General features: G+C 44.7%; 3 protein-coding genes across 3 annotated transcripts; 2 read left to right on the forward strand and 1 right to left on the reverse strand.

Annotated features, from left to right (window-relative positions):
• Nucleotides 1–4,094: 4,094 nt before the first annotated feature.
• Nucleotides 4,095–136,567, forward strand: LOC148508161 (phosphatidylinositol 3,4,5-trisphosphate 5-phosphatase 2A-like). The gene is made up of 23 exons (XM_088444976.1): nucleotides 4,095–4,228; nucleotides 23,229–23,292; nucleotides 28,811–28,949; nucleotides 36,847–37,042; nucleotides 38,615–38,702; nucleotides 48,935–49,006; nucleotides 49,398–49,544; nucleotides 49,630–49,696; nucleotides 51,534–51,730; nucleotides 66,911–67,028; nucleotides 67,133–67,229; nucleotides 67,359–67,497; nucleotides 87,075–87,174; nucleotides 89,515–89,600; nucleotides 90,326–90,407; nucleotides 90,703–90,786; nucleotides 90,888–90,986; nucleotides 91,727–91,815; nucleotides 91,899–91,986; nucleotides 92,105–92,281; nucleotides 93,446–93,524; nucleotides 117,721–117,930; nucleotides 136,081–136,567. The coding sequence occupies exons 1-23, from the start codon at nucleotides 4,095–4,097 to the stop codon at nucleotides 136,100–136,102; spliced, it is 2,574 nt and encodes an 857-aa protein (XP_088301102.1). The 3' UTR covers nucleotides 136,103–136,567.
• Nucleotides 136,568–171,746: 35,179 nt separating this feature from the next.
• Nucleotides 171,747–173,585, forward strand: LOC148508162 (P2Y purinoceptor 4-like). Its single transcript, XM_088444977.1, has one exon. The coding sequence runs from the start codon at nucleotides 171,771–171,773 to the stop codon at nucleotides 173,370–173,372; it is 1,602 nt and encodes a 533-aa protein (XP_088301103.1). The 5' UTR covers nucleotides 171,747–171,770; the 3' UTR covers nucleotides 173,373–173,585.
• A 64,937-nt stretch (nucleotides 173,586–238,522) lies between these two features.
• LOC148508163 (diacylglycerol O-acyltransferase 2-like) lies at nucleotides 238,523–278,945 on the reverse strand. The gene is made up of 8 exons (XM_088444978.1): nucleotides 278,906–278,945; nucleotides 276,822–276,950; nucleotides 274,513–274,620; nucleotides 256,733–256,803; nucleotides 250,064–250,268; nucleotides 247,759–247,933; nucleotides 242,653–242,855; nucleotides 238,523–238,927 (listed from the first exon to the last, which is right to left on the reverse strand). The coding sequence occupies exons 1-8, from the start codon at nucleotides 278,943–278,945 to the stop codon at nucleotides 238,773–238,775; spliced, it is 1,086 nt and encodes a 361-aa protein (XP_088301104.1). The 3' UTR covers nucleotides 238,523–238,772.
• Nucleotides 278,946–288,358: the final 9,413 nt, after the last annotated feature.

Genomic DNA, 288,358 nt, shown 5'->3' on the forward strand with positions numbered 1-288,358 from the left:
GCAAACTGCTTGTGCTCTATAAATGAAGAGCATATTAAATCTTGTTCTTATATTATTGTTTAACATTATTATTTTGTTAATATTTATAATGTAGTTGACGTCAATTTCTAGCTAAATAATGCACTAAAATCCTGAGTAGCTACTGTAGGACTTGCCCAACACCCAACTTTAAATTTGTCCTCATATTTTATATTTGCCAAGGTTTTACCAAGGTGACAAATGGCACCTTCCAACAAATGTACCCCTAAGATGAGGCCGTACATATATTTCAGTATTTAAAAGTTTGCCTTATTTGTGAAATATTTATAGTAACTAAAAGGAAGTACAACTTCAATTAAAATCTCACTCGGGGATATGAAGCTGATTCAGAAATAAACTAGATGTTACAAGAAAAATGTTAACGGTCTATTGCAATTCCAAAATTATAATACTGTCTATAAAGAAACTACCAATTATGTCTAAAGTCATGGTCATTTTGTGCAAATGATGAGCTTGCACCAACTTCCCTGTGTTACTTGGAATTTATTATGTTTTTGTAATGGGATTTGGTAGATGGCAGCTTGTAACATACATGAAACACCCCCTCATCGAGAAGAACATGGACAGTACTGTACTATTCTAGAAGCACACATACAAACAAAGAACACTGTAGGTATTATATTTTATTAGGAACCCTTGCTATTGCTGTCTCCAACCTAAGTGATGAGACATATGACCTGCAATTTATGTCACTTAGGTCTTTATTTATAGGAAACAACATGACCTATTTTCAGATGACAGAAATGTAGTCACTGCACACTGTTCTTGCCTTAGTTACTTATAACCTTTATAGACACATTTCTCCATGCCCCATCCTTTCATTCTACTTGAATGCACTGTTTCTATCACATAATTGGTCATTTTAATAAAATTACAGTTAAGGCCCCCATACATCAGCAATTGATTGCAGCAATCGTGCAATCTGCAATCGATTGTGTATAAAAATCTTTCCCTTTTTCAATCGATTGCAGAATTGCCACAATTGATTGAAAAAGGGAAAGATTTTTATACACAATTGATTGCAAATTGCTGCTGTATGGGGGCCTTAAGGCAGAAATACAGAATGCGATTCAGGTTCAGCTGTATCTAACTGAACAAGATATTTGGTCCAGGACCTTCCATAAATGTTGTCTTTAGGGAGAGCTATAATTATATATGCTCTGTGGATTGCTTACAGTGTGCCGCCTTCAGTTATATGCCAGACTGCTAGGCTTTTCTTGAGCTGCTTGTGCCTCATGTTATGCCTCCCTCTTCATAGAGGTAGTGAGGTGCTGAGGCTTCATGTTTGTACTGAAGCCGCAGTTCTGTGGGTTTTGAGACAGCTCACGGTTTCCTTCCTACTTCATCCTCCTTAATACTCTACAACAGTGGGGGTGAGTACATTTCCCCCAAGCTATAGAGCAGCACAGCAGCAGGTGAGCACATTTCCAGACTCTCCAGTCTTATTTCAGTTGCTGCTATTTACACACTGCTCTCACTCCTTCATAGGCACATTAACACACATGTACATGTCATATGCACATCCAGTTATTCACAACACCTGCACACACTCAGACTCAGTACTGGGGTGACACACATATAGCTGTGTACTCTCTAACATGTGACTTTGGTATAACTACAAGCTTAGCTATTCCACATGTTGCTGCATATTATTTCATAAGGACACTGCAAGATTCTTGCTTATATATTTTTCTAGTCATATTTTACTAGTCATCGCCATGTATGTCCAGTTTCTTCTGGGAATAACATTTGTTAGACATATTATCCCTTTTTTTTATCAGCAGGACATATCTTATGGGCTTAAGTAACTTCACTGTTTAGGTGCCCCAATTATTCTTTGTTTCGAGACAGTATAGTGTAAAACCCTCTCTGTTGTTCTTGTTAGACCTTTGTAGAAACTTTCTCTAAAACAAGAGCATCAATTGACATTTGTTGTGAAATATGAAGGTGGGTTTATACTCTCAGGGCTATTATCACACGCGGATTTGTCCGTCCGGCAAAAAGGTATGTAGTCAGGAAGCCGGCGGTTGAAATGCCGACCGCCGGGTTCCCGACAGTGAAATCCCGGCCTGGGACTAATGAAAGGCATCTAAATACCGATGCCTATCATTAGACCCACGCCGAAATCCCGACGCCCGATCATAGGTAAGCCGGATGTCGGGAGCGGATGGCCCTGGGGGGGGGGGGGGGTTAGGTTTAGGGTCTCTCGTGGGGACTTAGGGTTAGGCCTCCCCCTGGGAGGGTTAGCTAGGGGAAGGGGGGTTTAGGGTCAGGCACCCCCTGGGAGAGATTAGGGTTAGGCAACCCCCCCGGGAGGGTTAGGTTTAGGGTGCGGGGAGTGGGGTTAGGTTTAGGCACCCCTTGGGGGAGGTTAGGATTAGGCACTTGGGGGAAGGTTAGGGTTAGGCACCCCTAAGGGAGGGTTAGGGTGGGGAGAGTGTTAGGGATAGCCTACTTACCATCCCTGTAGGGATCTTCATCTGCCGGCCTTCCGGCGTTGGTATTTCATCCGCTGGGCTGACGTCCGGTGGTAATACATACCGATTCCGGCAAAAAAACAAACTTTTCTTTTCATTGTTTAATTTCAGTGGAAGTGACAAATACTATGCACGAACACGGCATGGTCGCCGTGTTACAACCGTGATTACCACTGACTAGGACGGCTGCCGTCCACGGTTTGCAGTTTTACAGATTGAATAGAGATTCAAACACACGACAATAAAATTACACACGGTACAAAAACAGACTTTTTTTTGCTGGACGGACAAAACCGTTGAGTGTGAAATAGTCCTCAAGGCTCAGACACACATATATGCAGGAAAAATAACCATATATGCAGGAAAAATAACTAAAATGCAGCAATGAAAGGGATAATCAATTCCTTTGGAAACTGCTCTTTCTTCTTCACATTTAAATATGGTTTATATGTCACTACATTGGGAACATGGCATAATGTAATATACAGTATATAAACTACATATTGGAATAGATGCATTTTTTAATATATCAGTTTCACCACATATAATTTAAATTATATTTGTCTCGTGCCAAAATATCCATCAAATTACAATTTGCAGTTACATATTATCAATTATTGTACTTACAGAAATGAACTGGAACCAGTTGTTTCAATCAGGGCAAAGTTTTCTAACAGTGGCAAAAAAACAGTTTGGCTCAGAAGGATCAAATATAATGAAACACTAGTTAAAAATAAAATAAGACTATTGTATAAATAAATACAAAGATAATAAAAAAAATGTCATTGCCTTTTAATACAACAAACAATGATCTGTATTACATTCCTGTTCATGGGGGATTAAAGCAGGGGGCCCAAGACAAATGTTCTAAAACTGTCCTCCTGGCGCTCTGCTTGGCCGCGATACTGTGAGGTGAGGCCATGCCCCTTTTGCGTGCGTTCGTGCGTGCGCAATGGGACTGCCACGGCAGCTCAGCAGCCCCAGTCCGCTCCTGGTTGCAGCTATGAACAAAAGTTTTTGTACCACCCATTAATGAAATATAAGGTTAATGCAGCTGGAAAAATGCAAATAGATAATTTCATGGTATTCAGGAACAATATAGAAATGTTTGATTTGAGTCCCTCTTGAATGCACACGCATGCACTATGGACCTAGCAGGTGCTGAAACTCTGCAGCACAGACAGCCCACCTCATCAGAAAGTATAGGAGCTGCCACTGGTGGTGTTCCTCTTAGAAATAAGTAGCTGTTTTATGGTATTATTCCTCATTACTGCACTTATGTACATTAGGGGGAGAGGTGTCAAACCTTCTAAAAAGACAAGTGAAGAAATTGTGCATCACAATTCACAACCAATCATCTTCTACCTATTTATAGAATGTACTACTAGAAAAATGATAGCTAGAAGCTGATTGGTTGATATGGTCAACCTGTCCACTCGTCCTCTTTAGAAGATTTAATACATCTCCCCCTGTTACTGGTTAATACTACATGTAATAATTGTAATGACAGCAAAACAACAATTACGATTTACAAATATACAGGGTGTTTTTTTTTTCTTTAAGAACTTCAAGAAGAAAATGTGCGAATGTTGGTACCATGCTGAACTAAACCAAGCATGCGCAGAACAGCTACTGATCCATGATGGGAGGAATGGCGCCTTCCTTGTACGTCAGAGCGAGTCTCTGCATGGAGCGTTTGTTATCTGCCTCATGTGAGTGACTCCCTGCTTGCTATAGGATCTCTATAACAGTTCTCTTCCGCATATTGCAGGAATGTGGGTGTCAGACATCACCTAGGCTAGAAGTTTATATGTATTATACAACCTAGATCATCTTAAAGTGCACTTAACACCCGTAAAGTAACCATGGAAAGCGGTGTTTTTCTTTTAAATGACTGTTTTATCATGTAAGTCAGATTATAGAAATACCACTCTGAGGAGGGGCTGATGGTGAGTAGCACTCAAGTTCGTTCGGCAGACACCGCTTACGATTTTTAGCACTACATACAGTATACTCTATAGCCAAGCACACGCATCTGCTGTATGGGCACGTCTGAGTTGTGTGCATCTAGGTAACAACCCCACTTGTGGCTGAATGGACGTAACTGGGTGGCAACAGGACATTTGCACATAGGCTAAATTTAGAGAGAGCACACCGGGGGAGGGGGGGGATCTGTAGTGGGAATTGTTGGCCGATCAGAGATTTGCAGGCGCCAAGTTCCCGTCCCGTTTCAGGCTTGCCGTGGAGAAAGTATATGTCACTAACCTGGGTCTTAACATTGCTGATAGGTGCAGACTTTCATTCATGGCTGTCTCCAAACATCACAGGGTCATCTCCCTGCAGGGGCGGATTGGGCCGCCGGGAAAGCGGGAAAGTTCCCGCTGGGCCGGTCCCCTGAACCCCCCTGCTGGGGGGGCCGACACTGCCTGCCAGCTGCCGCGCTTCCAGGAACGCAAACCGGAGGCTCCCTGGTTACATCACCGTGCTGTGCAGTGTCCTCCTCTCCCTCAAGATAAATCCCCTTTTTGCTCAGTCCTAGATGCCCGCCGTCAACCCCCTCAGCTGTCCTGTCAGCCCCCTCAGCCCTAGCCGCCCACCGTCAGCCACTCAGCCTCAGACGCCCGCCATCAGCCGCTCGCCGTCAGCCCCCTCAGCCCTAGCCGCCCGCAGTCAGCCCCCTCAGTCGTCCTCTCGCCGCCCGCCACTCAACCGTCAGCCACTCAGCTTCAGCCGTCAGCCCTCGCCGCCCACCACTCAGCCTCAGCCGCCCGCCGTCAGCCCCCTCAGCCGCCCGCCCCCTCAACAAACCGCCATCAGCTCCATTGTCTTAATGAAATGACAAGGTCTGGTCATCCTCCAGGGCTGCATGAAATTAGGTGAACCATGCAGGGCTGAAAGGGCAAGGGATGAGTGCACGCTGCAGATGACTGTATAGTAGGAGCCGGAGGAGCAGGACGTCACACGGATGGCAGGAGCTATCCACTCATGTGCACACTGTCTGGTATCAGCGTGAGAGGAAGGACCCATGCGGATAGAAGGTGACCCTGGCCCGAGTGAAGGTAATTAGTGTTCAGTTTTCTTCTTCACAGCCCAATCTGTGCACTTATTCCAGGGGCGGATTGGGATGAAAAACCAGCCCGGGAAATTTATGGAAGCAGCCCTAATGGGGGCAGGGTCTTTTGAGGGGGTGGCGTCTGTCGAGGGGCGTAGGACCCTCCTCATATGACCTGATTTGTTGCGTTGGATGCAGTTGCAGGCTTTCTTGCGTCTTTTGCAGTTGGGTCTGCGACTTTATGCTAATTACGCTACAATGCCCTTCCCTGGTGTACATACGTGCTTTTGAATATGCAAGGACTAAGACGCCCATTGTCAGTGTCTACAGATGCTGCTATTATGTTTTATGCCATTGGTCGCTCCATTTAAAATTTCACCAGCCCTACGCTATATGCAGATCATCCGTCTGTGTATGGCCTCCAATGTGAGCAATTCAGCGTCTCTATAGCCAACCCCCTGTAACCGCCCACGAACCCCCAAAATATTTCTAATATACTTCTTGGTGCATGCGTATGAATCCATACAGCAACTCTGTACGATCATCATCATGACGCATGCGCGGTGTAACTCAGACACATGCGCTGAGGAAAAGCAATACACAAGAAAAAAAAAAAAAACATTGGCCCCGCAGGAAAAAAATTAAAACAAATTGGCCTCCACAAGAAAAAAAAAATAGCAGTGTACGTCCCTGTGGCCAGGAGGTATGGTGGGTGGTGTATGTCCCTGGCCTGGGGGGATATTGTATGTCTAAGGGGCCAGGGAGTAGGGTAAGATCCGGAGGCCTGGGGGTAGCGTGGGTTACTGGTAAGTTCCAGAGGCATGGATGGTAGTTAGGGTGGGTACTGTAGCGGGTTGTAAGGGCAGGATGGGAGTAGTAATAGTGGGAAGCAGGGGGTTGGATGGGAGTAGTAGTAGTGCAGATCAGGGGCAGGACGGGAATAGTAGTGGGAAGTGGGGGCAGCATGGGAGTATTAGTAATGTGGGGCAGGCTTGGAATAGTAGTAGTGCAGAGCAGGGGGCAGGCTGAGAATAATAGTAGGGACAGGATGTAATAGTGGAAAGCAGGGGCAGGATGAGAGTAGTAGTGTGGAGCAGGAGGTAGTAGTTGTGTGGAGCAGGGGCCAGGGTTGGAGTGGTAGTGTGGAGCAGGGGGCAGGGTGGGAGTAGTGTGGAGCAGGGGGCAGGGTGGGAGTAGTGTGGAGCAGGGGGCAGGGTGGGAGTAGTAGTAGTTTGGGGCAGGATGGAAGTAAAAGAGTGGTCAGCAGGGGCAAGATGGGGGTAGTAGTGAGGAGCAGGGTGGGAGCAGTGATGGGAATAAGTGCACAGATTGGGCTGTGAAGAAGAAAACTGAACACTAATTACCTTCACTCGGGCTAGGGTCACCTTCTATCCGCATGGGTCCTTCCTCTCACGCTGATACCAGACAGTGTGCACATGAGTGGATAGCTCCTGCCACCCGCGTGACGTCCTGCTCCTCCGGCTCCTACTATACACAATTACACAGTCATCTGCAGCGTGCACTCATCCCTTGCCCTTTCAGCCCTGCATGGTTCACCTCATTTCATGCAGCCCTGGAGGATGACCAGACCTTAGGGTTAGGTTTTGGGGGGGAGGTTAGGGTTAGGCACCCCTAGGGGGGGTAGGGTTAGGCACCACTGGGGGGAGTTAGGGCTATGCACTAAGGAGGATGGTTAGGTTTAGGCACGAAGGGGGGAGACTTAGGTTTAGGCACTAACTGGGAGGATTAAAGTGCGGGGTGGGGAGGTTTAGGGGTATACAGGAACGGAGGGTTAGGGGAGTAGGGGGTGGGTAAGTATACTTACCCTACCCCTGTCGGGATACCGACCAATGGGATGCTGCTGACGGTATTTTAATGGGGAGGGTTAGGGGTGGGGAGAGTTACGGTTAGGCTACAAGAAGGTAGGGTTAGGGTAAGGGGGAGAAGGGGGGAGGGTTAGTATGCATACTGTCGGTATTTTGACAGGAGGCATCCCGACTCCCGGTATTACATACCCATTCCCTCTGAACACCTTAGTGCACAGATTGTATACCTCACACTAAACCAGGCTCATACTGGCCTGTCACGGAGCCGGGGTATTCGCCGGTGGGCCCTACTGACTCTAAGCCACTCCCTCTGCTGTGTGGGGGTGGGGCCTACGGTGCTTCCGCTGTCTACAGGAGGAACCCTTAACATAACAGGGATGGGTGGCCATCCACAGTGGGTAATTAGCACATGCTTTTTTTTTTTTTCTTTCTAACCCTCAATCAATCCAAGTCCCAGCACTCTGATGGAGGGGGCAGGGCCTCTGGAGAGGGGCGGGCAGAGCCTTTAGTGTCAAAGGACTGGGCCAATGTTAACTGCTTGCCTCTGTGGCTGTTCCTGCCCAGACAGGATGTCCCAGGGAAGTCAGATGAGTGACGTCAGAGCAGGAGATTAGTTGAAGTTGAACCCAGCCTCTGCTTGCATCACAGCTAGGAGGAAAGGATTGGACACCGGGAGCTGCTCCCCTTCACAGTGTGGGTGAGCTCCTACTAACGTTATTGCATACTAGTAGTTTCTGCTGGCTGCCTGATTTTTTTATGTTTATTTTTTCTCTCTCTTTCCCATCCATCTCTTTCTCTCACACTCAATTCCCATATCTCTCTCACACTCCCTCCTCATATATCCCTCTCTCTCTCCCTCACTCTCACTCATATCTTTCTCACACTTCCCCCTCATATACTCTCTCTCTCTCATATTTCTCACACTCCCTCTCTATATACTGTACCTCTCTCTCTCCCTTCCCATATACCCACCTCTCTCTCCCATATATCTCACACTCCCACCTCATATACCTCTCTCTCTCCCATATCTCTCTCCCTTCCCATATACCCCCTCTCTCTCTCCCATATCTCTCTCCCTTCCCATACACACCCCTCTCTCTCCCATATCTCTTACACTTTCTCCCCATATACCTCTATCACTCTCCCATATCTCACACTCTCACCTCATATACCTCTCTCTCCCATATCTCTCCTTTCCCATATACTCCTCTCTCTCTCTCTCCCATATCTCTCCCTTCCCATATAGTCCCTCTCTCTCTCCCATATATCTCTCTCACTTCCCATATACCCCTCTCTCTCTCCCATATCTCTTACACTTGCTCCCCATATACCTCTCTCTCTCCCATCTCTCACACTCCCACCTCATATACCTCTCTCCCATATCTCTCCCTTCCCATATACCCCCTCTCTCTCTCCCATATCTCTCACACTCCCACCTCATATACCTCTCTCTCCCATATCTCCCCCTTCCCATATACCCCCTTTCTTACACTTCCTCCCCATATATCTCTCTCTCTCCCATATCTCTCACACTCCCACCTCATGTACTGTACTGTACCTCTCTTTCTCCCATCTCATATACCTCTCTCTCTCCCATATCTCTCCCTTCCAATATACCTCTCTCTCTCTCTCTCTCTCTCTCTCTCTCTCTCCCATATCTCTCACACTCCCACCTCATATTCCCCTCTCTCTCTCTCCCATATACCCCCTCTCTCTCTCCAATATCTCTTGCACTCCCTCCCCATATACCTCTCTCTCTCCAATATCTCACACTCCCTCCGTATATACCTCTCTCTCTTCTATATCTTTCTCTCCCTTCCCATATTTCTCTCTCCCCAATTTCTCTCCTCTCTCTCCCATATCTCTCTCTCCCTTCCCATACACCCCCCCCTCTCCCATTATCTCTCCCCATATACCTCTCTCTCTCTCCAATATATCTGACACTCCGTCCCCATATACCTCTCTTTCCATTATCTCTCTCCCTTCCCATAAAGCCCCCCTCTCTTTCCCATATCTCTCTCTTCCCATATACCCCCCTCTCTCTCCCATATCTCTCGCACTCCCTCCTCATATACCTCTCTCCCATATCTCTCTCTCCATTTCCATATACCCCACTCTCTGTCCCATATCTCTCTCTCCCTTCCCATATACCCCCACTCTGTCCCATATCTCTCTCTCCCTTCCCATATACCCATCTCTCTGTCCCATATATCTCTCTCCCTTCCCATATACCCTCCTCTGTCCTGTATCTCTTTGCCTTTCCATATACCCCCCTCTCTGTCCCATATCTCTCTCACACTCCCTCCTCATATACCTCTCTCTCCCTTCCCCTATACCCCCCTCTCTCTCCCATATCTCTCACACTCCCTCTCCATATACCTCACTCTCTCCCTTCCCATATACCCCCCTCTTTCTCTCCCTTCTCTCTCGCACTCCCCATATACCTCTCTCTCTCCCATAACCTCTTGCACTCCTTCCCCATATAAATCTATCTCACTCCCATAACTCTCACACTCCCTCCCCATATACCTATTTCTTCACAATCTATATCTGTCTCTCCCCCATATATATCTCTTTCCCATCTCTCTCTTTTCCCTATCTATTTTTCTCTCTATTTCCCCATCTCTCTCTCCCTAATCTCTCCCTCCCCCATCTCTCTCACTTTCTCTTCCCCATATATTTCTTTCTCTCTCTCTCGCTCCATATATATATCTCCTTCTTCCCTATCTCTATCTTCCCCATATCTCTCTCCCTTCCTATAACCTCCCCTTTCTCTACTATATCTCTATCTTCCTTCACATATACCCCCCTCTCTCTCTCCCATATCTCTCACACTCCCGCCTCATATACCTCTTTCTCCCTTCCTATACACCCCCTTGTCTCTCTGCCATGTCTTTCTCGCACTCCCTCCCCGTATACCTCTATCTCTCTCCCATATCTCTCTCACACTCTATTCCTCATACATTTTTCTCCCCAAATACATCTCTTTCTTCCCCATCTCGCTCCCTATATACCTCTCTTGCTCCCCATCTCTTTCTTTCTCCCCATATACTCTCTTTACCCCATCTATTTTTCTTTATCTTCCCCATCTCTATCTCTTGCTCAACTCTCTCTCTCATCTCTCTTCCTTCCCTATCTCTCTGTCCCCAACTTTCTTTCTCTTCATAATTTCTCTCTCTCTTCCCCACCTTTCTCTCTCTTCCCCACTTCTTTCTCTCTCTCTCTCTCTCTCTCTCTCTTTCTCTCTCCATTTCTCTCTCGTGTCCTTATCTCTTTCAACCACATCTCTCTCTTTCCCATCTCTCTCCTATATCTTTCTCCCAATATGCCTCTCTTTCCTATCTCTCTCTCCCCCATATACATCTCTCTACCCCATCTCTCTGTCACTTTATTCCCCATATATTTCTCTCTCTTCCTCTTCTCTTTTTCTCTTCCCCATCTTTCTCTCTCACTTCCCCTTCTCTCTCTCTTCCCCATCTCTCTCTCAACCACCTTTCTCTCATCTCCTCTCTATCAACCACATCTCTCTTTCTCTCTTTTTAATAGTTACGTCCTACTAGTACACACAGAGAGCAGCATCACACTGAAAATTATAACCAGGCCCTTTTTAATGTGCCAGAAGGAAAGAAGAATCACAGATGAGGTGTCCTCATTTGGACAGTTATTTTTCTTTCCTTTTGCCCCCTTGGTGGCTATCCAGACCTATTCAACTCTGTACTTCAGGGGGCCCCTACCATTGCATTTTCCATATGGGCCCTTCATGCCCCAGTCTGACACTGCACTGAACCACAGCCTGGAACCAGCACCCTTCCCTAAACCAGCCCAATACAACAGCACTCGGTGCAGGGAAACCAATACCATTAGAAGGTTAGTATACTATATACCTGGTTAACTACTGAGCACAAAGTAGGACAAAACAACAAGCAATGTCCCAGCAGTATGATGGTGTTGACCGAGGATGTATACAGTTCACAGGAAAATAGCAGAGTATACTTGCAGGTTGGAGTGCGATGATATGACTTGTATGCAGTATGGGAGCAGCAGGCCTGACAGGTAATGGTGCACTGCGGTGGATGTTTCCAAGATGGTGAGTAGCGTGGACGCTGTAACGCTGGTGGAACTACAGACACAGCGGCAAGTGAGAAATGGATCAGTCCACAGCGTGGAAGCTGCAGCACTGACAGGATAGGAATACAGCAGTAGATGGAACTCGGCAGATCAGTATGAATGCTGTGATGCTGGTCTGTAGCAGCGTGAGCACTGTGAAGCTGACAGGTTGGTAACTTGCTGGAATCAATGAGGTAATGAGGAAGTCACGGAGGACACAATACAGGATACAGAGAACTCCTGTAGCCTTGAACTATCCGGGTATGAACTCATTGTTCAGGCAATAGGTTGCACCCAGGAACTGGCTTCAGTAGGGAGTGGTCTCTAGCCATTAGACTATCAGACCAGGTGAGTGAACAGGTGCAGCAACTAGTCACAGGGAGACAGGGGTGGATTGGGATGAAAAACCAGCCCGGGAAATTTATGGAAGCAGCCCTAATGGGGGCAGGGTCTTTTGAGGGGGTGGCGTCTGTCGAGGGGCGCAGGACCCCTCCTCATATGGCCTGATTTGTTGCGTTGGACGCAGTTGCAGGCTTTCTTGCGTCTTTTGCAGTTGGGTCTGCGACTTTATGCTAATTACGCTACAATGCCCTTCCCTGGTGTACATACGTGCTTTTGAATATGCAAGGACTAAGACGCCCATTGTCAGTGTCTACAGATGCTGCTATTAAGTTTTATGCCATTGGTCGCTCCATTTAAAATTTCACCAGCCCTACGCTATTTGCAGATCATCCGTCTGTGTATGGCCTCCAATGTGAGCAATTCAGCGTCTCTATAGCCAACCCCCTGTAACCGCCCACGAACCCCCAAAACATTTCTAATATACTTCTTGGTGCATGCGTATGAATCCGTACAACAACTCTGTACGATCATCATCATGACGCATGCACGGTGTAACTCAGACACATGCGCTGAGGAAAAGCAATGCACAAAAAAAAAAAAAAAACATTGGCCCCGCAGGAAAAAAATTAAAACAAATTGGCCTCCACAAGAAAAAAAAAATAGCAGTGTACGTCCCTGTGGCCAGGAGGTATGGTGGGTGGTGTATGTCCCTGGCCTGGGGGGATATTGTATGTCTAAGGGGCCAGGGAGTAGGGTAAGATCCGGAGGCCTGGGGGTAGCGTGGGTTACTGGTAAGTTCCAGAGGCATGGATGGTAGTTAGGGTGGGTACTGTAGCGGGTTGTAAGGGCAGGATGGGAGTAGTAATAGTGGGAAGCAGGGGGTTGGATGGGAGTAGTAGTAGTGCAGATCAGGGGCAGGACGGGAATAGTAGTGGGAAGTGGGGGCAGCATGGGAGTATTAGTAATGTGGGGCAGGCTTGGAATAGTAGTAGTGCAGAGCAGGGGGCAGGCTGAGAATAATAGTAGGGACAGGATGTAATAGTGGAAAGCAGGGGCAGGATGAGAGTAGTAGTGTGGAGCAGGAGGTAGTAGTTGTGTGGAGCAGGGGCCAGGGTTGGAGTGGTAGTGTGGAGCAGGGGGCAGGGTGGGAGTAGTGTGGAGCAGGGGGCAGGGTGGGAGTAGTGTGGAGCAGGGGGCAGGGTAGGAGTAGTAGTAGTTTGGGGCAGGATGGAAGTAAAAGAGTGGTCAGCAGGGGCAAGATGGGAGTAGTAGTGAGGAGCAGGGTGGGAGCAGTGATGGGAATAAGTGCACAGATTGGGCTGTGAAGAAGAAAACTGAACACTAATTACCTTCACTCGGGCCAGGGTCACCTTCTATCCGCATGGGTCCTTCCTCTCACGCTGATACCAGACAGTGTGCACATGAGTGGATAGCTCCTGCCACCCGCGTGACGTCCTGCTCCTCCGGCTCCTACTATACACAATTACACAGTCATCTGCAGCGTGCACTCATCCCTTGCCCTTTCAGCCCTGCATGGTTCACCTCATTTCATGCAGCCCTGGAGGATGACCAGACCTTGTCATTTCATTAAGACAAGGGAGCTGATGGCGGTTTGTTGAGGGGGCGGGCGGCTGAGGGGGCTGACGGCGGGCCGCTGAGGCTGAATGGCGGGCGGCGAGGGCTGACGGCTGAAGCTGAGTGGCTGACGGTTGAGTGGCGGGCAGCGAGAGGACGACTGAGGGGGCTGACGGCAGGCGGCTAGGGCTGAGGGGGCTGACGGCGAGCGGCTGATGGCGGGCGTCTGAGGCTGAGTGGCTGACGGTGGGCAGCTAGGGCTGAGGGGGCTGACAGGACAGCTGAGGGGGTTGACGGCAGGCATCTAGGGCTGAGCAAAAAGGGGATTTATCTTGAGGGAGAGGAGGACACTGCACAGCACGGTGATGTAACCAGGGAGCCTCCGGTTTGCATTCCTGGAAGCGCGGCAGCCGGCAGGCAGTGTCGGCCGGCCCAGCAGAGGGGTTCAAGGGACCGGCCCAGCGGGAACTTTCCCGCTTTCCCGGCGTCCCAATCCGCCCCTGACTTATTCCCATCACTGCTCCCACCCTGCTCCTCACTACTACCCCCATCTTGCCCCTGCTGACCACTCTTTTACTTCCATCCTGCCCCAAACTACTACTACTCCCACCCTGCCCCCTGCTCCACACTACTCCCACCCTGCCCCCTGCTCCACACTACTCCCACCCTGCCCCCTGCTCCACACTACCACTCCAACCCTGGCCCCTGCTCCACACAACTACTACCTCCTGCTCCACACTACTACTCTCATCCTGCCCCTGCTTTCCACTATTACATCCTGTCCCTACTATTATTCTCAGCCTGCCCCCTGCTCTGCATTACTACTATTCCAAGCCTGCCCCACATTACTAATACTCCCATGCTGCCCCCACTTCCCACTACTATTCCCGTCCTGCCCCTGATCTGCACTACTACTACTCCCATCCAACCCCCTGCTTCCCACTATTACTACTCCCATCCTGCCCTTACAACCCGCTACAGTACCCACCCTAACTACCATCCATGCCTCTGGAACTTACCAGTAACCCACGCTACCCCCAGGCCTCCGGATCTTACCCTACTCCCTGGCCCCTTAGACATACAATATCCCCCCAGGCCAGGGACATACACCACCCACCATACCTCCTGGCCACAGGGACGTACACTGCTATTTTTTTTTTCTTGTGGAGGCCAATTTGTTTTAATTTTTTTCCTGCAGGGCCAATGTTTTGTTTTTTTTTTGTGCATTGCTTTTCCTCAGCGCATGTGTCTGAGTTACACCGCGCATGCGTCATGATGATGATCGTACAGAGTTGCTGTACGGATTCATACGCATGCAACAAGAAGTATATTAGAAATGTTTTGGGGGTTCGTGGGTGGTTACAGGGGGTTGGCTATAGAGACGCTGAATTGCTCACATTGGAGGCCATACACAGACGGATGATCTGCAAATAGCGTAGGGCTGGTGAAATTTTAAATGGAGCGACCAATGGCATAAATCATAATTGCAGCATCTGTAGACACTGACAATGGGCGTCTTAGTCCTTGCATATTCAAAAGCACGTATGTACACCAGGGAAGGGCATTGTAGCGTAATTAGCATAAAGTCGCAGACCCAACTGCAAAAGACGCAAGAAAGCCTGCAACTGCGTCCAACGCAACAAATCAGGCCATATGAGGAGGGGTCCTGCGCCCCTCGATAGACGCCACCCCCTCAAAAGACCCTGCCCCCATTAGGGCTGCTTCCATAAATTTCCTGGGCTGGTTTTTCATCCCAATCCACCCCTGTCTCCCTGTGACTAGTTGCTGCACCTGTTCACTCACCTGGTCTGATAGTCTAATGGCTAGAGACCACTCCCTACTGAAGCCAGTTCCTGTGTGCAACCTATTGCCTGAACAATGAGTTCATACCCGGATAGTTCAAGGCTACAGGAGTTCTCTGTATCCTGTATTGTGTCCTCCGTGACTTCCTCATTACCTCATTGATTCCAGCAAGTTACCAACCTGTCAGCTTCACAGTGCTCACGCTGCTACAGACCAGCATCACAGCATTCATACTGATCTGCCGAGTTCCATCTACTGCTGTATTCCTATCCTGTCAGTGCTGCAGCTTCCACGCTGTGGACTGATCCATTTCTCACTTGCCGCTGTGTCTGTAGTTCCACCAGCGTTACAGCGTCCAGGCTACTCACCATCTTGGAAACATCCACCGCAGTGCACTATTACCTGTCAGGCCTGCTGCTCCCATACTGCATACAAGTCATATCATCGCACTCCAACCTGCAAGTATACTCTGCTATTTTCCTGTGAACTGTATACATCCTCGGTCAACACCATCATACTGCTGGCTGGGACATTGCTTGTTGTTTTGTCCTACTTTGTGCTCAGTAGTTAACCAGGTATATAGTATACTAACCTTCTAATGGTATTGGTTTCCCTGCACCGAGTGCTGTTGTATTGGGCTGGTTTAGGGAAGGGTGCTGGTTCCAGGCTGTGGTTCAGTGCAGTGTCAGACTGGGTCCATGAAGGGCCCATATGGGAAACGCAATGGTAGGGGCCCCCTGAAGTACAGAGTTGAATAGGTCTGGATAGCCACCAAGGGGGCAAAAGGAAAGAAAAATAACTGTCCAAATGAGGACACCTCATCTGTGATTCTTCTTTCCTTCTGGCACATTAAAAAGGGCCTGGTTATAATTTTCAGTGTGATGCTGCTCTCTGTGTGTACTAGTAGGACGTAACTATTAAAAAGAGAGAAAGAGAGATGTGGTTGATAGAGAGGAGATGAGAGAAAGGTGGTTGAGAGAGAGATGGGGAAGAGAGAGAGAAGGGGAAGTGAGAGAGAAAGATGGTGAAAAGAAAAAGAGATGAGGAAGAGAGAGAAATATATGGGGAATAAAGTGACAGAGAGATGGGGTAGAGAGATGTATATGGGGGAGAGAGAGATAGGAAAGAGAGGCATATTGGGAGAAAGATATAGGAGAGAGATGGGAAAGAGAGAGATGTGGTTGAAAGAGATAAGGACACGAGAGAGAAATGGAGAGAGAAAGAGAGAGAGAGAGAGAGAGAGAGAGAAAGAAGTGGGGAAGAGAGAGAGAAATTATGAAGAGAAAGAAAGTTGGGGACAGAGAGATAGGGAAGGAAGAGAGATGAGAGAGAGAGTTGGGCAAGAGATAGAGATGGGGAAGATAAAGAAAAATAGATGGGGTAAAGAGAGTATATGGGGAGAAAGAAAGAGATGGGGAGCAAGAGAGGTATATAGGGAGCGAGATGGGGAAGAAAGAGATGTATTTGGGGAGAAAAATGTATGAGGAAGAGAGTGTGAGAGAGATATGGGAGAGAGATAGAGGTATACGGGGAGGGAGTGCGAGAAAGACATGGCAGAGAGAGAAGGGGGTGTATAGGAAGGGAGAAAGAGGTATATGAGGCGGGAGTGTGAGAGATATGGGAGAGAGAGAGGGGGGTATATGTGAAGGAAGATAGAGATATAGTAGAGAAAGGGGAGGTTATAGGAAGGGAGAGAGAGATGGGGAAGATAGAGATAGGGAAGAAGGAGATATATATGTGGAGCGAGAGAGAGAGAAAGAAATATATGGGGAAGAGAAAGTGAGAGAGATGGGGGAGGGAGAGATTAGGGAGAGAGAGATGGGGAAATAGAGAGAAAAATAGATAGGGAAAAGAGAGAGATGGGAAAGAGATATATATGGGGGAGAGACAGATATAGATTGTGAAGAAATAGGTATATGGGGAGGGAGTGTGAGAGTTATGGGAGTGAGATAGATTTATATGGGGAAGGAGTGCAAGAGGTTATGGGAGAGAGAGAGGTATATGGGGAGTGCGAGAGAGATGGGAGAGAAAGAGGGGGGTATATGGGAAGGGAGAGAGTGAGGTATATGGAGAGGGAGTGTGAGAGATATGGGAGAGAGAGGGGGGTATAGGGGAAGGGAGAGAGAGGTATATGAGGAGGGAGTGTGAGAGAGATATGGGACAGAGAGGGGGGTATATGGAAAGGGAAAGAGATACAGGACAGAGGAGGGTATATGGGAAGGGAGAGAGATATATGGGACAGAGAGATGGGTATATGGGAAGGGAGAGAGAGATATGGGACAGAGTGGGGGTATATGGGAAGGGAGAGAGAGATATGGGACAGAGAGTGGGGTATATGGAAAGGGAGAGAGAGATATGGGAGAGAGGTATATGAGGAGGGAGTGCGAGAGATATGGGAGAGAGAGAGGGGGGTATATGGGAAGAGAGAGATATGGGAAAGAGAGGGGGGCTTTATGGGAAGGGAGAGAGATAATGGAAAGAGAGGTATATGGGGACGGAGTGTCAGATATATTGGAGAGAGAGAGAGGTATATGGGGAGAGATAATGGGAGAGGGGGGGGTGTATGGGAAGGGAGAGAGAGATATGGGAGAGAGAGGAGAGAAATTGGGGAGAGAGAAATATGGGAAGGGAGAGAAAGATATAGGAGAGAGAGAGGTATATACGGAGGGAGTGTGAGATATTGGAGAGAGAGAGGTATATGGGGAGGGAGTGCAAGAGATATTGGAGAGAGAGGGGGTATATGGGAGAGAGAGAGAGGGGAATATGAGGTGGGAGTGTGAGAGATATGGGAGAGAGAGAGAGAGAGAGAGAGAGGTATATTGGAAGGGAGAGATATGGGAGAGAGAGAGGTATATGAGATGGGAGAAAGAGAGGTACAGTACAGTACATGAGGTGGGAGTGTGAGAGATATGGGAGAAAGAGAGATATATGGGGAGGAAGTGTAAGAAAGGGGGTATATGGGAAGGGGGAGATATGGGAGAGAGAGGTATATGAGGTGGGAGTGTGAGAGATATGGGAGAGAGAGAGGGGGTATATGGGAAGGGAGAGATATGGGAGAGAGGTATATGAGGTGGGAGTGTGAGAGATGGGAGAGAGAGAGGTATATGGGGAGCAAGTGTAAGAGATATGGGAGAGAGAGAGGGGTATATGGGAAGTGAGAGAGATATATGGGAGAGAGAGAGGGACTATATGGGAAGGGAGAGATATGGGAGAGAGAGAGAGAAGAGTATATGGGAAAGGAGAGATATGGGAGAGAGAGGTATATGAGGTGAGAGTGTGAGATATGGGAGAGTGATAGAGGTATATGGGGAGAAAGTGTAAGAGATATGGGAGAGAGAGGGGTGTGTATGGGAAGGGAGAGAGATATGGGAGAGAGAGAGGGGGTATATGGGAAGGGAGAGAGATATGGGAGAGAGAGAGGGGGTATATTGGAAGGGAGAGAGATATGGGAGAGAGAGAGGTATATGAGGTGGGAGTGTGAGATATATGGGAGAGAGAGGTGGGTATATGGGAAGGGAGAGAGAGAGGTACAGTATATAGAGAGGGAGTGTGAGAAATATGAGAGAGAGAGTATATGAGGGGGACGTGTGAGAAAGATATGAGAGAGAGTGAGGGAGAGAGAGAGGGATATATGAGGAGGGAGTGTGAGAGAGATATGGGAATTGAGTGTGAGAGAAAGAGATGGATGGGAAAGAGAGAGAAAAAATAAACATAAAAAAATCAGGCAGCCAGCAGAAACTACTAGTATGCAATAACGTTAGTAGGAGCTCACCCACACTGTGAAGGGGAGCAGCTCCCGGTGTCCAATCCTTTCCTCCTAGCTGTGATGCAAGCAGAGGCTGGGTTCAACTTCAACTAATCTCCTGCTCTGACGTCACTCATCTGACTTCCCTGGGACATCCTGTCTGGGCAGGAACAGCCACAGAGGCAAGCAGTTAACATTGGCCCAGTCCTTTGACACTAAAGGCTCTGCCCGCCCCTCTCCAGAGGCCCTGCCCCCTCCATCAGAGTGCTGGGACTTGGATTGATTGAGGGTTAGAAAGAAAAAAAAAAAAGCATGTGCTAATTACCCACTGTGGATGGCCACCCATCCCTGTTATGTTAAGGGTTCCTCCTGTAGACAGCGGAAGCACCGTAGGCCCCACCCCCACACAGCAGAGGGAGTGGCTTAGAGTCAGTAGGGCCCACCGGGGAATACCCCGGCTCCGTGACAGGCCAGTATGAGCCTGGTTTAGTGTGAGGTATACAATCTGTGCACTAAGGTGTTCAGAGGGAATGGGTATGTAATACCGGGAGTCGGGATGCCTCCTGTCAAAATACCGACAGTATGCATACTAACCCTCCCCCCTTCTCCCCCTTACCCTAACCCTACCTTCTTGTAGCCTAACCGTAACTCTCCCCACCCCTAACCCTCCCCATTAAAATACCGTCAGCAGCATCCCATTGGTCGGTATCCCGACAGGGGTAGGGTAAGTATACTTACCCACCCCATACTCCCCTAACCCTCCGTTCCTGTATACCCCTAAATCTCCCCACCCCACACTTTAATCCTCCCAGTTAGTGCCTAAACCTAAGTCTCCCCCCTTCGTGCCTAAACCTAACCATCCTCCTTAGTGCATAGCCCTAACTCCCCCCAGTGGTGCCTAACCCTACCCCCCCTAGGGGTGCCTAACCCTAACCTCCCCCCCAATACCTAACCCTAACCCCGCTATGCTGCCTAAACCTATCACTCCCCCCCGCGGCTAACAGCTAAGACACACCGGCTTACCTCGATCGGGATTGTGTCTGTCTAGATTCCGGTGTCGGGGTTAAGTATATCGACACCTATCTTAAGTCCCTTGTTGGGCTTGCACCGTCAGGACCAAGCCCAACCAGACCATCCGCCAGTCTGCTAACTACAACCTGTTCAGAGACTGTATTACTTTTCCTAACATTCAGTTTCTGAGTTCTGCCCTGGTTCCAGTTCCAGGTCTTGCGTCAGAGCTGTACCAGGGTTACAGCTGTCTCAAGTTGTATCCTGGATACATAAGACTCCGATTCCTGGTCTGAGTTCTGAGTTCCTATCTACCAGTACAATTCTATTCTAAGTTCCGGGGTCACTCTTGTGGTTGTAACATGTTCCTAGTCTAGTAGGCCTCCATGGTCACTAGACGAGGGAATGCCCAGTTACCTGGGTAATCACCCCGGTTCCAGTTTAATATCCTTGCACATCACAAGTCTGTGGTTCCTACACTTGCAATAGTGTCTATCCTCCTGTTTGGTCATGAGCCAGAGCTGGATCAAACCATCTTGTTTCACAAGCACGTCAGCCAGACCCAGGGGTTCTGAACCAGAACTACAAAATAAGCAGACCATGACAGTATAATCGACCTCAGTACTTTTTTTGATAGTCACACTTGGTTTCCTTAATGCAATATATTTCTGAATCATGTGTAGGCGTATAACAAACTGTTCATAACTGCAAAGACCTTTTAATTCACTTTGTGACACAACTGGATGAAAGGTTATGCTTAGGTATAAGTTTTCATCAGATGCTTTTCATGTAGTACAATGATATCTATAATTCTTCCTTATACAGGTCACTTATTCTGTAATCTTCTTTATTCAATGAACCCAACTACGCCACATAGAAGCTGACTGAGCGGTGGATACAGACCCGTCCGCATCTTTTGCCTCAGCCATATCTGCATCTTTATGCTAATACCGTGGCCAAATCTGTTCATACTGAGATGCCCACTTGCAGTGGCGCTAATCTGTCATGGTGATATTTAAACGCACCATCAGTGCACCAACAGACACAACATCAGTGCACTATTAGTTGCACCATCAGTGCATGTTATGGTTCTCGCACTGTTGTGCAAGACCGCAGGACTGCTGACCGAATACAAGACAGAGTTGAAAGGTGGCAGTCCTTCCACTACTGGAACTAGCTAGAGTGAGGCTACAGGTGTATGGTAACTAGAACAGATATAAGGACACGGTACACTAGCAGCAGCAGATGATGATAATCTCGGGTACCTCTTGTGACTATGGCGCAGCTGGGTAGCCAGGCAGGGAGAGGCTAGACAACGAACCCAAGTTGCAGAGCAGGAGTGACCTGGACTATGAAACAGCAGGCTTTACAGACAAGGACTAGACAACCAAGATACAGACAATGACAAGACAGGCAATGCACAATAATGTGGCAGGACCACTGGCTGAGGTAACAGACTAAGTTCAAGGTGCGGCCTTGTGGGCTGTGGTGCGGCAGGAACAACACGGAGCGGCCTTGAGGACCGAGGTGTGACAGGAACAAAACAGAGTGGCCTTGAGGGCAGAGGTGTGACAGGAATAAGATGGAGTGACCTTGAGGGCCGAAGTGCGACTGGAACAACATGATGCTGCCTTGAGGGTCAAGGTACAGTCTTGAGGGCCAAGGTGCGACAAGAACAGGATGGAGCGGCCTTGAGGGCCAAGGTGTGACAGGAACAACACAGAGCAGCTTTGAGGGCTGAAGTGTGACAGGAACAACACGATTCAGCCTTGAGGGCTGAGGTGCAGTCTTGAGGGCCAAGGTGCAACAGGAACAACATGACAGACAGGTGAACTCAGATGCGGCAGGAACACAGGCTGGAGGCAGCGAGGTGGAGAACACTGCAGGCTTGAATCGGCTGGAAACAGACTGATGCGGCTTGACTGGGCTGTGGTATGGAAATGCAGCGGGCAGCGTAGAGGTAACCCGCGGCTGCAGGTCACTGCTCCGGGAAATCCAAACAGCAAGGATGTGAGCCTAAATGAAACCACACCAGATGACTCACAGGCAACTTCTGATCAAGCAGACAGGCACAAGAAACAGCAGAAACAATATCAGCACACAGGAACTGCAGCACGTGGTAAGAATAACTAGAACTCAGGCTTCTGAGCACAGGACAAACATACTCTGGAAGTCAGACAGCATCACTGGCATGAAGTGTGGAACTGGCTGTAACTTATCAGCAGTAGGAACCAATCAGGGCAATCCCTGCAGGGAGCCTTCTCTAACGACAAGCTAGTATGCAGCCTAGCTCTGCACACAGACAGACAGGTAGGAATGCAACAATGAACTGCACACAGACAAGACAGAATTCCAGCTGCATGCAACAGTTGGAACTGGAATCAAGACATGATGCAGTGTCCCACTAACCTACTATGGCTGGGACCTGCCACCAAGTTGATCCATTGCCGAGGATCCTAACAGTGCACCATCAGATGCTCCATCAGTGCACTATTAGTTGCACCATCAATGCATCATCAGACACACCATCAGTGGACCATTATATGCACCATCAGATGCACTATAGGACACCCCATTAGTGCACCATCAGTACACTATTATACACACCATCAGTGCACTGTTAGACGCACCATCAGACACCCCATCAGTGCACCATCAGATACACCATGAAAACTATACTCATACCTGCCGACTTAGGCATTCCCCTACCCAAGAGAAGCCCAGGGAGGAGCAGCAGGTGGGTGGATTTGGGGGGACAGCTTAAAACGCGTCATTAAGCCTCACGCATATTTTAAATAGGCTAAATTATGCGAATCTCATAGAATCGCATAATTAGGCACCGCCCCCAATGCACGGACCCACCGATCCCTGCTAATATTCTCCCCATTCTGCCGACTTTACTAGGAAGTGGGCAGAATGTGGGAGAAGTGCCTACCCTTCCAGGGGGGCGGAGGGTTACCTAAAAATCGGGAGCCTCCCGTGAATTCCGGGAGGGTAGGCATGTATGTCTAAACAATACATTCTCATTAAGTGTACCCACCTGTCGGAAACCACACAGCCATGGTTTCTGGGTTATGATGTCTATGAAATATATATCATTTGTCTTTACAATGTGGGAAAACATTCCTACCTGGATATTTTGCATTGAACCAATAAATGTAAAATATAACTTATTTTTTATGTAATACTGTAGCTTCTAATACCACACATAAATACAGAAATGAAAGCTTCAAGATTTGAATGTCTTTCCACAGGTACCAACAACAGCTGCACTCATACCGTGTTTTACCAGATGAGAATGGATTACTTTCAGTTCAGGTGTGCAAAGAAGACTAATTAACCTGTATATTAATATATTATGTGGAAAGGAACATATTCTGTTCTGTGCATTTGCTTTTTACATTTACACTGGACTGATAAATATAATATTCTAAAAGAAATGCTATTTTTGCAGGGCACTTAGGTCTCAGGACCTGATGCAGACCCGCTCGCTAGCAAGCAGCCGCTCGTTGCAGATGATGTTCGCTAATGTGTGCATGAGTGTAGTTCGCAGTGCGCGTGTGCAAACTAGTTCGAGCGATCGGATTTTGCTCGCTCGCCCTGCAAAGACAGCCCAGTGGAATGAGTGACAGGAGAGGTCGTTTGTGGGTGGTAACGGGCAGGGGAGTAGTAACGGGGGAGTGGAGTTACGGACGCAAGCGTGCCAGAGTGTTTTCACGCCGTTTCTGGGGTGTACATAATTAACAGGCAGTGTCATAATTAGGGATGTGCAGGCTCGGATAGGTTCGAGTTTGCACGTGGAGTTCGGATTTTTCCCTCCAAAAAAACGGAACTCAGAAAGAGGCAAAACGTCATCTTACATGGACGAACATCATCATTCCTGGACTTTTGTCCAGGAATGATGATGTTCGTCCATGTAAGATGACGTTTTGCCTCTTTCTGAGTTCCGTTTTTTTGGAGGGAAAAATCCGAACTCCACGTGCAAACTCGAACCTATCCGAGCCTGCACATCCCTAGTCATAATACACATCACCTGGTTGAATAATACACTGAGGTGCTCGCAGTGCTTGCGGTAGGGTACAGTCAACCACAAGCGCTGCGGTCAGATCCGATGGAACCCGATGTACCGACGGTTGTATATACTTTCTGGAGATGACGTATGCAAGTGGGCGGCTAAAGACAGGCTGGTGGGCATCTGTAAACACAAAGTGATCGCTCGCCAATACATAGTGGGCATGCCTTGCCGAGTGGCTGCCTTGATGTCACTTTGCAAAATTTACATACGCAGGGAGCGAGCGGCCGCATCTAGCGAGCGGGTCTGAATCAGGTCCTCAGTCTCAATAACTGTATAGTACTTGAAGTAAGTCCGACTCAGACTCTTTACTTTGCATGGTGGCTCGCCTTACGGTGGTAGCACGGCGGGTGCTCTCCTTACACAGTGGGCCGACGGCGTGCAAACTGCGCATAGGGCATGTGTTATATGCGGCGCGGCGGCGGTGCATGACCGGCATTGGTAGCAGCCTCGCGCTGACCACATTAAGAGACACCGGGCACTTGTTTGGAGGGAGTGTGGGACCTGGCCATCTACTGTCTCTCCTGCACAGTCCATCAAGCAGCCTTTTGCTCCCCGCTGACAGCTCTCCACATTTTATTTTTGAAAACTAAAATCTGGATAATAACCAAATTTTCATATAAAAGCAACAATGCAATTATTAATACAGTGATATTTATCACTATATTAATAAATGCATTGTTGTTTTTCTATGAAAAATTGGGTTATTAGCCAGATTTTAATTTTCAAAAACAAAATGTGGCTCTTCAAGACGTCTCATTTTTCTCAAGTAGCTCCCATCCCAATCAAGGTTGGAGACCACTGGCCTAGATGATACTGAGTTTAAAGGTCAGTTACAGTTATTATTAGCATTGATTTTAGCTAATAAAAAACTATTAGTATAATTGCTGCCATTAGTGAATGGTTACCTTTCAAATACATTTTACACCTTTTATGTATTGTAAGGCTCCATAAATATTCAAAATGCCAGATAAACCAGTGATTAGACTAATCCTAATAAATATTCAAAAACAAATGTATTTGTGGTATAGAAATATAACTGTTAGCTATTTGGAATCAATTACATTGATGTCAGCATAAGTTGATTCCAGGAATTATTCACAAATACAAACACCAGCTCAGCGTTCTCTGTCTCTGTTCTGTGTCTCGCCCCCCTCTCTTTCTTTACTCCGTTTGGTTATTTTTTCAACATACATTGCATAATTTGGTTTCCTTTCACAGCCATACACAAAGGTGTTATATATTATGTCTCAGATCACAAATTATGACACAACCACATGTACCAACCAATTCCCACATGTCATAGTGAATTATATTAATTTTATTTATTATTTGCCTGTCGAAGAAGGGAAGTCCCACCTTCAAAAGTAATTATTATAATAGAATATCGCGGCGCTCATTTTAGATGTCCCCCCTTTTTTTTCTCTTTAAAAAAATAAAATAAATTTGTATGAAAAAATATTGCTATAGATTACTGAAATGGATGACATACGATGCAAAACAATGTCCATAAAATCATACAGTCTTACTTTTCCTTTTATGTTCCTCCCACTCTCAGTTGGGAAAGTTCAGTAGGATTAATCACAACTCCATGTTTTCCCTATGGGCGCAGTCACTAATCTAATCTTCCTCAATATTATGCAGTAGTCTATAAACAAAGTCCTCTAGTGTTCACAGCAGTCCACAAGCATAATAGCATCAGTCTAGGGGATGGTCCCCATCCAAATTCCTGTTAGGTGGTCAACTGGATTTAAACACTTTCTTACGTCCATCCGATGTCTCCTGTGCTGGTCTCTTCCTCTGTCTCTCAGCTGTGGTGTGAGTGGGAGTAAGTGGCCCAGTGTATGTATTTTGAAAATCACACTATAGATGTACTATGTGTAATTTATTTCAACAAACATTAGTACAATAAGCAGCATGACGTGCAACTTCCAAAAGTACTGAAATTGAAGGTAATAGCGTCCCCAACGCATTTCATCCCATAGAGGGACTTTTTTCCCTCTATCATGCCTCCCAACATGACCCTCTCCAGGAGGGACACAATGGTCTGGTCCTGGACTTCCCTGGTAATTTATGATTGGTGGCGGCTCCAGAGGTGGGGCTGCAGCACAGTCCAAAATCCAAATAGGGGAGTCACACCAACTGCCAGTGAGTCCCAGCCAGTGATGTTTGTCAGTGTGTGAAATGACAGTTGGTGTGACTCCCCTATTTGATTTTTGAACTGCGCTGCAGCCCCGCCTCTTACCAGGGGAGTCCAGGACCAGAGCATTGAGTCCCTCCTGGAGAGGGCCATGTTGGGAGGTATGCTCTATGGGAGGAAACGCATTGATCGTAGCCCTTATTAATCCTCCAGCAGTTTATTCTCTGTTGTGTTATCACATGACTGCGTTTATCCATGTGGTCGTACAACTGAATCTGCATTCCATATACAACATGGTGTAGTCATCATTGTGTGCAAACATAGGGCCTGATTCAGAGGTGCACGCAAAACCTGTAGCGGAAGTTGTACTGAGACGCCCACTACTACAGTCTCAAATCCGCCACTTGCGTACATAAACGTACCATCGGTCCCACCATCGTTCTTCATAGCATCACTATGGGCGCTCAGAATATGCGTAGCAAGTAAGTCGTCTGAGCCTTTACTACTGCATACAGATGTGCATTTACAGGCCGAGACACCCCCCAAATAGTCTCAGCACGCCTGCGTTTGCCTCGTCACCCTCGTAACTTCCAACAAATGTTCCCTGCCTGTCAATCACACTGCGTTTAAGTCCTCACTGCAACCCACCTTGGTCATCTAACTTGGCGTTTGTGTAGTATAAAATACATTTCTCTGATCCACAAACATCGGCTTTGCGTGCGTCTCTGAATCAGGCCCAAAAGCACCAGTTTGAAAAAAAAAAAGTCATTAGATATATAGACCACAATGGAAGTAGTCTGAATTTAAAGATATCAGGGCAGAAATTATTATTTTTTATTTTTAAAACAATGATGTTTATTCAGAGGGGTAAGAACAGGTTTTTAAAAATGTCAGTACTAGAATACTAGATACAACACGATCAGTAACACCATCAAACCAAACTAGACAGGAAACCACGATTCTTAGTAAATCTGTGATCTGGGGCAACAAAAATTCATACGAGACACTGCGATGCCCAGTGTGCTTAAACACAGCCAGACACAGGGGCGTTTCTAGAGAGGAGGGGGCCCATGTGCAGTCTTCGACATGGGCCCCCTCCTCTCTGTCCGGCGGCCGGCAGCGCACTGAGCTGTGCGCGGCCAGTGCCAGAGTTATAGACCCTTGGCACTAGAGTGCGCCCAGAGTCTATAGAGTATGCGCAGGTCACTGGGAAAATGGTGGCCATTTTTCCTGTACTGTGCATGTGCAAACAACGGAAAAATGGCTGTGGCCGCCATTTTCCAGTCGTTTTTACAGCGCCGGACCCCCGCACCGACGTGGGACTTCGGAGAGGTAAGTAATACTATGGGTGCACACATTATAGATACGCCCCTGGACAGACATGATTCTTAGTAAATATACCCCTAAGAAAGAAGACAGCTTTCCCAAATGGTCAGTACTTGAGCCATGCCCACCACATATGTGGAATGTCATCCTCCTGGCCACAAACATGAAATTAAAATCGAGAGAAATGTAAAATCTTCTGCATTTTTTGGCTGTGAGATACCTGTCAATACGTCCTTTGTATTCGATTTCCATGAAGCTGATGCAGATCACATTGGTTCCCAAACTGTGAGAGGTACAGTTTCCCTGAGCCAAGATTCCCACTGAAACATATAAGGAGATTTATGACGTGTCCTTTTTACAAGGCATGGCCAGAGTGTAGAAAGTAATAATAATGGGAAAGGGAATCGTTATGAAATACCGAAGGAGGAAATGCCGGCTGTCAGTACAGTGACTGCGGCATCCTGATGGCTGTAATCCCAACAGGGGAACGGTGAGTACTGTACCCCTGTCCTATTTACACTCCTAACCCTGCTTTTTTGTACCCTTATACTAACCCTCCCTACCACGCACCCTAACCCTCTCGGTAAGTGCCTAAACCTAACCCTCCCCCCTTAGTGCCTAACTCTAACCCTCCCCCTTTAGTGCCTAACCCTAACCTCCCCCCGGTGGTGCCTGAACTTAACCCCCCCTGTCTGGAGCCTAACCCTAACCTCTCCCCTCCTGTAGCCTAACTCTAAGTCCCCCTGGGCTGCCTAAACCTAACCCGCCCCCCTTGCGACTGATGTTTACCTTTCCCCGGTCTCCTTACGATCAGGATGCCAGCTGCCGCGATTCCGACATCGGCATCCCCAATCATATCAGGATTCCGGCACGGGTGTTCTCTCGGTGATCGAGATTCCTGCCGCTGGGATTTTGGCAGTCGGCATCCCGATCGTAGGGATATTAACCATATCCCATGGGAAAGTTAGCAGGTGGCTTAAAATACGTGTTCAGAAACCATGATAGTTGTTAACTTTATAATAAGGACATATTTATAAAGCAGCAGCATCCTACTTTGTTCTATACTCTCTACAACTAGAAATAAACAAAGTAATAGAATAAGGCTGTGTAATAACAAACAGACATAAACAGCCCTGCTTGCAAGCTTACAATCTATATATAAACATTAGTCTGGTCCATTATTATCCATACTTGTATGCTCACACATCATTATTATCAGGGTTCTGTATAATGCAGTATCTCGTGGTTTAAAATTTTCTTTTTGTTGTTTGCAGTACTCTGACATCTCTGTTGTTCAGTCTGTTCAAGGTGTTGAGTTGAAAAAATTCCCGGGTCTCAGTGAGCTGATCTTTGCCTACGCACGGAAGGGAAATGGTCTTGTGACTGCGTTACAGCATCCTATAGGCCAGAAAGGAGCGCAAAAAGATGTACAAGCTGGTAAATCTCTTATTTCTGAGCTCATTTTGAGAAGCACAAACAACAAGCTTTAATGTATTGACTGTCTGCTTATAGATAACAACAAATTGTGTGAAGAAAACAAAGGCACGTCACACGGAAATGTAGATATGAGCCAAGCACATGATTTTCTGAAACACAGAAATACAGATATGTGATGGCATAACATGACCTACAGGGCTATATACATTAGTATGCCCTATTTATAGTGTGCATTTGTTTGTGTGTTTGTAGGTATACATGTTTTTTTTGGGGGGGGCGTTGTTTTCCTTCTTTTTTCTAATACATAATATTTTTTTAGCTAAGTCTTAACAATAGCCATATCTTTATTCCACGTGTTTGTGAATTATTTTACTGTATATGTCGCCTACTCCCCACCATGACTTTTGGGAGACTGTTCAATGGATCTATCACTTCTTTAAAAAGTTCTTCCTTATGTCTCCTGTTAGTCTATACTCACATAGTTTGTCTCCTGGTTTTAGAAATCCTGTTATCTTTAAAAATACTGTTTCTATTAATACTTTTGAAATATGTAACTGTTACTATCATCACTATTCTCTCCTTTATGCTTTTCCTGCTACTTATACCTCTCCCTATACAATTTAGTATTTTACTGGATTTTCCTACTGCTTGATTATACTGCTTAATTAGAAAATCATTAAAGTAACTCTGGTGCAGATGGAACGCACAGCCTGTGAGCTCCTGCATTTCCCCCTGGCATCCTCACTAGGGGGCTCCCCAGCTAGGTTCTGCCCTGCTTCTGCTGTCTGTCCCATTACCCAGCCCATCTGCACAGTAGTCTGCACAATTTGTAGGCATCGACTATCTAGTTTTCCCAGATTATCCTCTTGGCAGTGTGAAATACTATTAAGCCATAGAGACAACCATAGACAGGACTCTTGGATAACTACTGTACATCCATAACAGATGCTACTAGGAGTAGAGACTGAACATCCACACTCACTTGGGACACTACAGTGAATCCTGGAAAGGGACAATGGGGGGATATGTACTGTATCAAACCTTGAAGAGAGATAAAGTACCAACCAATCAGCTCTTAACTGTCATTTTTCAAACATAGCCTGTAAAATGGTAGTTAGAAGCTGATTGGTTGGTACTTTATCTCTCTCCTCTTTTTCACTCTCCAAGTTTTGATACATGTCCCCCAAGGTGTCTAATATAACCACTGCAGATACATCTATCTGTAGCTGTGAGCTTCTGCTAATGTTCAGTGTTGGTATACAGCAGTGAAAATAGCAATCTCTGATAAAGTGACCACAACTAGCTTAACACACCCCCAATAAGCTTTGCTTTACCATGGCATCCATGCCTGTCACATATAATACTAATTGTCACATAAGTTGGTGCATTATTACTAAGAAGAATGGCAGGGAAATCTCCATACTCAAGAAGTCACTGCAGTCCTTGCTGAAACCATTGTTCTCCAAAATGGGACAGCTGTTGGCTCGGTAATAACAAACTTTGCTTGCCCAGATGGCAACTTTAACATGTTTTGCTCTGAGTATCAGGTGTCTTCTCTTGTCCCTTTACCTTTTCTTTCAAGCATTGTTACTTGTTATTTATTTTAAAAAACAAAAAAGTATAGTTATGATTTTGATCTGTGTAGGAGTGAGTAACCACCACAAAGCCAAAAACATCAACTTTCAAAAAAGATAGGGTAGGTTAGTAGAGCAGTGTCGTCCACAGTGATAGCTATCAACACAATGGATTTAATTACTTCATTGTTATATTTAGAGCATTAAACAAACTTCAGGACTAAAACATAAGTGCTGCTCTGCTAGTAGCTCCTCATGGGCTGATTTGTGAAAGGTTGGCTGTAGGGAAACAATGCTTTTTAAAAATCCTATATATTTTAGAGCTGTCACTGCTGTGGAAAATAATAGCATTGTTGTTGCTATCAGGCACATAGTCCTGATTATGAGTCACACTCTGTATATGACCCAAAATAGGGCTCTATGCATCATCACTTAATTTCTACAAAATTAAGATTTTCACCTATTTTTGTAGAAATTGAGTGTCAGGGTTATTCATCATACTTGTAATGCAAGAGATATCACTGACATCTCCTGGTTATGGAGCGTACACACGGTCAGATTTGTCAGACTTGTCAGATTTGTCAGATGAACGACTGAACGACTAAACGATTTGAACGATTTGAACGATTTGACCAAAGTTTTGAACGATTTGAACGATTTGAACGATTTTTGACTGCATTAAAATGAATGGAATCGTCCAAGTCTGACTGCAAACCCATCAGATGTCAGATATCGTTATCTGACAAACGGGAACGCGCATCGTTGATCGTCCATCGTTCAGGCATGTCAGATATGAACGATTTTCCTTCAGATATGAACGACTGAACGATTTTTAAATCGTTATCGTCCATATCTGAAGAAAAAATCTGATCGTGTGTATGCACCATTACAATTGTCCCCATGATAATTTCCACAGTCCCTATACTATGTTATGGGGATGTGGAAATTATGAAATTCATCAATTTCCAAAAAAGCATTTTTTTCGGAACTTGACAGTGATACTGTACGCCACCCTGAGATGGCATATAGTATCCGATACAACAGAAAGAACTGAAAAGATCCCTCCCTGTTGTGTCCTCTTACCTTCCTGACGCTGCCTCCCGGATTCCCGAGCTTTCCTCCAGTAAACCAGATTTGGAGAGGACACAGCAGTGGCGACGAGGGACTGGCGCTGCGAGGCTGCACTGTCTCAGCAGGAGTCATAGACTCCCACAACAGCTGCAGCTCTGCGGCGGCAGGGGGTGGAGGGACATCATCAGCGGGGTTGGCCGCGGTTGAGCAGAGAGGTGCGCCGAAGCAAGCGGGGGAGGGGGCGTGCAGGGGAGGGGGACTGGACTCTGGCCCTGATTCAGAGCCGTCCCTCCTTCATTTTGGAGCGGCCTCCTGGCCGCTCGCATAGCTGTGGGTGACCACCCACAGCTATAGCGAGCAGCCAAAATGATGGTCGCAATGGTCAAGACCATCGTGACCATCGGGCTTGCGATGAGACCCACTGCCGCAAGCCCAGAAGTGCTTTTGGCTCTATCAGAGCCAAAAGCACTCCCACTTACATCACTAGTGATGTCAATGGGGCCGGCCCCAGACGGTAGGCGTTCCCGTCTGGGCAGCCACACCCCCGGCACGCCCACCCAGGGGTGTGTGCTGTCACTCAACATCGACAGCACGCCCCCTTTGGTGCGAGACCCATAACGACGGCTTGGCGCACTTGGGCAACATCGACCCATTGCGAGCGCTCAGCGCTCGCGAGCGCGTCTGAATCAGGCCCTCTGTCTTCTCTCCTGCTGCTTCACTGTCTCTTCACAGCTGCTTCAAGACAGGCTGCGAAGAGACAGTGAAGCAGGGAAAATGTCCCCTTTTTCCAAAAAGCTGTCCGCAAAAGGAGCAGCTTTTCAGAAGTGATAATTAAGTATAGGAGTTGGCATTATGAATGCCTCCTATTCAAAGATTGAACTCGCATCGAGTTCAATAGTTAATTATCACAGGGGATACTTTTCCCTTCGTGAATAGACCATAGTGAGTTTTAGCAGATGCGCATAAGCAGTAATGAATTTATGCATTTGTGAATATCTCCTGGGCAATCTCTCTGTGACATGGGCGTTTCAAAACTTGTATCATGGGCGTGTAGCTAGGGATCCGTGCTATTCCTAGGTGCACGCACAGCAAAGTGAAGCCTGGTTCTGAGGGATTTCCTGCGCCCAGCATGGGACAGGTCCAAGTGCCAATACTATTTATGTCAGTGGGCGGTGCGGCTTTACTCTTGAAGCTGTATGGATACTCACATTAGTATTACGTAGTAAATTTTCCTGCCGCTGCTGTCCACACTCACATCCGCTTTGTGCCTGAATCAGAATAGAGCCTATCATTTGTAATGTAGATGTACTGTAACCAGGGTTGAACACAGGTATAGGGGAAACCCCCGGTGGGCCCCACTCCCTGAGGGCCCACCCCCCCCTCTGGGGAAGAGGTTCCAGATTGTGTACTTAAATTGAATGATACATATTTTGGTGAGACGGGTTGTCTCTCACCTGAATTGCCGATATTCTAGTGGAATCAGCTCCCTCCAAGGAGGGCTGGAGTGAAACCTGTGCGTTCTGCATTAGCAGTGGAGGTGTGGAATTCCAGGTTTTCACATTTACACAGACCCAGCTGGAATAATCACTGGAGCACAGGAAGGGTTTAAAGCTTCCACACACCTGATGCTCCTTGTTCTGATGCTGGACAAACTGGACAGGCGATAGGCTGGGGGTGGTGGTTAGGATTAGGGTGCCAGGGCCTGGAGGGTCCATAGACATTAGCACAAGGAGTGTTGAGACATTTACTTTTATATTGTTTGCTTATTTTCTGTTATGTGCCTGTGTGTGTCCAGGCCTAAACTCACGTATGCTAAGGTGCAATGTTTGCTGCTATTAAAAAGCCACTGCTTTACCAAAAATACCTGCCTAGAATCCTCATTGAAAAGTACCCGTTTTACAATATGTTACATTATCAAGGCCGGATTAAGGGCAGGACGAAAGCAGCGGTCGTCCTGGGGCCCCCACACACTGTCCCCGACCCCTGGCCACACGCCCGGCAAAAAGGTTGATCGCGATCTACTGGAAGCTCACGGAGCTCCCGCCTGTAGATCGCGATCAAGTTACGGTAAGTGGGAACGTTGGCCTCTGAATACTGACCGCTTCAGAGGCCAGCGTTCCCAGTGATGCAGTGCACGTGTGATGTCATGACGTCACCCACGCGCTGCAGATGAGAGGAGCCTGCGCGCCTCTACAGGATCCAGTTGGATCCAGCAGGCAGCGGCAGCAGCAGTAGCAGTGACGGCGGGACTCGGGAGCCGTCACGGCGTGGAGCAAAGACAGGTACGTTTTTTAACAGGGGTGTGGGCGGGGAGGGAGAGCTACTGGGGCACTACTTTACGGGGCACATCTACAGGGGGCATTTAAGAAGAGGCACAACTACTGGGGCATTGCAGGGGGCACAACTACTGGGGGCATTGGAGAAGGGGCACAACTACAGGGGGCATTGAAGAAGGGGCACAAATACTGGGGGCATTGGAGGAAAGGCACAAATACTTGGGGCATTGCAGAAGGGGCACAATTACTGGGGGCAATGAATAAGGGGCAAAACTACAGGGGGCATTGAAGAAGGGGCAAAACTACAGGGGGCATTGCAGAAGGGGCATTGCAGAAGGTGCACAACTACAGGGTCATTCCAGAAGAGGCACAACTACAGGGGGCATTGGACATCAGGCAGATAGACCAGTGTGTGTATGTATATATATATTTATATATTTATATATATAACTTATTGTTAATGGCCCCCACATGTTTGTTGCCCAGGGGCCCCCACAGACCTTAATCCGGCCCTGTACATTATACTGCACAGGACTATGATGTATTTTGTACAATGCATTGCTGTTATTAATCTGGTACATTATCTTTCATGCACTAGCAGTAGTTACTATATATATTTTTAAAGGGGCCCAGACCATGCTCTCTCTAATGGTTAGCCAAGCCTCTGTGGAGGCTGTCCACACCCCAAGGTATGGGTCCCTATCAGTGACGTGCAGTGAGGAGGTACACATGTATAAAAGCACAGTTTTTATATCAAAACTCTTTAGCATGACAGGGAGTATGATAGGGGAGGGAATATGGCAGGGGAGGCAGAGATGACTGCACGTCCCTGGTCCCTATCACTGCATTCCCCCAGTGGGCCCTTAATGCACTAGTCTGACACTGACTGTAACTATTATATGTTGTGTAGTACACTGACATCACTTGTATCTGCATTTTATGACACACAAAACAAAGTAGACACTAAGGGCCTGATTCAGAGCCGGACGCTATTTGCGCTCGCTCGTTCAGAAAAAGGGGCCGGCTATTTTAATTGAGCGCTCGCTCTTTGCGGTCTGTTAATGCCTCTATGTCTCAGCGAGCAAACGAAACATGCACTCGCTATTTTGTAAAGACGCCCCCTGGCCGCTCGCATCCTACGTCATCTACGCTATTTATTTGATTAATCGAGTACATCGAAAGGCGTCTGAACTGCTCGCAGTGCTTGTGGTTGGATTTTCCTACCGCAATCATGCGAACAATTCAGGCTAAGAGACAACCAAGTGCCGTGGTCGATGACGCTGCTTTGTTAATTATGCACACCCTTAAAACGACCGTTTTGACCGTTTGGCATGCCTGCGTTCGGATCACCACTCCCCGTTTTCAAGCACCTTCCCCTGTTACCACCCACAAACGCCTCATCCTGTCACTCAAAATAGCAGGCACTCGCTATTTTGCGAGCGCTCGATTTACGACCGCAATGACTGGTTGGCGCATGCGCATTATGACCCATATGCATGCGCAGTTGTGCGAACATCGCTCGGAACGAACGAGCGGCCGCTTACGAGCGGCTCTGAATCAGGCCCTAATTTCCTAATGTAAATATAGCTGCAGAGCCCAATTTTTTGGACCAGAAAAGCCATATAACTAATATTAAGTTACATACATTGCAGCTCACACAGTGACCGAGTGGAGACCGATATGGGGAATAAAGTGGATATGCGCCACTCTTTCCTTCATATTTGCCTTATACATACAGTAGACCCCCAAATTCTCCAAAACAATGTGGTCTTAGCAGGTTGGATATAGATAGATTTATTCAAATCACCTCATTCAGGTCTGGTTAAGTGGAATTACATTTATTAGAGCTCCATGGACAGACTCCATCACATCCATTAGAACTTTTTGAATAAACAAAGAAATGTATTATGTCAGTAATATAAACAATTATTAATTTTTCTTTTCTTTTCTATTCATGGAAATATGAATACATACAATAATAGAAACCAAGATAAAAGACAGTGTATACCATAATTATTACATTTATGCTGGCAGACACAGATTACATATTACACAATAAAAGCAAGTGATGGGAAATCAATGGGCACCTTACAGCCACCGGGAGTCCTCGACCATTGTGACCTTCCTTACAGTAAATAAGGCTGCTGAAATCTATAAAAAATATATATAAGTAGCAAAGAATAAATATTCTTGCATCACATGGGTTGGTTGCCTATAGTACAGCCCTGCCCACATATGATGACATGCCACTTGGCATACCTCATTTAGGGGCTCATTTATCAATGAGTTTTACCATATGCAACGAGTTTAAAACTTGTTGCAAATGATAAATACTAGGGATGTGCAGGTTTGGATAGTTTTGAATTTTCCCGCCAACTTGGATTTTTCCCGCCAAAACTCGGGTCTCAGAAAGAGGCAAAACGTCATCTTTTATGAACAAACATCATCATTCCTGGACAAAAGTCCATGGAAGATTATGCTTGTCCATGAAAGATGACGTTTTGCCTCTTTCTGAGACCCGAACTTGGCGGGAAAATTCAAACATATCCGGACCTGCACATCCCTAATAAATACTAGTGCTCCAGCCAATCAGCTCCCAACTGTCATTTTTCAAACAATGATCACCATTATCAAACATAACAAGTTTGTAAACTCATTGCGTATGGTAAAACTCGTTGATAAATGGGCCCCTAAATGTAATTCTAGAAGTGCAGCTCATATATAACATATAGAGTACATGCGTTTAATGTTATGCGCAGGTCAAATATTAGAATAATATTAAGAAGATATGGCTGGTCAGAAAAAAGAATAGAGTGAAGGAAATGATAAAGAGGATGGAATGGATAGATTAGATTGAGGAAGAGTGGGAATACATGAATAACATGGTAGGCAATCATGAGAAAAAGGGGATTGACCTTCAGAAAAGCTATTTTTTATGGTGTTATTATATTTATAGTTATTTGTTACCTTTTTCAGATGTTCATGGATGGAAATGCTCATGTCACAAAGGCTTCATCTATGCAAGTTCAAGGGATGATTCATCTCTATGGAGTGTTGCAAACAGCACCCATAACCCAATCCTACCAGATGGACAGCAGAGTAGTAGGATGCAGGATCAGCACCAGTGTGCGCTGAGTACAGAATTGGAGAAGCAGTGCCAGCACCTGGACAGGTTAGCTGTTATTACAAGAGAAAACCGTATGTTAGTTGGGCAAGAGAAAGTCTGTACACATTTTTTTCTACTTGTCATTAGTAGTGGTAGTGTTATTGGCCAGTTCAGTTACGGAGGAAGACCCAGACAAGTCATTTGTGTCCTGATACTCAGATTCAAATTGTGGTATCCCCTTCATCTAATGTTTGCCATGTTAGAGCTTGTAATAAAGCCCTACCCAAGCTATGGAGCCCTGAATTAAGTGATAAGTAGTATATTCCTTTTTATTTGAATCAATAGGATCTGGTCATAATTACAGAATCCAAACCCCCTGCTCTGCCGGGATGCTGGCGCTTGGTATCCTGACGGTCAGAATCCCGATGCTGGCATCCCGACAGGGTTAGGATACCAAGACTTGTGGGTCAGTATCCTAACCCTCTCCCTATCCCTAACCTTATCTCTAACCCTCCCTCCTCTGTGCCAAAACCTAACCTACGCCATAGTGCCGAAACCTAACCTCCCTCTCCCCGCACCCTAAACCTTTACCTCCCCCCTTAGTGCCTATCCCTAACCCTGCCCCTAACCTGAGTACTTATAGTATTTACAGTTGGGATGCCAGCGCCGAGATTCTGAAATGTGCCAGGATACCGACACTCTAAGCGCTGGCCTTCCGAACATCTGTATTTTGACTGGATGCCGCTCTGACGAGCACTGGACCAAGTCTTGGGGAGCGGCAGAAGAACCTAGCACCAGCCCTTCACATAAATGTCCTCATTAGTCTCCTTATATACTGGATAGTGTATGTAATACAGTATTAATAATTAACACTATAGATGTTCTATGCTGGGCATGTGCAGCAGCTCCATTCTGTCCCTTATACTGCATGTAGTGGCTGCAGCTTTAACAACATTGTGTAATATAATACTTTTATTGTGATAATGATATAAGCCACTGGACAGGCAGAGGGTGGAGGGGTAATTCCGGGCAACTGGAACCCCCCCCCCACACACACCTTCCCCTGTATTTGCCTCTGAGGATGTATATCATGTAATCAATTGTCTAAGTGATTATAATTGGCCTCCCCACACTGCAAAGTTCTGCAAGCATCTATGATTAGAAAATTAACCATTTGTAATCTTAAGGAAAGGAGAGTGCGAATTGCAAATATGGAGCCTAAACTATTTTCAGAGTGGTGAATGCTTGTAATGGTGGAAAATCTTTTCTTAACACATTATTACATGCTGTTGGTTTCTGAAAGGTAGTAAAGTAATCACCCCTTTCAGAGCAGTAAGGTCCACAAAGTTAATGACGAAACTCCCCCACTCGCAGGAAACTTCATGTTAAGGTCATTTTTTTAATTCAAATAATCATCATAGAAGAGATGCTCAACTCTTCCCGATGATATCAGTACAAAATATAGAAATGTAATATGTAAGATAATTAAGCAGAGAGAACAATTTTGTCTGTTGTGCATCTGCAATGTTCCTCTTTAGTGGTAAAGATGGAAGCAAAGACCTTCTTCAGGATTTTAGTAGCTTTACATAAGAACACCCAAACTCTCTCATTTACCAACTATTTAATGTAATTTCTTAGAAAAATGAAAAGTACATGGTACAGTCTGAAGATCCTTGCAGAAGTATTTGGCAACGTGTGCACAGTATTGCTTCCTGATGGTGACCAGGTCTGTATCTTTCATCACTGCTTAGTAAATATTTGAGTCCCTATGTAGCCATAAATCTGGCAGTATCTAATAATAGCTATTTAGTAATGTTTTTCTGCATTATGCCAAACAACTTTTCTGACTTGTTTAGAGCAGTTTCCACTGTGCACCAGTCACCCCATGTAAACTTATATATAAGTTCACCTTCCCTTGTACTGTATGTATAATTTTGATGCTCTTCTTTAACAATGTTTGATTGACACGTGTTGTGAAGTTTCCTCTTCTGTTTACAGAATCTGTAAAATGTCCATTAATATTTTACTATACATACATTCAATATAAAAAAATCACCTTATAACATTCACAAATATATATGTATTTTTTTCCATACCATGGCAGGAGTCTAGACATGTATCCTTTTATATAGAGGAGCCTATAGGCAATCCAGAGCTTGGCAAATCTCACCTATGGGGCTGCTTGTGTGATTGAAAATGGGGTGCCGATATCTGTTGCAGTCCTCCCCTAGATACGTCCAGGGGGTTGGGTACAGAATGTCGGTGCTAGGGATCCCGGCGGTCAGAATCCCGATGCCAGTAACAGGGGCAAATGCAGGATTTTTCCAGGTGGTTTCCACACACACATATAGACATACACATACATGAAGATATACACACACATGTATACACACACATACATACATATATATATATATATATATATATATATATATATATATATATATACAGTCAGGTCCATAAATATTGGGACATTGACAGAATTTTCAGATTTTGGCCTCTATTCACCACCACAATGGTTTTGAAATGAAACAAACAAGATATGCTTTAACTGCAGACTTTCAGATTTAATTTGAGGGTAATTACATCCAAATCGGGTGAACGGTGTAGGAATTACAACGGTTTCTATATGTGCCTCCCACTTTTTAAGGGGCCAAAAGTAATGGGACTATCAACTCAAAAGCTATTTCATGGACAGGTGTGGGCTATTCCCTCGTTATTTCATTATCAATTAAGCAGGTAAAAGGTCTGGAGTTGATTCTAGGTGTGACATTTGCATTTGGAATCAGTTGCTGTCAACTCTCAATATGAGATCCAAAGAGCTGTCACTATCAGTGAAGCAAGCCATCATTAGGCTGAAAAATAAAAACAAACCCATCAGAGAGATAGCAAAAACATTAGGTGTGGCCAAATCAACTGTTTGGAACATTCAGCTCAGCAACACCAAAAGACCCGGAAGACCACGGAAAACAGCTGTGGTGGATGACAAAAGAATTATTTCCCTGCTGAAGAAAAACCCCTTCACAACAGTTGGCCAAATCAAGAACACTCTCCAGGAGGTAGATGTATATGTGTCAAAGTCAACAATCAAGAGAAGACTTCACAAGAGTGAATATAGAGGGTTCACCACAAGATGCAAACCATTGGTAAGCCACAAAAACAGGAAGACCAGATTAGAGTTTGCCAAACAACATCTAAAAAAAGCCATTACAGTTCTGGAACAACATCCTATTGACAGATGAGACAAAGATCAACTTGCACCAGAGTGATGGGAAGAGAAGAGAAGGGAAGGAACTGCTCATAATCCAAAACATACCACCTCATCAGTGAAGCATGGTGGTGGTAGTGTCATGGCGTGGGCATGTATGGCTGCCAATGGAACTTGTTCCCTTGTATTTATTGATGATGTGACTGCTGACAAAAGCAGAAGAATGAATTCTGAAGTGTTTCGGGCAATATTATATGCTCATATTCAGTCAAATGCTTCAGAACTCATTGGACAGCACTTCACAGTGCAGATGGACAATGACCCGAAGCATACTGCAAAAGCAACCAAAGAGTTTTTTAAGGCTAAAAAGTGGAATGTTATGCAATGGCCAAGTCAATCCCCTGACCTGAATCCGATTGAGCATGCATTTGACTTGATGAAGACAAAACTGAAGGGAAAATGCCCCAAGAACAAGCAGAAACTGAAGACATTTGCAGTAGAGGCCTGGCAGAGCATTTGCAGTAGAGGCCTGGCAGAGCATCACCAGGGATGAAACCCAGCGTCTGGTGATGTCTATGCGTTCCAGACTTCAGGCTGTAATTGCCTGCAAAGGATTTGCAACAAAGTATTAAAAAGTGAAAGTTAGATTTAGGATTGGTTAGTTTGTCCCATTACTTTTGGCCCCTTAAAAAGCGGGAGGCACATATAGAAACCGCTGTAATTCCTACACCGTTCACCTGATTTGAATGTAATTACCCTCAAATTAAATCTGAGTCTGCAGTTAAATCACATCTTGTTTGTTTCATTTCAAAGCCATTGTGGTGGTGAATAGAGGACAAAATATGAAAATTCTGTCAATGTCCCAATATTTATGGACCTGACTGTATATATATAAACACACATCATACTTGTCTACTTTTGAAAGAGCATTTCAGGGAAATTGTGAAAACAACACCTATGAGCGTGCGGTAAAGTGGGCGTGTACTGTTACATATGAGAGGCGTGTGAAAAAATGGACTTACATCCACATTGTAAACAAGCCCAAAGCAGTCAGTAAGATTTATTTGTTGATGACAACACACTGATACTTTCCAGAAAACACATGTAGCAATAGGAATCATTGTGCTTTATAACCAATGCAGGGAATTGATACTAATGATCACATTTGAATCTATATATCTCTGTGTTTTTTTAATATAACAGGTTCATAATGGGGATAAGGGGCTATCGGGGAGATTGCTAGACTCTTCAGGGAGACAGGGAGATTGCTACTATTTCAGGGAGTCTCCCTGACAATGAGGGAGAGTTGGCAAGTACGATACACATATACAGTACATATATGTACACACATACATATATCACACATACCTAACACACAAATACATATAAAGTAACACAATGATGCAAGAGCGCAAAAAAGTACTCCTGTGTAGTGGCACACCTCTCAAAAGTAATTTAAAAATAAATCTTTAATTAGTTCTATTAAAACAGGAATCAAAACAAGACAATATGGATGAGGAAAACATCTGGAAAGAAAAATTCCAGTTTAAACAATGACATGGGAAATACAACAAAAAAAGAAACACATATAATCATTGCTGTGAAATTGGTGATAAATATAGATAAATGCCTCAAAGGCAAAAATCGGCGAAAATATAGGTAAGAATCAAATAAAAATAAAAGTGAAAGAAATACACATATTAAAATGCACCAAGACCACAATATTTGTCCATCTCAATATAAATGTATTATTAATCTGAGACCATCCTGTAATGGATAACATGAGATAGAGTGCCAGGTCTCCCAAAACAGTTAGTGTATACCCTAATCTGAGTGAAAAAGTAGAGCCTGTGTACTTACATACACCAGAATCCGCTGTTGGAGCACAAATGTGACGCATGAAATAAAGGCATTCCTGATGTTCCCTTACTGTCATGCCTTATAAAGGAATGAATTTTGAAAGAGCAGTATTTTATGAGAAAAATAAAGTAAATTGTATATAATGAAAAGGGTGGCTCTAAAGTGAGGACTTTACAGTGATGTCTAACATCATTGTCTTGCTCATCAAACCATTTTGCAACCAGAAGTGCTTTATGGATAGCATGTTTAAGATCTCATGAGGCCCATACGAGACACTGGTCTGGGGCCCCCTATATCTATACCTCCCAACTGTCCCACTTTCCTGGGGACTGTTCTGATAAGTGGGGACTTTGTTGAGATTAGGACCTTCATCCCTCTTTTTGTGAGCAAGGGAAGAGAGAGGCGGTCCAACAAGAAAGAGAGCAAGTGATTTGAAAACCAAACCTCCTATACCATATTCATACACTTGTGTGTATCAGTAATAGTGTCATTTGTGTGCACCTTGTCATTCAGTTAACCTCCTCCCCATTTTTTTTTTTATAAAACACACATTTCTCAGCATTCCATACCTGGGACGTGAACTCTCAACCTCATATACCACAGTCAGACACTTAACACATGAAATATATATTAGCTTGCGCTCATCTTTTGAAAATATTGTGGCTGGGTGATATGTGTACGATTGTTAAAATGATAATGCTGATAGGTTTAAAATGTAATTGATTTTTATTAAGCCCATGTAAATATAAATATGAATGAGTACAAACAGACTAACATAAACATTAGGAAGGGGTGGTGGGGGGAGGGAGGAGGAGGGGAGATATAAGAAAAAAGTAAAAATTTAAATATAAAATAATTACAAAGAAAAATTAATTTAAATTACATGGGAAATGCACAAGAACACTGTCCAATAATGCTAAACTTAAAAAGACAACAAGTGATCAAAGATCCAATGGTAAAAAAGAAAAAAATCAATCAAGAACACTGTGTCCAGACGTTTATATTAGTATAAAAAGTTTATTTTGTTAAGAGTGTGTACTAAAAGGTGCAGCTGGTAGTGTTGATGTTATGGATAACAATATAAATGTACCAATGCTCAATTCCTTATGAGAACCAGAACCTCATGTTGTTAATAAAAGTAGGCTGTCAGCCCTGCAGTGGCTGGCAGTCTCTCCCAGATGCGGTGGTGTGGTGAAGGTAAGTAACCAGGGCTAGCCGCAACCTAAGGGACTGCTACATACACTGCCTGCCACCACAGTTTTGTTTAAGCGTTAGTTACTTACCTTCAGTTAACACATGGAGCTATTTGCTCCTGCATAGGTATCCTGGTATATGAAGCTATTCATAATAGTCAGTTTATAACCAGTGCAGCTAAGCAGATCTATGTTGTGTAAAGCCATACATCAAATCACCTGCAGCCACACATTACATAGATCTACTTAGTTGCAGTGGTGTTAAATTGATAGTTACAATTAGCTTCATAAAGTTACAATTACCACACTTCCTACATAGAAGCAAATAGTTCCATGTGTTAGGTGTTTGACTGCAGTGTGTGAGATTGAGAGTTCAAATCCCTTTACATGCTTAAAAGTGTTTTAAATAAAAGGGGGTTTAACTTAATGACAAGGTGCACACCAAATCACACCGTTACTGATCGCTAATAAGTTAAGTGTATGAAAATGGTATGGGAGGTTTGGTGTTCCAATCCCTCAAATCAGAAAGCTCTGAAAATAGTGTAAGTGTACTATAAATGTGTATGTATCAACCTTCCTGGACACACAGCAGCGTGTGCTGGGCTGGGGAGAGATGTTGCTGCAGCTGACAGGTAAGAATAGGAGAATATAGTTAAAGTATCCTCACAGGAAAGCCATAGAGAGAGACCTGCAGAATACCAAAAAGGAAGAACCTTTTGTGGGGGCACTGCTTGAAAAAAAATTGAAAACATTTTTTTTTGTGATAAATCGAAAGAAATTAAAACGTCATTTTTGATATATATAAGTAAGAAGATGTCACGCTTGTATTGCCCAAATGTTATTCTTCACAGTAAATTCATACCCTAGACTCAAACATTAAAGAAAGTAAAAATCAAATAAAGTCATATATAAATATCAACATTGTTTATAAATATTAATTGATATGCTAAATCCAAGGAAAATAAAATGTATATACAGTAGATAATATTAATTTAAAAGGTATAATAAAGGACTAACTAGAACAATAATCTGAGCTTGGTGAAAATAATTTTAGTATCACAAGACATATTCATGTGAGATCATGGCAGGAGAGAAAATATATACCCCATGTATGGATTAAGGCATTAACACTTATTCAATGGTTGGACAAAAACATCTATTATCCATTCAAAACGTTGATTCACACTAAAAAAATCACTGTGCGCAGCAAACTGTATATCCGATAATAATTTTTGCGAGCAAAATGTCTATAGATCCCAAGTGCAGGTATGGGTCAGTAACATCAGAATACTAGTTTCCTGCAGGTCTGCAGTAAATCATCTCTTATTCAATACCAGATGCATACATGTATCTTATACACAATGTTACAGCAGATGTGCATGTGATCATAGTGTAGCAAAATGTTGTTATTCTGCACTCTGGCATATAGTGTTACAAAGATCAACTATTGGTCTCAATTTAGCAGTCAGAAATTAACAAGATATATCATAGGGGATATGTGCCACAAACATCACATAGTGCATAACACATAATAGTCATGAGGTACAGTGCTGCCGGGATATTGTACATCAGTGTGCAATGGCGTGTATACACGTTAGATGATCTATGTCCATAAATATATAAACAATTCAGACGTCTCTGATAAGCTCATAATTCAAATGTATTCAGATAGAAAAAATAAAGAAGTTGTACGGTCATGGTCAGTACCCCAAAGCTGGATGTGTGCTAAAAAGCAGTGACCAAGTAGTATGAGGGGTCAGAGATACGGCGGTAACAAATAGAAGAAAGATAGGTCATCTCTGCTGTCCGTATAGAAGTTAACCGGCTGGGTCCCTGGTACACAGTATTGCGGGCAGCACTGTCAGAATGGATGAGAGGGTGACTAATGAGGAGAAGAAGAATGCCTATATGTTACTGAATCAGCAGGATCAACGGGGTTCTATAATTGCCACCGAATAAATAGACCAGCAAGATAATTTTTTAGCATAACAAGTTATGTGGTGTTGTCATGAGATAAATAAACAAATAAATAACATAATCATGAATATATATACACAGTTCAGACGTATCTGATTAGCTCAAAATTCAAATGTATGCAGATAGTAGAGATAAATAAGTTGTACAGTCGTAGTCAAGACCCCAGAACTGGATGTGTGCTAAGAGCAGTGAACAAACAGTATAGGGGCGCAGAGACATGGCGTAACAAATGGAAGAAAGATAGGTCACCTCTGCTGTCAGTATAGGAGTTAACCGGCTGAGAGGTAAGAGGGGGTAACGGTAACTAGCACCCACTTCCCCTCCTCCCCCCTTGGCTGCAACTGGAGGTGCCCATATATGCCGTATGGCTGCCTGGAGGAGCCAATCAACAGAGCCACCCAGCCCTATGCCTAGAACATTATTAATAATAATAATAATAATAATAATAATAATTTTATTTATATAGTGCTTTTCTCCCATAGGACTCAAAGTCTCTTTACAGACATCAGAAAACATGGTACATTGTACAAGGATTTGGTGTTGCATAAAAAAAAACCTGTAGAAATCCACACCGAGATAATTAAAATCAACTGAAATCTAGAGAGCACAATAAGCATATTGCAGGGTTGGTGCACACGTTTTGGGAATTAAATTCTATGGGTTAAATATTCCATCCACAAAGGTACCAAATGAGGCAGCCGTTTTGGGCGCACTACGTAGGATTACCCTGGGTGGAATAAGTTACGCCCAGAAAATACAAAATGGGTGTGGTTGCAGCGTCCTGATGCTAGGAGTACGGTCCCACCATAATAGTCAGGGCCATGTATTTTTCATCCCATCCACGAGTGTACCAGGTGAGGCAGCCATGGTGGGCGCACTACGAAGGTTGCTCTGTGGGAGATAAGCCATACAAGAATCCAAGGCATATATGGGAAAACTGACATGTGTGGCAGTATGTTATACCCTGTGTGAATAGATCCACATGAAGTACATCCTGCCCATGGAGGATGCACTTCAGTGGATGTATAGCACACCAGTATATCATACAGTGGAAGTACATTTTACAGAACAGGGATTTGAAATTGAAAATGAAATATGAAATGCACTGAATGAATAGATCCACATGTTCGTTCATCCTGCCCAAGAATGAACCATCCGAGGCAGCCATCTGGGGCGCACTACGTAGGTTACATCTGGCATTGTGTGCAAGTAGCAGAAGTATAACATCCAGGTGGAGAAAAATTAAAAAAGAATAAATGGTGACCATATTTTAAATTAAAACCATGTTAAACTTAAACAGAAATTAAAAAATGATACAGTGTTCTGCAAAAAGCCACAGCTTCTACTTCACAAGAGTGTGTAGTCTTGTCACATTCGGCAGTTTGTGGAATTCGATTTGGCTGCAGCATGAGGCAGCAGCCGAACCCAGTCTCAGGGGAGTGTAAATGAACATGGAGTGGCAGCATGCCTGTGCTGAGGTGTTTGTGAGATGGTTTAAATTTTGGTTAGAAAGTAGTCAAAAGTCCAAATCCAGTTCAAACTCCGGTTCTAACTCCATGCTTCAGATGACATGCTTCAGATGACATGCTTCAGATGACATGCTTAATATGCAGGCAACAGTGGCAGGCAAGCCTGTGTGTGCAGGCTTTCAAATGAGTTAGTAGAACATTAGTAGAACATTTGTGATCCTAGAGACTTACGGGTAAATTGACTAAGCATTGGTTTTGGGACTATATCAATGACGACGGACAATGACGGATTGCAGCCTAAAGTGCATCAGTTCTGCCTATCCTTTGAGATTCAACATTGACACCCATTTGATTTCAAACCCCTATACTGCAGCATATCCGATAGAAAACCCACCGTCAATCTGCTGCATAGGTTAAGCCCTGCATAGATCACTGTGATCTGTGCAAGCTTTGGTAGATTAAAATGTGTTTTAATGGTTAATAACTGGAAAAAACTCCATGAAGCGTCCCCCCCCCCTCCCAAATCCATAGCCAGCCCCAGATCTCTTAGCCAGGTTAGTATCGGAAAATAGGTGTAAAAAACAGTATGGGTTCCCCCTATTTTCCAATAACCAGCACCAGGCTGAAAAAGCTTGGGACTGGTAGCAGGTAGAAACACAATCCTTATGGAAGTGGAGGACACCCAAAGAAGGGTGCCCCTCACCAAGGACAACCAGCCCTGATTTGAAAGCACAGGGCTCTTTTCTGTACCCATGGTGGCAGTGGCAGTCGAGGTAATAGTAATTAAATGGTTAATATTGTTTTGTACAGGTGATCTACAAGTCCCAGCAAGCCTGACCCAGCAAGATGGCACAAGTGCCAACATGCCCAGATATTAAGGGACCGCTGGCACCTGTAGTCCAACTGGAAAAAAAAAATTAAACAAAACACATGACATACACAACGAGTATTGTAATCCTTTATTAAATAAACACACCCCCACACCACCTTTGTTCACCAATTTATTACTTACAATCGGAAGAGGTCTCATCCTCTTTAGTCCATCCTGACACTTTGCAAAACAAAAAAAATGTTGGTACTGCTTTTTTTAGAGCTCCGATGTGAGTGACAGGTCATTCCTGGTCACTTTCCATAGAAATGAATGGGGACGTGCTAATTGGTCAGAGCGCTGCATTTCCCAGGGTTGGTTGTCCTTGTGGAGGTGAAACCCCATTTTTGGGCAGGTCCTCACTTCCCTAGAGATCCCAGGCCTGGGCTGATCAGTTTGGAGACAGTTGTCATTATGGCAGGGGTCCCCCCGCTGTGTGTCCCCCAGCTATAACTGCAGCACCTCAGCATTTATTTTGCTGGTTTGTAACTATTTAAACACATTTTAACCTAATAAAACCTACATAGATCATAGTAATCTGTGCAGTGCTTCACCCAAACACACCTGCCACAGGTAGGTCTATTATTTGGGCAGTTTGCAGTAGTTTCATGGTTGGTTTTAAAAACAATGTTTAGTAAATCTCCAGATTTTATACTAGTCTATGTAAAATAATCAATACTTGCTCCGATGTTCTAAAGTGTTCTAAAGACTGTATTTTGGTCATCTTGCCACTGGTTTTGCCTTTAGTAAGTGGTTAGTAAAACCAACAGAAAAACAACCAAAATACAAAAATCAACCGTTATAAATATACCCCTAAGTCGGAAACTTCTCAGTATCATGATTTCCCCTTCCTTAATCGCGGCCAGACCCCCCCATGATTAAGGAGGAAAAAAGGCGGATGTGTTACCTTGTCCAAAATCAATGGAATCCTGGAAGACACAAACCCTGTCAGGAAACAAGTGCTGTGACATGAGGTGAATATGATCAGTACCATTAAGGGTAGAGATTAAGCAATGCCTTCTAAGTGCTTGATATGCTAGGAAAGTGTGTACCACATCATTTCGGGATCACCAGTACCCTTCATTGTTGGAAACAACACTGTAGAGTTCTTTCAGTTAGTGACATACATTCACCCATTTGTTTGCCAGGAACATGATGAAACATGTTTTATCTTACCATACCACTTCTCTCTACTGCTTTATAGTCATTGCCTGTACATTTCATGTTTCCTTTTAGCTCGGATGAAGCTCAGATTACCAATAATAGATCACTTCAATATCAATTTATAATGGCAGGTGACATCCAAATCTCATTACATTTGTCTGAGTTCTTGGTCTATTCAGCATTCAATATTACTGAATAATATGTAAATTTCCATCTCAGATCTCTTCACTGAACAGTCTCATACATACAATAGCTGGTGTTCTGCAGTTACTATCTTCCTTGGAGAACAAGGTTAGTTGTATGGCCTACATGCTGTTATAGAAATCTATTCCTCAATTCCTTAATTGCGTGTCCTTTTTGTTTCATAAGTGTTTCTTTTCTATACAATGCAAAGATTTCTCCCTTACTCTCTTTCAATAATCAACATCTCCATCACATATGCTGTTTTCCATTTCTATTTAAAGCTATCAGATTTACTAACTAGTAACTGTATGCTCTTCAGTGTTGAGGCTCTTGGGTGAATTAGTTGAAATATACTAAAATGTTTCAGTTTATGTAGCACCTAAAATGAAGCAAGGGCCATTATTTATATGTTGGGAAAGGGTCATAGAAATATGGTTGTTACATTTTTATTTACCTATCTGTTTTCTGCAATTATTGAGTTCTGTACCTCCATCCGCAGATTATAGAGATGTTTCAGAAGTGCGTCGCTTGTTCTCCTTCCTCTGCTGCTTCTCAAATCTCTGGCTCTCCCAAGATGACAATAGCAGGTCCTGGTAATAAGGCAAGAAGAGAAAGAGAGTCACAGTGTGTGAGTGAGAAATTAAAGGGCCATTCCTGGGGGAGTGGACAGCTCATCTCAAGGAAAAATAAAGCCTGATTCAAGTTTTTTTCCCCATTAGATGAATCAAAGTGACCAGAATCAGTCCAGGAGAACAGCACCCCAAACTCTGTCTCTATTTGTTGGAACCTGGAATTTGGGTAAAAATGTTAGCTATTTACACATAGAAGTAGACAATATACTTTAAAATTACTCATCACAGCAATTTTAAAACAAGGAACAGAAGAAACGACATTTGCAAACAGGGTCACGCTTGAGGCTACCCCAACACATACTGCCCAGGAGTGTGTTTTTTTGTAAGGCCAATTTCCCCAGGTAGGGCTTGGGCTGAGTCCCACTATAACAGGGCTACCCCTTACTGTAGAATTCCTCATTACAGTGGTTGCGATTTCTCAGGGTGGCTTTATTCCGATTGTCCACCTACATTAGCTATAACTAGACCAGGATATGAGGCTGACGCTTGTTTTACTTTGAAGGGAGGGCATCACCACATTTTTATTTGATCTGTCTATAATTCTACAAAGGTCCATGCCAGTGTTCATCATCATCATCACTTATCCTTGGCGCATGGGTTGAACACCTGCAAAATATACACCTGTTAACAGGATTACGTGGAGATGCTGCCTAGTGACACGCCACATGTCCATGGTTAGACCAAACTTGTATATGCATGCTTTTACACTACTTTCGTTCCACTTGCACATCTCAAATCTGCCTCACCATGTGGTGGGTCCCACAAACAAATGTCAACATATTTTGTTATCTTACTGTACATTCTCAGTATATTTTTTGTATAATGGTAAAGATCCTTTCCAGCCAGCACCACTAGGTGTGATTTCAGTGACAGGACTCCAAGTGGCCACAGTAGTACCTTTCCTTTCTGTAATACAGGACTCTCCAGTTCTTGTCTGGTTCACAAGCACTCTCGGTGACAGACCACTTGTCTGTTTCCAACTTGTCCCTGGTATGGCCTTGCAAATTCTCTCCGTATTACAGGACAGCTCCAGAATGGTAGGCTTCTGCCTCTTTAGGATAATTCTTTTGTCTGACCATAGCTGGTCCTGTCTCTCTCAGCCTTCCTGTCTCTGCAGGACACACAGTGACCTGCTGCCTAACACTGAGCACTCTATTTAGCCCTCTATTGATCCGCAGACACTTTTTGATTTCCATTTCAGGTGGATGCTAAATTCCAGGACATGAACAAGTGGCAAACTAGCACCATCTAGCTTTAAACCATAGGAAGACACACTGCATTTCCCCAATTATTCGCTCCTACCATCACTTCTGTTTGGAAAAATTTTAATAAATTAGGCTACACATGATGTTAACCACATTTACCTAACCCAGGGGTTCCCAACCACGGTCCTCAAGGCACACCAACAGTCCAGGTTTTAAGGATAGCCATACTTGAGAACAAGTGTCTTAATTAGTACTGCAGTTATTTTGATTTGACCATCTGTGTTCAAGCATGGATATCACTAAAACCTGGACTGTTAGTGTGCCTTGAGGACCGAGGTTGGGAAACACTGACCTAACCAGATCATCCCAAATCATGTACAGATCCACCCAAGCATACCTATTTTGGATGAGACCACTCTACTTCATAAGGAGGTTACACTCTGTAGTGCCAAGCATCGTGACAGTTGCGCCAAAATTCAGGCTGTCTGCTTTTGGCAAGTATGACATGAAGATTTATGATGGAACTGCTATGACATGTTCAGACAGTTTATGATAATTAACATGTCTGAATATTAGACAGCATACTAAAATTGCATCCACAAAGTCATTTTAGATGACCAGGTACACAAGATGTTGAACCCCGGGTGTAAATCTAAATACAACACTTAATAATTAATTAATTGATTAATTAATAAACCTGTCCATATAAACAAATTGCTAAAATTTGTTATTTTGTAACATCTGGTTTACTGTGTATAAATCAACCTTTAATGTGTAATAAATATTTTGCTTTCTCAGGTGACTCAACCCCCCCTCGTTCTTTTTCTTCCTGGTTATCTGCAAAAAGACTTGAAGGGAACTTGGATAATGCTACTGTATGTGTCTCATATGACCTCTACATGATTGGGACACAGGAAAACCCACAAGGGGACCGGGAGTGGGCAGAATTGCTAAGGACTGCATTGATATCTCACACAATGAAACAATATAAAATGGTAATTCTCTCATATAATTATTATAACTAATATTTTCTAAGTTTTTATATATATATTTAAAAATAAAACAGAATAGGAATAGGGCTTACCAGGGCCATAACTAGGGGTGTATGAGTGGGGCCACCGCACAGAGCGTAGAGCTCTCTGGGTGGCACTGCCGCTCGCCCACAGCCCCTACAACTGGCTAGCAGGGTTCCTGGAAAGGCACCCTGCAGCCAGAATCTCTGCAGCAGTGCCGCCTGAAGTGTCCTTAGGACGCTTCAGATGTGCACACCGCTGCCATTACAGCCCCCAGGAGCATCTTGAGGATGCTCCGGGCATTGCTGTAAGTCCCAGAGTTTGTGTCCTCACTCCCTCCATGTGACATCACACAAAGGGGGCGTGTCCTGCACCGGGCACTGGGTCAACTAGTTACGGCACTAGGGCTTACATCAAGGTACTAGGGCGGATATGTATCAAAAAATGTGGTAAAGTCCCCATACTTTCCCTCCTTGTAAATTTTGACTAATTTTCATATAATTTATCATCATATGTGTCAAGTATATTATGTCAGAAATAAGAACGCGAGAAACACCCTGAGATACGATATCTTCACATTTTTATTTTACGGTTCCAATAAAGAAAAAAATACTATGTAGTTATGAATTTGATAAAGAAAAATGAACTGTGCATGCTCTGTTTCTGCTTTGGACATGCGCAGTGCATGGTTGTTAGTGTCCTTCACATTGTTGAATTCGTCAATAAACCTTTTAATATATTCCTTCCTATAAACCTCTAAGATTCACCTGCCTAGAACCTCTAAACAGAACGCTAATTGTGTACGCAGTTTAACCGCAAATAAAGACAGGAGTGGAATCTGTGTTTCCAACGCACAAGTATTATTCAGGTAAAAGTACAGTCAGTTACACGCAATCTATACATACACAAGTTAGGCGTAAAATGAAATAATACAGACCCAAGTACGGTTATACATACGCTGCGCCTCTGGACCCAGAGATAGACTTCTGACTAGATATCCTCAGTTCACCCAAAATTCAGCATGAACTGGCAAACCAGTGTTCGGAAACATGTATTTATTCCCCCCAGACTGAAACAGGACAAAGGGGGAACTTCCTGCTGATCTCATTGGTTCCCAGAGGAGAAGCATATGTAACGACACATTTAATAGGTTGTTTCAAATAGACTTTCCCTGCCTCTAACAGCCGGAGTCTTTCTGGTAACGCCTCCTGTAACATTCCATCAACTAAACATTTTGTTGCTTGTAAGTTCTGCGATCCGTAACTTGAATTTGCATGATGCGATCTCTCCACCGATAACACCGGGATTCTGTAAAAAGCGTACGCATCAGAACGAAACCAAACACACCTTGCTTATCATGTATAATACCTTAGATATCAAAAACCTCTATTTCTTAGCATTTAAACTAACTTAACCAACTTGAATCATACAATTTGATGCTAATGGAACCTTGTGTGCGAATATGTAGTGTGTGAGTATTCGGGGTTTGATATAAGGACGCTAGTTATTAATGGGTGAGATTTAAGTGCATAATCTCTCATACACGAAGTGAACATCCAGCAGTGTGGATGGCTGAGGGTTGTAGTTCTACATGCCCTCTGTCAGCAGGCCCCCACCTGTTGTGTGTTCAAAGGAAAACAAAACCTCTTTTGTTCTCACAGACTCTTGTGTGAAATGCAAATGTATTACCACCTCAAGCTGTGGAATTTGGGGCCATCCTGTCTAGGATTCAGGCAAATCCAATTGTGTAGATATTATATTACAATTGCCACAACTATACTTTATCTGCATCCAGGGATTCCCAATTTGTATGTAAAAATACCCATTGTCTCTTCTTAGAAAGCTTGTTTTTCCAGTTGCCCTTGGTAGGTTAACAAAAACATTGCCATCTGTTCTTAGCTCCTGAGTTATAACTTGAATTGACGCTGACCACAAAAATGGTGTCTTGCGATCTCATTTCCAAAATGGAGTCTTGCGGCCATTTGCTGCGATTAAATTTTAAACTGAACTTGTCTCAGCCAATTATTTAGCTTTGACAGTCCACCCTTTGATAGCAAACAACATGCTATCACAATCTGCTATAAAAATTTATTTTGGGCTTACATTCACATATTATTTAGTGTTATCATGGGATGGCACAAGGTGGTTCTTAATCCATCAACAATGTGTCTCTAGGCGGGGGCATAAAACTACTATTATACGCACACCGTGGATCTTGGGAGATCATGTGACAGATGTGGGAATGCACCAGTCTTATAACAGTAGTTTTGAAGGGGAATTTGAGACTTTACATTGTCTGGGTGTTCTATAAATAACATTTCAATAATATCTTCTATGCATGTCTAAATATTATACATTTAAATGATGGTACTTCCTAACTCAGGGTTGTAGTGCAGTTCTGTATCTACCTTGGTATACATATTATCATTTCTGAACAACTCTTCCCAGATAACACAAACCTTCGGAACTCGGGGAGAGCCATTTATACGCTTTTCTTCCACATATAAAATATACATTATCAGGGAGAATATAAGGAATGGTATGCATCATTATCATTAAACACATTTCTCTTGCAAACAATCCTATCTCAGGCTCTTCCATCTGGTATATGCAAGTTTCTGGTTGTATTATTTTAGCACAATAACCATCTGGTACTTTACCAATCATTTCTTTGGTGGAACTCAATGTATACCGGTACCTAAACTATTTCCCACTTGATTTAATTGAGCGTAGCAGATCATAGTTTATGGACTCATTATCAGCTCTTTGTGATAAGGTCATCGTCTGATTATTCCCCGTCACTTCCCAACCTCCGGGTTTATTGGGGTTGGTTATGTTTAAACACAAAAGTGATTTATCTACTTGAAATTGATAGAGTTTGAAATGAGGCGGTTTGGATGAGAGGAATTTTCCATCCAATGTTTTCCCTTTCTGTAATTCTAAAATTTCCGTGATATTCAGCAGAAATGGCACCAACCCTACATTATGCTGTCCCTGTGGCACATGTGAACACACCCAGCAATCGGTTTGATTTAACACTTTGCCTACCATGCTGTGATAATCCTCTAAAGGATACCCTCCCCAGTACGGGTTATATTTAGGCTGGCACCGTTGAATACAGTTCTCATCAACTAGGGACCCACAAAACTCACAAATACAGGAATCTTCAGACGATAACCCTTCACACCTTCCCCGAGTATCCGGAATGACAGCTCTCTTAACAATAACAGTACTAAGATTGGTCAGACACTCCCCTGATTGGCATTGCACTCCTCCTTTCTCCACTCCATCAGCACTGCCATCAGATCCTGTTTCCTCAATAGGTCCCCCATCACAGACACTGGGTATTCCCGAACTGACCAGGATGGTGAACACTCTAAAAGAGAATATGAAAATGAACACAGCAGGCCCGTCCATTGTCACAACAAGACCTGCAAATTTCTCTCAGTTCAGGTATCTCACTACAACCTTTTCAATCCTCCCGGAACAAGCTCGCGAGTGACAGATCCACACTATCAGCTTTGTCTCCGACCTGTTTCTCCACCGGTTGATTGACCTTTTTACAGTGAGTGGAATGGACCCAGGTATCTCTCTCGGACACCTTCAAAGATGTAGTACTTGTCAGCTGCACCTGGTACGGACCTTCCCACCGATCAGTCAAACAACCTGAATGTAAGAAATTTCGGATCATTACATATTCTCCTGGTTCAACATCATGGCAGTTCATTTCAGGCATATCATGGGACAACAATTTCAGTTTCTGCTGCTGTTGCTTTAACTGCTTACTCATTGATATAAGATACTTCACAGTTACCTCGTTGTTACCCTTTAGATCTTCCTGTGGACTTATAATCAAATGAGTTGTCTACCAAACAATATTTCAAATGGGGACAGATTCAGAGGAAATCTAGGAGTGGTCCTTATACTATGTAGGACCAAAGGTAAAGCTTCTGGCCATCCTAGTCCAGTCTCCGCCATGATTTTACTTAGCTTAATTTTAATAGTCCCGTTCATCCTCTCTACCTTGGCACTGGCTTGCGGTCGGTAGGGGGTGTGAAGTCGGCTATTAATACCCATCAGCTTACACATATTTTGGAAAACATCACCTGTGAAATGGGTACCCCTATCACTTTCGATGATTCTAGGGATACCGTACCTGCATACAAATTCCTGAACTATTTTCTTGGCAGTAAACGCAGCAGTATTAGTGGCTGCTGGGTAGGCCTCGACCCAGTTAGAGAATACGTCTGTGCACACTAATACATACTTAAGGTTCCTGCAGGGTGGTAGTTGGATGAAATCAATTTGTATCACCTGGAAAGGTCCATCAGTCGGTGGAATGTGGGACGGTTCGGTAGGGATCGCTTTCCCTATGTTCTTTCTCAAGCAGGTCAGACAGGACATTGCTATCTTCTCTGCTTGTGAAGAAAACCCTGGTGCGCACCAGTATGCCCTCACCAACTTGCACATGCCCTGTTTACCCAGATGAGTCAGACCGTGTGCTGCTTCAGCCAGGCTGGGGTAATATGCCTTGGGGGCTACTGGCTTACCATGTCCATCCCTCCAGAGCCCGGAGGACTCTTGCCCACACCCCTTGGACTTCCATATGGATTTTTCCTGAATTGAACACAAATTTTGCATCTCAATTAATTTCAGCATATCAATGGTTTGGAATGACATAATTGTTTCAATTGGAGAAGGCATTTTTAACCCTGCTACCCATTTTGCAGCTTCGTCAGCTCTGTTGTTGCCCAGTGACACTGGGTCATCCTCACATGTGTGGGCTTTGCATTTAATTACTGCCACTGCTTTGGGCAGTTGGATTGCTTCTAAGAGATGTTTTATGTGTCGGGAGTGTGCAACTGGCATGCCTGCTGCTGTCATAAAATTTCTCAGACGCCACAGAGCCCCAAAATTTTGCACCACCCCGAACGCATACCTCGAGTCAGTGTAAATGTTAGCAGATTTACCTGCTGCCAGTTCACATGCTCTAGTCAGTGCTACTAACTCTGCCACCTGGGCTGAGTGAGGAGGACCGAGAGGTTTAGCTTCCATGATGTCTGTGTCATTTACAACAGCATAACCTGTACATAATTCACCTGTGTCTGTTTGTCTATGACAACTCCCATCCGTATAAAAAGTTACATCCACATTCTCTAAAGGTGTGTCATGTATGTCAGGTCTAGCAGTAAAGGTCTGATTCAGATATGTCATACAATCGTGGGTATCATTATGTCTGCCGAACTCACCTCCCACCAGCAACTCCTCTCCTTCCACCCTTCGTACATCATGTTGTACATATGGTAGGTATGTTGCTGGATTCAGCGTACTGCAACGTTTAACAGTAATATTTGCAGGAGCGATTAGAGCTAGTTCCCATTTGGTGAACCTAGCCGAGGAGACGTGTCTGGTTTGAGCTGAGTTCAACAGAGCAGATACAGCATGGGGAGTGTAGACAGTTATATCATGGCCCAATACTATCATTGGGCACTGTAGTATGCTACGGGCCTACTGGCATCACCATGTTTTTGTGTAAGGACACCTGCAGCACAACCATCGGCTTCCGTACAATATAATACAATATAATATAAATCAAAAGGTTTTTCATAATCGGATATTCCCAATGCAGGAGCTTTTGTCAGGCTATCCTTAAGATTAAGAAAAGCCTGTTCTGATTCCTCAGTGTGTGACGCGATCGGGCTTTGAGGAAGAGACTAGTTCCTGTAAAGGCAAGGCCAAAATAGAAAAACCTGGGATCCACATTCGGCAATATCCACACATTCCCAAGAAGGTACGAATTTGCTGTTGATTCTGCGGCAGTGTCATGTTTTGTATGGCCTGGATTCTATCATTTGTGAGATGTCGTAACCCCTGGGTTAGGCAATGTCCCAAATATTTTACTCTGGGCTGGCACGGCTGTAACTTGTCCTTAGCCACTTTGTGTCCTGTTTGCGAGAGATGAAGTAACAAAAGTTTAGTATCATTCACACATGACATAAATGAGTCAGAACATAGCAATAAATCATCCACATATTGAATTAGAACTGATCCATTGGCAGGTTGAAAAGCTTGTAAACAGTCATGCAATGCCTGGGATAAAAAATACTGGGGCTGTCTATGAAAGCTTGGGGCAATCGTGTCCATGTATATTGCACACCTCTGTATGTAAATGCGAATAGGTACTGGCAGTCAGGGTGGAGAGGCACAGAGAAGAAAGCAGAACAGAGGTCAATGACAGTGAAATGGGTTGCATTTGGTGGGATCTGCATCAGGATGACAGCTGGATTCGGCACTACAGGGAATTGGCTCTCTACTACCTTATTAACACCTCTAAGGTCTTGCACCAGCCTATAACCCCTCCCACCACTCTTCTTCACTGGAAAGATGGGACTGTTGGCTACACTAGCTGTACAAACTAAAATTCCCTGTTGCAATAATCGCTCAATTATTGGAAACACCCCTAGTTCTACTTCCTATTTTAGTGGGTACTGGGGAATTTTTGGAGCTTGCCTACCGCTTTTTAAGTGTATCATTACCGGGCTTACGTCTGCCATTAATCCAGTGTCCTGTCCATCTTTTGTCCAAAGGGAATCTGGAATTTGGGACAACATTTCATCTACTTGTGATGGATTTTCTTTTAAAACTGTAGAGTGGTACATTATCCTTTGTGGGGTGTCTAACATATCCCGCACCTCGTATACCATTCTCTCTGGGATATCTAAATATACACCATCAGGGGTGCAATATATGACACATCCCATTTTACATAACAAGTCTCTGCCCAGCAGGTTAGTAGGAGCCGCGGCAGCCAGAAGAAAAGAATGTCTGGTATGCAACGGCCCAATACTAACTTCTGCGGGTCTGGTTAAAGGATAACGTTCCACTTTACCTGTCACACCCATTGTTGGTATTGTCTCGTTGGTCACCTGTAAATTAACGGGAGATTTCATCACTGACTTGGTCGCCCCTGTGTCTACAAGAAAAGGATATTCAGTACCAGCTACATCAACCATCAAGACCGGTTCTTCCCCAGGACTTCCCGTTAACCTGACTATCTGTAGACTACAGGTATGACCTGACCCCTAGCGTTGGCTACCATTCTCCAATAAAGCATTTACGGCTACAATTGGAGCTGGTGCTTGCTGAATATTTGCTGATCTCTGTGCATATCCCTTATGGGGATATCCAGGTTTCCCTTGGTGTGGGGTCCATACTCTTTTTACTGTGCAGTTTCTACTTAAGTGTCCTGTTTGTTTGCAATTAAAACATGTCCGTGATTCAGGTGAAAGCATGTGTTGTTGTGAAGTTTGAGCAGAGGGCAAAGGTGGTGGATATGGGTAAGGATAGGGAGGGTAAGGGTATTGTGGGGGAAAAGAAGTGGGTGGATATCCTGGGACCTGTGGTTGCATTGGGTTAGTGGGATAGAGTTGTGTTTGTTGTTGAGTGGGGTTAGTGAGAGCAACTTGTTCTGGCATGAGTGTGTGTGCAAGTGCAAGCGTGTCTGTTGGCTGTGATGTTAACGTCATTCTCTCCAGAGCTTGTATACTGACAGCCATTAATTTTTCGCTCTGGGTCTCCCTCTTTTTGAGATGTTTTTGTCATGTTCTATGGCAGACTCTATGAGGTTATCTATTGTAAGTCCCCGCCAGCCAGGCTGTGAGGTCTAAACCCGAGTTTTTAAATTCTCTTTTAACCCATCCATTAATATCGTGACTATCATTCCCCTGTGGTGAATGATATCTTTAATCTCTTCTATCCCAGTGTACTGGGTGATAGCCTGCAGAGCCCGGTCGCAATATTCTTCTGCAGTTTCACTCTCTTTTTGTTTGATTGTGAAGATTTTGTTCCAGTTAACTACTACTGGAAAATATACACCCAATTGAGTCACAATGCGGGAAATGTTACCTTGGTTTACTTGGTCTGTTAAGGGAACGTCGCCATCCAATACACAGTCCGTGATAAATTTTGTCACGTCGGTATTGTGTGGCAGGCAGGCCCTTAACACCACACGCCAATCTTTATTAGTGGGCTCATGAGAACTACCCAAATTTCTCAAAAATCTTTGACATTTGGCTAGTTCCTTTTTGGGATTGGGGAAATAATTTATGATGGAATTCAGTTCTGCTCTTGTCCATGGACAATGCATTACTACTTCCCTTGTGGGCACTACACCGTTTGCATCTGCATTTCCATTCGGAACAGTTATTGTCCGAATGGGATGCAGACCGGCAGCGTTGCTACCTCTGACCTGGTTACCTGGCTGGGGTTTTAATCTGCTGCTGCTACGTATGGTATTAACAACTTCCTCAATGGGTGCCGAGTGTATTAACACTTCCCTTGCTGTTACCGATAGAGATGGCAGCACCACCAGTGATTGTGGTGATGCAGCATCTATCATTTGTACAGCATGGGAAATAGCAGACATTACAATAGGCTCATCTTCTACATCATAAACATTTTCTTTATGGTTACTTAAGAGGGGGTACAAATTACTTGTTACATTTTTATTGGTATTTTTGGTAACCGTACTTGCACCTCCATCCACATAAGGTGGGGGAGGTGAGCGTGAACTGCTGGCAATACTCTCCACGACGCTACTTTGCCGCCCATGCGCGCCAATTTGCGGCTCGCCCGTATTGCAACTCAGCATCGCGGATGTATTTTCTGGCAATGCGTTCGCAACGCTAGTTTGCGTCGTTTGCACATTTTTAAGCCAAGCATCCCCTTCATGCTGCCATATTTTTAAACATTCAAAATACTTAATCTTTTTCTCTCAGGATCGCACCATACTGATGTGATCCTGGACATTATCTAACACATTTTTGTCAAAACTGCCAATTCTGGGAAACGGTCTAACACTCTTTCTCGTCATATTAAACCATATATCACAATACCTTATTGCATAAGTACCGTACTTAGTATGCATAATACGATGGGCTGATCCAATCGGAGCCTCCATTAGCAGCACATCATTGCTTAACATTTCTACCGTTTGCGTGGCTCCCATTTTGAGACAACTACGCTTTTCAATAAGAATTGAAACTGGTGAAAGACAATCAAGATACTTTCACTTACCTGTGAACGATTTAAGTCGGCGGCGCCCACACACCTAGATAAGTTTTGAAACAGGCAACTTCCAGACCCGGATAAGCTTTAGTAAGGTAACTTCCAAACCTATGAGAGTTTGTATGTCGGCCACTCTCACGCACCTCTATACAACAAAGACAACATGTACACCTGCTACTGTGTTTAGAACGGTAAAGCTGCTTACCGAGCGACTAGGCTAACCCTTGCACCTAGCCCTTAAGGATCATACGGTACCCTTAACTTTAGGGAATAAATTACCCCTACCAACAATACACACACTGTTACACACTTTTTCTCTGCGCAGAAAATAAACGTTTAACCCAGATATTGGTAGATAGAAAAAAATGTAAACCTCAATGGCTTTGTTCAAACACGTGGCAGCAGAACCGGAAGTACGTATACGCTATTGTGTGATCGTCCGCATACACAATTATGCGACTACGCAAAAATGCGTTTTAGCTGTGTATGCAAATATTGCAGCACCCCTCTAAACACAAGGTTCTATCAACAGAGGAAAAACAAACTTTTTTTTCCTCTGTTGTCCCTGGATTCTAATCAGCGCTTCCTCTACACAATAACTGGCAGTACGCTCTCAGCAACACTGTGGTAATGAAAGACTAATGCGTCTCCCAAAAGGCGCCTCCACCCTTTTGCTGAGAGAGGACTGACCGAGTGTTATCGTGTATCAGATAGTGTGATAAACTGATGAGCCCCCACTGTTGAATTCGTCAATAGACCTTTTAATATATTCCTTCCTATAAACCTCTAAGATTCACCTGCCTAGAACCTCTAAGACAAAACCCTGCCTAAAACCTCTAAACAGAACGCTAATTGCGTACGCAGTTTAACCGCAAATAAAGACAGGAGTGGAATCTGTGTTTCCAACGCACAAGTATTATTCAGGTAAAAGTACAGTCAGTTACACGCAATCTATACATACACAAGAAATAATACAGACCCAAGTACGGTTATACATACGCTGCGCCTCTGGACCCAGAGATAGACTTCTGACTAGATATCCTCAGTTCACCCAAAATTCAGCATGAATTGGCAAACCAGTGTTCGGAAACATGTATTTATTCCCCCCCAGACTGAAACAGGACAAAGGGGGAACTTCCTGCTGATCTCATTGGTTCCCAGAGGAGAAGCATATGTAACGACACATTTAATAGGTTGTTTCAAATAGACTTTCCCTGCCTCTAACAGCCGGAGTCTTTCTGGTAACGCCTCCTGTAACATTCCATCAACTAAACATTTTGTTGCTTGTAAGTTCTGCGATCCGTAACTTGAGTTTGCATGATGCGATCTCTCCACCGATAACACCGGGATTCTGTAAAAAGCGTACGCATCAGAATGAAACCAAACACACCTTGCTTATCATGTATAATACCTTAGATATCAAAAACCTCTATTTCTTAGCATTTAAACTAACTTAACCAACTTGAATCATACAATTTGATGCTAATGGAACCTTGTGTGCGAATATGTAGTGTGTGAGTATTCGGGGTTTGATATAAGGACGCTAGTTATTAATGGGTGAGATTTAAGTGCATAATCTCTCATACACGAAGTGAACATCCAGCAGTGTGGATGGCTGAGGGTTGTAGTTCTACATGCCCTCTGTCAGCAGGCCCCCACCTGTTGTGTGTTCAAAGGAAAACACAACCTCTTTTGTTCTCACAGACTCTTGTGTGAAATGCAAATGTATTACCACCTCAAGCTGTGGAATTTGGGGCCATCCTGTCTAGGATTCAGGCAAATCCAATTGTGTAGATATTATATTACAATTGCCACAACTATACTTTATCTGCATCCAGGGATTCCCAATTTGTATGTAAAAATACCCATTGTCTCTTCTTAGAAAGCTTGTTTTTCCAGTTGCCCTTGGTAGGTTAACAAAAACATTGCCATCTGTTCTTAGCTCCTGAGTTATAACTTGAATTGACGCTGACCATAAAAATGGTGTCTTGCGATCTCATTTCCAAAATGGAGTCTTGCGGCCATTCGCAAGATGGCTTCGCCGCGATTAAATTTTAAACTGAAATTAAACTAAATTTTAAACTGTCTCAGCCAATTATTTAGCTTCGACAACATGTTACAGACTGGACGGATAGTTTCCTCTCCTGACAGGTAATAAAAAGAAATTAGTAATAATCAAATGACCATTAGCTATTAATATCTGATAAAAGACTTAACAAAATAAGGATATTTCTACATGAACTGCTGCACATACCTTGTCACCAGAAAGAAATTGGGAATTGGAGGGAAAGCCAAGATAATGACACTGACAGTGGAGGGAACTAATGATCACAAATTATATTGATCATGAGTTACAGTACTTGCCTTGTTACCAGTTAGAAAATGGGAATAGTTTCCATCCCTTTTCAGTGTCTTCATCCTGATTTTCCTTCCAGTTCCCCATTTTTTCCTGCAGATCTGTAAAACATACACTGTTAGGGGTTCTCCAGGACTGGTGTTGGGAAATACTGATCTAGATAAGCAAACATTTATTTGTCACTTAGCATAACATTAATAAAAGTATCTGAAGTATTTCAATGGGCATACACACATACTCAGAATGTCCATAACTTGCAGTTCTCAACTCTCCAGGAGGAATTTCAATAAGATTATGGGCTCCACTTGATTCGCAAAGACTCACAAGTTATTCTGGCAAAATGGCAGCAATTTTTAACTGTAATGTTAGTTAGTTCCTTATGTAACTGACCCGGTTCCAAGATATTCCAATCTCTAACCGCTGTCCGTAACTTTGTCAAGATCAGCACTCACTTGAGCCTGTGTGACATGGGTCTGACATAGAGTTAATCAGCCACCTGGTCTGTCTACAGAAATTATTACACTCCCCAGTATCTCTCCCACTCACTACTAAGTTGTTTGTTACTACTTAAGGTTTTTTTAGGAGCTTCTCACTCCATATACAAATCCTTAAATTCTCCCTGCAACTACAGTTAAGCCCCAGTTATCACTACCCAAATAATAACCTGTAGTACAGATATGTAGTGTAGATTAGTCGAATCCACAGGTGAAATTGGTCCGATAAGATTCACAGAGACCATTCTTATTAAATGAAGTTTAATTTGATAAAAATACAATGCTTAAAGTATATGCAAAACAATTAATTAGAATGACATACAAAGATAGTCTTAGGAAAATAATTTCCTTATAAACAAAAAAGGAAAAAATAGACAGAACAGTCTCACTTACATGAATCTGTTTGCGGGAAGATGCAAGAAGGTGGAGTAATTCCCAATGCCAGATTGGCTCCCATGAAGTGTTCAAAGTTTCAGAGTTCTACATAGTATTTTATGCCTGCCTGGACTATCATGCCGTCCCTGTTCTGCAGGCTCACAGGTGTGTGTAGATGCTAATTAGGTTTATTGCCCTTTGTCCAGAGCATGCTGTGACTCAGATGTCACGACCAGGCTTTTGCGGCGTGAAGGTTTGCAGTCCTTACCGGTGAGGGCGCTGTGGTGCGGTCCTTCTGGCGGGGGAGCTGGCATGTGGAGACTGGCATTGGGTATACGCAGTGGTGTGCCAGCGTTGGGCCATCCTGGCGAGGGTAAGTCTATTGGCGCCTCCACGTCACGGCTGTCTGGGCGCCACCATCTTGTCTTTGGCCATGTGACATAGCAGGCCAATCGTCTGTGGGTCATCTGCTCTCTCTGGCCTATCACGTTCCAATACTTGGTACTTAAGGGTGTTTGGAGCGCCCTGTAGTTGCCAGTGCAACGTGTTCACAGCGTCAGCTGTGAGAGAGTTCTCTGTGCTCCTGAACCTTAGTCTTGTGCTCCGGTGCTTACCCTAGCTCTTTGTCGGCCTCCGGCTCCCTGCATAGCCTGCACAGCCCTGCCTTTCTCTCTGCTGGAGATCAGTCCTACACCTTCCACCAGACCCACTGCTGCCTGAACCTGGCTCCTCAGTTAACCTATTCCTGTGCAACCATCATCACAGCATTTCCGGATATCCCTCTCAGCCATTATCCAGCATACCAGGATATCCACTTCACTGTCTATCTGGATTCACCTCATTCATCTCTGTCACAGATCTGGATATTCGTTTATTCCCACTCACAACAGTTCCCTCCTGCCACATATATTAGTTTGTTTATTACTGGACTTTAGTTTATGTTATTGTTTATCTACCAACATTCACATTAAACAACCCACCTTTCAGTTTAAACCTTTTATGGTGCCTACTACTGTTACCACCCCGGGTCCACAACAAACACAGGGCCTGATTCAGACCCGCTCGCGAGCGCTGAGCGCTCGCAAGCGGGTTGATGGTGCCCTAGTGCGCATGCGCATGACGGAGGGAGCTCGTCGTGCGCATGCGTGAGACACGCATAGCGACGGCCAGCCGTCGCTATGGGTCTCGCACCAAAGGGGGCGTGCTTTCAATGGTGAGTGACAGCACGCCCCCTTTGGTGGGCGTGCCGGGGGCGTTGCTGCCCAGACTGAGGCGTTCCCATGGGAACGCCTACCGTCTGGGTCCGGCCCCACTGACATCACTAGTGATGTCAGTGGGAGTGCTTTTGACTCTGATAGAGCCAAAAGCACTCCTGGGCTTGCGGCAGCGCGACCCTACCACAGGGTCTCGTCGCAAGCCCGATGGTCGCGATGGTCAAGACCATCGCGAACCATCTTTTTGGCCGCTCACATAAGCTGTGGGTGGTCACCCACAGCTATGCGAGCGGCCAGGGGGCCACTCCAATTTTAGGTAGGAGGGCCCTGATTCAGAGCGAGCGCTCTGGTCAGAGCGTCTGGCTCTGAATCAGGCCCACAGTCTCTAACATCAGGTATGGAGGGGTGACACTTCCCAGGCCAACATCATGTTGGTGGGAAGGGCAAACCCGGGAATCTATAAGACCCCATCATTTTACTATTATCTGTCTGTAAGAGCCTTTGCTGGCAGTCTTAATGGGCTATACATATATCAGCCATCCTCTCACGTCATCTACTCAGACAAATCACCCCTCACTCATCTACAAATAATTAACCCTGTAGCTGGACAGTACACATCAAGGGTCATTTGCAGCTCATCATGCTGGTAATTAAAACAATAAGCACAAAGGGTTACATGTTATTAATATTTTGTGATCCATAGCATAATCACAACAGCTTATAATCAATTAAAGTGGAGTCCTCAGTGCAGGAGATCCAACTGAAGTCAAACTGATCTCTGCAGATGTTGATTTTTGAATAGTCTGTAATTCTGCCAACATGGCCACAGCAAACTTATCCTATGTGTCCTGTGTGTGAATGCTCATTGTCACCAAGCTACACCCACTCAGTCACAAGAGGAGATACAATTGAGATCCGTATGACCCTGAATTGCCCTGATGCATGCACAATTTGCTGAAAATCATGAGATGCAGTCAGAATTGTGTGAAACTCAGTACCAGGCCCTTAATGTGGTATACAGATAAGCAAATATTGGGGAAAACATTGACTAAATAATTTAAGCATAGAACTAAATTAAAGCCTACATGTATTGCATGCTAAAGGAATTGTATGACTTATAAAGGTGTCTAGAGGGGGTTGCCTGAGAGATCTAGTACAAGGAATGTAGCAGTACGTATGTTGCAGGTGAGACCTCACACAGAGGGGTTTATTTACGAAGCATCACGTTGTAAAATGTGGTGATTCTGATAGTGTTAATGCCCGATGTTTAAAAGGGCAATGGTTTGACTTGCAAGACACGACTAGTAAAAACATTGCCCTTTTAAATATCCGGCATAAACACATTCTGAAGTGTCAGGTTTTCATCCCCACGCTTTGTAAATAAAACCCAGAAACACAGAATGGAGCTGTGCAGGAAGATTTTTTTACCTGGACCACTGTATTTCTCTGCTCAACTCCTGACACCAATGTATTGCAACCGTAACATGGTTGGCTAGTTAGTGGCTTGACTGGAACATATAGGAAATGGAAGTGATTGAGCAATATGATCAGTTATATGGATCAAATGAAATAAGACATATTGCATACTGTTACAAAGAGATTTCTTGGTAAATAGAAGACATTCTAGTGGATTGACTGAGTTTGTTTCTCTACTAAGGTCTGTGTACACTCTCTCGGGGGAATTAAACTTGTATTGTTGGTAAAAGAAGAATATGAATATCTCATCTTGAATGTGCAGTCATCGACTGTGAGAACAGGAATTAGCAACACTTTGGGTATGAGTCTCAACACTTAACAATCTGAGTAAACTGAACACATGTCACGGTATGAAAGGACATTTTATTTATTGTTTGTGAGTGATTATATTATTTTGGACCAGGTATCCGGGGAGCTGTTGGTGTCTCGCTTGAGTTCAATGGGATATCCTTGGGCTTTGTCACTTGTCACCTAGTGTCTGGAAATGATAAAGTTCAAAAGTGAGTAGAGATAGAATCCATAACAATAAACATACTGTAACTAACATAGTTACCATCATCTGTCCGTACAGGGCTTAATCCTGTCCGTAATCCTGTGTTTTCTAAGTAATTGTTTTTACCTCTATGCAGAAGGAATCAGAGTTTTGGGGAGATCCTACGCGGCTTAACACTTGGAGATGAAGCTCTACGGAGCTTCCAGTTGCCTTTGAGACTCACACATCTCTTTTGGGCTGGAGACTTAAACTATAAGTTAGACATGCCTGTGCAGGTATAATCAAACTCTTTTCTTCCATATAAAGCCAATAGATAACTTCTATAGTCTTTACTTTGCAAGAAATCCATTATTTCAACATGTTTTCCTTACTATGTTTGAGTTCTGTATTCTCTATATTAGTGTTTCTCAAACCCAGTCCACACAGAACCCGAACAGTGCATGTTTTCCAGATCATCTAGCTGGAGCACAAGTCTGTTAATTGACTAACACAAATAGATCTACAGGTGGTACTAATTATTCCATAGTAAACCTTGAAAACACGCACTGTTAGGGTTCCATGAGCGCCATAGGCATGCAAAGAAGCCAGCACAGGTGGTGCCGCTTTGGCACTTCCTGCCCTCTGCCAGGTCATGGAATATTACACTCCCCTCCCACCGGGACATACACTACTCACCTAGGTGGCCAGGTGAGTCCAGATGAGTAGTGTATGTCCCAGAGGGGATACAGGGTAGTCCATGACCTGGGGGAGGGGAAGGAGCCGAAGCGGCGCCCCCCGTGTCGGCTTCTGCGCACACCTATAATTAGGGCACAGTTTGAAAAATACTGTTCTACATGGTTAAATAACATGTACACCTGTGACAAGCCCATTGAGAGATCTAAATGGGGGATTTTATGTTTCACAGGGAAGAAATATGTCTATTTTGTTACTGTGCATATTTTCTGCATAAATGTGCATAATATTCATAGCCAGATAAAAAAAGGTACTGTGAGCCCTTTCTGGTAGTAACATTTATATATTCCATGCAATTTAGTGAAAATCGCCAATCTTTGATTTTTAAAGAAGCGATTTTTATTACAGGTAAAACCCTAAAATCCACCTTCCCTTGCATTTGATAAATTTGTCCCTTTAAAGCACATTAGATCTCCTGCGTATAATTTTGCCTTGTGTCTCTCTAGAATCAAGTCTATATAACTCTATTCAGCTCGATCCCCCAAATTAATCTCACCCCCACGCTATAGCAACCCTGATAATCTCATTCAAATCTCTCCAACAAACTCTGTCCCTCTATCCTGTGCCCTCTGGAATGCCAGGTCAGTCTGTAATAAACTGGTCCCAACCCATGACATTTTCATCTCCAACTCCCTGAATCTCCTAGCTATTACTGAAACCTGGATTTCACCCTCTGACACCGCTTCTCCTGCAGCTCTCTCCTCTGGGGGCCTCACCTTTTCCCACACCCCACGACCTGGGGGTCGCCATGGTGGTGGTGTTGGGGTCCTTCTATCCCCTGGTTACTCATACCAACCCATTCCCTCTGAACCATCCCTCACATTCTCTTCATTTGAAGTCCATGCTATACGCCTCTTCCACCCAGTACACCTCCAAGTAGCTGTCATTTACCGTCCCCCTGGCCCTCCCTCCAAGTTCCTTGACAACTTTGCTTCCTGGCTCCCTCACTTTCTCTCCTCAGACCTTCCCTCCATTATCCTAGGTGACTTCAATATTCCAATTGATATCCCCACAGAATCCTCTGCCTCCAAACTCCTCTCCCTCACATCGTCACTTGGTCTCACCCAATGGACCTCCTCACCCTCCCATGTGAGTGGCCATGTGCTTGACCTGGTCTTCACACACCGTTGTAATATTTCTGACCACCTCAATTCCCCATTCCCTCTTTCTGACCATCACCTTCTCTCTTTTAACCTGTCCCTCTCTCCTTCCCCTCCTCTACCTCCAAAAGCCTCCATTACTAAGCGTAACATTGACACTATCGACACAGGTTCCTTTTCTTCCCTGCTTGACTCACTTCTCTCCCCTATCCTCTCTCTCTCCTGCCCTGAACAAGCCACCTCCCTATACAATGCCTCCCTTACTTCTGCTCTGGACTCTGTTGCCCCAGCGATCACTATTCACACTCGCAGATCTACTCCTCAACCCTGGCATTCCAAATACACCAGATACCTGCAAAAGTGTTCTCGAACTGCCGAGCGACAGTGGAGAAGATCACGCTCTAAGGCAGATTTTCTCCATTTCAAATTTATGCTCTCATCCTATAGTGTTGCGCTCTCCCTCTCTAAACAGTCATACTTTAAGAAACTCATCTCCTCTCAGTCCTCTAATCCCCAGCGTCTCTTCACTACTTTCAACTCCCTCCTTCACCCACCCCCTCCTCATCTCCCCTCCTTGCTCACTGCCCTTGACTTTGCTACCTACTTTACATCTAAAATTGATTCCATACGTCAGGACATCATATCCAACCAGTCCCCCAGCTCTCCACCTCCTCCTTTCCCTAGTCACCCCTCCCCATCAACTTTACCAACTCTAACATCCTTCTCCCCTGTATCTGGAGAGGAAGTCATGGCCCTCATCCGGTCCTCCCCCCCTTCCACCTCCCCCCTTGATCCCATCCCCTCCCGCCTCCTCCACTTCCTCTCTCTCTCAGCCTGCTCCCATCTTGCCCACCTCATTAACCTCTCCCACTCATCAGGCACTGTTCCTTCTGCATTCAAACATGCCCTTGTCTCCCCCATTCTTAAAAAACCTACCCTTGATCCTAACCTTCTTTCTAACTACCGTCCCATCTCTCTCCTCCCCTTTGCCTCCAAACTCCTTGAGCGGATTGTCTACAACCGCCTTACCACTTTTCTTTCCTCCCACTCCCTCCTTGACCCTTTTCAGTCTGGCTTCCGTTCTCTCCACTCCACTGAAACTGCCCTCACAAAAGTCAGCAATGACCTCCTTGCTGCCAAATCCCCCTCTCTTCTGACTCGTATCTCCAACTGTCTCTCTGCTGTCTCTTCCTGGATGTCCCAGCGATTTCTTAAACTTAATATGTCTAAGACAGAGCTAATCATCTTCCCACCCTCCCACATCACCTCACTTCCCACTATTTCTTTATCAATTGATGGAATAACTATCTCATCTAGTCCCAAGGTGCGCTGTCTTGGAGTTATCCTGGACTCATTCTTCTCCTTCAAACCACATATCCAGAACCTTTCACAGTCCTGTCGTTTCCATCTCAAAAATATTTCTAAGATCAGACCCTATCTCACCCAGGATGCTACTAAAACCCTCATACTCACTGGTCATCTCCAGATTGGACTATTGTAACCTCCTCCTATCTGGCCTCCCGAAATCCCATCTCTCTCCTCTCCAGTCTATCCTTAATGCTGCTGCTCGGCTCATCTTCCTCTCCAAACATTCTGCATCTGCCTCCCCTCTCCTACAAGCCCTACACTGGCTCCCCTTCCCTTTCAGAGTCCAATTTAAGGTTCTCACGCTCGCTCACAAAGCCCTCACCCAATCTTCTCCCATATACATCTCTGATCTCATCTCCCTTCACGCCCCTCTCCGCCCTCTTCGCTCAACTAATGCACGCCGCCTTTCATGCCAGCTGATTACTTCCTCCCACTCCCGCCTCCAAGATTTTGCCCGCACTGCTCCCCACCTCTGGAACTCTCTCCCACTCCGCATCAGACTCTCCACCTGTTTGCAATCCTTCAAACGGGCTCTCAAGACCCACTACTTCATCAAAGCCTTCCAGCTATCATTCTAACTCCTTGCTACATGCTCCTTCGTCCCCATCTGTGTCAACCCAGTTTGTCTTCCCCCACCTTTTTAGAATGTAAGCTCTCACGAGCAGGGCCATCTACCCTCTTGTGCTTCTCCTTACTATAGTGTCATTTACTTCTTACTCACCACTAGGGCACCTAACACTTGGTTGCTTATGCTCTGTTGCTTATCTGGGTGATATGGTCACTAATGTAGCAATATATATTATCCATGTCCTGTATTGTATTGTTCTGTAAGTCACTTGTATACAATTTGTTTTTGTACTTTGTAAGGCGCTGCGGAACACTTGTGGCGCCATATAAATAAATGATAATAATAATAATAATAATAATATAACGAGTCAGTACGACACCCTGTATTCAGCAAACTTTCCCACAATGCTTAAAACTATTAAATTGGAACTCCTTCTTTGGTGGGACCTCATTATTTCCTGGTTGGGCAGGATAGTAGCAGTTAAGATGAACCTCTTGCCCAAATTACTCTACCTCTTCCAGACCCTCCCTGTTGCTGTCCCAAAATCAACTCTATTACAACTGCACAGATGGTTTGTCCAATTTGTTTCGAGATCCGTAACTCCAAGTATTAGTTTTCTCAGTCTTTGACGCCCTACTACCAATAGTGGCAATGGGTTTCCTGAAGTTCCTCTCTATTACCATGCTTCCCATTTAAGTCAGGAAATAGCTTGGTTTACATTTTCCCAGATACCTAAGTGGGTTGCAGTGGAAGCTAACGCATGTGGTATCCCCTTTGCATCTTCCATTGTGGGAATGGCTGCCTAGGATAGACCTGAACCTGCACGATAACACAGGCTATTGCCCTTATGTGCTTTATTTGGGATCACTGTAAATATAATTTTTAAACTACCTCCTATCCATTCCCATTACTCCTGTATGGTACAATCCAGGTTTCAACCTTACTCGCTTTTCTCCATGGATAGAGAGAGGTGTGGATGCGCCTCTCTGGGTTCCTTGCAGAGCAAATTTGGCATACCTACTAATAACTGTTTCTCTGCATCCAAGTCTGACATTTTGTTAATATCATACAGAAAATAATAAGCTCACTAATATGACATACGAATCAGCAAATGAAATAAAAATCACACTCCCGGTGGTAGAGATGTCTATAATGGTTCTCCTGGTGAGATTTTGTAGAAAAGCTCTCTGCCACATTTCAAAGAACATCTGTCTGCATCCCCACGACTGCCCTTCATCATTTCCTACTGCTTATTAGTAGAGATGAGTTCTCTGAGAACCGGGCCCACCTTAACTTCCTGATCCGAGGCGAGAACCAAGCTCGACTCGGGTTTTCCCTCCTGACTCGGATCTCAAAACAAGGCAAAACATCATCCTCCCGCTGTTGGATTCTCTCGGGTTTTGGATTCTATAAAGATCTCGGTGATCGGTGCCATTTTCACTCCGGGTGTGGATGGTGAACTGAACAGACGTGTTGCTATCACTGTCTGTGTCACTGTGTTGTCCAACTTGTCCTGTCGGGGTCTGGGGCTGAAGGCTGCTGCTGTATTGTCCATAAAGGGGCTGGGGCTGCAGTATATAAAGGGGGGCTTCGGTGGGTGCTGCGGCTGCTGTGTCACTTGTCCTGTCAATCAAGGGGCTGCTGCTGTGCTATACATAGGGGCTGCTGCTGGGTTGTTGTCCTATCCATCAAGGGGCTAGGGCTGCAGTCCATAAAGGGGTGCTGTGTTGTCTAGAGGGGGTGCTCTGTCAATCAGGGGTGCTCTTCCCCAGTGTAAAAAAAAATAAAAGTGCTTTTTTTTTTGTGCGTTAGAAACTTAGCTGTGCTATTTTTGTTTGGTGACACTGCCGGCCAGACTGCAGTTTATTGTCCACGTATTTGTGACTCTGCAGGTGGTCTGTCCGCACTCGGCAGGGGTGCTCTGTTGTCCATAAAGAAGGGGTGCTGTCTGTGTTGTTCATCAAGGGGCTGCTGCCTCGTTCAGGTGTGCACTTCCCCAGTGTAAAAAAATAAGTGAAATAAAATTAATATTATCAATCCACAAATAATTAAAAAATATATTTTTTTTTTTATGTGTGTGCGTTAGCAACTTAGCTGCGCTATTATTGTTTGACACTGCCATCCAGACCGCGGTTTATCGTCCACGTATTTGTGACTCTGCTCTGCAGGTGGTCTGTCCGCACTCGGCAGGGGTACTTTCTTGTCCATAAAGGGTGCTGCCTGTGTTGTTCATCAAGGGGCTGCTGCCTCATTCAGGGGAGCTCTTCCCCAGTGTAAAAAAAATAAAAGTGAAATTAAATTAATATCAATCCACAACAAAAAAAATATTTTTTTTTGTGTGTGTGTGCGTTAGCAACTTAGCTATTTTTGTTTGGTGACACTGCAGGCCAGACCGCAGTTTATTGTCCAGGTATTGTGACACTATAAGTCGTAGTGCAGTGTGCTAACATGCCATCTCGGGTTTGAATGACTACAGACTAATCTCTTTGACGTCTGTGGTCATGAAAACTTTTGAGCGCTTAGTACTGAGCCATCTGAAAGCATCAGCAGGCCCTCGCTTGGACTCTTTGCAATTTTCTTATCAGGTGAATAGGTCAGTAGAGGATTTGGTCAATATGGGGCTGCACTATGTTCTTGTTCGTCGAATTCAGTTCAGCATTCAATTCGATTGTTCCAAAGATATCGTACTCCAAACCATTGTATTTGGGGGTTCCGATATCTACTTGTGAATGGATTGTAGATTTTCTGACAGATAGGGAACAGTGTGGGAGGTTATTTCAAGCATACGCAGGGTCAGCACAGGGGCTCCCTAAGGGTGTGTCCTTTCCCCCATGTTTTTCTCTTTGTACACTAATGACTGCCATGCTGGTGAGAAATCCGTGAAGTTTTTGAAATATGCGGACGACACCACTGTCATTGGCTTGATTAAGGACGGGGTCGAGAATGCATACAGGAAAGAGGTGGAACAGTTGGTCCAGTGGTTCCGCAGGCATAACCTAGAGTTAAATCCGCTTAAAACCGTAGAAATGGTTGTGGATTTTAGGAGAAATTCTGTTCCTGTGTCCCCACTTATGATAGAGGGCAATGTTGTATCTATTGTGGACTCTTTTAAGTTTCTGGGGTCTACAATTTCATGCGACCTTAAGTGGGGACCTAATATTAATGTTATTGTGAAAAAATATCAGCAAAGATTATTTTTACTACGGGAGCTTAAAAAGTTCAATCTCCCCCGAGAGCTGTTGACTCTTTTTTACTCTGCTATAATCGAGTTGGTGCTATGTTTCTCTGTTATAGTTTGGTTTGGTTCAGCAACTGAAAAAGATAGGCTAAGGCTTCAAAGGTTTGTAAGTCTGCCGAAAGGATTATTGGGGTAGATCTCCCTTCAGTGCAGGAATTGTATTTGTCTAGGGTAAGGAAGCGGGCAATAAATATTGTGAGGGACCAGTCGCATCCTGGGTTTTGCTTGTTTAAACTGCTTTTGTCAGCCAGCGTGAAAAAGGGCATTGCCTGTAAAAACTTCTAGACACCAAAATAGCTTTTTTCCAGTAGTGTATTAGCTTGTTGAATAATTAAAGGCAGGGTTTGCACAATTTTTTTGTGGTAGTATTTTAAATAGGGCATTCTTCTTTTGGTATTTGTTACTTATGTATTGTCTTATGTTTTATGACTGGATTGTAAATTGTCATTCCATGTGAGCTCGTGGCGTGCAGCAAACTGGAGCTAAATTCCAGGTATACAGCTCTATACTTGATCAATAAAGATGATTCTGATTATTCTTATTCATAAAAAATATTCTGACACTGTAAGTGGTAGCTCAATGTTTTACTCATAAAAAATCTTGGTAGCGCAGTCTAATATTCAACTTTGCACTTCTTTCCTCAATCATGAATAAATGATTAGTCTACATGCCGACTACAAGACCACAACAAAGTGCTAAATAACATGCAATAATATATTAAACATAAGTGGCAGCGCAGTGTGTTATTCTTTTCTTATTCATAAAAAAATATTGTGACACTAAGTGGCAGCGCAGTGTGTTATTCTTTTCTTATTCATAAATAATCTTGTGACACTGTAAGTGGTACTGCAGTATATTATTCTTATTCATAAATAATATTGTGACACTGTAAGTGGCAGTGCAGTGTGTTATTTTTTTCTTATTCATAAATAATCTTGTGACACTGTAAGTGGTATCACAGTGTGTTTTTCTTATTCAGAAATAATCTTGTGACACTAAGTGGCAGTGCAGCGTGTTATTCTTTTCTTATTCATAAAAAATCTTGTGACACTGTAGATCATTGATACCGTAGTGTAATATTTAAAATTGGTACAAATTGACATGTGTGCTGTAATCCACTTCATTCAGGTTTGTTGATATGGAGAATGATCAGTTGAGAGGAGAGCAGGTATCACATACTAGTGTTGGAGCTGCTGCCAGTGCCACCAGTCATAATGATACTAGTCCATCTACATAATCTACTAAAGCCGATTCCCAAGGGCATACAGGGCTTAAGTCAGGGCATCTAAAATCAAGAACCAATCTTTTGCAGTGGTAAAGAAAAAAACCTCAAAGGGAAAGTTAGCTACAGAAAGACATAAAATTGTCAATATGGCTTTCACCACATGAAGTGGCAAGGAAAGGTTAAGGCCTTGGTCTTTATTTATGACTGGTGGTTCGGCCTCTTATGATGATGTAAGAATAAGTGAACATGCTGACATATAAATCGAGGATGCTTTTGTGGAAGTGCACCTGGATGAGCAGGATATTTGTGTAACTTACGCTAATAGGGATGTTGTTGTTGAGGATGTTGTTTGAGTAAATCAGGCACTAGTGGAAGAAACAGTTATTGCCCATGGTAAAGAAAAGACCATTGTCATGCCTGGGCACAAGACAAAAAAATCCACTTCTTATGTGTGGAATTATTTCTACCCAAAGCCGGCAACAATTGTCAAGTCATCTATACCGTTTGTAAAGCCATAGTAAGTAGAGGTAGGAACCTTAACCATCTAGGAATCTCCTCCCTGTTATGTCATCTGCAGTGCATCCATTCAAAAAATTTTTGTGTTTTGTGTTGACTATCTGCATCACCAGTGGGTCTTTTGGGAAAGTTTAATTTTTTCTCGGCAGATGCACTTGCTGGAGAAACTGAAGGAGAATCCATCACTGCATCACGTGCCACTTAAGCTGACAATTTGCTTACCAACAGCTCTTTGCAACTCTTCAAATCTGTGTCCTTTGGGGAGAAAGACACAACGTATGACTTAAACCTTGTATCTTAAATCTTGCGTTTACTCTGTTCAGCTTGTCCACATATCTGTGGTTAAGTGGACAGTAGGTACAATGGCATTTTGGAAGCCACTAATTTAGTTTTTTTAATGTCTCTGTACAGGTTGGGAATTGATTTTCTAGTGAAGTGGAATCTTGATGGGATTTGGTAGCAGGGTCACAGGACCTCAATTAACTTTCTAAAACCCACTGCATTATTGGCGGGTATTGGGTGCACATCTAATACCAGCATAGATGTTATGGCATCAGTGATCCACTATGCAACTGGGTGACTGCTGTCATACTTGCTCCCCCTTGCAAAGGATTTTTTAACAGTCAGTTGTTTTTTAAAGTACTACTAGTAGTCTTCCTGGTCCCCTTCTGGGGTGAAAATCCATTCCCAGCAGCAGCAGCAAGCAAAGCGCTCAAGGATTCTTCTGGGGCTCCTCCCTCATAAATTTGCTTCGGAATCAAAAAAATTTATTAAATTTACTACTAATCAAATCTTCCTTTACCTGCCTTCAACTATATACATACTCCAACTCCCTCAGGCCTCTTGAATAATAAAAACATTTGTTTCCTTATGTGCCATGTTGGAAGTTGAACTGCCACGTGTTTGTGCCGCCCACTGCTGCCGCTTAGCTTAGTCAGCCAGCTAGCTTGGTGCAAATTTTGGGCCTAAACCGGATGAAAACAATATTGTGAGCTGTGAGGTGGTCTAAATTGACTGGAAATTAGTAAAAAAATAATGTTATTGAGGTTAACAATACTGTAGGAACAAAAATATCCCAAATTATGTGATATTAGCAGTTTCTATCATTTAAAAAAAAATCCAAAACCAAAACACACAAGGGGCATTTTAGCAAAACCATAAGGAGATACAGATCCAAAACCAAAATACGGGGGTCGGAGCACATCCCTACTTATTAGTAATATTGGTCTTCTCTTGAACTCACAAGTTATATAAATAAAACACACCAAAATATTGATTTCAACATCAATGGATCCATTCATCCATTAAAGAGGTAATATAGAAGAGCAGCAAGTGGGTTTTTAACATACTGTTACAATTTGCAAGTGCTCATGTTACAAGGAGAGCTCTGATATTACATCAGATGAAAAATAGTATCATTAAGTTAATTGAAGGATCTATTAAGCTCAAGATGAGAGGATTCTGCAGAAGAATATCTGCTGATCTATCCGTAAGTAAAAGCTGATCAAGAAAATGGTTGGAAATATTTAAACAAGTTACACCAGAATGGTTGCAGAACAAGATATGACATATTACAAAGTCAAGAATTAAACCTTATTGATATAATGTGGCAGGAAATAAAACAGTCAGTTCTTACTCAGAAACTAACAAATGTAGCTAGGTTCAGGTTTTTCAGCAAAGAAGAGTTGTCTTGTACCCCTTTCACACATAGCCTAAATGCCCGATTTTTGCCAATGCATGCGCACCGACCCAAGTCTAGTCTATAAGGCCTCATTTATCAACAAATTTTGTCACTCACAATAGGTGATAAAACACGTTGCAGATGGTAAATGGTGCTCAAGCCAGTCAGCTCCCAACTGTCATTTTTCAAACAGATGACAGTTGGGAGCTGATTGGATAGAGCACCATTATCATACACAGCAAGTTTTATCACTCGTTGTGAGTGATAAAACTCATTGATAAATGAGGCCCATTCGACTGTGCTCTGTACCAGGGTCAAGGACTGAGACCCGGGAAATTCACAGATTGATAGACTAGTGTGTTTCTTGGGTCATCAGTATAAAAGAGGTATAGAATTTCTCTGCACTAGAAGAATACAATTAAAGCACATGTTTGGTTATAATATTGCTGCTAAGTAATGTAACCAGCTGATGACTGTTGAGCTGAAGAAAAACTCATAGGGCATCGGGTATTGTGTTACTTACATTCAAGAATAAATTAAATAAGTGTCAAAGGTAAATGTAATTATTTTACTTGAGGTTCTTTCTAGATCAAAATCTGCAATAATGCAGAAAATCAGACAGAGCACTGAATATGCCTTTTTTCAGCAAAGAAGTAAATGTGGTTTTTATAAATTATAGTAAATGTGGTTTTTCCATGAATATGTTACAGCAGCAAAACTACTGTATGTTTATATATTCATAGCCATTGTTATGCTAGTCAGTTTACATGTATGTGTATTACATAAGAAAAAGGAAAAAAGAAACTCTTGTTTGGGGGCACTCAAAAATTCATTAATTCTAAAACTTAACTTTTACTACATTCTTTAATAAACAGATCACCATTACAATATCCTGTATATTCTCGGCTATATAAAATAAGTTTGCCACATCAACTGATTATGGCCCTCATTCAGACCCACTCGCAAGCGGGCGCACGTACGTTAGGCGTACGTACAAAATTATTTAAATTCAATGGCTCGCTCGTATTTTCTTTCGCATCTAAAATTCCTCCCTAAACTCAGGCGACCCCTCCTCTAACTAACGAGCGTGCGAAATAGCGAGCGTACATCCCCGAAATGGCTTGAAGGGAACGCACGCACAAGTGAAACCGGAAGTGGCCTTGTCAGATGTCGATTACCTGCTCCTTTATTCTGCCTACCTCCCTCAATCGTATCATGCCAATCAATGTATCAATTAGCTTAATTGTTTTTTTTTTTCAACACAATGCAAGAAACTTTACTCTTGTCCGTGTTTGTGTTTACCCGCAGAATACGTACGGATGGAACATTCGCTTTTATTGTTCAAAAAACATGTGAACCACAATTAAACAATTGTTCTATTGCTGTGGATCCTCGCATATTTTCCGGGATCATTTCTTTATTTAAATTTGCAAACGCATGTCACTGCATCAAGCCTATCATAACTCTCCAGAGATTTCTGGCCCTGTTGAACACATGACTCATACACTAACCAATAAAATTGCTCCTGTTAATTTCCAAAATACATTAGCCAATCATAAATTTTTTGCACACTTTATCAAAAATGTTTTGTATGAAAAACTCCATTGCCATCATGAGAGCCTCCGCATTCACCAGGCGCGAGCTGCTGGTGCTTACGGAGGTGATGGATCGCCGTATCACCAGCCAGCCTCCACCCATCACCAACCGGCAGAAGCGCTCCGCGTATGCGGAGGCACGGTCCCACCTGCGGTCCTTAGGTTCACGCCGCAACATCGGGCAGCTGGAGCGCAGGTGGTCAGACCTGCAACGGCGAACGCCCCGCTTGCTGGCATGCTTTCGCATGCAGATACTGGAAAGTAAGTGTTATGTATTGTGGTTTTCATGTTTGTGTTTGTGGGGCAAACTGCGTGTGCATGTTTTCCTGTCTGTCCTATTTATTATTTGTCCTCATATCTGCGTGTGCATGTTTTCCTGTCTGTCCTATTTATTATTTGTCCTCATATCTGCGTGTGCATGTTTTCCTGTCTGTCCTATTTATTATTTGTCCTCATATCTGCGTGTGCATGTTTTCCCTCTATTTCTGTTTTTTTCATTCTACTCCTATTTGCATGTTTTTTGTTGGTGGTTTTTTTTTTTTTATTTGGGCCCCGGATTTGGCCAGAAACTAACCTCAATTTGTTTGACATATTTTAGGTGGACAGCCATCCGGCCAGACGGCGTTCCCGGCCACTATCCCCAACCCCCAGCCAACACTCCACCCCAAATATTTCCCCTATACCCCACTCCTCCCCAGCCTTCCAAGACCCTCTCCCGGAACTGTCGGGCCTCCTTCCCCTCCGTCCCACTTCCCCCTCTCCTCCACCCACCCCTCTTCCAATTACCCCCTCCCCGGAGTCCGTCATTACCCCTCCCCGTTCTTTGGGGAATGAAGGCTCCTCCGAGGAAGAACATGGAGGGACTTCCGGAGCTCCCGTTTTGGCTCCCGGTATGTTTTTCTTTCTCATTTTTTTTAACCACAAACTGTTTGTATGTAATCATGTGTCGTGCCTTTATTCGTGCTTGTTTGGTTTACTTTTGGTGATTTAGCAGTTTGCCTTTACCTCTTCCTGCTGATTTCAACATACACATATCACACCTGTGGGAATTTGTACATAGGCCTTGTATTTTTGGCAGCACCCCCTTTTTGTTTTGGTTTCTTTTTTTTAGGTTTAGGAGTGATTTCGTTGTGTTTTTGTTTTTTTAATGTGGATTCCCTATTGTTTTATTAATCCACACACTTTTCTCACCCACAGAGGAACAGAGGCGTCGACAAGAGGTGGACGAATGTGTTGCCCAGATGCGCCAACATGTCATTGGCATTCTTGTGGGCCTTGACCGGCTGTCTGGCATCCTTCGCCAGTAGTTTTTTTTGTTTATTTTCGTTTTCTAAATAAATTTTTAAGTTCTAATATACGTTCTGGCTCATTCTTTTTTTCCAAAACAAAAATAGTTTTCCCTGACATAAGTAGACTGTTCCTGCAAGGATTTCCCTTTTTTAAAAGTTAGATTGTGTTTTGTATTTGTATGTTAAACAGCCACAAGAAACACATAACAGTAACAATGTAATTTCCCTTTTTGGGTGTAGTGTCAATGAGATATTTCGACATTTTACAGGTTCCTAGTTGGTGTGCAAGCTGCTTAGGCCAATCTTCCAAATCCAAAGGTTTGGACAGGCTTCCTTTTGGTGTGGGTTGGGAACCTGAAAACATATTTCAGTTTACATCAACTGGTGTCAGTACTGGATTACCCCTTAGTCAAATGTAAGGTGTGTTAACCTGGTTACACTTGCTGTTAACGTCCAAAAAAAGGAAGACCATTTCACTCTCCAAACATTTATTCACAACATAAATGAGAAATCAAAGTGGTCACTCCCAAAAAAAAAAAACAGTGATAATCTCAAATACAACACATACAAATAAAATATTTAAATAAAAAAAACAATCAAGAACTGGTTGACGAAGGACCATGCCAACATGATTCCACAAACATGGCGTTGCGATATGGGTTCCAGAATATATGCCCAAAATCACCAGATCCAGGTTTGGTAAGGGTAGCAGGAAGTAGTGAGCGTTGGAGTGGCAAAGATTATGTGAACAAACAGAAGATGGTGAAAAAAATAAAAATAAATTAGATGTTCGCAAACAAACACAAACACATTAGGTATAAACACTGTAGTTTTGGTCAAACTTACCTAAAAAATCTGGCCACCACATCATCGCGTATGGCCCCCCCACATACTGACCTCTGACCAACCTCGGGGGGGCCATCCTCAGGTAAGGCATCCTCTGGCTGCATTGGGACACCACTCCTTATGGCGATGTTGTGAAATATCCCACACAGGACCACAATTTTCGACACCATATCCGGCAAATACATGAGCTCGCCACCAGAGCGGTGGAGGCATCTGAATCGGCCTTTTAAAAGGCCGATACAGCGCTCCACCACTTGCCTGGTGGCTGTAAGTGCGGAATTATACTCACTTTGTGGGCCTGGTGTGGGAGCCAAATAAGGAGTGAGCAGCCAGGACATGCAAGGGTATCCACTGTCTCCTGTGAAAAATAAGAGACAACATCAGGAACACTGTGTATCAAGCTTAACATTGTTATGTACTAAAGGTCTACACTTACCCAGAAGCCACGCATCACCAGCTTGTAGGTTGGTTAATTTCTGCCATATCCCTGATTGCCGGATGACGAAGGAGTCATGTGCACTTCCTGGTAATTTAGCATTCAGGGACAGGATCTGGAGGGAGGCATCACATACCACCATTACATTCAGGGAGTGATAGTGTTTCCTGTTTCTAAATATTGCCTCCAGCCGTGCTGGAGGCTGAAGTGGTATGTGAGTACCATCCACAACCCCTATGATGTGTGGGAAGCCAGCTATTTGGTAAAAATTGGCCTTGGCCACACTAAGGGCACCCATATCCAAAGGCATTTGAATAAAATGATGGAGGTGCTTGAAAAGTGCCTCCATCACTGCCCTCAGGATCCGGGAAAAGGAGGATTGGGAGATGCCCGCCACTATTCCCACCATTGTTTGAAATGATCCTGAGGCACAGAAATGTAACACCGCCATAAATTGCGTCAGTGGTGGTATTGCTGTTGGACTGTCAATTTGCCGCTCAAGATCACTTTCTATTAATGAGAGAGTGTCTATGATGATTTTGGGAGGTAGACGGTAGCGTCTTAAAACCTCATCATCGGGCATTCCAAAAAGGGTGACACGTGTTCGAAATATCTGGGGCCTTGCATGCCTACGATGCCTACGCCTGGGATGAGATTGAGGTTGGTCGGCTTCCGGGAGCATGGCCAGAACAATCCGCCCCAGATCAACCTGAAATTCAAAGATTGCAAAGTAAGGCTTTTGACCCACCCCAAAACTATATTAAAACAACTTAGCTTGATGATACCATCCATTGCTGCTTACATGCCGGGGTATTGTCATGATACGTCCAAACTGAAAATAAACACCAAAATTACTTGACACATTTCACTCTGTGCATTTTTGTTTATACATTTTGTGCTAGACCAAAGTTAAAATATGCCAAACACCCATTTAGCAAAACCGCAAAGCGACATTTAACACAGTACATCAAAACAGGTCGAAATGTTGGCTCAAAAAGCGAAAGATAAACCACCAAAAAGTTAGAATGATTATTAAGATGTTTAAAATGCGCTAATTAGTTCGCTAATACAAGTCACAAGAGTAACTACTAAAAATGCGCTAATTAGTTCGCTAATACAAGTCACAAGAGTAACTACTAAAAATGCGCTAATTAGTTCGCTAATACAAGATAAAAAATGGACTTACCAAGAGCAAATATCTAAGATGCAAAATCAAAAGGTCTTTGGGGTCGAAAATAAACAAAATCTAAAATAGAAGAAATTAGGGATCCAAAAATTACAAAATATACGAAACACAATGAAACAACAATTGAACAAAAGTTAGACTTCACAAAACTTACCAAATCAAGAAACGAGGTCCCAAAAATATAAACCAACAAAGATAACGGAAAAAAAAACGCAAATCTAACCAACAAACGAATCTCCAACCGCCAACTCCTTTCTACGCAATCAATAAACTCCAGCCAAGATAACCTCCAACAATCCAAAAACGCCACCTCGACTTGAGACACACCAAGCCATAAATAGTGTTTCGTTTCCCGCACAAATTAAGGAGGGATCATAGGGCCGCACAATCAATGATGCGGCCGCAAAATAAGGACGCATGTATAAATACGTCTCGAAAACACATTCAAATTCTGGTGTATTTCTTGTTTGGACCTCAGACATGGCGACAGACCAGGGAAAAAATGCCCAAGAGTCAGGCGGTAAGTCTTTCATGCATTTTCTATCAACGATTAATTTGAAACATAAGATTAGGCAAGTTGTGATTTTGTGAATTCTGTACATTTACACAAATAGGTGAGGAGGATGACATGGAAGAGGCTGCTGGGCCCAGTATTCCGGCCAAAGCGGGCAAAAAAAAAAGGCAGCCACATTTCACAAGAAAGGAGATGGAGGTTTTGATCCAGAAGTGTGTGGACATCCTGCCACAGGCAGACAGGAATATGAGTCTAAGCCAGAAGTGGAGAATGTGGGAAGAGGTAGCCGTTGCTGTCAATAGAGTGGGTGATTATGTCCGTCTAGCCCGGGATGTCAAACGGCGGTAAGTAAACCCTTGCCCCCCCTAAAAACAAACCCCATTTTAAACCAAAAGATAATGGATTCCATTTTTCCCCACAGATGGGGCGACTTCAAATATCGCCTAAAGCAAAAACTCGCGGACAGGGCTAGGCATGCAAGGGGGACAGGTGGGGGTCCCACCCCTGTGTCATTGGAGTTGACGGATTTAGAAGAGCTGGCACAGGGGTGTGTGCAGCCTGTGGAGGTGTTTGGCGTGTCCAACATGGATAGGGACATGCCAGACTTTGCGGCTCCTCATGTTGGCCCAGGTAAGTATTGTGATGTCACCAACTCTGAAATGCTATTGTGCCAATATGTAGATTCTAATGTGACTCTTTTCTCATTTTTCCAACAGAGACACAGGCGGATGAGTCTGCTCCAGAGGGAAGCCTTGGCCGCAGAATTTCTGCTGGCTCTGCAGGGGAGGAACCAGTACATCTGGCTGAGGACCCTGCAGAAGCCAGTCCAGGGCGTGCCCCCTCGCAGGCAGTGGGCCTCCTCACAGAACTCAATTTCAAATCGGATTTCCATACGGAGATTCTGCAGAGGATGGACGCCAGTCTGATACGGGTGGCTGAGGCCCTGGAGCAAAATGCTGCGGCCAACGTGACCATTGGTCAGGCCCTGGCGGAAAATACCAGGGCCAACATCCGCATCGCCGATGCCCTGGAGCAGCTCGTTCGCCAGCACATGGTGGAGCCGACCTCTCTTCCTGCCGGAACATCAGGATCCTCCACCTCTGGCACAACATCAGCCAATCCTCCAAATGTGCCTAGCCCTGTGCCTAGTCCAGAGGCCACAACATCTGCCTCTGGACAGGCCAGCCCGATGGCATCCCGGACCCGGTCTGGCGCCCACCCTCCCCCATCCAAACGGGCGAAAAAATGGTGACAGCAATGGCGACTTTTCCCACACTCCTTCTGTGCTTGGCTCATATTCCTTTCTGGTCAAAACTTCCCTCTCCTTTCTTGTGAAATGTTTTTAATTTATTTTTGTACGTTTATGTTAGCAGTTATTGATTATTTATTTTTGATAAAAAGTATCTTTGCCAGAAAAAAAAATAAATAAATATTATGCCAATTGGTTTGTGTTTAAACAATAAATTTATGATAAAAATCTGACATTGTATTGTGACATTATTGTACAAATGGGTTACATTTAATCCTGGCCCTAAAGGCAAAAAAGGACACCAAAAACCATTTCATTTTTTAAAAAAAACGGCCTCTTGAAGGAACGTTTAAAAAAACACATAACGATGCAAATTCCACATTAAAAAAAAAAAGGGGAGCTAATTAAAACATGATGACATTATTGTCACAATAGGCCATAAACAACAAATTGAGGCCAAAAAACCCCCCAAAAAATGTACGCCAATTGATTGTGTAATCCTGACATTAGCAGGTATGATTTCGACCTGCATACGGTTTTGTGCTATCCCAATAAACTGCTTTCCAAACACATACCAAGCCGGTTTTCAATACAACACTAATTGCTTTTGTGACCACCCGCGATTAATCGCTGCAACATCATGGAGTCCCGGGACGGAGGAGAAGGCCATCGCCAATGTGGTCGAGTAATCCAGACCCTAAACTGTGCGAGCATTTTGAAGGGAAAGAGGATGTTCCAGTGACGTATGTGACGGTCCGAACACATTTGACGTTCGCATCTGCTAATGTATGTACGCCCCAAAAACGCCTCGCCACGCCTGCGTTTTTCCATCTCCACCCCCGTCAACACCCAAAAACGCCCTGTTCTGTCAATCACATTTGACATGTCACTTCCTGTACGCTATTTTAGGAACGAGAGAAAAAAAGCTCGCAATCTGCCGTACGCACATGCGCAGTGTAACACCGACGCATGCGCGGTTAGTCAACATCGGAACGCAACGAGCGTACTGTTGGTAACGTGCGGCTCTGAATGAGGGCCTATGTGTATACACCTGTGCACTGACTACTCCCTCTACTGACAATGGGCCTGATTCAGAGCCGTTCGTTATTTGTGGTCGTTCGTTCAAAAACAAGGGGTGGCTATTCAAATGATCCGTTCGCAAATTGCAGTCTGTTCCCACCTCTAAGTCTGAACGAGCGAGCAAAACATACGCTCGTTTATTTGATAAAAACGCCCCCTGGCCGCACGCACCATACGTCATGTCCGCTATTTATTAGATTAATCGAGTACATCGTACAGCGTATGAACTGCTCGCTATTCTTGTGGTTGGTGTTTTCAACCGCTATTTTGCAAGCAGTTCTGAATTAAAAAAAACCCAGTGACGTGGTCAATGATGCTGCTGTATTAATTATGCACTCCCTTAAAACGCCCGTTTTGACCTTTAAGCACGCCTGCGTTCGGATCTCCACTCCCCGTTTTCAAGCACCTTCCCCTGTTTCCACCCACATACGCCTCATTCTGTCACTCAAAATAGCAGGCCTTCGCTATATTGCGTACCAACGATTTTCGGCCGCACTGACTGGTTCGCGCATGCGTACTAAAAACCGTACGCATGCGCAGATGTGCGAACATCGCTCGGAACGAGCGTACTGCCGCTGGCGAGTGGCTCTGAATGAGGGCCAATGTATTTGTATTAGTTAGAGGTGCAATTTTGACAAAATAAAATGAAACAGCAGCTATAAACAGCAATAGAATAGTGCCAAACAGTGGGCATCTTATCACAGGTTATGTTAATAATATATGTACTGCTGCGCTACTGAAACAAAATATATAAAATGTAATAGCTCACTTTAAAATAGAAACAATGTAACAGTTGGAAAGAAAGGACAGCTTAGTTTTAAATCATCACAAGCGCTCCTTTCTTTCCGACTGTTATCACAGGTTATGGTGTAAAGCTCACCCAATAATACAGTTAAAACCTAAACATATTTTTGAGCAACGCAAATAAGGAATCTTTGTATTTGAACTCCCATTACAATTTTGCATTAAGATATTTTGTTTATTTAATCTCACCCTGGTGCAGGTAAACTTAGACACCTGCATTGCTTTGTTACTTAGGAGACAGGCATTCTATGTGCCAATGACCTGGACAACCTGCAGCTTTCCAGATGTTGTGAAGTTACAAGGTCCAGCATAGCCTATCAGCTGTCTGACCGAACATGCTGGGGCTTGTAGTTAGAGATATATAATAAATTCTGTACTTCTTTCTCCTATAAATGCACCTGACAGGTTTTTTTCCTTGCATGCAGGATGTGCTACAGTGTATATACAGCGGCCAACACCAACTCCTGCTTCCCGTGGATCAGCTGAACCAGGAGCGTGAGAGGAAGAAAATCTTCCTAGGATTTAGTGAGAAGCTTTGCAATCTTCCACTAATACTACATTGCACACACATTACATACAGTACATGGCTAATGCCCCCTGTGTATAATAATGGCATGCACATCTATTCCTCCTGCAGATACATGATGCACAGTTTACACATATGGTAAATCCATTCCTCCTAACTGCATACAGAAAGATTTTTTGTTTAGCCTATTGAAAATACTGTACATACATCTCTCCCAAAAGATAATACACTGTAAGTGACAACGTATGTTTACATAGCTTCCTGTACATGCACTCATGGGATGTAACATGTATAGACAGCTGCTCCCTACTTCCAGCACATGCACTCGTGGGATGTAACATTCATGGATAGCTGCTCCCTACTTCCAGCACATGCACTCATGGGATGTAACATGCATAGATAGCTGCTCCCTACTTCCAGCACATGCACTCATGGGATGTAACATGCATAGATAGCTGATCCCTACTTCCAGCACATGCACTCATGGGATGTAACATGCATAGATAGCTGCTCCCTACTTCCAGCACATGCACTCATGGGATGTAACATGCATAGATGGCTGGTCCCTACTTCCAGCACATGTAGTTATGGGATGTAACATGCATAGATATCTGGTCCCTACTTCCAGCACATGCACTCATGAGATGTAACATGCATAGATAGCTGCTCCCTACTTCCAGCACATGCACTCATGGGTTGTAACATGCATAGATAGCTGCTCCCTACTTCCTGCACATGCACTCATGGGATGCAACATGCATAGATAGCTGATCCCTACTTCCTGCACATGCACTCATGGGATGTAACATGCATAGATGGCTGGTCCCTACTTCCAGCACATGTACTTATGGGATGTAACATGCATAGATGGCTGGTCCCTACTTCCAGCACATGCACTCATGGGATGTAACATGCATAGATGGCTGGTCCCTACTTCCAGCACATGCACTCATGGGATGTAACATGCATAGATGGCTGGTCCCTATTCCAGCACATGTACTTATGGGATGTAACATGCATAGATAGCTGCTCCCTACTGTTATCAGTGTAATTTATACATTGAGTGGGTTCGCTACCTTTTATTTAACAGCTTTCAGTCTCATCTCTTTACAAAGATTTGGCTTGGGTATGTAACCTGACTCACATAGGTGGTAGCATTGTCAAAATGAACATTGAGAAAGGTGAAGTCACATTGCATAGACAAATGTTAAAAAATGTGATTTCCTTACCCTCCTACTTAGTGAGGTACTGGACCTCTTTGATCTTGCTTTCCTTAGTCTGTCTTATAGGCACTTATATGAGGGGCAGGAGTAATAAAAAAAAAGGGCAGTTTGTAGCTAAGTGTCACCAAAGCATTCAGAGCTGGTCACCTAGAGCTCACTTCTGTGCCTGATTATTTCCCAGACAGTCATGTGCCATGCTGTAAGGATTTTCATACATGTGCTGGTGTAATCGTGCACACAATGAATAACATGTAAATGAGAGATACAGGCATGAACTCACTTAGGACTCTGAAAACCACCTGAAGGAGAAACTGCAAAATGTTGCATTACCATAGTGGATGTTTTAATTAATGAAAATGTAATATAGAATTATATATTTTATATACATGCACTTTTTAAAACTTTAATTATATTTCTCATTAATACACAAACATTTTGCACAAACACATTGATACAAAACTCAGTTTGTGCTTTGACTTAAGCCAGGGACGTGCAGTCAGGGTAGGCAGAGCCTCCCCTGTCATACTTCTGAGATATGATATAAAAATGATTAGAATTAAACAATGAAGATATTTATATAACTTATAAACGTCTTCTTTGTTTATTGTAATCATTTTATAGTTAACACTCACCAGCTTTGTGGAGCTCCCTGGGACTGCAGGGAAATGAGAGATGAGGCAGCAACAGCTCAGCCTCGCTTCTGTGTAGTCAGACACTGCTTGCAGAACTGGGGGCAGGGCCACTCTATGGGCAGTAAGCTGCACACAAAGAGAGCTAATAGAGGCATGGCTCTGATTATGGGTGGCGTGCCGAGCACTGATGGACACCTTGGATGTGCCATGTGACCAGGAAGTGCACTCCAGTGTTTAGAAATCGTAGCTCAGCCAGCAGCAGCAAGAGAAGACGCAGTGATGCAGGTAGGAGAATCAATAGACACTGAAGCTTAGTGTAGTGAGGGAAGAGTTACAGTGAGCAGGGGGTGAGACAGGCCTCAGCACTCAGAACCATCTCCATGTGTGCCTCCCCAGCCGTTGACCTCACTGCACGTCACTGACTTATGCATCTTTATTTATACTTCTTGTTAATATTTTAGCATTTCTTACCTATTACTCACAGAGGAGGAAGCAATCACCTTTCCACCCACTTGTCACTACGAGAAAGGTTCGCGAGTGTATGATTTGCAGAAAACCAAGACGACAGGAGTAAGTCATTTTCTGACTCTTTCTTCCTCATTCGTGCTGCTTATTTGTGTCTCAACAGTATTACAGCATTTTTATCTGACAATTTTTGAAATTGCTGATTCTGTTAAACCAAAATAATAGAAATGTTCATATATGAAACATGAATGTGAAATGCACATCCTTTTATCCTGATATGATACTGCACATTTAACAAAGGTACAGTAATTAGCATTTCTTTTTACCTATCAAAAACAGCTAAAACTGCATCTCGTAAACCTTAGCAGGCAAACGAATGGCATCTGATAGATGACAATACATTTATGTTATTTCTGCAATTATAACACTGATCATGCTCCTATCTACTAATTTACTTACACTTCTGGGAGCCTTTGTTAGCTATGAAGCTATAAGCCAAAATCTCTGCACTCCACCAAAGTGATGCAAGATCGAGAAGTATATCCCTTCTCAAATAGCTTACATATTGTTCTCCTTCCAGCTCTAGTAGGTAGATGGTGTGTGCTGCGACCACCATGGGGATTATTTGATAACTAATCACACATTTTATACAAACATAGCATGTTAATGCTAATAAGTTGATTATTTACACTTTCCATCAAAGTATGTTACATACAAATGCTTTAGTGTGCTTTCTTCTACATGTCGTTCTTTTTTTTTTCCACCAATCCTACCTTATTCTCTATAATGGTCTTCTCACAGCTGTTTGATCGCTGTATGTTTTTGCCCAGACTCGGACATTTGCCCCAGCCTGGAGTGACCGCATCCTGTGGACATCGTACCCAGACACAGAGACTAAATGCACCTCATATGGTGAGATCCAGAGACAAGAAGCTGAGCAGGAACATTTGTCTAAGTTTATGTGTATACTATCGCTATTTATACATGTGACTTATGGGCAGTGATTTTTTGCTTGTATGTAAGAAAGCACATGCCTGCTTTGCTGTAGCTATATGAATGTTTTACTGTCTAGTTTATGTATTTATTGTACATATTTATATTTGTACAGCATAAATGTGCCACCCATCCATCGTCCATGTGTGCTACCAGCACCTTTAGTGTCTGTTTAGCTGAAATATTGAGAAGTAACTTGTGTCTTTTTTCAAAGGTTGTACAGATGACATTGTGACCAGCGACCATTCTCCAGTGTTTGCCACATTTCAGGTTGGGTTGTATGGTTTATCTCGGAGAGGTATGATATACAGTGACTGATTATTCATTCATGTTGATGTGTTCTCTTGCAAAGTGGATATTTGGAATATTGTTACATGTTGTGTGTTATATTTTCACCAGATTTCATCTACACACTCAGATTTCAGAGTATTGAAGCTATTATAAAAACTCAAAGCCGATGCAGAGGATATATTAAGTTCAGATCTTTGTGCCTGAGAGGTGAGACAGTGGCTCATAGTAAGCATCACTCTTTCTCTATCAATTCTCTTCTTATAGGAGTCAGACTGAGGGCTTGATTCAGACCCGGACACTATTTGCGGCCGCGCGCTGGCTAAAAGGGGCTATTTAAATCATGTGCTAGCACTGCGTCGCGTAAAGCCCACTAAGTAATAGCGAGCGGCCGCACTATGCGCTCGCACCTGTATAAAGACACCCCTTTGCCACTCGCAAAACACGTCATCTCGGGCAGTTGTAGGATTAATCAGGAACATCGAGAGCCATCGGAGCTGCTCGCAGTGCTTGTTGTAGCCTTTTCCTACCACAACATTGTGAGCAGTTCTGGCTAAAATACAACCCAGTCACGTGTGTAATGACGCTACTTTGCTAATTATGCACACCCATTAAACGCCGTTCTGACGGTCGGGCATGCCTGCGTTCGCACAACCACACCCCCGTTTTCAAGCACTTTCCCCTGTTACCACCCACAAACGGCACTATATGTCACTCAAAATAGCGGCCGGACTGCGGGCTACGGGCGAGCACTTTCCCATTGCAAAGACTGGTTCGCGCACGCGCATTGTGACTCATACGCATGCGCAGATTGTGAAAAATCGCTCGATGCGAGTGAGCGCAGCATAGCGTCCGGGTATGAATCAGGCCCAGTGTCTTCATATATTACCTGTCAGTTCTTATTAAGGCTCATGCTCTGCCTTACCTCCTATTTTTGTGCCACTACTCAGGGTCCCCTCAAAGTAGTGTGAACAGTTCCCACAGTACCGAGGGGGCAGCATTTGTAAAGCTTGGTTGGTCAGAACAAGACTTGCCAGAGGTGAGAAGCTGAAAGATAGGAATACATACACTTAAGTATATATGCATTAATAAATCTATATCTTTGTATGTGTATCCCCACAGGTCACTGTGGCTGGAGAGGCCACAAATTCTGCATTCACTGGACACTTACTGCTTAGTATCCAACCAGCAGATGGTGGAGAGTCCTTTGGTAAACAACTTTAACTAACAGCCAGCTTTATATACATGTACATAGTGTATATTTCTTCAAATGTCATTGTGCATTTTATGTGTATTAGTCCTAGGAACAGTGTTTTTGAATCTTACAGGTGAGTGTTGTGTGTCGGTCTGTGCAGAGTGTAGAAGTGCTGATCGGCATTTTCAGGCATTTCTGTCACAGCGGGGAGAGGAAACAGGATCCCTCCGGGGCCGGGTGAGAGTGAGCCACTTCCTGGAAGCCACTGCAGAGAGGAGTGCCAACACGCAGTGGAAAGAAGATGAAAAGGGTAAGAAAAAAATGTTGACCTCCTCAAGCCCAGGCACCTTTCCATCAGACTCATATGCATTGTTAATGGCCTCTAGAAACCTCCTACACTTCCCTGCTTTCTTATTTGAGGTTACGAATGCTCCTCACTCATTTGTGTGCTTCGGATAGTTTGCACACTGCAGAATGAATGCGTGTCTTTTCTGTGATGCCCACTACTTCAATACTCTAATTGAATTGCACAAACTGTTCCAATTTTTTGTGTACAATTATCCGGCGATGTGCACAGAAAATGAAAGTAGGACTTCACAATATAGATCTGCCTATATATAAAATGTTGTTTGTTCATTGAGTATATGAGTAAAGAAAATGCATCAAAATCATGTTACAATACTTGCGAAATAGATATTTATAATCTCTAGTGTAATAATATGGTTTAGTGTGGATGTGCCCGTACAAATAGGATGCACTCAGAAGCATGTTCTTATTGAAAACAAAAGGAATATAGTATTTATTTAGTATTATCCATAGCAAAAAATACAAACTGTAATCTACTTTGCTGCAATGGGCAATGCCACATTTTCTCCCCAGCTACCAGTAAAACCATTTTCATAACCCCCAGCACTGCCACAGCGCAGTTGCACAATGATTAGCATTGCTGCCTCACAGCACTGGGGTCTTGAGTTGGATTCCCACAAGGCCCTATCTGTTTGGAGTTTGTTTGTTCCTCTTGTGTGGGTTCCCTCTCGGTGCTCCGGTTTCCTGCTACAAAGTTTAAAAACATACTGGTAGCTGTGAACTGTAGTGGGCCATGATTACTTAGAACAACAGCTGAGAGTGCCCAAAATGGCTGCCCCCCCCTTCGCAATAATGTAAAGTATTTTTAATCCTTATGGGATAAAGGCACTACATAAATAAAGAATTATTATACTTATGGTAAGAAACACCCTACTGGTTATTGCCCTGCATGCTGTTTTTTTCATTCCTAGATACGTCTCACCTTTGAAACCTTTAGAACCTTGAGCAGTAGATTAATATACACTGATGTTGCCTTAACGATAATGGGAATCCTTCCAAATATTCCCCAATATCAGACAATTGTTTCCTGCTTCTTTTACACTGCTTTGTACCATTCCCATCTAATTTCCCCAACATATTTCACCATATTCATTTACTGAATCCACAGTGAAAGAGAATTCCAAAACGTTTACTGCTTATACTCCCTGTGACTTTCCAGCTTCCCGATCATCAAAACGTCAAGCCAGGTAAAGTTTATTCCAGACTCTTTTTGCTGATATAGCTCAGTTGTTTAAAGCCATCTTAAAAGTAAATTAAGTTCCAGGCAGTGTCAATGTATTATATTCTGTCCTTCAGCCTCTTCCATCGCTTAACCTAAACCTCTGATGATTATATAGCCAAATATGAGGAAGCTGCTGGTGGTATAATTAAGGCGGAGAAATACATAACACATGATCCCTATCACTCTGAGAAGGCTGCATACTTATGCTGAAAAGAGTACACTAAATCCAGATAAATAGCACTAAACATTGCACCATGGGTGTGTAGTACTTTACTTACTGAATTTTCTGATCTACATGAAATCATGACATGATTGTGAGAAACTTACAGGGGACTGGATTGGATGTAGCACCAGGTCCAGTATATGTGTATTGTATGGTGTCACCAGTCTTGCATTCCTTTCTAATCATGACAAAATTGATTATTTTGTCTGTAAGAAATAAGGATTTTGTCACTCAATAATGAAGGGTCTGATAATTCCTAGCCGCATGGATGACGTCATGCACGGCGCGTGTGAACACACGTGTCTGTAACTAAGGCAACCTCGGACGCTGTCCATACTAATCCGCAGACTGTCCAAACATACCGCGGCGTCTGGGGAGAGGACAACAAGTGTGACATTCGTAAATGGAGAATATACCAAGTGTATAAAAAGTAATGAGTGACTATAAATGTACATATAAGCATTAACGATATAACAAATTACATGGATAAAAAATAATGTAAATATAATAAGTGATAAAATGGAATAGTTGGGAAACTGTTAACCATGGATGTATATTAAACAATTTCATAATGATGAACTATATTACATATAGACAATGAGCAACAATATTATAACATATTATCATTAAAGAAATACATTCCACGTGATTTTTTCATTAAGCCCTTTTGGCTGTATAGTTTCCAAAAGGTGTATCCATCTGGTCTTCACTTGTAAAAGCTTTTTCGCTCGATCACCTCCTCTAATGAGCGGAGGTACATGATCAGTTATTTTGTACCGTAAGCTAGCTAATGAATGCCCAGATTGCTTAAAATGTCGAGCTACCGGTTGGTCCGACTCCTTACCATTAAGTGCTGCTCTAATAGAAGAGCGATGCATGGCCATGCGCTCTTTAAACATTCTGGTAGTTTGCCCAACATAACTTAAACCACATGGGCAAGTAATTAAATATACTACAAATTTTGATGAACAAGAAAGCACATAATTAATATTAAATTTTTTACCTGAATGAGGATGTTTAAAGGAGGGACCAACCTCTAAGTAACCGCAAGTGACACATGATGGACACCTATAGCAACCTGGTTTTTTATACATGGTGAATTGATCACATGCTGTTAAAGGAGTAATATCAGTTTTCACTAACATGTCCCTTAAGTTACGTCCTCACTTGTAACTAACCAGAGGTTTGGTAGTATGTAAGCATGATATATCCTTATCTGTGGTAATTATAGGCCATAGAGACCTCATTGCTTTGGAAATGACTGGGCTTGTCAAAGTGAACTCTGTGACTAATGGAATCTGTGACTGAGTAGTTTGTTGTTTTTTGGCACTAAGTAATTGTTCTCTGGTCCTTTGGTTATGGACATTTGCTGGATATACTTACCCTAGGAAGGCACCACGGCTATTACAACTATCGGATTCTTGAGTGCCCCTCTACATGTATATATATATATATATATATATATACATATATATATCATACTTATCCTGAATCACGGCTCCGTATGGAAGGGGCGGGGCTAAATGATAGAAAACTTAATTTAGCCCCACCCCTCCTTGCGCACCTACGTTTTGCAGCAGTTTGGCGTGATGGGGACGGGGCCATAGGAAGCCGGCCTTGTCCCCCAAAGTGGCCTGCTGTGTCTGCTCTTCGAGAATCTCCTAGGGAGCAGATAATAAAGTCGGCAAGTATAATATATATACACACACACACGTGAATTGGATGGGAGGTAGTTGAAATCCAAACTGTTGGGATGCCGGCGGTCAGAATGCCAGCGCCGGAATCCAGACACCAGTCAGAATCCTTGCGCCGGCATCCCAGCCGCCAAAATCCTAACATTAAGTAGTGGGGTTAGGCACTAGGAGGAGGGTTAGGGTAAGGCACTAGAGGGAGAGGGTTAGGCATAGACACTAGGGGGGATGGTTAGGTTTAGGTACTAGGGGGAGGTTAGGTTTAGGGTGCGGGGAGAGAGGGTTAGGGGTAGGGTTATGATAATACTTACCGACAGGTGTCGGTATCCTAACCCTGTTGGGATGTCGGCGTTGGGATTCTGACTGCAGGGATCCCGAATGCCAGCATCCAGAACCCAACCCGAATTGGACATATACAATATGAACTGGAAATACACAACCACACCAAAAATACCCCTTACCATCCATCTTATCATACCCACCCAAACCCCACACCAGAGCCATAACGGCTTTTCTGTGCCCTTTGCAAGCCAAGCTCCCTGAGCGCATGACGTCAAGAAAAGTGGCCTAACTATCCATCTCCGCCAAATGTGTATCATACATACAGTATATCACCATATCTAATGGACAATACTAATAGTAATATTTAATTAATATGACATATAGCAGCACTATAATTCTAGTATATAGATTCATATGCTGCATCATATCACCTATAGTATGATCCCAGGGCTCCACAATTTAGATTGGTTGAAGTTCCTATTAAACTTCAGTTGACTGTAGTTCATTTTGATGTACTAAGTGTTGTGTAAGCTGTCACAGCTCTAAAGTAACTTACTGCTTAGTGTAGCATCTGTCGCTGTAATTGTTGTTACTGGTGACCATTTAATGACCTCTGCTCACATAATGCCTTTGGAAACCATGTGTTACCCAATGGAGTTGTGAGATTGAGTATGTTACATAATTATACATAGCAATCTTATTAACATAGATGACTAAATACTCACTAACACAAATGAACACAAACACATACTGCTGAATTAAATCCCATAGCTTGTTTTTAAAAGGAAACCAATCACTGAATAATTTCCTACATCACATATTAGGGTGATTTAAAACAATTTTCATGTAATGGTGAAAACTGTGCTTGATTTTTCTAAATCAGATATTTCAACTTATTGAATACTCCGGGTGATTTGAGGCTCCTGAAACTCACAAATTTACAAAGAAGTGAGTTTAGCTGAGAGTGAGATGGCCGATGGTAAAGCAGATCGAGATATCTCCCCTGAGTAGCAAGTTTTGAAGATTACTCACCCGAGATTGCAGTGTTTTCTCTCTGCAAAACTCTCCCGAGCAAGCAGCCTGCACATATCAGTGAGTTATGTGAAGGCTGCTTGTGTGTTGTACCTGTAAAAAACGGGTTAAATGTAATAAAAAATTACATAGGGCCCCCCCAAATCAAAACCAGTCCCGGACTGCTTAGCCAGTCCCGGTTCCTAAAATTATGGGGAACAAAACTAGTAGAGTTCCCCCGTAATTTAGGAACCAGCACCTGGCTGCAGGGCCAGTGCTGGTTTTAAATATAGGGGGAAAAAATGCGTAGGGGTCCCCCTATATTTAAAAACCAGCACCGGACCCAAACCGACCGAGGTGTAATGCCACAGCCAGGAGACCCTATCTCCGAGTCTCCATGGCCAAAGCATTCGCACCCCAAGCCATTCAGAACAAGCCGAGGATCTCAGGAGAGTTGGGGACCCCCCCAAGAAGGGTTTCCACCATCTCCCAAAACCCCAGGCTTGGCTGAAGCCCGGGGCTCTTCCCCGCACCCCTGGGCTGTGGGTACAGGATTAATAATGTGTTAAATAGTTGAAAACTATTGTATTTTACAGTGGAACTACAGGTGCCAGCATACCTGCCCTTTTGCACTTATGAAACTACAAGTGCCAGCAGGCGGCCGGCACCCGTACCTCCATTGTAAAATAAATAGTTAAAAAAGACAGAACACAGACACCGTAAATAGTACAGCTTTACCTATCCCATTCACACATACTTACCTGTGCCAGCTGGTCTGTCCCCTTGTCCCATGTAGAATCCAATGGATGTATCTGGAATAAAGATTTGAAACACACCTCCATCCTCGCGCTGCTCTTCGTAGCTTCCAGGGGTCTTGGCAACATAACAAGTAATAAAACCCATACGACAAGTATAGGTATGTGTTGTCACACAAACACACCAATACTTCGCGAATGACAGCTGACGGGCCTCTTCGGGAAATCCCACGGCCCACCAGCCAATCAGAGGCCGCTTTACATATAGCGGCCGCTCGTTGGCTGCTTACACGTGGGTCCCAGCCAATGAGCGGCCGCTACATGTAGTTCCACTGTAAAATACAATAGTTTTCAACTATCTAACACATTATTACCCCCGTACCCACAGCCCAGGGGCGCGGGGAATAGCTCTGGGCTTCGGCCCAAGCCTGGGATTTCGGGAGAGGGGTGATAACGCTGATAGTTCTGGATTACTTCCAAACCTTACTTGTAACAAGAAGCACTATAATAATTCCACACAAATACAGATTCTAAAATAAATGACAATGCTTTTACTTAAAGACAGATAGCTTAATCATACATATATTTTGCCAATGCAGACTTACAACAAAAAACATAGGTTACACCAACAGCAGTAGGGAATACTTCTAAAAGAAATTTGTGACACCTAGTACAGAATAACAGGATAGCAATCAGTCAATACTTCATACATACGTAACAGCACCCCCGACCCTTGTTCTGCACAAGGGGTGGATTGGGAATTTAAAGTGGACCTGGAAAAAATCTTGAAAGTGGCCCCATGTGCGCGACTAAGGCGCGCACCTGCAAAAGTGGGTGTAGCCTTGCGGCAAAGGGTGTGGTCACGTGTGAAATGCTACTCCCGAAAGCTACTCCCCTTGTTTTTATCATGTTGGGGGCATGCCCACTGCTCCGGGAGCTGATGGATATGCTCCCAACTCCTCTCGCCAGTGAATAAACACAGCATGTGAATAAGTATTTTCTTACCTATATGATTTCTCTGCAACAAGGAACCTCTGAAGAAATTTATCCTCCCTGGACAGGCAGTGTCTAGAGTCGGTTTTCACTATTCATGCAGGAGATCACATGATCCGGAAATCGCCTGTTAGCATAAGAATAACAACATGCAACAGAGGTTCTCGTCAGTACCATTCCCCTGTATCTCACCAGCACCATCCCCCTGTCACTCTCCAATACCATCCTCCTGGGTCTCTCCAATACATCCCACTGTCCAGCTCCTCTTTGCCCCCAAGGCCATCTCCTTTTTGCCCCAGCAACATCTCCTCTGTGCCGCCAGTGTCAACCCTATCTCACACAGCACAGCAAAACCCTCTCCCCTCACAGCACTCCTCACAGCCCCCTTCAGCACAGCCCTTCACACCACAGCCCTCCTCATCACAGTCCCCCTCATAGCACTGCCCTCCTCATCACAGTCCCCCTCATAGCACTGCCCTCCACAGCTCAGCCCCCTCATCACAGCCCTTCACACCACAGCCCCCCTCATCAGTCCTCATAGCAGTCCTCCACACCACAGCCCCCTTCATCACAGCCCCCCTTACCACAGTCCTCCTCATAGCACAGTTCTCCACAGCTCAACCCCCTCATCACAGCCCTTCACGCCACAGCCCCCTCTGCACAGTTCCCCTCATAGCAGAGCTCCTCATAGCTCAGCCCCTCATAACACAGCCCTCCTCACCAAAGCCCCCTGATCACAGCACCCTCATAGCACAGTCCTCCACAGCTCAGCCCCCTCATCACAGCCCCCCTCATCACAGTCCCCCTCATAGCTCTGCCCTCCACAGCTCAACACCCTCATCACAGCCCTTCACATCACAGCCCCCTCTGCACCTCACAACAATATCACCCACATAGCACAGACCTTCTTACAGCACAGTCCCCCTCATATGACAGCCCCCCTCAGAGCACAACCCCTCACAGCATAGTCCCCAGCAGGCCCTTAGCACAAAATAACCCCGCCCACAGATAGATAATTTCTCTATGGTTCAGCAGAACCCTCCTCCCACCACAGACAGATCATCTCTATTCTCAACATCAATCATTGCCCCCCAGGGTCCCCACCCCAGACATCCCTCTCTCTAAACTCCATCTCCCAGCCCCATTGCCCTCATCTCATCATGAATTTTACATTTCAAATATATATATATATATATATGTATACATATATATATACAGCGAGGTCCATAAATATTGGGACATTGACAGAATTTTCAGATTTTGGCCTCTATTCACCACCACAATGGTTTTGAAATGAAACAAACAAGATGTGCTTTAACTGCACTGGGGGCACTGTATAAGGTGCACTACTGGAGGCACTGCATAAGGGGACCACTACTGGGGGCACTGTATAAGGGGCACTGCATAGGAAGGGTCACTACTCGGGGCATTGTATAATGAGCAATACTGGGGGCACTGCATAGGGGAACCATTACTGGGGGCACTGTATAAGGGGCACTACTGGAGGCACTGCATAGAGGGACTACTTCTGTGGGAACTGTATAAGGGGCATTATTGGGGGCACTGCATAGGGGGACCACTACTGGGAGCACTGCATAGGGGGACCACTACTGAGGCACTGTATAAAGGGCACTACTGGAGGCATTGCGTAGGGGAACCATTACTGGGGGGTACTACATAGGCAGGCACTGTATAAGGGGCACTGCATAGGGGGACCACTACTGGGTGAACTATATAGGGGGCACTACTGGAGGCACTGCATAGAGGGACCATTAATGGGGGGCACTACATAGGTGGGCACTGTATAAGGGGCACTGCATAAGGGGCACTGTATAGGGGAACCTCTACTGGGGGCACTGCATAGGGGAACCACTGCTGGGGACACTGTATTTGGGGCACTACTGGGGGCACTGTATAAGAGGAACTGCATAGGGGGACGGCGGCAGCTGGGGCTAGCATAGGTCCTGGGGGGGTGGTAAATTTTAATTTGGGGGTGGGGGGCACCAACATTTATCTTGCCTCCGGGCACCTGGGATGAAGTTACGACACTGATACTACTGCACTAAACCAGATACAATACTACAACCCTTAATCCACCTTACCCCCACCAATAAAATATTAGTATATAAAACAACACGATACATTTACATTACATTACACACCAAACCTACCTCCCCTACCAAATAATATGATTACACCCCCCTGATAATTTATATCTTGTAACCCACCTCACCCCCTGATAATTTACACCTCAACCCACCTCACCCCCACCTGATAATTTACACCTCCTAACCAACCTCACTCCCTGATAATTTACACCTCCTAACCCACCTCATCCCCCTGATAATTTACACCTCGTAACCCACCTCACCCCACACCCTGATAATCTGATAATTTACACCTCCTAATCCACCTCACCCCCCTGATAATTTACACCTCCTAACCCACCTCACCTCCCTGATAATTTACACCTCCTAACCCACCTCACCCCCCTGATAATTTACACCTCCTAACCCACCTCACCCCCCTGATAATTTACACCTCCTAACCCACCTCACCCCACACCCTGATAATCTGATAATTTACACCTCCTAATCCACCTCACCCCCCTGATAATTTACACCTCCTAACCCACCTCACCTCCCTGATAATTTACACCTCCTAACCCACCTCACCCCCCTGATAATTTACACCTCCTAACCCACCTCACCCCCCTGATAATTTAGAGGAGACTTCTATCCCCAGCAGTACAGACACAGATAGTGCATAGGACTCGGAGGAATTATATGGACATTGACAGTGAGTGACACATTGGACAGGTCAGGCTGCGGGCAGAGACAGTGACATGCATGCTCAGCACAGGTGGTGACTGCACTTAAGTGGAGCAGTGATGTAGCCTCGGCGTCATTGGACCACAAAAAATTGTACTGGCCGGGGACAGTGGACTCAGGCAGAGAGGGAGGCATGCGCACTGAGCAGGCAGCCATTCAGATAGGAAGTAACCAGTACCGTTACCAACCTGGCTCGCTGCCAGGCCTGTGAATCGATCAGCAGGGGTTGGAACTGTGTAAAGAGCTCAGGCTCGGCCATGCTTCTCTGCAGTAGGCTGCCGCTGCCTGTCATACAGTGTGACAGGCGCAGCGGCAGCCGTCAGCTGCAGTGCCCGCAACTTACCCCTCGTGGCCACACCAACCCCCGCCGTCAGTCACCCGCAGACCCGCGCCACTTCCTCACCCCTCGTCCCTCGATGACACTGATGGCAGGCTGGGTGGGGCTTTAATAGGCTAGCCTCTCTTCTCACGAGAGAGGCTCAGCCACGGCCAGGCACTAACAGGAGCCGAGAGACGCGAGTCGGGGGGCAGGGCCTCAATTCAAAAGTGGCCCCACAACCAATCGGCCCACCGAAATTCTTCGAGCAGAAAGTAACGGCCAATCCGCCCCTGTTCTGCGCTCTCTCCTCTGTTCGCCAACTGCTCCCTCTCGCTCTTTCTCTGCTCATATTTATACCTTATGTTTGTTTATACTTCCAATTAATCCAATTAGTCCAGTTAATCTAATTAATATTTGTACATACGAAGTCTTTATTGGCTAACTATGCCTTAGACATAATAATGACATAATTCAGTGTGCATACACACACTCAGATTTTTCCTTCAGATATGAACGATAACGATTTAAAAATCGTTCAGTCGTTCATATCTGAAGGAAAATCGTTCATATCTGACATGCCTGAACGATGGACGATCAACGATGCGCGTTCCCGATGGTCAGATAACGATTTCTGACATCTGATGTGTTTGCAGTCAGACTTGGACGATTCCATTCATTTTAATGCAGTCAAAAATCGTTCAATCGTTCAAATCGTTTAATCGTTCAATCGTTCATCTGACAAATCTGACAAGTCTGACAAATCTGACCATGTGTATGCTCCATTATCTTTTTGTTCTCATGTAGAAATCTGACATGATCACCTTTTAGCCTTCATTTCTGCTTATTGCAGTTAAATGCTATCTCAGTTAGCTCATTTGTTTATATAAAAACTGAGATCTGCTACTGTCAGCTGTTGTGTTTATGTTAAAACGTATAAATTTTAACCTATTATTCTTATTGCTAGAACAATTTATATAGCAGTTCAACTTATAGATATCTCCGCAGTTAATCACACCTGCAGAGAAATAAAACACTAATCTCTACACACTTTTTAATACATCATTTAACATACTTTTAGCTAAGATATAAAACAAAATGGCCGAGAGGAAAGAGAAGGCCTTATGCTCTCTAGGCCTGGGGCCCTTTGACAAGAGTGGTATTCTGCAACTCGCACAACTATATATGAATTCTCAATGATTTTCTATATGCCCTAAACTACAGTACAGAAAAGGTAACATAAGCATGCATATATTTATGAGTTGCTGAATGATATGTACGTCCACATATGCCCCACCTGATATGTTTTATCAGGTGGGGGGCCTTCTTGGGGGGGGGGTCCCCAACTCCCCTGAGATCCCCGGCTTGGGGTGCGAATGCTTTGGCCATGAAGACCCGGAGATAGGGTCTCCTGGCTGGGGCATTACACCCCGGTCGGTTTGGATCCGGTGCTGGTTTTAAATATAGGGGGATCCCTACGCATTTTTCCCCCTATATTTAAAACCAGGACTGGCCCTGCAGCCAGGTTCTGGTTCCTAAACTACCGGGGGAACCCTACTCATTTTGTTCCCCATCATTTTAGGAACCAGGACTAGCTGAGCAGTCCGGGGCTGGTTATGCTTTTGAGGGGGGACCCTACGTCATTTTTTACATTTTTATTTAACCCTTTTTTTACTATTTACAGGCAGAAAAATACAGGGATCACACTGATCTGTGTCTGTTTCTGCCAAACTCGCAGCTCACAGGCAGGTGAATTGATTTCACACATTTTTACAGGAGTGTTGTCCATTCTCATGAGAGTTTCTAAACTCTCATCTTGATAAATTCCCGAATCCTATCTTCACTAGTGAAAATTTTCTCGAGTTTAGCCGATGGTGAAGTTAAGAGAGTTTGCTAACTCCAGTATTTTCCTGTAGCAAAGGAGATTTCTCTCCCGAGTTTTACATTAGTAAATTTGCGAGTGGGAAAAAATGCCCAAACTCTCCAGATATTGCTAACTCGACCAAACTCAAATCTTAGTAAATTTACCCCTGAGTATTTAAAGCAATAATTGTAGAATTCCTATAACTTGGAGCCCACTGTAAATAATAAAAAGGACATACTTTATATTATTGAAAGCAGAACCAAAAGCTGAAACTGGCACCATTGGCTGAAAAAAACATACATACCTTGGTATATAATATAAATGTAGCTCATCATTGCCACCTAGTGGATATGTCTTTACTTTTATTTATCTTTATATTTTCATCAGTCAACTAGGAGAACTTGTCTATTTTAAGAAGTAACATGATATTTACTATAAATGATTAAGGATATTAGAAGTCTCTCTGGAGCTCAACAACCTTGATAAAAGTACTTAGCCTGTGGTAGTCCTAATACAACTGTAGTAGTATTAATATAAGCAACTGCCTGTAATGCTCCTGCCCTTAAAAAAACACTTTCTTACCTCTCCGGTGTCTATCCAGACTGGCACAGTGGTCTGCTCATGATGCACATCGCACCTGGCTGGTGCTGAGGTCTGTCTGTGCTGCTCCTGACCCGTCCGCTCAGTGTCCTGTTACTGAGTATGGAGATGGCTCTCCGAAGCCCTTTGCTCACAGCTTTTCTTTCCAGCATGATAACACACAAGCTGCATTCCAGAGTCCCCTCCTAAACCACAGTATGAACACAGCCATGTTGGACTCTGGCCCTGATTCAGAGACGGTCGCTCTGACAGCGCGCTCGCTCTGAATCAGGGCCGGTCTTTTTTTTTAGAACGGCCTCCTGGCCGCTTGCATAGCTGTGGATGACCACCCACAACTATGCGAGCGGCCAGGAAGATGGTCGCGATGGTCAAGACCATCGCGACCATCGGGCTTGCGACGAGACCCCTGTGGTAGGGTCTCGTTGCCGCAAGCCCCATAGAGATTTTGGACAGAGACGAAATCTCTCCTCTGACATCACTTGTGATTGTGATGTCAGTGGGGCCGGCCCCAAATGGTAGGCGTTCACATGGGAACGCCTCCGTTTGGGCAGCCACACCCCCGGCCCGCCCACCAAAGGGGAAGTGCTGTCACTCAACATCGACAGCACGCCCCCTTTGGTGCGAGACCTGGAGCAACGGTGTGCCCATCGCTATCCGGGTCTCGTGCATACGCACGATGGAGCCACCATCAACCCGGTTGCGAGCGCTCAGCGCTTGCGACCGGGTCTGAATCAGGCCCTCTGTTCCTCCACTCAGAATGCTGCTCCCAGACCAGCTGATCGCAGCATCCAATCCTTGGGGATCCTCCCCTATAAATTCCATTTCCTGACTGGCCTCTGTTGCCAGTACAGCTCTGTGCTGAGCTCTAAGGTACTCTGTATCTGAATGGTTCCAGGGCCTGATTCAGCAAGGAGTGCACGGATGCGGACGCATGCACCCAGTTGCTGTGAGACTGTGAGAATATGCTAATCAATGCATATGCATGGAGACCACAACACAAGGAGCTGCGTGCAAGCTAAGAGTAGACCTGACCCTGCCGCAGGACTTGAGAGATTCCTGCACGCAGAGAGGTGTCCGGCTGCGTGCGGCGCTGCTTAGATTAATTTATGCATGCCTCTGTAAGGGCGTGCGAACGCACAGGCATGCCTGCGTTCGGCCGACCACCCCCCTGTCACCACCCACAAATGGCACTTCCTGTCAATCAACATCGAAGGTCTCTGTGGACTCGCTGCGTGCTCTGAGAGAGCCCTTACAGTACTCAGCAACTTGTTCACACACGTGCAATGTGATGCATACGCATGCGCAGATTGCAAACATCTGCTTGCACCGTGTGCACCGTGTGTTCTCTCAATTGCGTTGCTTAATGAATCAGGCCCCAAGTCCATTATATATTCCAGTTCCAAGTCTGGTTATCAAGTCTCCTATTCCATCCAACATTCCAGTCTGGTTTTACCACAGAGACTTCTTAACATTAACCTATACTGGTTTCAGCCAATCCCTCCAACCATCAGACCCTTCTGATACTTCCATCATCGGTTCCAAACCGGCCCAGTACTGCAATTCATCATCATCAGTCCCAATCCGAACCAGTACTGCAATTCATCACCATCGGTCCCAAACCGATCCAGTACTGCAATTCATCACCATCGGTCTCAAACCAATCTAGTGCTGCAATTCATCATTATCGGTCCCAACCCGATCCAGTACTGCAATTCATCAACAACAGTCTCAACCGATCAAGTTCTTCAAATTATCAACATTGGTCTCAACCCGATCAAGTTCTTCAATTCATCAACATCGGTCTCAAACCGATCACGTTATTCAATTCATCAACATCGGTCTCAAACCAATCAAGATCTTCAATTCATCAACATCAGTCTCAGGGCCTGATTCAGCTTCAGATGGAATAGCTAAGCTGCTCGCTTCCAATGCAGCATCGGAAACTTTGCGGGACAACGGCCGGCTAAGGTGACCCATGGGGTCATGCAGCTGGCCGCTGCAGTTGAGTTGAAGAAGCCAGGAAATCTCCGTAAAGCTTCTTCCCTCCCCTGCAGCAGTGGCGACACACGGCCTTTTTGTGGAACAGAGGGCATTGCCGCCCCCATTCCTCACCCACAAAGTCTGCTGCCAGTCTGCGAGCGGGATCGCATACCCGACCTGCACATGCACAGAACGGGTCATGCGCCTGTGCAGATTCCCGAAAATCGGGAATCTGCATTCAGCAGTGCACTAGAGTGCACTGCTGAATCAGGCCCTCAAACCGATCAAGTTCTTCAATTCATCAATATCAGTCTCAAACCGATCTATCTTTCAATCCATCATCATCATTGGTGCCAATCCGATTCTGCCCATCTCTTCAGTATTATATATCAAGTACCCTTTCCAACCTGCTGCTCAAAAAAGATATTTACTTTTCTGGCCCATCATCCTCTACAGTTCATAATACTCCTCTTCAGCCTCCCACACCTGTTCTGACCAACTCCTAACCTCAGGCAGGACAGTTTGTACTGGCGCCAATGGATCCAGTCGAGAATCAGAGACAAGCTGCTGGATTTATTCCTGATGCTCACCTAGAACACCAAGAGGCGGCACAGGGTCGGGTGGTTCAGTTTCTTCAAGAACTGACTAACCGGCTGGATAACAATTAATCCACTCTTAGAGGTTCAGGAGCTGCCGCTTCATCCATTCCGATTTCTCTGGTTTCCGTTCCCTCAGCTCCCTCGTCTGCATATTCCTACTCGTGCAAAATTTGTGGGAACCCCAAAAATTGCAGGGGTTTCCTAAATCAGTGTAAAAAACAGTTTGAGCTCCAACCCAGCAATTTTCCTACAGACCATACCCAGGTGGCATATATCATCTCCCTCGTGGATCCACCTTAGACTGGGCCTCACCCTTATGGGAAAGATCAGATCCTATCCTAAAATCTTACAAGGAACTTGTGACAGCATTCCGCCGAATCTCCAATGAGCCCGAGAGAGTGTCATCTGCATCTTTAGACATTCTACGTCTGCGCCAGGGTTCAAATTCTGTATGCCAGTATCTGGTGCAGTTTCAAATACTGGCATGAGAACTCTTTGGAATGAAGGAGCATTCTATGCAGTCTTTCAGAATGGCTTATCCGACAAAATTAAAGATGTTCTTGTTACTTGTGATTATCGGACAAGTTAGAGGATTTGATATCCCTGTGCACCATTGTGGACTTACCATTAAGGAACAAGCTATTGAGAGAGGGAGATTCATTCATTCTAAGCCTTGAGCGACTCTTGCCTCAGTCAATTTCTCCTCCCAAAGAGGAACCAATGCAAATCAACCGGCTATCACAGGAAAAATGCAGAAGCGACAGTCCTATTAAGTTAACCTTAACTATTAACCTATTAAGTTAACCTTGAAGGAGTGGTGCTATCTTTTAGAAGGAGCTGTGCATCCCATTTCTATTCTCACAGACCACAAAAACCTCTTATATCTTAAGACAGCCCATTGTCTGAATCCGTGGCAAGCCAGATGGACTCTCTTCTTATCACGATTTAGCTTCAAATTGTCTTTTCGTCCAGAGGTCCAGAACTGAAAGGCTGATGCCCTCTCTCACTCCATGGAGCAAGAAAATTAAACTACATCCACTGAGAAGCATCTAATCATTGATTCAGTGGCTTTCTCTGCAGTCGGAGTAGAATCCTTGCCACCTGTTGGGAAAACTCTTGTCAAGCCTGCATTACACAGGAAACTGCTAAATTGGACTTCCCACTTTGCAGGTCATGCAGGCATACAAAAGACCTTCGAGTTAATTTCCAGGTCTTACTGGTGGCCAGCTCTCAGAATAAACGTCCAAGACTTCATTGCTTCTTGTAACAAGTGTGGCCAGCATAAAGTGCCTTGACATTCTCCAGCTTGACAGTTAATTCCTCTCTGTTCCATATCAACTGTGGTCACATCTGTCGATGGACTTCATTACCGACCTCCCGGTTTCAAACAAATTCAACACCATCTGAGTGGTAGTTTACCGGTTCACCAAGATGGCTCACTTCATACCCCTCACCGGTCTTCCGTCAGCTCCCAAGTTGGCTCAATTATTCATACAATAAATCTTCAGACTCCATGGATTACCTCTGGAAATCATCTCTGACTGGGGAGTGCAGTTTGTTGCCAAGTTTTGGCGTTCCTTATGTTCTTCACTTCAAGTCAAGCTTAATTTCTCATTCTCAATAGCTTAATTCCTACCACCCTCAGTCTAATGGCCAGACGGAATCAACCAAGATCTGAATTTATTTCTTTGTTTATACATAACCTCCTCTCAGAACAACTGGGCTGAACTGCTTCCTTGGGTGGAATTTTGTCACAATAATCAGTACCATTCTTCATCTGGTTCCATGCCCTTTTATGCCACTTATAGCCTTCAGCCACAAGTTCCTGAGTTTCAGCCTCTTCCTGCCTCACAGGTACCAGCTGCTGACCTCACCTTGCAGCACTTTTTCAAGATTTGGAAAGAGATCTGCTTCTCCCTGGTGAAGGCTTCTGAGCGATACAAGAAGTTCGCTGACAGGAAGAGGAGATCAGTCCCCAGTCTCAAGCTAGGAGATCGAGTTTGGCTCTCTACATGAAACCTGAGGGTAAGATTCCATCCATGAAATTTGCACCCTGCTACATTGGGCCATTCACCATTGAGCGTGTTATCAACCCGGTTTAATTCAAACTCAAGCTACCTTCATTCCTGGGGATACCAAATTCCTTCCATATTTCTTTATTGAAACCACTCAACCAGTTTCATTCCGCACTTCCAAAGGCACCCAAACTCCAGATTCATTGTGGAGTCGAATACGAAGTGGGAAAGATTCTGGACTCTAGAATCCGTTATGGACATCTCCAATATTTGATCGACTGGAAGGGCTACGGTCTGGTAGAACGTTCCTGGACTTTTGCTTCTATTGTTCATGCTCCTCAGTTGATCCAAGTGTTCCATGCCAAGAGGTGGAGGGGGAGGGGGGGAGGGTTGCTGTCACACACTGGCCATTAAAAACCACTTTTTTGCCACTAATTGGAAAAAAACTAATTTGCCCCCTATTCCTGCACTAATCAATAGAATTTGGTACACCGTTTCCATGGAATATATCACTGCCTTCCTTCATGACAAAATGCCAATATTTCATGAAGTTCGGACCCCTTGGTATTCTAATATTAATAGGAACCTTCCAGGTCTGGTTTGACCCTCATTTTGAATTATTAGAACGGTTTATTATTATTTTTTTTTCTCTATTGAACCTCGTTTTATTATTACTTAGTGTTTTTTTTCTTCTGATACCCTATTGACTCTGCTGCCTGGTGTCCCCCCCTTCCCATCTATTTTCTCTTATTCTATTTTTACTACTGTATTTGCTAGTTGTTACTGGTTTTTACGCCTTAACTTTTAAAAACAAAAATCACGAAAACAAGGTAGGTTAACGTCTTTTATTATCTTTTTTTTATGGCTGTATGTAATTGTTCTTTTCTTATTTACCTGTTATTTACCTTTAATAAATAAAAAGATAAAAAAATACTTTCTTACCTCTCCGTTGTCTATCTAGACTGGCACACTGCATATCGCTCCCAGCTGGTCCTGAGGTCTGTCTGTGATGCTCCTGCCCCGTCCTCTCAATGAGCCTGATTCAGAGATGGACGCTAATGCAATTTTCACACAGATTGAGCGATTGTTTGCCATTGCGCATGCATCGCAGTAAGTGTGCGTGAAGGCAGCTCTGCAATCCGCAGGCCACGGAGACCCATTGCAGAGTGATTGACAGAAAGTGAGCGTTTGGGGGTATTGACGGGGATGGTCGGTGAAATGCAGGCATGCCTGGTCGTTTGAACACCGTTACATGGGAGTGTATAAAATAGACACTGCTATTGCATATGCAGCTCTGCGTGTCAGAAGAGCACCCAAGGCTGCGGCAGGATAGACCTGCCGCAAGGGTAAGATGGCCGCTGATGTGCTTCGATGTTACCAATATTTATGTAGGTATGTGTCGTCGCAGGCAGGTAAAAAGGCAGCAGTGGGCATCTTTATGCTCGGGTGATCTTTGCTAACATTAGCATATTTTCTCATCTGCATTCCGTATGAAATTGAAGCTACGATCGCATTAGGGTCCATCTCTGAATCAGGCCCAGTGTTCTGTCACTGAGCATGGAGATGGCGCTCCACAGCCCCTTGCTCACATCGTGTCTTCCCAGCATGATAACATGTAAGCTGCACGCCATAGTTCCCTCCTAAATTACAGTATGGACACAGCCATGTTGGACTCGTGAGGCACCGTCAGCTGGGTGGGTGGCAGCAGTGAAGAGCTGCTGAAGAGAGAAGACGCTGGGGAACTCCTGGATGGGCGGCGCACTCCAGGTGAAGTTGCCGTGAAAGTCCTGGGGCAGGCGGCAGCCATGAAAAAGAGCTTAAAGGCTGCTGCCCCCCAGGTGAAGATGCAGAACAATAAAATAATAAAACAAACGGTGTCTGTGTTTTTTTTTATATTTCATATACAAGGGAACCCTACTCATTTTTCCCATGTATTTCCAGAACCAGGCCCGGCTCAGAGCCCAGTTCTGGTTGCGCTGAATACGGGTGACCCCTACGTAGTTTGACCCCATATTTTGGCAACCAGGACTGGTTCTGATTAGCCTGGTGCTGGTTGTGCTTAATACGGGGGACCCCTACATTGTTTGTCCTCCATATCTTCACAACCAGGACCGGTGGTGAATAGCCCGGGGCTGGTTGTGTTTGTGGGGGGCATGTTGTTTTTTTTAATTTTTATTTTACACAAATTCAAATTTTAACACAGACGCATAGATGGATCTCACTGATTCATCCATGCATCTGTGTCTTATTTTCTCAGATGCATGCCCAGCACCAGTGAGCACCTCTGTCGCCCACTGATGCCCCTGTGCACAACTCCACTGCTGCCACTGGTCCGCACCCTGCTGCTGCCGCTGCCCCGCACTTCTGCAGCCTGCCCCCGCAGCTGTCTCTCCCTGTGCATCACCAAAACACCTCCTTTGTCCCGGCCTTCCTACACCTGCGCTAATGTACCATTTTGTTGTCCTTCACCCATGCAGGTGGCTCAGTTTGCTCCTCCAAACCCTGATAGTTAATACATTTTAAAAAAGCAATGAAATTCCATAGACAAAAAAATGGTTTCACATGTCCCATGGAGGCTTCTTAGACATGATCTGAAATTTCACAAAACCTATTGAACTTCTGCCACTCAAGCTTCAAAAATCAATGAAATTACGATCATTAAGGCTGATGCCTTAATGGACGTGTTCCTTGCGTACAGATATGGTATGCCATGACACCATGTGGTTAACTGCAGATTCAGCACTCTCACAGAGTGAGATTGCTGTCACTCACAAAATGGTGGAGCTGCTAATTCACAGAATTGTATGCTCATTGGAATACACACATGCAGTCTATGCAACTGAGGTCTGAGCAGAACATAGATCTGCGCAGATGGGATAAGAGTATGGTGGATGGGGCAGAGAGAAAGGCGTGGAGAGGGGAAGATTAAGCAGTACAGATGGGGGCGAGCCAAAGTGATGCAGATGGGAGGGAAACAGTGGTGCACATGGGGGGAGACAGAGTGGCATGGTTTGGGGCAACAGATCGACATGAATGAAGGGTACAGAGTGGCATTGATGCGGGAAGACAGAGCAGCGCAGATGGGTAAAAACAGATTGGTATAGATGAGGAATACAGACTAGCACAATGAGAGAACACACAACAGTACGGATTGGGGAAGACAGTTTGGTGGGGATGGGTGGGAAGACAGATTGGTGCGGGTGGGAAGGGAAAGACAGAGTGGCAAGGATGGGGGGACAAAGTGGTGCAGATGGAGTGGCAGAGATGAGGGGAAGACAGAGTGACGTGACTGGGGGCAAGGCAATGGTGCAGATGGAAGGAAACACAGTGGCACGGATGCAGAAAGACGGGCAGTGCACATGAGGAAAGACATATTGGTATGGATGAGGGCATGCAGACTAGCACAGTTGGGAGAACACAGCTGTAGGGATTGGGGAAGTTATAGTGGCTTGGAGGCGAACATAGGGGGTCATTCAGACCCGCTCGCGAGCAAAGGACGCTCGCAAGCGGGTCAATGTTGTGCGAATGCGCATGCGCACGACGGAGGGAGCTCCGTCGTGCGCATGCGCGAGACCCGGCGAGCGACGAGGAATACGTCGCTCGGGGTCTCGCACCAAAGGGGGCGTGCTGTCGATGGTGAGTGACAGCACGCCCCCTTTGGTGGGCGTGCCGGGGGCGTGGCTGCCAGACGGAGGCATTCCCATGGGAACGCCTACCGTCTGAAGCCGGCCCCACTGACATCAGTAATGATGTCAGTGGGAGTGATTTTGGCTCTGATAGAGCCAAAATCACTCCTGGGCTTGCGGCAGCGAGACCCTACCGCAGGGTCTCGTCGCAAGCCCGATGGTCGCGATGGTCACCCACAGCTATGCGAGTGGCCAGGGGGCCGCTCCATTTTCAGGGAGGAGGGCCCTGATGCAGAGCGAGCGCTCTGGTCAGAGCATTCGGCTCATAGTGTACATGCCAGTGGCGTATCCATAATGGGTGCAGTGTGTGCGGGGCACATGGGCCCCCTGGTTCCAGGGGGGCCCCGCACACCCTGCACCCATATTTTTGTTAACTTACCTGTCCGTGGTCCGGCATCAGGTGTCGGCGCTGCTCAGAACATGGGAAAATGGCCGCCGCGGCCATTTTTGCGGTGTTCTACGCATGCGCAGTAGACTGCTGGCACACTCTAGTGCCCAGAGTCTACAGAACGCTGGAAAATGGCCGCAGCGGCCATGTTTCCTGCGTTCTGCACCTGCGCAGTAGACTCTGGGCACACTCTGGTGCCCGGAGTCTACTAATGCTCCAGTGGCTGGCCAGCCGTGTCAGCCGGCTGCCGGCCAACAGGGGGAGAGGAGGGGGCTCCGTACGGGGAGTGCACATGGCCCCCTCCTCTGTTAAGATGTCCCTGGTACATGCATAGACAGAGTATGATAGTTTTAGCAATTAGGGAGCTGAATGTGTATAATAAATGAGATAGATGTATTGAGTGAGAAGGATGTTGGAACCCAGTGGGATTATTGTGGTGACTGAGTGGGAAGATCATGGCACGCACATGAGATGTGCGTGCCACATAACTGCTCAGACCTCAGTTGCATAAACTGCATGTGTGTATTCCAATGAGCACACAATTCTGTGAATTAGCAGCTCCACCATTTACATAGCAGTGGAGCCCTAGTGTCTCATTTAACCCTTTCGGGGCTAAAGTTTCTAGTTGGAATATCCATTTTGATTCTGCTTGTAAAAGTGATTTGGCCCTATTTCCACCTCTAATGTTTAATGGTATATGATCAATGATTCTATTCCTCATGTCAGCCACATTATGTTTAGCTAACTGATAAGGTGCATTCATACGTAACGATTTTGTAACCAACAATTTTCTGTCAGATTATCTGTCGGATTTTCTGTCAGATTTTCCCTTGAAAAGGTGAACGATTTTTTTGAAGTGTATTATGAACGATGAACGAAAAATGTTGCTTCCCTTAATGAAAATCGTTATGTTGGACAGTCTGAAATGGACGATGAACTACAAATGGGAGCACACTTGAACGATTATCGTTCATCGTTATAACTCAGAAACTGAACGATTTTTTGAACGATTGAACGATAACGATGTTGTTAACGACAAATCGTTCAAAAAATCGTTACGTGTGTACTATGCACCAATAGTGTTTAGCAACAGGCTGATCACTTCCTCCAATATTAATAACTGCGCGGATGGCTGATCTATGTAGTGCCATCCGCTCTTTAAATTGCCTTTCTGTCTTGCCTGTGTAGTTTAAACCGCATAGGAAAGACATAAGGTATACTACATACGTGGTACTACAGGTGACCGTAAACCTGATAAAAAAAATTTTGTACAGTATATGCATGGTTAGAGCTATATCCAAGTATCACTGATCTGCAAGGGATACGGCCTAGGCAACGATGGTAACCAATTTTTTGCTTCAGGAAATGTTTAGGTTTATTTTTGGATTTCTATTTGCCTACATCTAATTTAACAGTCTATCTTTCAGGTTACGGTCTCTAGTATAACATTTAACATACGTGCCTACCCTCCCGATTTGGCCGTGAACCTCCTGAAAATCAGGTGCCGCTCCTAGCCCCCGGAAAGGCAGGCTAGACTCCAGTCAGGCCCCCTCCCACGGTTACAAGAGAATCCCCCAGCAGCAGGGGGTCCGGGTCATTTTGTCCCTGCCCCCTGCTTCACAGTGCCCTGCGTCATTTAGGCCCTGCCACTCTCTGCCCACAAATGCCAGTCACGCCCCCTTGATTTGCCGATCCGGCAACCCTGACGTGGAAGTATTTGACTATTCAGTAATCCCGGGAGGGTATTGTCAGTATTCACAAAGGGCCAAAGTTCTTAAAATATTATGGTAACTTCCTGGCTCTTAGTTGTAAATCTATTAACCCAGGGTATACGGGTGAAATGGAAGACAGAATTATTAAAGACCAAGCAAAAGGTACTTGACTTGCCGAGGGAACAGCTGTTACAACCTAAAAGGAAAAGCAGCATCCTTTCCACCCGTATACCCTGGGTTAATAGATTTACAACTAAAGGTCTGTATCCACTAGGCAATTTAACAGGCCGATTGAACGATAATGACATCGTTATCGTTCAATCGCTTATTAATCGTCCGCAAATCGGGTAGTTTAAAGTAAAAAATGACCAGCGATGCACGTGCCCGCTGGTCGTTTCTGACATCTATGATCGCCCGAACATGCTAGTCAACCTGAAGATAATGTCAGGTTCAGCATGTATGGAGATGATGGATGTGCCTACACTGAACGACTGACACCCTGAATTACGTTATTTGGGGGCATGCCGGTATGGCACGCCTCTCGTTTAACGTCATGCGGGGGAGAGCCCAGCACTCCTTTAGTAGCTGGGCTTCTCCCAGCTCTCTTCCTGAACTAAATGGAGCGATGCAAATGTGCACAGCATCCATTCCTCTTCTTTGTGGTCCGGCACCGTTGCGCAGCTGCGGCAGTGGGGGTGCCCAACCTCCAGACCGCCCGCAGGACACTTCTGCCCACGGGTAGAACAGCGGGGCAGTGCCTGAAAAACGTGACTGTCCCGCTGAAATCGGGATTGTTGGTGTGCCTAGGTTGCCTAATGGCAAATCCACCCCTGGGTGAGAGGTACTGCAGGACCAGTGAGGCACTGTTGAAGTGTTGCAGGGGCAGCAAGGTGAGAGGCACTGCAGGTGCAGTGAGGTGAAAGGCACTGTTGAAGTGGCGAGGGGTAGCGAGGTGAGAGGGTGGTGTCTGTGGAGGAGGGCGGGATACTCCCTCATAGGGCTTGATTCTGAGCCAGAGGCAGTTGCGCCCTTCCTTGCATCTTTTCTGCAGTTGCTAATGCCACTACAAACTCCTTCCCTGGTGTACGTCACACACTGAAGCAGTGCACTGTGGGCCTGATTCAGAGCCGGACGCTCTTTAAGAGCGCTCGCTTTGAATCAGGGCGGTTTTTTTTTGGTTGCGGCCTCCTGGCCGCACGCTAAGCTGTGGGTGACCACCCACAGCTTTTGTGGGTGGTCAGGTGATGGTCGTGACCATCGCGACCATCGGGGCTTGCGACAAGACCCTCGTGGTAGGATCTCATCCGTCGCAAGCCCCAGAGAGCTTCCTACTCTAACAGAGCAGGAAGCTCTCCACTGACATCACTGGTGATGTCAGTGGTGCCTCCCACAAACGGCAGGCGTTCCTTCAGGAATACCTCTGTTTGTGTAGCCACCCCCCCACCCCGCCTACAAAACGGGGATCAATATCAACAGCCGCCCCTCTTGTAGTGAGTCCCGGAGCGAGAGAATTTCTCTCTCGCTCCGGGGCTTGCGCATACGCAGTACCCCACCATCGACCCGCTTGCGAGCACTATGCACTCGCGAGCGGGTCTGAATCAGGCCCTGTGTACAGGTGATGACATCCTCAAAAAATGGTGTTATCAGAACAGTAGCATTATTTATTCTTAATATAAAACATTATTTTTTCTATTACTGTTTATATAATTTTATTATTTTATTAATATAAAAAGCAAAAGGTTGTAATTAATTATATCGGTGCCACTGTAATTCACCAGCACTAGGTTGCTTCTTCCACTGGAACCACTGTTTTCATATCTCCCACTGCCTGAGTCAAGCCACCCTCTTATATTGGATCTCCACCTATCACTTCTTCATTCTGCAGATCATACATATCTTAATCCTTATTTAGTGCCTTCTACTGCTTTTACTAAATAGACTCAAGAATATTTCTTCCTTAACTACAGCTATCTTGTCGTTCAAATGGGTGATCCCCTCTATCAAGAATTGTATCCCACAAATGCAAATTCATGTCCTATTGCTATATGTAGATACTAGTATTATAGACCATTTATTTGCATGCATTATTTAACTGCTATGCTGCAGACTCTTATTTTCTAGCATAACCGTCTCAGTATTACAGTATTCTGCAATGACAATGAGCGGTTTAGCTGTAAGTCAGGGTCAGATCAGTTATCTAAGTATTTTATTATTAAAATTATTATTTAAACTTGTACTAAATATATTTTATCTACAGTGTAAATGTAAATGTTTAGGTTATAATTCTGGAGATTCCAGACTAAGGGGTCAATCCAATTAGGTGCGAATTGCGAGGTGCGAGTTGCTATTTTCTCTTCGAATTCGTATAGCGAATTCATTTTGCAATCCAATTAGCAACTTGCACTGAATCAGTAAGACTGAATTCGCATTTTCCCATTTGCACCTCCCTGAGGACGAGAGATTGAAAGGAAAATCTTTATTTTAAGGTTAAAATGTCGGGACACTGTGCTGAACCCCTTGAACACCCCCCCACCTAATGACTAATTAGGCAATTGGAAGTTTCCAATTAGATTCATTAGTCTGAAAATTACTTCATTTTGTGGGGTATAAAAAAATGTCCTCAAATTACCCCAAAATCAACTTTTTTGTTAGTTTAGGCACCCCAAATTTAATTACAGTATTTTATTAAATTGAAAAAAAAAAATCGATTTTTTTTATTTTTTTTTATTTTTTGCAAGGTGCCCTCAAAGTACCCCGAAATCACCTTTTTCCTGCTTTTTTTTTTACATTTTTCGTTTAATTAATTTGAGTTTAAACAAAAAAAGTTAGTTTTTTATCATTTTCTTGCATATTTTAAAAAAACACACAAATCAGCCATTTGACACCATTTAAAAACCTACAGTACCTTCCTAATGCCCACAAACAACCTTCTATGCGGTCCTGCACAATAAATTATCCATTTTGGGGGGTCCATGATGGTCTCCCCACTTTTTAATGCACTTCTCTCAACTCTCATTTGGCAATCAATTCGTAAACCACTGCAGCGAGTAGTGCGATTAAGCATTTTTAATTGGATTGGAGAATTCTCGGGAGTGCGCATCGATGCGAAGTCTGCAAGAAACAAACCCGCTACTCTAATTGGATTGACCCCTATATTACCAATATTTTTCTGTGAACCAAATTACATTAAAATACATTTGTCTTCATCCTTCCAGACGACGTCCTGCAAGTATTTGCTGTACAAGTTACAGTAATGCTCAGTATTTTATTTTCGAAGGCATAAGTGCCCCCTCTACTCCAACATCTCCCCGGCCTCGTTCAGCATTTGTGAGTGGAGACAGGCCTGCAGAACATGGGGAGCAAATATTTAAGACTGACTTAGGGTCGACAGCTGCATCACCTCAAAATTGGAAACCCGCTTTAAGGTGAGTACTAGATAAATGAATAGTATGCTTTGTATACTTACAATGCACAAACATGCTCATTCCTATATTTTAGGTTCTTTTAGACTAAATTGGCCAGATGTCCATGCTTGTGTCATACCAAAGCATCCACCAATCCTATGAGATATCTAAGGGGGATGGGGATCTATCTATTGAAAATTCATTCAGAAAGATGACCTTGAACTGACCATTTATGTCTTTCACACAGTTGTGCCCCATTCATATACTTGTGTAATGCAGTTCCTCTATTTCTAATTAGTTTGTCCGTACTGAAAAAACTTCTTGGTAAATAGGATTAATATTCGGTAAGAAAAGAAGAACAAATGCATGGTTTCATTTCTGTATCTTTAGTGACACACACAGGACATTCCTCCTAGTGTATTCAGTATGTCACATTGTTACCTGTCATAACTCCCTATCTCCATCATCATCCCCCAGAGGACAGAAATCAGAAGGATCAGTGTCCAGATATGCAGGGATCCCATTGACTATAGTGTACTGTGCAGTGGTGTAAGTTCATCCCAGACGCCCGGAGGCAAGTTATAATTTGGTGCCCCCACGTCACAGCCGCTGACACTATAATGTAGCATTTCACAAGCAGATACATCTGCAGTTGCACACAGAATATAGGCATGCCATGGAGGAGTGAGACAGAGAGTTGTGAGTGAGGGGGCGCCGGACGTGTTACACTGACAAAAGAAACTGCTGAGGAGCAGCGACACCAGTGAGTAGGGACAGGCTATACAGTCAGGTGCATAAATATTGGGACATTGACAGAATTTTCATATTTTGGCCTTTGTTCACCACCACAATGGCTTTGAAATGAAACAAACAAGGTGTGCTTTAACTGCAGACTTTCAGATTTAATTTGAGGGTAATTACATCCAAATCAGGTGAACGGTGTTGATTCTAGGTGTGACATTTGCATTTGGAATCAGTTGCTGTCGACTCTCAATATGAGATCCAAAGAGCTGTCACTATCAGTGAAGCAAGCCATCATTAGGCTGAAAAATCAAAACAAACCCATCAGAGAGATAGCAAAAACATTAGGTGTGGCCAAATCAACTGTTTGGAACATTCTTAAAAAGAAAGAACGCACCGGAGAGCTCAGCAACACCAAAAGACCCGAAAAACCACGGAAAACAACTGTGGTGGATGCGCCTGTGCAGAATGCCGGAAAATGGCCGTGGCGGCCATTTATCCGACGTTCTGTGCAGGCGCAGTAAAGTCCGGGCACACTCTAGTGCCCAGAGTCTACTGCGCATGCGAAAAGAACACAGGAAACATGGCCGCGGCGGCCATTTTCCAGTGTTCTGAGCAGCGCAGACACCAGATGTGGGACCACGGACAGGTAAGTCTAAAATAATATTGGTGCGGTGCGGGGCCCCCTGGACCCGGGGGGCCCGTGTGCCCTGCACACACTGCACCCATTATAGATACGCCACTGAGTACACATCATTCTCTATTAAAATACATACAACAGAGCTCATCCTGCAGGGGAGTCAAACATTTGGTATTGTGTTGGTTCTGTTAAGCTGTGTACACACCTATAGATATATCTGTCCAATTCGTGTGGTGGGACAGAAAATCTGGGAATGTATAGGAGCAAATAACAATAGAAATTTGCTCCCAGATGCTGGAAAATGGACTAGATTTTCTTTCCCACTAGACAGATTGGACAGATACCTATAGGTAAAGCTGGCACTTCACTGGTGTAGGTCATACACAAAGAAAGGGGAAGGCATTTTCCCAAGTCCTAGTTTAGCAGTTGTAGAAGATTAGATAGTTTTCACTGTAGGACTTTTTAAGGGCAGGGGTGCTGAACGCAGAGTACACACCTGTGCACACCAAAGCAGAGCTGTAACTACTCATTTTGACAAAAAAACGTGTGTCGCCATCCATGGTTGAAGCATGAAGAGCGCGTGCCTGAGGCATGCGCAAAAAAATTCAGGTGTGCTCTCGCTGGGAAAGGGCGTAGCCACCTATTTTTTCACATTACGTCACACCGAAGTGTCTCTTTTTCACATTATGTCACACATTAGTGTCCCTTTTTCACAAGATATCACACGGTAGTGCCCCATAGTCACGTTATGTTACACAGTAATGTCCCTTAGTCACATTACACCACAGTGTCCCTTCATCATACTACACTGCACAGTAGTGCCCTTTTTCACCTTTCGTCACAGTAGTGTCCTTTTTCATGTTACGACACACAGTAGTGTCCTTTTTTCACGTTATGTCACACAATAGTGTCCCTTATTCACATACACAAACATGAATATTTGCACATAACAAATATTATAAAATAGAAAAATTATATACAATATATTGTATACAATTAATACTACATGGATCTGCATGTTTCAAATAGCAACATACTAAAAGGAATAGAGGGAGACAGGAAAAAGAGAGGAGGAAAGGGGGGAGCCAGGAGAAAAAGAGAGGAGGAATTTGGGCAGCTGGGGAGAGAGAAGGAAAGAGGGGACCCAACATAGGAGAATTAGGGAGAGCCTGGAGAGAGAGGAGGAATAGGGGGACCTGGGGTAGAGAGAGATTATGGGGAGCCAGGAGAGACATAGGATAAATATGGGGAGTGGGAAGAGATAAAGAATAAATAGGGAGAGCCAGGAGAGAAAGAGAAGGTATAGGTTGAACCGGAGAGAGCAGATATAGGGAGAGCCGCGAGATTGTGAAGGAACAGGTTGAACCGAGAGAAAGAGAGGAGGAATTGGGGAAGCTAGAGAGACATAGGAGAGATAGAGTGAGCTGGGAGAGAAAGAAGGAATAGGGGAAGCCGGGTGAGAGAGAAGGAATTGGAGAGGCCAGGAAAAACATGAAAAAAGAGTTGGGAGAGAGTAGGAAGGAATAGGGAAAGATGAGAGAGAGAGGGGGAATAGGGGAAGCCGGGAGAGACATAGGAGAAGAGGGGAAGCTGGGAGATAGAGGGTAGGAATTAGGGGGAGACAGGAATGACACAGGAGAAATAGGGGGAGCTGGGAGAGAGATGGAATAGGTGAAGCCAGGAGAGACATAGGATAAAGAGAGGAAGCTGGGAGATAGAGGGTAGGAATAGAGGGAGATGGGAGAGACATAGGAGAAAGAGGGAAATCTTGGAGAGAGAAAAGAAATTGGGAACGCCGGGAGAGACATAGGAGAGAGGGGAAGCTGGGAGAGCGAGGAGGAATAGGGGAAAGCCATAGGAGAAGGGAGCTAGGAGAGAGTAGGAAGGAATAGGGAAAGACGAGCGAGAAGAGGAATAGGGGAAGCAGGGTGAGACATAGGAGAAAGAGGGGAAGCTGGGAGAGAGAGAGCGAAGGAAGAAGGGAAGCCAGGAGAGTCATAGGAGAAAGAGGAGAAGCTGGGAGATAGAGGGTAGGAATAGGGGAAGATGGGAGAGACATAGGAGAAAGAGGGGAAGCTGGGAGAGAGGAGGAATAGGGGGAGACGGGAGAGACATAGGAGAAAAAGGGGAACTTAGGAAAGAGAGATAAGGAATAGGGAAAGACGAGCGAGAGGAGGAATAGGGGAAGCCGAGAGAGACATAGGAGAAATAGGGGGAGCTGGGAGAGAGAGAAGGAATAGGGGAAGCCAGGAGATGCATAGGAGAAAGAGGGGAAGCTGGGAGATAGAGGGTAGGAATAGAGGGAGACAGGAGATACATAGGAGAAAGAGGGGAAGCTGGGAGAGAGAAGATGAATAGGGGGAGATGGGAGAGACATAGGAGAGAGGGGAAGCTGGGAGAGAGAGAGAGAGAGAGAGAGAAGGATAATGGGAACCCGGGAGAGACATAGGAGAAAGAGGGGAACCTGGGAAAGAGAGAGTAGGAATAGGGGGAGACGGGAGAGAGAGGAGGTATAGGGGAAGCTGGGATAGAGAGAGAGGAGGAATTGGGGAAGCTAGAGAGACATAGAAGAAATAGGGTGAGCTGGGAGAGAAAGAAGCAATAGAGGAGGCTGGGAAAGCCATAGGAGAAGGGAGCTGGGAGAGAGTAGGAAGGAATAGGGAAAGACAAGAGAGAGAGGGGGAATAGGGGAAGCCGGGAGAGACATAGGAGAAGAGGGGAAGCTGGGAGATAGAGGGTAGGAATTAGGGGGAGACAGGAATGACACAGGAGAAATAGGGGCAGCTGGGAGAGAGAAGGAATAGGGGAAGCCAGGAGAGACATAGGAGAAAGAGAGGAAGCTGGGAGATAGAGGGTAGGAATAGAGGGAGATGGGAGAGACATAGGAGAAAGAGGGAAATCTTGGAGAGAGAAAAGAAATTGGGAACGCCGGGAGAGACATAGGAGAGAGGGGAAGCTGGGAAAACGAGGAGGAATAGGGGAAAGCCATAGGAGAAGGGAGCTAGGAGAGAGTAGGAAGGAATAGGGAAAGACGAGTGAGAGGAGGAATAGGGGAAGCAGGGTGAGACATAGGAGAAAGAGGGGAAGCTGGGAGAGAGAGAGCGAAGGAAGAAGGGAAGCCAGGAGAGTCATAGGAGAAAGAGGAGAAGCTGGGAGATAGAGGGTAGGAATAGGGGAAGACGGGAGAGACATAGGAGAAAGAGGGGAAGCTGGGAGAGAGGAGGAATAGGGGGAGACGGGAGAGACATAGGAGAAAAAGGGGAACTTAGGAAAGAGAGATAAGGAATAGGGAAAGATGAGCGAGAGGAGGAATAGGGGAAGCCGGGAGAGACATAGGAGAAATAGGGGGAGCTGGGAGAGAGAGAAGGAATAGGGGAAGCCAGGAGATGCATAGGAGAAAGAGGGGAAGCTGGGAGATAGAGGGTAGGAATAGAGGGAGACGGGAGATACATAGGAGAAAGAGGGGAACCTTGGAGAGAGAAGATGAATAGGGGGAGATGGGAGAGACATAGGAGAGAGGGGAAGCTGGGAGAGAGAGCGAGAGAGAAGGATAATGGGAACCCGGGAGAGACATAGGAGAAAGAGGGGAACCTGGGAAAGAGAGAGTAGGAATAGGGGGAGACGGGAGAGAGAGGAGGTATAGGGGAAGCTGGGATAGAGAGAGAGGAGGAATTGGGGAAGCTAGAGAGACATAGGAGAAATAGGGTGAGCTGGGAGAGAAAGAAGCAATAGAGGAGGCTGGGAAAGCCATAGGAGAAGGGAGCTGGGAGAGAGTAGGAAGGAATAGGGAAAGACAAGAGAGAGAGGAGGAATAGGGGAAGCCGGGTGAGACATAGGAGAAAGAGGGAAATCTTGTAGAGAGAGAAGAAATTGGGGAAACCGGGAGAGACATAGGAGAGAGGGAAAGCTGGGAGAGCGAGGAGGAATAGGGGGAGACGGGAGAGACATAAGAGAAAGAGGGGAAGCTGGGAGAGAAGAGGAATAGGGGGAGACGGGAGAGACATAGGAGAAAAAGGGGAACCTAGGAAAGAGGGATAAGGAATAGGGAAAGACGAGCGAGAGGAGGAATAGGGTAAGCCGGCAAAGACATAGGAGAAATAGGGGGAGCTGGGAGAGAGAGAGAGAAGGAATAGGGGAAGCCAGGAGAGACATAGGAGAAAGAGGGGAAGCTGGGAGATAGAGGGTAGGAATAGAGGGAGACGGGAGATACATAGGAGAAAGAGGGGAAGCTGGGAGAGAGAAGAAGAATAGGGGGAGACGGGAGAGACATAGGAGAGAGGGGAAGCTGGGAGAGAGAGAGAGAGAGAGAGAGAGAGAAGGAAAATGGGAACCCGGGAGAGACATAGGAGAAAGAGGGGAACCTGGGAAAGAGAGAGTAGGAATAGGGGGAGACGGGAGAGAGAGGAGGTATAGGGGAAGCTGGGATAGAGAGAGAGGAGGAATTGGGGAAGCTAGAGAGACATAGGAGAAATAGGGTGAGCTGGAAGAGAAAGAAGGAATAGGGGAGGCCGGGAAAGCCATAGGAGAAGGGAGCTGAGAGAGAGTAGGAAGGAATAGGGAAAGACAAGAGAGAGAGGGGGAATAGGGGAAGCCGGTTGAGATATAGGAAAAAGAGGGGAAGCTGAGAGAGAGAGAGAAGGAAGAAGGGAAGCCAGGAGAAACATTGGAGAAAGAGGAGAAGCTGGGAGATAGGGGGTAGGAATTAGGGGGAGACAGGAACGACATAGGAGAAATAGAGGGAGCTGGGAGAGAGAGAAGGAATAGGAGAAGCCAGGAGAGACATAGGAGAAAGAGAGGAAGCTGGGAGATAGAGGGTAGGGATAGAGGGAGATGGGAGAGACAAATACGAGAAAGAGGGAAATCTTGGAGAGAGAGAAGAAATTGGGGAAACCGGGAGAGACATAGGAGAGAGGGGAAGCTGGGAGAGCGAGGAGGAATAGGGGGAGACGGGAGAGACATAAGAGATAGAGGGGAAGCTGGGAGAGAAGAGGAATAGGGGGAGACGGGGAGACATAGGAGAAAAAGGGGAACCTAGGAAAGAGGGATAAGGAATAGGGAAAGATGAGCGAGAGGAGGAATAGTGCAGACGCAATGCTGTTTTCTGCGCTTAGCGTGGTGGAAACAGCATCGCACCTGGAAGTTTAGTCAGAGAATGCCTGTTCTCGCAACTAAATATCCTGTTTAAGACTCGAGGGGCGGGAGAAGGGCATTCTCCGACCTAACAACACGCAGAATTTAATAGCTCTGGGAGCTCATTCCCGGCGCTATTCAATTCGCGTTGCATTGAATCGAGCCCATAGGAGAAAGAGGGGGAGCTGGGAGAGAAAGAAGGAATAGGGGGAGATGGGAGATAGAGGGTAGGAATAGGGGGAGAATAGAGACAGGAGGAATAAGAGCAGGCAGCAGAGTTTAGGAATAGGTGCAGATGCGAGGGGAATAGGGGGAAACAGCAAAGAGAGAGAGAAGAAATCAGGGTAGATGGAAGAGATAGTAGGAGGAGGAGGAATAAGGTGAGATGAGAGACAGAAGGAAATTAATGGCGGAGATGGTAGAGAGAGATACATCATGTAGTTTTGGAGTGTACAGAGTCACCATATGCAGTCTACTGTGAAGCAGCGTCCTGCTGCACTCTAGCTGATGCCCGGGTTTCATTAATAGCATGGAACCCGGAAGTGCGCCTCCTCTGAATGGCATGTACTTTGCCCCAGCTCCTTGAGCGGCTCCGCTTCCCGGGCAGCAGACTGTCGCCATAGCGCTCCCCCCGCCCAGATTCCCACTGCCCCCATTGCCATGGGGCTTGGTCGCGGCCGCATCATTGCTCAATGACGTCATGACGCAGTCGCGCATTCGTTGAATCGGCTTGCTGAGCAAGGCGCCGCCTGGGAGGTTGTACTGCCGGGTAAGCCTGTGCTCAGCCAAAGCGGCCCATTTGGCCATCTGCCCTTCTGGCATTTGCCAGAAGTGCCCGATGGCCAGTCTGGCCCTGACTCCGGGTACATAGTTACAGCCCTAAGTGGGGTGAATATATTGTGGGCAATGGAGGAGGTGCCCTTTCAGTGCTGGAGCAATGCGACAGGTGCCTCCATTGTCTCCCATAGTTCTGCCCCTGTGATATGTGGCAATACTGCTCACATAGAGGCACTGCCAGTATTTATCAGAAGAGTAAATCCATGTGCTACTGCTACTGGATGGTTATGAATACAAGTAAGGTCATCATTGGTTGGTCCTTAGTCTAGCCATGAGAAAAGACCATACGATAATTCTCAGTGTCTCCTTGTATACATTTTTGTTTAAATTATTTACATTCTTTCAAATAAATTGTGAGAACATTTGTGTATATTAATAAATGTTAGGTAACCATGGCTGCTCGGCACAGTCAGGAAACAATAAATCTTGTAATTACATGGAATAAAACTAGAATAAAACTAGTTCTGATCAGTTCTAGACCCAATAATTACTGTAAATAATGTGCAATATTTTCTAAAAGAGGAAATCATCCAAACTTTTGTGATGTGTTATTTCCATATTACAATACAATATAATACAATATATTTCATTTAGTAAACAGCATTCTTATATTTAATCTTCTGGGACACTTAGGGCGGTAAAGTAGCATTTGTAAAATGTAAATTTGTTGGGAGATTGAATTATGGGAACTGGTTATTGTTTACATATGATAGCATGACATTATTACTTTACTGCAATATTATGGTGAAATCATATTTCATTTTGATCACGCTTTACATATGCTGTGTTTAGATGTGCAGAAGCTGTAAGCATTAAGGCACCCATACACGATGCGATATGCACCTTGCGATGCGCCGCCCGATCCAACTGCCGATATATTGGGCAGTCTCCACACATGGAGCAATCCGCTGCCCGACCACCCGATATACTGGCACCCCCCTCTCTTCCCCGCATAGCGCTGCATGGGATCGTACATCGCATCACCAGATCTTATGTGCAGTATGTCAGATCTGGATGTGCGATGTACGATCCCACGGGAGCGCGCACTGGCCCATATCATGCCCACACACAGGACCTGATTCAGACCCGCTCACTAGGATGTGTTCGCTCTTAGCTGGCCAAGTTTTGCAATTTGCGCAATCGTATGCATCGCAGTGTGCGTGCGCGAACCAGTGCGGGGGATCGGGAAGCGTTTGCTCATTGTGCATATACTACCCAGCACAGTGAGTGACAGGAGAAGCTGTTTGTGGGTAGTGACAGGGGCTGGATGCTAGAAACGGGGGAGTGTAGATGTGCCTGAGCGTCACCTGGTTGTATTTCACACTGAAGTGATCGCAGTGTTTGCGGCAGGGTATAGTCAACCTCAAGCGCTGCTTTCGCTTCCGATGGCACCCGATGTTCCGATGGTTGCATACACGTCCTGGAGATGACGTGCGCAGGTGGGCATCTGCATACACAAAGCAATCGCACGCCAAACCATAGTGGGCGTGCTTATGCCTTGCCGTGCGATCGCCTGCCATGCCGTCACTTAGCCGAATTTGCATACACTGGGTGCGAGCGTACGCATCCAGCGAGCGGGTCTGAGTGAGCTCCAAAGTACGATATAGCAGCGACATTGTACTAATCCGTTGGATTGTCTGCTGTAACGCACCGTGAATGGGGGCCTTTAGAATTGCAACATCCTGTCATTCTAGTCATGACATTAAAGTCAAACAATCTAATTTAACCGCCTCGGTGTTCAGAGGCGCCCATTACTGCTGAGTACATTACATACTTACCAACTCTCCCTGAATGTCAGGGAGTCTAGAAGGGTTTGGCTGACCCTGGCGTTCACTATGTATACTGTGTCTGGGTAATTGATAGGCTGCGGCTGCCCAAAAAAGAAAAGTTGTGCAATCTTTCCAAAATGACTTATATATAAAACATAGGCGCTGGAGCGCTGGTGGTTGCTCCTGGTAACCAAAGGAGTGGAGTTGGAACTGAGAAGCCATCCCTTGCAGTCAAATCAAATACCTGCAACTTTTTTGTCCCCACAAGTAAATAAAGAGCAGAGCGGAGTAATACAGTGCGCTGGCTTTAATTTACCAAATGGCCACGTCTGCAAGGGGACGGGCCCCTAGAAGCTTCAGGCCCTTGGGCAACTGCCCAACAAGCCCAATGGAAGAGACAGCCCTAAGTACACGTCCACTTTACCGTCACGCTCATAGGTGTTGCTTTCACAGTCTCCCTGAAATGTTTTTTCAAAAATAGACAAGTATGGTCCAGTAGCTAAACATTGCTAATTATCCTGCACACCTCTATGGGGAGTGAGGGGAAAATAGCAATGCTTCTGGCAATCTTACTGGCCACTACTGCCCCCACTGACTGTTTCGGAGGCACTTTGCTACCGTCAAGATGAATTGAATTATAATCTGATTTTATAATCTGTATTTACCACATGCATCACGACATTTAAAAAAAAAATTTCTATGGTGACCTTAACAGAAACATATTATCCATTTACATTCAATTTAGTTTGTAACACCATTTGATATTCTAGTGCAGGTATGCAACATAATCATGTATACTGGTGTGCTGATATTAATATAGTGCTAAAATAATATTAAAAGTGCTAAAAGTTGAATCAGGAACCCAGTGGTCTATTAATCATTGCCAAAACAAATATATATTACTCCATATAGCCTCGTTGCACAATGATGAGAGACTTTGTTTTGTCCCTATTCATCATTGATGTATGGCCAGGGCAGGGATTATGAAAATCTGCTTGGGGTTCTAGTACCTTTCGCAGCAGTCTTTTGCAGATGGGAAATTCTTCTCTTTCAGATTCAAGGGGAGACTCACACTGCACACACTGCACCCATATTATCTCAAGTTTACCTCTTTGAAATCCCACGTCGGGTCTCTCAGCGCTGATCAAAATGCCGGAAAATGGCCACCGCTGCCATTTTTCCAGTGTTTTACACATGCGCTGTGAGGGAATCACCGGGAAAATGGTGGCCGTGCCATTTCCCTGGTGATCTGCGCATGTGCAGTAGACTCTAGGCACACTCTAGAGTCTACTGTTTCTCCGGTGGCCGGCCAGCCTTGTCAGCTGGCTGCCGGCCGCGGGGGGTGAGAGGAGGGGACCCGTGACGGGATGCATACGGGCCCCACCTCTATAGAGACGCCCCCGTTCTTACCCCATGGATTGTCCGATAAAGGACAGCTTTTCTTAGATAAGGCAACTGCAAACATCCTGAGATTGTGTTAGCTCAAGACTACAACTTTTTCAAAAGTTTGTTTTTTTGTGGTTTGATAAATAGCATAATCACAATATTCCCATGGTTTCTATGAGACAGAGGGCTGCTTCTGTTCTGACAGTGCCTAGATATCTCCTCCACTAGAAACTTGATATTTCCAGCATTAAGCTCGTTACACAATAACTGACGGCCGCCAACCTACCTAACGATTGGTAACTGCATATACACGTACTAACCGTTCGGCAATATATCTGCCAGCAGAGCTATTTGAATATGACTGCCCACTGATGATTTCATATTCAGTGACTTCTGCTGTAGACATATCGGGCTGTCAGTGGGTCGGCCATACAGCCAGCCAGATGAAACGATATATTTGCTAGATATAGCGTCATACTTTCCTTTATGACTTGCTGTGGTGGGATCTTCTGACATACTTGCTTACCCTGAATTTCTGGGAGAGTCACAATTTTTGGGGAAATCTCCTCTGGGACAGTAGATAAGTCTCCCACATCCTGCCCTCTACTGCGTGATTTGCACAGGGAAAAGGTAGCATGATGCGTTTCACTGTGAAATGCAGCATTATATCAAGGGATGTGGCTACAATTACACAATTATTGGCACCATGCCCCTCCCCATAAAACTTACAATTCCAGATCACTGAGAGGAAAAGTGGCCACTTATGTGTATCTATAATGCATTGGTGTATCTATAATAGGTGCAGGGTTGGCGGTGCAGATGGGCCCCTGGGTCAAAGGGAGTCCACACTGCACACCTTGCACCCATATAATTATTGTATTTATCTCTCCGGAGTCCAACATTGGCCAGTGCTGCAGACTGAAATCACCGGGAAAATGTAATTTTCTCAGTGATTTGCACATGTGCAGTGAAGATGTCTCCAGGAATATAGCGCATTAGACTCTGGCCTGAAGCTAGAATTTACTGCACTGCCAGAGGCATGGAGGCTGCACACGGACCCCCTCCTATCTTAAACCGCCCCTACTATAATGAGTCCAGGGTGTGCACACCAATCCCTGGGCCCAGGGGGGCACACACCACACACCCTGCATCTAGCTCTTTGTCTGCCCCATTTCCCCCTAGTTCTGTGCACGCGCAGTACTAAAATCAGAGACACTGGCACATGTGTTGGCGAGGAAGGGGGGTCCCACACACAGACTGCACATGGACCAACTTCCTTGTTAAAGCTCCCCTGAGTGCCTAAGTATGTCTTCTGATCCCTCCCCAGTGGGCTGGAGCTTCTCCCAGTGCAAGTGTTTTGCAATTCTAGGGCCAAGTGCAGAACCAGAAGTAAAGTAATAGCGTTAGCCAGTGCTTAAAGTGGTCCTTGAGAAGTGGTGGAACTCCACCACTCCCCCTCAGTGATTTTTAAGAAAAGGGACAGCGTGCGCTGCGAAAAGGGGCGTGGTCTCAAAAGAAAGAGGCGTGGTCACACAATAGTATTCCCAATTTAAATTACACCACACAGTAGCACAATCTTGATTCACCCATTTCACATTACACCACATAGTAGTGTCCCTTATTCATGTATGACACATAGCAGTGCCCCATTACACAATGCCTACATTTGTGTCCCTTATACACAATGCCCACAGTAGTAGTGCCCCTTATACAATGCCCACAGCAGTAGTGCCCCTTACACATAATGCCCACAACAGTAGTGCCACTTATACAAATGCAACGCCCATTGTAGTGGTACCCCTTATGCAGTACTCCCAGTAGTGGTGCCCCTTATGCAGTGGCCCCAGTAGTAGTAGTACCCCTTGTGCAGTGCCCCCAGTAGTGGTAGTTCCCCTTATGCAGTGCCCTCAGTAGTGGTGCCCCTTATGCAGTGCCCACAATGGTAGTGCCCCTTATGCAGTTCCCCTAGTAGTGCCCCTTATGCAGTGCCCCTAGTAGTCATAGTGCCCCTTATGCAGTACCCCTAGTAGTCGTAGTGCCCACAGTGGTAGTGTCCCTTATTCAGTGCCCCCAGTAGTGGTGCCCTTTATGCAGAGCCCCCAGGAGTAATGCCCCCAGTAGTAATACCCCTTATTGTAGTGTCCCCAATAGTAATGCCCCCTGAGTAATGCCCCCAGAAGTTATGCCCTGTACAGTACCGCTTACTCACACAAAAAAAACAATACTTACCTTAAGCCCCGCTCTTGCGTGCCTCCGGTCCACCTGGCTGTTCTGAGAGAGGTGGAGAGTCTGATAGGGAGAGGGAGAGCGCTCCAAAGGTAGGGAGCAGCATGGGCAAAATCTTGGATGCGGGAGTGGGAGGAAGTAATCAGTTGGCAAGAGGCAGCATGCATTTGTTGAGCGAAGTGAGTGGGCGGGAGTGTGAAGGGAGAGAAGATCAGAAATGTATGTGGGAGAGGATTTGGTGAGGGCTTTGTAGGCGAGTGTAAGAACCTTGAACTGGCATCTGAAGGGGAAGGGGAGCCAGTGTAGGGCTTGAAGGAGAGGGGAAGCAGATGTAGAATGTCTGGAGAGGTAAATGAGCTGAGCAGCAGCATTGAGAACTGATTGTATTGGAGAGAGGTGAGGGACTGGGAGGCCAGCTAGGAGAAGGTTACAGTAGTCCAATCTGGAGATGACCAGCGAGTGGATGAGGTTTTTAGTAGCATCCTAGGTGAGGAAGGGTCTAATCCTGGAGATATTTTTTAGGTGGAAATGGCAGGACCGTGAGAGGTGCTGAATGTGTGGTTTAAAAGAGAGGGAGGAGTCTAGGATAACTCCAAGACAGCGCACTTCATGGCTAGAGGAGATAATTGTGCCATCAATAGATAATGACATTGTGGGAAGTGAGGGAGTGGAAGAGGGTGGGAAGATGATCAGCTAAGTCTTAGACATGTTAAGTTTAAGAAAGCACTGGGATATCCATGAAGAGACAGCAGAGAGACAGTTGGAGATATGGGTAAGGAGCGAGGGGGAGAGCTCAGGGATGGAAAGGTAAATTTGAGTATCATCAGCATAGAGATGATATTGGAGGTCAAAATAGTTTATGAGTTCACCTAAAGAGGATGTATATAGGGAGAAAAAGAGAGGTCCAAGAACAGAACCTTGGGGAACTCCTACTGTTAGTGGAAGTGGGGGGGAAGAGGAGTCATGATAGGAGACAGAGAAGGAACTATCAGAGAGGTAGGAGGACAGCCAGGAGGGGGCCATACAAAGTAAACCAAGAGAGTGAAGGATTTCCAGGAGGAGAGAGTGGTCTACAGTGTCAAATGCAGCAGAGAGGTCACGGAGAATGAGCAGAGAGTATTGGCCCTCGGATTTGGCAGCAAGGAGGTCATTGCTGACTTTCGTGAGGGCAGTTTCAGTGGAGTGGAGAGAACAGAAGCCAGATTGAAATGAGTCAAGGAGGGAGTGGGAGGAAAGAAAGGTGGTAAGGCGGTTGTAAACAATATGCTCAAGGAGTTTGGAAACAAAAGGGAGAAGATGGGTCGGTAGTTGGAGAGTATGTTAGGATCAAGGGTAGGTTTTTTAAGAATGGGGGAGACAAGGGCATGTTTGAATGCAGAAGGGACAGTGCCAGATGATAGGGAAAGATTAAGGAGGTGAGCAAGTTGGGAACAGGCAGAAGGAGACAGGTAACAGAGGAAATGGGAAGGGATAGGTTCAAGAGGGGAGGTGGAAGGAGTGGAGGACTGGATGAGGGCCATGACTTCCTCTCCAGAAACAGGGGAGAAGGATATCAGAGTTGGTGAGACAGAAGGGAAGGGGTTGTCAGGGAAAGGAGGGGCAGGAGTGCTGAGGGTCTGATTGGATATGATGTCCTCATGTATGGAGTACATTTTAGATGTAAAGTAGGTGGCAAAGTCAAGGGCAGAGAGTAAGGAGGGGAAGGACAGAGGAGGGAGTTGAAAGTGGCAAAGAGACGTCGGGGGTTTGAGGACTGGGAGGAGATGAGGTTCTTGAAATGTTTGTTTGGAGAGGGACAGGGCAGCACTGTAGGATGTGAGAATAAATTTGGAGAAAGTCAGCCTTAGAGCATGATTTTCTCCACTGACACTTGGCAATTCTTGAACACTTTTGCAAGTATCTGGTGCATTTGGAATGCCAGGGTTGTGGTGTGGATCTGCGAGGGTGAGTAGTTATTGCCAGAGCAACAGAGTCAAGAGCAGAAGTAAGGGAGGAATTGTACAGGGAAGTGGCTTGTTCAGGACAGGAGAGAGAAAGGATAGGGGAGAGAAGAGAGTCCAGCAGGGAGGAAAAAGCAAGTGTCAATAGCCTCAATGTTACGCTTAGTAAATGTAGCCTTAGGAGGTAAAGGAGAGAGGGATAGATTAAAAGAGAGATGGTGATGGTCAGAGAGGGGGAATGGGGAATTGTAGTAGTCAGAAATATCACAACGGTGAGTAAAGACCAGGTCAAGCGAATGCCCACTCACATGAGAGGATGATGAGGTCCATTGGGCGATACCAAATGAAGAGGTGAGAGCAAGGAGTTTAGCGGCAGAGGATTCTGTGGGAATGTCAATAGGAATATTAAAATCACTTAGGATAATGGAGGGAAGATCTGAGGAGAGAAAGTGAGGGAGCCAGGAAGTGAAGTTGTCAAGGAATTTGAAGGAAGAGCCAGGGGGACAGTAAATGACAGCTACTGTGAGGTTTACTGGTTGGAAGAGGTGTATAGCATGAACCTCAAATGTGGGGAATGTAAGGGATGGTTCAGAGGGTATTAGCTGGTAGGAATAACTGGTGGATAGAAGGACCCCAACACCACCACCATGGTGACCCCCAGGCCGGGGAGTGTGGGAGAAAGTGAGGCCCCCAGAGGATAGAGCAGCAGGAGAAGTAGTGTCAGAGGGTGAGATGCAGGTTTCAGTAATGGCTAGGAGATTCAGGGAGTTGGAGATGAAAAGGTCATGGGTGGGGACCAGTTTATTACAGACTGACCTGGCATTCCAGGGGGCACAGGATAGAGAGATACCGTTTGTGGGGGAGATGTGAATAAGATCTGGGTTGCTGTAGCGTGGAGGTGAGATTAATTTGGGGGACAGATATGAATAGAGTTTAGTGATGGTGCAGGCACCTGAGCTAGAAAGGGAACCTGTAGGAGGTGGGCAGGGAGGGAGATGTGGATGGCAGTGGGGTGAAGTGACAGGGAGAGGAGTGTAGGAGGAGGGTTTAGTGGTAGGGTAATAGGACAATGGGGGGGGTAGAACTGGAAGAAAGTGGAGTAATGGGAGAGGAGGGAAGAGTAGGCAGACAGAGGAGGGGAGGAGGAGGTGGAAGAGACAAGGGGGAAAGGATAAAGGTGGAAGCACAGAGGATTATGTAGAGACTGATTGAAGGAGGGAGTTGAAGAAAACCTTGTCATGGTGTTGATACTGTAAGTAAACAAGAGGAATGAAATTTGGAAATGTAAATGAGATATGAATGCAAGAGATTTGTAGAAATGCAAGTGAAAGAACAGTGATGATAAATATGTATGCAGATTAACAAGTTTGTTATTGAGAGTGGGGATCTATGTGTGCAGAATTTGAATAATAACGTAGATTGTAAGCATATAGAGGATGTGAGGCTAGGCAAGAGAGCTAAAGGAAAGTGTTTCCAAGTGGAAAGAGGTATACCGACATGGGAACAAGTACGATGAGCACATTATCACATATTATCACAATGTACACATATTTTAAAGTTTCATTCAGTGACTGGTTATTACATAACCAAATTTTTTTGTGGAGTCCCATAAGTGCTCCCCGCTGATTTGTCAACTTTTATTGCAGACCGGAGTGGATTAAAAACGTATACAGAAGATCCCATAAATTGTGGTGCCTAGAAGCCCCCCAAATAAATAAATAAATAAATATATTAAACCACCAATCAGCTAACCCAGTGGTTCCCAAACTTTTTTGAATTACGGCACCCTAATGTATCGGCATTGTTTTCATGGCACCCTTGTGTCAAAAGTTTGTTATTGAGAAATTCAAAAAATGTTTTGTAAAGTCGTAAAGTTAAGTAAATTGTGCTTACCTGTCATCCTTAGGGTCAGTTATGTGGTGATGGACAGGTTTACGCTTCTGTTTGTCCACATATTTACATTACATTGACCATAAATAATTTTATTTGCTGCTGGACCACCAACCTGAGGCACCCCTGCAAGTGTCTCGAGGCACCCCAGGGTGCCACGGCAAACCACTGAGCTAACTCATGAAATTGTGGTGATCTAAGGTCATATGAAGAAACCAGCAATATTGTTTCAGTGCTATTTATTGCAACATTAGGCAATACAGGTTTGCTATTTTGTTGAACTGATTACCTGTTGTGATTAATCACAGATACCATATAAAAAATTTTGATTATTGCTATACCAGTTTATTTGTATATGTATACTCTATGTGATTTATATTTTTTTGTTTTTTATACATAGAAACCAATTGATTCAGTGTATGTATTAATAAATGTAAACAACTTTTTTATGGCATAACTGACCCTCTTTTTATTCTTTTTTTATACATTTATGTAAATTAAGTTCACAGTAATTTGTTGTGTATTGTGTTCCACAGCGCTGTTATTTTTTCCTTGTTTGTTATTCTTCTGGTTAGCAACCTTTTAACAGCAGCGTGGAACACATATTTTGGATTTATAGTGGTATATATTGGTTATCCTTTTGTAGTGCCTGTGGCTATATTTTCTTCTCTCCCTTAGGGCTAGATTCAATTATACATAAAAGGCCATAATTGGCGAAAAAGTTTTGCCTATTGCGCTTTTCGCCTGTTTGCATCCTATCACCAAATTCAATTCCAGGACATCTTCGCCTAAGCGGAAACTCAACGCACTGAAACAGGTTTCTCTAATGAATGGCAGGCGGAACAAAGTGCAAATTCTCTATGTTGGAGTACAAATGTGGGGAAATGATTCAGAACCCTTTGGACACCCCAGCTAAGGACAAAACAGCCCCCCCCCCCCAAAAAAAAAAAAAAAAAATTACCTCAGAACACCCCAAAAAAAGAAATGTCATTTTTGGGGCAAAAATAAAAAGGGGGGGTACAAGGATAAAAAGTAGAGAAATAGGTTTCTTGGGGGGCTGTATGGATGGGGCAGGTGTTTTTAGGATGGCAGGTGCATGCAGCAGATGGAATTTTCACATTTTTTAAAAGTGCACTTTAGCAACACAAAAATATGCTAGCACCCATTTTCAAGTACCCCAAATTTTCCACCAAAAATACTGTTTTCTATAGTTTTTCACCACTTTTACAAATATGCTCCTAGAAAGCTCTTAACACAAATTAAGGACACAAAGTACTTTTATTAGGGCTAATAGTACACATCTGTAATGATTTCCAGTGTCAGTGTGTCTTATTTTGGGGTACAGACTGATTCCCCCAATCTATTCAGTACTTTCCACTTGTTATGCATTCGCCTATTTGCGTTTTCGCCTGTTTTGTAATTGAATAGGGCGAATCACGGGAAGACACATGCCGCGAATTTGCAAACAGGCGAATGCGGCGGAAAGTACAATGGGTGAAAAGTCGATGACTTTTTAATTTAATTGAATATGGGCCTTCATTTTTTGACTGCAGTTTTATATCAGGGTTATAATTTGTTATGGTGCTTCAGCTGAATTTTTTTTGTTTTACAGATCAATGGCCACACAAATGTGATGATGAACTCATGACCTGTGTTTAGAATTCCTGGACAGATCCAAATCCACCAGTCGGTCACTATATGGCAGGAATATCACTGCATTGCACAGGGCTATATTGGTTCAAATGACTGAGAGTGATATTCTTTAAAAGTAAATATACAAAAAGTGAAAACTCGATACTGATTCATTGGAAAGAATGTCCTTTTAATATCAATAAGCTACTAACCAAAATAAACAGTGCTTCAGGCACAAATATATCCATCCATATAACAGCTGCTGTCCTTAATTATGAAGAATGTTGGTGTGCTTGCATGGTTATCCAGGCCTCACACTGACAAACTCTTCTGCATGGTCCTGGTGTTCCTATTGTGTCTGCCAGCACTACTTCCAGCATATCACTACTGTGTGATGAATTAGTATCCAGCCCCCCCCAGATATCTTGTAAGGCTACAGGCAGAACTGAATACAGCCTTTCAGTGTGTGAGACAGAAGCAAACTGCATTCCACTGACTTAAGTGTCCTGTGAAGTGAAACCGTGACATCCAGTATACAACATATTGTTTACAGTAACTAAAATATCTCTATAATATACCTGATGCCTGACTACTGTGACTCTGAACATGATAAATCCTTCTCCATTGGATGTGACATCAAACCATCAATGCAAACCCATTTGATAATATATCTTAAGATCATGCCAACAACAATACTACTTGTTTGTGTGCACACCAGTAAATAATTACACAAAAACAAAGACTTTGTTTTATTGCCTCAGGGAACAAAGAGTATTATTTCCAGAGATTATAATGAGTTATTACACATAATGCTTTCCGATGAAATGTAAATGTGGGTTAATAAGGGGCATTTTACAGAGATTTGAAGCAATACAAGAAGATGTATGTATTGTAGCTGTGCCTATGTTGTTTCTATGAGGAGTCATATCCAGCATCCATAAAGAGCAGTTAGCAATGTCCACTAGTCAGAGCCATTTTAAGCCAGTAGTAGGCCCATCGGACAGATCATTTCAGTGGGACCCATTTGTAAAACTTGCAATTTTATCCTAAAACTTGGACAAGGTAAGTGTCCTTAGTAGTAAGTTTCCACTTCCACAGGCACAGATCAGTCTGTGTGAGGAACGGTTACAGTTTTATTATTCGATTAATAAGATCAAAAAACTTTTTTTTTTAAAATAAAAGCTAATTGTAGCAATTCTGTGCATGATGGGTCACACATGTACCTTTTGTAACAATACCAGTTATTAGAAATACAACAGGTAATGTAAATCACTGCTACCAAGATACCTCCAACTCTTTAACAATTGTGACTATATAAAAGTGACTCTTAGTTGTATCATATTTGTTTATCTTTCGTGTTTCCATTTGTTTTGATTCCCCCAAGTATTACTCTATCCCCTCCCCCTACCTCTTACAGTGTTCTCCCCTCCCCACCCAAGTGACATCACTGAAAGGCTGCCTCACAGAATGTCCCAGGCTGGGGACACACACAATCAGGATCTGATGAAGACAAGATAATGCACAGTACTGTGTACAGATCAGAGCCAGGTTACAGGAAAGCCTTGTAATGATAATGTGCTCAGAATTAATATATTTTGTAGGTAGACTGGAGAACAATTTACATTTTGGGAGACGCACTAGGAGAGAATGACAACCCTGTTTGGATTTTGGGGAAAAAGAGAGAAAGCTGAAACAATTAGAAAAGTTGGACAACAGTAGATAAAGTTTCAGGCTGAAATGCCTATTGCAGTGGATTACTGGGATGCTGGGAAGTGTAACACTGATTGATACAGGATTACACTCAGAAAGGTAAGCATAATTCTATATGTAGCCTTTTGCTGCAGCTTCACAATGGGTCGTTTCACTCAGATCTCTGAATGGCACAAATGCTGCCGGTTCTAGTGGTTGTGTTAATGCAATTGTATCATATTCATTTTGTATGAGACACAAACTGGATGGTCTGAAAGTATGAAAAGTTGAGCTAGACAGAATGTAAAGCTGGGATGTCCATGGGAAAGAGGACCACCTAAGATGCTGGGATGTAACACTGGATGACAGTGAGCCAGGTAAGCACAATGCTTAGTCATATTATGTATCCTCAAAAAGTATGGCTAAAATGACTAGACTAAAGGATAATACCTTGGCTCCGATCTGTGAAGGTACAAATAATGCCAGATCTAAAAATATCATGTCTGTAGCAGAATATACCATTGACAGTATAAGTGCATCCTACTAATTGTGCAGCATGTATAATATACACACAAAAACATTAGAATAATAGAATTAATAATTGATTGGTTTAAAATCACCATTCCTTTACACTTCAGGATGTATCTCACAGAACGGCAGAACATACATTCTAATCTATGTTATAACAAAACTAAGTATCATCTCCTAACTGGCATTGAATGGGTTAATGTTGCTTAGCAAAGGATTTCTCTATGTTGGAAACTATCAGTGGTAACTACATTGTGCTGGAAACTAAAATATGTAATATGTAATACAACATTTAAAACACTTTTATAAACCTGAAAGATAAACATCAGCTTGGTTATTGATTGTATTATTTTTATTATTTGTGTTATTGATTTACTATTATTCATTGAATTATTTGTCGATTTACAATTCACCAAATCAAGTAAAGGCAAATCACCCAGTAAATAATTATTTTTCAGAACCTAAAGTAACAAGTCACCGGTCTCAAATTCACAAAAATAATACGTTTCTACAATGTATAGTATAAGGGGAATTTAGTACATGCAAATTAATAAAATGCCATTAACATCTCCAAAATCTTACTTGTTATAAACGATGAAAACTGTCTGTGAGATGGAACCGCTGCGGTCTCAGCTATTGTGGCACTACATGTACTTGCAAACTCTGCCAGCCATTGGTTGTTTGCTACGTCTGTGCATGGAGAAATAGTCATTGGCACACACAGGGTTAGCATATCTTTTGTTTAAATAAATACATTCCTAAACCTCTCTTTCACTACTTTATTAGCGTCCAAAAACTTCTTTACTAAATTACTTCCAGGCCATAGTCCAATTATAAATAAAACAAAAAACTCCATAAGATAAAGGGGTCTAGTTATCAAGTAATATTTGCGAGATATCCCCTTTACGGGCTGCTATTCAGTCAGATTTACCAAGCACCCAAATGCAAAGCATTCCAGAGCTTGGCCTCAGCAAAGCATTCCGGAGCTTGGCCTCAGCAAAGCATTCCAGAGCTTGGCCTCAGCAAAGCATTCCGGAGCTTGGCCTCAGCAAAGCATTCCGGAGCTTGGCCTCAGCAAAGCATTCCAGAACTTGGCCTCAGCAAAGCATTCCAGAACTTGGCCTCAGCAAAGCATTCCAGAGCTTGGCCTCAGCAAAGCATTCCAGAGCTTGGCCCCAGCAAAGCATTCCGGAGCTTGGCCTCAGCAAAGCATTCCGGAGCTTGGCCTCAGCAAAGCATTCCGGAGCTTGGCCTCAGCAAAGCATTCCGGAGCTTGGCCTCAGCAAAGCATTCCGGAGCTTGGCCTCAGCAAAGCATTCCGGAGCTTGGCCCCGCCAAAGCATTCTGGAGCTTGGCTCCGATAGCTAACGCCATATGCAAGTGGCATTAACCAATAGTAGCCTATGGGGTTCTGTTTCACAAATTCTCCCGGAGAGGGATTCCCCACTGATGCATACACCGCGCGTCATGCACCAGACTCTCCTGGCAAGGAGTTTTTCATAAATTTGCATGAAAATAGTAATTTTCACTTTGTGAATTCAGGCAAAACATTTTTATCACCTTAAAATGATCATTGTAATAAATATGCCCCAAAGTCTATTATTTCTACAGAGCTTTGCGGCTAAATGACATTATTATCATCTGACTTGGAGCATCGGGCCTGATTCAGAGGTGCAAGCTTTGGCAGCCACAAATGTGTCTTATGCTGCAGCACAACTAGCCACCCCCTGTTACCACCAAGAAACGCACAATGAAATTGTCGCTCTGTGTCCAAATTCATTCTGCTGCCTCTGGCGGTAACCATCAGGACGCATGTGCAGTGCGACTCTTACACATGCGCAGAATGAAAACATCGGCCGACATGAACACGGCATCCACCTCTGAATCAGGCCCTCAATGTATTTCCATAGCAGCTGTTTGTGCTTTGCTGAGTGTGTATTGGCCCACCCGGTCATTTGAATACAATGTCATGTAACAGTAGTGCTCCAGCATGCATTGTTATAGATAAAAAGGGGTACACACTGTTATTAATCAAGAGAGTAGCATAATGTTCCCCTTAATTATTAAGAAGATGCAAATGCAGTTATTTTTTTACAAAGCTTCTTAATCATGACTGAAAAATGTGAGCTGTGTTTGAGCTAAATGCAAACAAGTGAGTATGATGTATATTTAATACAATAATATTAATAAAAAGATTAGCAATTTTCAAAAATATAAATTTATGTTTATCCTTTAAGTCCATTAGACCCTAATAAGTTGAGCTTGGCAGCCAGCCTTTGTCATTATTGTTATATGCTATTGGTATGAAACCATAGGAGGTTAACAATAGGTATCAGCGGAATGCGAGTATGGAGTTTAGGCCACAACAGTGTTCCTTAACCAGAGATGCATTTATATTGTAGGATACAGTGCTATAGTGGTACAGATAGTAATGACAGTAATAGCCATGTAGCACTGCGACAGCACAGTAAAGATGGTGCGGTCACACATGCACAGTAACACCCTTGGTGGCCATCTTGGTATAGGACGCTGGGCTGCTTCAGTGAAGGGACAGACAGGAGATAGCGCTGGAGCGCACTCCTTCCCAACAATTATCTGCTGCCCATACAGGCTACATCTACTGAATGTTAGGCTAAGGAAGGAAGTCTGCTTCTTCTACCAATAGTCAAATACCGAATATTCCACTGTACAAAGTATAAACTGTTCACTACCGGACCTGTGAGCTGTACACTGTTGCAGGGAAGCTGCCCTCCATTGGCTATCTCTAGCTGAGGACAATAAGAAACATCAGACTGGATAGGTCATTCATCATTTGACCTAAAAACTGAATATATATTGTGATAGGAGCAGCCAGTTACCTTAGTCTAAGAGCTGTTTAAAGGATGTACTATTGATTAAAGTTTAGGCTGGAAGTGCATACATTTTGAATAAAACACCCCCTGAGGAAGTCATTATTGACAAAACTCGTTGAGTGACTTGTTTTCTCTGACCAAAAAGTGGGCTCAACGAGATGTCAATGAGCTCGCCCCATTAAGGGGAGACAGCAAGTTATTAATAACATCTAACACACAATGGCCACAATATACAGTATTTGTGATTTAAGGTTTTTATTCTTTTTTAAATGTATTTTAAATAAAACCAAATGTTAACGAAGCAGACAGAAACTGATTGTCATCGGGTATACTCTGGTTGAGGGTATCATTGTAGGAACTGAAAGTGGATCCCTTCTTTGTCTTCATCTTCATCCCCTTAAAAGGACATTAAAACAGAAAATATCAAGGGAAAATTTGAACCCGCATAATTGGAGTTTGGCGCCCCCCAAGATCATGATTCCATATATATATATATATATATATATATATATATATATTGGCAGCACAGATGGTGTAATGGTTAGCATTCATCAGGAGCGTGTCCATAGACACGGAAATTCATTGAGCAGATGAGCTGATTGAACCCAGCATCTAGCGAGGAGGCTTCTCCCATAAGCAAGAGTACACAATGCAACCGCGTCCTGGACTCCAACAAGCAGTGCAGATACCACCTTAACCTGCGAACATCAACCCGAGAATAACATAGAGGGACTTATTGCTATTTATTGCTACTTTCAACACACGGACGCTCAGGCAGCACAGGGCAGATTGATACCATTACCGAACACCGCTCCAGTAACCTGAGAGCGCGATCTATCCATCTGGGACATCGCAATTGCTGTAGTCCTTAATTCACCTCCCCACGAGTTAATATATCCACCATGGATTCATAACCTTCACCCCCTGCTCGTGAGAGCTTGCAATCTAAAGGGAAGGGGCAGGCAGACAGGAAAAACCGATGAGAGAAACAGTAAGCAAGTGCATAATGCACTAGGTTAGGATTAGAGCTGGAAGGCTTTGATAATGAAGTGGGTCTTGAGAGCCCAATTAAAGCTTTGTAGAGAGGTGCTGAGTCTCATATTGAAGGGAGAGAATTCCAGTAGTAGGTAGCAGCACAGGCAAAATCTTTCAGCTGGAGTGGGAGGAAGTAATCAATTGGGAGGAGAGGCAGCATTTATTTGTGGAGAGAAGTGGGTGGGCAGGAGTGTGAAGGGAGATGAGGTCAGATATGTAAATAGGAGAGGATTGGGTGGGGGCTTTGTAAGTGAGAAGTTTGAGTTGGGTTCAGAAGGAGAAGGGGAGCCAGTGTAGGACTTGTAGGAGAGGGGAGGCAGACATAGTACGTTTGGTGTAGAAGGTGAGTCGAGCACCAGCACAGATTGGGATGGAGAGAGGTGAGAGACAGGGAGGCCAGATAAGAGGAGGTTACAGTAGTCCAGTCTAGAGATGACTAGTGCATGGATGAGGCTCTTAGTTACCTCCAGTGTGAGAAAGGATCTGATATTAGAGATATTTCTAAGATGGAAATGGCATGTCTATGAAAAATACAAATGTGTGGTTGAAGGAGATGGAGGAGTCAAGGATAATCCAAAGACAGCGAACTTACTGTCTAGGAGATATGGTGCTGCTTACAAATGTAATAATAAAATTGAGGGAAATTAGGTTGTTCAGGAGAATAGTAAGATTATCAGCTCAGTCTTAGATATGTTAAGTTTAAGAAAGCGCTGAGACATCCAGGAGGAAATAGCAGAAAGCCAGCTGGAGATATGAGTGAGGAGAGAGGGGGAAAGGTCAGAGGTGGAGAGGTAGATCTGAGAGTCATCAGCATTGAGATGATATTGGAGGCTAAAGGAGCTGATTTCCTATAGATTGTAAGCTTGCGAACAGGGCCCTCTTACCCGTAAGGCCCAAATTCAATTAGTGGCATAAACGGGCTATTTTCTCAAAAAAATGATGAAGTCGGACGATTTTTGCCCAAAAAAACAGGCAAAAACGAGAAACAGTCATAAAAAAAACAGGAGAAAAGTTTTCTCCATCTCAGACCAGGAGAAAAAAAATGCAAAATCCCTATTTTTGCCTAAACATGTGGGGATTTTTTTAGAACCCATTGGACACCCCCTTAATAATAAATTACCCCAATTTTTTGTTGTTGCATACTTTGGCAAAAACCACTGGTTTTACACATTGCATGTGGCCGCAGCAGGCATTTGTTTTTACGGTTTTTAAAATTGAGCTTTTACGTCACGAAAATATACTTGCACCCATTTTAATGTCCCCTTAATTTATGTGGAACAGTAATTTCCTGGAAAAAAATAGCTTTTTAGCGTTTTTCTGTATATACGCAAATTACCATCAACCGACGTAATTTAAGTATCCACAATACTTTATCACGACCAGTCATACGCTTCTAAAATAATTTTTGATGTACATCATCCATTTTTTGGGGTAAGGACACAATTTCCAGAGTTTTTCGTCCATTTGCAAAGTTGTTTTTTTTCCCGCCCTCCCATTTTCTACTTTTTTTTTTTTTCGAAAATCGGCCGATTTCACCTTTTTTTTTTTTTTTAAATCGGCCAATTCGCAGATGGTGAAAAAAACTGCAGTTTTCGCCGCTAATTGAATATGGGCCTATGTCTGTCTGTTGCTATCCAGTTTTCTTCTATTAATGTTGTTTCAAATTGTAAAGCGTAACGGAATATATAAGAAACTGTTAATAAATAAATAAATGAGCTCACCTAAAGAGGATGTATAAAGGGAGAATAGAAGTGGTCCAAGAACAGAACCTTGGGGAATACCTACAGGTAGTGGGGGAGAAATGGAATCCTGAAAGGGGACAGAGAAAGAACAGTCAGAGAGGTAGGAGTGTAATACCTTTCTGGGGTAATTCTCACCGTTTAAGTCGCTTCTGCTTTTCTATGTCACAACAGATAGGCAGGTGGTCCCCAATCTCAATACAGTAATTAACACAATAAGTAAAATAATATTCACTTTATTATGCAGGAACTCTTCAAAAAATCAAGAACTACTTATGCACAAATGAAACAATAGTAAATAATGCACAGTAACACAATATCATAAAATGATGCAATTTTATATATGGATTTTTTAAAATACCATTCGCAACCATATTACAAGAACATAGGCTAAAACATCAAGATATTTATAATTATAATTTGTTCCTATAATACTCCTAAACACCAGACCAATCCTAGTAGTCCTGTCTGGCCAGGCCTTTGTCGGTGTACACTATGAATCGAACCAGGGCCCTGTTAATTGTCTTAGAATTGCTGGGTCATATACACCCCGACTGACTTTTGGAGTAACTTCTTTGACCTTCTGAGGTGCCTCTACACTTAAATGGGAAAAATCTGAGTGACTGATCATTGTAATTCCATAAGTCTGAATAGGCACATGTAGATAAGCAGCATATAATTGCTCAAAGCTGCTAAGGAACTATTATGACACCCTTTGGCATAGTGTACCAGTCTATAATTTATGTCAGTGTTCTGAGATTTGCTGTGGTTCCATTTTATTAATTTATTTTTGTTAGCAGCCAACTCTAGACTATGTCTTCACCTCAAAATATCAGGACTAAAATTCCTGACCAGGGAATAATCAATGCATGTAACCTATGACTGCTATTTAGCAAATAGGGGCTTTCTTTCTCACTACACTGGCTTTAGTGAATTACTAGTATTGGGACACATATCTCTGATGGTGCCTCTGTACAGATAGGAGGGGTGTTCAGGCTGTAGTGTAATAGGGTGCCTGTTGAAAGGGATAACTCTAACACAGTGGTAGGGATTTTGCTGACAGACCTGTCTCCTTGCCAGCCTTGCGGTTATCAGTACCTCAGGAGTACTAGATAGTGACTCTTCCTTAGTCCAGCTGCAGAGCCTCTCCTGTTGCCCGTCTCTCAGCTGTGGGCTTCACTCTGCAGGTCTCTGCCACTGAACAGACACATCAGGACTCCCATTCACACAACTGCCGGCTCAGTAGCAATGCCGCCTGTCACACAGTCGCTGGTTCCTATCAGGAGCCTTTTACCAGCGCCAGCGTTCTGCTCTCAGCGCGTTACCTAACACTGTACTGACCTCCTGCTGCTCACTTCCAAATGTCATATGTCTGACCACCTGACCCTTGTCATGTGACCAGCTCCTGACCTCTTGAGTAGCTGCAGAGATGCCCTTCGCGGAGAGGACCATGACATCATCAGCTACTGTCCAACGTCATTCCCAACCATCCACATGGACATAGAGGGGGAATATAATCTTGTGGGGAGCAAAGAGAGCGAAGCAAGGGGACAAGTTTCTTCTTTAGGTGGACTTCATGGACATGGAACTGCACTTCCGCCCTCACTGCATGTCACTTCCAGGTCCTTAGCATGAAGGGGAAGTGACCTCTACTGTAATGACAGACATGCTCTGTAGCACGATGCAGTGTTAGACATAATACTGTACCTTGTATAGCGGGTATTACAGAAGGACAGCCAGGAGAGGGCAGTATCACTATGACCAAGGGAGTGAAGGATTTGCAGGAGGAGAGGATGGTCCACAGTGTCAAAAGCAGCAGATAGGTCAAGAAGAATGAGCAGAGAGTAGTGGCCCTTGGACAGCAAGAGGGTCATTGCTGTATTTAGTGAGGGCAGTTTCTATGAAGTGGAGAGGGCAAAAGCATGACTGAATTGAGTCAAGCAGGGAGTGAGAGGTAAAAAAAGCTATAAATATAAATAGAAAAGGGGTGCTACATAGTGCAGTAAATTCAGTTACAATTTAATATTTCTAAATATGAATAATATTGCCTGCCTCCCTATACACGATCCCGCGCTTTAGCCTCCACCTCGGTTTGTCTTGCACTCTTATCCAGGTAGCAGCTACGATCTCTAGCAGTATAGTCTCGCTTCCTACTTCCTGGTGACATCAGCCCGCAGCACACCCAACATGTTTCATCATACGTAATGACTTCATCAGGGGGTTATCAAGGGCTGGTAACAATTTTTCATAATAAATGTGCTTTTCATAAATGTCTTGCTTCTTCTTTGTCTCAGGAATGGTAAGTACCAAATTAGGCTCTTGATTCCTCTAGATGATCCTTTATTGATATATATTTCGTAGTAAGCAAGAGTTGCACAATAGTGTAATGTGTTGAACCTAGGGCCTGATTCAGAACCGGACGCTATTTGCGGTCGTTCGTTCTGAAAAAAGGGGTGGCTATTCAAATGAACCGTTCGCTCTTTGCGGTCTGTTCACGCCTCTAGGTCTGAACGAGCGAACAAAACTTGCGCTTGTTTTTTTGGAAATTACGCCCCTTGGCCGCTCGCATCCTACGTCATGTCCGCTATTTATTAGATTAATCGAGTACATCGACCAGCGTATGAACTGCTCGCTATTCTTGTGGTTGGTTTTTCCTACCGCAATCTTGCGAGCAGTTCTGACTATAAAATAACCCAGTGACGTGGTCAATGACACTGCTGTATTAATTATGCACACCCATAAAACGCCTGTTTTTACCTTTAAGCACGCCTGGGTTCGGATCTCCACTCCCCGTTTTCAAGCACCTTCCCCTGTTACCACCCACATACGCCTCCTCCTGTCACTCAAAATAGCAGGCATTCGCTATTTAGCGAACAAACGATTTTCGGCCGCACTGACTGGTTCGCGCATGCGTATTATGATCCGTACGCATGCGCAGTTGGGCAAACATCGCTCGGAACGAACGAACGGCCGCTCACGAGCGGCTCTGAATCAGGCCCCTAGTTCTTCAAAACAGATTTAAAATCAAATCCAGAAACTCCCTGAATACTACACATTTCCTTTTGGGATTAGACGTTTTCTGAAGTATAATCCCATGCACCTCCAAGAATATAAATTTGCTAATAGTATAATAATGAATAACAAATTTATTTTACAACCATATACATTTCCTGTACATGAAGAATAATGTATAGAAGTTTGTCTGTTTGAGATCTTTTTAGATGAACATCAAGAATGGAACAGCCTAGGCCACAGGAATGTCCACATGAGTTGTCCATCTTTAAAGCATCCAGCAGTAGTTCCCATACATAGGTAGGTAGCCCCAACTCTGAATCAGAGGCCAAAGTTCAAGCAACCACAATTGTAGTCTCTTGGAAATAAATGCTGATCTCTGTCTGTGTACAGAGTCAGCTATATCATAGCAACTGGCCCATCCCATTCCTCCACTGGTGAGAGTAGCCATCATCATCATCGGCAGGCATTTGCCCCAGCCCTATCTTTGGTGCAAGAGATCCATTTGACATTGGAGAGATCTTTGCATATGGCCACCTCTAAATAATTCGCAATTCCGTGTACATGCCCCCGACACACCAACTAAACACTTATCCTGACCAGTTCCCACCCAGTTACACCCACTCAGCCGCAAGTGGAGATATGACTGAGATCCATACTATGAATTGCTGGTAAATGCTCTAAATCGTGTATGCAGGCTCTGACGCTTGTCCAATTTGCTAAAAATTGCAAGAGCCATTCACAGATAGCTGCACGTACAAATCTGAATCAGGCCCAGAATATGGAAAAAGCATATCAAAACATTAAAACAATTCTGTAAATAGCCTTATATGGCTAAATAAGGAGAAATGGGTTATATACAGTACAGTACTGTAATATTTTTCTTACAAATGTGAATTCCAATCAGCGCACGCAGGTGGGGTTTCTGAGTACCCAGAAACCCCCCTGACAGACTGGAGTGCAGGCACCATCTTCTTCATCTTCTTAAGTCCCACGCCTTCGCAGCAAAATGTCGGGATTTCCAGGTCAAACAGGAGGAGGCGAAGCCAGTATGATGTGATTCCATTAGAATCGCATCATTTTGCTCTGCCTCCTTTCAGTTGACCCACGAATCGCAGCATTTTCCCGCTAGGGGGAGGGGCCTAATGACATGGTGCCAGCCTGCCAGGTCCCATCCTCATCAAGTCTACAACCCGCAGCTGCTGCAAGGTAAGTGTGTGTGTAATGTATGTGTGACATACAGTAAGTGTGTGTGTGTATATGTGTATACAACTATACATACATACACACAAACTTACTGTCTGTGTGTGTATATATGTATATGTGTGTGTGTGTATATATATATATATATATATATATACACACACACCTGCCCTCCGCTCCGCCCCCCATACTAACAGATTTTTTTAAACTAAACTAATTTCTTTCAAAAACATCCCTAAAAGGGTCAGTTTTTATTATCATATTATGTAGTTAATAGCTATTTAAACATAATTTTCCATTTTTGTTAAAAAACTAAAAAAATATATATATAGTGCATCCAGAAAGTATTCACAGCGCGTCACTTTTTCCACATTTTGTTATTTACAGCCTTATTCCAAAATGGAATAAATTCATTTTTGTCCTCAAAATTCTACTCACAATACCCCATAATGACAATTTGTAAAAAGATTTTTTTTGATTTTTGCAAATTTAATAAAAATAAAAACTAAGAAATCACATGTACATAAGTATTCACAGCCTTTGCTATGAAGCTGAAAATTTAGCTCAGGAGTATCCTGTTTCCACTGATCATCCTTGAGATGTTCCTACAGCTTAATTGGAGTCGACCTGTGGTAAATTCAGTTGATTGGACATGATTTTGAAAAGCATACACCTGTCTATATAAGGTCCCACACTTGACAGTGCATGTCAGAGCACAAACCAAGCATGAAGTCCAAGGAATTGTCTGTAGACCTCCGAGATAGGATTGTCTCGAGGCACAAATCTGGGGAAGGGTACAGAAAAATATCTGCTCCTTTAAAGGTCCCAATGAGCACAGTGGCCTCCATCATCCGTAAATGGAAGAAGTTCAGAACCACCAGGACTCTTCCTAGAGTTGGCTGGCCATGTAAACTGAGCGATCGGGGGAGAAGGGCCCTAGTCAGGGAGGTGACCAAGAACCCGATGGTCACTCTGTCAGAGCTACAGCATTCTTCTGTGGAAAGAGGAGAACCTTCCAGAAGGACAACCATCTCTGCAGCAATCCACCAATCAGGCCTGTATGGTAGAGTGGCCAGACGGAAGCGACTCCTCATTAAAAGCACATGGCAGCCCACCTGGAGTTTGCCAAAATGCACCTGAAGGACTTTCAGACCATGAGAAACAAAATTCTCTGGTCTGATGAGACAAAGATTGAACTCTTTGACGTGAATGCCAGACGTTATGTTTGGAGGAAAACAGGCACCAGTCATCACCAGGCCAATACCATCCCTACAGTGAAGCATGGTGGTGGCAGCATCATGCTGTGGGGATGATTTTCAGCGGCAGGAACTGGGAGACTAGTCAGGATAGAGGGAAAGATGAATGCAGCAATGTACAGAGACATCCTGGATGAAAACCTGTTCCAGAGCACTCTTGACCTCAGACTGGGGTGACGGTTCATCTTTCAGACAACAACCCTAAGCACACAGCCAAGATATCAAAGGAGTGGCTTCAGGACAACTCTATGAATGTCCTTGAGTGGCCCAGCCAGAGCCCAGACTTGAATCTGATCGAACATCTCTGGAGAGATCAAAAAATGGTTGTGCACCGATGCTTCCCATCCAACCTGATGGAGCTTGAGAGGTGCTACAAAGAGGAATGGGCGAAACTGCTCAAAGATAGGTGTGCCAAGCTTGTGGCATCATATTCAAAAAGACTTGAGGCTGCAATTACTGCCAAAGGTGCAACAACAAAGTATTGAACATAGGCTGTGAATACTTATGTACGTGTGATTTCTAAGGTTTTTTTTTTAAATTAAATTTGCAAAAATCTCTAAAAAAACTTTTTACACATTGTCATTATGGGGTATTGTGTGTAGAATTTTGAGGAGAAAAATGAATTTATTCCATTTTGGAATAAGGCTGTAACATAACAAAATGTGGAAAAAGTGACGCGCTGTGAATACTTTCCGGATGCACTGTATATACAGTATATTGACTCAAGTTTAAATAGCTCTTATTTACATAATTTGCTAATAAAAAAAAATCAACAATATTGGGGACATTTTTTGAAAAAATATTAGCCAGTAAGTGGTTAAGGTTAAAACAAAATAAAAGTAATGTGTCAACCATTTGTGCATTGACATTTTGACCCTATCGACCATGTCGACCTGTTAACTGTCAACTACTTGACCCTGTTGACCTTTTTGACCCTGTCGACCTATTGTCTGTAAACCATCTGGTGTCAACATATTGACTGTCTATTTATATACTGTCAATATTTTATACCATATCCATGCAAACCAATGTGAAACAGAATCTGGCATAATACACTTTATTTTCTCTTAAAACATACTAGAATCAAATTATTATTATTTTTTAAATTGACAATAAATGCAATCAAATCCCCAAATGAGGTGCACTAGTTCCCCCGACAGGACGGAAAAGGTGAAATCCCCGTATAATATGAATGTGAAGTTCCAACAAGTCCCAGGTGATGGCCAGCTTCCGCAGTGCAAATGGCCGGGATCCTGAGGATACTCATACACACATGGCAACACAACTCAAGGCAATATGTAGAATGTCCAACTAAACCTTATCTATAATCCAGACAACCTATCAAAAACTGGCTCAAGTATTCACATTTTACAATATAAATATAAGTATCTTCCTGTTCCAAAACCCATATTATTTCTAAGGGGATGAATCAATTAAGTTTGAGTTGGCTAAAGTGCAGAAACCAATTCAATTATTAGCAAAGAAAAGGGCTTGGCATCCCTCATGCTCGCACACTGGAGGTATAAGCAGAAATGAGCGATGTTAAATCTTATACAGGCTGTTTCACTCGTTTTAAGTCCCAAAGTTTGTATTATAACTTTTAAAGTAAAGCTGCATACACACACACACACAACGATTTTGTTACCAATGATTTTATTAACGATTTTATGAACGATTTTCTGTCAGATTATCTGTAAAAAATTTTACAGTGTAATGAACGATTTTTTGAACTACAAACGATTTTTGTAACTTCCCTTAATGAAAATCGTTCAGTTGGTCAGTCAGAATGAACTACAAACTACAAACGGGAACGCGCATGAACGATAATCGTTCATCGTTATAACTCAGAAACTGAACGATTTTTTCAACGATTGAACGATAACTACGTCGTTATAGTTAAATCGTTCAAATAATCGTTACGTGTGTATGCACCTTAATTGATGTAATTTAGTGAAATGTGATGCAGACATACCTTGGTCTATGAGAAATATGAGGAAATCAAAATTCAAATAGGGGAGCCACACCAACTGCCAGTGAGGATATAACCAGTGAGGATGCCAGTTGGTGTGGTTGCCCTATATAAATTGTGGAATGTGCTGCTGCCCGACCTCTGGAGCCGCCACTGCTAGTCAGTAGGTATTCCTGCTTCTGACATTGGTGTGGTGTACTGTGGTGCCCACATTCATCGTGACTGTGTGTTACGTGCTATATGAACCAGTACACAGCTGAAAAATGCGTATTTATTGTCCAGACATACTGGAAAACTGAGTCGATAAAGGCCAAAGACAATTTATTGAATATATTTATATTTGAATTATTAATTTACACATCATTTACTTTAAAAGTTATGCGAAAAACTTTGAGGCCAATAGCGAGTGAAACACCCTGTATAAAAGGTAATATGCTAGATTCTGTTTCACGTTGCTTTGCATGAAGGACATCACAAGCATCCGATTCAATAGGATTTGGAAACAAAGGGGGATAAGCCAGCACAAAGCACTGACGCTGGCTTTTTCATGAACTGAAGGTGTTTAAGCAAATGAGAACTTTTTGGTGTTAAATTACATCTGATTTCCAAGATTAAGTAAAATATTATACTGTGTGACACATTTCTCCTTATTTCCCTTATACATTGGAGACACACAATGTGGAATGAATGATGAACTTTATTCCCTGATTTGTAATTCTGATTTTCTCAACCCTATTTTCAGAATTGTAATAACTTTTTATAGGATTTTTTAATGCAAATATTACATATCTGTAACTATTTTAAAGTGTGTTTTTTTGGCAGTTTTGAGTTACTTTAGGTTTTAGTATATCCAAGAACTGCAAGCCCGTCGGAAAACTGACACAAAAGTCCAAAACCACCACTAAGTCAATATAGCCACAAAACTCAAACGTGAAATGCACAATTGGGGTCTTCTGAAAATTGTACTGAGAAATAACCAATGACATATGATTGAATATTGCTGTGGTTTGCAATTTTGGAGCAACTCTTATGCTGGGCACCCAATAGGTAAAATCTGTTGAAAAGGAACTGCTGCTGGGTGGCCAACAGAGTTGAACTGTTCTTCATATATGTACAGTTACACTGCAATCAATGTACTAAGAACTGAAAAATAATCTAGATCATTATTTAAACTAGAGCACCTAAAGATATATGAGGTAGTCAGATTTTGAACTGGGGTATGACCATACCAAGCACAAAAGGGATAGGATAGTAGTCATGTTTGTAAGTTTACGGTCTTCACAGGTAACAATTTGCTGTCCCACAGCCAGACTGTAAAGTTGGGCATGTGGGAACAACAGTGGGCCTCACGCCTAAGTAACTTTTGAGTCCATGTAAAATAATATTCTGGAAAAATGAATGGCAGTGCCGATGCCCTATCTCATTGTTAAATGTTGAGAGACCTGAAGGATGACAAAGTTATGAGAGAAAAAAAGGATGTGAAGATGCTGCCATCCTTCTCGGGGCGGCCTATCTGAGTTCTTAAGCCACAGGTGTAGGTCAGACTGGCCTGAAAATTGACAATATTGAGACTAAGAGAGTAACCCTATCTGGTGCAAAACTGAACCTACTGAGAAGAATGAAAACTCACCACAATCTGATAACACTATTAGCAGTGAGACACAGGGGTCTATTCTATATTTACTAGAAACAGGGCTTTTCACTGCTTTGATCTATACATGAAGGGGGTTCCCATGGAGAAGTTCATAATGTCTCCAGCAGCAGCCCTGCTCCTTGGCTGGATCACTTCCCCATACACTAGTATGAGGAGAGCAATTCATAGAAGCACGGAAAGCTCTGCTTTGCATTTCGCTTTGCATAATCCATTCGCCATTTCAGGATGGTGAATGGATGCTTGTTAGGGGAGAAGAGCAGTGAAGACGGCTATCTCACTGCCTTCTCCCAGGTCTCTCCGCCCCCTTCACGGACAGTAGCCAATCCGAGGAGGCATGGCATTTTCATACGCCGTGTCGCCTCTTAATTATGACTGCCTACTGCCAAATCTGTCCCCGTTGTACCCCGGCCGTTGCCACTATATTACTAATAAAGTGACCCGGCATATGCTAGGTCACATCCTTCTAACTGCCCGGCGCCTGCTGCCCAAGTGGCTCCCCCACTATAGTTAGGTGACCCGGCAGTGTGGTAAATAAACACCCCACCAATGGGTGCACAATCAATGTAACATCAGCCCCTTAATCTCCAGCTAGAAAAATGTTTTATCTTAATTGAAAATAAATAATATAAGGGCTGTTTACACTAACAGTACCTAACATACTATACAACTAACCTAACATACAACTAACATACAGTGCATCCAGAAAGTATTTACAGTGCTTCACTTTTTCCACATTTTGTTATGTTACAGCCTTATTCCAGAATGGAACAAATTCATTTTTGTCCTCAAAATTCTACACACAATATTACATAATGACAACGTGTAAAAGTTTTTTTGAGATTTTTGCAAATTTAATTAAAAAAAAAAACTAAGAAATCACATGTACATAAGTATTCACAGCCTTTGCCATGAAGCTCAAAACTCATCCAGTTTCCACTGATCATCCTTGAGATGTTCCTACAGCTTAATTGGAGTCCACCTATGGTAAATTCAATTGATTGGACATGATAAGGTCCCACTCTTGACAGTGCATGTCAGAGCACAAACCAAGCAAGAAGTCCAAGGAATTTTCTGTAGACCTCCGATACAGGATTGTCTCGAGGCACAAATCTGGGGAAGGGTACAGAAAAATATCTGCTGCTTTGAAGGTCCCAATGAGCACAGTGGCCTCCATCATCCGTAAATGGTAGAAGTTCGGAACCACCAGGACTCTACCTAGAGTTGGCCGGCCGTCTAAACTGAGCGATCGGGGAAGAAGGGCCCTAGTCAGGGAGGTGACCAAGAACCCCAAGGTCACTCTATCTGAGCTACAGCATTCCTCTGTGGAGAGAGGAGAACCTTCTAGAAGGACAACCATCTCTGCAGCAATCCACCAATCAGGCCTGTATGGTGGAGTGGCCAGACGGAAGCGACTCCTTATTAAAAGCACATGGCAGCCCACCTGGAGTTTGCCAAAATGCACCTGAAGGACTCTCAGACCATGAGAAACAAAATTCTCTGGTCTGATGAGACAAAGATTGAACTCTTTGGCGTGAATGCCAGATGTTATGTTTGGAGGAAACCAGGCACCGTTCATCACCAGGCCAATACCATCCCTACAGTGAAGCATGGTGGTGGCAGCATCATGCTGTCAGGATGTTATTCAGCATCAGGAACTAAGTATTTCTTTCTCAAGGAGTTACTGAGCTGTTCTGAGGGCTGGCTATTTAACAGCAGAGTCCTGGGCTGTTGATTGGTCAGCTGTCGACTTTTGGAATGGCCAATGGGCCGCAACGCATCGGAGACTTCCACACCTACACCAAAGAATACTTACCTCTGAACTCTTGAACTTTGTTCCACGCAGCACTCGCCTGCTTCCACTTCTCCAGCGGCACCCAGAATTACGTCCGGGTCCCTCACACCCACGAGCAGCGGCACACCCCCACGGACACCGGAACCTCTCACACATGGCTGCACCCCCGCCAGCATGCAACCCACGCAGCCGTGCCAGCATCAGCAAGTGCAACTCCCCAAACAGCGCTGGGTCAGGTTTGCCACACACAGCCGGCACCCATCATGCCGCAGCTCCCGTCATGGCACGTGCCACTGTATCGCACCTACAGAGGGTGAACGCATACAGCCAGCGGGTCACCCCTGCCCTGCACCCACGGGCACGTGGATGGCCCACGTCAGCCCAACAGAACATCTGGCCCCAACTGGACTTTGAGGAAGCCGCTCACTGCCACAGAAGTCGAGCACCCATCAGTAGGTACCAATCAGCCTTCCTTAACAGTGCGGGATACTGCCACTGGGGACACCCCCCAACCACCAATAACAGAGCATCCCAGTTCCCAAGACTGTAGACCATAGGTCCAGCAGGGGTACATGCAGTAGTAAGGACCGCATGGTAAGGAGCCCCCTCAAAGGGTCCACCCACCCCGCATACTGTGGATTGCACCAGATCACCACCAACGGGCAGCACCTGCCCCACAAATTATCCAGAGACAACGAATTCCCGAGGAGTACTGTGCCTCCAGACAAAAAAGGAACTTGTGTCCACACAATTAAACACAAATTGAATAAATATATCACCTATACCCACTCACCCAGCATTCTGTTGTCATTCGCACCCCACCACAAATCATCCACCACAATACACACTGACTGCCCAACCCTCCCCCCACCATTTCCCTCTCCCCATCCCCTCCCCCCTCTACACATTACCCAGGAGCGCACGTCAACCTTTCCATATATAGCCAACCTATAGTAAGACCAGGTACCCCTACTCACACTTTACAGCACCAGCCCCCATCCCTCCTCCCCCCACCCCAGACGTTCTCAACCACACATCCCCTTACCCCACTCCACCACGAAGCGCATCCTAACCAACCAATTTCCTAAAGTATTGAGTAAAGGCTGTGAATACTTATGTACATGATTTCTTCGTTTTTTTTTAATTTATTAAATTTGCAAAAATCTAAAAAAAGCATTTTACATGTTGTCATTATGGGGTATTGTGTGTAGAATTTTGAGGACAAAAATGAATTTATTCCATTTTGGAATAAGGCTGTAGCCCGAGCCCAGACTTGAATCTGATCGAACATCTCTGGAGAGATCTGAAAATGGTTGTGCACCGATGCTTCCCATCCAACCTGATGGAGCTTGAGAGGTGCTACAAAGAGGAATGGGCGAAACTGCCCAAAGATAGGTGTGCCAAGCTTGTGGCATCATATTCAAAAAGACTTGAGGCTGTAATTGCTGCCAAAGGTGCAACAACAAAGTATTGAACAAAGGTTGTGAATACTTATGCACATGTGATTTCTAAGGTTGTTTTTTTTTAATTAAATTTGCAAAAATCTCTAAAAAAACTTTTTACACGTTGTCATTATGGGGTATTGTGTGTAGAATTTTGAGGAGAAAAATGAATTTATTCCATTTTGGAATAAGGCTGTAACATAACAAACTGTGGAAAAAGTGGAGCGCTGTGAATACTTTCTTGATGCACTGTACAACTAAGAAAATAGCTTGAGGTTAGTGTCCATTTAATAGAGTATAATACTATATAGTACTGGCAGAGCTGTCAAGCTTCCAGTCTCAACCAGTGACATTGCTTGAAATTAAGTACCCCTATCACCACAGCAGGGACAGCACTGTCCCTGGCTGTGGCGGCTGCCGCATCCAGACTGCACGTGAGATCTTGCGATGCTTGCAAGATCTGGCGCATGCCCAGTGGAGCCGGCTGGGAAGGTAGACACAGCACTAGGCAGATATGCTGCGAGCTCTGGCTGGATTTCCAGAGAGGGAGTTTTCACTTCTCCACTCCGGCAGAAAAGTTTATACATCTCATCGGGTTGGGTATGATATCCCGGCAGTCTGGATGGCTGCTGTCAAAAAGCCGATAACGGCATGCCCAGAATCCCAACAGGGTTTGGGTAAGTATACTAATCGTCCCCCCTACTCTTCCTAACCCTCCCGTCTTGCACCCTAACCATTCCCACCTGGCACCCTTCCCTCCCCGTTAGTGCCTAACCCTAACCCTCCCCCCTTGCTGCCTAAAACCTAAGCATCCCCCCTTAGTGCCTAACCCTAACCCCCCTCAGTGGTGCCTAATCCTAACCCCCCCAGTGGTGCCTAATCCTAACCCCCCCAGTAGTGTCTAACCCTAAATCCCCCCCCCCCGAAGCCTAACTCTAACTCCCCCATGTTGCCTAATGCTAACCCTCCCCCCCAGCTAACAGCTAAAGGCGCCCCACTTACCTTCTATCGGGATGCCGTCTGTTGGGATTCCGGCCTCGGTGTGTAGGCTGGTTTCGAGATTTAGCCGTCTATGTTTAGTCCCAGGTCGGGATTTCAATAGACGGCAGCCCGGATGTCGGTATTTTTACTATACTACCATCTCGTCGGTACTGCTTCCTGCTTCACCTCGGTAAAGAGGCGAAGCAGGTAGAGTTATAGCGGCTTGATCCGTGCCACTATAATGCATCTCCCCCTGTGATAGCTCTTCACACTCAGCTAACATCAATAAGGACAACCTCATTTATTGACCAACTCACGCCAAGTCTTACCTATATGGTCAGATCTGCACTACAAATCACACAGAATTTGTACTATACTAGACATCACTGAGATTTGTAACATGAAAATTGGCTTTTTACCTGGGTTAGGAATGATATGTCGACATGGTCATAATGTCCACAATAACCCTGTTGAGATTCATCATGTAGACACTGATGAAATGTTGACATAATAGAATGTTGACATATCGTTAATGGCCCAGCAGTCACTTACCTGGTTCCGGGGCAGCAGCAGATTCATCTGATGCACAAGCGTACTGGTAAGTACAGGGTTCAAATTGCTTTACAATACATTTGCATTTTAAAAACCCCACATGATATAAAATAAACATAAGTATTAATATCATACAGAGAAGAGAGTTAAGAATTTAAGTTGTATTTAGTTTTTCTTAGAAGCTATAGAGGCATTAATGAAATACTTGAATATACAGGTAAGTATTCAGTCTGTTTTGAAGGTTTCTTGAGTGGAGGCCTTTCCAACAGTGCAGGCAAGCGTGTTTCAGAGAGTTGGAATTAGGGATGGGACATGCTGTAAAGCTAATAGCTCTATGCCCAAATGAATTAAGTAGGTACAGCTAATAGTTCTTAATCTGCAGATAAAATCCAGTTGGGTTACAGGAATCAGAAAATTCAGATACTGTGGACCCGGGTTATGTAGGGTCATTTTACAGGCAGCCAGTGAAGGGAGTAGAAAAAGGGTGTTATGTGGCAGAAACAAGGATGGTTAGTAACAGGCTGGCTGCTGCATTTTGTATCAGCCGCATATGGTGCAATTCACTTGCTGGTAGATCCAGGGAGAGGGCATTGCAAAAGTCCAAGCGTGATGATGATATACATGCATGTGTTGCAACCCCAACTTGCAATTAATGTAAAGAGTTTACCTTGTGTGTTATGGTTCGGTCTTCATACAACTTACGGAGAGGTGAGAGTAATGGCAGCACATGAAGAGGTGACGAGGCAGCTTGTCTTTTGTGAACACAGGTTTATTAGAGGGTCAGCAGGAAACTTGCATATATAACATACCTCACCCAATGAGGCAACCTTCTTAATGCCATTTCAGTGGGGAAAGCACAGATAACACATATTAAGCAAAATACTTCCACAGTACTGCAGAAATTTGCATAATGTTACTTAGGCAGTTGAACATACAATATATGGCTTCTTTTACGTTATTATTCACAGTTGAATGCAGTACTCATTAAATATCCCTATTCCACACAGCTACACACATCAAGAAATCAGTTCTGCAGTAATGACTGTACTGAACTTGCTAATTGCCCCAAATGTTCATATGACCTGAAAGTTAAACACGTCACACTATGTTCATGCCTGTCTTCGCTGCTGCAGCTGGTAGAGCTCTTATAGATCAATTTGTTTTTACCATGGTACTAGTCCCACTTGGTGTGGCTTTTGTTAGTATTAACTCTAAAAGGAAAGAATCGCCAATATGTAAGTTGGAGTCTTGCACACAGTACAGCAATTCAACCACTGGATGCTGACACAGCTTTTCTCACAATAGGCACACTCAGGGCCTGATTCAGACCCAGTCGCAAGCGCTGAGCGCTCGCAACCGGGCCGATGGTGGTCCACAGCGCATGCGCACGATGGAGCCGGCTCCATCGTGCGCATACGCGAGACCCGGCTAGCGACGGGCACTCCGTCGCTCCGGGTCTCGCACCAAAGGAGGCAAGCTGTCGATGTTGAGTGACAGCTCGCCCCGCTTGGTGAGCGGGCCGGGGGTGGCTGCCCAAACGCAGGCGTTCCCATGAGAACGCCTGCCATTTGGAGGCGGCCCCACTGACATCACAAGTGAGAGCCGGAAACTCTCTGGGGCTTGCGATGAACGAGACCCTACCACAAGGGTCTCATCGCAAGCCCGATGGTCGCGATGGTCTTGACCATTGCGGCCATCATCATGGCCGCTCGCTATAGCTGTGGGTGGTCACCCACAGCTATGCGAGCGGCCAAGAGGCCGCTCCGAAAAAATAAGAGCCCGGCCCTGATTCAGAGCGAGCGCTCTGTCAGAGCGAGCAGCTCTGAATCAGGCCCTCGGTTCACTGGCAATCAGGGGACTATTCAATGGTCAAATGCAACTGTCACTAGTAAATGGTCCCGCAACTCTATCCCAGGCCACTGGGGCTATGTTGTCTCCATTAAGTAGTATACTTCACTCTCAAGTATCAAAGGATCACTGGTGCCGTAAATGAAACAGTCCTTGTGTGATCTGGAAAACATGCAAAGTTAGCAGTAATAAGTTTGGCCAGTGAGGTAGGTAGCTCATATACCGTGGAAGTGAAGATAACACTGAGATTCCACTGTTTCACAAAGAGATATGAGTAAAGGCCCCCATACATCAGAGATTGATTGCAGCAATCGTGCAATTTGCAATCGATTGTGTATAAAAATCTTTCCCTTTTTCGATCGATTGCAGATTGGAGAATTGCAAGAATCGATTGAAAAAGGGAAAGATTTTTATACACAATCGATTGCAAATTGCACGATTGCTGCAATCAATCTCTGATGTATGGGGGCCTTCAGTCCACTAGTATTAAATGTCAGTGCAGCTTTGCCTGTGGTGCAATCAGTTTTCAACTCACCACACCTGCAGTTACTCCTGGGTACAGGGCTATATATCTCTGCAAATACACCAAAGAAGAAGAATGTCTATAACAGGCGCACAAAGAATAATTAAAACATAACTTTTAATTCATCTTATACATGTAAAACTAAAAATCAACAGCGAAATATTAAAAGGAAACAGATGTCTCCAAACTATGGACAAACATATATGGTGTAGACTGGACTATAGAAAAGGTGTCAGTAAAAAGAATAACAATAAAAGACTGTATGTCCCGCTGTGTGATATATATATAATATATAGTAATACGTATTAAGTAATGAGCAGGATTGCACACTAAATTTTATGTAATATGTGCTGTTAGCAACAATGTTGTGTGTCCAGCTCACAATAAATCGATGTGACCAAGTGTAGGTCTAAATGTAACTCTTTGTGTGAAGTATAGTCACCATATGAAGCAAAAAATGCATGTATTATAAATGATGGATCCACTACTATCTAGACTAAAACTCCTGCATAATATGTTTTGTCATGAGGTGAAAAATAGATAAATCTGTGGAAATATCCCTATATTGCTGCATGCAGCGCTATCTGGAATAAAGATCGCTGATGGCCCTAAGTATCACGTGTGCGCTATGTGCTAGCGTACCCTTATTTACCAGCATATGTATTTATGAGTAATAGCCAGAGTAATACCTATACTCCATCAGATAAAATGCCAATGATAATATCAGTGGCATATATCTAAATTACTAGAATGGCTGCGTGTATTAAGTGGTGAAAAATATTTGTTATAATAACCGCAGTCACCTACCATCTCCGTATTAGCAATAAGTATAAGAGAGCTCTCCTTATAGGGTAGATAAATATTATATAAATATAAAGCAGCTGTATGTATTTATCAGTGCTTAATAATATGTTGTTTTGTATAATGGAGTAGTAAGGTTTTCAAATACCGTGCATAGATTAGGGTAAATAGGTGGGTGGATATTGCTAGCGTGCTGCAGAAACAAAGAGCCCCAGATAGTAAACATAAAAATAAATATTTTCAGGATGCTGATACTGTCTGTATTATACAGTTATACAGCATCAATGTATATTCTAATGCTTAATAGTGTGCTACTATATATAGTGGAGCAACAAGACTTGCAGATACTGCACATGAATTATATAAATATATCTATAAATGGTGCTGGTATATTGCAGTAAATTGACTTCAGATGTTAAACATAGAGGTAAGTATTGTCAGAACGCTGACATGTTCTATGATTTTGGCGTCTAGAAGATTCTGCATAGCTGTAATATCAGCTGTTTTCAGCGTCTTGCTAAGTTTGTGCATGACAAATCACAGAGTTTTAGACATCACATGTATGATTGTTCGTCTATTACATAAACCAACATAAGGTCACACAGCGGGACCTGCCGCCAACGCGCGTTTCGCTGAGAAAAGCTTTATCAAGGCTAACCAGATTGCTCTGTCTGGAGGTCTAATATACGTGAGTATGTCCAATCCAAATTCGTTCTTAGAATCACCTGTCAGTCCTCATCAGGTGCATTCCACTCGTGCTAATCAAACCCAATTGCTGGTCATGTGATACTCTGAATGTAAGGAATCTAAAGGACATCAATCAAAGATATTCCCCGTGAAAATAATATAATATACGTGTTATCTAATGTTAAAATATAATAAATAATGGTTACTGGCCACTAATATTAAATATTCTATTAACACTCTCCTCTATATATATATATCAGTATGTCCACATTATTAAATCTTGTATCAAGCAATATGTGATCTAAATAATATTAAAAAATTATATAAATATATATTGCTGGATAATTAAATCCAACAATAAATATGTGCAAATAATGTGTAGCTAAATCACAAAAGCTACACTTGATATTGTTCCTGTAGTGTACACAAATTCTATCTATAAACTATGTAAATGAATGAGAAATAATGATGAATAACTTTAAAAATAAGTGAAAAGAAAAACAAAAGTGCCACCCATATTCGTGAACTACAAATACAAATATATAAATACATGTGTACTCCTCTACAAACACACTAAATTCCTATGAATAATATCTGTGATAAAATGTATTGAAAATATATAGGAAATGTGCTACCAAAAGTAAATATATAAGATATAGGTAATATATACCTATAAGATCACCTAACTAAGTGTATATTAAAAAGTGTCATCTATTCAATATTAATGATATTATATGTCTATAAGGTGTTGTGTTCATACCCATTCCAACACCGCAAAACATGTTTTAATCTCCTATTTATTAATAGCAGCCCTAAAAATATATAGATACTCTTATAAATGATGCCTGTAGATAATGAATAATGTGGATACAGTAATTATAAATGTAAAGTCTATTATAAATGATGGCTAAGTTGTAATCGCTCTGCCTTCTTCATTATTGGTTCGCTATTGGAAAGTAAGTATGTGTGCTCTTAGATAGGATGTATAAAATATCGATCTTCTAGCATCACTGTATCATACTTTTGATACTAAGGATATTATAGTCATAATTCTAACTAGTGATGGAATCATTTGTACCATCAAGTGGGAAGAAATAAATTAAATCTGTCCTTGACACAGAGGCTAGTAACCTATTCCTCTTATTCCTTCTACTTGGAGGAATAAGGTCAATCATAAATGTCGATCTTGTGACATCATTGGATCATACTGTAGTTCCTAAGGATATTGTGATCATAGTTTGGATCCATCTTGGAATCATATAGAACATCTCCTCCTCCGGATATGAGGGTTTATAGGTCCTTATAAAAAAGCTAAATTGCTGTTCCCCTCATTCATTCCTCTTGGGGAAATGGAATCCATGTTGAAGATCATTTTAGCCTCCCATTTAAGGAGTTCACTGTCGATATCTCCTCCTCTAATCCCTAAGTTGATCTGCTTCATACCATATACGGTCATTCCTTTTGGATTGCCTCCATGGTATCTGAGGAAATGTTTGGCTACTGGAGAAAGCGTTTTAAATTTTTCTACATCCTGTTTGGCATTCCTAATGGTTCCTATATGTTCTAATATCCGAACTTTTAGTTGTATCATGGTTTTCCCCACGTATCCTTTTCCGCAGGGACATTCCAGATGATATATTATGCCAGTGGCCGTGCAGTCTATATATTCTTCTATGGTCCACTTTTTGTTATATCTATCATGGAAAGATTCTCGTGTTACCATGTATTGGCATGCTTTGCAATGTTTGCATTGATAAGATCATTTTCTCTTATATATTGATTTTTCATATTGTTGGAAAAATGGCTATGTACCAATCGATCTCTTATATTTTGTGATCTTCTCCAACTAGATTGTATCTTCTTTGGTAAGCATTTTGCTAGATCCTTGTCTGTAAATAGAATCTGCCAATGTTTTTGAATTCTTCTATTTTAGATTCTATTTACAGACAAGGATCTAGCAAAATGCTTACCAAAGAAGATACAATCTAGTTGGAGAAGATCACGAAATATAAGAGATCGATTGGTACATAGCCATTTTTCCAACAATATGAAAAAATCAATATATAAGAGAAAAGGATCTTATCAATGCAAACATTGCAAAGCATGCCAATACATGGTAACACGAGAATCTTTCCATGATAGATATAACAAAAAGTGGACCATAGAAGAATATATACACTGCACGGCCACTGGCATAATATATCATCTGGAATGTCCCTGCGGAAAAGGATACGTGGGGAAAACCATGAGACAACTAAAAGTTCGGATATTAGAACATATAGGAACCATTAGGAATGCCAAACAGGATGTAGAAAAATTTAAAACGCTTTCTCCAGTAGCCAAACATTTCCTCAGATACCATGGAGGCAATCCAAAAGGAATGACCGTATATGGTATGAAGCAGATCAACTTAGGGATTAGAGGAGGAGATATCGACAGTGAACTCCTTAAATGGGTGGCTAAAATGATCTTCAACATGGATTCCATTTCCCCAAGAGGAATGAATGAGGGGAACAGCTATTTAGCTTTTTTATAAGGACCTATAAACCCTCATATCCGGAGGAGGAGATGTTCTATATGATTCCAAGATGGATCCAAACTATGATCACAATATCCTTAGGAACTACAGTATGATCCAATGATGTCACAAGATCGACATTTATGATTGACCTTATTCCTCCAAGTAGAAGGAATTAGAGGAATAGGTTACTAGCCTCTGTGTCAAGGACAGATTTAATTTATTTCTTCCCACTTGATGGTACCAATGATTCCATCACTAGTTAGAATTATGACTATAATATCCTTAGTATCAAAAGTATGATACAGTGATGCTAGAAGATCGATATTTTATACATCCTATCTAAGAGCACACATACTTACTTTCCAATAGCGAACCAATAATGAAGAAGGCAGAGCGATTACAACTTAGCCATCATTTATAATAGACTTTACATTTATAATTACTGTATCCACATTTTTCATTATCTACAGGCATCATTTATAAGAGTATCTATATATTTTTAGGGCTGCTATTAATAAATAGGAGATTAAAACATGTTTTGCGGTGTTGGAATGGGTATGAACACAACACCTTATAGACATATAATATCATTAATATTGAATAGATGACACTTTTTAATATACACTTAGTTAGGTGATCTTATAGGTATATATTACCTATATCTTATATATTTACTTTTGGTAGCACATTTCCTATATATTTTCAATACATTTTATCACAGATATTATTCATAGGAATTTAGTGTGTTTGTAGAGGAGTACACATGTATTTATATATTTGTATTTGTAGTTCACGAATATGGGTGGCACTTTTGTTTTTCTTTTCACTTATTTTTAAAGTTATTCATCATTATTTCTCATTCATTTACATAGTTTATAGATAGAATTTGTGTACACTACAGGAACAATATCAAGTGTAGCTTTTGTGATTTAGCTACACATTATTTGCACATATTTATTGTTGGATTTAATTATCCAGCAATATATATTTATATAATTTTTTAATATTATTTAGATCACATATTGCTTGATACAAGATTTAATAATGTGGACATACTGATATATATATATAGAGGAGAGTGTTAATAGAATATTTAATATTAGTGGCCAGTAACCATTATTTATTATATTTTAACATTAGATAACACGTATATTATATTATTTTCACGGGGAATATCTTTGATTGATGTCCTTTAGATTCCTTACATTCAGAGTATCACATGACCAGCAATTGGGTTTGATTAGCACGAGTGGAATGCACCTGATGAGGACTGACAGGTGATTCTAAGAACGAATTTGGATTGGACATACTCACGTATATTAGACCTCCAGACAGAGCAATCTGGTTAGCCTTGATAAAGCTTTTCTCAGCGAAACGCGCGTTGGCGGCAGGTCCCGCTGTGTGACCTTATGTTGGTTTATGTAATAGACGAACAATCATACATGTGATGTCTAAAACTCTGTGATTTGTCATGCACAAACTTAGCAAGACGCTGAAAACAGCTGATATTACAGCTATGCAGAATCTTCTAGACGCCAAAATCATAGAACATGTCAGCGTTCTGACAATACTTACCTCTATGTTTAACATCTGAAGTCAATTTACTGCAATATACCAGCACCATTTATAGATATATTTATATAATTCATGTGCAGTATCTGCAAGTCTTGTTGCTCCACTATATAAAGTAGCACACTATTAAGCATTAGAATATACATTGATGCTGTATAACTGTATAATACAGACAGTATCAGCATCCTGAAAATATTTATTTTTATGTTTACTATCTGGGGCTATTTTTCTGCAGCACGCTAGCAATATCCACCCACCTATTTACCCTAATCTATGCACGGTATTTGAAAACCTTACTACTCCATTATACAAAACAACATATTATTAAGCACTGATAAATACATACAGCTGCTTTATATTTATATAATATTTATCTACCCTATAAGGAGAGCTCTCTTATACTTATTGCTAATACGGAGATGGTAGGTGACTGCGGTTATTATAACAAATATTTTTCACCACTTAATACACGCAGCCATTCTAGTAATTTAGATATATGCCACTGATATTATCATTGGCATTTTATCTGATGGAGTATAGGTATTACTCTGGCTATTACTCATAAATACATATGCTGGTAAATAAGGGTACGCTAGCACATAGCGCACACGTGATACTTAGGGCCATCAGCGATCTTTATTCCAGATAGCGCTGCATGCAGCAATATAGGGATATTTCCACAGATTTATCTATTTTTCACCTCATGACAAAACATATTATGCAGGAGTTTTAGTCTAGATAGTAGTGGATCCATCATTTATAATACATGCATTTTTTGCTTCATATGGTGACTATACTTCACACAAAGAGTTACATTTAGACCTACACTTGGTCACATCGATTTATTGTGAGCTGGACACACAACATTGTTGCTAACAGCACATATTACATAAAATTTAGTGTGCAATCCTGCTCATTACTTAATACGTATTACTATATATTATATATCTATCACACAGCGGGACATACAGTCTTTTATTGTTATTCTTTTTACTGACACCTTTTCTATAGTCCAGTCTACACCATATATGTTTGTCCATAGTTTGGAGACATCTGTTTCCTTTTAATATTTCGCTGTTGATTTTTAGTTTTACATGTATATTATAAGATGAATTAAAAGTTATGTTTTAATTATTCTTTGTGCGCCTGTTATAGACATTCTTCTTCTTTGTGTATTTGATGTATTTCTTATTGTCATCAGGCTGCACCCCCTACATGAATACAATATTATCATTTGTACCTATTAACTATTTCAAATATAAGGGGCCTTATTAACAATCATGCACTATTCTTACTAACTAGTGCAGTATTTTTCTTATTTTTTCCTTCCTTGTGAACTATATATCTCTGCAACTGCTGGAGCTGTATGTCTATACTGCAGTCAGTCGGCGGCCATCTTGTGGTTGGCAGAATTACAGCTCAAGACAAACGCTGCTGTTAGCCTGCGGCCGTCTTATGGTTGGCAGAATGAGTTGTGGATGGCAGCAGGACGGCGCCTTCTCCTACAAGTATTGGCACTGGAGTGAGGGTGTTTTAGGGTTACTCTATGGTCCCTGCTGCTGCGGTGGTATGGGGCAGGGAGGATGGCCGCCCTGTACTGTATATCTGCAAATGACTGTTGCTGCTGCTGTGGTGTCCGCCTTAACAATCTGCTGCCCAGTGGTGCCCTTGGTCCCATCTCTCCACTGCCGTGGCTCACCTGACCCGATCTACCTTCCATGGGTCCCTGGCGTGCGTTCTCCTGGCTTGGCCGCTCCACAGCTCCCTGACACCTAGCAGCTTGATGGTCTCTGCCTTCTCCGCCCACGCGCTGCACGCCGCACACTCCTTTTCCTGGCGTGAACGCCTGGCCAATCCCCTGGCTTAAGAAACAGGACAGGCTCCGTCCGCTGTCCTCGCTCTTCACATGTGTTGGAGGAGATCTGCATTAACTCCTTCCTGGCTCAAGGCTGAATTTACCCTTCACGGTCCTAGGGGTGCTCGTTTCACAGGTGTCACACATGTATGCGTGTAAACAGGTCTGAGGGAAGCAAGTGCTTAATCATGGCTATGTTCCTCAAATGAAAGAAGAATTTAATTGTGGCTGAAACCTGATGTTTAAGTGTAAAGCCACTATCCAGGACAACACCAAAATTCCAGTTCCACACATGTGTATTGCAACTCTGAATCCCCAAGTTTGAGTCCAGTTGGTTAAGAAGCTGTAAGCTCAGTATTATCAGGAATGAGTTGCAGTCAATTGTCACTTCTCCACTTCTGGAGCTCAGCTAGACAGCTATTTAAGATTGGTATTGAGTTCTCAGTACCCGAAGCAAAGGACAGGTATAGTTGAGTATCACCTGAATCAGAGCCGGCCCTAGCCCATTTGGTGCCCTAGGCAAAATTTTGACTGGTGCCCCCTAACAACTTCCCATACCGAGCTGATCAGCCCCTCAGGAAAAAAACAGGTGGCCCTCCTCTGTAGGTGCTGTCGACATTTTAAGACCCATCTGTCTTTTAATCAGGACATGTCATGATGAAAAAACCAATGGGTCTTGAAACATCAACAGAACCTATGCGATTTGTGACAAAATATCACTTTGTTACAACTACTGAGGAGTCCCGCCTGTTTTTTTCCTGAGGGGCTGTTCAGCTCGGTATAGGAATTTGTTTATTATGCTAGGAGGGGACCCTCGAGATTATCAGTAAATGTATCCAGAGTTCAGGGCTGAATGTATATATATATATATATATATATATATATATATTATATACATATATATATATATATATACATACACATATATATGTATATACACACACATATATACACACATTTATATATATATATGTACACACATTTACATGTATAATATATATATATATATATATATGTGTGTGTATGTATATACAGTATGTGTGTGTGTATATATATATATATATATATACACACATATATATACACCCCAAGCAGTGCCCCTAGTAGTAGTCCCTCCCCAGCAGTTCCCTTGGTAGTAGTCCCTCCCTAATAGTGCCCTTAGTAATAGTCCCCCCTCCAGCAGTGCCCCTAGTAGTAGTAGGTCCCCCCTTCCAGCAGTGCCCCTAGTAGTAGTAGTCCCCCCTATCCAGCAGTGCCACTAGTAGTAGTCCCTCCCCAGCAGTGCCCCTGGTAGTAGTCCCCCCCTAACAGTGCCCCTAGTAGTAGTCCCCCCTCCAGCAGTACCCCTAGTAGTAGTAGGCAGTGGCGTAACTAGGGCAGGGCGAGCAGGGTTTGTGCCCTGGGCGCCGTTGGACCGGCAGCGCGGGGGGGCGCCGCCGGCCACGGTACCGGCCCGCCCGCCCTAGTTAGCCAGTGTAGCTCCGACCACAGTGAGTGCGGTCAGCGCTACACATTTACACAGCCTAGCGCCGGTCCTGTGCTGCACAAATGAGTCCGTTCCCTCCCCCTGAGCGCTTGCCCAATAGCGCCAGGAGGCGGGCTCAGGCTGTGTATAACACACGCATCGCCGCCAGCGCTGGCGGCGATGCGTGTGTTAAAAAGCAGCCAATGAGAGTCAGATAGACTCTCATTGACTGCTGCAGCACCCACTGCAAGAGGCGGACTTCCGTCCGGCTCCTGCAGAGGGTAATGGGTCAGACGTCATGACGTCATGACGTCTGTCCCATAATGCTGAGCGCGCCAGCCCGGGAGGACTGGCGGGCGGGAACAGTGTCGCGGACCGGACCGGAGCAGCAGCAGCAGCATGGATTCAGGTAAGTATATTTTTATATATTATATTTTTTTAACCTATCTGCACAACTGGGGTGGCTACTACTGGGGGGACCTCTACTGGGGGTGGGGGCACAACGGGGGATGGGTGGCTACTACTGGGGACACCATTATTGGGAGGACCTATACTGGGGGGGCTACTACTGGGGGCACTTAATCGGGAGGGGGAACCTCTACTGGGGACTACTACTTGGGGGGGAACTACCACTGGGGGCATTATAAAAGGGGCCTACTACTAGAGGCACTGCACTTGGGGGACCACTACTGGGGGCAATAATAGGAAGGGCCACTACAGGGGGCACTGGATAGGGGGGATAACTGCTGGGTGCCTGCATAAGGGGACCACTACTGGGAAAACTGCATGGGGGGGACTACTGCTGGGGGCACTATATAAAAGGCACTGCATAGAGCGGGGGGACTACTACTGGGGGCACCATATAAAGGGCACTGCATAAGGGGATACCGCTACTGGGCGCACTGCATTGTGGGGACTGCTACTGGGGGCACTGCATAAGGGGGAACACTACATGGGGCACTGCATTTGGGGGGGCCACTACTGGGGGTACTTAGTAAGGGGAACTAATTGGGGGCTGTATAAGGGGGACCACTACTGGGGATACTGTATAAGGGGCACTACTATGGGCCTGCATAAGAGGGACCACAACTGCATACTGGGGGTACTCTATAAGGGGTACTACTGGGGTTAAGGTGGATATGGATAGGAATGTTCAATGTGAAAATAAAGGGGTGTGTCATGTTGACACGCCCCATTTTTAAGTGACCACGCCCATTTTTTTGACACGCGCGTTCCTGCGGCGTGCGCACATCGGGGGGGGCTCCCTTTTCAAATTTGCCCTGGGCTCCAAATACCCTAGTTACGCCACTGGTAGTAGGTCCCCCCCTTCCAGCAGTGCCCCTAGTAGTAGGTCCCCCCTTCCAGCAGTGCCCCTAGTAGTAGGTCCCCCCCTTCCAGCAGTGCCCCTAGTAGTAGGTCCCCCCCTTCCAGCAGTGCCCCTAGTAGTAGGTCCCCCCTTCCAGCAGTGCCCCTAGTAGTAGTAGGTCCCTCCCCTTCCAGCAGTGCCCGACAGACACACACACACACAAAAAAAAATTCCACTTACCTTATTCCCCGCTCTGGCGTCCGCTCCTCCGTCCAGCGTCCTCCCACGCCGGCCCGCTCTGCATGATGGGAGGGACATCATGACATTTCTCCCATCAGCCACTGCGGGAGCCGGAAGCCCGGCTCTGGCAGTGGGCGCAGCAGCCGATGAGAGTCTGTCTGACTCTCATCGGCTGCTAAAACAAACACACAGCTGCCGGTGCTGGCGGCTGTGTGTTTGTTCCTGGCAGTGTAGTGCGGACTGCTCTTATATGCGGTCCACACTACCGCCGTGCGCCTGGTCCTATGGAGGCGGCGCCGTGTCAGTCATGGCTCTGCTCCGCAAAGGCCCATGGGAGGAATGGACGCGGCTAGGCATGCTCAGCATGCCCTCCCACGGCCATCTTGTTTCCTCCTGTAGCCAGAATGAGCTTCTGGACAGAAGCTCATTCTGACCTGGGCGGCTCAGCCCAATCGGAGCTGAGCTCCAATCGCAGCAGCAGCAGGGTAGGGATGAGGGGCATGCAGCGCCGGTGGTGGTGGTGAACTGTGGCAGAGCCCTGGAATGCTCCTAGGCATTCCAGTTGCCCCTAGGCATTTGCTTATTATGCCTATGCCTAGGGCAGGCTCTGACCTGAATAGCAGTGGGGAACCAGGCCATGACGTCTGATTATTTCACCTAGTGGTAGCATGTATACTGCATTCAGCATGGGAGACAAGCTGTACTCTAGCATAGCAAAAAGAGAAGCAATTGTCATGTTTACATTTCTGTGTGATATCTAGTGTAGGACTGACCATATGAGGAAAACTTTGGTGTGAGTTAGTCAGCTTAACAATATATTGCAATATATGGAACTAGCAGTCCCTGTTTTTAGTATTGAGTGCAGTTTGGAGTGTCAGTGGTGTATTTGGTGAGTGCAGAGTTTCCATGTTTTTTTGTTTAACAATGTGGTCACATCCCTCTTCCACCCAATATATCAAATTGTATTTTGGATCAGGCTCTTCACAACTCAAATTTCATTGCAGTTTTTAAGGATACTATTCTATTATATGATCACTAATTCTGTATGCGCTATTGTCCTACATAAATATAATGTCTGCCCTTCTTTTTCAGGACCTACATGTGTCCAAGTTTGTCAAGAAAGATTCTCCGTCCCTACTCTTAAGAAAATGGTTGATTTGTATAGAATGACTTCTCGCCCAACCCCTTTGCCTCAAAATGTGACCAATCAGAACAACTACTGTGTCTTTGAAGAGGAATTTAAGTTTTTGTTGCTGCCAGTGTCCTACAGTGCAGTCTTAGTGCTGGGGCTGCCATTAAACTTCACAGCCATATGGATTTTCTTTGCAAAGATGCGCCCATGGAGCTCGACTACAGTATATATGTTCCACCTTGCTTTATCTGACACATTGTATCTGCTGTCACTGCCCACTCTCATCTACTACTATGCGGATCGCAACAACTGGCCATTTGGGGTGGCATTGTGCAAGATAATGCGCTTTCTCTTCTACACAAACCTTTATTGCAGTATCCTATTCCTCACCGGTATTAGCATTCACCGTTACATAGGTGTTTGCCATCCTCTTCTCTCTCTGCAGAGAATGAAGGCACGATATGCTCATATGTTCTGTGGTGGGGTATGGCTAGCAGTTAGTATTTGTCTAGTTCCTAATCTTAAATTTGTTACCGTCAGCCCCAGGGGCAATGACACACTGTGCCATGACACAACTCAGCCTGAGGAGTTTGAGGAATATGTGAAGTATAGTACAGTCGTTATGATTCTTCTATTCGGTATACCCTGTCTAGTGATCGCAGGCTGCTATGGGCTTATGACTAGGGAGCTAATGAAGCCAATGGTCAATGGGACCCAACAGACTCTTCCATCCTACAAGAAGAGATCCATCAAAACCATTGTTATTGTGCTTACAGTATTTATTATTTGTTTCTTGCCATTTCACATTACGCGCACAATCTATTATTATGCCCGGCTCTTGAAAGCAGATTGCCAACTGCTCAATGTGGTAAATTTGACATACAAGATAACACGTCCATTGGCTAGTGCCAATAGTTGCTTTGATCCTGTTTTGTACTTCCTAGCTAGTGAAAACTACCAAAGAAGGCTTGTCACTGCATTATCAAGTGCATGCTGGAGACGTCACCCTATTAGTAATCCAGGGCTCGAGCCACACAGGAGAAGGCGCAAGGTGGCTGTGATTTCTGCTCAGGATGTAGAAACCAATGGTATTCTGGGTAATCTCTTGGAAATTAGGGAGAAAGAAGGACATAAAAGTGAAGTGGAGCCAGAAAAAAATACAGACAGGAAGAGTAATGATGCAACACTGATAGAAAACGTTGCTAGTTCTACCCGAAATAAAAAGAAGATGAAGATCAAAGTCGTTGCAGGCATTGAAGACCTTAGCCCAGGTACTGGAGAGGAAAATGGAATTGAATGCAAGAAAAACACAGAAGAAAATCTAGAAGGAATACATATGACAGAATGCAGTGACATTATTATTACAATTAATAGAACAAAAAGTGAAAGACAGATAGAAATGTTCAGAGAAGAAAACAGAGGCCGCTGGAGCTTGAAACGTATGAGACATGTTGTAGGGTCAAATCATGGAACCCTGGAGGGGAAATCATGTGATGTGGACGGCAGCTCCTCCTGGAATCTACTGGACTTTATAAGCCAAGGTGATCAGTCTGTGTGGAGGAGTCCGGTAGAGGATTCAGAGGGGGAGAAGAATCTGCAGAGTCTCCCCAATATGTAAGATAACAGAAGTAGAACAGGTCAACTAACATCCGGTGCAGAGGGCAGATGTTTTACCTCTCTGATATGACTGCTTTGGACTTAACTGTAAGTCAAGACTTTTACATTTAAAAAATGTTAGATTAAACAATCCAGTAAACAATGTGAGACTTGTACGTATAACAGAACTGTGTCCTGGTTTTACACTGAAAGCTTATAAAGGCTACAGTGAGTCTCTGTGGGAATTAGGCAGCATACATTCAGGAGTGTTTTCATTTTCTATTCAAATTTAAAAAAATGAAAGTACTGTAGAATTGCAAATAAAGAAATGTGCTATGATTTTGTATTTAAGTTAATAAATATATTTTATTAACAGAGTGCAAAAAAAAGTTTGTTTGCAAATAAGTTTCAGATACTTATTTCTCTATTTACTTACTATAATGTCTCCTCTTTCCCCTAACCGGCCAGTGATTCTGAACTTTGTTGACTCTGGCGGTCATTCAGCTTAGGGTGGAACTGCACGCAGGCAGCTTTGCAATTCCGTCCTTGATAATATGCCAATGCAGCAGGAGGTGTATGACACCCTCTGATGCAATTGCGATCCCAGCACTGCGACCGAGGTTGCAGGCTGGGATCACCATCGCGACCATCGAACCTCAGCTTACTCAGGATATCCGACTTGCGAGCAGGGCCGTAGAGAGCCCTGGCGGGCCCAGGTACTGAGGGGGTGTGGCCTAATCGCGGGAGGCATTGACCACGCCCCCTTGAGCAAAAAAAAAGTGCGCATGGAGAGAGGCTGAAGCTGGAGTTCATAAGTGAACTGCAAGGAAGGAGCCGGGCGCCCGCTGGTAATAACATCTCAGCGGGCGTCCGGCTTAGAGCCTCCCTGCGGCACAGCCGTGCATGCATATGAATCATTCTATATTATAGAATGATTCATATTCATGCCCGGCTGTCCATCCATTACCCCCAGGAATTTAATTTTTACCCCATGTGGGGTAATTTACCCCTGTTCCCTGACCACTGTTCTACATAAATCACGTCATTAGGCCCCGCCCCATATGTAAATGATAGCCAATCGCGTCAATTTTACCATGAGGGGGCGGGGTTTAATGACGTGAATCATCATGCCCCACCCCCGTCGCCACCCTTCTGCTTCTCTTGGCCGGGCTTCTTCTGGGAAGAGAAATGAAAAGGTAGGAAAGTATGCCTTAAATGCCTCTGCTTGTCAAACAGGCAGAGGCATAGAAGGGGCTGTGTGCGATCACACAGGACCCGTTCTGCACACTCTCAGAACTGGTTCTGCGCACGCACAGATTCCTGATAATCGGGAATCTGCATTCAGCATTATACATGCAATGCTGTATCAGCCCCTCTGTGCCTGATTCAGAGGTGGGCGCTAATGCAGCCGTGACTGCATTTTCTTTCTGCAGTGCAACTGCGTCTTTACGCTAATGCTGCAGCTGATGAGATTTGTACAGAGACGACCACAGGCTGCAGCACTAATCCAGCAGTTTACGTATTAAGACACGCCATTGGTTGCCTTTGGCTAGCCTCCCCCCTTTTACCACCCAGGAATGGCCACTAAAATTGTATATCTCTGCATCAAAAGTAGTTTTGCAGCTTTGGTGGTATTTATCAGGATGCGTGCGCAATGCGACACGGACGTATGCACAGTCAAAGAAAATCACAGCTTGCATCCGACATCGACTTTGTATCTACCCCTGAATCAGGCACCCTGACTCAATAGTCACAACCAGCAAATGTCTGGTAGATATGGCCAATAGGAATTGTTGGTGAGATCATATGATAAAAAGAACCTGCACCTACTTTAAAAATGTTTGTCCACCTTTCTTGTTGTCTGACATTACAGCTTCTGTAAGAAAAATAAAAAGTAATAATAAAAGATACTTCTCAAGACTCAAAGACTCTAGCAATAAAAATGTACAATATTCAAATATAACTCTGTGCTTTTATGTACACATCAGAATCCACTTTGTTGTTGTCTGTTTGCAATGGTTTAGCTATATGTTTATACATTTACTGCTGCAAAATCCTCGTTGTCAACACTTGTCAGTGGCGGGTAACAGAGTAATTTAGGCTTTATACAAATGTCAGCATTATGCAGTAAAAGCTGTATTTAGTCCCAGGTACAAATGTTCTAGTTGGAAACAACGTTACTTCATATTTGCCAACCCTACCAGATCATCCAGGAGGAGACTCCTACATTTTTTTCCAGCACCGTCTTGCATTCTAACCACATTAGTAATAAGGACGAGAGGGAAAGGTAGAGCTTATCTCCCCTTCGCGCTAGAGACCTGGAAGTGACGTGAGTGAGGGCGGAAGTGCGGTTCTATGCCCATAAAGGCCATCTAAAGAAGAAAGTTGTCCCCTCGCAGGCTCACTTCCCTTGCCATGCTTCGGGCTCGTTTGCTCGCCACAAGGTTATATTCCCCCTCGATGCCTGCATAGATGGTAGGGAATGACGCTGTATAGTAGCTGATGACGTCAGGTCCTCTCCATGAAGGGAATCTAGACACTACCGAGAGGGAAAGGGGTGATGCTGCAATTCTCGTCACCATATTCCATCACCTTAAACGTTATGCTGCGACTTGCGCATTGCTTCATGGGGCTGTAGCCCAGTGATACAATCTGCCGACCCTGCACAGCCACAGTGGCTTTATTTGAAACTTGTGAGCTATGAATAAAACACTATGTGGGTCACTGAAATCTTCCCGATGAGCTGACCAGACATCACCGCAATGTCTGACTGCGCATGTTACCACCTATTACAGAAAGGAATCTTTGCTCAATTTCCTGCACACCTCCATTGGATATATTACCACTGAATGCCTTCATGAATGTTCCATCGACACTATGCAGGACATGGTCTTGATTCCACAAAATCTTTTTCATTACTCCTAGATAGAAAATCGCCATGAGTATTTCTGCAGAAAGTATTTTATTTTACGTTGTAGAAAAATGCCTGAATGATCCAGGATGATTACGATAATGCATTACTGACATTATACCATATACTGCTTGCATCCAACCTTTTTCTTTCTCACACATCCTTCTTAACTGCATTCCTCAACATACTGAATCCTTGGTCCTACACTTACTCCAGTTTTACAGTCCTGCACCCCCCTCCCCAGTCTTACAGTATGTGTCCAGAGGTCTCAGTAATTTCAGCTATTTACCTCTTTTGTCACTCCCTGCTTTTATCACTGGGCTGTAAAGATTTCCATGGTTACACGCTAGAAATCTGTAGCCTAAACCCTAGTCTTAATAAAATAGATTGTCCCTGAAGCAGTCTGGATTGGAATGTCCCTTACTCCTGGCTAAGGGATCCTGTACCTTTCTGGAATAGCTGTGGGAGAAAGAGGGAGGAGAAGTGCTTTGTATCTAGTTTACTGGATGTGGTGGGTTTTCAGGGAATACATTCTGTCAGAAGACACAGCTGGATCTTACTGACAGAAACCAAGCACTTCCATAGAAGTAATCAGAAAGTACAGAAGAATGAAGGACTACCCTTTCAACAAAGATAATTAGACTTTAACTAGGCACACAACCTTTGAATACATAGAGGTATATTTACTAAAGTTCTATTTTGCATTCGATTTTATGGTCGATTTAAATCGACTGAAATAGAGTCAAATCGACATTCGTTTTCATGGTCAAAATCCCACATTTACTAAGATTCGATTTTTAATTCGATTTCCAATTCTAATTCGATGTGTATCGATTTTGAACAGCGGTTTCTTGTTCGGTTTTGGATCTCCATTTCAAAATTGAACATAAATTCACCTATAAAATCGAAAATATAAAATCAAATGAAATAGAATTAAAATCGACAAACACTTCATTATGTATTCCTCCTATTGGACAAAACATATCACATGCAAGAAGCTGCTGTGGTTCCTCTAATTCTGGCTTGCATACATCTCCGATGGTGGGGCTCCTGCATGTGCAGAATGGGCCTGCGTTGTCGCACAGAGTGCTCCTTAAGCCGCAGCCTATCACTGTAGTCAGACTTATAATGGTTTCTTTTATGTTCCAAAATCCCTTTCTACCGAGTTCATGGTTGAATAACATTCATAACACGTAGCCAGTGTAGAGATAAAAGACTGCGTACCAGTGCTTACGCAATGCCAGATGTTTTCATGCTTATCAAGGTATCTTTACATCCCTTCTGATTGTTGACTTTACTCCATATTAATATATCAAGGTGAATTTAGTATGATAACATACAAAAAATATATATAATATGCAGGAAAAAAATATATAAAAAAACAAATATATTAGTACAAAAATGTGCTTGGATTGGGGTCTGTGCTTTACACAAGATGAGATATGTGCAAAAAATAATAATAGGTCCAGTTCCTATTATGCAAAAAAGTTGTAGAATAAAGGGCACATACCTCCAAAGGTGTATCAGTGCAGGATCCCCATCTAGAAGCACCCAAACCAACGTGTTTCTACTCGAAAATGTCTTTATCAAGGTCCAGTAGAAAGGGATTTTTGGAACGTAAAAGAAACCATTATAAGTCTGACTAGGCATCATATACTGTATACTAGGGTTGTGCACCGGCCACTTTTCGTGTTTTGGTTTTGGATCTGGATCTTTCTTCGTGTTTTGGATCTGGATTGGTTTTGCCAAAACCACCCTTCCGTGTTTTGGGTTCTGGGTTTTGTGTTTTGGATCTGTATTTTTTTTTTAAAAAAGCATAAAAACAGCTAAAATCACAGAATTAGTGGGTTTTTCTGCTCCTATGCTATTATTAACCTCAATAACCTTAATTTCCACTCATTTCCAGTCTATTCTGAACACCTCACACCTCACAATAGTGTTTTTATGTCCAAAAGGTTGCACCGAGGTAGCTGGATGACTATGCTAAGCGATACGAGTGGGTGGCAGAAACATGTGGCCCATCTAGGAGTGGCACTGCAGTGGCAGACAGGATGGCAGTTTGAAAAACTAGGCCCCAAACTGTACATAATGCAAATGCAAAGAAAAAAAGAGGTGCAAGATGGAATTGTCCTTGGGCCCTCCCACCCACCCTTATGTTGTATAAACAGGACATGCACACTTTAACAAACCAATCATTTCAGCGCCAGGGTCTGCCACACGACTGTGGCTGAAATGATTGGTTCGTTTGGGCCCCCACAAAACAAGCTGGCAATTAATCTGTCCCTGCACAAACTGGCTCTACGGAGGCAAGATGTCGTCCTCATCCTCCTCATCCACCGATTCCTCACCCTCTTCAGTGTTGTGTACATCCTCATCCTCACAGAGTATTAACTCGTCCCCGCTGGAATCCACCACCACAGGTCTCTCTGTACATTCTGGAGGCTGGTCTCCCTGGAAGAGTTGATAATTAATTTTTATGAACATCATCTTCTCCACATTTTGTGGAAGCAACCTCCTACGCCTTTCGCTGACAAGGTTCCCGGCTGCACTAAACACTCTTTCGGAGTACACACTGGAGGGGGGGCAACTCAGGTAAAATAGAGCCAGTTTGTACAGGGGCCTCCAAATTGCCTCTTTTTCCTGCCAGTACAGGTACGGACTGTCTGACATGCCTACTTGGATGCTGTCACCGATGTAATCCTCCACCATTCTGTCAATGGTGACAGTATCATATGCAGTGACAGTAGACATGTCAGAAATTGTTGCCAGGTCCTTCAGTTCGGACCAGATGTCCAAACTTGGTCCTGCCTGCCCTGCATCACCGCCAGCGGGTTGCTTAGGATACCTAAGTTTTTTCCTGGCAGCCCCAGTTGCGGGAGAAAATGAAGAAGGAGCTGTTGACGTGTCACGTTCCGCTTCAGCTGCCAGTGTTTTCACCAGCAGGTCTTTGCACCTCTTCAGGCTTGTGTCGGCCGGAAAGAGAGACACCACATAGGCTTTAAACCTTGGATCGAGCACGGTGGCCAAAATGTAGTGGTCTGATTTCAACAGATTGATCACCCTGGAATCCTGGCAAAGCGAATGAAGGGCTTCATCCACAAGTCCCACATGCCGAGCGGAATCGCTCCGTCTTAGCTCCTCCTTCACTTTCTCCAGCTGCTTCTGCAAAAGCCTGATGAGGGGAATGACCTGACTCAAGCTGGCAGTGTCTGAACTGACTTCACGTGTGGCAAGTTCGAAGGGCTGGAGAACCTTGCACAACACAGAAATCATTCTCCACTGCGCTTGAGTCAGGTGCATACCCCCTCCTTTGCCTATGTCATAGGTGGATGTATAGGCTTGAATGGCCTTTTGCTGCTCCTCCATCCTCTGAAGCATATAGAGGGTTGAGTTCCACCGCGTCACAACCTCTTGCTTCAGGTGATGGCGGGGCAGGTTCAAGAGTGTTTGCAGGCACTCCAGTCTTTGGCACGCAGTCGCTGAATGGCGAAAGTGGGCAGAAATTTTTTGGGCCACCCAAAGCGTCTCCTGCACGCCCCTGTCGCTTTTCAGAAAATTCTGCACCACCAAGTTTATTGTGTGAGCAAAACATGGGACGTGCTGGAATTTGCCCAGATGTAATGCCCGCACAATATTGGTGGCGTTGTCAGATATCACAAATCCCCAGGAGAGTCTAAGTGGGGTAAGCCACTGGGTGATGATTTCCCTCAGTTTCTCTAAGAGGTTGTCGACGGTGTGCCTCTTTCTGAAACCGGTGATACACAGCGTAGCCTGCCTTGGAACGAGCTGGCGTTTCTGAGATGCTGCTACTGGTGATGCTGCTGCTGTTGCTGCGTAAGGTGATACATCTACCCAGTGGGCTGTCACAGTCATATAGTCCTTAGTCTGCCCTGTTCCACTTGTCCACATGTCCGTGGTTAAGTGGACATTGGGTACAACGGCATTTTTCAGGACACTGAGGACACTTTTTCTGACGTTTCTGTACAGTCTCGGTATTGCCTGCCTAGTGAAGTGGAATCTAGATGGATTTGGAACCGGGGACACACTACCTCCTTCAATTGTCTAAATCCCACTGCACTAATGGCAGATTCCGGACGCACGTCTAACACCAACATAGCAGTCAAGGCCTCAGTTATACGTTTCGCTTCAGGATGACTGCTGTCGTACTTCATCCTCCTCGCTAAGGACTGTTGGGGGGTCAATTGTTTAGTAAAAGTAGTGGTGCTCCTACTTCCTCTCTGGGATGATGAACGACTCCCAGCAGCAGCAACAGCAGCAGTGGCAGCAGGAGGCGTAGCAATGCAGGATCCTCCGGAGGAATCCCGGATAGGAGAGTCAGTCATGCCAGTGATATGGCCTGCAGGACTACTTCCGATCCTGACTAAGGAGGAAATTGACGAGGAGGGAGTTGACGGTGTGGTTTGCAGGCGCTTGGATACAACAGGACAACGGGATTTAGGTGTCCCTGGACTGCTTACGGTCTTAGCCAAAGTTTCTGAACTTGACAGTAACTTTTTATGAACGCGCTGCAGGTGCCGTATAAGGGAGGATGTTCCTAGGTGGTTAACGTCCCTACCCCTACACCTTTCACCTTTACATATGGTACATATGGCAAGTCAGTTGTTGTCCGGATTTGGATAGAAATATTGCCAGACCAAAGAGGTGGAATGTTTGGTCTTCTGCCCAGGCATGACTGTGATGGGCTTTTTCATCCCACGGACAACAACTGTCTCCCCCGGAGCGTGATTTAAACAAACCACATCACCATCAGAATCCTCCTCGCCAACTTCCTCCTCAGCGCCAGCTACACCAGTATCCTCATCCTGTTGTACTTCAACAGTGACATCTTCAATTTGCATATCAGCAAGTGGACTGTGGGTGCTCCTTTCAGCACTTGCAGGGGGCATGCAAATGGTGGAAAGAGCCACCTCTTCCCGTCCAGTGCTGGGAAGGTCAGGCATCTCAACCACTACCACACTTGGACTCTCCTTGGGGATTTGTGATATCTTCTTAGAACGCACAGTTCTTCGCTGTGCTTTTGCCAGCTTAACTTGATTTTTTTAGTGGGAGGAGGGCTTCCATCGTCATGTGAAGCTGAACCACTAGTCATGAACATAGGGAAAGACCTTAGCCATTCCTTGCCACTCCGTGTTGTAAATGGCATATTGGCAAGTTTATGTTTCTCTTCAGATGATTTAAATGTTTTTTTCAAGGTCATTTTCCTGAACTTTGTCATTTGGGATTGTATGTGCCCTCTACTATGACATTGGGCATCAGCCTTGGCAGACGACGTTGATGGCATGTTATCGTCTATGTCATGACTAGTGGATGCAGCTTCAGCACTAGGAGGAAGTGGTTCTTGATCTTTCCCTATTTTATTTTTATCGGAGAAAGTTTGGTCCTCCATTTATGTTATATTGATATATACGTGCGGCTAAGGCGCACACAAACACAGAAGATAATTTTTTATTTTTGTTGGAGACTAGTGCACTTTGTGGGTTACACCACCCTTTAAGAAATGAGCCAGCCGGCCCTATATTTATGGGACACAGGCGCATGCTTGGCGCTGCTCCTTTGTTGATGCACGTGCAGCTACAGCCCACACAATTCACAAACACAGAAAATATTTTTTTATTTTGTATGGAGTGCCCTTTGGGGGTTACAGCACCCTTTACCGGTCAATCCAGCCGGCCCTTTATTTATGGGACACAGGCGCACGCTTGGCACTACTTTGTTGATGCACGTGCGGCTACTGCGCACACAATTCACAAACACAAAAAAAAAATTTATTTTATTTTGTTTGGAGTGCCCTTTGGGGGTTACAGCACCCTTTAATGGTTAATCCAGCCGGCTCTTTATTTATGGGACACAGGCGCACGCTTGGCACTACTTTGTTGATGCACGTGTGGCTACTGCGCACACAATTTACAAACACAAAAAAATATATTTTTTTATTTTGTTTGGAGCACCCTTTGGTGGTTACAGCACCCTTTAGTGGTCAATCCAGCCGGCCCTTTATTTATGGGACACAGGCGCACGCTTGGCAATACTTTGTTGATGCACGTGCGGCTACTGCGCACACAATTCACAAACACAAAAAAATTTTTTTTTTTATTTTGTTTGGTGTGCCCTTTGGGTGTTACAGCACCCTTTATCGGTCAATCCAGCCGGCCCTTTATTTATGGGACACAGGCGCATGCTTGGCACTACTTTTTTGATGCACGTGCGGCTACTGCGCACACAATTCACAAACACAAAAAAATATATTTTTTTATTTTGTTTGGAGTGCCCTTTGGGGGTTACAGCACCCTTTAGTGGTCAATCCAGCCGGCCCTTTATTTATTGGACACAGGCGCACGCTTGGCACTACTTTGTTGATGCACGTTCGGCTACTGCGCACACAATTCACAAACACAAAAAAATATATTTTTTTATTTTGTTTGGAGTGCCCTTTGGGGGTTACAGCACCCTTTAGTGGTCAATCCAGCCGGCCCTTTATTTATTGGACACAGGCGCACGCTTGGCACTACTTTGTTGATGCACGTGCGGCTACTGCGCACACAATTCACAAACACAAAAAAATTTTTTTTTTACATTTTGTTTGGAGTGCCCTTTGGGGGTTACAGCACCCTTTAGCGGTCAATCCAGCCAGCCCTTTATTTATGGGACACAGGTGCACGCTTGGCACTACTTTGTTGATGCACGTGCGGCTACTGCGCACACAATTCACAAACACAAAAAAATATTTTTTTTAATTTTGTTTGGAGTGCCCTTTGGGGGTTACAGCACCCTTTATCGGTCAATCCAGCCGGCCCTTTATTTATGGGACACAGGCGCACGCTTGGCACTACTTTGTTGATGCACGTGCGGCTACTGCGCACACAATTCACAAACACAAGAAAATATATTTTTTTATTTTGTTTGGAGTGCCCTTTGGGGGTTACAGCACCCTTTAGTGGTCAATCCAGCCGGCCCTTTATTTATTGGACACAGGCGCACGCTTGGCACTACTTTGTTGATGCACGTTCGGCTACTGCGCACACAATTCACAAACACAAAAAAATATTTTTTTTTATTTTGTTTGGAGTGCCCTTTGGGGGTTACAGCACCCTTTAGTGGTCAATCCAGCCGGCCCTTTATTTATTGGACACAGGCGCACGCTTGGCACTACTTTGTTGATGCACATGCGGCTACTGCGCACACAATTCACAAACACAAAAAAATATTTTTTTTACATTTTGTTTGGAGTGCCCTTTGGGGGTTACAGCACCCTTTAGCGGTCAATCCAGCCAGCCCTTTATTTATGGGACACAGGTGCACGCTTGGCACTACTTTGTTGATGCACGTGCGGCTACTGCGCACACAATTCACAAACACAAAAAAATATTTTTTTTAATTTTGTTTGGAGTGCCCTTTGGGGGTTACAGCACCCTTTATCGGTCAATCCAGCCGGCCCTTTATTTATGGGACACAGGCGCACGCTTGGCACTACTTTGTTGATGCACGTGCGGCTACTGCGCACACAATTCACAAACACAAGAAAATATATTTTTTTATTTTGTTTGGAGTGCCCTTTGGGGGTTACAGCACCCTTTAGCGGTCAATCCAGCCGGCCCTTTATTTATGGGACACAGGTGCACGCTTGGCACTACTTTGTTGATGCTCGTGCGGCTACTGCGCACACAATTCACAAACACAAAAAAATATATTTTTTTATTTTGTTTGGAGTGGCCTTTGGGGGTTACAGCACCATTTAACGGACAAGCCAGCCGGCCTTTTACTTATGGGACACAGGCGCACGCTTGGCGCTGCTCCTTTGTTGATGCACGTGAAGCCACAGTGCACACAATTCACAAACACAGAAAAAATATATATTTTTTTGCACTTGTGGGGAGCACCCCTGATGGACAGAGCACCCCCTGGACAACACTACAGCACCCCTTTAGGACTGGGACACTGCACAGGACTATTTTGTGGACACAGCCCCTATGGACAACTGACTGCACAACACAGTCCAGCCAGCCCCTATGGACTTTGAAGTAGTGGACACAGCCCCTATGGACAACAGCAGCACAGCGCAGCACAGCACAGCACAACACTACACTGCACTACACTACACTACACTACACTACACAACCCAGCCAGCCCTAACTCCCACCCTCCCTCTTCACTGTCCACAGCCGAGTGAGAAAATGGCGCTGACGCGGGTGCCTTATATAGGTTCCAAAACCCGCGAGACCTGGAAGGCGGGATGATGACATTTTGCCTCGATTTCAGATCCGAGTCAGGCGGGAAAAGTCGAGCCTGACTCGGATCGGCCTCGGATCGGCCTCGGATCGGGGGGGTTCGGATTTCAAAAATCCAAACCCACTCACCCCTACTGTATACGTGTAAGTTTGGTGCATCATTGTGCTATTGTGTTTATATACTACTAGAAGGTGACACCGACCTATTAATAAAACTCAAAGATACCTTTATGAGGGCACACCAACTCTATACATAGTGAATTGGGGTGAACCCACTTATATCTGTATAAAATAGTATATAAGTCACTACTTAGAAGGAACTTCACATGTTGTGTTATTGTCTTATTTTCATGTCGGGACGTACAATCTATGTATGATGATCACAAAAATGAAGGAAAAACTGCACATAATACCTGCAGATAAGTATTTCCTTTTAATACATTTCTTTGTGTCATTTCCAATGTGGAACTAAGAGCAGCGCTACTATTCCTCACACCCTATATTTACTTCATATATTGTTCTAGACCTTTAGGGAAAGGTCTTTAAGGTGAGGGAAGGATGAAGCTCTTCTTGTGCAGTGCCACCTCATCTCCTAAAAACCTCATTTAATATCAGTTTTGTGTTACCTACTGATGCTGCTGCTGATATAGACGATACACCCACCCAGTGAGCTGTCACAGTCATGTAATCTTTCGTTTCACAGTACTGCTTGTCCACATGTCTGTGGTTAAGTGGACAGTGGGTACAATGGTATTTTGTAGGCCAAGAATTATGGGGGTTTTTTTTCGTCCTGGTACAGACGAGGAATTGCTTTTCTGGTAAAATGGAATCGAGATGGAATTTGGTAGCGGGGACACAGGACCTTAAGTAACTGTCTAAAACCAGATGCATTAATGGCAGATCTTGGGCGCAGATATAATACTAGCATACCCATCATGGCTTCAGTGATCCATTATGCAACTAGGTGACAGCTGTCAAACTTGCTTCCTCTTGCAAAGGATTGTCAATTAATTTTTAAACTACTACTAGTAGACTTCGTGGTCTCCTTCTGGGATGAAGATCTACTTTCAGCAGCAGCAGCAGCAGCAGCAGGCCTAGCGCGCCAGGATTCTTCTGAGGAATTCTGGAGAGGGGAGGAGTCAGTTAGCCTTAGCAAATTGGATGCAGTACTACCTCCAATCATTAATGAGAAGATTGATGATGAAGGTGTTGGCAGTCGAGATTCCAGGTGATGGGATCTAGCTGAGAGAAGGGAGCTATCTGATGCTCGACTACTTATTATTGTTACTTTAGCATAAGTTTCAGATATTGGCAAAAACTTTTCATGCAAATGACGTAACAGGGAGTAAGTTCCTAGATGGTTTATGTCCCTACCTCTACTTACTTAGCTTTACAAATGCTACAGATGGCTTGACAATTGTTGTTAGGATTTGGGTAAAAATATTTACACACATAAGAGGAGGATTTTTTGGTCTTATGCCCAGACATGACACTAGCCTTTTTCTTATCATTGGCAATAACTGCTTCCACTGGTGCCTGATTTACACAAACAACATCCTCGTCATCGACACCCTCATTAGCATAGGCGTCAGCTACACAAATATCCCCCTGTTGCACTTCCTCAGTAGCATCCTCAATTTCTAGGTTACCATCTTACTTGTGCTGCTCATCCTCACATTGGCAGAGGGTGCAGTAAAGGTGGAAGGAGGCTTCTCTACTAGTACAGTATCTGAAATGTCAGACTCACACATAGCACTCGTGGATACCCTTAGACTTTCCTCAGGGATTTGTGATGTTTCTGAACACACAGGGGGTCATTCAGACCCACTCACGAGCGCAGGACACTCGCAAGCGGGTCGATGTTGCCCCACTGTGCATGCGCACGCGCGAGACCCGGATAGTGACGGGCTCTCCGTCGCTCCGGGTCTCGCACCAAAGGGGGCATGCTGTCAATGTTGATTGACAGCACGCCTCCTTTGGTGGGCGTGCCGGGGGCATGGCTTCCAGATGGAGGTGTTCCCACTAGTGATGTCAGTGGGAGTGATTTGGGCCCTGATAGAGCCAAAATCACTCCATGGCTTGCGGCAGCGAGACCCTACCGCAGGGTCTCCATCGCAAGCCCGATGGTCGCAATTGTCTTGACCATCGTGACCATCATCATGGATGCTCGCATAAGCTGTGGGTGGTCACCCACAGCTGTGCGAGCGTCCAGGAGGACGCTCCATTTTCATGGAGGCGGGCCCTGATTCAGAGCGAGCGCTCTTGTCAGAGCATTCGGCTCTGAATCAGGAACACAGTTTGTTCATCAGCCTGAGTGTTTTTCACTAAATTGCCTGTTTTAATTTTGATAACTCTTCTAGACTCTCAGTGAGAAGGTGTCGCATTATCATGTGAGGTTAAAGAAGATGCCTGACTGACAGCAGTTGCAGAACCACCACTCTCAAAGAAAGGCTAAGGCCTGAGCATTTCCTTGCCACTGTGTGTGGTGTTGGCAGGTTGCCAATTTTATATTTTTTGCAAAAAACTCCCTTTATTTGAGGTGGTTTTTTTCTTTAACAATGTAAAATATTCTTTTGATTTCAGATGCCCTGACTTAAACACTCTATACCCTTGGAGCATGACTGGTGGCAGCAGCTGCAGCGCTAGTACTTGGTTGCTGCTCCTGCTTTTCTATCGACTGATCATGATGCAGATTGACTCACAGTGCTGATATTAACTAATGGTGGACTGCACCCAGTATATGTTATTTGCACTGCAATGCACTGCCCAGTGAACACACCACATTTTAGAAAAAATATTTATTTATTTTTGTAATGGTTTCTTTGAAACTTTGGCAAGCAATGATGACTACACACAGCACTGATATTAATTAATGGTGGACTGCTACTACTATACATTATTTTGAAAAGATTACAGGGCACTGCCTAGTGAACACACACACATTTTACAAATAAAACTTTTTTTCTGTTTTTTAACAATTGACAACAACTTCACGCTGCGACTCACAGCGTTTATATTATTAACGCTGTGGCACGGCCTGGCACTGAACAAACATGAATTCATTTTTTTAATATATTCACTTTTTGTACACACTGCTGCAAATCACTGTGCTTATATATTATAATAATGGTGGCACACAGCAAAAACTTTTCGGGCACCAGTGTGCACTAATAAAGGGTTAATGCTGCCTTGTATTAGGAGCTCTTGGCTGCACTTCGGGCAGTGACAAAAAAACAACACCAGTGTGTGCGCACTAAGGGTTAATGCTTCCCCTGTATTAGGACTCTGGAGCTCTGGACTTGTACAGTGCACCAATAAAAGGTTAATGCCAATGAATGCTGTAGGAGGAGCTCTGGCGGTACCAGTAAAAAATAATAATAATATAATGCTGCCATGTAATTGTGTATATTAGGATGAGTTCTGGGGGCTGTGGGCCCAATTCAGACCCAGACGCTAAGCCACGGACGCACGCTATGGGCGACTGTCGCCCGTATGCACATGCATGTGCATCGCAGTGCGCGTGCGCGAACCAGTCATTGTGATTGGGAATTGTGTGCTCTTATCACAAAGACTGAGCGCTACTTTGAGTGACAGATAGCGCCGTATGTGGGTGGTAACGGGAAGGTGCTTGTGAATGGGGAAGTGGTGCTGTGAACGCAGGCGTGTCTAGGCATCAAAACTGAGTTTATGGGTGTGCATAATTAGCATGGAAGCATCATTGTACACGTCACTTGGTTGTATTTCAGCCTGCAGCGATCGCAGTGCTTACAGTGGGGTAGGGTCTACCTCAAGCGCTGCGTGCAGCTCCGATGGCTCTCGATGGTTCTGATTAATCATACACTTCCTGGAGATGACGTGTGTTAAGAAAGAAACGTGGGCGTCTTTATACCAGCGTGCGCTCACTCTGCCGTCACTCTCTAGAGGGTGTACTTACACCAGACAGTGCGATCGTGGAATTTGCATACTAACGATACTGGATCAGAACCTCTATACACACCTTCCTATACCTTCTAATGTCCTGCCTATACCTTCTAATATCCTGCCTATACCTTCTGAGGACGGCACTATTTTGCGTAGGCAGTCATACCATAAATAAAGACTTAGACGTGGAATCTGTGGTTCCAAAGCACAAGTGTTATTCAGGTAAAAGTTCAGACATTTACACACAATTGATCTAGACACAATTTAGGCGCAAAAGGAAAATTATACAGACCCAAGTACAGTATACATACGCAGGCGCTTACGGAACCGGAGATAGGCATCAGCAAGAGACCCCTAGTCATACAGCGTTCAGCACGAAGACTGAGAACCAGCGTTCGTGCACACATATTTATACCCCCCCAGAATAAACAGGACAATAGGGAACTTTGTTGCTGATGTCATTGGTTCCCAGGGGAGAAGCATCTGTTACAGCACATTTAACAGGCTGGTTCAAATAGACTCTCCCTGCCTCTAACAGCTGGGGATCTTTCTCTTCATGCCCCCTGCAACATCCTAACAGTTGTTCCTGAAATATACATTTTGTTGCTTGTAGGTTCTGTGATCCATAACTCGAGTTTGCATGATGCGACCTCCCCACCGTTAACACCGGAATACTGTAAAAAGAATACGCATCAGTACAAGACCAAACACGACTTGTTTAGCATGTATAATACCTTAGTTATCAAATCTCTTTATTTCTCAGCATTTAAACTAACTGAACCAACTTAAATCATACACTTTAAAGCTTATTGAACCTTTTGTGTGGAAATGTAATGAGTGGGTATTGAGGGTTTGATATAAGGATGCTAGTTAACTTGGGGCAGATGCGTGCGCATAAAGCTAATAAAACAGCGGTTTCATACAAAGTCCTATGCATTCGCTAATATGCGACTAGTTAACAGCGCAATTGTGCGTATTAATGTGTGTATGAGAAATGGTGAAAAATGCAATCGCATGGTGCTAACAGTATCATCGCCACATGTACTAAAATGTGAGTTTATCTAAAATGGCGCTTAGGCGGCCATTCGCAAAATGGCGTCTTGCGATCTCATTTTCAAGATGGCGTCTTGCGGCCATTCGCAAGATGGCGTCACCATGATTAAATTTTAAACTGAACTTGTCTCAGCCAATTATTCAGCTGCGACAGGCCATCCTTGATAGCAAACAACATGCTATCACAATCTGCTATTAAAATTTAATTTAGGCTCACATTTACATATTATTTGGTGTTATTATGGGATGGCACAAGGTGGTTCTTAATCCATCAATAATGTGTCTCTGAGTGGGGACATAAAACTACTATTATACGCACACCGCGGATCTTGGAAGATCATGTGAAAGGTGTGGGAATGCACCAGTCTTATAAAAGCAGTCTTGAAGGGGAATTGAGACTTTACATTATCTGAGGTGTTCTATGAATAACATTTCAATAATACATTCTATGCATGTCTAAATATAATACATCAAACGATTGTATTTCCTAGTTCAGGGTTGTAATGCAGTTCTATATTTACCTCGGTATACATATTGTCATTACTGACCACCATCATAGTTTCATTCTTTCGTTTCACTCTGTTTTTACATTTTCCACACTTCAACACAATAGGAACACACCGGACGCATATGCCAATTATTATGATGACAATCAGTATAAGGATTAAGAATTTGCATACGCTGGCGATCACTTCCTGGACCCATTCCCCTAGACCTGAGAACCATTTCACTGGGTTCAGCCATGAAACCCATCCTTCTATCTTCTCCCCTATTTCAGCCACTGAAGCGTTATGGTTTTTGCGAAATTCCCACTTTAGCTGCAGAATTTCATCCATCTTCCGGTCTATCACCTACTTAGGCTCGCTGGAATCATTGGTGGCATAGGTGCAACATTTTACTCCAAATTGGGTGGCCAATGTTACGCAATACCCTCCAGTAACAGCAGTTAAATAACTCAACACTAGCCTGTGTTGCACCAGTTATTTCTTGTACGCTTGCAATTCTCTCCCTGTGTACCTGAATGTGTCATCGTACATCTCGGTGATATTATCTATTAATTTAGCAAGTTCCTGGATTTATCTAAAATTTAATGTACCCCGAGCAATCCTGGTGGGGTCCAATGCGACCAGAACTTGAAAGCCAGTTGTCTCACTGATTAACTGAGTGGCTTTATGTATATCATCAGGTACCATATTTCTTTTGCCTCTGTGTTCATATTGTGTGTGAAGATATGGTGACAGTGTGTTTTTATGTATACCCAGCATTTCAACATGTGTGAGGGTCATAACTTCTGGGACTTCTGGGACTACTCTTCCCAGGTAACACAAACCTTCGGAACTTGGGGAGAGCCATTTATACGCTTTTCTTCCACAGATGAAATATACATTATCAGGGAGAACATAAGGAATGGTATGCATTATTATCATTAAGCACATTTCCATTGCAAACAATCCTATTTCTGGTTCTTCCATCTGGTACATGCAAGTTTCTGGCTGTATTATTTTAGCACAATAACCATTTGGCACCTTACCAATAATTTCTTTGGTGGAACTCAATCTATACCGATACCTAAAATGTTTCCCATCAGACTTAATGGAGCGCAGCAGATCATGGTTTATGGACTCATTATCAGCTCTTTGTGAGAAGGTCATCGTCTGATTATTCCCCGTCACTTCCCAACTCTCGGGTTTATTGGGGTTGGTTATGTTTAAACACAAAAGTGATCTATCTACTTGGAATTGATAGAGTTTGAAATGAGGTGGTTTGGATGAGAGGAATTTTCCATCCAATGTTTTCTCTTTTTGCAATTCTAAAATTTCCGTGATATTCAGCGGAAATGGCACCAACCCTACGTTATGCTGTCCCTGTGGCACATGTGAACACACCCAGCAATCAGTTTGATTTAACACTTTGCCTACCATGCTATGATAATCCTCTAGAGGATACCCACCAAAGTACGGATTATATTTAGGTTGGCACCGTTGGATACAGTTCTCATCAACTAGGGACCCACAAAGCTCACAAATACAGGAATCTTCAGACAATCCACACCTTCCCCGAGTATGACGGCTCTCTTAACAATAACAGTACTAAGATTGGTCAGACACTCCCCTGATTGGCATTGCACTCCTCCTTATTCCACTCCATCAGCACTGCCATCAGCTCCCGTTTCCTCAATCGGTCCCCCATCACAGACACTGGATATCCCTGGAATGACCAGGATGGTGAACACTCTAAAAGAGAATATGAAAATGAACACAGCAGGCCCGTCCATTGTCACAACAAGACCTGCAAATTTCTCTCAGTTCAGGTATCAATCCTCCTGGAACAAGCTCGCGAGCGACAGGTCCACGCTATCAGCTTTGTCTCCGACTTGTTTCTCCGCCGGTTGATTGACCTTTTTGCAGTGAGTGGAATGGACCCAGGTATCTCTCTTGGCCAGAGCCGGATTTAGACTAAATAGGGCCCTAGGCAAGATACCGTTTTGGGCCCCCCCCTCCCTCAACCAATCCATAGCACTATATTTTCATTCCTGATTCATGTTCATGCACAGCACCCTACAGAAAAGGTCCACCGCGGCCTTGAAACGTCGGCTATGTATGTATAATACACTTGATTTTTGCTAGCTTTTGCCATGTCCCAGTTACTTTCTTTTATCTGTTTCCTATGTCCGTCAGTCTCCTCATGTGTAAATATTTGCATCCTAGGTAACACCCTTATGGTTGTTGCTACAGTAGATCCAAGTTGGAGAAAGGACCTCTGATGTCACAACCACGAGACTGCTGCAGCAGGGCCGGTCCACGACCAGTGTTACTATCCACATGGGCATAGAGGGGGAATATAAACTTTAGCCTGAATGGTGGCGAGCGGAAACTTTTGGCCCCCTGTTCTGTACCTTGCCCCTCCCTATTATAGCGGTCATGTGGTTATGGCATCAGAGGTCCAGTTCACCACCTCTATCTAGACCTAACCACCCTTTGACTCCCTTTACTCTCCTTTGTGTGTGATCACTTGCGTCTAGCTCTTCTGTACTTACCCCCTGCACCTCTAAGTTCCTGCTACCCTTTCAGCCTCTGCTTCCATTTCACCCTCTGCACCTCTGACTTCTCTCTCACCCCCCACACTTCTCACTGCCCGCTTCCCTCTTTCACCCCCTGCCCCTCTCTCTACTGATTCCATCTCACTCTTACCCCCTGCACCACTGCCTGATATTGTAATGTAAGCAATTTTTTTGGATCTCTTCATTATTTATATATTAAAGGAGACATGCATCTTGCATGTACATTTTGGGAACTTTTTATCTTAGTATAAAAATAACAATATGTATATTGAAAAAATTGCACCCTGCTCAGTGACTATGGACTGGCACCGGTACTCAGACATGTTCAAAAATGCCACGTTGACATTACATGGCACATATACCCCAGCCTAGATTTCCCCAGCCATCACAGCCCATGCATGCTGACAGCGTCATGCTGCTTTGCCCCAGGCAGAATGGGACCAGCCTGCACATGAGACCTAGCATACAAAGGGAACATAGTCAAAGCTAGACATTTGGTAATGGGTGGCCCAAGTTTCAAACAAGTACCAGGACTTATGTTACCTTGGAAGTTTGGCACTGTGTTTTGTGATCATTATTTAATATTTCTAATGTTATTCCTATTAGTGTATATGCCAGACTGGGGGTAAGGCAGGGAGCTGAGGTACAGGGAGAGTCTTCATGTGCATGCCGAAGGCGCAAATGCTCCTGGAATGGGGGTATGGATAACTGGGAGGGGGCATGTCCTCGTGACACATCCCCAATTCATCACTCTTGAGGGCAGAGAAACTGAGGTGGACTTAAAGGGAGGGTGAGCGCAGAGACACTGAGGGGAAGTTACAGGGAGGGTGAGTGCAGAGACACTAAGGGGGAGTAAGAGGGAGGGTGAGGGCAGAGACACTGAGGAGGAGTAACAGGAAGGGTGAGTGCTGAGACTCTGAGAAGGAGTTAAATGAAGGATGAGGGTAGGGACACTGAGGGGGAGTTACAGGGAGGATGAGTGCATGGACACTGAGGAGGAGTTACAGGGAGGGTGAGGGCATGGACACTGAGGGGGAGTTACAGGGAGTGTGAGGGCAGGGACACTGAGGGGGAGTTACAGGGAGTGTGAGGGCATGGACACTGAGGGGGAGTTACAGGGAGTGTGAGGGCAGGGACACTAAGAGAGAGTTACAGGGAGGGTGAGGGCATGGACACTGAGGGAGAGTTACAGGGAGGGTGAGGGCAGAGACACTGAGGGGGAGTTACAGGGAGGTGGAGGGCAGGGACACAGAGGGGGAGTAACAGGGAGGGTGAGAGCATGGACACTGAGGGGGAGTTACAGAGAGGGTGAGGGCATGGACACTGAGGGAGAGTTACAGGGAGGGTGAGGGCAGAGACACTGAGGGGGAGTTACAGGGAGGGTGAGAGCAGAGACACTGAGGGGGAGTTACAGGGAGGATGAGGGCAGAGACACTGAGGGGGAGTTACAGGGAGGGTGAGAGCAGGGACACTGAGGGTTACAGGGAGGGTGAGAGCAGAGACACTGAGGGGGAGTTACAGGGAGGATGAGGGCAGAGACACTGAGGGGGAGTTACAGGGAGGGTGAGAGCAGGGACACTGAGGGGGAGTTACAGGGAGGATGAGGGCAGATACACTGAGGGGGAGTTACAGGGAGGGTGAGAGCAAAGACACTGAGGGGGAGTTACAGGGAGGGTGAGAGCAGGGACACTGAGGGGGAGTTACAGGGAGGATGAGGGCAGAGACACTGAGGGGGAGTTACAGGGAGGGTGAGGGCATGGACACTGAGGGAGAGTTACAGGGAGGGTGAGGGCAATGGACACTGAGGGGGAGTTACAGGGAGGGTGAGGGCATGGACACTGAGGGGGAGTTACAGGGAGGGTGAGGATAGGGACACTGTGGGGGAGTTACAGGGAGGGAGAGGATAGGGACACTGAGGGGGAGATACAGGGAGGGTGAGGGCAGGGACACTGAGGGGGAGTTACAGGGAGGGTGAGGGCAGGGACACTGAGGGGGAGTTACAGGGAGGGTGAGGGCAGGGACACTGAGGGGGAGTTACAGGGAGGGAGAGGGCATGGACACTGTGGGGGAGTTACAGGGAGGGTCAGGGCATGGACACTGAGGGTGAGTTACAGGGAGGGTGAGGGCATGGACACTGAGGGGGAGTAACAGGGAGGGTGAGGGCATGGACACTGAGAGGGAGTTACAGGGAGGGTGAGGGCTGGGACACTGTGGGGGAGTTACAGGGAGGGTGAGGGCATGGACACTGAGGGGGAGTTACAGGGAGGGTGAGAGCAGGGACACAGAGGGGGAGTTACAGGGAGGATGAGAGCAGGGACACTGAGGGGGAGTTACAGGGAGGGCAAGGGCTGGGACACTGAGGGGGCGTTACAGGGAGGGTGAGGATAGGGGCACTGAGGGGGAGTTACAGGGAGGGTGAGGGCAGGGATACTGAGGGAGAGATACAGGGAGGGTGAGGATAGGGACACTGAGGGGGAGTTACAAAGAGGGTGAGAGCAGGGACACTGAGGGGGAGTTACAGGGAGGGTGAGAGCATGGACACTGAGGGGGAGATACAGGGAGGGTGAGGATAGGGACACTGAGGGGGAGATACAGGGAGGGTGAGGGCAGGAACACTGAGGGGGAGTTACAGGGAGGGTGAGGATAGGGACACTGTGGGGGAGTTACAGGGAGGGTGAGGGCATGGACACTGTCGGGGAGTTACAGGGAGGGTGAGGGTATGGACACTGAGGGGGAGTTACAGGGAGGGTGAGGGCATGAACACTGAGCGGGAGTTACAGGGAGGGTGAGGGCATGGACACTGAGGGGGAGTTACAGGGAAGTTGAGAGCAGGGATACAGAGGGGGAGTTACAGGGAGGGTGAGGGCATGGACACTGAGGGGGAGTTACAGGGAGGGTGAAGGCAGGGACACCGAGGGGGAGTTACAGGGAGGGTGAGGGCTGGGACACTGAAGGAGAGTTATAGGGAGGGAGAGGGAAGGGACACTGAGGGGGAGTTACAGGGAGGGTGAGGGCAGGGACACCGAGGGGGAGTTACAGGGAGGGTGAGGGCAGGGACACCGAGGGGGAGTTACAGGGAGGGTGAGGGCTGGGACACTGTGGGGGAGTTACAGGGAGGGTGAGAGCATGGACACTGAGGGGGAGTTACAGGGAGGGTGAGGGCTGGGACACTGTGGGGGAGTTACAGGGAGGGAGAGGGAAGGGACACTGATGGGGGGTTACAGGGAAGGTGAGGGCATGGACACTGAGGTGAAGTTACAGGGAGGGTGAGGGCAGGGACACTGAGGGGAGTTACAGGAAGGGTGAGGGCAGGGACACTGTGGGGGAGTTACAGGGAGGGTGAGGGCAGAGACACTGAGGGGGAGTTACAGGGAGGGTGAGGGCAGGGACACTGAGGGGGAGTTACAGGGAGGGTGAGGGCAGGGACAGTGTGGGGGAGTTTCAGGGAGGGAGAGGGAAGGGACACTGAGGGGGGGTTACAGGGAGGGTGAGGACAGGAAAACTGAGGGGGGTTACAGGTAAGGTGAGGATAGGGACACTGAGGGGGAGTTACAGGGAGGGTGAGGACAGGAAAACTGAGGGGGGGTTACAGGTAGGGTGAGGATAGGGACACCGAGGGGGAGTTACAGGGATGGTGAGGAAAAGGACACTGTGGGGGAGTTACAGGGAGGGTGAGGATAGGGACACTGTGGGGGAGTTACAGGGAGGGTGAGGATAGGGACACTCTGGGGGAGTTACAGGGTGGGTGAGGATAGGGACACTGTGGGGGAGTTACAGGGAGGGTACCCAATCCATATATCTATATATAGTATCCAAAATGGTCCAGCACTCTCATCAATATTCCCAGCTAGTCCTGGTGCTCTTTCCCACTGTAACAAACTCCACTATAGTGCAAATGAAAGCCACTCATGGACACTTCACTATTGTATCCGTGTTCTAATTTTATTATTGAAGTGTCCGTGAGTGCCTTTCATTTACGCTATAGTGGTGTTATAGTGGTGTATATATATATATATATATATATTAAAAAAATGAGGAAGGGTTGTCCCATTGGGACCTTACCTGCTCTGCCGACCTTGGCGGACACAGAAGGGCACCCTCTGCGCCAGTCCTTCCACGCAGGGATCAGCGCTATTCCTGAGCTTGCCAATCGCTGGATCCTCACTTGTTTCTCAGCGGTAGCTTAACTTCACCGGCAACTTGACTCCCGATGGACTTGAACAGCAAAGAAGCCGTTATAAGATCTCTCTCTCTATACACACACACGCACTTACTCATCATACACATGTAAAAATAATACATATTATAATTGCATTAGTATGTTAGTATAATGTATATCAGTCCCCATTTTTCTTCTTCATAAGATATTTTGAGGTTTATATATATCCTTTATACTAGCATTAGTATGCCATCATAACATATATTATTTTTACATTGTTTCCTATTTCTTTTCCTTGTCTTGTCCTTTCATATATCTGTATGTATGTGTCTCCCCCTATATGTTCTGCATTGTGCCCCCTATATGTTCTGTATTGTGCCTCCCCTTCTCTGTATCCCACTGTGCTCCACATCCCGCACTGTACTGCCCATTTCCTATCCCGCACTGTGCTCCCTGTCCCACACTGTGCTTCCCTTTCCCTCATCTCACCCACACCATGCTCCCCCTTCCCCTATATTACCCACTGTGCCCCCCTTCTCTCATCACACCCACACTGTGCTCCCCTTCCCTCATCACACCCACACTGTGCCCCCTCTCCCTCATCATACTCACACTGTGCCCCCCTTCTCTCATCACACCCACACTGTGCTCCCCTTCCCTCATCACACCCACACTGTGCCCCCTCTCCCTTATCATACACACTGTGCCCCCCTTCTCTCATTACTCCCACACTGTGCCCCCCTTCCCACATAAAACCCACACTGTGCCCCCCCCTTCCCTCATCTCACCCACTGTGTCCCCCTTTCCCACATCACAACAACACTGTGCCCCTCTTTCCTCATCTCACCCACACTGTGCTCCCTCTTCCCTCATCACACCTACAATGTGCCCCTTCATCACACCCACACTGTGCCCCCCTTTCCTCATCTCACCCACTGTGCCCCCCTTCCCTCATCATACCTACACTGTGCCCCCTCATCCCACCCACACTGTGCCCCCCTTCTCTCATCACACCCACTGTTCCACCCCTTCCCTCATCTCACCCACACTGTGCTCTCTCCAACACTTACCTGTAACAACACTGGCCACAAAGGGAAAGTCGTCCAGGGCCATCTTCATTTTTGTTTATCTTCTGCTCTTCTGAGCCTGCTGTACTGTGATGCTTACGCTGGAGGCCAGGGTCCCTGGAAAAGCTGAACACTGCACGTGCACTGACTGGGGTGGGGGCGGAGCTTCCTGATGACTCATTGCTTCTTTTAGCCAGTGATCAGAGGAGACTGAAGCAGACAGCTCAGCTCATTTCAGACTCCTCAGGACACTGGCTCATACATCCGAGGAGTCATCATGCAGCCGGGCCCTACCCCCACCCCAGTGCTGCCCAGCCTCAGCTCAGCTTCTCCAGGCCACAAAGCAGAAGATGCTACTGAATGCTGATGCCGGCCTTTACGCTCAGGGCCGGGTCCAGGCAGCCTTTGGGGATAGTAGTGGGCAGCCGCAGGACTCCCGATTCCAGCGCTGGGGTCCATTACATGATCCCAGCGCTCAACGCTGGTACATTCTCTCATATGAGGCAAAGATGAAGTGGCGTCTGAGATGTTGTCGGAGCTCCCTCACGGCCCATTTTTATCTCACGCTGGCAGCATAGCTTGGCTCCTCGATTGGCTCAGTGACAGTGTTATTTATTGCGGGGGGGCGCAAGTCAGCGACTGACATGTCACATGTGGTGCTCTATTGAATCCCTGCCCTGTAACTCCACCCCCTCCCTGCTTCCTCCCTCCTCCGCCCCAGTGCTGTTGCTTCTATTATACTGCCGGCTTGTGTGCGAAACACAGCGCAGCAGAGCCAGGTTCTCTTCAGGGACAGATTTCAGGGGGCCCGACTACAGGCCCCATGGGACCCGCCGGGCCCTAGGCGGCCGCTTTGGTTGCCTAGCGGTAAATCCGCCCCTGCTCTCGGCCACCTTCAAAGATGTAGTACTTGTTAGTAGCACGTGGTACGGACCTTCCCACCTATCAGTCAAACAACCTGAACGCAAGAAATTTCTGATCATTACATATTCTCCTGGTTCAACATCATGACAGTTCGTTTCAGGCATATCATTAGACAACAATTTCAGTTTCTGCTGCTGTTGCTTTAACTGCTTACTCATTGATATAAGATACTTCACAGTTACCTCATTGTTACCCTTTAGATCTTCCTGTGGACTTATAATCAAATGAGGTTGTCTACCGAACAATATTTCAAATGGGGACAGATTCAGAGGAGGTCTAGGAGTGGTCGTTATGCTATGTAGGACCAAAGGTAACGCTTCTGGCCATCCTAGTCCAGTCTCAGTCATGATTTTACTTAGCTTATTTTTAATAGTCCCGTTCATCCTCTCTACCTTTGCACTGGCTTGCGGTCGGTAGGGGGTGTGAAGTCGACTATTAATACCCATTAGCTTACACATATTTTGAAAAACATCACCTGTGAAATGGGTACCCCTATCACTCTCGATGATTTTAGGGATACCGTACCTGCATACAAATTCCTGAACTATTTTCTTGGCAGTAAACGCAGCAGTATTAGTGGCCGCTGGGTAGGCCTCAACCCAGTTAGAAAATACGTCTGTGCACACTAATACATACTTAAGGTTCCTGCAGGGTGGTAATTGGTTGAAATCAATTTGTATCACCTGGAAAGGTCCATCAGTTGGCGGAATGTGGGACGGTTCGGTAGGGATCGCTTTCCCTATGTTCTTTCTGAAGCAGGTCAAACAGGACATTGCTATCTTTTCTGCTTGTGAAGAAAAACCTGGTGCACACCAGTATGCCCTCACCAACTTTCACATACCCTGTTTACCCAGATGAGTCAGACCATGTGCTGCCTCAGCCAGGCTGGGATAATATGCCTTGGGGGCTACTGGCTTACCATGTCCATCCCTCCAGAGCCCAGAGGACTCTTGTCCACATCCCTTGGACTTCCAAATGGATTTTTCCTGAATTGAACACAAATTTTGCATCTCAATTAATTTCTGCATATCAATAGTTTGGAATGACATAATTGTTTCTGTTGGAGAAAACATTTTTACCCCTGCTGCCCATTTTGCAGCTTCATCAGCTCTGTTGTTGCCCAGTGACACCGGGTCATCCTCACATGTGTGGGCTTTGCATTTAATTACTGCCACTGCTTTGGGCAGTTGGATTGCTTCTAAAAGATGTTTTATGTGTCGGGAATGTGCAACTGGTGTGCCTGCTGCTGTCATAAAATTTCTCAGACGCCATAGAGCCCCAAAATCGTGCACCACCCCGAACGCATACCTTGAGTCAGTGTAAATGTTAGCAGATTTGCCTGCTGCCAGTTCACATGCTCTAGTCAGTGCTACTAACTCTGCCACCTGGGCTGAGTGAGGAGGACCGAGAGGTTTAGCTTCTATGATGTCTGTGTCATTTACAACAGCATAACCTGTACATAATTCACCTGTGTCTGTTTGTCTATGACAACTCCCATCCATATAAAAAGTTACATCCACATTCTCTAAAGGTGTGTCATGTATGTCAGGTCTAGCAGTAAAGGTCTGATTCAGATATGTCATACAATCGTGGGTATCATTATGTCTGCCGAACTCACCTCCCGCCAGCAACTCCTCTCCTTCCACCCTTCGTACATCATGTTGTACATATGGTAGGTATGTTGCTGGATTCAGCGTACTGCAACGTTTAACAGTAATATTTGCAGGAGCGATTAGAGCTAGTTCCCATTTGGTGAACCTAGCCGAGGAGACGTGTCTGGTTTGAGCTGAGTTCAACAGAGCAGATACAGCATGGGGAGTGTAGACAGTTATATCATGGCCCAATACTACGTCCTCACTTTTATTCACCTATAGAGCGGTAGCTGCTACACTTCTCAAACAGGTGGGGAGTGATCTTGCTACCGTGTCCAATTGGACACTGTAGTATGCTACGGGCCTACTGGCATCACTATGTTTTTGTGTAAGGACACCTGCAGCACAACCATCGGCTTCCGTACAATACAAATCAAAAGGTTTTTCATAATCAGGTATTCCCAATGCAGGAGCTCTTGTCAGATTATCCTTAAAATTAAGGAAAGCCTGTTCTGATTCCTCTGTGTGTATGACACGTTCGGGCTTTGAGGAAGAGACTAATTCCTGTAAAGGTAAGGCCAAAATAGAAAAACCTGGTATCCACATTCTACAATATCCACACATTCCCAAGAAGGTACGAATTTGCTGTTGATTCTGCGGCAGTGTCATGTTTTGTATGGCCTGGATTCTATCTGTTGTGAGGTGTCGTAACCCCTGGGTTAGGCAGTGTCCCAAATATTTTACTCTGCATTGGCACGGCTGTAGTTTGTCCTTAGCCACCTTGTGTCCTGTTTGTGAGAGATGAAGTAGCAAAAGTTTAGTATCATTCAAACATGACATAAACGAGTCAGAACATAGCAATAAATCGTCCACATATTGAATTAGAACAGATCCATTGGCAGGTTGAAAAGATTGTAAACAGTCGTGCAATGCCTGGGAGAAGATACTGGAGCTGTCTATGAAACCTTGGGGTAATCATGTCCATGTGTATTGTAAACCTCTGTATATAAATGCGAATAGATACTGACAATCAGGATGGAGAGGCACAGAGAAGAAAGCAGAACAGAGGTCAATGACAGTGAAATGGGTTGCATTTGGTGGGATTTGCATCAATATGACAGCTGGATTCAGCACTACAGGGAATTGGCTCTCTACTACCTTATTAACACCGCTAAGGCCTTGTACCAGCCTATAACCCCTCCCACCACTCTTCTTCACCAGAAAGATTGGACTGTTGGCTACACTAGCTGTACGAACTAAAATTCCTTGTTGCAATAATCGCTCAATTATTGGAAAAACCCCTAATTCTACCTCCTGCTTTAGTGGGCACTGGGGAATCTTTGGAGCTTGCCTTCCGCTTTTTAAATTTACCATTACTGGGCTTACGTTTGCCATTAATCCAGTGTCCTGTCCATCTTTAGTCCAAAAGAATCTGGAATTCGGGACAACATTTCATCTACCTGTGATGGAGTTTCATTTAAAACGGTAGAGTGATACATTATCATTTGTGGAGTGTCTAACATATCCTGCACCTCGTATACCATTCTCTCTGGGATATCTAAAAATACACCATCAGGGGTGCAATATATAACACATCCCATCTTACATAACAAGTCTCTGCCCAGTAGGTTAGTAGGAGCCGCAGCAGCCAGGAGAAAAGAATGCCTGGTATGCAACGACCCAATAGTAACCTCTGTGGACTTTGTTAAAGGATAATGTTCCACTTTACCTGTTACACCCATTGTTGGTACTGTCTCGATGGTCACCTGCAAATTAACGGGAGATTTTATCACCGACCTGGTCGCCCCTGTGTCTACAAGAAAAGGATATTCAGTACCAGCTACATCAACCATCATGACCGGTTCGTCCCTAGTACTCCCGTTAACCTGACTATCTGTAGACTACAGGTATGACCTGACCCCTAGCGTTGGCTACCATTCTCCAATAAAGCATTTATGGCTACAATTGGAGCTGGTGCCTGCTGAACATTTGCTGGCCTCTGTGCATATCCCTTATGGGGATATCTAGGTCTTCCCTGATGTGGGATCCCTACTCCTTTTACTGTACAGTTTCTACTTAAGTGTCCTGTTTGTTTACAGTTAAAACAGGTTCGTGTTTTGGGTGAAGACATGTGGTGCTGTGAGGTTTGCGCAGAGGGTAAAGGTGGTGGATTTGGGTAAGGATAGGGAGGGTAAGGGTATTGTGGGAGATAAGAAGTTGGTGGATAGCCTGGGACCTGTGGTTGCATCGGGTTAGTGGGATAGAGTTGTGTTTGTTGTTGAGTGGGGTTAGTGAGAGCACATACTTGTTCAGACGTGAGTGTGTGTGCAAGTGTTGGCTGTGATGTTACCGTCATTCCCTCCAGAGCTTGTATACTGACAGCCATTAGTTTTTCGCTCTGGGCTTCTCTCTTTTTGGAGATGTTTTTATCATGTTCAATGGCGGTTTCTATGAGGGTATCTATTGTGAGTCCCCGCCAGCCGGCTGTGAGGTCTGAACCCGGGTTTTTAAACTCTCTTTCAGACCGTCCCCGGTGGTGAGTGCTATCTTTAATATCCTCTATCCCAGTGTACTGGGTGATAGCCTGCAGAGCCCGATCGCAATAATGTTCTGCAGTCTCACTCTCTTTCTGCTTAATGGTGAAAATTTTGTTCCAGTTAACTACTACTGGAAAATATGTAACCAATTGAGTTATAATGCAGGAAATGTTACCTTGGTTTACTTGGTCTGTTAAGGGAACATCACCATCCAATACACAATCCGTGATAAATGTTGTCACGTCGGTATTGCGTGGCAGACAGGCCCTTAACACCACACGCCAATCTTTATTAGTGGGCTCATGTGAACTACCCAAATTTCTCAAAAATCTTTGACATTTGGCTAATTCCTTTTTGGGATCGGGGAAATCATTTATGATGGAATTTAGTTCTGCTCTTGTCCAAGGACAATGCATTACTACTTCCCTCGTGGGCACTATACCGTTCGCATCTGCATTTCCATTTGGAACAGTTATTGTCCGAATGGGATGCAGACCGGTAGCGCTGCTACCTTTGACCTGATTACCTGGCTGGGGGTTTAGTCTGCTGCTGCTACGTATGGTATGAACAACTTCCTCTACAGGTGCAGAGGGCATTAACACTTCCCTTGCTGTTACCGATGGAGATGGCAGCACCACTCGTGATTGTGGTGATGCAGCACCTATCATCTGCACAGCATGGGAAATGGCAGACATTACAATAGGCTCATCATCCGCATCATGAACATTTTCTTTATAGTTGCTTAAGAGAGGGTACAAGTTGCTTGTTACATTTTTATGGGTATTTTTGGTAACTGTACTTGCACCTCCATCCACATAAGGTGGGGGAGGTGAGCGTGAACTGCTGGCAATACTCTCCTCGACGCTACCTTGTCGCACGTGTGCGCCATATTGCAGCTTGCCCGTATTGCAATTCAGCGTTGCGGATGTATTTTCTGGCAATGTGCTCACGACGCTAGTTTGCGTCATTTGCACATTGTTAAGCCACGCATCCCCTTCATGCTGCCACAGTTTTGAACATTCAAAATATTTAACCTTTTTCTCTCGGGAGCGCATTAAACTGATGTGATCCCAGACATTGTCTAACACATTTTTATCAAAACTACCAATTCTAGGAAACGGTCTAACACTCTTCCTCGTCATATTAAACCATAAATCACAATACCTTATTGCATAAGTACTGTACTTGGTATGTATGATAAGACCGGCCGACCCGATCGGCGCCTCCATTAGCAGCACATCATTGCCTAACATCTCTACTGTTTGCGTGGCTCCCATTCTGAGACAACTCCTACGCTTTTCAATAAAGATTTAAACCGGTGAAAGACAATCAAGACACTTTCACTTACCTGTGGATGATTTAAGTCGGCGGTGCCCACACACCTGGATAAGATTTAGTAAGGCAAGTTCCACACCTGGATAAGATTTGAAAAAGGCAACTTCCACACCCGGATAAGATTTAGTAAGGCAACTTCCACACCTATGAGAGTTTATATGTTGGCTACTCTCACGCACCTCTCTACAACAAAGACAACATGTACACCTGCTACTGTGTATAGAACGGTAAAGCTGCTTACCGAGCGGCAAGACTAACCCTTGCACCTAGCGCTTAAGGATCATACGATACCCTTAACTTTGTTCAACAAATATTCACTGTTTTCCTGTGCAGAAAAATACACGTTAACCCAGATATTGGTAATAGAAAAAAAATGTAAACCTCAATAGCTTTGTTCAAACACGTGGCAGCACAACCGGAAGTACGTATATGCTATTGTGTGACCAGTCGCATACACAATAATGCGACTACCACACAACCGTATAATGGCTTTTTAACTGCGTACAGAAAAGTGCGTCTTTTTGCTATGCGCAAACCTGCGACTTAGTCGCGTACTCAGTACTGTGACACCCCTTTAAACGTAAGGTTCTATCAACAGAGGAAAACAAACTTTTTCCTCTCTTGTCCCTGGATTCTAGACAGCTTCCTTGATTCACACGGAGATGGATAGCAATCTTTCAGCACAAAGCGGTTGCAGGCCAACCCTGCATGTGGCCACTCCAACCTTTGCTGAAATATCGATGGCCATATGTACCGTGTGAGCAGGTAAGTGACTTCACTACAAGCCCCCAACTAATGATACTGGATCAGAACCTCTATACACACCTTCCTATACCTTCTAATGTCCTGCCTATACCTTCTAATATCCTGCCTATACCTTCTAAGGATTGCGCTAATTTGCGTACGCAGTCATACCATAAATAAAGACTTAGACGTGGAATCTGTGGTTCCAAAGCACAAGTGTTATTCAGGTAAAAGTTCAGACATTTACACGCAATTGATCTAGACACAATTTAGGTGCAAAAGGAAAATTATACAGACCCAAGTACAGTATACATACGCAGGCGCTTACGGACCCAGAGATAGGCATCAGCAAGAGACCCCTAGTCATACAGCGTTCAGCACGAAGACTGAGAACCAGCATTCGTGCACACATATTTATATCCCCCCAGAATAAACAGGACAATAGGGAAGTTTGTTGCTGATGTCATTGGTTCCCAGGGGAGAAGCATCTGTTACAGCACATTTAACAGGCTGGTTCAAATAGACTCTCCCTGCCTCTAACAGCTGGGGATCTTTCTCTTCACGCCCCCCTGCAACATCCTAACAGTTGTTCCTGAAATATACATTTTGTTGCTTGTAGGTTCTGTGATCTATAACTCGAGTTTGCATGATGCGACCTCCCCACCGATAACACCGGAATACTGTAAAAAGAATACGCATCAGTACAAGACCAAACACGACTTGTTTAGCATGTATAATACCTTAGTTATCAAATCTCTTTATTTCTCAGCATTTAAACTAACTGAACCAACTTAAATCATACACTTTAAAGCTTATTGAACCTTATGTGTGGAAATGTAATGTGTGGGTATTGAGGGTTTGATATAAGGATGCTAGTTAACTTGGGGCAGATGCATGCGCATAAAGCTAATAAAACAGAGGTTTCATACAAAGTCCTATGCATTCGCTAATATGCAACTAGTTAACAGCGCAATTGTGCATATTAATGCGTGTATGAGAAATGGTGAAAAATGTAATCGCATGGTGCTAACAGTATCATCGCCACATGTACTAAAATGTGAGTTTATCTAAAATGGCGCTTAGGCGGCCATTCGCAAAATGGCGTCTTGCGATCTCATTTTCAAGATGGCATCTTGCGGCCAGTTGCAAGATGGCGTCACCGCAATTAAATGTTAAACTGAACTTGTCTCAGCCAATTATTCAGCTTCGACAATACCCGGCCCCTTTTGGCGCAGCTTAGCATCCAGGTCTGAGTCGACCCCTGTGTGCACCAATAAAAGATATAATGCTGGCTGCCCAGTATAATTTCTTAGGAGGAGCTCTGGGGGCTGTGTGCACCAATAAAATAAATAATATAATGCTAGTTGCCCTGATGTATAATGTTGCTTGCTGCCCTGGATAATGCTGCTTGCTGTCCTCAGTGTCCTGTACTGTATGGACTCTATATCTATGGAGGAGTTTTGTGGAGACATGCACTGTGCTCTCCATCCGGCGTCCACTGTGTAATGGCGCCCGAATCACCACTAGAGGGACTTTATATAGAATCCAAAACCCGCGAGATGCGAGGCCGAAAAGATGACGTTTTGCCTTATTTTGGAATCCAAGCCAGGCGGGGAAACCAGAGCCATGGCTCAGATCCATTCATATGTTTTGGGTGGGTTCGGTTTCTAGGAAACCAAACCTGCTCATCTCTAATAAAAGTTTATAAAAATGTTTATAAAAAATGAATTAATGGCCCTATGATGCCCACATCATTTACACCTCCACATACTTGTCCCACATCATTTACACCTCCACATACCTGTCCCACATCATTTACACCTCCACATAACTGTCCCACATAATTTACACATACACATACCTGTCCCCCATCATGTACACATAGACATATCTGTCCCACATCATTTAAAACTCCACATTCCTGTCCTGCAACATTTACACATACCTGTCCCACATCATTTACACCTCCACATACCTGTCCCACATCAATTACACCTCCAGATACCTGTCCCACATCATATACACCTCCACATACCTGTCCCACATCATTTACACCTCCACATACCTGTCCCACATCACTTACACCTCCACATACCTGTCCCACATAATTTACACCTCCACAAACCTGTCTCACATCATTTACACCTCCACATACCTGTCCCATATCATTTACACATACACATATCTGTCCCACATCAATTACACCTCCATATACCTGTCCCACATCATTTACACATACACATATCTGTCCCACATCATTTACACCTCCACATACCTGTCCCGCATCATTTACACCTCCAAATACCTGTCCCGCATCATTTACACATACCTATCCCACATCATTTACACCTCCACATACTTGTCCCACATCATTTACACCTCCACATACCTGTCCCACATCATTTACACCTCCACATACCTGTCCCACATAATTTACACATACACATACCTGTCCCCCATCATGTACACATAGACATATCTGTCCCACATCATTTAAAACTCCACATTCCTGTCCTGCAACATTTACACATACCTGTCCCACATCATTTACACCTCCACATACCTGTCCCACATCAATTACACCTCCAGATACCTGTCCCACATCATATACACCTCCACATACCTGTCCCACATCATTTACACCTCCACATACCTGTCCCACATCACTTACACCTCCACATACCTGTCCCACATAATTTACACCTCCACAAACCTGTCTCACATCATTTACACCTCCACATACCTGTCCCACATCATTTACACATACACATATCTGTCCCACATCAATTACACCTCCATATACCTGTCCCACATCATTTACACATACACATATCTGTCCCACATCATTTACACCTCCACATACCTGTCCTGCATCATTTACACCTCCAAATACCTGTCCCGCATCATTTACACATACCTATCCCACATCATTTACACCTCCACATACCTGTCCCACATCATTTACACCTCCACATACCTGTCCCACATCATATACACCTCCACATACCTGTTCCACATCATTTACACCACCTCCACGTACCTGTCCCACATCATTTACACCTCCACATACCTGTCCCACATCATTTACACCTCCACATACCTGTCCTACATCATTTACACCTCCACATACCTGTCCCACATCACTTACACCTCCACATACCTGTCCCACATCATTTACACCTCCACAAACCTGTCTCACATCATTTACACCTCCACATACCTGTCCCACATCATTTACACCTCCACATACCTGTCCCACATCATTTACACCTCCACAAACCTGTCTCACATAATTTACACCTCCATATACCTGTCCCATATCATTTACACCTCCACATACCTGTCCCGCATCATTAATACCTCCATATACCTGTCCCACATCATTTGCACCTACACATGCCTGTCCCACATCATTTACACCTCCACATACTTGTCCCACATCATTTACACATACACATATCTGTCCCTCATCATTTACACCTCCACATACCTGTCCCACATCATTTACACCTCAACACACCTGTCCCACATCATTTACACCTCCACATACCTGTCCCACATCATTTACACCTCCACATACCTGTCCCACATCATTTACACCTCCACATACCTGTCCCACATCATTTATATCTCCACATACCTGTCCCCAGGCCCAGTGAAAGGGGGGTACAAAGGGTACTCCTGTCAAAGGCCCGAAGGTTTAGTGGGGCCCCGAAGTTCCAAACGGGGCTATAGTGCCGCTAGCCCTGAGCACTCCCCAGGATGTGACGTCGCCGTCGGGGATCTCCTGGTGCCGGGTGATGGGAGTGTCTCCTAGGCGTGCTGAGAAGGGGGGAGAGTGCAGTTTACCTGGGCCTGGGCTTGCTAGAGGGGCCCGGCAGGGCCCGGGACCGGCGCCGCCCCCCCCTCCCTCACAGCAGCTCAGTACACAGCTTGTGTTGGGCTGCAGTGCGAGACTGCTTGTGGCTGCTGCAGCAGCCTGTGCAGTCTCCTATGGCTGCGTGGGGAGCGATCACACTGATCGCGCCCCCCCTTGCTTAGCGCCGGGCTGGGGTCTAACAGCGCTCGCGAGCGGGTCTGAATTAGGCCCTCTGTTCATTTTGGGGGCTCCATGATTCTTCCTCAGCATTCAGCAAAGGCCACACAGGCCCAGCAGCAGCAGGCACTGCCTCACTCAGATGCATCCCTCCAACTAGGTATTTGAAGGCCCCATAGCAAAAGTTTCTAAGAGCCCCTATGTACCACCCAGCCTTAGTAAGTAATAAGTATTATTGTGTTTGTATATGTCTCTATGTGTTAGTATGTAACTATGTATAAATGGGTATGTATGTGTTAATGTGTATATATGTATGGGTTAGTGTGTATAAATGGGTATGTATGTTTTAGTGTGTATATATGTATGTGTAGGTGTATATAAATGGGTATGTATGTGTTAGTGTGTATATATGTATGTGTTAGTGTGTATAAATGGGTATGTATGTGTTAGTTTGTATATATGCATATGTCTGTTTGTGTTAGTGTGTAAATATGTGTATATGTGTATGTATGTGTTAGTGTGTATAGAAGTGTATGTATGTTAGTGTGTATGTATGTGTATGTGCAGTATGTTAGTGTGTATAACTATATATGTGTATGTATGTTAGTGTGTACATATCTGTATGTATGTTAGTGTATATATGTGTGCAGTATGTTAGTGTGTATATACAGTCAGGTGCATAAATATTGGGACATTGACAGAATTTTCAGATTTTGGCCTCTATTCACCACCACAATGGCTTTGAAATGAAACAAACAAGATGTGCTTTAACTGCAGGCTTTCAGATTTAATTTGAGGGTAATTACATCCAAATCTGGTGAACGGTGTAGGAATTACAACAGTTTCAATATGTGCCTCCCACTTTTTAAGGGGCCAAAAGTCATGGGACTATCAACTCAAAAGCTATTTCATGGACAGGTGTGGGCTATTCCCTCGTTATTTCATTATCAATTAAGCAGGTAAAAGGTCTGGAGTTGATTCTAGGTGTGACATTTGCATTTGGAATCAGTTGCTGTTGACTCTCAATATGAGATCCAAAGAGCTGTCACTATCAGTGAAGCAAGCCATCATTAGGCTGAAAAATCAAAACAAACCCATCAGAGAGATAGCAAAAACATTAGGTGTGGCCAAATCAACTGTTTGGAACATTCTTAAAAAGAAAGAACGCATCGGAGAGCTCAGCAACACCAAAAGACCCGGAAGACCACGAAAAACAACTGTGGTGGATGACAGAAGAATTATTTCCCTGGTGAAGAAAAACCCCTTCACAACAGTTGGCCAAATGAAGAACACTTTCCAGGAGGTAGGTGTATATGTGTCAAAGTCAACAATCAAGAGAAGACTTCACACGAGTGAATATAGAGGGTTCACCACAAGATGTAAACCATTGGTGAGCCACAAACAGGAAGACCAGATTAGAGTTTGCCAAACAACATCTAAAAAAGCCATTACAGTTCTGGAACAAGATCCTATGGACAGATGAGACAAAGATCAACTTGTACCAGAGTGATGGGAAGAGAAGAGTATGGAGAAGGAAAGGAACTGCTTATGATCCAAAACATTCCACCTCATCAATGAAGCATGGTGGTGGTAGAGTCATGGTGTGGGCATGTATGGCTGCCAATGGAGCTGGTTCCCTTGTATTTATTGATGATGTGACTGCTGACAAAAGCAGCAGAATGAATTCTGAAGTGTTTCGGGCAATATTATATGCTCATATTCAGTCAAATGCTTCAGAACTCATTGGACAGCGCTTCACAGTGCAGATGGACAATGACCCGAAGCATACTGCAAGAGCAACCAAAGAGTTTTTTAAGGCTAAAAAGTGGAATGTTATGCAATGGCCAAGTCAATCCCCTGACCTGAATCCGATTGAGCATGCATTTCACTTGATGAAGACAAAACTGAAGGGAAAATGCCCCAAGAACAAGCAGGAACTGAAGACATTTGCAGAAGAGGCCTGGCAGAGCATCACCAGGGATGAAACCCAGCGTCTGGTGATGTCTATGCGTTCCAGACTTCAGGCTGTAATTGCCTGCAAAGAATTTGCAACAAAGTATTAAAAAGTAAAAGTTAGATTTAGGATTGTTTAGTTTTCCCATTACTTTTGGCGCCTTAAAAAATGGGAGGCACATATAGAAACCGTTGTAATTCCTACACCGTTCACCTGATTTGGATGTAATTACCCTCAAATTAAATCTGAAAGTCTGCAGTTAAAGCATATCTTGTTTGTTTCATTTCAAAGCCATTGTGGTGGTGAATAGAGGCCAAAATATGAAAATTCTGTCAATGTCCCAATATTTATGCACCTGACTGTATGTGTATGTATGTCAGTGTGTATATATGTGTATGTATATTAGTGTCTATATATGTGTATGTATGTTAGTGTGTATATATGTGCAGTATGTTAGTGTGTATATATGTGTATGTATATTAGTGTCTATATATGTGTATGTATGTTAGTGTGTATATGTGTGCAGTATGTTAGTATGTATATATGTGTATGTATGCTAGTGTGTATATATGTGTATGTATGTTAGTGTGTATATATGTGTATGTATGTTTTAGGGGATGCAGTGAGCATCCCGACAAGCGGGATGCCGTCTGCCGGAACACCAACGCCAAAATCCCGACATGAATCGGGATGCCGACATCAGGATCCCAGCAGACGGCATCCTGATCATAAGGACTCTGTTGAAAGGTGAGCATCAGCTGCGGGGGGACAACTTAGGTTTAGGCACCCCTGGGGGTGTTAGCATTAGGCTGCGGGAGGAGGGAGGTTAGGGTTAGGCTCTGGGCAGGGGGGGGTTAGGTTCAGACACCACCGGGGGGGTTTAGGGTTAGGCACTAAGGGGGGATGGTTAGGTTTAGGCAATTGCCGGAGGGGGTTAGGGTGTGGGGTAGGGAGGGTTATTACTAGGGTACAGGAAAGGAGGGTTAGGGTGTAAATGCGACAGGTGAACAGTACTCACCATTTCGCTGTCGGGATTTGAACCTTCAGGATGCCGCTGTCAGTGTACTGACAGCCGGCATCCCATCCGTTGGTATATCATACCGATTCCATGTTTTAGTGTGTATGTATGTGTATGTACGTATGTTAGTGTGGATATATGTGTATGTATGTGTTAGTGTGTATGTATGTGTTATATATAATATATACATGTTTGTTATATACTGTATATATTATATATATGTGTATGTTTGTGTTTAACAAAACACACGCACACATACAGTCAGGTCCATAAATATTGGGACATCGACAGAATTTTCAGATTTTGGCCTCTATTCACCACCACAATGGTTTTGAAATGAAACAAACAAGATGTGCTTTAACTGCAGACTTTCAGATTTAATTTGAGAGTAATTACATCCAAATCGGGTGAACGGTGTAGGAATTACAACAGTTTCAATATGTGCCTCCCACTTTTTAAGGGGCCAAAAGTCATGGGACTATCAACTCAAAAGCTATTTCATGAACAGGTGTGGGCTATTCCCTCGTTATTTCATTATCAATTAAGCAGGTAAAAGGTCTGGAGTTGATTCTAGGTGTGACATTTGCATTTGGAATCAGTTGCTGTCGACTCTCAATATGAGATCCAAAGAGCTGTCACTATCAGTGAAGCAAGCCATCATTAGGCTGAAAAATCAAAACAAACCCATCAGAGAGATTGCAAAAACATTAGGTGTGGACAATTCAACTGTTTGGAACATTCTTAAAAAGAAAGAATGCACCGGAGAGCTCAGCAACACCAAAAGACCCGGAAGACTACGGAAAACAACTGTGGTGGATGACAAAATAATTATTTCTCTGGTGAAGAAAAACGCCTTCACAACAGTTGGCCAAATCAATAACACTCTCCAGGAGGTAGATGTATATGTGTCAAAGTCAACAATCAAGAGAAGACTTCACAAGAGTGAATATAGAGGGTTCACCACAAGATGCAAACCAATGGTGAGCCACAAAAACAGGAAGACCAGATTAGAGTTTGCCAAACAACATCTAAAAAAACCATTACAGTTCTGGAACAACATCCTATTGACAGATGAGACAAAGATCAAATTGTACTAGAGTAATGCGAAGAGAAGAGAAAGAAAGGAACTGCTCATGATTCAAAACATACCACCTCATCAGTGAAGCATGGTGGTGGTAGTGTCATGGCATGGGCATGTATGACTGCCAATAGAACTGGTTCCCTTGTATAATTGATGATGTTGACTGCTGACAAAAGCAGCAGAATGAATTCTGAAGTGTTTCGGGCAATATTATATGCTCATATTCAGTCAAATGCTTCAGACCTCATTGGACAGCGCTTCACGGTGCAGATGGGCAATGACCCGAAGCATACTGCAAAAGCAACCCAAGAGTTTTTTAAGGCTAAAATGTGGAATGTTATGCAATGACCAAGTCAATCCCCTGACCTGAATCCGATTGAGCATGCATTTCACTTGATGCAGACATAACTGAAGGGAAAATGCCCCAAGAACAAGCATGAACTGAAGACATTTGCAGAAGAGGCCTGGCAGAGCATCACCAGGGATGAAACCCAGCGTCTGGTGATGTCTATGCGTTCCAGACTTCAGGCTGTAATTGCCTGCAAAGGATTTGCAACAAAGTATTAAAAAGTGAAAGTTATATTTAGGATTGTTTAGTTGGTCCCATTACTTTTGGCCCCTTAAAAAGTGGGAGGCACATATAGAAACCGTTGTAATTCCTACACCGTTCACCTGATTTGGATGTAATTACCCTCAAATTTAATTTGAAAGTCTGCATTTAAAGCACATCTTGTTTGTTTCATTTCAAAGCCATTGTGGTGGTGAATAGAGGACAAAATATGAAAATGTTGTCAATGTCCCAATATTTATGGACCTGACTGTATATATATTTTTTATTAGAACCCCCCTCCCCCTCAGAAAATCCTGCGTTTGCCCCTGCTCTTGCTTAATACATTTTTTTTTCATTTGGAGTTGGCGTGCCTGACTTCAAGCCACTGGAAGGGAGAGGTCAGATGAGCCGCAGTGTGTGAGGAGCAGTGCCAGCTAGCCCAGGAGAAGTAGCCAGAAGGAAGAAGCACAAGGCAATAAGGTAAGTAATAATAAATGAGACTTAGCAGGAGCAGGGGGGGCCCAAGGGCCCTGCCTATTTTGTCAGTCCTGGGCCCCACAATTTCTGATGGCAGCCCTGGCTGCACCCCTTGAATCTGTGGTAGTTACAGTTACCCCCATGCATCCCTCCCATGAGGCTGCTGCTGCTGATCTCATGGGTAAGAGAAGCATGTGATGATCTCCACCAATCTGAGCTCAGCACATGCCTCTCTGACTAGTGATGGGAAATCTAGTTGATTTTGGTGATTAGTTAATTATGATCTAATTCACTCAAAAGATTAGTTCAAAAGATTAGTTCATGACGTTCTTTTAGTCATACTTACTGACCTCTGAAGTTTGGTCCCCGGGAGCAGTAGGCAATGATGGAGGCGCCCAACTATTGCATCATTAGGCCCCGCATCACTCGATGAAATGCCGGGAATAGTGGGTATTTGAATAGGGGGTGGAGCCAAATGACACGATTAGCATAGAGTTGCGTCATTAAGCCCTGCCCCTATGGCAAATCACGGAACCATGGTAAGATTCTCCCCATTCTGCCCACTTCACTAGGAAGTGGGCATGATGCCGGAGAAGTACCTACTCAGGGGGCTACCTGAAAATCGTGAGTCTCCTGTGAGTTCCAGGAGAGTAGGCAAGTATGCGTTTAGGCCCTCATTCAGAGCCGTTCGCTATTTGCGGTCGTTCGTTCAAAAACAAGGGGTGGCTATTCAAATGATCCGTTCGCACATTGCAGTCTGATCACACCTCTAAGGCTGAACGAGCGAGCAAAACATACGCTCGTTTATTTGATAAAAACGCCCCTTGGCCGTTCGCACCATACGTCATGTCCGCTATTTATTAGATTAATCGAGTACATCGTACAGCTTATGAACTGCTCGCTATTCTTGTGGTTGGTTTTCTCAACCGCTATTTTGCGAGCAGTTCTGAGTTAAAAAAAACCAAGTGACGTGGTCAATGACGCTGCTGTATTAATTATGCACTCCCTTAAAACGCCCGTTTTGACCTTTAAGCACGCCTGCGTTCTGAATTCCACTCCGCCGTTTTCAAGCACCTTCCCCTGTTACCACCCACAGACGCCTCATTCTGTCACTCAAAATAGCAGGCATTCGCTATATAGCGTACAAACGATTTTCGGCTGCACTGACTGGTTCGCGCATGCGTACTAAAAACCGTACGCATGCACAGATGTGCGAACATCACTCAGAACGAGCGTACTGCCGCTAGCGAGCGGCTCTGAATGAGGGCCTTAGGCCCTCATTCAGAGCCGTTCGCTATTTGCGGTCGTTCGTTCAAAAACAAGGGGTGGCTATTCAAATGATCCGTTCGCACATTGCAGTCTGATCACACCTCTAAGGCTGAACGAGCGAGCAAACCATACGCTCGTTTATTTGATAAAAACGCCCCTTGGCCGTTCGCACCATACGTCATGTCCGCTATTTATTAGATTAATCGAGTACATCGTACAGCTTATGAACTGCTCGCTATTCTTGTGGTTATTTTTTTCAACCGCTATTTTGCGAGCAGTTCTGAGTTAAAAAAAACCAAGTGACGTGGTCAATGACGCTGCTGTATTAATTATGCACTCCCTTAAAACGCCCGTTTTGACCTTTAAGCACGCCTGCGTTCTGAATTCCACTCCGCCGTTTTCAAGCACCTTCCCCTGTTACCACCCACAGACGCCTCATTCTGTCACTCAAAATAGCAGGCATTCGCTATATAGCGTACAAACGATTTTCGGGCGCACTGACTGGTTCGCGCATGCGTACTAAAAACCGTACGCATGCGCAGATGTGCGAACATCGCTCGGAACGAGCGTACTGCCGCTAGCGAGCGGCTCTGAATGAGGGCCTTAGTTCATTATTTCACTGGCTCTGAAACACTGCTGAGAGAAGTGATTGGAAACATAGGACTAGTCTATTACACATACAGGAGGCATTTCTACTACAGTACTAGCTCATTGGATGACTTATAGTCTTGCTCAAATGATGCCTGATCTTTTCATATTTTTAAACAATCACATCCAAACTAATAGTGACATGTTTAGCTCTGCAATGTTATTTAAAGTTTTATTATTTTTTCTTTCCATAATATGCAAGGGAGCAAGACCAAAATTCAGAGTATTGGAAAGTGTCACTTTTTTCTCTCTTTCGCTTTCATTGCATTATCTACACTCATTATGTACACTTATAGTTGTTTAAATCACTACAAGGTACAAATGACTGTCCAGCATTGTATGTCACTGCAAAAGCAAGGGGAAGGTATATAAAACTTCCTAAAGAGGATAGGTGGAGAAGTTGTCCATAGTAACCAATAATCTTCTACCTATTATCTATCATATACTGTACATTCTATAAGTGATGGGCAGAAGTGGATTGGCTGCTATGGGCAAGTTCTCTACATGTCCTCTTTAGAAGGTTTGATACATCATCCCTATAAAACATAATTACCGACATCCAGCTCCCTCCTTTCAGGAGGGAGCTGAATGTCTGTTTCTAGGCTTCTACTGTGGGGTAGCGTGGCGATGAAGTATTGAGGGCGGGGGCGTGAACGTGCGATCTTGTCATTGTGGCCCCGCCCCCTCTTCACAATGTTGAGATTAATGGCATTGTGAAGCAGGGGCGGGGCCACGATGACTCAATTCAGTACAAATTGTGTCACCATCCCCCCCATGGTCCCATTTTTAATATTACTGAGGGGGTGCAGGGGGTGCGTGCTGACTGCCTTGTCTTGCAGGGGGTTGCGGGGTGGTCTGGGGCAATGCTGGAGGTTGCAGGGGTGACTGGGCTGGGAGATTTGCCTACTTTTCTGGGGTTGGAAGAGCCACACGATTTTTGGGAGACTCCCGGCCATCCCAGGAGAGTAGGCATGTATGCTACAATACTGAGATCAGGGAGGAATATGTATCAAACCTGAGAGAGAGAGATAAAGTGGAAGCAACTAATCAGCTTCTGCCATTTATCTAGCACAGTCTATAAAATGACAGAAGCTGATTGGTTGCTGCAACTTATTCACTTTATCTATCCTGATGGTTTGACACATCTACCGCTATGTCTTGTGGAGTAAACAGAACTACAGTATATAGCATGCAGCACTCAGCACTGTCTTGAGCTGATTGTGAACTAATATGATGGGGAGTGTATCATGTGACGTGATCAAAATGAGCCAGTGAACCAGTGGCATCCTTCCCCGTGGTGTCACCTGGTGCGGGGAGGGACGTTGTAAGCGCGGCGAAGCCGCGTGCGGCCCGAAAAGGGGGCGTGGCCTCATACGAAGGGGCATGGCATCGCGGGACAGGGAGGTGGTCTCGCGGCCCGAATCCCCATGGTCCCATTTTTAATATTACTGAGGGGGTGCAGGGGGTGCGTGCTGACTGCCTTGTCTTGCAGTGCCCGGCTCCCTCACAGTGTCAGGAGCCGGGTGCTGCATTTAATACTACAGTGCAGCACCCGGCTCCTGTCACTGTGGGTGAGTGTCAGTCTGCACCTTGGTGTCACCCCTCAGAGGGCCACACCTGGGTGCGGCCAGCACCCCCCGCACCCTCCTTGTGATGCCACTGCAGTGAACTATGGCCCCCATTTACTAACGAGTTTTATCACCAAAACGAGTGATAAATTTCACTGTGTATGATAAATGGTGCTCCAGTCAATCAGCTCCCAACTGTCATTTTTCTAACAGTTGACAGTTGGGAGCTGATTGGCTGGAGCACCATTTATCATACACAGTGAATTTATCACTCTTTTTGGTGATAAAACTCATTAGTAAATGAGGCCCTAAATTAGCTAGTGAACTATATGCCAGGAAAATGACTCATAAGCAGTGGCGGGCTGGGCCGGGAGGCAGGGTGCCATGTGCCCCCCGGGCCGAAGCATCATGCGGGCTGCGCGCAGTCTGTGTCACTGTGACACAGACTGCACCGCGTGCGTAGCGCTGACCGGATGGAGTTCGGTCAGCGCTACACAAGTGAGAAACACACAGCCACCGGCTCCGGCAGCTGTGTGTTTGTTTTGATCAGCAGCCAATGAGAGTCTGTCAGACTCTCATTAGCTGCTGCTGCGCCCACTGCAGGAGCCACTCCAGCTTCCGGCTCCTGCAGTGGGCAATGGGAGAGGCATCATGATGTCATGACATCTCTCCCATAATGCAGAGCCCCCGGCCCGTGAAGGACAGACGGAGGAGCGGATGGCGACGGCGGGAGCGGGGATTGAGGTAAGTGTTTTTATTTTTTTATATTACGTGTATCTACTGGGGTAGGGGCGGGCACTACAAGGGGGAGACCACTACTGGGGGCACTACAGGGGGGGGGGACTACTACTACTGGGGTCACTACAAGGGGGGAACCACTACTGGGGGCACTACAAGGGGGGACTACTACACCTGGGGGCAATACAAGAGGGGGGCTACTACAACTGGGGGCACTGCAAGGGGGGGACTACTACTGCTGGGGGCACTACAAGGGGGGAACCACTACTGGAGGCACTGCAAGGGGGGGACTACTACTACTGGGGGCAATACAAGGGTGGGACTACTACTACTGGGGGCACTACAAGGGGGGGACTACTACTACTGGGGGCACTACAAAGGGGGAACCACTACTGGGGGCACTACAAGTGGGAGGGACTACTACTGGGGGCACTACAAGAGGGAGACCACTACTGGGGGCACTACAAGGGGGAGATCACTACTGGGGCACTACAAGGGGGGGTGACTTCAGGGGGGGTACTACAAGGGGGGACCACTACTGGTGGCACTGCAAGGTGGAGACCACTGCTGGGGATTATTACTGGGGGCACTACAAGGGGGGACTACTACTACTGGGGGCACTACAAGGGGGTGACTACTACTACTAGGGGCACTACAAGGGGGGTCTACTACTACTAAGGGCACTACAAGGGGAGGGGACAACTACTAGGGGCACTGCATAGGGGGGAGGGGACTACTACTAGGGGCATTACATAGGGGGGAGGGGACTACCACTGGAGGCACTGCATTGAGGGACCACTGCTGGGGGCTCTATAAAAAGGGCAATACTGGGGGTACTGCATGGGGGGGACTACAACTGGGGCCACTATGTAAGGGGCACTGCATAAGGGTTACCACTATTGGGGGCACTGCATGGGGGGTGGACTGCTACTGGGGGCACTATATAAGGGGCACTGCATAGGGGGTACCACTACTGGGGCACTATATAAGGGGCTTACTACTGGTTGCACAAGGGGCACTGCACAGGGGGGACCACTACTGGGGGCACTATATAAGGAGCTTGCTACTGGGGGCACAAGGGGCACTGCACAGGGGGGACCACTACTGGGGGCAGTACTGGAGGCCTGCATAAGGGGGTCCTCCTGGGGCACAGGGGGGCACTGCATATGGGCACCACGACGGGGCTGCCCCTAATCTTTATTTTTACTGTACATTAATCCCATGTGGACCCGCCTCCTCCCTGGAACACTTGAGGGGGGGTGGGGGGGCGCCGAAACATGCACGTTCTTCGAGCACCCTGGCTACACGCTACTCCTCTGCCAGGGCCGCATGCATTTGCCCCCCAGGCTAAAAGCGATCGCTCTCTCTGAATGAGGGCGGCTACTTGATTTTTTACGTGCGGCCTCCTGGTCGCTAGCTAAGCTGTGGGTTACCACCCACAGCTTTAGCGACCGACCAGGTTGATGGTCGCGGTGGTCAAGACCATCGTGACCATCGGGGCTTGCGACGAGACCCTAAGGATGGGTCTCGGCAACCGCAAGCCCCAGGAAGCTCCCCACTGACATGTCAGTGCGGCTGCCCACAAAACGGCAGGCGTGCCTCCATTTGTGTAGCCACTCCCCCATCCCGCCTACAAGACGGGGCGAGCTGTCGATCACCATCGACAGCTGCCCCTTTTGTAGCGAGCTCCGGAGCGAGAGAATTTCTCTCTCATTCCGGGGCTTGCGCACGCACAGTGCGGCCGCTGCGTGTGCGCAGGGCCTTAACATCGACCCGGTTGCGAGCGCTCAGCGCTTGCGACTGGGTCTGAATGAGACCCACAGTGAGTAAGCCTCATGGTGCTGCTGTGCTCTATCTCACTGTGTATAACTCCTCCCACTTGCTTTAGTTCCTGATGAGCTATTCTTTGCAATTTAGCTGTGAACTAAATGAACTAATTCACTTTGAAGATTAGTTAATTTCATACTTGCCTACTCTCCCGATTTTTCAGGTAGACCCCTGCACCCCTGGAAGAGTAGCCACTTCTCCCACATTCTGCCCACTTCCAGAAGTGGGCAGAATGGGGACAATCTTACCGTGATTGCGCGATACGTCAGGAGGGGCAGAGCGTAATGACGTAATTCTATGACAATTGCGTCATTAATGACATGATCATCCAGCTCCATTCCCATCACCGCTCACCTCCAAATGTCGGTAAGTATGGTTCATTTTGAACTGATCATTTGTAAGTACAAGAAAAAAGAAAAAGAGAACAGGAATGTCCTTTGCCATTACACGCGTGGGTGTGAGAATAAGACAAGATACCACATAATAAGTAAACAAAGATGTTTTTTTCATATTTAATAATATTTCACTGGAGAGTACAAATAATTTTTTAATATAAATATTTTTTAATATTAATTAATAAAAGTTAATTCTTCACTATTTTCTATGTTAGTGCTCCAGCTAAAAGGACATTTCTGTTCTCTTTTTCTTTTTTCTTGAATGACTAATCTTGTCCTTGGCAGCACGCCCCACAACTGTACAAATATTTATATTTATTATTGTTGACATTGGGGTCCTATAGCCATCTATCCATCTGGGGTGCTCCCCCCAAGTGCTAAAAAAATAATATATTTTCTGTGTTTGTGAATTGTGTGCGCAGTAGCCGCACGTGCATCAACAAAGTAGTGCCAAGCGTGCGCCTGTGTCATAAGTAAAGGGCCGGCTGGCTTGACCGTTAAAGGGTGCTGTAACCCCCAAAGTACACTCCAGTCCAAACCAAAAAAAAATATTTTCTGTGTTTGTGAATTGTGTGCGCAGTAGCCGCACGTACATCAACAAAGTAGTGCCAAGCGTGCGCCTGTGTCATAAGTAAAGGGCCGGCTGGCTTGACCGTTAAAGGGTGCTGTAACCCCCAAAGTACACTCCAGTCCAAACCAAAAAAAAAAATATTTTCTGTGTTTGTTAATTGTGTGCGCAGTAGCCGCACGTGCATCAACAAAGTAGTGCCAAGCGTGCGCCTGTGTCATAAGTAAAGGGCCGGCTGGCTTGACCGTTAAAGGGTGCTGTAACCCCCAAAGTACACTCCAGTCCAAACCAAAAAAATATATATTTTCTGTGTTTGTGAATTGTGTGCGCAGTAGCCGCACGTGCATCAACAAAGGAGCAGCGCCAAGCGTGCGCCTGTGTCCCATAAGTAAAGAGCCGGCTGGCTCATTTCTTAAAGGCTGGTGTAACCCACAAAGTGCACTACTCTCCAGCAAAAATAAAGAAATATTTTCTGTGTTTAGCCGCACGTATATATCAAATCGATATAACATAAATGGAGGACCAAACTTTCTCCGATAAAAATAAAATAGAGAAAGATCAAGAACCACTTCCTCCTAGTGCTGAAGCTGCTGCCACTAGTCATGACATAGACGATAACATGCCATCAACGTCGTCTGCCAAGGCCGATGCCCAATGTCATAATAGAGGGCACATACAATCCCAAATGACAAAGTTCAGGAAAATGACCTTGAAAAAAACATTTAAATCAGCTGAAGAGAAACGTAAACTTGCCAATATTCCATTTACGACACGGAGTGGCAAGGAACGGCTAAGGTCGATCCCTAGTATATTCATGACTAGTGGTTCAGCTTTACATGACGATGGAAGCCCTCCTCCCACTAAAAAAATCAAAAGAGTTAAGCTGGCAAAAGCACAGCGAAGAACTGTGCTTTCTAAGAAGATATCACAAATCCCCAAGGAGAGTCCAAGTGTGGTGGTGGTTGCGATGCCTGACCTTCCCAGTACTGGACGGGAAAAGGTGGCTCTTTCCAACATTTGCACGCCCCCTGCAAATGCTGAAAGGAGCAACCACAGTCCACTTGCTGATATGCAAATTGAAGATGTCACTGTTGAAGTACAACAGGATGAGGTTACTGGTGTAGCTGGCGCTGAGGAGGAAGTTGGCTAGGAGGATTCTGATGGTGATGTGGTTTGTTTAAATCAGGCTCCGGGGGAGACAGTTGTTGTCCGTGGGATGAAAAAGCCCATCACCATCAAGCCTGGGCTGAAGACCAAACATTCCACCTCTTTGGTCTGGCAATATTTCTATCCAAATCCGGACAACAACTGTCTTGCCATATGTACCATATGTAAAGGTGAAATAAGTAGGGGTAGGGACGTCAACCACCTAGGAACATCCTCCCTTATACGGCACCTGCAGCACGTTCATAAAAAGTTACTGTCAAGTTCAGAAATTTTGGCTAAGACCGTAAGCAGTCCAGGGACACCTAAATCCCGTTGTCCTGTTGTATCCAAGCGCCTGCAAACCACACCGTCAACTCCCTCCTCATCAATTTTCTCCTTAGTCAGGATCGGAAGTAGTCCTGCAGGCCATGTCACTGGCATGACTGACTCTCCTATCCGGGATTCCTCCGGAGGATCCTGCATTGCTACGCCTACTGCTGCCGCTGCTGCTGTTGCTGCTGCTGGGAGTCGTTCATCATCCCAGAGAGGAAGTAGGAACACCACTACTTTTACTAAACAATTGACCCTCCAATAGTCCTTAGCGAGGAGGATGAAGTACGACAGCAGTCATCCTGAAGCAAAACGTATAACTGAGGCCTTGACTGCTATGTTGGTGTTAGACGTGCGTCCGGTATCCGCCATTAGTGCAGTGGGATTTAGACAATTGATGGAGGTAGTGTGTCCCCGGTTCCAAATCCCGTCTAGATTCCACTTCACTAGGCAGGCGATACCGAGACTGTACAGAAACGTCAGAAAAAGTGTCCTCAGTGTCCTGAAAAATGCCGTTGTACCCAATGTCCACTTAACCACGGACATGTGGACAAGTGGAACAGGGCAGACTAAGGACTATATGACTGTGACAGCCCACTGGGTAGATGTATCACCTTACGCAGCAACAGCAGCAGCGTCACCAGTAGCAGCATCTCAGAAACGCCAGCTCGTTACAAGGCAGGCTACGCTGTGTATCACCGGTTTCAGTAAGAGGCACACCACCGACAACCTCTTAGAGAAACTGAGGGAAATCATCGCCCAGTGGCTTACCCCACTTAGACTCTCCTGGGGATTTGTGATATCTGACAACGCCACCAATATTGTGCGGGCATTACATCTGGGCAAATTCCAGCACGTCCCATGTTTTGCTCACACAATAAACTTGGTGGTGCAGAATTTTCTGAAAAGCGACAGGGGCGTGCAGGAGACGCTTTGGGTGGCCCGAAAAATTTCTGGCCACTTTCGCCATTCAGCCACTGCGTGCTGAAGACTGGAGCGCCAGCAAACACTCTTGAACCTGCCCTGCCATCACCTGAAGCAAGAGGTTGTGACGCGGTGGAACTCAACCCTCTATATGCTTCAGAGGATGGAGGAGCAGCAAAAGGCCATACAAGCCTATACATCCACCTATGACATAGGCAAAGGAGGGGGTATGCACCTGACTCAAGTGCAGTGGAGAATGATTTCCGTGTTGTGCAAGGTTCTCCAGCCCTTCGAACTTGCCACACGTGAAGTCAGTTCAGACACTGCCAGCTTGAGTCAGGTCATTCCCCTCATCAGGCTTTTGTAGAAGCAGCTGGAGAAAGTGAAGAAGGAGCTAAGACGGAGCGATTCCGCTTGGCATGTGGGACTTGTGGATGAAGCCCTTCATTCGCTTTGCCAGGATTCCAGGGTGGTCAATCTGTTGAAATCAGACCACTACATTTTGGCCATCGTGCTCGATCCTAGGTTTAAAGCCTATGTGGTGTTTCTCTTTCCGGCCGACACAAGCCTGCAGAGGTGCAAAGACCTGCTGGTGAACACACTGTCAGCTGAAGCGGAACGTGACACGTCAACAGCTCCTTCTTCATTTTCTCCCGCAACTGGGGCTGCCAGGAAAAAACTTAGGTATCCTAAGCAACCCGCTGGCGGTGATGCAGGGCAGGCAGGATCAAGTTTGGACATCTGGTCCGGACTGAAGGACCTGGCAACAATTTCTGACATGTCTACTGTCACTGCATATGATACTGTCACCATTGATAGAATGGTGGAGGACTACATCGGTAACAGCATCCAAGTAGGCATGTCAGACAGTCCATACCTGTACTGGCAGGAAAAAGAGGCAATTTGGAGGCCCCTGTACAAACTGGCTTTATTTTACCTGAGTTGCCCCCCCTCCAGTGTGTACTCCGAAAGAGTGTTTAGTGCAGCCGGGAACCTTGTCAGCGAAAGGCGTAGGAGGTTGCTTCCACAGAATGTGGAGAAGATGATGCTCATCAAAATGAATTATCAGCTCTTCCAGGGAGACCAGCCTCCAGAACGTACAGAGGGACCTGTGGTGGTGGATTCAAGTGGGGACGAGTTAATACTTTGTGAGGATGAGGATGTACACACTGAAGAGGGTGAGGAATCGGTGGATGAGGAGGATGAGGATGACATCTTGCCTCCGTAGAGCCAGTTTGTGCAGGGACACATTAATTGCCAGCTTGTTTTGTGGGGGCCCAAACGAACCAATCATTTCAGCCACAGTTGTGTGGCAGACCCTGGCGCTGAAATGATTGGTTTGTTAAAGTGTGCATGTCCTGTTTATACAACATAAGGGTGGGTGGGAGGGCCCAAGGACAATTCCATCTTGCACCTCTTTTTTTTCTTTGCATTATGTACAGTTTGGGGCCTAGTTTTTCAAACTGCCATCCTGTCTGCCACTGCAGTATCACGCCTAGATGGGTCACGTGTTTGTGTCGCCCACTCGTGTCGCTTAGCATAGTCATCCAGCTACCTCGGTGCAACCTTTTGGACATAAAAACACTATTGTGAGGTGTGAGGTGTTCAGAATAGACTGGAAATGAGTGGAAATTAAGGTTATTGAGGTTAATAATAGCATAGGAGCAGAAAAACCTACAAATTCTGTGATTTTAGCTGTTTTTATGCTTTTTTTCAAAAAAATACAGATCCAAAACACAAAACCCAGAACCCAAAACACGGAAGGGTGGTTTTGGCAAAACCAATCCAGATCCAAAACACGAAGAAAGATCCAGATCCAAAACCAAAACACAAAACACGAAAAGTGGCCGGTGCACACCCCTAAATTAAAGGAACATTGGGGTTTGTGAGTCATGACAGGGGCTTAGAGCAGCCTGTGCACATAACAAAGAGTGAGGAGTGGTACAGAGTCACATTACTTGTCCTTTTCTCTCACGCCCACAGGGTGCCCAGGATGGGTCAGAGAACATGACAAAGGCAGAGGCTGCAGTAAGAGAATGGCGAGTAGGAGAGAGCATACAGATGTAAGCGGGGGGCACACAGCAGTTATGCAGACAGAGAAACAAAACGGAGAAAGACAGAAGCTGTGAAATAAAGCAGCAGAAGAAATGGGTAGATGTGTGGCAAAAGGACTGGTGAGAAATGTGCGAAGGAAAGACAGAAAGATGGGCAGTGGGCAAAAGAGACATGTAGGAGACAAGGAGCAGAGTTGGGGATGATATATAATGAAACAAGGGGCAGGGGAGACTGTAGATAGAGGTATGCACTGTAGAGGTTTACATGAGACAATGGGAAGTAAGAAACAGAGAAGCATATACGCTGAACTCCTTTATGAAAGGGAAGAGACAGAGCCCCTCCAAGTCTTGAAAAGAAAGGTGTTATAGGAGAAATGTCTGGGGACAATGTAGGTGTTATATGTGTATGGTACCATATGTAAGATGGGTTAGCTCTACTTCTTGTCACTGTTACTAACATGGAGCTAGCTGGGTGGTGTAGGTAATATACTGTGTTATAGGCTCTTAGTGCTCTGGGTGCCTCACATTTAGTGACCTTTGGCAGAAAATGTTGAAGTTCAGTGAAATAAAAGCAGCCAGACCATAAGAAGTCTAACAGCGCAGAGTTATATCAGCTCAGTGCTACACTTAGCCCTATCACTGGCAGCACAGAGTGGGTCATACATACCAGTGACACTGCAGCTGCACGATATACTGGGGAATGCTACTGTATATTTGTCTTGTGATGTCTGTGCATGGGAATTACACGTAAACAGTACATGGCAGCTGACTGTAAACTGAGGGATCTATATTGTGTACTGGGACATGAGAGATGCATTGTATACTGAGGGTATGGAAGCTCTACAGCATACAGGGGTTTATGATGGAGTTATACGATACACTCTAATATTCCAGCTTTACTATATACTTAAGTCATTAGTCATTACTTAAGTCATTAGAGCAGCACTGTCAGAGACAGACTGGGCTCCAGATCAGCCCTGGAAGACCCCCTGCGTGAGCGTTGTAGGTGCATGCGCGTGGAAAAGGGGTGTGACCTCACCACAAAAGGGGCATGGTTACGTCTCAGGGGGCGTGCCGTGTGTCATGGGGGCCTGGTCTCGCGGCACGCCCCAGTCTTTCAGTATTCTGGCTGAGCAGAGCGCCAGGGGCGATTTAACACCAACCCAGCCCATTAGGCCATCAGCCCTTCTGGCATTTGCCAGATGAGCAGTCCAGCCCTGAGTACTGTATACTGTGAACTTGAGGACATGGAAGATGTTTATATACAGTGTACTTTGGAGTTATACTCTATATTGTGAGCCTGGGAGATTTGGAAATAGTAGCATTTACAGGGCCTCCATCAGCTGGTTGTAATGTAATGGGCTGGAGTCCACGTTGGGGCCTGCAGTGCACGGACGATCCCGCCTGTGAGCTGCTTTTTATTCACAGGTAGATGTCTGCCTGTGATTAATAAGCAGTCACCCTGTCAGACACTGTGACAACTGCAGAATGGGTAAATTTAGATTTGGGCATGTTGTGTGCCCCTGGCTTCTCATAGGAGGACAAGGTTTCAATCTGGAGCTTGCCTCTATCTCCTGTCAGTTGCTCATATTCCCCACCCCAACTCCTCCATTATTACACTCCTCCACCTGCTTCCTGCCATGTCTGCTACACTCACTACTGAAGGGTTGGGTACGGGATTCCGACGGTCAGGATGCAGATGGTCAGAATACAGACAGCAGCATCGCGACAGTCAGAATCCTGACAAATATAACCCTTACACTAACCATCCCCCTAATCCACCCCTCCCGCAGCCTAACCCTAACCCTCCCATCCCACAGCCTAATCCCCCCCTAGTGCATAACCCTAGCCCTCTTCCTAACCCTACCTCTCCCACTGACCCTAATACTTACCTCCGCCATCTGCCAGAAATCTGACAGTTGGGATACTGCTGTCTGTATTGTGACCAATGGCATCCTGACTGTCAGGATGCTGACTACATCCCCTGATGAATACACACAGTAAATAGATGCACATAGAAGTTTCCTGTATGCCTCTGTCCCCTTCCCTCCCTAAGTGTGCCTCTGCTCCCTCTAATGTGTCTCTCATCCCCATCCCTGCCCAAGTATGCCTCTGCTCCCCATCCTTCCCCAAGTGTGCCTCCGACCCCCCTCTTCATGTTTAACCCTGGCCTCTTCATGTTTAACCCTGGCTCACCTTTATTGATCCTGATACAAGTTGATAACAGTGTCTCCATCTCAGTCTCTTACCTATTGTCTGTGTTCCACCAAGGGTTGGCCTGGGATGACTCCTCATCTTCCTTGTTAAGGGTAAGCTGTGTACTTATTGTTAATATAAAGTTGAGACACCGATGCTAAATATGTACACTCTAATTGTAAAGTTTTATTTAACTGCCACCGGATGCAAGATGTATTCTTCATTCTTACAGTCGATAAGATTTGGTAACACACAAAGACAGAATATACATATTTCTGCAATTATTACATGGATGTAACATTAAGTTAACACCAGTAACCTACGATAACTATTGTGAATTTGGGTTATGCCTAAAACAATTATTTGAACTCTTCAATTTAATTGATACCTGGAAATAAAGTATTTAATCTATTTAAGTTTTCATGGGGCAATAATACTTACCGTTTTGATATAACGATATTGATTATACATAGCATAAACCTATAACACCCCTGAACTTGTTCCTATAACTCAAAAACCTCCCTAACAATTCCCTTTAGTAATATATTCTCTATTCCTTTTATCAATATAAACCAGACCTTATCTGTTCTCCCCAAGGCCTTAAGATGAGGTTTAATAACAACTATATTCGTCATAATGAAATCCCTGGTATCTCTACACTCACACCCTCACTCATTCCGTACGCAGTTTTGCCTATAACACTTTAGTATTATTCACATTAGGTGTTACCCTAGAATATTTGGTACCAGTATCTAGACACAAATGTTCAGCAACACAAGTCAACTCAGGTCAATGTTAGATTACTATCATGCCTGGCCAGATCAACGTTGGTGCACTTTTATATTGCGAGTAACCCAGGTTCTCAAAACTCCCTCCAGTCTGATGATAACTTTGGCATTTTAGTAAATTGGCTATCGCTGGCTCTTTAATATCTGGTATTAGTTTAGGGTTGGTTGATGAACATTAGCTGGAGCGAACTTGCTATCATCATTTGAGTTTATTGACCTTCAATTTACCATTATAATGTGATACCCCCAAAACGGGGCATCACTTTACAAAACTGGTGCAAAGAGAGAGCTGGTGCTCAGAAGAGGCACATGCCTCTATATTACAGCTATTGGAATATATATTGTGAAACTATATTGGATGACTCCAGTGATTTTCAATTTTAGAGAAAGAGGGGAGGAATGATACAGCTGTGCGATTTGCCCAGTCAGTGAAAGAGGGGCAGTGTGAGACACAGGGAGGGGGGGTATTGCCCTTGCAGTGTGAAGGAGAGCAGAGTCTGAGTGGGAGAGCCGCGCCAATGAGGAGAGTGCAGCGCAGCAGCCGAAGGTAATGGGCTGTATGGGGTAACCAGTACTGACAGCCTGGATCTGACAGCACAGAGAGAAGAGACAGATAAAATAATAAGATTATCTGGGCTGTAGGCCTCACTGTAGGGTGCTAATTTGCGAAGTGCAGTTACAAATGCATAGCTGTAGCGTTTTACCTGCATTAATAGTTATATCTTCAGCTGATCTTCAGTTAATTAACCCATCGTCTCTCCTGTCTTCAACAGGTAACCAGAATCTTGTATACTGAACTATACTGCTGGTATGCAGTCTGGAAACCGGCTGCCTTAATACCGACAGCCGGCTTCCCGGCTGCTTTATCCCGGCATGGGATAAATGACCGGCGTCTATATCTAAACGCCTGTCATTTACCTGACGCCGAGAAACCGGCGCCCGGCATCCCGATCGAGGGGATGCCGGGCACCGCGAGCGGACAGCCGCGGGAGGGGGGGAGGGTTAGGTTTAGGGCACCTGGGTGGGACTTAGGGTTAGGCACCCCCCGGGAGGGTTAGGGTTAGGCTAGGGGAATGGGAGGGTTAGGGTTAGGCACCCCCGGGGGAGGTTAGGGTTAGGCGTGCCCACGGGGGACGTAGGTTTAGGCAGCGGGGAAGGAGGGGTTAGGGTTAGGCATTTAGAGGGGGGTTTAGGTTAATTTCTACTTACCTTAGGGACAATCGGAATTTTCCAGCGCTGTCGGGCTTCTGCTGCCGAGCTCTGCTGATCTGTGAGGCTGCCGGGAATCGAACTGCCGGCCATGCGGCAGCCAGGAATCGATACCGATTCCATACTTCAGAATATTCTACCTCTTGTGCCTGGTTGATTTAATTATCTTGATAGGTAACCAGAATTTTGTATACTTTTGCCAAAGGTATAAGGCATCTGCTATTATTCCTAATGTCTTATGATCTGTAAGTGTAGTTAATTTGTTATAATAATTCTCTCCAGTCTATAAACTGAGTTAAGAAATTAATTTAAAGTCCTAGATGCTTTTTTATGTGTTGCCTGTTTTCTTAAGCTAATTTATTGCTAGCTTTATTTTGGATGGTCAGTGGAGGGATTTTAATAAATAGTGTCCACACTTGCCTGTACCTCTGTATAAGTTTCATTATCTAGGCTGTCGGCCTGGCTGGAGGGTGCAGTTTCCAAAGTGCATAACTGTAGCGTTACACCTGTGTTAAACCGAAGAGACACCAAAAGAGACCACTCTGACTTCCTGCTTTCCACAATGACATCAATTTAAGGGCAAATTCTGGCACAAACATTGTGAGATCCAAACTTATCACTACAAACATCTGCTGTCTGTATATCCAGGACTGTCACAACTGGACTCCCTGTTTGATCACAACAAAATCTCGGCACTTCAATTGCTATTATTTCTGCTGGCTTTCTGAATTTCACAAAATCTCAATGAATATTTTATCTGTCCCTGTCAGTTTGCCTCTTTCTACTTTGAAATGCTGTCTATTTAACATTACTCTCTTGCCTAGCCTTATATCTGCTATCTCATAACACAGTCTACTTTAATTTTCAAATTCCGCACACATTAAATCTCCACTTTTTTCCACTCAATAATAAACTTTTGTTGTTGTGCAAGCGGGTCGATGGTGCCCAAGTGCGCATGCGCACGACGGAGACGGCTTCGTCGTGCGCATGCGCGAGACCTGAATAACGACGGCCAAGACGTCATTAAGGGTCTCGCACCAAAGGGGGCGTGCTGTCGATGGTGATTGACAGCACGCCCCCCTTTGGTGGGTGTGCCGGGGGCGTGGCTGCCCAGACGGAGGCGTTCCTATGGGAATGCCTACCGTCTGGGGCCGGCCCCATTGACATCACTAGTGATGTCAGTGGGAGTGCTTTTGGCACTGATAGAGCCAAAAGCACTCCTGGGCTTGCGGCAGTGAGACCCTACCGCAGGGTCTCGTCGCAAGCCCGATGGTCGCGATGGTCTTGACCATCGCGACCATCATTTTGGCCGCTCGCTATACCCACAGCTATGCGAGCGGCCAGGAGGCCACTCCATAAAGGAGCAGGGACGGCCCTGATTCAGAGCGAGCGCTCTGTCAGAGCGTCCGGCTCTGAATCAGGGCCACTGTTCTTTCACTTGCATTGCTGCAAATCTCTTTCTCTCGCATTCATATTTCATTCCAACTTCCAGTTTTCTTACCCTCAGTTACCTCATTCACACCATGACCATGTTTTCTTCAACTCCCCCCTTCATTCAGTCTCTACCAAATCCTCTGTTCTGCCCCCTGCTTCAACCCTCTTCTGTCTGTTTCTCTTCCTCTCCCATTACTCCACTCTCCACTTTTATCCTGTTCTACCCCACCGCTAAACCCTCCTCTTACACTCCTCTCCCTGTCACGTCACCCCACTGCCATACATCTTATTAAACTCCCTCACTGCCCACCTCCTACAGGTCCCCCAAATTAATCTCACCTCCATGCTACAGCAACCCGGATAATCTCATTCACATTTCTCCCACAAACGCTGTTCCTCTATCCTATGCTCTTTGGAATGCCATATCGGTCTGTAATAAAATGGTCTCCAGCCATTACCTTTCATCTCCAAGTCCCTACATCTCCTAGCCATCACTGAAACCTGGATTTCCCCCTCTGACACCACTTCTCCTGCTGCTCTCTCCAGGGGCCTCAACTTCTCTCACACTCCTAGGCCCAGGTGTGGTCATGGTGGTGGTGTTGGGGTCCTTTTAGCCCCCAGTTACTCCTACCAGCTAAGACCCTCTGAACCATCCCTTACATTCTCCACATTTGAGGTTCATGCTATATGCCTTTTCCAACCAGTACACCTTCGAGTAGCTGTCATTTACCATCCCCCTGGTCCTCCCTCCAAATTCCATGACAACCTTGTTTCTTGGTTCCCTCACTTTCTCTCCTCAGATCTTCCTTCCATCATCTTAGATGACTTTAATATTCCAATTGATATCCCCACATAATCCTCTGCCTCTAAACTCCTTACCCTCACATCTTCATTTGGTGTATCCCAATGGACCTCCTCATCTTCCCATGTGAGTGGGCGCTCACTTGATCTGGTCTTCACTCCCTGCTGTGATATTTCTAATTGCTCTAATTCCCCATTCCCCCTCTCTGGCCATCACCTTCTATCTTTTAACTTATCCCTCTCTTCTTCCCCTCCTCTACCTCCTAAGGCTACCATTACTAAGCATAAGGCTATAGACACTGTTTCTTTTTCCTCCCTGCTGGACTCTCTTCTTTCCCCTATTCTCGCTCTCTCTCCTGTCCTGAACAAGCCACTTCCCTGTACAAAGCCTAACTTACTTCTGCTCTGGACTCTGTTGCTCCAGCAATCACTACTCACCCTCACAGATCCACACCTCAACCCTGGCATTCCAAATGCACCAGATACCTGCAAGAGTGTTCACGAACTGTTGAGCGACAGTGGAGGAAATTGCGCTCTAAGGCAGACTTCCTCCACTTCAAATACATGCTCTTATCCTACAGTACTGCCCGTCCCTCTCCAATCATATTTCAAGAACCTCATCTCCTCTCAGTCCTCAAACCCCAGCGTCTCTTTGCCACTTTCAACTCCCTCCTCTGCCCTTCCCCACCTCGCCTCCCCTCCTCGCTCTCTCTACCCTTGACTTTGCAAAATACTTTACATCTAAAATTGACTCCATATGTCAGGACATCATATCCCACCAGACCCTCAGCACTCCATCCCCTCCATTCCCAAACCACTTCTCTCCACCCATTTTACCAACTCTGACATCCTTCTCCCCTGTATCTGGAGAGAAAGTCTTGGCACTCATCTGGACCTCCCCCCTTTCACTTCCCCCTTTGACCCTAGCCCTTCCTGCCTCCTCTCTCCTGCCTGTTCCCATCTTGCCCACCTCCTCAATCTCTCCGTCTCATTTGGCACTGTCCCTTCTGCATTCAAGCATGCACTTGTCTCCCCCATTCTTAAAAAACCTACTCTTGATCCTAACACACTCTCCAATTATCGACCCATCTCTCTCCTCACTTTTGCTTCCAAACACCTTGAGCGTATTGTTTACAACCACCTTACCACTCCCTTCTGTTCTCTCCACTGAAACTGCCCTCACAAAAGTCACCAATAACCTCTTTGCTGCCAAAACAAAGGGCCACTACTCTCTGCTCAGTCTTCTTGACCTCTCTGCTGCTTTTGACACTGTGAACCACCCTCTCTACCTGCAAAATCTTCACTCCCTTGGTCTACATAACACTGCCCTCTCCTGGCTGTCCTCCTACCTATCTGACCATTCCTTCTCTGTCTCCTCTCATGGCTTCTCTTCTCCCCACTTCCACTAACAATAGGCGTTCCCCAAGGTTCAATTCTTTTACCTCTCCTATTCTACCTGTGTACATCCTCTTTAGGTGAACTCATCAACTCTTTTGATCTCCAATATCATCTCTATGCTGATGATACTCAGATCTACCTTTCCTCTCCTGACCTCTCCCCTCTCTCCTCACCCGCATCTCCAACTTTCTCTCTGCTATCCATTCCTGGATGTCCCAGTGCTTTCTTAAACTTAACATGTCTAAAACTGAGCTGATCATCTTCCCACCCTCCCGCATAACCTCACTTACCCCAGATTCATTATCAATTGATGGCACAACTATCTCCTCTATCCCCAAAGTGTGCTGTCTTGGAGTTATCCTGGATTCCTCACTCTCTTTAAAACCACATATTCAGCACCTCTCACAGTACTGCCGTTTACCTCTTCAAAATATTTCTAGGATTAGATGCTTTCTCACCTTGGATGCTACTAAAATCTCAATGGTCATCTCCAGATTGGACTATTGTAACCTCCTCCTATCTGGCCTCCCAGACTCCCACCACTCTCCACTCCAATCTGTCCTCATTTCTGCTGCTTGGCTCATCTTCCTCTCCAAACGTTCTACATCTACCTCCCCTTTCCTTCAAGCCCTACACTGACTCCCCTTCCCCTTCAGAACCAAATTCAAGTTTCTTACACTCACCAACAAAGCCCTCACCCAATCGTCTCCCATTTACATCTCTGACCTCACTTCGCTCAACAAATGCATGCCGTCTCTCCTGCCTACTGATTACTTCCTCCCACTCCCGCCTCCAAGACTTTGCCCATGCTGCTCCCTACCTTTGGAACTGCTCCCTCTCCCTATCAAACTCTCCACCTCTCTACAAATCTTCAAACGGGCTCTCAAGACCCACTACTTCATCAAGGCCTATCAGCTCTCTACCAACTAATAATCCCCCTCAGTATCCTTGGTAGTTTGGTAACTATCCCTAAGTAATTTACCCAGGAGAGGTGATTGAGTTGTACTCCACTGACTGAAATTGCATCCACACCCTAAACCTAGCAAATAACTCTGCCTACATAAACTACAGTGCCGGCTTTGCCAGCAGATTAGTGTTCTGTGGGGATGATACCACATACAATAATACAACTACAAACATAGGCCCTCATTCAGAGCCGTACGCTCTGAGCAGAGCGCACGCTCTGAATGAGGGCCGCCCTCCATGAAAATGGAGCGTCCTCCTGGACGCTCGTATAGCTGTGGGTCACCACCCACAGGCTATACGAGTGTGCAGTTTGATGGCCGCGATGGTCTTGACCATCGCGACCATCGAAGCTGCGAGCCGGAGCCTGCGGTTGAGGTTTTCAACCGCAAGCTCCGGAGTGATTTTGGCTCTATCAGAGCCAAAATCACTCCCACTGACATCACTAGTGATGTCAGTGGGCCGGCTTCTGACGGGAGGCGTTCCCGTGGGAACGCCCCCATCAGGGAGGCACGCCCCCGGCACGCCCACCAAAGGGGGCGTGCTGTCAATCAACATCGACAGCACGCCCCCTTTGATCAGACACAACGAGCGAAGGACTTTCCTTCGCTCGTCGCGTCTGGCGCATGCGCACGACGGAGCTCCCTCCGTCGTGCGCATGCTCAGTGCAGAACATCGACCCACTTGCGAGTGGACAGCCGCTCGCGAGTGGGTCTGAATCAGGGCCATAATTAGCTATATCTGAGGACCACATTTGGCCTAGAAAGATATATATATATATATATATATATATATATATATACATAAACTAGCTGGAGTACCCGGCGTTGCCCGGGATTTTAGTTGCCCGGGATTTTAAGAATGTTTGTTTACACATCATCCTCCTACAAACCTCTCCTTAGGCAGGCCTCACGAAAAGTGTGACAAACTTTCCCATTAAAAATAGTCCTAAGGTCTTCGAAGCAAGTAGGACCTGTAATGGTGTAAAGCAAACTTCGGAGATAGAAGTATTGAAAATTTGTAGGATGTACAGTGTAAATACGGCCAAAAGCTTCTGTTGCGCTGATACCAGGATGACCATCTACAGCGACTCTCTGTTTTCTGTGTAGAAAAACTTTTGGAGAAGCATTCCATGTGTAATATTTTGGTAGCTCACAGTACAGCAGGGTCCTTGCAAAGTCATCATTATGACACAGTTGGAAGAAAGAAGTGAATGTTGTTGCGTAATTTGATATAGTCAGAGAGCTGAGAATGCTGGCAAAGCCTGCTAAAGCTCTCATCGATAATAAACATTAAGATCATGACAAAACATGTCAACACAAAACGCTTGCTCCGAGGTCCTACCCATATGCCGTGAGGGCCCACAATGAGCGTCCAGCAAAAATTTTATTTTTTAATTAATTAAAAATTAACAGTAACTAATTTCCATTTAAAATTGTTTAAGTTCCCTCCGCCGTGTTTTAATATGCTCGTATGTAAAATGTCACGATCTTCGCTTGTAAACTGTGGATTTGTATAGAAAGACAGAAGTACAGAAGGACAAATTTTTGCTTTTATATAGTAGAGAAGATAGAAAAGAAAAAATAGTAGATAAGCTAAATCCTTTTCTAATGCCGTACCTGACCTGTATAGGGCAAATGCTATGCAAAAATTGTGTTTTTTTCATTAATTAAAAATTAACAGTAATTAATTTTTATTTCACATTTTTTTAGTTGCCTCTGCCGTGTTTTAATACGCTCGTACGTAAAATTTCACGATCGTGGCTTGTAAACTGTGGATTCGTGTAGAAAGACAGAAGAACAAATTTTCGCTTTTATATAGTAGATATATACAGTATATATATATATATACACACAGTATGTATATATATATATATATATATATATATATATGGCATATACAGTATATTTGTAAATTTGCAATGCACCAGTGTCCTCCTTTTAGGACTAGTATTCACAAGTGAGCTCAAAAGAGGAGCATCATCTGTTATAGGTCCTGCGGCAGATTCACAGGACCAATTTATGAGCGCCACCGAAATCGAAGCAACTTTGTTTAAGTCAGGACATGTGAAACCTACAATATCTAGGGCAGAGTGAAATTAATATATATTTATATTCTTAACTGTGTTATTAGGGCCCGATTCAGAGATGAACGCAACTGCAAATCGCATGCAGATCGAGCGATTGTCTACCATCGTGCATGCATCGCAGTACACGTGCGCGGAGACAGCAGTGTGTTCGCCGTGCATTCACGCAGACCACGGAGGCTCATTGCAGATTGATTGACAGGAAGTGACCATTTGGGGGTATTGACAGGGGGTGGTTAGCGAAACGCAGGCGTGCATGGCCATTTGAATGCCGTTACGTGGGCGTGCATAAATCAGCCACTACAATTGCATACACAGCTCTGCATGGCAGAAGAGCTCCCAGACCTTCCGCAAGGGTAATATGGCTGCTGATGAACTTCGATGTTACCGATGTTTATGTAGGTATGAGTAGTTGTACACAGGTGAGAAGGCAGTAGTGGGCGTCTTTATGCTCGGGTGATGTTTGCTAATATTAGCATATTTTTGCAACTGCGTTGCTTACGGAAACGCAGTTGCGATCGCATTAGCGTACATCTCTGAATCAGGGCCTTAGTTCAAACGCCTTTTTAAGGATTTGCAATTATATGGTCTTATGTTATATGTATATTATCTTAACTACTTATGGAAATGCTATAGTACCATTGATGTTATGCATTTTACTGTTTAAATTTGACTAACTTTTCCATCATCTAAAGTTGGAACTGCCGCCTGTTAAATAAACTGAGATTTTCTATAAGCCTGTGTGACTATTGGGTCTGGGGTTGGGTTGTTTTCACCTCTCTGCCAAGGAAGCACCCCTGTTGCAGTGTACCTGATTCTCTCAACCTACCCAATCCACCGGACATCGTTGGTGAGTGTCACACTATAGCAGGGGAGTGTTACAACAACTCTTACAATGCGAGGTGAATAGCTCTGATGTAACCATAACATGGAGAATTAATGTTCCCGTGAAATCAGATAAGTCTCTTTCCCTGACCATGTTTGCGTTTATAGGCTGTTACTCGTTGCTAATTGAATACGGCCCTTAATGTCAATTTCGGCTAACTAATAATTGTAAAGTCTGAACTTGAGTTGAAAGAGGTGTACAGTATGCTGCATATGATTACAGACATCTCCTTGGCTTTGCTTTTGCTCCCCAAGTTATTTCCAGCACCCAGCACCTTTACAGCCCAGGCAATCAGGCACTCAGCACTGCCCTATCCATACTTCAGCTGAGGAGACCCTCCTGTCAGGGATGCTCTGCCTTTTTTGCACTCCCTCATCCACTGAAATGTCTCCAGCTACTCCTTCCACCTCTCCCCATGTGTTCCAGTGACCACCTCACCCCATGTGTTCCTCTAACCCCTTTAACCATCTCTGACCTTTCCGCTGCTCCATTCCCTACTGTGACATTGACTCCGCTCCCCATGGCTGTTGGCTGCCAATCAGAAGTAGTGTGGATGAATGGAGAAAAGACCTTGTTCAACGTCATATAACTGAACCTACAGTCAAGTGCATTTTTTTGTCATGTGGAAAGGTCTGATGGAAAGTGGAGAGTTTTGAGGGGCATAAGTCCAATGTTACTACTGTAACATGTCATAGCATGTTATACTATATACTAAGGCCAAGTAAGTCACACTGTATACTGTGCAATTGTCATATGTGATTTTATTCTGTGGACATAGGTAGGGCCGGATTAACAACGGGGCAGATAGAACTACAGCTCCAGACCTCCACATAAAAATAGGCCTGTCATCACGACCACTTGATGATGACCAGCCTCCCAGCTGGCCACACGATCGGCCATAAATTATAGATATTAAAATTGTATTTCTGCGTTTTCACAAAATGATGCAATTTTTCTACTTTGATGTATTTAGGGAGACATTGGGGCTGTGAGTGAAAGCACTGCCACAACCAAACAGCACTGGTCACAGCTTCACCACTTCTCACAATAGACATATGTCACCCTTATCAGGCCTTGGACATATAATTGCCAGTACATACTCTGGGTATACAATGTATACACTTTACTTTATTCCATGGCCTTAGGAACAGACTTCACAATTAAATTAATTATTCTCATCAGAGCATAAAAATGTGTCCAAAAAAAGTGCATTTTATTTATTTATTTATTTTTGCTTTCTTTTTATGAATTGCTATTAAAATAGTTGACTGAATGGGAACGAATAAAACATGTAACAGCAGCACACAACACTGGAAATAGGGCAGCACAGTATACTGACAACACAAGGAGGGAATTGTGACTCCTACACTTTACGTTACTGTGCTTTTCATCCAGTTTTCATGCATTCCGAATCCCAGGAAACTGGATAAAAAGTACAAAACAGCTGTTGACTGTGAGAACGTCTCTATCATCCTGTACACGAAGCCCCTCTACGGTTATGTACTGCACAAGGACTCCACATTGTTCATCATAAGATGCGTAGCTCGGCGTTCTCTCCTAGCCCATACTTAGTTTTATGCTCATGGAACAGTCTGAGCAGAGAACACTTGTACATGTTGTGATATCTATCCACAATCTCTGGGCTTGGATCCTGTATCTGGGGGACAGTGACAGGCTCCCCAACTATTAGGGAAAAAAAGAAGACAACATGAGTAGGATTCTTGTGACAGAGTAATAATAACCTGTACCCTGACTTTTTCATCTCTCATTCGATGTGTGAGCAAACTACAGGAATACCATTATTATATCAATAGATCAGCATATTTTATGACCATTTCATGGAATTAGTATACTGGTAAATTAGGTTAATAAATAGGGTAGTGTACACTTTGTAGTTAAATGAGCTTTCCTTGGAGAATTATTATTTTTGTTTATATTATAATATTGCATCTTATCAGGGCTCTAACTAGTGGTGGGCAATGTTATTTCCCCAGTGCAGGGCCTAGGGGCGACACGGTCTCTGCCCCATGGCACCTATATTTAGCTTGCAGGGTGCCTGAATGTACAATAGATCTGGTTGGGGGGTGGGAGGAATAACAGTCTGTGCTAGTGATTTCATGTTATACTGGTCAGGAGATGGGAGACCTCATTACTCTGTTTTCCAGGAGGAAAATAAAACATTTCTCTTTTCCAACAGGGCCTTAATTTTGGTGATTTGGCCAAGCAGCAGCACTAGGTAGTCAAAGCAGTAAGAACAGGTTGGAGAGAGTGACACTGGGTTGGAGGCAGTCCATCCATTACAGAGGCTCCCAGAGAAGTTTGGAAGCATCTCCTTCAGTGGTATGAGGGTAGGGGCAGTGGGTTTTTTTTTCTGCCCAGGGTGCTAAAATGTATAGGTGTCTAGTTACAGCTCTGTTCATGAAGAATGCACTGGCAGTACTAATGGCCATTCAGATCACACATTGGATAGCTCATGGATGCATGGCAATAGGACATGCTACATCCATCATTCCTCCTTGTACACTGTAATCAGGGATGGATTATAGTCAGGGCGGACGGGGCGGTTGTCCCGGGGGCCCCCATATACAGGGCCCCCACACACTGACACACTCCCCCACTACTGTGGATGCCAATTCCGGGATCGGGGGGATCCCGGGATTTTAGGCCAAAAACGCTGGGATTTCAATCCCGGGATTAAACTGCACATTGTGCAGTTTGGCCCGGCTGCGTTAAGCACTTTGCTTAGAGCGAGTTGCTCGTCCCTCGACGGCGAGCATTCAGTGCGGCGTAGGGATGGAAATCATTTAATGTTTCATTAGAAACATAGGTCAGATGGTTTCGATGTTCAATGTTCAACCCTGCAATGTTTAGGATCCAATGTTTCATCACCATCGCAAGATTTCTCCCTCAATGTTTTTCCCTGCTTTTCCAATTTTTATTTTTACTTTTTTGCGACACTGTGTGGTGCTGTCACTGCTTTGGGCTGCCAGCCAGGGCCGGTTCTAGACATTGCGGAGCTCAGGGCAAATGTTCCCAGTTGCGCCCACCCCCCCCCCAAAAAAAAAAACAAAAAAAACTTTTTTTAGATGGCGTTCAATCACACTGTGGGGTGTGCCCAGGACTTACAAAGGTGCTGGGCTTCCCCCAATCTCTCCCCTCATGGCGAATAAATGCCATGTGCAGTAATGCGCCTTACACAGTAATGCCCAAATTCAAGTTACGCCACACAGTAGTCCCTTATTCATGTTATGATACACAGTGGTGCCCCTTTTACACAATCCCCAAATTAGTGCCCCTTATACACAAGGTCCACAGTAGTAGTGCCCCTAATACAATGCCCACAGTAGTAGTGCCCCTTATATAATGCCCATAGCAGTGGTGCCCCTTACACAATGGCCCCCCAAATGGTGCCCCCCCATGCAGTGCCCTCATTAGTAGTGCCCGCAGTGGTAATGTCCCCATTGGTAATACCCACAGTGTTAATGCCCCCAGTAGTAGTGCCCCCATTGGTAATGCCCACAATAGTAGTGCCCACAGTAGTAATGCCTCTATAATAGTGCCCACAGTTGTAATGCCCACATTCGTAGTGCCTCCATTAGTAATGCCCCCTATAGTAGTGCCTCCAGTAGTAATGCCCCCATTAGTAGTGTCCACTGTAGTAATGACCCCTATAGTAGTGCCTCCAGTAGTAATGCCCACTATAGTAATGCCCCATTAGTAGTGCCCCGAGTAGTAGTGCCTCCATTAGTAATGCCCCCTTTAGTAATGCCCCCTATAGTAGTGCCTCCAGTAGTAATGCCCCCATTAGTAGTGTCCACTGTAGTAATGACCCCTATAGTAGTGCCTCCAGTAGTAATGCCCCCTATATTAATGCCCCATTAGTAATGCCCCCATTAATAGTGTCCACTGTAGTAATGACCCCTATAGTAGTGCCTCCAGTAGTAATGCCCCCTATATTAATGCCCCCATTAGTAATGCCCCCATTAATAGTGTCCACTGTAGTAATGCCCCCTATAGTAGTGCTTCCAGTAGTAATGCCCCCTATATTAATGCCCCCATTAGTAGTGTCCACTGTTGTAATGCCCCCCTATAGTCGTGCCCCTAGTAGTAATGCCACCCTATAGCCATGCCCCCAGTAGTAATGCCCCCCCATAGAAATCCCCCCTATAGCCATGCCCCCAGTGCTGGTGCTCCTGAAAAAAAAAAAGCAAACTTTATTGTGTTCTGCTGGAAGAACACGTCTCAGAACAGCCACCGGAGCCAGAGGAGGGACCAGGTTTTGATGTGTTCAGTTGAATTGAATACAACAGTAATTTTAATGATATGGTTCTGCTTCATACATAATATGCACAGTGCTCTTCTTCATGAACAGAACAAGTTTCCATATATTAAACTCTTTTAGGACTCTATCAAGTTTAATACATGTAGAGGTCAAAGTAACTTTCTATTATATGAAGTTCATACCAGTGCCTGCATGGGTTTCCTCTGGGTACTCTGGTTTCCTCCCACAATCCAAAAACATACTGGTAATCAGCGGCGTCATGAGGGGGTGCGGGCCGCGTCCGGGTGTCACCCTCGGAGGGGGTGACACTAAAATGCCTGCTCCTCTGCAGTGACAGGTGCCGTGTGCTGCAGTGTGACATTCTCCTGTCAGAGAAGAGGAGCTGACAGTGCAGTCATCGGGATCCCCTGCAAAGCCATGCCCCTTTATTTTAGGCCATGGTCACTTTTTTGCCTGTGCCTCCGGCACACAGGGAAAGTCACAGTGCGCACCGGGTGTCACCAGACCAGGACCTCGTCGCACGCAGTGAGTACACAAGTTGCGTATTCCATCGGAGTGGCTAATTTATGCACGCCCATGCAACAGCGTTCAAACAGACAGGCACGCCTGCGTTTCTCCGGCCACTCCTCCGTCACCACCCCGAAACGCTGACTACGTGTCCCTTACTCTGCGATGGCGACTCTGCCCTGTGTGATCGCAGTGCGATCGCAGTGTAGCCGTCGGGCACATGCACTGCGATGAATATGCATGCGCAGTATGCAATAATCGGCCAACTGCGTACGCTGTTGCAGTTGCGATCCTTAATGAATTAGGCCCATAGATTGTAAGCTCCTCTGGGGCAGGTACTGATATGAATAGCCAAAATATTCTCTGTAATGCACTGAGGAATATATATGCGCTATATAAATAATTAGTAATAAATAAATACATTAAACTTGTTAAATCTGATATGAACCTGCAATAACAACCTTCTGTGGTGGAGAATTGCACAGCCTGGCTACCTTTGCAGTGGAGAACCCCTCTTTCTAGGTTTCATTGGCTGATTTTCCCCCTTTCAGTTCTGCTGGCATTATAGAAATGTGAAGGATTACTTGGTGTGCAGTGACATGAAGATGTTAATACTTACCCACAGTCGTGATTGGCCGGGAGTAAGGGATGAAGCCCTTTGATTCAGATGATGTTAGACCACGACCATAGAAAAAACATGGAGCAAATCCAAAAAGTTTCTGGAACCTGTACTGAGCTGCTTGAAGCAAACTTCCCTCTGTGAAATGTACTTGTTGGTACAGGTCAGTTTCACCAAATGAGAAAGAGGGGACGAGGTCTGCTCTGCACAGAGATATCAAGATAACAGTCATAAATACAGAACTACCATTGAAGATATTTAGACAAAAAGTATTAAAGTGAAATATACCTACAAATTCTGTACCAGCACACTAATGACACTTTTCCAGAATAACTCAGGTATTTAACCACATTTTGTTTCTCATTAGCTGCCAAATTTGATACAGTGTAATCTAACAGACAAAGGAAACGCTTAGTTTTACTCTTTGTTGGACCATGTAGATCAGGGATGGGGAACCTCCGGCCCGCAAGATCATTTCATCAGGCCCGGCCGGCTGTGGCTCTCTCCCACTCAGCGGCAGCGGGCATCCCCTTCAGCGGCAGCAGAGGCAGCGCAGCGGGCGTCCCCTTCAGCGGTAGCAGAGAAAGCGCAGTGGGTGTCCCACTCAGTGGCAGGCATAGGAACCTGCGGGGTGGTTCGGGCAGGGCCGCTGGAGGGGAGCCATGGTGATAGTCTCGTGTGGATTTATTGCCATACTCTCGCACCGGAAAGGCAGTCACCCACAGCCTTTGAGGTTGCAGGTTCCCAGGCCAGCCTCGGCTGTTGCCACAGTCTGGCTGGCTGGATCGGGGAGGCACCGGCCAAAGCTGTCTCCAATCAGGGCACACCGGCACCATGAGCAGCGGCAGGCAGAGCAGCATGGACCACAGCCAGACCAATGGGCCCATTTATTAATGATCGCATTTTGCAATGCGATCAGGGCATGCAGTACCGCCCATGATCGCATTGCAAAATGCGATCATAGCGGCCGAATGTATGATCCGGCACATGCAGGGTGACGGGCTCCGAAAGGCGATGTGGCCGCAGGCTGCTGCGCATGCGCAGTCCCACGGACTGCACATTAGCGGCACCCACTTCCGGTGGAGGGATCTCGGAGATCCCTCCGCCGGCTGACATGCGGTAAGTCCCCATAGGTTACAGTAGCTAACGCTATCTTCAGATGGCGTTAGCTGCTGTTGCCAATATCGGGAATGCTTTGCATTCCCGATATTGATACATTTGGCAGCATCGCATCCCCCATAGAAACCTATGGGGGAGGCGGCTGCCAGCGGCAATGGAGGGATCGCAGCAGGTATCTCCGATACCTGCTGCGGTCCCTCCTTCATACATCCAGGAGATACTTAGTATTTGAGGTAAACCCCTGAAAACAGGTGTTTTCGGGGAATTTACCTCAAATTCCCTTTGATAAATGGGTCCTCAGGAGAGAAAGTGACGGGGTTGAGTAATCTCTGCGTGTGTGCGTGCGATAGTAGGAAGTAGGCTGCTTCAATGAGTCAGTACACACTATTACTGTACGGTTTGTGTGACATACCAGAGCTGCCTGCAGTCACCCATTAGCACATCTTGTAACAGACTGTTGGGCATTTAGGGGGGCACCCTTCATCCTGTGTGTATGCGTGTCCCTTACGCTGTCACCACAGTCGAGTCGCCGGCACATCGGCCGGTTTAGCCTCCGACTGATGTTTTAAATATCCAAATGGCCCCTGGCAGAAAAAAGGTTCCCCACCCCTGATGTAGATGGTGTATGAGTTGCTTATTGCTATAGTTATGTTGCTGGAGAGGACACCCATTAGATTTTATTACTGTCTAAAAACATACTTTCCTCCTTTTCAACCTAGTGTCACCATTTATGTCATCAAGTGAGCAGATCAAAGCTGTCAAGTAGGTTATTTGCATCATTATGCCCCTGCCAACTCTGGGGCTCATTTAAAGGTGGACATGCATACATTTTTTACACGAGACTTGCATTCCATACTTCAGCTGCACACCAAAATAGTGCACGTATATACAAAATGTTGACTTCTGTCTAGCGTGCAGGGCTGGACCGGAGCTCTATGTTGACATCTGCTGGTCCCGAACCCGTGACATGACATCACACATAGGCGTGGGGCCACCAGCACTAGGAAGTAGAATACTTCTCTATGCTCTAGGCAGCTCTGCAGAAGTGCTACTGGCTGCAGGGTGCCATTCCAGGAACCCTACAAGCCACATATAGACAGGGGCAGTGATGATGTCGCCCCCAGGGCCCTGATTGATGCTACTGCTCACACAACCTTAGTTACAGCCCCGCTAGAGATGCAGAAAAGGAGTGGAGAGTGGCAGGAAAGCATAAGCAGATGCGATGACATGTTCACTTCACAAAATTAGCACAGTTACACAATTACACAATCTTAGATACACCTTTTGGGAGGCATATTCCTTGTTGGTGTTTGAAGGATAGTGCAACAATAAGCAGGGGTGGGGGTTATCAAAAGCACCTTCTAATAGCTTCTGATTAACTTAAAATATCCTCCAGCCAGGAGCACAGCTGGGGGGATTGATCAACTGGTGAAAGATGGAGGAGACTGCCAGCCAGGGACATGCAGTCAGGGTAGGCTGGGGAGGCAGAGCCTCCACTCTCATACTCCTGAGATTTGATAAAATAATTATTACAATAATACAAAGAAGATATTTATAATGTAAACATCTTTTTTGTTTACTGTAATCACTTTTAGAGTTAACACTAACCAGCTTTGTGGAGTTGGGACTGCAGAGAGACAAGAGATGAGGCAGTAACAGCTCAGCCTCACTTCTGTATAGTCAGACATTGCTTGTAGAGCTGGGGCGGGGCCAAACCATGAGCAGTAAGCTGCACAGAAAAAGAGCTAATAGCGGCATGCCTCTGAGTATGGAGGGGTGTACCTTGAGCACTAATGGACACCTTGGATGTGTCATGATGTGACCAGGAAGTCCACTGCAGTGTTTAGAGATCGGATCTCAGTCAGCAGCAGCAAGAGAAGACACAGTGATGCAGGTAGGAGAATCAATGTACACTGAAGATTAGTTTAGTGAGGGGAGAGTTACAATGAGAAGAGGGTGAGACAGGCTCCCAGCACTCAGACCCATCTCCATGTGTGCCTTCCCAGCCATTGACCTCGCCGCATGTCACTGCTGCCAGCAGGGGAGCTGGAGCTGCAGCTTCCCCAGCAGATGTGATCCTGGAGAGCAGGGAGTCAGTGCAGGCCAGACTACAGTTATTTCCTCCCAGGGGTTGTGATCTACAATAGACTGCACAGCCCCTGTCTCTGCATGACCATGCCTCCTCCTCACTGACAGCAGCAGCCTTCGTGGGACCTTCCTGACAGGCTGCTGCTTGATGACCCTGCCTGCTTTCTGATCACAGTGACTGCAACAGGAGAGAGATAGACATGATCTACAGCAGGTAAGTTTCAGAAAAGGGGGCAAGGGGGTATAGATTATGGTAGGTAACAAATAAGGGGGTAACCTCTTTAATTTGGTTAATTAAGATGATTGTTATTTTTTTATGAGACTGGGGGTGGGAGGAGGTTTACCGCAATACATATGGATCGCCATATGTACTAAAATGGTCTGCAGCAGATATTGGGTTTATGACCTGGGGGTTCTAATGCACATGTGCTTGTCTGTGTATCTTAGCTTAACCCCCCGTGTCTCTCAGCCTCATCCTCTCCTGTATCTCTCCAGCCCCATCCTCTTTGTGTCTCTCCAGCCTCATCCCCTCTGTGTCTCTCCAGCCCCATTCCCTTTGTATCTCTCCACCATCATCCCCTCTATGTCTCTTCTGCCATCTCTGTATCTTCTGTACTACCCCCATGTCTCTCCTGTCTCATCTCCACGTGAGACTTTCCATCTCCAGCCATCGGATCATCTTTCCATGTCTTTCAGCCTCACTCCCAGTGTCTCTCAGTCCCATGCCCACTGTGTCTCTTAAGCACATCATCTTTTGTCTCTCCAGCACACACCCCTCTGTCTCTTTGCTGCACCAAAAAACAGAAAAAAGAGATTTGCCCCCCAGCACACAGCAGCAAAAACAATACTTAAATCCTACATGATAATAGAGATTCAGAGGTATTAGTTACATACATTTGCAAATATATGAATAAGCGCCAGGCCAATCGTCAAGGCTCCTCTATACTGGCATCCCTAACATTAAGGGGTTCATGTCCAAGAAACAAGGCACCCCAAAAAAATTCCAGCCAAGGGCCATCCCCAGGGCATCACACGAAAAAGTGAAAAAGGTGATATGTGAATTAATTATATGACCCAGAGTGGTTGCTACCATTATGTAGCAATAATTATTTTGGGGGGAGCGTTTGGGAGTGGGGCCCCCGGGGTTGTTCTGGCTGGACCTTTCTCATGGCATCACCACTTAATTCACATAGAATATTTTTATCACTTCTCTAATTGTTTGTATATTATTTATGTCATTTTAATTCTTTCACATTTCATTAACACTTATTGATTTATCCTTACACATCTATCCTTTACACTTCACTATCACCTTTTTCCCTTTTTCGTGTGATGCCCTGGGGATGGCCCTTGGCTGGAATTTTTTGGGGGAGAATGCTTTACGATCTTGTTTAAAGTTATAATACTATTACAATTAAAATGCTTTAGCTAACATTACAGCTGCATCAGCATTATTTCATCTGCATTCTCCCACCGACATATTTACTGTCGACAAAATGTATGTTTTCCAATAAAGCAAATAGTGAGGACAGAGTGTTGCATTTCCACTCATTTCTCTCCCCACTAGTTGTTTTGTGCAGCCGTCTGCAATGGGGCATCCCCAATTGAGGAGTTGGAGTTGAGATATGGTACACACACATACTAATGAGAATAAGCAATACCATGCACCATGTACACAGCTGCCCCCCTCCTCCATGCACCAATGACCATCATTTTATGTATATCAATCAAGTTTAGAACAAATTGTGTGTAAAGTAATATAACAAGTTTAGAACAAATATTACATAAGGTGACATAGTGCCCCTAATATAGAGCATTGTGGAGCACTGATGTACATAGAGCGCAATGTAACTCTGGTTAAACACTATTTATTAATCACTGGTGTAGTGTAATACTGACCCATGCTCCAGTGCCAATCGTACAAACCCTCGTCTGGTACTTAGGATCAGAGTTGTGACTCCAGGCTGGCAGGACAATGACTCAGCAGCTCCACCTACTACAATAACTACGGCATTACCTCTGCCTTTCTGTGATAGAACATATCCAATAGATTTTCGGTTCACCGGACACAGTCCTGTTAAAGGACAGTGAGGCAGAAAGTATAGCGTATAATGTTTGCAAACAAAATAGGATTATGGTGCTGTGACTAGCACAGGTGTTACAATTCAGCTACGAGGGTGGTACAATAAGTTAGGTAAAAAGAACTGTCACGTGTGTAATGTTGTCTATTGCATTTTAATTTTGTTCCGTCAGGCCAGAGTAGGTAGAACACTGATTCCCCTCGTGGCCATTAGACTGCGCATCATATCAGTCATACTGTCCCAACATCAATAGTAATGTAGCGGGGCAGGCGGAAACATGGGTGTGTAGTGTTATCAGATTTCTGCGCCTAAAGGGCACAACAGCAGCTGTAATTCACCGCCAACATGTCGAGGTGTATGGTGATAACGTCATGTCATGGAAACAGGTTTGGGTTTGGGCACTGGCTTTGATAATGGCAGGATAGACATTCAAGATGAGCAGTGATCTGGCCGGCCTAGCACGTCCAGTCTGATTCCAAAGGACAGACACATTTGAGTTAGTGATATTGCTGACGAACTGAACATCTCAGTGGGTACTGTGCACAACATTGTTCATGAGTAACTGGGGTACAGGAAAATGTGTTCCACTGGGTATTAAAGCAACTCAAAGAAGTTCACAAAACCAATAGGATGGGATTGTCTGTCGTGCACTTGACGCGGTACCGTAAGGAGGGAGTGCAGTTCCTGCAGTGTATTATTACAGGCGATGAAACATGGGTGCATTATGTGACACCGGAGATGAAGCAAGCATCCATAACACGGAAACACGCATCGCCTACCTTCAAAGAAATTCAAAACAACTCTATCAGCAAAGAAGCTAATGGCTACCATGTTTTGGGACCACAGAGGCATGTTTCTTGTTGATTTCCTCACCAAGGGAAATCTCGTGAATGCTGTCCACTATTGTGACACATTGAGTCAGTTGTTGAGGGCAATTCGTCGAAAACGACCTGGGTTGCTGTGAACAGGCATTGCTGCACGATTACGCCAGGCCACACTCAGACAACTGCACGCATGAGTGGTTACGGTGCTACCATTGGGAGGTACTGGACCATCCTCCCTACAGTCCTGACCTGGCACCTTAGTGACTTCCATTTCTTTGGACCATTGGAGAAGCACCTGAATGGAGTGCGAGCTGTCATGTCCTGGCTTCAGGCGCTTGACACTGCTTTTTCCTATGCCAGGATAGATGCCTTGGACATGCTTAGACAAGTATGGGTCTATGTGGAAAATAATCTTTACCAAGGCCATACTATTGATTATATGTATATGTACGAGTTGAAAAGATTTACGTAATGAGAGGTCTTGCTACCTTTAATGAACCACCTTCATATTTAGAGGATTCAATTATGAATGATAGATTTGTTAAGTAACTGTGTAAGAGCATTATGTGAGTACAGTCTCACATATCTGATTCAAAAATCAGAATAAACTTGGCCACAGCCCTATTTTCCACAGGTCATATCCTAACCCACAGAGAAATGCTGTTTTGTAATCAGTGGAACATTGGGACTGTGGAACACGTTGAAGAATTTGTCAGTGGATAGCTAAAGTGTAAATACATTTTGGGTAGATATCTAATGCTGTCTGCTGACAGCCATTTTAGGTTTAAAAATGCTCACTGTAGTGTTTCTTAATAGATGAGAAAGAATAATGATTTAATAATCAGCTTCCACACAACATTATTTCAAATATCTAGATCTAATACATTCTATACATTGCTATTATAGTAAGTCTCAACATGGTAGCACATCTTATTATGTTTAAAATTAGGGTGTGCAGACCAAGTCCCCCCTTTCCTCTATATTTGTTTATATAATGTACACGTGAAGGTTGAGACTCCTTCTGTTTGGTATTAGCACCCCATCCAACTGCTCTTAGGTGATTTTAATCAACACAGGTTCCTACATTGCTGTCTGCAAATTAGAATGAGCACTATAATAAGGACAGACTAGATAGGCCGAGTGGTTCTTATCTGCTATCAAATTCTATGTTTCTATGTTAAGTCCTTTATAAATTGATATAATGTGTGTTGACGTGTTAGATGAGCATGCATTTTAATCTAATTATGTTTCCACATCCAATACCCTCTATGTCTCAGTTATATACTGCAATCAACCTACCTCCGCTCATCATGTACTCTCGCAGTATGGGTAACCGAAAGTTTCCTGTAAGTGTGGTCAAATGAGGCCGAATTCCAGGGAATTTTTGGGAGAAACCTGTGGATTCTGTTACAAAATTACAAAATGCCCCAATACACAGGATACCATGGGGATGTGAGCCAATAATGTAATTACGCCCTGGAGGTAGGTTGTGAGTCTTCACGAGCTGCGAGGAGGAAGCAAAATGTTGCGTTAATTATGAAAGTACATAGTCAATGATACAAAGACAACAAAATATGTTACAATCAGCCACAAAATCCCATTAGACTTATGGGATGTTGGACAATTTTTGATATTATGTACAATTATTAAAATTAAGAATTTAGAACAATAACTTTATTATGCTTTGGGGAGGTTAAAGTAAACAAATGCAACAATGCAACATAAACAGAATATTCCTCTATTATTTCTGGGAATCTGATGTAAGAATCTAGGTTGTGCCCTGCTGGTAATATAGCCACATTGTGCCTTTTTTTTATGTTCTAATGTGGATCCGAGGTAGTTTTTAATTTGTGAGGATTTGTTGAACTCCAGATCTCCAGTAGGGATACAGACTGGCGGAGTGCAAAAGAGGATGCAGTCAGCATCGCGGCTTGCGGGATGCCGACGGACGAAATACCAGCGCCGGAATACCGACCGCCGGCATCCTGAAGGTAAGTATCAGGGGTTAGGGGGAGGATTAGGTTTAGGCACTAAGGGTGGAAGGTTAGGGTTTGGCACCTGGGAGGGGGAGGTTAGGGTTTGGCACTAAGGGGGAAAGTTAGGGATAGGCACTAAGGTGGGAGGTTAGGGTTAGGCACTACAGGGAGAGGGTTAGGGTTAGGCACCGGGGAGGGGGAGGTTAGGGTTAGGCACCGGGGAGGGAGGGTTAGGGGTGAGGGTTAGTGTTAGCTTACTTACCTAGAGGAGTCGGGATTCTGACTGTCGGGATGCCGCTGTCGGTATTCTGACAAGCAACATCCAGACCGCCGGGATCCCATATCCAACCAATGCAAAAGGACTAAAGTAATACAGAGTTGAAAAAAGAATGGGGGTTTTATTTTGTGGATCTCATTCAACACAGCTAATAGGAGACATTTAGAAGTAGATTTACTAAAGATCGGGTCTGCTGTCGGATTGAAACTGACTGCTTGCAGTCTTATTAACCATCATTTACTATGGATTGGATTTGACGGTCATTTAAAATCTGCTTTCAAGCCTCTATCCCGCAGCAGATCCAACAGCAATCCCGCCATCAATCTGGTGTAGTGTGGAAACCCTGCACAGATCACTAAGATCTGTGCAGAGCTCATTTGCTTAAGATGTTTATAAATGGTTAAACATAGAAAATAAAATGTGTGGGTGTTCATCCTCCAAATTTATAATCAGACTGGGTTAATGAGCTTAAAGTGTTATTGGAAATTAGGGGGGAAAGGGTTGGTGTGGGGGGGACCCCTCTTATTTTGGGAGGAGCTTACCTTCTAGGTATTCCAGCCCTTGGCTGACCAGTTTGGGGCTGGTTGCACTTATGGCAGTGGACTCCACACTGTGTGCCTTCTGCTATAGTGTCAACCCCTCCGAAGGGTTAAGCCTAGGGCTGGATATTGGAAAATAGGGTAAAAAACTCACTCCCCCCATTTTTTAATACCAGTCTAGGCTCAGAGTCTTGGGGCTGGTTATGGATTTGGTGGGGCCCCAACGCATTTACTTTCTCTGATTTTAGCCATTTATAAAGACTTTGGACTTCATTCAGAGTCGGTCGTAGCGGCCGCACGGTCGTACGGGCTACGACCGCAAAATCCGATCGTACGGCTGGTCGATCATAAACAAAGTGACGCCCATTCGTTAGCACTGCACCTCCTCTAGCTACCGACTGATCTGATCGAACGAACGAGACAGTCGTAGTCAGACGCTGTCAGTCGCAGTATGCTAATTATGTTCTGATGTTTGCGGCCGTATGTGTTGTATTGATGGTCACATGTCATGTTTACATGGACTATCGATCAGCTTGTTATTAGCTTGTTGTCAGTTATCTAATTAATTGCTGTTCTTTTTATTCATTTTTTTTTCCATGTGTCAATAAACTTTAATGTTTTTTTTGTGGGTGTTTTCTCCGTTCTCGTTTTTTATGAAAATTTCCAAAACAAAGTAATGTTTAGTATCTGTGAATGTACTGTTGCTAATTGTGTTAACTTTAAAAATGCATGTGCATTTTGCGTTAGGATCATTTGCACTCATATGTTTGCAATTGCACACTGCGTGTTTTATCCAATCAAATCTAACCTTATTTTTCGGGTCACATGATTAATGGATTGGCCAATAGTGTTTTTTTTTTTTAGGAAACTGAGTAAATATTTTAGCCAATCATCTTTCTTTTACCGCATGTATATTTCATGTTTTCTGTAAAATCGGCCATTGCCATCATGAGAGCCGCGGCCTTTACCCATCGGGAATTGATGATTCTCATTAATATTATGGACAGGCGGATTACGAACGCCCAGCCTCCAATTTACAACCGCATAAAGCGGGCGGCCTATGCGGAGGTGAGGCGAGCCCTTCGCAGTGCGGGATATAGGCACAATATAGCACAATTAGAGAGGCAGTGGTCGGATTTGCGCCGCCGGTCGCCAGTCCTTTTGCGAAATTTGCGGGCGCGATTTCGCAGACGTAAGTATGCGTTTGTATAAATGTTATAATTAGTGGACTTTTAATAATGTCTGTTCCTTATCCAATTCTTTTATTAAATGTAAACAAACCCTCCTGTATGTTGTCCCTATTGTCCTGAATGTGTAAAGTGTACTTGTACTGTGTAGCCGAACGTGAAAACTAAACTTAGATTTATTTAATATCTTAAAATTTTAGAAACACAGCAGAGACAGAGAAGGGCCCGCAGATTTGGACGCAATGCAGGTCCCAACCTGCAGCCCTCCCCCTCACCTTCCCCATCCGCTCAACCCAGCCCTCCCTCCCCACCACCATACTCTCCCAGTAACCCTCCCTCCCTCTTCCAAAATTCCCCTATTATTCCTCCCTCCCCTGCCCACTCATCCCAAATCTCCACTCCCGTGCCCGAGTCCACAACACAAATATCCCCTCCCTTTGATTTCCATTTCCACTCCCACCATTCCCCCAACTCCAACTTACTCCCCATCTCCAGCACCATCTCCCGCACCATCTCCATCGGGTGGTTTGTTGCAACGCTCTGATGGTATGTTTTTTTTAATCGTATTTTTGGGGTTTTTTTGGAGTGTTGTTGTTAGCCATGTTTTTTTTAACATTTTTGGCCTGTGTGTTTGTTTTCTTTTTTACAGTATGTGTGTCATAATCATTGCGCAGTAATGCTGTTATTCAATATTTTGTGCTTATGTTTTGTGCCTGTGCCCTTTTTTGGGGGGGGAGCCCAAAAATGTATGCCTTTTGGGGTTTCCAAAATGCTTTTTATTTGGTGTAAAAATTGATTACATTTGGATTAGTATTTTAGATTTAAATAAGACATGTCACAGAACTTGGGAAGGTGATAGGAACCAGACTAACCTTGTTAATGTTGTGTACACTGTGTTTAAAATGTACTAAGATGTAACTTCATTAGGAAAAGTGATGTTTGCCATAGCAAACAAACACATTGTATTTTTGGATTATCAAGAACATTCTAGAAGTGAATACGTGCATTGTGTTTTAAGGATATGGCCATCATGACTTAAGAATACACCTCCCAGTTGTTTTTTAAACATCCTAGGGGTTTTTTGGTTATGCCACATAGTTAGGGTTTCCAATTGTTTTTACACCATAAAAGTTTATACATATTAATAATGTTGTGTGGAGGAATCTTTCAAACACACCCTAACATAATTGTGTTTTCCCACTTTTTGGGACATTGAATAATGTTTAATGTTCAAATGTTGGACATTTTTTAGATGTTTTTAACCTACAAATACATTTTTCTGTCCACAGATCTAACCAACATCATGGTGGAAATTCGTGAGGCACTCACGCGAACAAGTGGACATTTGTTGGAGGCCTACTGCTGCCTACAGCGGATTGTGGGGAGGCTTGAGCGGTTTTAGTCTTTTTTTTCCTCTTTGTACATTTTAAAATGTAGCTTATTCTAGTAAAGTTTTTGTTTGAAAAACATTTGTCCTCTTTTTTATAAAAAATTAAATTGTGTAATTTAAGAACATTTGCAGTAATTTATTTTTTTTTTGTTTTGGGGTTGCCCTACATTATCCATCTCAAAATGGCTTTCCAAAAACATTTACACCAAACCTTTTTTTTTGGGAAAAACATTTATTAAATAACAAACATGTTGCCAACATGCTTTTAATCGTAAAAAGCATTTCATCACAGAGCACACATAAAAAATGACCTCAGGGTTTTCAAAATTAAAATATCTTGCTTAGTCAGACATAAACAACAATAGGCAAAAACAAACATAATATTTCTTGTTTAACAGACAAATCAATCAAATAAAAAGCAGATTAACTAAACATGTTCTGGTATATCCGGGCAAATTTTGTTAGTTGTCCAAAAACAGTACAGGGTATTGCCAATGGGTTCCATTAGTTTTGCAGTTTTGGAAAGTGTTGTGATTTTTGTGGAAGAAAAAATAAATCAAAAATTAGGTACACCTTAAAATACATTTGCTCTAAGTATAAAATTCTAAATAAATGTAAAAATTATTACCTAAAACATCTTGAAACAACAGAATCGCGTCTGGCCCCCCCCGACAGCATCACAACACCTTCCTCCGGGGGGCCATCCTCTGGCAAGGCATCCTCTGGCTGCATGGGTACTCGACTCCTTATTGCAATGTTGTGTAAAATCCCACACAGGACCACAATGCGAGAAACCATATCCGGCGAGTACATGAGTGCACCACCAGAGTGATGGAGACACCGGAACCGGCCCTTTAAAAGGCCGATACAGTGCTCCACCACCTACCTGGTGACAGTAAACGTGGCATTATATTGAGTTTGTGGCCCTGGTGTGGAAGTCAAATAAGGAGTCAGCAGCCAGGGCGTGCAAGGATATCCACTGTCACCTGATGGAAATGGGACACCAACAGATACATAAATTGACCATGAAAACATGTGTACACTATTACTATAGCTACATCCTGGATTTATACTTACCAAGAAGCCACGCGTCACCAGCTTGCAGTGTGCTTCATTTTGGCCAAATCCCTGAATGCTGGATCACATACACATCATGGCTGCAGCCTGGAAATTTGGCATTCAGGGAGAGGATCTGGAGGGAGGCATCACATAGCACCATTACATTTAGCGAATGGAAATGTTTACGGTTCCTATATATTTGTTCCCTGCATGCAGGGGGCTGAAGTGCTATGTGAGTGCCATCCACTACCCCTAAATACTAATGTTTTTTTTTGTTTATTTCCAGACTCAGAGGAGGTAGTGCCTGCTCCTGAGGTCAGGTCTGGGTCCAGCACAGATGGAGACTCTGCAGGGGAGGATCCAAGTACTCCATCTGGGGACCCTGTGGAGTCTACTCCAGGGCAACCATCGGACCGAGCAGTGCCTCTCCTCACCAGGTTGGTCTCCCAAACTCAGGAGAACAGATATGTTCTTCTGAGGAAGGAGACCTCTCTGGTGAGGGTGGCGGTGGCCCTGGAGACCATTGCTGGGGCCATAGAACATTGGCCCAATACCCAGGAGCAGGCAAACCCACCTGCCATGATGGAGCAAGACTCCCTTCCTCCCAGGACCACCACCTCTGGCAGCCCAACAGCCACCCCCGCAAGTATGGAGAGCCCTATGCCTAGGCCTGAGGAAATCCCATCTACTTCTGGCCAGGCCAGTCGGCGTGTTACACGCCAGTCGGCTGTCCGTAGCTTACCTCTTCCTCCGAGCCGGCCCAAATGACGAAAGTAGCCCTGGATATCTCCCCCCTCACCTCTTGTCCAGTCCCCATATTACTTGTCACCAATGTCTCAAGCTCTTTTTTTGTTTTTATTAATTTATTTTTAGAATTGAGGGTTTTTTTTTTGTTATTTTTATTTATATGCAAATTTTGCCCTAACAATTGTAAGTTAAATTGTGATGAAAGGCTAATTTCCTAAAAATAAAAAAATTTAAAAAGAAAATGTCTATATTTAACTATATCAATGTATACATGGTTTAAAAAGTATTGTATCTGAAAAGGCTGCTACGCAAAACACAATGCTAGATGTTTTAAAAAATGTCCGAACAAAATAAGTTTAAAAAGCACAAATAAACATTTGTGTTATGAATTCCCTAATGCACACGCAAGTGAAATCAGTTACAAGGTAATTAGCAGTGTTAATAGTTACAATGCACCAATCTTAGCTGCTTGGTTTGTGTGGTTCTAATTAGAAACATCACATGTAACATCGGATTAACGATTATACTGTTGTGGCTTACGGACGCTTCTTGCCTACCTTAGCCTGGACGATCATCCTGTTCGTAGAGTGACGTTGTCATGCATCCGCAATTCATGGTCGTACGAAGCAGATAATTTATGCACTCCCCTAAAACGCCTGAAAACGCTGAAGACCGCCTCCGTTTGCAGACCACCACCCCAGTATACACCCACAATTTTGAGACTTCATGAATGTTTTCAAGTGTTTTTTGCTATTGATCTGTCCATTCACACTTTTTGTTTGCTAGACTATACCTGTATAGGAAAGTAGTCCCGAAAATAGTTCCAGACAGACCAGTTCCGGACCCATTCGCTGCGCCGGCCCCCTATGGGCCAACAAAGAATAGCAGATAGTTTAAACTGGTTGACTACATTTTTCAAAAATATGCTTTATTCAAAAATATGCATAGGGTATAGTTATATGTTCACTTTCAGACAGATCATTTCCATTAAATATACTAGGTTTAAAGTTCAACCTACATACTGTAATCTCCAGCACAACACGGTAATGCCTGTCCTAACATGGGGTAGTGTTTATTGGTTTTAGTTTCTCTATCATAACTAACAGAGAGTTGGGTCAGGACAGACCTGATATGTTATGTATGGGGAGACCTTCCCAACATTCAGGACCTTTGTCCTCACTACTGTGAATATTGAGAAGTATGTCCCACTCAGCAGTGTAGTTGTATTTTTAGTGTAGTGGAAGGAGATTAGAGACAGACAATGGCTAGTATGTAATAACCTGTGAGTTGCAGGAACCACTGTCATTCCATCAATTTAGCCTCTAAATTTAAAAGCGGCAATAATTTAAAAAGCAAATCCCACCTGGTTATGTCTTGTAACTTATTACCGCTTTAAATCTACAGGCTAAGTTGACAGAATCATGCCGGTTCTTACAACTTACAGGCTATTACATATGGACCAATGATGGGAGGTCTTTGGTTAAAATTACAATATTAACCAAAGCACTATGCAGCAGCATATCCCGAGGCTACTACAAAACCTTGCAGCTAATAGATTCTCCACTAAGGGCCTTATTCAGAAATGTACGCTAACCACATCTCATGGTGGGAGGACTGCACATGCACAGGAGGTGTACTGTGCATTTGCAACACTTCGTCTAAGAGTTCGCTCGCAGTGTCTCCCAGTCGCAGCTTGATTGACAGGCTGCGGCATTTGGGAGGTGGAGCAGGGGCGCTCCATGGCAGCATTCCCCAAAATGGGGGCACGTTGCCCCCGTTTTCCAGGAGGGACGAGGCCTGGGTCTGCATGGGTGCACGCAGACTTCCTGGCCTCGCAAGCTGCCAGGACCCGGTCAGGCTGCGGTAAGCTTCTGCTAACGCAGCCTGGCCAGAGGGACATCAATCGCGAAAGATGGTCGCGATTGTTCCGATGGTGACCCCAGGCTGTGACCTCGGTCGCAGTGCTGGAAGCACGCAGATGCAGCAAGGAGGTGTCTGACACCTCCTTCTACATTTGCATTTTAAATGGACGGAATTGCACAGCCGGCTTGTGTGCGGTTCTGCAATTCCATCCATCTTTGAATCAGGCGCTAAGTGTTTAGTGAGGATATTGGATGCATGCATATAATGCATACCTGCCTACTTTTGAAAAAGCATTTCAGGGAGATTGTAAAAACCGACACCTATGAGCGCGCTGTAAAGTGCACGAGTACTGCTACATCTGAGAGGCGTGTCATAAAATGGACTTATACTAATGATCCCAATTGAATGTATATATTTCTGTTTTTAAAAAAAATATATAACAGCTTCATAATGGGGTAAGGTGCAATCAGGGAGATTGCTAGACTCTTCAGGGAGATTGTTGCTGTGTCAGGGAGTCTCCCTGACAGTGAGAGAGAGTTGGCAAGTATGAAGTGATGGCTGATGGAGGATGCCTTTCTTCCACCAAGACTGCATTTTGAAAAGACCCTAAGCCAGGAACTGTTGGCTGGGACTCAAAAGGTCATTTTAGTAATATTCCTTAGTTTTACTATTGTCAATTCTTGCAGATCCAAAGAAAGCCACGTTTCTTATGTAGAGATGTGTGTCGACCCCCGAGTTTTGGTTTTGGATCTGGATTAACTTTCATGTTTTGGTTCTGGTTTTGCAACACAACCCCCTCATGTCATTTGGTTTTGGACCTGTATTTTTTTTTTTTTTAATTGCTAAAAACTGCTAAAATCACATCATTTTCTACAGCATTATTAACCTCAATAACATTAATTTCCAGTCAATTTTGACCACCTCACAGCTTACAATATTGTTCACTAAAATAGGCCAAAGGCTGGCTGGCTAAACTAAGCAACCAACAGAGCAGCGGCACAAATACACGGCAGTTATTTCTGTTTATAAATGTTTTGCAAATTAGTAATGTAATAGCAATAACCAATCAAACTAAAGGCCCCCATACACGGTGCGATTTATTTTACACAATTTGGCCATTTTTGATCGACTGGAATGACCAATCGTGTAAAAAGTGCTGTGTATGGGCATGATAACGATGCGATGCGTGCCCCCGCCGTCGTACATCGTCGTCGCTGATCAAGTGAAACTGCAGGAAGATATCGACCTATCTTGCACATTTTGCCAAGGCCCTATGGATTGCCTACATGGAGTGGACCCGAACTTCGCATAGGAGATGGTGAGTATGGATATTTTTTTTACAAGTACCCTATGGATATTCTACTGGAGAAGGGGACCGATGGGCTTCTGGGATACATAGGTGAGTATGTGAGATAGTGTGTCTCATGTGTGTGTTCATGTATGTTTTAATAAATTTTACTTCCTACGGTGTGTGTGTTCTGTAGTTTTTTTAATATTGCTTTTATGGTGGAACTACAGGTACCAGCGGGCCCGTAATGTCCCACATGCTGGTACTTGTGGTTCCCCAAGTACCAGCATGCGGGGAGGCTCGCTGGGACCTGTAGTTCCACAGCAAAAGACAATGGCCCTCATTCAGAGCCGTACGCTCTGAGCAGAGCGCACGCTCTGAATGAGGGCCGGGCTCCATTTTCATGGAGCGTCCTCCTGGACGCTCGTATAGCTGTGGGTCACCACCCACAGGCTATACGAGCGTGCTTTTTGATGGCCGCGATGGTCGAGACCATCGCGACCATCGAAATTGCGAGCCGGAGCCTGCGGTTGAGGTTTTCAACCGCAAGCTCCGGAGTGATTTTGGCTCTATCTGAGCCAAAATCACTCCCACTGACATCACTAGTGATGTCAGTGGGCCGGCTTCTGACGGGAGGCGTTCCCGTGGGAACGCCCCCGTCAGGGAGGCACGCCCCCGGCACGCCCACCAAAGGGGGCATGCTGTCAATCAACATTGACAGCACGCCCCCTTTGATCGGACACAACGAGCGAAGGACTTTCCTTCGCTCGTCGCGTCTGGCGCATGCGCACGACGGAGCTCCCTCCGTCGTGCGCATGCTCAGTGCATAACATCGACCCACTTGCGAGCGGACAGCCGCTCGCGAGTGGGTCTGAATCAGGCCCAATATTTTTACTTTTATCAAATGCACTACACTACACTATTAACCCGGCACCCACCGCCCCAGGGGTGCCGGGGATAGCCCCTAGCTATCAACCTGGGCCTGGGGTGCCCTGGAGAGGGGGGCCCCTTTAGTGGGGGGGTCCCCAGCTCCCCAGGGATCCCTGGCCTGGGCTGACTAGCGGTCAGGGTTAATGCCTCAGCAGGGGGACCTGGTGAAAGGGCTCCCCTGGTTGTGGCATTAGCCCCTTGCTAGAAAAAGTCTTGCTTGTTCTGGATAATACAGGGGGACCCTACCCTTTTTTTCCCCCTGAATTTCCAGAACCATGACCGGATCAGAGCCCAGTGCTGGTTGCACAAAATACGGGGGACCCCTACGTCATTTGACCCCCGTATTTTGGCAACCAGGGCTGGTTCTGACTAGCCTGGTGCTGGCTGTTCTTGAATACAGAGGGCCCCTATGTCATTTGTCCCCCGTATTTTACACAACCAGCACTGGGTCACTAAAAGCTTGGGGATGGTTGCTCTTTGGGGGGGGGACATGCTGTTTTTTTCTTTTTTTTCTTTTACAGTCATGCTTGTTCTGGATAATACAGGCGGACCCTACCCATTTTTTCCCCCTGAATTTCCAGAACCATGACCGGATCAGAGCCCAGTGCTGGTTGCACAAAATACGGGGGACCCCTACGTCATTTGACCCCCGTATTTTGGCAACCAGGGCTGGTTCTGACTAGCCTGGTGCTGGCTGTCCTTGAATACAGAGGACCCCTATGTCATTTGTCCCCTGTATTTTACACAACCAGCACTGGGTCACTAAAAGCTTGGGGATGGTAGCTCTTTGGGGGGGGGGGGACATGCTGTTTTTTTCTTTTTTTTCTTTTACACAGGAATCTTTTCTTTTTTTTAACCACGGCTGCACAGAAGGAAGTAACTGATCCCGTCCATGCTTCTGTGTCAATGACACAGATGCAAGTAGCACGGACCTCCCTGGTCCGTGCGTATATCTGTGTCATTGAAATACACAGCAGCAGCACAGACGGGTCACTCTCATCCCGTCCGTGCATCTGTGTTTATTGACACAGATGCACGTAGCATGGATCTCCCAGATCCGAGCCTGCATCTGTGTCATATCGCACATGATCTAATGAATATGCAAATCATTAGATCATGCACGATAGATTAGGTGAACATTGTGCAGCTTTTGCTGCACATCATTTACTTCAGGTGCCAGAGAGAGTTCAAGGGAGATTTCAAACGGCATTGGATCATTTGCAAATCGCACCGTGTATGGGGGCCTTTACTCACAAGAATAACCAATCAAACTAACTCGCAAGTACGTTCAATAGAAAACAATACAACACAGAAATTTACTAAAAATTGTGCGTGGAATATATTGCTCAAAACAAATAGTCGTAGTTAACAAGCAGCAAACAAAAAAACCCCTAAACCATGTGTAAATAAGCAACAGCAGACATGAATGCCCCCTACACAGTGTGGGATACAGTGTGGGTCAGATACAGTGTGGGTTGGATACAGTGCTGGTCGGATACAGTACGGGATACATTGTGGGTTGGATACAGTGTGGGTCGGATAAAGTACGGGATACAATGTGGGTTGGACATGGGCGAGAGGGGGGGACCGGGTACAGTTTACCTGGGCCCAGGCTTGCTAGAGGGGCCGGTGTCGCCCCCCTCCTCCCTCACAGCTCAGAACACAGCTTTTGCTGGACTGCTGTGTGAGACTGCTCACGGTTGCTGCAGCAGCCGGAGCAGTCTCCTATGGCCGTGGGGGGGAGCGATCACGCTGATCGCACCCCCCCTGCTTAACTCTGGGCTGTGGGGCTTACAGCGCCCCCCTCACCGGCATGCGGCACTGAAAAAGTGATTTTTTTTTCAAGGGGCGTGGCAAAGCCTCCCGCAATTAGGCCATGCCCCCTCCTTTACCCGGGCCAGGCCAGGCTCTCTACGGCCCTGGGGTTGGATACAGTGCGGGTCGGATAAAGTACGGATACAGTGTGGGTTGAATACAGGGCAGGCCGGATACAGGGCCTGATTCAGCAAGGATCATTATTCTGCTTATACGCACACAATGCAGTTGCTAATATCAGCGGGGATCAGGGCCGGATTAAAGGGGGGGCGACAGGGGCTATCATCCCTGGGCCCCCACACCTGAAGAGCCCCCACACCCAGCCATCGGGGTTAAAGTGAACCGGAGGAGACGGAACCAGTTCCGCCTCCTCCGGACACCTAACCCCAGTGCCGCACGGAGACACCAGGTGCCCGCTGAGATTGTAACCAGCAGGCGCCCGGCTCCCTCTCCTCAGCGGTAGCCAGAGCCGGAGACTAGAGCTCACTCATGAGCTCCGGCTTCCGGCTTAGGCAGTGAACTATGGGAGAGACGTCATGCGTCTCTCCCATAGTGCAGAGGAGCAGTGCCAGCCGAGCGGATCAGAAGGCAGCGGGAGCGGGACTTAAGGTAAGTATGATTTTTTTTTTCTCTTTAGCGCAAGCGGCTTTTCCACTGCTGGGGGGGACATTACTCGGGGGGGACATTACTACTGGGGGCATTACTCGGGGGAGACATTACTACTGGGGGCATTACTCGGGGGGGGCATTACTACTGGGGGCATTACTTGGGGGGGCTTTACTCGAGTGGAACATTACTACAGGGGACATTACTCGGGGGGGACATTACTACTGGTGCCACTACCACAGGGGGCATTACTACTGGTGCCACTACCACAGGGGGCACAACTACAGGGGTATTGCTACTGAGGGCATTACTATTGGGCACACACAGGGGGCATGACTACTGGGGGCACAACTACAGGGGTATTACTACTGGGGGTATTTATACAGGGGGCATTACTATTGGGAACACTACTACTGGGGGTATAACTACAGGGGGCATTGCATAGGGGGCACTGCACAAGGGGCAACACTCCTGGGGGCACTACTACTGGGTGCACTGCATAAAGGGCACGTAATAGGGGCCCCCACATTTTTGTTGCCCAGGGGCCCCCACAGACCTTAATCCGGCCCTGGCGGGGATATGTAAATGTTTGCATTCACAATGCGATCTCAGCCTAACATATGGACGCCTACTTCCCCTTACTCACATACGAATACTTTGGCAACAGAGCAAAAACAATTAGTAACAACGAGTAACATCGCACCCATACGCACAGTTAAGGCAGATCAAACCTCACTCAGGAATTGCTAATTTCAGTGTATGCTATGAGGCCTCAGGCTGCGTATGTGTAACCCTGGTTAGGGTTATGGAGATAATTCATATATACAATTGAAACAGGTATATATTTTCATTCATCTATTTACAGAAAAATGCCATTTATGAGGTAAATGTTATATATACTGTAGGGATAGATGTGATGTGATATAAATATAAGTAAATATGTGGAAATGTATGTACCCTGTGCATGTAAGATATCTATGATGTCAGTGGACTTTAGTGCTTCATGCTGCAGATATACATTTCACAGACATTGGTGATAGTTGCAGAAGGGGGCGGAGTAATATAGATGGGAGTGAATTGGTTCCTGTCAGGAAAATAGGATCCGGTGAGAGGGAGGAGATATAACAGTGGTTAGCAGCAGTTGAGAGGCAGTCTGCTGATCCCTCCCTCCAGTGCCTGCCCTCCTGTGACCCGGGCAGCCAGTGAGCGGCTATATGCTGCCGGGCGCAGGGGGGCAGAGCCGGAGATGGAGCCCAGCCGGAGCTGGGGAAGAAGGTGGAACAGTGGCACCCACCCTGCCTACCTGATGATGCCAGAGAGGCAGCGTTGTGGGACGTGGACTAGGCAGCATGAGTGGAAGTGGCTAGGAGCCACGCAGGAAGTCCCGGTGTCAGCCGCCACATCAGCGGGGAGGCAGCTCTGGAAGTTCTGGCTACTGTCCAGTAACAGGAGGGCTGCCTGCTTGGTGGCAGGCTATGACAGAGCCGGGGGAGAGGGAGACACTGCAGCTGATGGGGTGAGGCTATCAGCAGTCATCCCTGCACAAGCAGCTGGAGACCCTGTGTGCACACAGCCCCTGTCAGTGAAGCAGACTAGTGTCCTGCCGGGGCAGGCACTAAACGCTGACGTGGTCATAAAGCTGTCTATCTCCCTGGAAAGCACCAGTCATCGGCTGTGAGTAACCATAACTTGTGCCCTTACAGGATGCAGAAAAAGCTGTGCAGTCACACCAATAGCAGCCGTGTTACCTGCAGTTACTAGCCTCATGTACTATATCTCTAATACTCTCTCATTAATACCAGACTGACTGAAGAGTTGGGGGAGAGAACAGTTTACTGCACTTATTCAGACAAAGCTGAAAACTGGTATATTGACATTTGATCACACAGTAAAGTAACTATTCAGTTTTGGCTTCTGATAGCAGAGATCCACAGGAACTGCAACCGGTCTTTTAGAACTTAGTATTTAGGAGGATATCTATATTGATATATTGTTATTATTTATGCATGATGTTACTGCATTGTTCAGATAAACATATGTATGTCAATATACAACACAGTACACTGTTATGTCATATAATGAGATGAATGTATGTTCTTATTTACTTGGAATTTCGTCAATATAAAGAACGTTATATCTATATGTAATTGTGTTTACTTACCTGGAGGTGTGATGCAAGCATCCAAAAAGTATAAGGAACAGATGTCTTTGTGTTATAATATTGTTTTCAACTAACATGCCCCTTCTACACACTACACTATAGGGAGTAATATTAATACTTGAGTGTATCCTTGGGCTTACATAGGCAAGTCCTATACATATTCTATGGGTTTTCCCAAGTAGACCCATACCGACAACCAATACTTGGGTGGAGGCACTGATAAAATAATGGTACACCACTTAGAGAGAGGTTAAGGGTGGGTACATTAGGAGTAATAGAGGTGTTAGTAACCTGGTGACCCTTTAGTGATAAAAGGGGGGTTACATATGATATTGCAGTGATTGATTTATGCACGTCCCTGCAACGCTGTCCCAATGCACTGACATGCCCATGTTTGCCCGACCACCCCACCCCCCGTCACCACCCCCAAACGGTAATTTCTGTCAATCACTCTGCAATGGGTCTGCGTACACACTGCACTCTCATTCCCGCTCGTAGTGTCTAGTTCGCGCATGTGCACTGCGATGCATACGCAAGCACAGATCGTGAAAATCGACTGACTGCGTGCGTATTAGCACTTGTGATCCTTGCTGAATCAGGCCCACCGTGTGGTATACAGTGTGGGTTGAACACAGTGCAGATCGAATACAGTGCAGGGTACAGTGTGTGTCGGTTACAGCGCGGGATACAGTGCGGGTCGGATACAATGCCGTTTATAGTGCAGGTCGGATACAGTGTGGGTCGGATAAAGTAAAGTATACAGTGTGGGTTGAATACAGTGCAGGCTGAATACAGGTCAAGATATATAGCCTCAGCGCTTCAAAACAGAATACAGATATATATAATATAATATAATCCAATAGTGGACTTTTTTCTTTTTTTCTCTATATCCTTGGCAGTTTTCTTAGCTTCAGTAACAAGACACTTGGTGGCCGGATATCTAGTTTTTTTGACTATACTATTCATGAGAACTGTTTGAGGAGAAACAAATTGTTTTGGATTATTTATTGTTTTTTGATGAACAGTCGGACGCGGCTGTACACTGGGCCTGATTCATACCCGGACGCTATGCTGTGCTCGCTCGCATTGAGCGATTTTTAGCAATCTGCGCATGCGTATGAGTCGCAGTGTATGTGCGCGAACCAGTCATTGCGATGGGAAAGTGCTTGCCCGTAGCCCACAGTTGGGCCGCTATTTTGAGTGACAGATAGTTCCGTTTGTGGGTGGTAACAGGGGAAGGTGCTTGAAAATGGGTGTGTGTGGATGTGCGAATGCAGGCATGCCCAACCGTCAGAACGGCGTTTAATGGGTGTGCATAATTAGCAAAGTAGCGTCATTACACACGTGACTGGGTTGTATTTTAGCCAGAACTGCTCACAATGTTGTGGTGGGAAAAGGCTACAACAAGCGCTGCGAGCAGCTCCGATGGCTCTCGATGTTCCCGATTAATCCTACAACTGCCGGAGATGACGTGTGATGCGAGTGGCAAAGGAGCGTCTTTATACAGGTGCGAGCGCATAGTGCGGCCGCTCGCTTTTACTTAGTGGGCGGCTTTACGCGACGCAGTGCGAGCACATGATTTAAATAGCCGGCCCCCTTTAGCCAGCGAGCGGACGCAAATAGCGTCCATGTCTGAATCAGGCCCTAAGTTAATAATATAAAACCTTTTGGTTCTATATTATCAGAAAGCTCCTAGTGGCTATTTTAGAAATGTGATTAGTCTATATAGCAACATAAGGAGAGAAACATTGGGCCTCATTCAGACCCGGTCGCAAGCGCTGAGCGCTCGCAACCGGGTTGATGTTAAGGCCCTGCGCGCGCGCAGCGGCCGCACTGCGCGTGCGCAAGCCCCGGAGCGAGAGAGAAATTCTCTCGCTCTGGAGCTCACTACAAAAGGGGCGGCTGTTGATGTTGATCGACAGCTCGTCCCGTTTTGTAGGCGGGACGGGAGGGTGGCTACACAAACGGAGGCATTCCTAACGGAACGCCTGCCGTTTTGTGGGTGGCCGCACTGACATCAGCAGTGACGTCCCAGTGATGTCAGTGGGGAGCTTCCTGCTCGATCAGAGCAGGAAGCTCCATGGGGCTTGCGGTTGCCGAGACCCAACCTTAGGGTATCGTCGCAAGCCCCGATGGTCGCGATGGTCAAGACATCAACCTGGTCGGTCGCTAAAGCTGTGGGTGGTAACCCACAGCTTAGCTAGCGACCAGGAGGCCACACTTAAAATTACAAGCGGCCGCCCTCATTCAGAACGAGCGGTCGCTTCCTGAATGAGGGCCATTGTTTCACACTATAACCAAAGAGCTTCTAGCAGCCGTTTTGAACTGTGATTAATTTATGTATAACAATATAAAGAGAGAAACACTGTTTCATGTTATATGCAATCATTGTTTTTAGTATTATTTTTATTATTATTATTAAAAGATTCTGTTTTTTACTGTATTTCTTTTCATGGCATCTTGAATATTAACTTTATTATAACTCTTTAAGTGTTTTATGGGGCACACATTTTTTATCATTTAATTCCTACTGGGCATTTAATTTAAGCGCGGTAATTTTTCCCTTTCTAGGCGAAATACAGGGCCTGATCAGCTTCAGACAGAATAGCTAAGCTGCTCGCAAGCAGCTTAGCTATTCCGTCTGCGCTGATATGCTAATGCAGCAGGAGGCATCACGCCTCCTGCTGCGTTACATATCCGATCCGAGTTGTCCAACGCAGCATTGGATACTTTGCTGGACATCGGCCGGCTAAGGTGACCCATGGGGTCACGCAGCCGGCCACCGCAGTTGAGGTGAAGTCAGTAAATCTCAATCAGCCGACAGAAATCCTGGCTTCTTCCCTCCCCCTCAACGGCGGTGACATGCCTCCGTTTCAGGGCACGGAGGGCATCGCTGCTCCCTCCCCGCCAACAAATGGTAGCAGACTGTCAATCACTGCCAGTCTATTGCCAGTCTGCGAGCGGGATCGCATACCCGTTCTGCACATTTGCAGAACGGATCATGCGCCTGCACAGATTCTTGAACATCAGGAATCTGCTTTCAGCAGTGCACTAGTGTGCACTGCTGCATCATACCCACAGTGCGGTATACAGTGTGGGTTGAATACAGTGCAGATCGGATACAGTGCGGGGTACAGTGTGAGTCGGTTACAGCGCGGGATACGTGCGGGTTGTATACAATGCAGGTCAGATACAGTGCAGGGTACAGTGTGAGTCGGTTATAGTGCGGGATACAGTGTAGTTTATAGTGCAGGTCGGATACAGTGTGGGTTGGATACAGTGTGGGTCAGATACAGTGCGGGATACAGTGTGGGTTGGATACAGTGCAGGTCGGATACAGTGTGGGGTACAGCGAATCAGTTACAGTTCAGGTCGGAAACAGTGCAGTTTATAGTGCAGGTCGGATACATGTGGGTTGGATACAGTGCGGGTTGGATACAATGCGGGAAACTTTGTGGGTTGGATACAGTGCAAGTCGGATATAGTGTTGGATACAGTGCGTGTTGGATACAGTGCAGGATACAGTGTGGGTTGGATACAGTGCAGGTTGGATACAGTGTGGGTTGGATACAGTGTGGGTTACATTCTGGGTTGGATACAGTGCAGGTTGGATATAGTGTTGGATACAGTGCGTGTTGGATACAGTGCAGGTCAGATACAGTGTGGGTTGATTACAGTGCAGGTCGGATACAGTGTGGATTGAATACAGTGCAGAGAGAGCCGTGACAGACATCCCTCTCAGCCAATCAGCGGTAAGCCCATTGAATTCTATGGGAGTTTGAAAGTTGCCACTCGAGGTAAACCTCAATATCCGACAGCGGGATCTCAAGGTTTTGCCCCGAATAGGGATTCGGGGCAGGTGGGGAGATCCGAGCTGTGTCTCGGATCCCCTCAGATCCTTGAAGTTCGGGTGGGCTCAGTTCTCTGAGAACAGAAAATGCTCTACTTATTAGCTTTATTACATATATTATATTAAGTGCAACAATTATAATAAACTATGTTTCGTATTTATGTTAACCTTCCTCAAGTCTTTGTTTTCCCTTATCATACTACAAATTTCGTTCTTAGAAGAAATGACATAAGTGAGGCATTTATTTGTTGATATAGCATATAAAGCAAATATACATTTTAATGCAAATATACACATTTAGTGGCTTTTTTAAAACTTATTTTTGCTTTACACTTACTGAATGTTAAAATAAGTGTGAAGCCATAATGGTCACACAACATGGAACTTGAGAGGATAGGTATGATGTCATTAGTGGGAGGTGACAGTGGTTAGGATTGGCTTTGGGGCACTCATGTATTACTGCTATCAATAAGTCACCACTTAAAGCTCTAGCTGTCTGATCACTATGGAAACCAGTTAGTATGAGAGTGTAAAAAGTCTCAAACAGAAAATGGCAGCTGCTCAAATCAATCTGGCAGTACTCTTCAGGTGCATGAAAGGGAGGGGTCATACCAAGTAGAAAAAAGGGGAGGATGTTTTAACCCCCTATTGTTCCTCAGCACATTGAATTGCACCTGCAACAATACATGAAGAGGGGTATTCAATATGAAACGTTAACTTCACTGTCAAAGTTAACGTTTCATATCGGAGTTTTTTTCTGCGTTAAGGTATGGTGCGTGCTCCCGCTTATCCCCGTATTCAATATAAAGTTAACGAAAACGGAAAACTCCAAAGTTGGATTTGCGTAAAGTTATGAATTTGTCCTTAAAATAATTGTAAGACCCCCCTAAAGTTGTAAAAACATGGGGGAACACTATGGGTACCCCCGTTTTAGCCTTTAATTGAAAGTCAGGGATTTAAATAGCCGCAGCAGGTGTTTTTTTCCCGACATTGAAGAAGTGATGCAGAAGAGCACTTAGGTTATTTTTTTCATTTTTTAAGTGGTCCCATCAAATTTGGGGTACATGAAAATGGGTACTAGCATATTTTTAAGTCCCTAAAGTAATTTTTTTAAAATTCTGCATTTGTGCACCTGCCGCTATAATTCTATTCTATAAAACATCTGCCGCATACTTGCAGAATAGCCCTGAACCTATTTCCCTATTGTTAAACAATTTTTCCCTATTTTTTTTTTCACCCCAATTTTTTCAATAATTTTTTGGGGTGTCCCTATTTTTTTTTAAACTTTTTTTGACACAGTTCTTTTTTAAATGTCATTCCCAGGGGTGCAGGCTATTTTTTTTTAAGCCTGCACCCCTAAACCCCAATTCTGCACTTTTTTTCGACACCTATGCAATGGTGAAAAGTTATCCCCGTTTTTTATCAAAGACTTTTCAAAACTGCGATAAGTCTTTGAAATTGAATACGGTGTAAAAGTCAAACCTGCGATAATGACGTCAAAAGTGCGATATTAACGCAAAAACGATGTTATCGCTCCCATATTGAATACCCCTGTATATGGTGATAGAAATTCAGAGATATTAGTTGCATACATTTGCAAATCCATGGGAAGCTGCTAGGCCACATCACGGCTTCTCTGTTACTAGCAGTCCCTAACACTAAGTGGTTCATGTCCGGGGTGCAGGGCACCCCAAAAAATGTCCAGCCCAGGACCCCCCCCCAGGGCATCAAACAAAAAAAGGAAGAAGGGTGACAGTGAAGTGAAAGTATAGATGTGCAAGACTAATTAATAAGTGTTGTAAAAGGGTTAAAATATATGTGAAAAAATTACATGAATAAAAAACAAACATAAAAGGTGATATGAAAAGTGACTATGTGTATTAAGTGGTGATGCCCCGAAGTGACCCAGCCAGAGTAGCCCCGGGGGCCCTACATCCAAACGCGCACCCCAAAGGTAATATATTTACCAATTATAAGGCCTCATGATAAAGGCACATATATATTTTGTCAATTGTAAAGCCTCATGACAAAGGCACATACATAAATGCATCCAAATTGAGAGCCAGCCTTGGAGTCACACCTGGGAACTCCAACTAGCACTACTAGAACCAACATGCCCTACTAATGCTGGCTCCTTCATGCATCTCATAACAACAAACAGAAAATGGCAGCTGCTCAAATCAATCTGGCAGTACTCCTCAGGTGCATGAAAGGGAGGGGTCATACCAAGTAGAAAAAAAAAGGGGGGGTTAACCCCCTATTGTTCCCCAGCACACTGAATTGCACCTGCAACAATACATGAAGACTATATGGTGATAGAAATTCAGAGATATTAGTTGCATGCATTTGCAAATCCATGGGAAGCTGCTAGGCCATGTTACAGCTTCTCTGTTACTAGCAGTCCCTAACACTAAGAGGTTCACATTCGGGGCACAGGGCACCCCAAAAAACGTCCAGCCCATGACCCCCCCAGGGCATCACGCGAAAAAAGGAAGAAGGGTGACAGTGAAGTGTAAAGTATAGATGTGTGAGACTAATTAATAAATGTTGAAAAAGGGTTAAAACATGTGAAAAAATTACATGAATAAAAAAACAAACATAAAAGTTGATATGAAAAGTGACTATGTGTATTAAGTGGTGATGCCCTGAAGTGGCCCAGCCAGATTAGCCCCGGGGGCCCTACATCCAAATGCGCACCCCAAAGGTATTATATTTATCAATTATAAGGCCTCATAATAAAGGCACATACATAAATGCATCCAAATTGAGAGCCAGCTTACCTGGGAGTCATACCCGGGAACTCCAACTAGCACTACTAGAACCAGCATGCCCTACTAATGCTGGCTCCTTCATGCATCTCATAACAACAAACAGAAAATGGCAGCTGCTCAAATCATTCTGGCAATACTCCTCAGATGCATGAAAGGGAGGGGTTTTCCTTTTTTCGTCTCACAGGCTGTGTTTGAAAAATGACAGTTGGGAGCTGATTGGCTGGCAACTTATCACTTTTCACTCTGTCTCCTAACACTGCTTAGTAAATAGACCCCTCAGTGTGTTTTCATCAACAAATAGATCTTACTAACTGCTTTGGGGCTCATTTACATTTGGATGTAAGTCAGTATTATAATACGCCTGTCAGATGTAGCAGTACACGCCCACTTTAATGCCACGCTCGCAGGTGTTGCTTTCACAATCTCCCTGTAATGCTCTTTTCAAAAGTAGGCAAGTATGCCACTAGTGGAGAGTCCAGGAAGGCTGCTGACGCTGAGAAACAGCAATCTCCTCCCTCTCCCTGCCCGATGTACCGATCATTCTGCAATGCTATACAACGGCCAGCAGTAGTGGGCAGTGTAAAAGTGCTATAGGTGGGGGTGATCGCATTGGTCGCCCCTTCCCTGGATCTGCCTCAGTAGCGCTGCAAAAGGGGACAATGTCATCCTCAGCAGCTGACTTGGGCCAGAGTCAGCCCTAGGCATAGGCATTCCAGGCAAATGTCTAAGGGGCATCCGCGGCTCAGCAATAGGGGCAGCAGGTGCATTGCACCACGTCTTGCGACAATGAAGGTTCCCGCAGCTGCAAGACTGATAATGAGTCAAACTGACTCATTATTACATTACTATGCGGCACTGCGGCTGGCCACGGGCTGTACCGAAGAAGGAGGCGGTCTGACTCTGGCCGGTGGCGGAGGTGGGCTATCCTCTTCTTATCCTCGCTCTACCTGACCAGGCTGTTACTACAGCCTGAGACCCAGGCCCCTCCTCTATTCTGTATGCACAATCCTTTCCATGCCCGAGACCACACCCCCTAACCCCAGGTCCCGCCCCTTTCTCTCCAGTCTAGCACTCTGTCACCTCACAGTCTCTTCTGAGTCTCCTCTCCTTTCATGTGCTATGGAGTCCAGCCCTAGCAGGGACCACACATCCTCTTCCAGGACAGGTGCCAGTGTCATCTAAAGGGGTGGTATCTGTATGCAATGGGGAGGGGTGGGTTTTTTTCTGGGAGGGGGAGTGTGCTTTACTGTTTGTGGTGGGGTGTATTAATGTAGTGTGTATGTGTGTGGGGGGGTGTATTCATTTATGTGTACGTGTGTGAGGGATGTGTTTATGTTATCTGTGTTATGTTATATATGACGTTTACTGCAGCACTCTCTGCATTATATGGCACTCACTGTGACACTCTCTATATTATATGGCGCTCACTGTGACACTCTCTATATTATATGGCGCTCACTGTGATGCTCTGCATTATATAGATCCTCTGCATTATATGGTGATCACTGTGACACTTTCTATATTATATGGCGCTCACTGTGACGCTCTGCATTATATGGATCCTCTGTATTATATGGCACTCACTACAATGCACTAAATTACATGGCGCTTACTGTGATGCAGTCCCGCGAATGGTTCGTACACGCGCACTGCGATGCATACACAGATTGCAAAAATCGTCAGGCTGCATGTGAACGCTTCCCAGTGAGCGGGTCTGAATCGACAATTAACCCAAAGGGAACCCAGCAGTGCTGGAAGGCTTCACTGAAGCCGGAAAGGCAGCGCTAGATCCCCATTGCCAGCAATGGGGACCGCATCGCTCTCGCCATCTAAAGATGGCAAGAACAATGCTGTGACAAACAGCAGTTACTGTATCTTAGATTACTGCTGTTTGTTGAATACAAAAAGGATGACATAACCCCTTTAGCGAGCGCTAATGGGGTTATGCATCGTAGATAATGAGGCCCTAAGTAAGTCAGCTCAGCTCTCAGCTGGTAGAGGGGTGCTGCTGGATGGCTGACAGGTGCTGACTGTGCTGGGAATAGGGTGCATAGAGGCCAGCCTGACCAGGGGTGCTGATTGTGCTGGATGACTGACGGGTGCTGTGCTAGGAAAGGGGAGCATAATTACTGAGGACAGAGGTTCTGTGCTGAATGAGGAGTTCTGACTGTGCTGGGAAAAAGGGGTGCATAATTAATGAGGCTTGGGGTGCTGTGCTGAATGAGGGGTACTGACTGCTGGATAAGGGGTGCATAATGAGGCCAGGGGTGCTGTGCTGGACGAGGGGTACTGTGCTGGGAAAGGGGTGCATAATGAGGCCAGGGGTGCTGTTCTGGATGTGGGCTGCTAGATGAGGCATGGGGTGCTGTTCTGGATGTGGGCTGCTGGATGAGGCCAGGGGTACAATGCTGGGAAAGTGGATGAGGCCAGGGGTGCTGTGCTGAGAGGGGAGAGGGATGCTGTTCTGTGAGGTGTGCAGTGAAGGGGTCAATATGTTGTGGTGTGAGGTGGGCAGCAACTGGATCAGTGTGTGCGCTGTATGTGTGTGTGTACATGTATCTATCTATCTATCTATTGAGAGAGATGTAGTAGATATGTTAAAATGGGGGCAAATTAATCACAATTTGATGTCCTCTGTCAGACTACTAAAGGAAGAAAGAAGTGGAAGAAAGAAAAGGGAGGAACACCTAAGAGGTAAGTATCATGTATGAAGAGGTGGGGGAGAGTGTTTGTAGAGTGTAGTGTGGTGGGATTATCTGCTAGGGGACACCAGCCAAAATCTTGCCCAGGGCACCAAGTTGGTTAGGGCCGGCTCTGACTTGGGCCCCCGCCTGCTCCCTCCAACTGGCCTGGACCTGGGTAAGTAGCACTCGGCGTCCCTGCATCTCAGCCACATCTCCACTTGCGGCTTAGTGGGTGTAACTGGGTGGTAACAGGGTGTTTGCATGTAGTATAAGTCTGCTGTGGGTGTGTTTTGATTTCAGACAGCTCTCTTGCGCCAAGGAGAAGGAAAGTCCGTACAGACAGCTACTTTCATAAGCGGCTGGATGGGGGAGGTTCAACTGCATAGATGTTGCCAATTCCGGTTACCAGTGGATATTCACTTTTATTTTGGAGCCGCAGATACAGAACAATTGCATGTAACTCTGACAATAATTGCTTATTTGCTTCAATAAGGTTTTTTCAAATGTGTTTTATTGTAATGTCTCTTAGTCCAGTCCTAAGTGTATTTCATGCTATTTAATTTAGATGAAAATTAATTATTATGCCAATTATATCTTTTTTTTACCTGTTTCTGGTGTATCCCAATCCAGCAGGACCCAGCTCAGGTACAGAGCAGATATCGGCCAGAGATGTGTGAAGAATAGACATGTAAATACCACAAGGAATGTCAGGCCTGTGGTGGGAAAGATGACATGGGACATAGCTTATTAGTAGGAACATAAAGCCTCATTGTATATAAGCATAAGGCACTGATATTTTACTTTGTTTTACATGACAAAATATTATTCCATTAAGCTCAGATGCATTCTACATTCATCCACTGCGAGGGATATTTTTGATAGCAACTATTATTTATTTTAAAGTTCAAATGTGTGTAGTCCACTAGATACAGGTTTTCCCTTGTTGGCTTTGTCACAAGTGGAGCACAGGTGGTTAAATCAAATTGACTGAGGTACTAATAAAGTCACCTGTGGTCATGCATGGATATTCTTAAAACTTGGACTCAGTGGCGTAACTAAGGGGGGTCGAGCAGGACTTGTGCTACCCGGAGGCAGTGTGTTTTTGGCAGCCAATGAGAGTCAGACAGACTCTCATTGACTGTTGCGCCCACTGCCGGAGCCGGGCTGGAGCTCACTCATGAGCTCCATCTTCCGGCTCCTACAGTGAATGATGGGAGAGACGTCATGATGTCTCTCCCATAATGCAGAGCGGGAAGACGGAGGAGCAGATGGCGGGCACAGGAGCAGGGATTCAGGTAAGTGTTTTTTGTTTTTTTTCATGTGAGTCTTTGTCTGACACTGCTGGGGGGGAGGAAAACTACTACTGGGAGCACTATATTGGGGGCACTGCATTGGGGGGACCACTACGGGGGGCACTGCATAGGGGGGATTACTACTGGGGGCACTTCATAGGGGGGATTACTACCGGAGGCACTACATAGGGGGGACCACTACTGGGTACACTGCATAAGGGGACCACTAGTGGGAGCACTGCATAGGGGGATTGCTACTGGGGACACTGCATAGGGGGGACTACTACTGGGGCATTATATAACGGGCACTGCATAGGGGGACCACTACTGGGGGTACAATATAAGGGGCACTACTGGGGGCACTGCATAGGGGCGACCACTACTGGGGGCACTGCATAGGGGGACTACTACTGGGGCACTATATAAGGGGCACTACTGGGGACACTGCATAGGGGGGACTGGAGGTACTACTGTATATAAGGAGCACTGCATAGGGAGGACTATTACTGGGGGCACTATATAAGGGGCACTGCATAGAGGGAACCACTACTGGGGCACTGTATAAGGGGCACTGCAAAAGGGGGTCCACTACTGGAGGCACTGTATAAGGGGCACTACTGGGAGGACTGCATAGGGGAGACCACTACTGGGGGGCACTGCATAGGGGGGACAACAACTGGGTGCACTGTATAAGGGGCACTACTGGGTGCACTGCATAAGGGGGACCACTACTGGGGGCACTGTATAAGGGACACTGCATAGGGAGGACCACTACTGAGGGCACTGTATAAGGGGCACTACTGGGAGCACTGCATAGGGGGGACCACTACTGGGGGCACTGAATAAGAGGGACTACTACTAGGGCACTGTATAAGGGGCACTGCATAGGGGGGACCACTACTGGGGGCACTGCATAAGGGGACCACTACTAGTGGCACTGTATAAGGGGCATTACTGGGGGCATTGTATAAGTGGTACTACTGGGGGCACTGTATAAGGGGTACTACTAAGGGCACTGTATAAGTGGCACTACTGGGGCCCTGTATAAGGGGCACTGTATAGGAACACTACAATGGGGGCACTGCATAAGAGGCACTGCTACTGAGAACATTGCATAAGGGGCACTACTACAGTGGGTATTGCAAGAGGGGCACTACTATTTGGGGCATTAAGGTGCATATGAAATGGAAAGGAATGTTCCCAGAGTGATGAAAAACGGTGGCGTGCCATATTGCCAAGCCCCCATTTTCCAGTGGCCACGCCCCTTGTGGTATGTGCCCACGACCACTTTTTCGGCACACGTACCTACTTAGTGGGAAAGGGCTCTGTTTTTTTACTTCCCATGGGCTCCAAATACCCATGGGCTCCAAATACCCTAGTTACACATCTGCTTGGACTGTTAGGGTGCCTTGAGGACCATGCTTGAGAACCTCTGTAATATGATGTGACTGATTGCAAAGTGTTTTAATCCAAACATTCTGTGAGGCACATTATGTCTATCTCAGAGAGATTCATTTACTATTAGAGCTTAGTTTTGTTTGAACCAATCACCAATAATAAAGTATACTTAATGCTTGCTTGGTACAGTTCAGTCCACTGTGGCTCACTATTACGTAACTCACCCATCACTAGAAAAGAAAATATCCATTGTAGAATAGTAACCAGCTGCATAAATGAGCGGAGCTGCTCTTGGAGTGGTGTAGTAGCAGCAGATAGAGAGCGCAGTGCAGAGCGCAGAGTCAGTCTGCTTCCTGAAACACATGCAAAGTATCATGGTCACACATAGTCATACATGCCTACTCTCCCGGGATGGCTGGGAGTCTCCCGAAAATCGGATGGCGCTCCCGGCCTCCCAGAAAAGTAGGCAAATCTCCCGACCTCCGCCACCCCGTGCATCGCCCCAGACCCCCTGCATTCCCCTTACATACACCTGTGCAGTGGGGGCGGTGACATGATTTGCGCTGAATCACGTCATTGTGGCCCCGTCCCCTGCTTCACAATGCCATTAGCGCTCTGTCAACAGCTACTCAGATGCGCATTCAGGATCAGAGAAAATGCTATTAACCTTATAACTGCAGTCCTTCCAACATAACCCCTTCAATCAGGTACAAAATGCTCTGCTCCTGGACTACCCACCTAATCTATGATTGCAGTCTCCTGTGTTGACCTCCCAACTCATCAATTAACTAGTTCAACACAGATGACTGCAATCATAAATTAGGTGGGGAGTCCAGGGGCTGAGCATTGTGTTCCTGATGGAAGGAGTCATGTTGGAGGTCTGCATCTGTGGTTGGCTGTATTTTGGAGAGGTTAAGTAAGGACCTGATTGCTCCAAAATCCAAGCCAACAATTGAGTCAAATGATCTGATTATACCCAACTACATAAAGGAAAAAGAGGTAGTATATAGGTGCACCAGTCGGATAGCTTATGATAAATTTGTAAAACATAACTTTTATTAAATATACATTAGAATATGTAGCCCCTCTAGAGATTCATAGATGGCGAAGTATTAAAATAGTATAGATTAAAGAAAGAAATTAAGATTAAAATAATGTGCCAAGGGTCTTATCACTTCGTTGGGCAGACTTATACTAGTGTCCTCCTCTCAAGAAATCAACTATCATATCTGTGATCAATGATTCCAATAAATTGTACACTTATGTTTATCAGTATGTTGAGTCTCCTCAGTGAGTTATATAAATTATGTGGCTCATATGAATAAATGTTATACTGATCAGATTTATTGTTTATCATTTAATTATATCCTTAAGTCAGCAGATAAAGTAATAAACATATCCTAAAAGAGGATGTCATTTACAATAAAAGTTCTTTCATACAAGAAACTGGCTGATTTTCTCATAGATTAAAACAGTAATCTGTTCAATCTTTGACGTAATTTGTCAATACAGCAGGAGTTGAAATATAAGATTGATATTCAGTGATTCACTGTGTGTTGTAGTATTCAGCACAGTTCTGCTAGACAGGTAATTCACATTCTTGCTGGTGTCTGATTGTATCAAATTGTTGATCCAAAACACGAAGATGAATCCAGATCCAAAACCAAAACACGGGGGTCAGTGCACATCTCTAGTACAGATCTTGTTGAGTCACCCCTCCACAAACACAAGAAAATAGGCCAGGCAATGTGGGAATGAAGGTGTTGGTATTCCTGATACTTACATTTAACATAAGTACATATAATGCTGTAACTTCTGGTGTCATTCACACAGATTAATGTTCTCTATGATGGGCCTGATTCAGGTATGTATGCTAATGCCATCGCAGCTGCGATTCTGTACGAAGCTGCTCTGTGAAAATATGCAAATGTCAAAGACACAGAGGATATGTATTGAGATGCCCACTTGCGGCTTTACAAATCCAAGCATCTCCATACAAAGACGCAGCATCGGACGCATATTCTTTGATAATCGGACCCCTGCAGAATGGTGTGTGGGATCGCAGATGCAGTTGTGACAGCCTAAAACATCGGAATAGGCCCAATGTACATAAAATGGAAATTAGAAATCACCTTAGAGTTCATTTTGTCCTTACATGATCGCTGAGCTCCTTGGTGACTTCTAACATCTCTATATTAGAGCAGTGTTGGTGAAAGATTAGAACCAAGTAATAACATTATTGTACGTGTGCATAGATTGTAGTAAGATCTATGTGATGGATAGCATAGGCGTTACAAGTAAGACTTACCGCTCAGGTCTTGGGAATATGCAGCAATAATGGTTTTCATGGCTCCAGCTATTCAAAATACTTTTTGTTGTCACTTTTAGTGTATTCCTAATGTCTGCTGGAAGAAGATGCCATCATTGAGCTGGAAGGGAGACAAATCAGTACATGGTCTGTTTATCATAGTAACAAACACTCTAAACTCAACACGGCATGACATACAGGTGATAAGTGCACCACAACCAGATCATCCCAAAGATAAATTGAATAACTCTGAGCTCGCAGATATTATAAGCTCCTGTGTTATACCTCCCTGTACTCTATGCAATGGAACATTCCATGTTATGATGAAATTATTTTCTGCCCTTGGGTTAATGGGACTCAGTCCAAAACAAATTCAAACCCTTATCAGTATGTGTCCCAGAGGATGATCAATGGGGGAGTCAACTGACCTTTTAATCTTCAACTCTGCAAATGGCTGAGATGTGCAACAATCTGGTCACATTGATTCTCCACTAGAGTTACCAAATGCATTGATTCAGCTTGTAATGTTTGTCAGGATGAACACGTCATAGAAGAATTAGTATAATCACTTACTGCAAATCTAACCACGGTTTATATATGAATGGTGGTTTAAAAACTAGACTAATCAATATCTCTTGCTTAAGTACAAATTGTACGCATGTAAATGCATTTATTTAAACAGGAAACAAATCAATATAAAATGATATTGATAATTTAAATCAGTAATTCTAGTACATTGCAAGTATCTCTGTTGTCTCTCTCCATTTTGAATATTCCTTATTCTTTGGAGTATATAAAACCTTTCTAAAATAGTAACAAACAGAGAGGTCTTCTTTGCATACATTTGTAAATTAATGTATGAACTATCCAACACTTACATGATGCTTCAGCAAATAGGATGGTCCTAACTTTAACCAATGTGATCACCTTTATACGGTTAAGTATAAAATAAAAATTGGAGAACAACTTTGTTAGGATGCAGCCTGGGATCGGCCGCTACTCACCTCCGCGCCGGCGTCCTTGGGCTTAGGTGTTCAGTTTCTGGGAGTGGAGGTGAGTGGTGACTGAGTATTCTCAGGGGTCTGCTAGGGCTTCCGTGCGTGCGTCCTGGTTCCCAGGGTGCCGGGCATGGGCGCAGCCATGTTGGTCCATATCACCTGACTAGTCTCTCCCAATGGTAATCCTGTGGTCACTCAGCTGATCGTCTGATACAATGACCAGCTACCCAGGGGTATTTAGTCAGGGAATTGCTGTTCAAATTCGCTGTTCCAGTGACTGTAATACTCACCAGTGTTTCTCCATATAATGTTCTTAGTGTGTTGCTTCAGCCTTCTCACTGTCCTCCAGTGTTATTTATATCAGCTTCCATGCAGACTTCCAGTGTGTCATTTCTGTTCTCTCACTTTTTAACATTGCAGCTCTTGTGTTGTTATTATTGTGCTGTTCTGTTCCCCAGCTGCCTTCCTGTGTTACTGTGGTGTCAGCTTTCATGCTAATTACTAGTTAGCTCTCAGATGGATCTGTAGCAATTCCCAGTACATGCCGTGTTACATTTCCCTGTACTAACAGCGCAAGTCAACGACTAGATCCTTAACAATTCTCAGTGCATTCCTGCGTTTAAGTATTCAGTTCATACGCTGATCTCCTGTGTTCAAGTATTCAGTTCATACACTCATCTACTGTGTTGAAGTATTCAATTCACATGCTGATCTCCTGTGTTCTGTATTTAGTTCATACGCCGGTCTCCTGTGTTCAAGTATTCCATTCTAGCTGATCCCTTGTATCCTAGCTATGTAGTTCTTACGCAGACCTCTAGTGTTATTACATTCCTAGGGTTCCCAGTGTTAATTAATTTTAATATAACTCCAGTCTTCCTGCCACTTCCAGGTACCTGTCCAGAGGGCCGCAACCTGCTCACTTGGTGCAGTGAAACCCATATCCCAACTGGAGGGGTCACTGGTGAAGACCACCAAGTGAGTTGGACTCTGCACCTCTTGGCAGGTCTAGCCAAACCTGGGTTTGGCCACAATAGGGAGACTTAGTACTGTCATTCACCTGGTCATTCTCTAGCCGCCCTAACCCCCTGGCTTTTGTATTTTCCAGAGGAACTTCCCATACAGTTTCTGACAAACTTACAAGCAAGAACTCAGCTTTACCAACTGGAAAACTGTCATATCAGAAGCCCAACCATACTGAGAGCCAGCTACAGAGCATCCTCTGGTGCTTCTCCAAATAATCCTAGAATAGAAAAAGGGCAAATTGCTAAATTAATTTCTCATTATCAAAAAGTACAATTAAATGGAGGAATAACTCACTACAACATCACATGCACCAAATAATCACCCTTCACTTATCTGTTAAGCTTGGTACACACCTCAGTGATACAGCGACCCAGTGTGCGACGATGCAATGTATCGCGTCCTTGTACACACTGCACGATCCACTGTATGACAACACAATATATCCATATATGCTCAATGTAACTACACTGAGTCGTATGTCGTATTGCCCCATGTGATGTGCAGAATATCAGATGGGACGATGCGGCCACACAATTCATCAATCGATGACTTGTACTGTACGCACACACTATATGATGGTCATGCAGAGTGGTTGCAGGTACCATGATTGCACAACAAATTGTGTAGTGTGTGACCAACTTTAACCCACAAAAAGCCTCATTTGAACAACTGCCTTTAAAAAAAAAAAAGTTTATTGAGGCATTGTACATACAGTATACAGTACGTACAACAAGTCAGAATAAGGTACAATGACAGGATATCAAAAAATAACATGGGACAAATTAGACAGACAAACATATCAGTGATAGCAGTAAATGTAATCACAGTGTCATAAAAGTACTTATCAAACAGAATAGAAAGTGATTGTATTACAGGAGTTCGGCAACATATATTGTCGATATCTGCCCATTTCCCTGTTTCCAATAGCAGCCCCCATAGGTTGCTATGGGACTGCTATATTGTGAGATTTACCAAGATCCGGAATGCATCTTAAAATGGCTTTAGCCATTATAGCCTTTAGGCTGCATATCTCATGATTTATCTCCCTGGTAATGGTCATCTGATGATCGGCGATGCACAGTAGGCAGCCTGAAGTTCCACAGCATAAAGTAAAGTGATCGTTGTACTTTACGCATCGTAGAGATGGGTTTCTAGCTAAGCCTCTATTCCTGGATTTTTTTTTATAAAGTCTGTATATTAAACAGCAAAAGGTTTACAAAGAGTTAATCACAGATTTGCGTAAATCAAATGTATGCAACAATTGTTAAAGCTGTGTTACAATTCCGGAATAAAATCTAACCATCAAAAGAAAATTGCTGTGGTTTTTAAATTATCTAGAATTTTGGGTGGTGCATGGGAAAATCCAGCACCATCCCACATGAAAATCAGTTAGCGGAATGACAAAAACTGGATTGTAATGCGAAAAAAGAACCCAATTATAAGACATAAGAAAACAGCATAACCATACATACAATAAAATATAGTAAAAAAGGGAAAAAAGAAGCAAAGGAAAGGAAGAAGAGAGAAAAAGAAAAGAGAGGAAATTGGGACCGTGAGTACAAACGACATAAATGAATGAGGGTAGGCATGACAGTAATCAAGGGTTCCACATAGTCACCCCATGATTCATTAAGTGAGTTGTCATAAAAGGAACCATGTTGTATACTCAAAAACCTTCAAAATCCGTTCCTGTGTAGGAAACGGAAGACTATCAACTTTTACACCCTATTTTTTATGAAAAGAAATTACCCTGTTTTCAATGTGGAAAGTAGATATAAGGCGCTCACGATAGATTACTTCCGTGGATATTTAATACATCTGGGCAGTGCAGAGTTTTTTATAGCTGCAAATAGCTGAGATAAGAATAATATAGGTATGTAGTGAGGTGTTTTAAATATGCAAGTGTACCAAGTGTACCAAGCGTCATAGTGCAAATGCCGAAATGAAAATAAATAAATTAAAATACTTTTTTTTGTCATCAATGTTTATAGCTTATTTGTGACAGTCTGTAGTAATTAGCCGGTGTTTTGCCAGAGTCCGCGTGAAGTAGTGCTGTGTCTCGATGTTGAGGAGTTACCTATGTTAACTGTCCTAAGGATTCTTTCTTTGAACCTTATAAATACCCCTGCTTATACCTTCTAATATCCTTCCTATAAACCTCTAAGGATGACACTAATTTGCGTAAGCAGTCATACAGTAAATAAAGACTCCAGACCTAGAACCTGTGGTTCCAAAGCACAAAGTATTATTCAAGTAAAAGTACAGCAGTTACACGCTATGATCCTCATATAATCTTAGCGCAAAGAGATTATACAGACCCAAGTACAATTATACATACGCAGCGCTCTCTGGTCCAGATGTAGGCATCAGCAAGAAACCCCTCGTCAATCAGCATTCAGAACGAAGACTAGAAACCCAGGGTCAGAGCACACATATTTATCCTCCCCAGGAATAAACAACACAATAGAGAAGTTTGTTGCTAATACCATTGGTCCTAAAGGAGAGGGCATATGTTACAAGGCATTTAACAGGTTGGTTCAAATAGACACAATCCAGCCTCTAACAACTGGTGCTCTCTGGTTTCCCGCCTCATGCAAATCCTAATAGTTGTTCATATAATGTACATTTTGTTGCTTGAAGTCTCTGCGGTCCATAAGTTGAGAATGCATTTGCGATCTCTCCATCGATATTACCGGAATACTGTTGAGAGAGTACGCATCAGTACAATACCAAACATGGCTTACTTATCACGTATAAAACCTTAGTTACGAAATAACCTTTATTTCCTAGCAATGATAATAAATGTGCATACTCGAATCTTATACCTTAAAGCTTATGGAACCTTGTATGTGAATATGTAATGTGTGAGTATGTGGGGTTTGATGTAAAGACGCTAGTTAACTTGGGGCAGATGCGTGTGCATGGAGCTAATATTCAGCATTTTCATACAGGGTCTTATGCATTCGCTAATATGCGACTAGTTAACAGCGCAATTGTGCGTATTAATGTGTGTATGAGAAATGGTACACTTAAATCTCACTTAAACTCACAGTGATTACGCAATTATAGCATGAGCCTCTACAGGCACGTGAATTCATTAGAGAACAGAGATAATGCTGATCAGAAGTCTTAGAGATTCTGTGTGGAGGGAGACCACCATAGACTGACATGGGGAGCACTTCTTCGCTCTCAGCTATCCCTAGAGGTGAACACCTAACAGTGTGGAATGCTGAGCATTATAGTTCCATGACTTGCTCATGTCCCAGCAGCCCCCACCCTTTTCAGGCTCCAAAATACTGGTCTTTGTTCTCCCAGGGCCTGTGTAGATGCAAATTAGCACAGCTACAAGACCCAAACCTTAGATAACACTCTTGGCTTTGAAGGTATTTTATTGTAGGAAGCCTGCTAATGTAAGGTGCTACAAACGACCCTCTTGCTGTATTCGAGCAGGGCCACCTGGAGTGAGAGCAGACGTTATGTCCATGAAGCTTGTCTTCACAGGCTAGTTGTCACGTGGCCATTTGCTCTGTTTGCTAATGCAATCCAATTTTGACATACTGTGCAGCCATTTCTGAAATATATCCTTTAGGGGAATTATAATAATACACACACTTTATCCAGAGCACCCAAACTGCGTAAAGTCATGAAATGGGCTTTTGATGAATCGACCTTAACTTATGGCGATGGTCACAGATGCAATCGCATGATGCTAATAGTAATATCGCCACATGTACTAAAGTGTGAGTTTATCTAAAATGGCGCTTAGGCGGCCATTCGCAAAATGGCATCTTGCGATCTTATTTCCAAGATGGCGTCTTGCGGCCAGTTGCAAGATGGCGTCGCTGCGATCCAATTTTAAACTGATCTTGTGTCAGCCAATTATCCAGCTTCGACAGTCCCTATTCTTATCTTCTCCTCTGGTGCAGGTCACAATCTTCAGGTCTTCTTGGGGTGTCTATATCCGCTACACTGTACGTTTGACCGGAAGTATGCTGATGAGGTCACTTAAGGTGGATCACGTCACCAATCCCAGTATCAAACGTGTTTCATGTGGTAGCACTTTGTCAAGGATACATGTGGCTCCCATTCACCAAATGCAATGCTGAACTTAAAAGAAGTTACATGTGTTTACCGCCTCTTCCAATAAAGATACGGCTGAGGACTTCCATTTTTAAATAATAGACTAATAAAGTTATTGAGAAACCTTCCTTTAAATACGGGTGAATGGAAGCCACATGTATCCTTGACAAAGTACTAACGCATGAAACCCGTTGGTTACTGAGATTGGCGATGCGATCCACCAGAAGTTACGTCATCGGCATACATACGGACGGACGGTGTAGCGGAAAAAGACACCGCAAGAAGACCTGAAGATTGTGACCAGCGCCAGAGGAGAAGGTAGGAATATGGGCAGTTAGCACAGGTAACTCCTCAACATCGAGCCACAGCACTACTACACGTGGACTCCGGCAAAACACCGGCCAATTACCAAAAACTTTCACAAATAAACCATAAACATTGATGACAGAAATAATTATTTAAATTTATTTTCTTATTTTATTTTTATTTCAGCATTTGCACTATGATACTTGATACACATGTTTAACACTTGAATACTTAAAACACCTCACTACGTACCTATATTCTTTAGCGCTCTATCTGCATTATTAATATTGATCCTTCAACTATAGAGCTGCTGACACAGAGACTTATAGTGCAGCCCACATATCTACTATAAGCTGAGATAAGAAATTTGAATTACCGCGTCTAAAACCTGATATATGGGCCTCTAAATATGTATAAGAATGATATGATAAGAATAGTACTGCATGAGATTTCTGAAAGCCAGTGAAAACAAGATTAGGGGCTATGATATCCACATGATGCTATAGAGACAGACATTAAGTAAGTTGACGTAATAAGGACCAGGTAATAGATGCAAATACGTTTCCAATATTCATCTGAACAGCAGTCAGAAGTGTTTGGATAAATGGTCCCCACTTTAAAAAAAAAAAGTTCTGCTTTCTCTATATCAGGAACAGTTCTCATTCCCTCAAAATACATAGGGGTCGATTAGACGATTAGATGCGAGTATGAAGCTCTTACAATAACACTGACTCGCGGATTTCTTTTTACTGCCCTATAGGGGCTCAAGTCAACATGAATGGGTTTTACCGTGGTACTGTTAGATGTCCGCTGTGTGCGTGCACAGCATACTACTATTATTTAGTGAATGGGGTTAGACCCGTTTGATGCGATATATGTACGTTGTAACGTTGCATAATGATATTTATACAGAAAAGTTAAATAAGTGATGAATGCTGCTTATTTCAGGAGAATGGAATAAGAGTTATTAAGCAACATGAAAGGCAAAGCGACAGGGACGGTCGTCCCGGGGCCCCCACGCATAGCAGGACCCCACACACAGGACCTCATTCAGAGTCGGTGGAAGCGGCCGCATGGTCGTACACCACCGATGTTCGCTATACTGCGCATGCGTAAAGTTCGCAATGCGCGTGCGCAAACTAGCCGCTACGATCAGAAATTTCTCTCTCCTTGAACACAGCCAGGTCGGTAGTTTGAGTGACAGATTGAGGCGTTTGTGGGTGGTAACAGGGGAAGGTGCTTGAAAACGGGGGGAGTGGAGATCCGAAAGCAGGCGTGCCTAATTATGCGAACAGCGTTTTATGGGAGTGCATACGGTTTATGGGAGTGCATAATTAACAAAGTAGCGTCATGGCACATGTGACATGGGAGGTTTTTACACTGACATGATCGTAGAGCTTAAGAGAGGGTATGGTCACCCTTAAGCTCTACGACTAGTTCCGATGGTTCCCGATGGTCTCGATTAATCCTTATATGCCCGGAGATGACGTGCAATGCGTACGAGAAGGGGGCGTATTTTTTTGTCTTCCGGCCAGCTACCGATCCGAACTTAAGGACGCAACTTGCGAGGGAATCATTTGCATATCCAGCCCCTTTTCCCGTACGACTGTGCGGCCGACCGACTCTGAATGAGGTCCACTGTACCCAGCCACATCCAGATGAACCATTTTTTATTATTTTTTAACGGAGCCGCCTGCCGCTGCCAACACTTAAGCCCCGCCCCTCCCAGCATTTGGCTCCGCCCCTTTTAATAGACCCGCAAACCGCGCTTATCCGACTGCTGCCTCTGAAACCAGGATGTAGGTAGGTAGGTGTGTGTGTGTCTTGCATCTTCCTCCCCAGAGTCTGAGCACAATTTATATGGAACAGGTTTTATTATCTCAATGTCCCTTCCAAGTAATACACACACAGACAAGTACTGAACCTGGACAGTCTCCCCTGGACCCGCAAGTGTCACTGCCCCCAGGACTTGGGTCAGCCAGGGAGGGAGGGAGCTGCAGCCTGATGCTAGGTGCCAGCAGTTGCAGCAATGTTTTATTGATAGGGGCCCCCACACGTTTGTTACCCAGGGGCCCCCACATACCTTAATCCGGCCCTAAACATGATTAACCTTCAAAGAAACCATGGAGGAGTACAACAAGAGGAGACATTTCAATAAAACATGATGGTAGCAGTTACAGAGAGTGAAATGGAGAAATGAGAGTTTTTCCAGGTATGACTTTTTTTTAGCCTATTGAGCAAATTTAAGAATAGCTGGGAAAGTTTAAGTTATTTCTCTTAAATTAGTAAAAAAGTTAGGTGGTGGTAGGGGATTACCCCCCTTTGATCAGCTAAAGTCAAAGTGGTCCTCAGGTGTTAAAAAGGTTGCGCACCCCGGATGTAAGCCATTCACTATTTCTAAGGGATCTGCACTATTAATATGGCCATCATTTTATTCAGTGAGTTAATTATATTTTTCATTACAGTGTCCCTGTGCATTAAGCCATACTTGCCGGCCATAGTGTTAAGTCACACAGTAGTAGTGCCCCTTATTCACGTTATGTTGCACAGTATTAGTTCCCCACATACACATTATGCCACACAGTAGTAGTGCCCCTTATACACATTATGACACAGTAGTAGTGTCCCTTATATACATTATGACACACAGTAGTGCTCCTTATACACATTATGTCACACAGTAGTAGTGCTCCCTATACACATTATGCCACACAGTAGTAGCGTTCCTTATACACATTATGTCACACAATAGTAGTGCTCCTTATACACATTATGCCACATAGTAGTAGTGCTCCTTATACACATTATGCCACATAGTAGTGCTCCTTATATACATTATGCCACACAGTAGTAGTGCTCCTTATACACATTATGCCACACAGTAGTAGTGCTCCTTTTACACATTATGCTACACAGTAGTAGTTCTCCTTATACACATTATGCCACATAGTAGTAGTGCTCCTTATACACATTATGCCACATAGTAGTGCTCCTTATATACATTATGCCACACAGTAGTAGTGCTCCTTATACACACAATATACCA

Source organism: Taudactylus pleione, unplaced genomic scaffold (assembly GCF_031769625.1).
Source record: "Taudactylus pleione unplaced genomic scaffold, aTauple2 ptg000375l, whole genome shotgun sequence".
Lineage (NCBI taxonomy): Eukaryota > Metazoa > Chordata > Amphibia > Anura > Myobatrachidae > Taudactylus > Taudactylus pleione.

Coding starts and splice junctions, on each gene's coding strand:
- LOC148508161 (XM_088444976.1), top strand. CDS start 4,095: ATGTGCGAATGTTGGTACCATGCTGAACTAAACCAAGCATGCGCAGAA. Junction 38,703..48,934: donor TGCTTCCTGATGGTGACCAG/GTCTGTATCTTT, acceptor TTTCCATCTCAG/ATCTCTTCACTGAACAGTCT. Junction 90,408..90,702: donor GACTAAATGCACCTCATATG/GTGAGATCCAGA, acceptor CTTTTTTCAAAG/GTTGTACAGATGACATTGTG.
- LOC148508162 (XM_088444977.1), top strand. CDS start 171,771: ATGGTTGATTTGTATAGAATGACTTCTCGCCCAACCCCTTTGCCTCAA.
- LOC148508163 (XM_088444978.1), bottom strand. CDS start 278,945: ATGAAAACCATTATTGCTGCATATTCCCAAGACCTGAGCG. Junction 250,269..256,732: donor GGGACTACTTTCCTATACAG/GTATAGTCTAGC, acceptor TCCTCCTCGCAG/CTCGTGAAGACTCACAACCT. Junction 247,934..250,063: donor AGAGTACATGATGAGCGGAG/GTAGGTTGATTG, acceptor GTCCTTTAACAG/GACTGTGTCCGGTGAACCGA.